We start from the raw sequence: 288,358 nt of genomic DNA, 5'->3' as shown, positions 1-288,358 counted from the left end.
TTCCATTTCTCTTGATGGTAAGCATAATACTGATGATGTCATGTATGTTGAAGGTCTAAAGCATATTCTTTTGACTGTTGGACAAATGGTTGATAAGGGATATGACTTACAATTCAAGGATGGCAAGTGTAAGATCTTAAGTGGTTCGAGAATTGAGATTGCATCAGGGACAAAGACTAAAGGTAATATCTTTCACTTGAATGTTGGTAGTAAAAGTTGTTTGATTGCTTAGATTGATGGAAGTTGGTTATGGCATAGAAGGATGTGTCATGTGAATTTTGATTGTATGGTTAAGATAGGTTCTACTCAAGCAGTAAGAGATCTTCCTAAGTTGGGAAAGCCTACTAATCTGGTATGTAAGGAATGTCAATTAGGGAAGCAAACAAGAGTTAATTTCAAAAGTAAACAATATAGTTCTAATGGATTATTAGATCTAGTGCATATTGATCTATGTGGTCCTTCTAGAGTGAGAATCTTGCAAGGAGACAAGTATTTCATGTTGTTGATTGATAACTATTCAAGGATGATGTGGCTTACTTTCTCAAGGGAGAAGTTTGAAACCTTGGTGAAATTCAAGATTTTCAAAGCTATGGTTGAGACTGAGACTGGACTAAAGCTGAAGTGTCTGAGATCTGATAGAGGTGGTGAGTTCACTTCCGGTGACTTCAATGAATTTTGTGAAGAGCATGGAATAAAGAGGCAGTTATCTGCTCCACAAACCCCTCAGCAGAATGGTATTGTGGAGAGGAAGACCAAGACAATTCAGGAAGTTGCTAGAACCATGATGATTGAAGGAAATTTTCTGCATATCTATTGGAGAGAAGCTATGACTACTATCATATATACTCTTAATTGGGTGCATATCAAAGATGATACCACTAAGACTTCTTATGAGCTATGGTTTGGTCATGCCCCTACATCTAGATATTTTAGAATTTTTGGAAGTAAATTCTATATCAGAAGAGATGAAGATCTAGGGAAGTTTGATGCTAGATGTGATGAAGGAATATTTCTTAGTTATTCTACTAAGAGCAAGGCCTATCAGTGTTATAACAAGAGATTGAGAAAGATAGTTGAGAGTGCTAATGTGAAAGTTGATGAAAGCAATGAAAGACAGATCAAATCTTGCAGATATAATTCAGATGATTGGGATATCAGTTCAGATAAAGGAAAGAAAGTGTAGACCCAAAATCAAATTCATATTGTTCTTGAAAATTCTGAGAATGAAGGAGAAGGTACAAGTGCTAGTGCAGAAGAAAGAGATCAAGAGTCTGGAAATCAAGAAAATCCTTAGACTCCTAGGTATGTAAGATTGAATCATTCAGAGAATCAGATCATAGGTGATAAGAATAGAGGGATGATGATTAGGAGAATAATTTTTGAAGAGTATTGCTTAATTTCTAAGATTGAACCTAAAGATGTTGATGAAGCATGCAAAGATGAAAATTGGGTTAAAGCAATGGAAGAAGAATTGAACTAGATTGAAAAGAATAATACATGGATTCTTTCTCCCAGACCTAAGGATAAAAATGTAATTGGAACTAAGTGGGCCTTTCAAAACAAATTGGATGAAAAAGGTGAAGTAATTAGGAACAAAGCTAGACTTGTTTGTAAGGGATACTCTCAGATGGAATGAATTGATTTTGAGGAGACTTTTGCTTTGGTGGCTAGAATTGAAGCTATTAGATTATTTCTTGCTTATGCTGCTTACAAAGATTTCAAAGTTTATCAAATGGACGTCAAATCAACCTTTCTTAATGGTGAGTTGGAAGAAGAAGTTTATATTCAGCAACCGAATGAATTTTAGTCGATAGATCGGAAAGATATGGTTTGCAAATTGAAGAAAGCACTGTATAGACTCAAGCAAGCCCAAAGAGCTTGGTATGCCAGATTGGAAAAATATTTGATAAAGCTTGAATTCAATAAAGGTACCGCTAACAGTAATTTGGATTTGAAGATTGATCATGATAACATCTTAATTGTTGAGGTATTTGTTGACGATATTATTTTTGGTGGAGATGATAGTTTGTGCAAGAAGTTTGTTGATGATATGCAGAATGAGTTTGAAATGTCTACGATTAGTGAGATGAAATTATTTTTGGGATTGTAAATTACTTAGTCAGATAAAGATATTTTTTATATCTCAGTCCAAGTATGTGAAGAAATTGTTGAAGAAGTTCAGTTTGGATGATGCAAAGCCAATTGGTACTCCTATGGTAACCGGATGTAAGTTGACAAAAGATGATGATTCTCCGAAAGAAAATCAAACTAGATATAGGTCTATGATTGGTGGATTGTTTTATTTGACTCAGACTAGACCGAATATTATGAATGTTGTATGTCTTGTTGCTAGATTTCAAGTTGATCCTAGGGAATCTCATGTTGATGTTGTAAAAAGGATTTTCAGATATTTGAAAGGGACAATTGATTTTGGTTTGTGGTATCCTAAAGATGATGGTTTTACTTTGAGTGCTTTTACATATGTTGATTGGGTAGGTGATGTTGATGACATAAAGAGTACTAGTGGTGGTGCATTTTTCTTGGGAAAAAGATTGGTTTCATGGATGAGTAAGAAGTAGAATGCTATTTATTTGTCTATTGTATAAGTTGAATACATTGTTGTTGCTAGCAAATGTACTCGGGTAATATGGATGAAGCAGATGTTGAAAGATATTAGATTTGTTTATGATGTGCCTACTGCTATATATTGTGATAATTCAAGTGCTATCAACATTTCTAAGAATTCAGTGTTGCATTCCAAGACCAAGCATATATCAATTAAATTTCATTTCTTGAGAGAGAAGGTGAATGAGAAGGAAGTCATATTGGAGTATGTGTCTACAAAGGATAAAATTGTAGATATATTCATGAAGCCTTTGCCTAAAGATACTTTTGAGTATCACATAGAGAATCTAGGGGTGATTTCCCCTCTTGATAAGAACTAAGATGCATTGAGTTGTATCAATTTGGTGGAATTCACAGAGATATCTTGTGCTCTGGATTGATGAGTGGTGGTTGCTACTCAGGGGGAGTAGTCATTGTTGTGATTCAGATGTTTGGATTTGGTGGAGAGATGTTTAGTTTTGTGAGTTAGCTCAAGGGGAGAGAATCTAGATTGCAAATATGTGTTTCTGCATTGATGTCAAAGGAGGAGAGAATCATATGAAAAACTATCATATCATATGCTTGATCTCGGGGGGAGATTGTTGATTGTTGTGAGTTGTTCTTTTCTTTGTCATTGATTATTTTTCACATCATATGTTATCATCAATGCCAAAGGGGGAGATATTTGAGATAATGTGCAAATATGTGTTTGAGTGATGTGTTGTCATTGTTGTCAACATATTCCTCTTTGTGTTCCAGTGTTGAAGTCAAATTAAGTGAGTTGGTTTGGCAATTATGTTGCAGATGAGTTGTTGCGGATTAAAGGGATTTGAGATAAGTATCTCTAGTTGATTCAACTGAATTTTAAGTGGTTCGCATGAAGATTTGATCGAGTCATGAGATTCGGTATTAAGGTTAGTTTTTGAGTTGTTCAATGTTGATCAGTGTTCTGGATATTGCTACGCATTGCAATACATTGGTTTATGGATTTGGCAGAGTGTTTGGGATGTTCTCATGTGTCCTCAATTCAAATGGTTCATGTTTTGGAGGTCTACAAGTGTATCTTTCAATTTGATAGCCAGTTCAGTTAGTGTTCTTGAAGTTTGGTATAATGATGATGAAGATTCCAGTAAGTGGTATCTTTGCGGTTTGTTTTGTGGTAATTCATAATGCCTGTGGATGTTTCTAGATCATTCCCTATTTGAGTTGGTGGTATGCATTGATCGTTGCACGTTACTTATGATTTTCCTTGATATGGTGGTGTTCTTCATGTTCTTGGCCAACGTGTTGATTGTAGTGTATTGCAGATGTTTGAGGCATAATTCTTGGAGGTGTTTCTTGTTCAAGGTGGTGATTTTGGTATATACTATGTCTTATCTGACATTGTTTTGGTCCAAACATAATATTGTAGCGTGTATGGTTATATCTTTATTATTTGTGTTATGGGTTGAGCCGACCTTGAAATATAGGTTGATGATGTGTACAAATAAATGTAATATCATGTTGTAGATGTATCTGTAGATGTGTGTTGTGTGCAAATAATGTTTTGATCTTTCGAAAGTAGAGAAGTGTGAAGAAGTGTGAATTAGTGTGAAGGAGCAGTATATGTACCTAATCGAAACTGTAACCAGGCACAAAAAGAAGCTATTTTATCAGTTCATGATCTTTCAGATGTAATTTGAATGTTTTTGTACGATAGTGAGTCTTCCTCGGGGTTGTAGCCCTCTTTGTTATTGTGTTTGAGCAGTGAGCTCTAGGCGGTGTGCCTGAATGCATGTGCATTCCCCATTGTAATATTTCATATACTTCTAACAGGATATCATCATATTGTGGGTAGGTTGCCACCATGGTTTTTCCCCTAACCAAGTTTTCCACGTAAAAAATCTTGGTGTTATATGTGTTATTGATGTGGTGTTCATTTATGTTTTCATTGTTATTTATCAAATCTGAAATTGTGTTTGAGTTAAGTGCAAGTTTTGGCAGTGAATCCCATATCCATGATGGAATTGGATAGGCTGGATCAACCACTATCATATTTCTTTATTAAGGATGTTATATATGAGGACCCAAAAGAAAAAGAGGAGGACAACCAAGAGACAAATAAGGAGAAATAATTTTTGAGGGAAACATGGAAGGATTTCCAGGAAGGGATAAGTAAAGATGATTTCATAGAATTGGTCAAGAATTTTGAATCAAATTCTTCCTTACTCCAGGAGGATTGCATGGAGAATATTGAACTTGGGAAGGGGTATAACATATTTTTGTAATCACTTTCCATAGATAAATTAAATGATCAATATTTAGTGTTTGGAGTTAGAAATGTCAGGATTTTGTTGTATGTAAAGAACTATCTATGTAATTTTTTGCTTCATTAGTAGAGGGAGCTACCCCCTTAAAGTAGATCTTATGTATAAAAAAAAAATTATGAAAAATATCCAAAATTCACACAATTTAAAAAATATATATATATTTTATGTGGTCCAAAACCTAAGGTTGATAGCCCCTTCTCCTCCCATTGCCTCTCTCTCCCATGTCGAAGGCCTCTCCAATAAAATCTGTAAGATTCTCCTTAAAAATGGCCTAAATTGTACCTTTAAACCTATTTGGACTCTAAGAAATCACTTCCCTCTCCCAAAGAACCAAGAGACCTCCTTCTTAATGCTAGTGTATACAAAGTGATTTTTTCATGTAGTACCCCCTACGTTGGTGAGAGTAATTGTTGGATTCACACTAGAATTAAAGAGCATCATGCTTACATGACTCATGAGAGAGTCTTGAAATGAGCCCATCCCTAGCATTCTACCAAAACCAATCATCACATCCTCTTAGAAGACACCCATATCTTAGCTAAAGAAGATAAAAAAATTTAGAGAAAATTCTTATAAGCTATTGAAATCTCCAATCTTGCTTCCAAACTCAATCATGATGACTTTAGGAGCCTTAGTTTCTCTTGAAACCTCTTGTTATCTCAATTTTGAAACCAATCCCCTCCTTCCTCGTAATTTTCCTACTCTTCCCCTTATTAGTCAAACTCCTCTCCTCCCCATCCCCTTCTTATAACTTTTCCCTTCTTTTCTTATATCCTCTCATCACTTCGTACCCTCTTTTTTAATCTCCTTCTAGGCCATCCTCACTTTCTCCTTATCAACCCTCCTTAGCTTCATTTGTCATGTCTAAAGTCCTTCTCTTGATAAGGTCTTTCATCCTTTCCTTAACCCTCCCTTATTGTGTTTGATCTAGCACTTCTCTTTTACTACTTGTCTTTTAGCCTCTCCCTTTTTCCCCTCAGAGTACTTGGGATTCGACCTCCCAGTTAGCCATGTGTATCGAGTAGTGCGAGCATAAGTTATTCAAACTTATGTTGCATGCGGGGATAGTAGATGATGGGGATATGCTTGTGTAACACTTTGTTAGGGTCCTTAATGCTCGTATCGGTGATGGAGTTGGGGTCTTTGTGCCCAAGACTATGGAGGTAGTTGTAGAGAAGGCTTGTCTAGTAGAGGAGAATTTGGCTATGTCCCTTGGTGGAAAAATTGGTGTACAGATTGGCAGTGCTCTAGCAACAAGTACTAGTGTGAGAGGGAATTAGTCCCAGATAGTAGGTTCCCCTAGGAACAAACCTCCCTCATTTAAGGGTGGTTAAAATTAGTTGAAGAAGAATGCACAAGGACATTATTATTCTTGAGGTGGTGGATCCCAGACAAGGAAGGATTGTAATTGGCAATGCCACAAGCGTTTTCATGTTAGCCAACGAACGCAAAGTACTTAGCAGATGTCCAGTAGGGGCAACTACCATTAGTCAAGTACTCCTTCAACAGGTAGAGGTTTTGGTAGAGGGGGATTCTTTACTCATGGGAAACATGGCCACATTGCAGTCTAGTGTCCGCAGAGATTAGCTCATATATCTTCTCAGATACAGGTAGCTTTAGAGTCCACAGTGGGAGATACAGGGAGGTTCCACTGAGTATTTTCCATGGTTGACAACCATCAGGCAGAGCACCATGGAACAATGGTTGATTCTATAGGTGTGTTATGTGGTATCTCTATCTCTGAGTTATTTGATTTGTTAGCTTCATATTCTTTCATTTCTCCTTCCCTAGTAAAGTGATGTGGGCTTTCGACTACAAAGCAAGCTGATAAGTGGTAGGTCGAGTTGGCTACTAGTTATAAGGTGGTATTTTGGGTATGCCTCCTAAGAAAGATATATATTTATGGATTTAACTAGTTCCTGGAGAAAATCCCATCTCCAAAGTGCCTTATTGGACGACCACTCTAGAGTTGAGTGAGGTGAAGTTGCAGTTGGAAGAGTTGGTGGCCAAGGGGTTTATTTGTCCTAGTGTCTCTTTGTGGGTAGCATCAATGATATTTTTGAAGGACATATTGCTACACCTATGCATAGATTACGAGTAGTTGAATAAGGTGACAATGAAGAACCATTATTGTTTGTTGAGGATAGATGATTTTTTTGACCAGTTGAAGGGTGCTACTTAGGTCTTCTATAAGATTGATCTCGAATCGGGATATCATCAACTTTGGATCCACAAAGAAGACATTCATTGTACAACTTTCCACACATGATATGGACATTGAGTTTACCATGGTCTCATTTGGGATTTACCAATGTGCTCTTAGTATTTATGAGTTTGATGAACAGGGTGTTTAGGACCTATCTTGATATATTTGTTTGGTTTTCTTCACTAGTACATTTGGAGCGATTTTCCAACGAGCTATGGGATTTCTTTTGTTTTGTCGGATTACTTTTTTTTTTTTTCAAAAAATACCCCATGTTTGTCAGAATTCCAACGTGTTAAAATTTCACATTAGAATTTAGATGAAAAATCGACAAAGATTTCCGACTGGCTATAGGATTTCTTTTCCTTTGTCGAATTTTTTTATTTATTTTTTAAGTATACCCCATGTTTGTCGAAATTCGGACTTGTTGAAATTTCACATCGGCATCCCGATGAACACGAACTTTACCTAGTTGATCGGAATATGTTGGTCCAATGATTTTCACAACCTCTTGATTTCTTCTTACTCATTGGGATAACATTAGCCAATGACCTCTCTTTCTGTTGATCGGTGCGAGTTATCCCGCTAGTCTCATTGGGCATCAGGATAGCTTAAAATGTGTTCAGGTGATGGGAATAATTTCCTCGATGTCTTTTCCCTCGGCGTAGCTCCTCCTGATATGTTATGTCTCCTCAACATAAGCTTTGACCCTTTATCGTCGTAACCTTTGCCAATGTGTTTTACTTTTGCCAGTGTCCAGCGGGATAAGTTTTACTGATAACATCATCAGCTATCGGTAATACAAGATTTCTCCATTGTTGCTAGTGTGCGCTCTATCGATGGACTTCATCGATGTATTCTATCCCGATCACATGCTTCTACTTGTGTGTTACCATCGGGTTGACTTTTACCAATAATGCAGATTTCATATTTAACATCGGAATTCCAACAAACACGTGGTATTTTTCAAAAAAAAGTAATCACGCACCATCATTATACGCGGGATTAGGGTTCAAAATTTTGGGAGGAAGTGGGCACAATTACTGCAAATAGATGCTCAACAACAATTGTAAAAGAGGTTGGTCCTTTCATTCTTGTCATCAATATTTTTTTGCAAGTTCCTTTGCTTTCCTTGCATTCTCTTGTTCACTTTGTTTAACAGTATCGATTTTGGCAAAATATGGATCCTCAACCTCCTTAACCTCTCCATTCTGCAGCTACCAGTTATAAAGACAAGTCACTGGACATACCAATCTCCCCAGTTATGATTCACTATCTTTTTGTCATCAAAACCTTTAGGTCTTAAAAATATTTAATATCATTTGAGATTGATCCATCACAAGTAAATCCACACATCTGATAAATTGGCTTTACTATCCATTTGTCAAATCAAATATAATTTGATCTTGTGTAATGAGAATCCCAAATAGAGGTCCATAATTGAACAAGTTGCTCCTCCCCTTGGCTATTTTTGACGTTAAGCCTCAATTCCTCAGGCCACATACCCCTAAAACGTCCATAGAATAAAATTAAATGCATCAATAATGAATAAAACTTAAAATTAGGGCAATTATTAGGGCACAATCGCCGTAGATAAATGCTCGGTAGTAACTGTACAAGAGGTTGGTCCTTTCATTCTTGTTATCCGTATTTTGTTGCAAGTTCCTTTGCTTTCCTTGCATTCTATTGTTCACTTTGTTTAATGGTATCCACTTTGGAAAAATATGGATCCTCAACCTCCTTAACCTCTCCATTCTACAACTGCCAGTTATAAAGCAAGTCGCTTCATAGCTTCTAGAGGGGTGAACAATTCTTTGCGAGTGTAAACCCTTCCAACCCTCAAAATAGCCCTTTGTATGGAAGCAACTTTTATACGATTATTTAGGACTCTACGAGCAGTTGCTTGTACAATTTTCCCCACTGAAAGGGTCTCTTAATTTTCTTCAGTTAGCAGATAAAATTCCTCATCCTGGGATGGCTCTTTATATGGTGTTCGCCAATCCTTAAATCCATGTACCAATTAAATCTTTATGCCAGCAAGAGTTTCCCACTTTTTACTGGATGTCCATTGTTCCACACTTCTAGCATATTCATCAATATCAAGGGCCTTTAACACATGGGGATATTTTTTGACATGTTTAACTGCCATTTCATGTGTTTCCTCATCCATATCATCTATATCCTATCCTGCATCTTCACAATATACGTCCTCAGCCATTTTCTTGGCTAGTTCATATGACTCTGGATTAATTCTAGTATAGTCTAATGGATCCATAACATGGTTCCCAGAAGTTGCTTGCCTCGTCCCTCTAACCCTTAAAAAACTAGCAGCATTTATAAAGACAAGTCACTTCATATCTTCTAGAGGGGTCAACAATTCTTTGCGACTGTAAACCCTTCCAGCCCTCAAAATAGCTCTTTGTATGGAAGCAACTTTTCTAGGTCCAAGGCCAGCTACAAATTGTAGAGGAGAAAACATCCATTCATGTGATGATGCTAGGTTTATGTCAACACCAACTTGGTTGGTTACTGTAACCATTACCTATTTGACAGCTTCATACTTGTCGTCTGGACTAAGGAAATGTTCCAGTGAATGAAGCTTCAATGATAATATCTCTTTGCCAGGACCACATAATGTTGCAACCATGGCCAATGGATTCAGAAGATACCGACCAAGAGCCACAACACACCTCACAATCCCATAATTTTTCCTCTACACATTGAATTCATCATCATAAAACACAAGGTGAAATGATTCCTAATGGATATTGGTTCTATCATGAAGAACCGTTTTTAGTTGGAGGCTTGAAATATGAATAATTTATCTCATTTTATTTGTTAGTTGCGTATTTTGTTATGAGTTAATAGAAATCTCGGTATTATATAGAACTTTAAAAGAAAGTAGAATCTAATAAAACACTATATTTCATTTGATGTTATCAAGAATTTTGACTAGTTTTCTTCATAATGTGTATCTTGTATTGTTTATCTTAATATTGTATCTCTTGTATCCTGTAGCAGTTTTGGAATAATTATCATAACTTTCATTTGAATTGTTGGATCTTTCTATAAATTGGAGGATAAGTCTGTAACAATGATATCAAGAGACTAACCAGAGCGATTGGCTTCATTATAAGGTAAGGGCAGCCTTTGTCATGTTTGTATTCCTCAAAGTATGGTTGGTGTCTATTAAGTTGTTGTCTTGTAAGGGTGTTTTGAAGATTGAGAAGAGACTTTTGATGTGTATTAATCCCATTGTTGTCAAGTATGTATGATTGGAATTGAATGTTTCCAAGGTTTATGTGCATTAGAGGGCAAATGATTCCTGATATTGTCACTTCAATTAAATAATTACTGAAAACTTTGAATTGCATGCTTGTAAATGAATGCTTTAAATAAAAGGTTATTTTATTATAAGTATGATTTCTTAATTGAAATTACTCTGAAAACACCTGATTAAATTATCTTCAAACAATAGTAGACCAGTGCCTTCACCCTTGACATAAAGTTTCAGTTAGTCTTACTGAATTTAACTTTGCTCTGAAAGACCAATAAGACAAAATGAAGCTTGACATCCAATCATTCAAACTAATAATAAAACTAAAACTTAACCCAAACTATAATAACATAGGATAGCACATTCAATTGATTTCCTTGATCAACACAAGATTTAGGCTTTGATCTTCAATAAGCCTTTTCTTCTTCTCTCCAATAACATGATAATTGCCTCCAAATTTGCCCACTTCATCATGTGATAATAATGTCTCAGAATCTTTCCTTCTAACATCTTCTATCAGGTAACAATAAAAGAACAATCAATTATGCAAGGAGAGTGGCAAGGAGAGCGGCGAGCGAGAATCCCAAATTTCAAATATGGGAATGGTGGATTTCCTGGGGAAGGCAATCTTTCTGGGGGTGGATCTTGTAATCAGGTAGGTTTCCAAGCGTCCCAAGGTATAGAAGAGGACAAGGAGATAGTCAAATCAGTGGAAGACAAAGATTCCAAAACTAGGGACCCACACAATAGAGGTAAGGGAAAAAAATGGTCTTCGCTTTTTGGAGTTAAGCCGCTGGTAAAATCAGGTCTTCCAGAAGTTGCAAACATCTCTAATCTAGTTTTAGGGTTGGTTGCTATTTCTGTTCTGGATAAGCTGGTTGATTTCACTGTCGTTGATTTAGCCATGACATTAGTCAGACGATTTGTTCATTTTAGGCCTAACATTGATGTTGTTAGGAATTTTATAAGGAGGAAATGGGTTCTCAAGGGTCAAGTGGATGTGGTAGCATTGCCTAGGGGCTTTTTTTCCTTTGCTTTTAACTCTAAAGAAGATATGAATAAGGCTCTATGTGAAGGCCCATGGATGTTTGATAACTCAACTTTGGCTCTACAGAAATGGGCTCCTAACCTCTCTCTTAATGAGTCTTTTTTGTATCGGCGCCTGTGTGGACGCGCCTCTCGGGCCTTCCGCTAGAATTCTGGAATGAGGAAGTCTTTAAGGGGATAGCGAGCTCTTTTGGAGAACTTCTCTTGATCAACCCAATGACTGTAGCTAAATCAAGGTTAGTCTTTGCTCACATCTTTGTTAATGTTAATCAAATGACAGACATGCCCCAATCTATTGAGATTATTTCTAAATTAGGGAAATGGACCCGAGCGATTGAATATGAATCGCTCCTGTTTGCTTGCTTCTTTTGCAAAAAATCGGGCCATTGGGCAAAATTTTTTCCGCTCAAGAAGGGTAAGGACAACAAGATTGATAGCAGTGGGCAGCAGAAGCAGAAATGGAAAGCTAAAGAAAAAAAAGGAAACCCATCAGTAGGGTGTGATCCAGATAAGGAAGTGATGGGGCTAGAAAAGGAGGTGAAGAAGGATGCAAACAGTAATAATGAAAAACCTGCTTGTGCTTGTGTCTGTTCTAATAATCAAATAGAAAGTACTAAAGAAGATGAGCAAAGAAGAGAGTTAAATAATAAAAATGATCCAGAGGACTAGGAGGTTGGATCAGCCAGTCAGGAGAAAGTAGAGGAAAGCCCCAATGATGATATGTCTGCATCATCTTACTCAAAAGCAATTGAGGAAGACTTTAATGAAGCGCAGGATTTTAACCTTTCTGATTTTGAGCCTCTGTTGCTTCTAACCAATGGAAGCCCAAAGCAGTCCTAATGCAAAACCCCATCACATAGTTTGGAAATGGAAATCCTGGAAGGAAATCTTAGGATTCTTGGCATGAAAGAGGGAAAATCGAATAAGGAGGGACCCAATGGAGGTATTACAACCAGAAGTAAGAATAAGAAAAAGGCAGATGTTGGAAGCCAAAACAAAAAGCAGGGGAGACCATCTCTAAAACATCAGAGGGAACAGGAAAGTTGGAAGAACCGTGTTGATGGAACACAGTGTTCCATTGAGTCAGCCCTATCTCCGGTTAAAGTATGAAGATAATTTCCTAGAATATAAGAGGGTTGAATGCCCCTCACAAGCAGGATGTGTTACGGAACATTATAAGAGATCATAAACCGGATGTGGTCCTTGTTCAGGAAACCAAAATGTGTAAGGATAAAGTTGAAAAGATTATAATATTTAAAAATAATGGAGTAATAGGATCTAGCTCAAAGGGAGCCTCTGGAGGAACTATGATTTTTTGGAACCAAAAAACTATTAAAGGTAAGGAAATAATCTCTGATTTTAATAGGATATCTATGTAGCTTGAGCATATCAAGGATAACTTTGTCTAGGTTTTATCCAATGTCTATGCGCCTAATACCAAAATTGGGAGAGCTAAATATTGGAGGAGCCTTGTTGAAGATAGACTTAATTTTGCTGATCAAAGTTGGATTATAATGGGAGATTTCAATACTCCGCTAAAAGAGGAAGAGAAGATGGGAGGCCTTCCCTTGCAGCTTGATGGTAAACAAGATCTTATTTATTTCATTAATGATCAAGCTCTTATGGATGTGGATCCACAAGGGATTAACTATACCTGGACTAATAGAATAACTGGAGTTGATCTTATTCAAGTTAAGTTAGATAGAACCTTAATTTCTCCTGAGTGGTTATCTAAGTATAGTTGTTCTCTAGCATCTGTTATCAAGATTGGTTCTGATCATTACCCTATTTCTTTCACTGCCAATTCTTTTTCTGTTAAGAGAAATTTCCCTTTTAGATTTGAAAAAGTGTGGTTATCCCATCCTTCCCTGGAAGCTTGTGTTGTTGATTGGTGGATTTCTGAGGTTAAGGGAATGACTCTTTTCAGAATAGCTAAAAGCTCAATATTGTTAAGGCTAAAATCAAAATCTGGAACAAAGAGATTTTTGGGGATATCTTCAAGAGTAAAATTCAAATAAAATTTGAAATAAAAGAAGTTCAAGATAAAATCCAAGAGGAGGGGCTTTCTGAAGAGTTGAGATATGTGGAAAATGGTTTTTTTTCTAAATACCACACTATCATTTCCAATGAAGAGACGTTCTGGAGACAAAGATCAAGAGCCTTGTTCTTGAAGGAAGGTGATAAAAATACCCAGTTTTTCCACTTAACTGCTCTTAAGCATAGGGAGGCTAACAGGATATCCAAGTTATCCTATAATAAAGGGATTTTTATGGAAGGTAATGATATAAGAAAGGAAGCTCTGGATTATTTTGGTACCCTTTTGGGAGAAGTGGATAACCTTGACGCTAGTAACCAAAATCTCCTATTGCAAGCTATTCCTCCCACCTTAAATGAGGAAGACAATAAACATCTATCCAGAATTCCTTCTAATCAGGAAATCAAAAAGGCGGTGTTCTCTTTTCAAGGAGATAAGTCTCCTAGACCGGATGGTTTTCCTATGTTCTTTTTCCAATCTTTTTGGCATATTGTGGAGACTGACATTTGTAAAGGTGTTGACGAATTCTTTGGTTCTAGAAGGCTTCTTAAAGAACTAAATGCTACCTTCATTGTCCTTATTCTAAAGATCCCTGGAGTTGATTCTCTTAATAAGTTTAGACCTATTAGTCTCTGCAACTCTGTTTACAAGATTTTGTCCAAGGTTCTTACCTCCAGACTGTTGGATATTCTTCCAAGAATTATCTTAGCCCAACAGAATGGTTTTTTCCCCAGTAGACAGATTCTGGATTCCATTATTTCAGTTCATAAAAATATTCATTCTCTAAAGGCGGCTAACAATCAGGGTTTCTTTCTGAAGTTTGATATGGCTAAAGCTTATGATAGAGTCAATTGGTAGTTTCTATTAAGGATTATGAAAGTGTTTGGATTTGGAGAAAAATTTATTCAGCTTTGCTCTCAATTGATGGAAACTTCCTCTTCTGTTGTTATTGTCAATGGATCCCCTTCAAGTTTCTTCAAAAGCACCACAGGTCTTAGATAGGGGGATCCCATTTCCCCTATCTTGTTTACTATTTTAGCTGAAAGTTTGGGTAGATTCATCTTTAAAAATGTGGAAGAAGGCAATCTCAGAGGACTAAAACCTTCCTCCTCCAATTTTACCTGTACACATGAACAGTTTGTTGATGATTCAATCACTATGGGGGAAGCTACCATTAGGGAAGCTAAAAATATGAAGAACATTTTGAATATTTATGAATCTGCCTCTGGTCAAAAAATTAATTGGGATAAAAGCTCTTTGTTCTTCATCAATACCCCTATTCAAAGACAATTAAGGATTGAAAGAATTCTTGGTTGTAAAATTGATGAGCTTCCTTCTTCTTATATGGGGCTTCCCCTTTGTATCAAGCATGTGGATAATTTTTGGATTAAGTTGGTTGACAGATTCAACTCCAAACTAGCTGGTTGGAAAGGGGCAGTCCTTAGCCAAGCGGGCAAAGTTACTCTGCTCAAAGCTTCTCTCCAAAACCTGCCTGTTTATGCCCTCAGTTTGTTTAAAATTCCTAGAAAGTTTGCGGAAGCAATTGAAAGAATCCAAAAAAAGTTTCTTTGGTCAGAGTGGAAGTCAAGAACAAAATTCCCCTTATTGCCTGGAATAAAATTTGTAATCCTAAGGCCTCTGGAGGGCTAGGTTTAAGGAATATTAGTTCTATGAACAATGCCTTATTAGCTAAACAAATTTGGAGAATGAAAAGGGAGGAAAGAGAGTGGAATTTAATCTAGAGAAATAAATATGTTCACATGCAACCCTCTGAGGAAGAATTTTTAGATAAATCTTTTATTGTTGAAGGTTCTACAATATGGAATGCAGTTCAATCGGCAAAAAGTTGGGCTGCAGCTGGTAGAATGTGGAATCTGGGAGATGGTAGAAGTATAAGATTTTGGGAAGACAGATGGATAATGGCTAAACCTCTGGAGGAAATTCCAATCCTTTATGATTGGAAAGATTGGTTCAAAAGCAGGTTTGGGGGTATGGTCAGAGATTACTGGAGAAATGGGAAATGGATTGATTTTAGCCAGCAGAGTCCGGAGTTAAAGTATCTTGAGGTTGTGCTTTCTTCTAAAATTCTTAGAGACAACAAAGAGGATAGTTTGATATGGAGGGAAACCCCGGATGGGAAGTATTTTGTGTCCTCGGTCGTGGCTATCCAAAAATAAGTTGTGGAAGAAACTCCTATTTGGGATAAAGTTTGGAACAAAAAGTTAGTTCATAAAGTTAATATCTTTTTTTGGATCTTTATCCAAAACAAGGAATTAACTTTGGACAACCTTCAAAAGTGAGGATTTGTTTTTCCTAATAGGTGTTCTCTTTGTTGCAAGGAAGAAGAGTCTGCTTGCCATATCCTCCATCAGTATACCTTTAGCCAGGAAATTTGGAAAATTATTTTAAGTAGGTGGAAGTTGAGTTGGGTCTTTCCGAACTCTCTAGGGAATTCCAAGCAACAATGGTAATTCCCTAATTCTAACCCAAAGATAGTGGAGCTTTGGAAACTTACCTTCCTGAATGTTATCTGGAATATTTGGAAAGAGTGTAATAACAGGGTCTTTAGGGATAAAAGTGCCATCCCTAAAGTGGTGGTGGATAAAATTTACAGGAGTATATCTTCGAATGCATCAATTGTATTGATGATGGACCAGTTGCTAAAGAAGACTTCAATGACAGGTGGAACCTCTCCACTACCAAACCTAGTAAGGAGAAGGGCAGAGAAGGTCTTGTTTGGTGTTTTCCACCTTAGGGATGGCTAAAGGCCAACTTTGATGGGGCCTCTAAGGGGAATCCAGGTAAAGTTGGTTATGGGGGCATTGTCAGGAATTTTGCTGGAAGTTGCCTAGTGGCAGTTGCTGGTCCTTTGGGAAGTCAAACCAGTCATTTTGTTGAAGCTTTAGCTATGCTGAACACTCTTATTATAGCTAAGAACCTAAATCATGATAAATTATGGCTTGAGGGAGACTCGCTTAATATCATTAAGTGTTTGAAGGGGGAAACCGAGCCATCATGGTCCATTGAAAACATTATTTTTAAAGCCAGGGAAATCATTGCTAGTTTTAAAGAAATTATCATTGAACATGCCTTTAGAGAGAAAAATATGGTGGCGGACTATCTGGCGAACCTAGGTGTTAAATCCGATTCTCAAATAATTTGGCATGGGGAAGATATTAACACGAGTATTAAAGAGCTCCTCGAAAAGGACATATTTATGGGGAAAGAAGGACTGCATAATCATGATAGCTTATATGAGTAATTTATGCTTTGGTGGAAAGGCTGTGATTACCTAGAAAAGTGGCAGAATCCCTATCAAATATAATATCACTTCGCACACTTTGTGGGTCATCTTTTTCAAAATCTTGAGAGACAACGGGAAGAAAGTTTTGAGTTTGCAGAAGAACAGAGGTGAAAGTCTGAAATTGAACATGGGAGGAGATTTAAGGAGGGAGGAACTAGACAACATGTCCAGATGGAAGGACATGTTGAAAGTTTGGGCGAAGCTAGAAAAAGGATCTCTTACGAGTTTTATGGAGAAGCTGGTTGATTGTGACAAAGGTAGGGTTAATCTCGCTGTCTCCAAAATCTCTGAAAATTTGTGTAATGGGTCCTTTAAAATCTATGGTGTTAGGTTCAAATTGGACATGGGCCTCATCGCGATTGTGACAGGTATGCCCCACTCAAGGCTTAATTTCTTTAGAGATATCAAGGTTTCCAATAATGCGGTTAATTTGTTCCCGTGTAAGGAAAAGGAGAGGGCTAAAATTGGAAAAGCCACAGCGGGTTATTACGAAGCCTCCAACATCAAGAAAATCTGGGGCTGGGTTTTGAATGCCATAATGGAATACATAACTATTGAGGGTCACTTTTCCAGGGCCCACACTTATCACTTTGTGTTATTAAACCACTTTAGACATGAGAAATGGGTATCCCTGCCCTACTATCTCTTTAGGTCCCTTTCTAGGTCTCTCAATAAACACAGCAAGAATCCCTCAAATCCGGTGCTCCATTGTGGGATTTTGATACTCATTTATGAGCACTATAAAACCCTTGCCATGCTAGAAAATAAGAGGTTATCCGCTTCTCTAGGGAAAGGCAAGAGAATGCTTGAGGAAGGGGAACCTAGCAAGGAGGAGGCTATCTCTAGGGAAAAAAACAAGAGTGCCATTGGGATGAAAGCCCATGAAGATAAGAATGACACAGGGGAAACTAGAAAAGAGGGCAATAAAATGGAAATGGATGAGTCAGGGGGTGAGGATAGCTAGAAAGATGAGGATGTGGGTGCAGAGCATGAAGAAGGTGAGAATGAGTCCGACAATGATAGCCCAATTCACAGTGCTAGCCCTGGCAACGATAACAACCAACCTATGCTGGATGTGGAGGACAAGGATAATGAGGAAAAAGATTTGAATTCTAAGAGGGAGAAGAACAAGGATCCTGAGAAGGATATGGAAAAGGATAGTTTGAGTGAGGAAAAGGAAAGTGTTGGGGATGGGTTATTCTTGGATAACCTTAAAAAACTCATTGAGGTCAGATTGGGTTATGATAGATGGACATATGAATTATTGAAGAACCTGGAGAAAAATGGGAAACAGATGGATGACAAAAGGAAGGAAGATGATAGGGATCAGAAACAATGGAAGAAGGAAATGGAGGAGAAAGTTAATAAAATGGCTACTCAGATTAACTTGCTGGAAAAAGGGAAAGTGGCAATAAAAAACCTGCTAGGTATTATCCTGAATATCTTGTCTGTCGTCACAAAAAACCTTGAGGATATTTTGAAGGTCCTTGATACTTCTAGCTCTCCCAAACTAGTGGTGGACCTCAACATGGATGAAGATGCTATCGAGGTTGGAAGTGGTGAAGCTACACCGGGTGGAGCTAGAAAGAGAACCAGAGCGAGTGTAAAGAAAGCTGCTGCTGCGTCTGCTAAGGAGATCCCTTATCTTAGGGAAAACATCAAAGACCTGCATGGGATTAGCAATAACTTGGCTAATGCCCTGAAAAATATTAATTAGTTCCTTTTGTCGGGTCTAGCCGAATTTTGCTGGTTTTTTGGGGGGCTTTAGCTGGTTTTCTCTAGTTATTTTGCTGGCTTTTCTTGGGTTTGTTCCTCCTGGTTGCTTATTGCTTTTATCTTGTAAGGTCCTTTTGTAAAGGGTTTTGGGGTCCCTTCAAAACCTATTTTTACCTTAATCAAAAACATAGGATAGCACATTGAAACAATCTAAATGAATATATTTATCACAGGGAACTAATCAAACAATCAAAAATATAAATACCATCAGAGATGAAAAACACTTGATGTTTGTATTGAAATAAACATAAGATAATCAACTGATTATATATAGCACAATGTCTTTTCACCATTTTGGAATTTCCAAAATATAACCCTGGAGACAGTCTTATTAAACTTGTTCTTTAAAACAAGACCATCACTTCAAAGGCATCTACATGAATTATTCAAACTGAAACTGATATTCAAACTTAAACCTAATTCAAATTATAATAACATGATATAGGACATTGAAACAATCTAACTGAATAGATTTATCACAGGGAACTAGTCAAACAATTGAAAAGATAGATACCATCAGAGATGCAGAACATGTGATCTTTATATTGAAATAAGCATAAGATAATCAACTGGCTTCAGTACAGTGTAATGTCATTCGCCAGTTTTGGCATTTCCAGAAAACAAACTTCAAAAGGACTTGCATAAAATACGTCTTGAACAAAATGATCATGAATGTTTTCTCATCAAAAGGATCCCCTATAAATAGATGAGGATTTAGTTCCAAAATGAAAGGGAATACCCTTTCATTTGTAATTAAACTAACTAAGACTTAAACTCCTAACTAAAAACTAACTGACTAAAACTAACTTAACTACTAGACATATTACATAAAAGCATTGAAGATAACATTTTGAAATATTTGAAAATAATTTCAATCCCCAAGTATCTCGCCACATTTCTGAATATTCTCCAAGTGCTTTTCCGATTTGTAGGTGTCTGCATCATGGAATGGGTCCCTGACAACGATCTCCCATGTGACAAATTGTTCCATTTGTGTAATTGTTTCCTTCAAATCAATTCCATCTGATCGAGCATCATTAAGGACAACACTAAGTAGATTTTGGCATTCTAAAATTCACTTGTCTTTATCCTTGATTTCTCTCCTCTGATAAGTTAGCACTGGGATACTATGTTGGACTATGTCTTTACATTCATCATATTCAGTTTGTAACCTGCATAAAATTTGTTACGTTTTGCAAGCAGCCTTTTGATCTTCTCAATTTCTTTAGCATCTGTCCCTTCCAAAGTCTTGTCATGTAGTTTATTTCTCAATCTGTTCTTTATCCTATTATGTGATATAGCATTCTCCATATTCTTTTGAGAAACAACCCAGAACTCTTCCAAATATCCTTTCAAATTTTCAAATCTTATATTCAATAGAAAAGAGGCAGTATCGACTCTTACATTTCGCATTTGTTTAAGAATTCTCTGATTTTACTGTTGCACCTCTTCACATTTCTTTTTCCATTTCGAATTATTAGGGGAAAGTATCATTGGCACAAATTGTCCACTTCTTCTTATGGTTTCCTCATACAATCCTTTGTATTGATCTCTTTCCCTTACTGCCCTAATTATTTGTGCTCTATTAAACTTTGAAATGTTGACTCCAATGTCTGCTGAAATAATGGGATCAATTTCCCCAACTTTCAATTTCATCATATGGCCAAATGCTTTATCCACATCAATAATTTTAGGCCTTTTATTCGGATGATACAATGCCCATAGCAGTAAGAATTCCTCATCTTGGTCAAACCTAGATCCAATAAACACATCATTTACTCCTTGAATGTCCAATTTGAAATCCGTGTTGTCATAGTGTAATAGATTGTCAAAAATAAAAGATGCACTCAAATCCCATCCTGGAAACAAAATTACTCCGTCTTTTGCAAGTAATTGCCTCCCTTTTTGGGGAGTCATTGTAACCGACTCTGCTTCTATATTCTCCTTTAACCTTTTCAACAACTCTGCCTCATTTTCAGGTGTTATATGTGGGATAGATTCCCTCAACCTTTTGCCTTTGAAATTATAGAGAAAATATTTAAATTCTTTAGACTTCACAAATACATCATTTTCTACAAAAGCAAAATGTTCTTCTAACCTTGAATCTGCATGAATCTCCATCTTAGTCACAATTTGCTCATTTTCATTTGGTTCTTCTTCTTGTTCCTTTTCTCGATATCTAGAAACAACTTCATGGTCATCTGGTTCACTTTCTGACATCTCTTCTTTTATCTCCATTTCCATCAACATTTGTTTCTTTTCTTCTAGCTCTCTATTCAAATTATCAATTACCTTTTGTGCTTCTGCATCTTCCATATTTCTGAATATGTCTTCTGCTTCCAAACTCAAGTGCAAATAACCTCCTAGATTTTGTATTTTCTTATAGGAGTGGATGTACCCCTCCGGATCATAGTTTTTTCTTGCAATATGTTCAAACATATTATACTCCTCCATTAAATTATGTCAATTATTTCATATGCCTTTGTAGAAATAATAGTGAAATCTCCAAAACTAAGAGTTCCAGGCAAGAAAGCTTGCTTATGTTGATCTCCAAAGTGTTTAGCATTTGAGACACTTAGTTGTCTTACAATCTCCAAATATGCTATTCTATCAAGAACACATTTTGGTAACATGTATGGGCTTCCTTTAAATCCATAGATCCTAAAACAAGTAAAGTTTTGGTGCACATACCAATCTCCCCAGTTATGATTCACAATTTGTCTATCATCAAAAGCTTTAGGCCTTAAAAATGCCTTAATCTCATTTGAAATTGATCCATCACAAGGAACTTCGTACATCCTGTATAATGGTTTCACTATCCACTCTTCAAATTTTATGTAGTTTTATCTCACATAACGAGAGTCCCAAATAGAAGTCCATAATTGAACCGATTGTTCCTCCCCTTCCCTATTTCTGGTATTAAGCACTAACTCATCGGGCCACATACCCCTGAAACGTCCATAAAACAATACTAAATGCATCAACAATGAATAAAACTTGAAATTAGGGCTTTTGTTATCCCTAAGGTTCAGGAGACCCTCATGTAATTTTTCTACCAAATAAGAGGCGTAACCAAATGGTATGGGCTCATACATTTGGATATCTGAGGCTAAGACTAACGGCCCAGTACTCATTAGATCAGGAACTTCAACTCCTCCTAACTTCCCATAAGACATATAAGTATATTGTAGGTAATGTCTGAATAACTCAATGTTGAATGGTGGCCCATCCTGTTTTGTCAGTATACCTGCCTCCTTCTTATGGATAGATAACTTCCACCCAGTATATGTTGTATCCATTCTGAGGTTTTCTTCTTCCAATTCTCTGAAAAAAAAGGGTTTGTCAGGGTTGGGATCTAGGTTAAATTGATCATTCAATGTACCAATAGAAAGCCTAATAAAGGCATCTCCATTGGGGGCCTTAATATACCTCCCCACATAATTATAGTTTTTCACTAGGGTTTCTAGAAATTTCACACTTACAAACACATTTGGGACAATCAGCTTACCCAAATTAGTCTTCCATGGGTTGCATAGTGGCATTCCCTTGTCTCTTCTCAGGTAGTGAAATAGGAACAATTCGTATCCTCTCACTTTGGTCCACACATCTCCGACATTTTTGTATTTATCTTCCAATTGGTCCCTCCTCGACAAATGTTGTTTCGATCTTCTGGACTTAGGGTCTGGTGCTTGCATTTGTTGTATCATATCTTGGTTCAGTCTTTGAATGAAGGCTTCCTCTTCTTTCTTAGATTTCTTAGCCCTAGATTCAGAGCTTTTTTTGCTCTTTTCTTTCCAGTGGAACTCGAAGACTCCATTTTTGCAATCACAATTTTTTGCTCTAACTCTCAGGAATTCAATTCTCTGTTTTATCAATTGCTTTGTTGTGTAAAAATTGTGTTAAGCAATCTTGATTATATGCCCAATACATCCTCATACAACTTTGTAATGATGATCCTCTCATAAATCTATTTTGTGTGAACCATAAATAAATCTACCTGATGCAAGCATTTAATAAAATCTCACTGTCTCAGTTTTAAATTATGATACGACAATGACTCATAGGCATATTGTCTCTCCGATGAAACTTCATCTTTGACACCATCAACAAAATCCCTTTTCCTTTTAGAAACTTTATCTTTCCCGTCGAGGTAACATAAGTCGATGACACTCCTTTTGCTTTATCGGTATATGTCAACCCGATATTATCATCGGGCATCAGGGTAACTTCAAATGTGTCATGGTGACAAGCATAGTTTTCCCGATGACCTTTTCCTTCGACATAATTTTTCCCGCTACATCATGTTGCATTGGCATAATCTTTCCAGATGATCTTCTGACCAATCACTTCATCAGGCATCAGGGAGACTCAAAATGACACATATTGACTCCTTTGGCTACGTCAGTGATCTTTCTTCATTATAACCTTCGTCGATGCACGTTTATCCTTGGTTTTGTTCATTGGGATAAGTCTTATAGATAGCCTCAACGAATTTCGGCAAGACAATATTTTTCCTTTGTCGCTAGTGTATCTTTTGCCAATGATCATAATCGGTATATGTTCCCCGATCTACCTGACTTCATTGGCTCCTTGTAAATGATCGATATGACTTCCACCGATGCATCCAACTTTGTCTTATCATTATTATACATCGGTATATGATATCCCGACCATGCGCTACTCATTTTGTCTAAGTGTTTTCATCGGGATAACTTTGGTCGATAGTACAAGTTTCAATTATTTGCAACTTTACTTCATCTTATGGATACAAATGTTTTTAATTTGCTTAATGGATTCAATATAAACTAAACAAAACCTCTAACACACATAGGATCTTTGTTGTTTCTTGCCATGATCTCTGAAATTCTTTTTGAAATATACACTTGGGTAAAATATACGTATCATGTAATGCTTATGATGCTCAATTGTTGGTGCTGATTATATGTATATATTTTGTCCGATTCTATCATCCTTGGTGGAAACAGGTAATCGACTGCAGACATCGTCAACCCTTTTGTTGAGGACCCTGCACTTTCTAGATAAACGAAAGGTAAGGGAAAAAAATATACAATGATTATGATGTTTGCATATTGTTCATGTTGTCTACTATGTAATTTTTAGCATACGTATCATGTAAGTTTTAGCTAACATAAGATAAATGAATTACATATGCAGGAGCCTGAACCCCTTTGACGAGGATACTGCACAGTGTCATGGAACGACAGGTATAAGTCAATACACCCTATAGAAACCATTTATTAATTGCTTGCTTTCTCTTTAATAATAAGCCAGGTTTTAGCAACAAAATTTTGTCAAAACTTTGATTTTTTTTCTCATCGAAACCACATGTTATAGCTCATTCCACCTTCTCAGCCCTGCTATATGCAACAAATCTAATACAATTATCGACACTTGAGGCCCCAGTTGGGCTGATTCGAATTTTAATCTCAACATCAACTTTAGGGCCGACTTCTCTATTTGATGTTGTGTAGGTACCACCAAATAGGTATTTGTCAGATCTGTCTTCCTCGAGCGAGGGAAATTCAGGAAGAGGAGACGAAAGTGAGACATGTAGTGCGTCTAAAATATGGAGATCAACTAGAGGTCAAAAGATTAGGAGAAAATTCAATAAACACATGCAATATTTTCTTGCTCAAGGGGGGTCATGTTCTTATGATGATGAGAGAATAGGCAACATCGAGGTGCCGTTGAGGTACAAACATCTACAAAAACAATGGGTACCCAAGGAAATTCCTCCAATAAACACTAATTTCTTTGTTAACGAGAGGATATATCGCATAACACCATCGTCATTACATGGTTTGGGCCTATTTTCCATGGACGACATAAAGGACTGTTACAAAAAGTTGTTGAATTGATAGAGTATGTCGGACCTTGTTACAATTATAAAAATTGGATGCAGATTGCTCGATATAAAAAAAGTATGCGTAGGTATGCACTCTCAGCGAATTATATACAATGAAAAGATAATGATCAAAGTAAAAGAGTGGCTATGTACATTGATGGAAGGCCAAAAGCATACATGACCTGGGTCAACTAATAAGCAACCCAATTGTATATTTGAGGCGCGCAAGGGAAATCGTGTCTTTGTATGTGTGATAAAATCAATAAGTGCAGGGAAGAGCTGATAATCAATTACAATTTGAATCGCATATATACAAACAAAGTTACTATCATGGGAGTGGTACATACTATATACCTGTAGACATCTAAAAATGGTCAACACTTGCGGAGTCATGCTTTAACATTTGCGCATTGCCTTATTTTAGGGTTCTTGCGTCGCATTAACATTTCTTCTATGTTGCACACTTGGTCTTTATCATTTGCGAGCATCGAGTCCTCCTTCTGCATTCCTCATTTTTCTCACTTTTGAATTAGGTCTTGTCGATAGCAATCTCGTCATTTTGCGATCGATTTGTCATTGATCCTTGTCCTTGTCAGTCTCGTCATTTTGCAATCGATTTGTCATCGATCCTTGTCCTTGTTAGTCACGTCATTTTTGTGATCGATTCATCATCGATCCTTGTCCTTGTCAATCTTGTCATTTTGCGATCAATTTGTCATCGATCCTTGTCCTTGTCAATCTCATCATTTTGCGATCGATTTGTCATCGATCCTTGTCCTTGTCAGTCACGTCATTTTTGTGATCGATTCATCGTCGATCCTTGTCCTTGTCAATCTTGTCATTTTTGTGATCGATTCGTCATCGATCCTTATCAACTTGTCAATCACGTCATTTTTGCGATTGATTCGTCATCGATCCTTGTCCTTGTCAATCACGTCATTTTTGCGATCGATTCATCATCGATCCTTGTCCTTGTCACTCACATTTTGGATTTTTACACAATCTTGTCAGTCACGTCATTTTTGTGATCGATTCGTCATCGATCCTTGTCCTTGTCAATCTTGTCATTTTTGCGATCGATTCGTCATCGATCCTTGTCCTTTTCAATCATGTCAATTTGGATCGATTAGTCTTTGTTCCTCGTCAATTGGCGCCTATCAATTTGATCTCCTTGTCAATCTTGGTCAATTTGTCATTGATTTTTGTCAACCAATCTCAATCATTTATCAACATTGGTCCTTTGTCAATCAGAATCATGATCGAACCTACATTAATTTCTTATTGTCTTCACCTAATTCCTTGTCCTCTTATTTTTAGGGTTTTATGATTTGGTCATTTAATCCTTTTTCTTCTTCTTTGTGGGTTAAATAAATCTATTTATTTAGTCCTAGGTCTCTTTCATGAATTAATTAATGGATGAAAACCTATTAATTAATTCACCTAATTTCTATTTCATCTTTTTCTTCAATTTTTCTAATTTGCTAATTTCTCCTAATTTCTAATTTCTATTTCTATTTTAATCTTGTCATAGTTTGTCATGCATTTTGCATAGCAACTTGTCATAATTTGTCATAATTTGTCATACTCCTTGCATAGAAATTGTTATACATTTGTCATAATGTTTCCATTCTTGATTTGAATTTCCTTTCAAATCTCTTCATGCTAATCTTTTCCTCTCTCCAATTTGTCTATAAATTGGATGATTTTCTTCAATGAATCAAGGAATCAATCACATTTTCGAGTAGCCTTATGCTGCAAATTTCATCTCTCAACTTGCTTTCTACTTGCATTTTGCACTTGTAGGTGAGATCAACATCAAATTTGAAGGTGAAAGAAGAACAATGGAGCCACATGAAGGAGATATCTGCATTGGTTTGTTTTGATTTCATGCAATTTGAATATCTTGTCTTTATGTCTTCATTGATTGGATTAGGATTGCTTTCATTGCAGTTTTAGGTTTTAGTGATTGTCCTAATTGCTATTTGTTTTGATGCTTCTCAATTTCCTGGTCTACACTTTTTGTGAACCCGACGTGAACTAACCCCTTAACCATGTTTTGAGTGCTTTTGAGCTGTTTGCAGGTGAAAAACTCAAGAAACAGGGCGACTCGGAGCTTTCTGGGCACTTCTGCGCCTGTGTAGAAGGGTTTTGCGCCTTGTTGAGGCATTCTGCGCCTATGTAGAAGGGTTCTGCTCCTGTGTTGATGAGACCTGCGCCTGTGTTGAGGCATTCTGTGCCTGTGTAAGGACAGAAACAGAGGTGAAATCAGTTGTTTTTACTTGCAAGTTTGTTTGTTTTTCATTCTCTTTCTTGCATTCTGGTTTTTCTTTGGTACTAATTCTCTGTGCAGCATCTTGGCGTTACATGTGACGAAGACTAAAAATGCAACTACTAATGAATCTTATGCAGGACGCGATCAAAGACTTCTATTAAAACATCTTGGTTGCGATTTTTTAAAGTAGTTGCACATTTCATTTCTTAAAGGTTAATGAACACCATGCATGCTTTGTCTATTTTTAATTTGATTGCATGTTTTAACCCTTAGAACCGGGCCTGCCTTCCGATTTGCCTGGCACTTCACACAAGCATTGGTGAGAGGGAACGACCCAAAGTGGTGACGGGCTAAAGCCAAGCTCTTCTGAACCACTCTAAATAACTGTGGATGCAATAAAAGTTGTAGACAACAGGTGCTGGAATGGTATTGCGATGATTTATTCGCCGGATCAATAACCACCCGAACATATGCCCTTACTAGAATCTCTTGTTTTTAGATGCCAAAATCCTTCTATCTGTTGGCTTAGGCGTTGTGATACGCGCATGCCAAAGACACCTCTCATGTACTCCTCAGTTAGAGATAGCAAGTTCTTGGGAAGTGATACCCCTTGAACTCGAGGCTTGGTATGCCCGAGAAGTGAGTGCACTGTAAGGGGGAGCCAATGCTACCAAGCATCTAGCTATCCGGATGAGTGTTGTATTTTATGGTTAGAGGATTCAATAGATATTGCCCTTGCCAGCCATAGGATTTGTTGTGAATGTGCTTGATTGTCTTGAGTCAAAGTCAAACAAACATTTTGTCTTCCGTGATTGTCAAAGGTTAAATCAAAAACAAACTTTCAAAAGTGCTCATAATCAACTTGGGTTTTCAAAATCAACAACCTTCAATTCAAAACAAAATCCAAGCAAAAGTCCAAATTTGTCCAAGTATTCATCCAACATTTAAACATGGCTTGTCAAAACATTGAATGTCTTTGTTTCAAAATTCATGTCACTTTAGGCTAGGTTTTGCATAGTCCAACTTAGGTCCTAGGGCATATTGTCATCTCCTTTCATTTTAGTCCTTTTCATTGCAAGCGTCCTCATTTTGCACTTAGGCTCAAAATCATTTCCCTAAGTTTGCATGTCATTGTCATATCCAAGATAGATTTCCATTTAGGTGACAATCGTGCATTATCCTTGTCATGCTAAAATTAGGTCTTGCCTAGGTTGCATTTTGCATATTCCAAGTCATTGGTCTTCGCATATCCTTATCATTGTGTTGTCATCTTGTCTTGGCTTCATCTTGTCATATCATATCCTTAGATCATTTTCATGTCATATCCTAAGTCATTGTCATAATCATTGCCTTCTTGCATTTAGTCTCAAAATTTTGGTTTGTCAAACTTAAAAAATCAAAACTTTGGATGATACCCTAAGTTGTTGTTAGGGAGTCTTGACCTTGTCTAAAATTTGTCCTTTCATTAATATCATTTTGTCAAACCTAGCTTAGTATCCAAGCATATAGGTGAGACATTGTCAATTTGTCCTATTGTCATTTGGTCCTTTGTCCTTTAAGGTCTTGGCTTCATTTCAACTTCCCAAGGTTGAGTCTTTAGGTTTGTATTCCAAAAAGTTTGTCCAAATCTTGGAAAACAACAAAAACATAGGTTGCATTCTTGCTATAGATTGCATTTTCATCTATTTAGGTTGCATTCAGTTGCATAACATACATCATCCTTTTAAAATCAAAAATCCCAAAAACATTACATAGTGACATGTCTATTGAAACAAGGTTGCAAGCACCAATGATGCAACAAAGTTTGACGTATCAACCGACAATGCAATCGAATTTTAATCCAAGGCAATCACAATTATATCCAACCCAACAACAAGGCAATATCGGTCAAACTTTTTATGATGAGACAGGGCTCCAAATACAAAAACTAGAGGAAAAACTAGTTCGAGAAAAAGAGATCTTGGAACAAAAAGTGAAAAATAGTGAGAAGATTAGATCCCAAATGTCCAAAACATTTAAAATTTTCAAGGTCCAAACCCAAAATTTGAGCCAATTGATGTAAAAGCTCTTATCGAACGATCAGACATACCAACTCTCATCTCTCAAATAGAGATGATGAAATAATTTCAAAAAACAAGCACAAATTTCAATCAAGTCCCAAATCAAAATTCATTTGGTCAAAATTCATTCAATCAAATCTCGAATCAACAACATATCCAACAGACACAACCAATGTTCCAACATATACAACCAACACAACCAATGGTGGAATATCAACAAGTTCAACCAACATATCAATGTCAACAACCACAACCAAAAATTCAAAAACAAAGGTTGCAGTCCACACCAAGCCAAGTTTCAAACATGTCGGAACAATTGAACCAAGTCCAATATCAAAACATGACATCAAACCAAAAACAAGTTCAAATTCCAGATACAACTATGTCAAAACCTTGAAAGAAAGGTGGCCTTATTGAAAGGATTTCAAGGAAATTACCAAGTGAGTTCTTTGAGGAAGATCAAGATAATACAATTATGTCTAGCAATGCCTCATCCCCCCAGAAACAAATTCACTCTCCAATGGCATCTATCCCTACACCTTTAGAAGTTTCACAAGAACCTTCCATATTGTCCTCATCAAACAATACACCCAAGGATGAAATTATCCAAGGGCTATCCATAATTGATTGCCAAGATAATCCAATTCATGATGCACATCCTTGTCATGTTTCAGAAATACTAGACCCAAGGCAACCATGCACTTTATTGCCATTACCTATTTTAGAGGACCCCATTCGAAGTCCCTCTTCCTCATGTTCAAGCATTGATTCCTTGCTAGAATCCATCACAAATGTTCAAAGTGCATTTCCCTCATGCCAAAACATTGATCCCTTGTCAGAATCCCCCATGCATATCCAAAGTTCAACCTCATGTCAAGAGGATAATTTAGAGCACGAAGAAATGAGTCCTAAAGAAAATCAAGATCAAGATCCTGAAACCTTATCATCCCATCCAATTGTTGACCAGGACCCCATGTTCCCAAATAGTCACGATGATTCACTTATTCCTGTCAATTCTATCCAAGAACACAATGTCCTTTCAAATCCCATTGGCATTCCACTTCCTAAGAAAGATCAAGATATCTTTTCCATCCTTTATGATGATCCCATTAAAAGTCCAAAGCAAAGCAACTTTAAAGAGGATTCCAATGATCTTCCTCCTTGTCAAGATCAAATTATTCCTTTAAATCCTCCACAAGATCCTTTTGTTCCTCCATCTCCTTGTCTTAATGCTCCATATACACTCCACGATCTCGTTTCTTTTGATGATCCCATTATTTCTCCCATTCCATCTCTTGAAGAGCCTGTCATTGAACCATGTCCACTACACAATCCTAGTCCCCCTCATGATCTTAATCCCCTTCATGATTCTAACGTGTCAGTGCAAGATGTTCATGAACCCTTGACATGCATAATGGGTTCTTCCACTTTGGTGCAATCCGATCCACTTCAAGATCTCATTATTTCTCTCATATCATATCCACCTCATAATGGACTCGCTTCTTCTTCCCAAAGAAAAGAGTATCCTACAAGTCAAGATATTCATAAAGGCAAAGGAGTAGATCTCCATAAGCAAGAACCCCTCCATATCAAAGAAGATCTTAAGGGTCATGTCTACACAACTCACTCTCAAGACGTTGGTATCCCTCCATCAAAATCAAAACTTACACCTTCCCCATCATACTTTCCATCCATCTTAGGTCCTTACATCCCTTCGTCCTCTATGCAAGGTCAGCAAAGGCACAAATCCTTGAGTAAATTCAATCCATCCAAAATAATTCCATTTCATTCATATCCATCCATGCATTCCTTTCCCCCTCCAAGCAATTTGGATGCCAAGCATAAAATTCATAAGTCTAAAAATCCACATGTATTCAAGGATCAACATGTCCAATATAATCGGCATGTCAAAACAAAGAACAATATGATCTATAAAGAAAAATATATATCCAAAAGGCCACAAAGGCCCACTAAGAAAAATAAAGCAAAGTCAAAATATATATGGGTTCCTAAATCCCTTGTGCAAGCAATGTACTCCAATGAACCACAAAAGCATGAAAAATCAAAAACCATGTGGATCCCTAAGCAGCTTCTTGAAGCACAAAAAGAAAAATCCAACTTGGCATCTAAAATTGCTATTCCTCCATCCAAACCTCTCAAATTTGTTCCTCCACCACCTCCTTCTTCCATTTTGGGTCCTTATGTCCCAAAATCCCAAGCTATTCCTCCATCCAAATCTCACAATCTGAGATCCATTTTTCCTCCATCAGTCCATCACCCCTCAAGGTGTGTGCCAATGTTGATCTTGCCTTCATTTCCATCCAGTGAAGCCCAATTCTTCCAATACCCTATCCATTATCCAATGCATATTTTCCATCCTTCGATCCCTTTGGTCCAATCCTTTGCATAAATCCTTTCCTTAGTTCCATCTCATATTCCATGTCCTTATCCTACCAACGTCTTTGAGCATACTTTTAAAGGTCATGGTCCATTTTTTTTCAAGGCTACTATCCAAACAAAAAGATGTTTAAGTCCTTCTTCCATCCCCTATCATGTGTCCATCTTCTATTGAAAAAGTCAAAATACAAAAAAAAAAAGAAAAAAAAAAAAAAGTAAAGCAAAAATAATTCGTCTACTGGTGAAAACTTGGCAAACAGGCGCCTTGGGCAAGTACCGTGATTAAAACCTGGCAAACAGGCGTCATGCGTAATCTATGAACTTCTTGCATACCGTACTTGGGGACAGGTTTTATCCTATCATATCCTTTTGTCCTTCATTGTTCCATTATCCTATCGAACCCCTTTCATTACCCTTCATATCCTATTGTCCCTCATGTCCAGTTTCCCTTTCCACCTTTGATCTTGACAAGGCTGAGGATCTTCATGAGCATCATGCATCTTGTTTGCAGCTTTTAGTCCATCACAGCTTTTGGTCTTTATCCATTTGCTTATTACAACCTTTCATCCATATTCCCTGGCTTATTGCAACTTTCTGCCACTATCCCTTAGCCTATCCCAACCTTTAGTCCATGTCCCTTACCCATTCTTGGTCTTTCTTATCCTATCCATATCTTATCATTATCCATACACTCTTTTTCATTCCTTGATCTTGATCTAACATAAGGACGCAAAATTTAAACATGGTTTCAAAAACCTCTCGACATATCCCTCATGCCATGTCACTGCTTTACATTGTCATATCCAGTCTCTTGTCCCATCATGCAATAGCCCTTGAAAATTGCATCTGTATTGTCTCCATGATAAAAGCCTTTGTCTTCCCTCTATCCACCAACATTTCAAAAAGCCTATTTATTCACCTATCATATTCCTTGCCTTGCTAGACATTGGGGGCAAAATCATAAAAATCCCTAAAAATCATATAATGTCCTGAAAAAATCCCTAAAAATCAAATAATGTCCTGAAAAAATCCCTAAAAATCAAATAATGTCCTGAAAAAATCTCTAAAAATCATATACTGTCCTGAACAAATCCCTAAAAAGTCAAATAAAGTCCTGAAAAATGAACAAAAAAATTGTAAAAAAACTCGAAATTCCTACAAAGTGAAAAACATCAAAACCCAAAAACAATTTCTTTAGCATTTTGCATTTTGTTAATAAATGGTCCCCTTTGTGCATAGACAGATCGCTGAGCATACATCCAACAACAATCAATCAAACATTGTGCTTTAATGCAATCGCGCATTAACAGATAAACTGTTCGACCAAGCAAGCATTCAACCCGATCACAGTTGTCACATCAATCAAAATAGCATCAACATTACCATTGGTCCTTGTCAATATTATCATGGGTCTTATATAGGGTGTAATATACTCGAAACCAGACTATGTCCTGTCTTAGACGAGGTACCGCATTCCCTGAAACTAGACAGCATGATCATTCTTGTTTTCCACTTTTGACAATGACGATCAGACTGTTTGTTTGACTTGGTTGAATTTGTGCGTCTTATCTTTTTACTGATTTATCTTTGGCTTCGATCATGTTCCTATGTTGCTCGAGGATGTCATTGAGTGATTTAGAGTGACCGGTATGGTTCATGGTCCCTTTCCTTTTTTGTTGTGTTTGTTGTTTGTGGAATGTTTGTCACAAACCGGGGCAACTATATCATTCGGTGTCTGTGATAAGTACGTTCGCTTTGTGAATGCCACACATACCTCGACCCTTGATGTATGCACCCTAGGATGCTTCACTCATTCCTTGTGTGCGATGTGTCTGTCTTTTGCAAAAAGGGTTGCGTTCCAGCTCTGGCCTTCAATGCCATGATGCTCTGCATCCGCTTTGCTACAATAAATAAAGGTTCTCACCTACTTATGTGCATTTGTGAAAGCAAGTTTTCCTTCATTTCTAACTGTCCTCTGTCTAATTTCTTCTTACTAACATTTCTTCCATCAGTCTTGGCAGTCCGTTTGATCCGTTCGAACCTGTCATCTTCTGTCATTCTTATTGATCACTTGGCCTCTTTTCTGGATTTTTCTGGCCAATTCCTCAAGGGGGCATGCATATGTCATTGTTATTGTCTGGGGCATTTTCATTATTGTTCTTTGAAACAACGCTTAGAATCACATTGTCTCAAAGAGGGGCAAAATGTAGACATCTAAAAATGGTCAACGCTTGCGAAGTCATACTTTAACATTTGTGCATTGCCTTATTTTAGGGTTCTTGCGTCGCATTAACATTTCTTCTATGTTGCGCACTTGGTCTTTATCATTTGCGAGCATCGAGTCCTTCTGCATTCCTCATTTTTCTCACTTTCAAATTAGGTCTTGTCGATAGCAATCTCGTCATTTTGTGATCGATTTGTCATCGATCCTTGTCCTTGTCAGTCTCGTCATTTTGCGATTGATTTGTCATCGATCCTTGTCCTTGTCAGTCACGTCATTTTTGCGATCGATTCATCATCAATCCTTGTCCTTGTCAATCTTGTCATTTTGCGATCGATTTGTCATTGATCCTTGTCCTTGTTAGTCTCATCATTTTGCGATTGATTTGTCATTGATCCTTGTCCTTGTCAGTCACGTCATTTTTGCGATCGATTCGTCATCGATCCTTGTCCTTGTCAATCTTGTCATTTTTGCGATCGATGACGAATCGATCCTTATCAACTTGTCAATCACATCATTTTTGCGATCGATTCGTCATCGATCCTTGTCCTTGTCAATCTTGTCATTTTGCGATCGATTCGTCATCGATCCTTGTCCTTTTCAATCATGTCAATTTGGATCGATTAGTCATTATTCCTCGTCAATTGGTGCCTATCAATTTGATCTCCTTGTCAATCTTGGTCAATTTGTCATTGATTTTTGTCAACCAATCTCAATCATTTATCAACATTGGTCCTTTGTCAAACAGAATCATGATCAAACCTACATTAATTTCTTATTGTCTTGACCTAATTCGTTGTCCTCTTATTTTTAGGGTTTTATGATTTGGTCATTTAATCCTTTTTCATCTTCTTTGTGGGTTAAATAAATCTATTTATTTAGTCCTGGGTCTCTTTCATGAATTAATTAATGGATGAAAACCTATTAATTAATTCACCTAATTTCTATTTCATCTTTTTCTTTAATTTTTCTAATTTGCTAATTTCTCCTAATTTCTAATTTCTATTTCTATTTCAATCTTGTCATAGTTTGTCATGCATTTTGCATTGCAACTTGTCATAATTTGTCATAATTTGTCATAATTTGTCATACTCCTTGCATGGAAATTGTCATACATTTTTCATAATGTTGCCGTTCTTGATTTGAATTTCCTTTCAAATATCTTTGTGCTAATCTTGTCCTCTCTCCAATTTGTCTATAAATTGGATGATTTTCTTCAATGAATCAAGGAATCAATCACATTTTTGAGTAGCCTTATGCTGCAAATTTCATCTCTCAACTTGATTTCTACTTGCATTTTGCACTTGTAGGTGAGATCAACATCAAATTTGAAGGTGAAAGAAGAACAATGGAGCCACATGAAGGAGATATCTGCATTGGTTTGCTTTGATTTCATGCAATTTGAATATCTTGTCTTCATGTCTTCATTGATTGGATTAGGATTGCTTTCATTGCAGTTTTAGGTTTTAGTGATTGTCCTAATTGCTATTTGTTTTGATGCTTCTCAATTTCCTGGTCTGCAATACCATTTAAACCAAGCTTCAATTAATGACTCCAATATACCATTTTATTATTAAATTTTTTTGCTAAGTCTATTGGTTTTAATTCACTGATGTTTTTTTTATATTTAATCTTTGTCATAGGGTGACATTCATCTGACACATAGCACAGACAGGGATGTAGCTCCCAACTCTTCTACCCAGCAAGTAAACCTCATTGTAATTGTACAAATTAGATAGAAGCAAAATGTTATATTATTATGTTCTTTTCTTAAGGGTTTTCGAGTAATTTTGATAATGTTACTAATATTCTTGTCACAAATAGATGTTCGGGGAAAGGAACCTACATTACTTAATGACAATATAGTGGTGGACTCACTATTATGCGATGATGACATTGCATATTCCACAAACCCTATCACAATGATGAGAGAGATCCAATAAAAGAGAGGTTGCAACAATTGATGCAAAGAGCACAAAACATGCAAGTAACCAGTAATGAAATCTTTAACTATAACATAAGTTCAAAAATGGTTTATATTTCATACTCTTTTATATCAGGAACTAAAATATGTACGTGTTATTTTTACAAGAAATATTGCATCCTCATCAAGCTGGTGGCCATGATCAGGGTACTCCAGGTAGTTCAGGTGATGTCCATGTTCCATACATTAAAACTACTGCTTTAAAAAATTGGTCCTAGTTCCTCATTGTGCTCTTGGTGCTCCTGCACCACTATGTTATTGCTCATATATTTAATGTTTTGTATATTTAATGTATTATCTTTCAGGTGATTTCCATGTTCTTGTGCAAACGTCGTCTCATCAGATCCCATCATCCCCACCTATATTGCCAACTGCATTATCGACAACACCCAGCATGCAGACATCCAATAGTGCACATCATACTGACCCCAGAGTTGGTAGATCCCTCTTTTTCTCTCTCTTTTGTTATGTATTTATTTCCCTTGAAGTGTTCTTTCTTGGGGGCATTTCATAGTGGATTCATTGTATGCAGCAAGACATGTACATGAGGATGCAGATGCCACTAGTGGTGATACCATAGTAGCATTTCCTGGATCTTCTCGTATTGCTAGTACGGGAACGTTGTCGGTCACATTTGTGGTGACCGAAGATTTGCTTCCCATAAAGATAGAGAAGGTTCCAGGTACTTTAAAATTATTATGCTATATAGAGTAATTGTAATTTACTTATTGATCATTAGTTTTAGACTAATCATCCCATGATTTGTTTGCAGGAAATGATATTTTTTTATAAAAATCTCGATGAAATTACATTGGAGATCTTTGGGCCCACCATACGTAAACAGTGGAATGAGCAAGAAAAAAGTTCAAAGATGAGCTCATAAACCATTTGGTTGGGTTGTTCGGAAATGACACATTCGAGAAAAGCAAGGTCCTTAACCAAGTTGGAAAACATCTAAAGTATGCGAGGGACTAGTATAGGACAAATTTACAGAAGAACAAAAAGTACGAGCATCCTCCCATGATTCCAGAGAGGGAGTGAAAGGGCCTGATTTTGGATGCAAAGGAGAGAGTTGAAAGGAAAAAAAGGAAATACAACACCAGGTAGAAGAAGGCATGTGATACTATTAAGAATGTAATTATGTACTAATTACTCTTTCTATTTATATAATCTAACTGTCGTGCTTTTGAAGTGTGATACATGTAGCTGCAACACAAACACTCAATAGATCATTACAAGCATGGTTAACAAATTTAAAACAAAGAAAGATAAAACCGTGGCCAAGCGATCTATCGCCTCCTAAGAGATGCGAGTGTGGATTTGCTCTCAGATTTGGATAAGAAAATTCCAGTGACTTGACTACACCTAGATGGAGGATTTGAAATGATAATGATGCAATTAAGCTAGAAAAGAGAATGATTAAGCTACATGATTCAACAATTATTCTATAAAATGATCAAATTAAGCTAGATCTAAGATGCAATTGCCTATAATAACAATGCTCAAATGATATGCTAAGAGATATTATGCCTATAGTAACAATGCCTAAAATGCAAATGAGATGGGATGATTATTGCTCCAAAATGGAGGATATTTATAGGATTTCCAAGGGCAGGGGTGAGGTGGCAGGAACCAACAGTCAAGATTGAGTATGAAGATATCAATGGTGAAATTGGAGGAGGTTGGAAAAGAGGTTGGAGGAAAGGGAGCATTTGTCATCTCTATGGTGACAAGTGTCAAGAAGCTTTGCTCATGAGAGGGCAAGTGTCTAAGGAAAGGGGACATGTGGACCAAGAATGCCATGTGTCTCAAGGGAAGAGTATCCACACCATAGGAGGTTAGGATAAGGAGGTTAGGATGTGCAAGCTAAGATAAGTTTAATTAAACCCAGGGTTAGATAGAATGGGTTAGGTTTAGAAGTGGTTAGGTTAGGTGGTTAGAAGTTAGGAGGCATGTGGGTAATTTGAATTTAAAAATTCAAATAATAGGAAAAGACTAATTAACTTTCAACAACTCATAAAATGATTTGTTTTAATTAATTAGAAGATTAGAAGAAATGAATTTAAATGGGGAGGTAATTAATTAATCAAAGGGGATTATTGAAATGAACCTATTAAATAAATCCTTAGATTTATTAATAAGTAGATGAGTGGAAGAATTTAATCAAATTGCTAATGAATTCAATTCAATAGGGGAGGGGGATTAATTAAATAATTGCTTATTTAATTAACTATCTTCAGACCATTTTTAGGTGTATACACTAACATATTTCAAACTTTTCATAGACTGCTCGACACATCAAAGGCAACTAAGGATGGACTAGAAAAGCACGTGCCACACAAACTCGACTCTGGTGGTTATATGAAATTTGACGCATGAATTGTAAGTATCAATAAATGAAATATCGCATCAAAATAATAAATTGCAAACAATTTTTTTAATCATTAAATAATACAAGCAAAATTTATTATATTAAGCAAAAAATGCAGGGCTCTTAATTCAATAGAGTGCCCACAAAAGATGACATGAAAATTGCCTTCTAGGAGGGCTATAGAGTTGTGGTTGAATGTCTAAAAGGATTGAGTGGGTAAATAGAAGAATCCAGTGGATCCGTCAATCATGTAAATAAGCTAAATGAAAATTATTTAAAATTGAATACTTGAGCAATAATCTATTCGATGTTAATTTCCAACATAATATGACTATATTTGTTTTAAATAATCAAGCAATTATAACAATGCACATGACATTGGAATGCAGCCTGCACAGGGTGGAACACAACTTGCACATGATGAAGGTCGTGGTGTGCATCCCAGTACTGGAGGTATTCACGTGCTAAATAATTTTTTTATGTAATAATTATTACAATTAAACATCTTTAGTTGAAATTGGTGTAGTAATTAATGTAACCTTTTTTGTTTTTATTTTAGAGCATGTAGACCGTGGTGAGCAAGTTGAACATGATCCAAGTAGACAACATCAGGAACACGATGGGGCCCCACAAGGTAAAGAGGACCATTTTTATTCATTTAAACAAATTTAATTGCAATTGGTGTATTGATTAATGTAACCTTTCATGTTTCAACTCCAGAGGATTTAGAGGGTGTTCAGGATGTTGATGATGAGGCTAGACAAAATGATCAGGAAGATGATGTGGCCCCATCAGGTAAAGAGCGCCCTTGTAATTTTCTTTTCATTAATGAATACTTGTAACAATAATAATAAAACTCATGAATTTAACCCATTTCTTTGTTATTGCAGCAAACCCCCCTTTGCATACATGTCCTCATCGTGAGTACAGGACTAGGCATACATTAACTAGATCACGAGCAAAGGGCAAAAGAACTGAAGAGGGGACAAATGATGAAGACAACGATCGTCCACTTAGCCTTTACCTCCAAGCTTCAAAAAGAAAGAAAGAAAAATGATTGTAATCTTATTATATGTTAACAACTAGATTTTATGTGTTAATGAATTTAATTATGTGTTAATGAATGTTGATGAATGTTACTTGTTAATGAATTTTAATGAGTGATATGTGTTAATGAATGTTGATGAATGTTACATGTTAATGAATGTTATGTGTTAATGAATGTTACGTGATAATGAATGAATGTTATGTTTCATTAATGGATGAAAGAATGTTAGACGTTAACGAGGAATTTAGAGTGATATTAGGGGGGGGAAGGGCCAAATGAGCTTCCACCTTCACGTGGTAGGCTAATATTAAACTATTCTTGAAACAAAGAGAAGTTCGATAAGGTAACACACTTTTCAATATTCCATTATGCTTCATTGTTAATCTTATTGATGCTAAGCATCTTGTTTGCAGGTTACATATTCAGTGTTGCAGGTTGTGAACATGTTTCTACGAGACAATTCCCCTTTACAAGTGAATGCATGCCTCATTGGTTTTGTGAGTTTTTATTTTGTTCTAAAATAGACACACTTTCTTTGTTCATTCCTTAACATTTGTTCATTTTGTTTTAGAATAGACACATTGCCTCACTTTGTTCATTCATTGTTCATTTTGAGTTTATTTTGGGTCGAATTTGAAGAAAGAGCATGCATAAAAGGAGGTGGAACTGCTGGAATCTAACTGTTAAACTAAGTTACTAATTCTTCACTAAAATCCTTGGATCATGATTCTGATTCTGCCTGGGTCCTGCTCTGAGCTTGATTCCCCTTGGATTCCTCCAAGGTCCTTACGTGGTTGGTCCTCAGTGATTATTCATCATCTGATGTGCCTAATTTTGGGGCAAATTAATAAAGTAGTGTTGACTGCAAAGTGTACAATTTAAATTGCTATCTCATATACGCTGCAACCTTTTGTAAGGGGTGTGATCTGACCCAAACTACTATTCAAATTGCAATTCTCATAAATACACAGCCTGTCATCATTGGTGCAATATGATCTTTATTTCTACTTTTGTTGATTTCTTCATACTGTCATAAGGATGTGAAACTGTTATTAATGATTTCTTATTGGTCAACTGGTTATCATATTGATTAGTAACCAACTCTGAGATCTTCCAATAGTTATAGTGACATTATTTATCACTAGATTTTGTCGTCCTACTATCTTGATGACTAGATCTGGTATTTTTAATATTTTTCAGAGGGTTTCAAGACCTAAGAGCATCATTAATCAAAACAGTTTTTGCATCTATGCAATTCACTGTATGAGTGTTTACTTTGATTTTGTTTCAGTCTGTCATAAACTAAATAAATTCAAGATTACATTTGTTCTCAGGTGCTTTTATATCATTGGAGTAGATTTTATGTCATGTGTGTGTGTGTATGGACGTACCTGTACCCATACCTAAGGAATTTTTTTGCCGATTTCGTGAATACGTACCCGATTATGCATCTATATGCGTACTTGAATCGGTAACTTAGCTGTTAAATTATCTAAAAGCCATCTTGTCTCATATATGACCTATGAGGGGCTTCTAACTGGTGTAGAACTGATGAAATTGTCCTCAAAACTCCACCTTTTCAGGCCTCAAACTAATGATGAACTTAGAAATCCACATTTTCTCTAAAAACTAATGCTTGAACTAATGAAAGATACTAAGAACTTGCATTCTAACTTGAAGTTCACTTAACTCAAACTCCCACCCTTTAGTCATTTCCATGTGCATGTTTATGGTAGTCCAATCTACTAAAAAATACTATCATGACTGCATTTTCATTTTTCATAGAAGGTGATCATATCTCCATGTTGCATTGTCTAATCTCAAACTTACTATCATGTGCATTTGTATTTAGAACCGGATTTCTATCACAATCCTTATTCTTCTCTCCTCATTACTGGTCTGCAACACTGTATCACCATTGTATTGAGCCTCTGTGCATGCCTTATGACTATTACATCTTTGAATGTCTTTGAGTTCTTTTTTTTCTTTGATAGACTTGATCTTCTTATCTCTCTATGATTGTACTTTGCCTTTGATTTGCTTTGTGATGAGGCTTTTATGGACTACAATTGGCATTGATGGAATCTCCTTGTATTGCCCTTAAGTTTGGGGCCTTGAAATAGAGTGTATGCCTTATGATGTCACTGTCTACTTTGTGTTCTATAATATTCTCATGTTTCCAACTCAAATGATTATCTTTTATGACTAGATAAATATTTGTAAGTGATTTCTTTGTTAATCATTATCTCCTTGAGTTGTGTATGCCTAAGACTGAAATATTGTTCTTGATAGTCTTGTCGCTCACTATTTTGTAGAGTTTTCCTTAGGCACGTGCACTATCACATGTTGCCCTTTAAACAAGGTCTAGGACTATACCTAACCCTACAATGTTATCCATGACTGCATACTGAGTTCTAGGTCTCTATCTTTATAAGATCCTCCTTTGATAGTATTTTTAAACAACAATATGACTATTTATGAATGCTTTATGTACTGGCTGCAAGGCATTTTTGGCATTTACTATTATGATTCCTTGTGATAAGTCTTCTTGCATGCATTCTTGTAGCTATTCCATCTTTATCTTCCTAATAATGAAGTACCTACTGTGCTTAATCTTTTGTAATCAGCAAAAGTCAACCTGATGATAACACCGACAAGTAGAAGCATGTGATCGGGATAGCATACACCGTTTAAGTCCATTGACAAAACACGCATTAGGGACAATGGATAAATCTTGTCTTGCTGATAGCCAATGAGGCTATCGGTATGACTTATCCTGATGGACACTAGCAAAAGTAAAATGCATCGGGAAAGGTTACAACGATAAAGGGTCATCAGTGTAGACAAAAGAAGTCGGGATTTATTTTTTATTTTTTAAATCTTGGGGAAGGTCGGAATTCCGACGAACACCATAAGACAACCGACGATGTTGCCATACCTATGACGACAAAAATGTCACAGGATGCAACCTCGTTCGTCGTCTTAATCGTCAAAATTCTGACATATCCTTGAAGATGGTCCATCAACTAAACACACACTAGCGGCAATGGAGAAATCATGTCTCACCGATAGGCTATCGGTAAGACTTATCTCGATGGAAACTGGCAAAAGTAAAATGCATCGGCAAAGGTTACGACGTTAGAGGGTCATCGGCAAAGGTTACGACAATAAAGGATGCAACGAGGCCAGAATTTTGACGTGTCCTCGTCAAACAAACATGTCACCTAGAGGCAATGGAGAAATCTTGTCTTGCCGATAGTCGATGATGCTATCAGTAAGACTTATCCCGATGGACACTGCCAAAGTAAAAATGCATCGGCAAAGGTTACAACGATAAATAAAGGGTCATCGAAAAAGGTTACGATGATAAAGGATGCAACGAGGTTGGAAGTTCGTCATCTCCTTGTTAAAAATACATACCGCAGGTGCATAGAAATTTTTGATGTGGTGTTGTCTGATTTTCAACCTGAAACCCGTCATCGGAATCATCGACGAAAAAAAAGCGATGAACAAATACGTTAGAATTCCGACGTTTAGTTGTTTGAATTTTGATGAATGATTGTTGGAAAACTGCTCCAAATGTACTAGTGCTTGGATGATAATTTGTTATGCTTTAGGACCATGGAGGAGCATGAGGAGCATTTGAGGCAACTATTGTAGTATCTCCGAGAGAACTAGTTGTATGCAAATTTGGCTAAGTGCAATTTATTCTAATCTAAGGTGAAGTAATTGGGGCATGTTATTTCTAGAGAGAGCATTGCTATAGATCCCTCCAAGGTATATGCAATTTTAGACTTGCCAACACCTACTTGTGTGGCTGAGGTTTGCAACTTCATAGGATTGTAGGATATTATCGCCAGTTTGTATAGAGATTTTCGAGGATAGCCCATCCTATTACTTCCCTTAAGAGGAAACGAAAGAAATTTGTGTGGACAAATTAATGTGAGGCAATATTTCAGACTCTTAAGGAGTGTCTTACCAATGCACCCATTATAGCAGTATGATATCCAACATGAGACTTTGTTGTGTCTATGGATGCTTCTTTACAGGGTTCGGGGACAATCCTCATGCAGGATGGTTGTCTGATAGCCTATAAGTCTCACAAACTCAAGGATCATGAGTTGAATTACCCCACTCATGACTTGGTGTTAGCAATAGTGGTTCATGCCTTGGTGAGGTGGAGGCACTTTCTTCTTGGCCATCAGTACAAGTTGCATAGTGACCATTAGAGTTTGCAGTACATCTTTACATAGCAAAACCTGAATGCCAGCTAGTGATGCTGGATGGAATTTATTTGTGAGTATGACTTTGAGGTTTGATTTATTCAAGGAAAGGAGAATGTCGTAGTAGATTCCTTGAGAAATAGGTGACATGAGTTGTCAGTAGTATCCTTGAGTGTAGATTTGAGCAACCATATTCTAAGAGCTCTTCCTTCAAATGTTTGGTACCAGGAGGTGAGAGCGAAGATTGATTGTGGGAGAGTTTTGGAAGGGAGATTTGTAGGATATTCTTTGGAGGCATATGGAATCCTTCATCATTTGGGCTGCATATATGTTCAGTCATTTGAGAGACTTCGTACATTGATCTTCACATAAGCACAACGTGCACCTTACTCGACACATCTAGGTGTCAAGAAGATGCACGTGGGCGTGAGATACTTATACCACTAGTCCGATATGAGCCATGATATTGTTGATTTTGTTTCCAGATGTTTAAAGTGCCAGAGAGTTAAGGTTGAGCATCAACATTTAGCAGGGTTATTGCAGTCAAACCTTGTTCCAAAATGGAAATGGGATGTTGTTTCAATGGATTTCATTATTGGATTACCGGTTTCTTCTCATAGACACGATGCTATCATGGTCATTGTTGATAGGTTGACCATGGTGGCACACTTTTCTCTGATGCGATCCTCCTACACAACAATTGTGGTAGCTCAGATCTTCATGGAGGATATTGTGAGGTTGCACGAGATTCCCCGTTAGATAATATCAAATAGAGATCCTATTTTTACATTAGCTTTATGGACATCACCTCAGCATGCCTTGGAAACTCAGTTGAACGTCAGTTTAGCCTACCATCTGGAGATAGATGGGCAAACAGAAAGGGTTAACCAAGTCCTTGAGGATATTCTTTGGATGTACGTTATGGACCAACAATCATGATGAGAGGATTATCTGTATTTGGTGGAGTTTGCCTACAATAATGGATATCATAGTTCTATTGGGATGTCCCCATTCTAGGAATCGTATGGATGGCCTTGTCGTACCCCATTGAGTTGAGAATGATCAAAGGATTGATTTCTTTTGGATCTAGAGATGCTTCAAGAGATGGAGCAACGGGCAAGCTAGATTCATGAGCATTTGGTGGCAACATAAGATAGATAAAAGAAATATGCAAATGCTCGCTATGTGGATCAACAATTTGTAGTGGGAGATAGGGTATTTTTTAGAGCACTTGTGAAATACTCTAATATGTTATCGAAAGGGATCTAAGCGGGCACCTTGTTTTGTAGGACCTTTCAAGATCTTGGAGAGGATTGGTCTTGTGGCTTATTGACTTGCTTTGTCGCCTAGCTTGTCCCACATCCATGATGTGTTCCATGTTTTAGTGCTTAGATCCTATCTCTTTAATGTGACCCATGTGTTAGATTGGAATTCTTTGCAAGTAGAGGACAAAGAACTTTCTTTAGAGACCATGTGCATAGTTTAGTAGTAGAGATTGACCCTCGGGGGTTGCAACATAGACCAGGTAAGGGTCCAATGGGATCCTGATGATGAGACTTCAGTGACGTGGGAGGACGCAACATGGATGAGAGAGATCTTTCCCTATTTGTTCTCAGGATTCCAGGAGTAAGCCTAGCTCTAGGGGGAGGATGTAGTGCCCCTCCATGATTCATACTCTAAGATGGTTGTGATGGATACTAATGGACTCTTTTCATGTTTTGATACTCCTTGTTTCATGCTTTTCTCTTTCATATTTTGATACTCCTTATTTCATGCTTTGCTCTTTCATATTATGATGATGTATTATATTTAGGGTTGCTTGATGATGTTAGGGTTTACTATTTGATGGATCTCATGATAATACATTTCTTGGATGATATGGTTTATGTTTACCACTCATGATGTTATATCTTGTGCTAACCCTAATTCTGATAATCTCACTATATGATGGATGTTTAAATTATGTTAAGTTTATGACTATGGTGCTTTAGTGTCTACAAGGGATGATATCACATCACTTATCATGAGAAGGTTGTGATGATATCCCTTGATGTTGTTTGCAGGAGTGTAGGTACTAGGCACCGACTCCTCTTGGTTCCACAAGTTTGAGCATGCCTCCTTTCTTAATGGTAGTTGATCGAAGGTGACACAAAAGCCCTATCACACCTAGCCCTAGTGTATGTCTTTGGTTTTGTCCTTTTGTCATGCTTGCATGACCATTGGCTTAATCTTCTTTCTAGATGTGTGGTCTTGAGGATGACTATGTATTTAGTGTGTTTATTTGTTTTTCTCTATTTTATTTAATTGAGATTTATTATGTTACAAAGTTAATTATTATTAATATTCATTTATTGAATTAATTAAATACTATTTATATTGGATTAAGTGTAAGTTATGACTATATTGTCCTTGTATTATTTACATGTATTTAGAGTAAGTGGGACTGCATAATTAATGTAATTATGTTCCCTATTTTCCTTCCTACTTTCTAGGAGGAATTATTTGATAAATGTTTGGGATTTTGTGGTGGCAATAAATATCTATATACATAAAATATTCTATGTGGGATATTATATTATATGATTAATATTAAATGAGTCTGGTTTATATAATTTAATCCTTTGTTGGGATTGGCTGGGGAATTTGGTTGTTTCCTATACAAACATCAACTTCCATTTTGGGAATGGTATTTGTCCAAGAAATGACATGGTTTTGGGGGTTTATCATTTTGTTGAAAAGTTTTTGGTTTTTGGAGGAAAAATTTGTGAGAAAGGATTGCAACCTTATTTGTGTTGGATTTAGAGGATTTTGGTGAGGGTTTTTGAGAGGATTGTACAAGAATCTATAGTGGCTTTAATTGGAGTTTGTTGTTGTGTGTTTGGTGATTAAGAAATCTTGTTGGATTGATTAGAGTTCTTGTTTGTGTGGGGTTGAATGTGCAGGTGTGGTTCTTCATCTTCTCTTTTTCCATTTTCTCCTATTTCTAGGTTGGATTCTTAATCCATTTGTTTTTTATGTATTTAAATGATTTATGCCTTTGAAAATATTGGTTTCTTAGTGTTTTTATTGCCACCATTCCATTCTAGAAAGATTATGTATTTGTAGTTTGAAATTTGTAAGATAGATGAAGTAAGTGTTTCCTTTGATGCATTTTCCTAGACTATTTATGGTGTTTTGGCTCTTGGAGATTTATTATGTGTCTCGCGGGTGATAAAATGGCATTTCTGGGAAGGGGATTCACCCTATCAAGTGGTTTGGTTATCAAATTCAGAGCCCAAAGTCAACCATGGGCTTATGCCCTACTTGCTATTGTAAATGCACTATAACATATTGTAAAAGTGCTAAAAGAAATGTCAAAAGAGCTAAAAGACAACGCAAAAGTTCTAGAAGGAGTTGTAAAAGTGCCACTTCAGGGTTTTTAGTTTACAAACCCTATTTTGGCTTCCTGGTTTAATTTTTGGGACCTGTGGTGGTCTAGGTTAGACCAGAGGCTTACTATTGGGCTTATATCTTTTATTATGCAATTTCCAAAGGTTTTATGAGTGTTTTGAAATGGATTCACATTTCTTCTATCAATTGTATGCATTCATCCATTATGGTTTTTTGAGTTTGCATTCATGATGATGCCTTAAGTGCATTTGGATAAGACAATGTTATGTTGATCAGAAAATGATTTATGAATCAGTTTATGATATGGATTCAATGTGATTTGAGTTATGTGATGCTTCACATGATTCTATATATATCTATTTCATGTTAAAGAACCATAGGTTAGGGGTGTCTAGGAACATGTTAGGGGGAGTGGCTTCCAAGTGGGTGTTGGGGCCCTAAGTGGCTGCCACAAAATCTCATTGGAAGTTTCTTTAACAAGTGAAAACTCAATTAAATGTATCAGTGGATAAGGTAGATCTCACATTAAAAAGATAATGATGTGCCCCAACTCATGGCCTAGAGTGCTTGTTTAGGCTCAGGATGAGATTGGGAAGGCATGTTGGCAAGCCGTACCTCCTTGTCCTCACAAAAGGTGGATTCGATTCCGCATGGCTGTCACGTGTTCCACAAGGCCAAGAGAGCTACTAGGGAAACTTGTGGTGATGACATGTGATGACACTCATCTCTAAGTGCATCCTAGGACTCTTACCTATGCATTGTGCAGAGGCCTCTGATAGTCAGTGTTATGTTTGTTCCTTGTCCTTATGATTGTTGCATTCATGTGTTCATTGTATTTCCATGGTTGTGTTAGTGTCAACCTTAGTGGTATGTATGCTGTGTGGGGCCTTATGTCATTTTTTGGAGGGGGGGTGGACCTTTAGGTTCCACATGGTCAGGTGGTTGATGCTTTCTTCAATTGGGATTTTAGTGATGTGTTCGTGAGCTTCATGGATGGATTATGTTATCTTCAGTTGCAAGTGCTTTGAATTAGGATGCTATTAGTATTCTCTTATGTAATGATTCATTTATGTATTAGAGTAGGTTTCTATTTATATTCATCATGTAATAAGAACACTCTCATTGAGAGGAAGATGTAGTGATGTTAACTCTCTGAATGTGTTATGAGTTTAGATAGTACGATGTTGGTACCAACTTTCCTATATGCATGATTATATGTTTAAAAAGTAAGATGTAAGTTGTAATACATTAAATGTTGTTTCACGAGCATTGTACCATTCAATAAGTTTAGTTGTCATGGTTATATGATAGCGTGGAAAGTAATCATAGGAACATTTGGATTTTGGATTTAAAATGAACCTAGTTCCTAGGAGTAAATTATGTTGCTTAGTTCTTATATGACATAATTTCAATGTTTTGATTCATTTATTTATGTTTAAGCATTATGTTATGTTATTGGTTAGATTAGATTTGATTCTTATGCCTTAGTATGTGATAGTGTTGCCTTGCAGTGACATTAGGGAACCTTAGAGGATGTAGGTGTTAATGTTAAGATGTTTCCGCTTATGCTTAGATAAGTTGTTCTCATGTTTTATATTTTGTTATTCATGATCATAGTTTATTGGGCTAAGGTATCTCTAATTAGAAACAAATGTTTTCTTCCTTGAAGTTAGTTAGTTAGTTGTGTTTTCCTCTGGGGTTCCTTAGCGAGGCATTACAGGAAGGACAAACTTTTGGGAAGGTAGTCCAATACTCTTTGGGCCGGCTATGACATGCACATTACAAATAGCTTGTATGTGTAGAACATAAGATCTAGACACTCAATGGAGGCAGATACTCAAGATAAATGATGATATAGTCCTTGACGCCATTAAATTGGTGTTAAGTGCAATTTTTGGAAGCGAATCCCATATCCATGATGGGATTGGATTGGCTGGATCAACCGCTATCATATTTCTTTGTTAAGGATGTTATATATGAGGAGGACCCAAGAGAAACAGAGGAAGACAACCAAGAGACAAATAAGGAGAAATAACTTTTGAGGACAACATGGAAGGCTTTCCAAGAATGGATAAGTAAATATGATTTCATAAAATTGGTCAAATTTTTTGAATCAAATTCTTCCTTACTCTAGGAGGACTGCATGGAGGATATTGAACTTCAGAAGGGGTATATCATATTTTTGTAATCACTTTCCATAGATAAATTAAAGGATCAATATTTAGCATTTGGAGTTAGAAATGTTAGGTTTTGCTAAAGAACTATCTATGTAATCGTTTGCTTCATTACTAGAGGGAGCTACGCCCTTGAGGTATAGCTTATATATAATTTTTTTTTAAATGAAAAATATCCAAAAATTACACAATTAAAAAAAAATAATATTTTTTTGTGGTCCAAAACCTAAGGTTGTCAGCCCCTTCTCTTCCCATTGCTTCTCTCCCTTATGTCGAAGGCCTCTCCAATTAAATCTCCAATATTTTACTTAAAAATAGGCTACATTGTACCTTTTAACCTATTTGAACTCTAAGAAATCACATCCCTCTCCCAAAGATCCAAGATACCTCCTTCTTAAAGCTGGTATATACAAAGTGATTTGTTCATGTAGTACCCCCTACGTTGGTGAGACTAATTGCTCAATTCACACTAGAATCAAAGAGCATCATGCTTACATAACTCATGTGAGAGTCTTGAAATGAGCCCTTCTTGAGCATTCTGCCAAAACCAATCATCAAATTCTCTTAGAAGACACACATATCTTAGCTAAAGAAGATAAGTTTTTTCAGAGGAAATTCTTAGAAGCTATTGAAATCTCCAATCTTGCTCCCGAACCCAATCGTGATGATTTTTGGAGCCTTAGTTTCTCTTGGCACCCCTTGTTATCTCAACTTTGAAACAAATCCACTCCTTCCTCGTAACTGTCCTACTCTTCCCCTTGTTAGTCCAACTCCTCTCCTCCCCACCCCCCTCTTAGACCTTTTCCCTCCTTTTCTTATATCCTCTCGTCCCTTCATCCGCTCTTTTTTCTCTCCTTCTATGCCATCCTCTCTTGTTCCTTATCAACCCTCCTTAGCTTCATTTGTTGTGTCTTCCTTCTCTTGATAAGGTCTTTCATCCTTTCCTTACCCCTCCCTTAGTGTGTTTGATATGGCACCTCTCTCTTACTAGTTGTTTTCCCTCTTTCTCCCTAGGTCTTTTAGCCTCTCCCTTTTTCCCCTTAGAGTACTTGGGCTTCTACCTCCCATCTACCTTGTTGTCCTCCAACCCCTTCTTTCCTCCTTTCCTCCTCTTTAATATTTTTCTTCTCCTTTTCTAGATCCGCTCACAGTTCTATAATTTTTATTCCTTTATATCTATTGGTAGGTATGTTGTTTAGCTTTATATTTATATAAAAGCTTACATGTGATGCATATATGTAATCATGTTTACTTTTTTAATTTTAAGTTCTTTATAAATTATACATGTGGTGTAGTTATGCTTGCATTTTTATTTTTTAGTTATTTATAGTAAAACTAATTTTGTTGAATATATGCGTGTGTGTGTGTGCACATACATACATACATATACATGTTTGCACACACACAAATATATATGTATTTATGTTTGTATTTTAGTAAGTTTTATACACACTAAATAAAAAAAGAGTAAACAAAAAGAATTATTGTTTTTGTATATATATATAAGAATTCTTTTTCCTTTCTTCTTCCTCTCTTAGGATTCCTAGATAATGTGTCTTTCTTCCCCTCTTCTTTTTATTTTAACCACTATGATTTGTTATTATTTTCATTTCTCTTTTCACTCGTTAATCCTTGTGATAGATCATAGAACATTATAGAAAAGATAATTTTTTTTGAATATATGTCAAATCTATAAACCATCAGATTAATTTATCATTAAATATATAAATTACATACTTTTAATTAAATTCGATTTTTTTTCTTTCACATATTTAATTCATTTCATCAAATATTCCACTAAAAACTTCATGGGAATTAGCATAGAGATGCTAGTTTCACTATTACAATTTTTATTAGTGCCAATAATTCCTTTTCAAACCCCAGCAAATCCCCCCCACAAAAAAAAACCTGGAAACAGGCAGACAAAAGTTGCAGAGGTTGGAGGCGGCCAAATAGCAGAAGCAATTTCAATTCACGCTTCTTTAAACATTCTCTTCGCAGGTATTCACCATATGTCAACTAGCAATATGAGCAGCCGTATCCTGTTTCTTGCTAGTTTATATCATTACGTTTTATCAGCTCTTTACATGTTTTTACGCGGGAAATTTGTAGAAAACGTCGACGGGTGAAATTAGGCCATAATTTTTCTTTTTCTGTTGAGTTTGGAAGGATTTGGTAGAGAAAGTTGAGAAATGAGTACCGTGGATAAGATGCTGATAAAGGGAATCCGGAGCTTCAGCCCGGAAAATACCCTCGTTATCACATTCTTTAGGCCCTTAACACTTATCGTCGGCCCCAATGGCGCCGGTAAAACGGTAAGCCTTTTTTCAATTTATGTGTTTCTGTTTTGATATTTGGCAATGCATTGAATTCTTGCAAAATATTTTCATAATTTTAATAGCCAAAGTAGTCTTAGGACAACCTCGTCCAACAGCTTTTTTATGGCATCTTCATTCTAGTGTTATTCGAATTGGCAACTGCTCTAAATTTTCATCACAAAGTGTTCTGAGAAGGCTTATTCTATTACGATAACACCTTCTAATTTATTGTGTGCAATTTTTTTGGAGTAAACTTTTTAACATCAACGTTTTGGATCAGAATGACCACAAATTATCATGTACTGTGAAAATTTAATTATGTCAACTTTTAATTTAGACATACCTCATCCCATGATTTGATTGTATTGCTAATTCGAGCTTCTGATACAATCAAGTCATTTTGAACATACTTTGGTTGTTATAAGTGCCGGAAAGACAGTTTTTTAGGAATTGCAGGTCGATGTTTGTAGCGAGTTACTTATTTAAGGAGTTCCAACCTATAATGTAAGGAGGCCTGGATTTCGGGTACAGGGTGTGATCTGCAATTCCAAATGAAAATGTTCTTACACAGTTTTTTCCGCAAGTTTTCTGTGCATTGTTTTTGCTAAATTAATATTTTATATGCAAACTGACTACAATTGAATGCCTCAGGCATGCTTGTACTGAGAGATGCCTCCAAATGCAACATTGTTACACAGTTTTATCCCCAAATTCATTCTGCACGGTTTTTGCTAAATTACTATTTTATATGTCAACAGACCATAATTGAATGCCTGAAGCATGCCTGTACAGGAGAGATGCCTCCAAATGCAAGGTCCGGCCACAGTTTCATTCATGACCCCAAGGTGTGTTCTCTTTTTCAAGTAACTATTACATTGATATAAGTGGTAGTTGGATTATAAATGGAAAGGTCGTATGTTAAAACAAAAAGAGGGTATGGCGGGTATTTTGAACATAAAGTAATACCTGCTTTGTAAATACATTTTACTTGGAATATATATTGAAGAGGATTTGCACTGAGCTCTGTTAATATAGGTAGGGCAAAACCTTTGGCTGGTACACTGAAATGTATTGGGATTTTACTCTTCATAGGCGTATGGCATGCCACGGATTTAAATAGGAGTATGTCTGAACACACAATCTTGAAGGGATAACACACTAAAAAGGTATTAGGGATTGGGGTTTGGGGATACCTCATGACAGTCACCTGAAGAAGGAAAAGGTCGGAACACCAACAAGGATTGGAGAAAAGAGTGGGAATGGGCTAGAAAAGGAATTTAGGATGGGAGCATCATAGGAATTGGGGATCAGGGGCAAGGCGTATTGGGTACCTAGGTAAGGGTAAGTTCAAAACTATTTTGCTACAGGGGAAGTGGAAGGAGTTGGGATTTCAGAGATTGAGGGGATGAAGGAAATGGTGCTTGGAGAAGGGAAACTTTGAAACTCTGATGCAAGAAAGAATTCAAGGCAATTGGGTGTGATAGGGAAATTCTACTCGGGGGAGTGAAACTCTGACACTCTGGAATACATAGAAACTTGAGCATAAAACACCCAACACTTAGACATTTTCTTGGATATTTACAACTTTCAATACATGAGGGGACCTACTTGGAATTTCGCAGATTGGTAATTAATGGTGGGTAAAATAAGGCAAGGGCAACAAAGGGGAACAGACTCAAGCAAGATTTTGCACTATTGGATTGAGTCCCAATAGTGGCTTTGGCTGGGGATGTGTGTTTCTAACTTTCCTGTTGGTACAATGAGAGTCCAACTATTTTTGGGAGGCAAACCAACATCGGGGACAAAAAAAAATGGGACAAAACACAATTTATCATGATCAAACAAGGATTATGATCGCACAAAGACACAACTAAAACACGAGCACACTATGTATAGGGTAGGACAACAACTTGCAACCAATGACATATGACATGGGAGTACGAAGAATTTGCAGGTATGGCTGGAAAAAATTATAATAATATATGTAGGTTAGGCCTTGCTGTATGGCCCATTGCACAAGGCCATGGACAAACTACTACAATTGCTCACCTCTATTAAAGATAAGCCTACTGAAGGAGTTGATTTTCCACAAACAACAATTGCGTTCATCAACTAGTTGCAGCAGTGAAGCCTTCTTTTTGCATGTGTCAACCTGCAGACATTGCCCAAGAAGTGAAGATCAACTTTACTATAAATTTTACCGCCATAGGGTAACCACAAATAATAGTTGTTGGACCTATTCCATGCTACATCACTCGTCCACAGCAGCAGGTTGCAAATTGAAAAATGAGGTCAACAGCTATAGATGAAACAAACATCCACCATTGAATTCTTTAGCTTTGCTTAGCTTTTCTACGCATGCTGATCTAATCATATGAATCAAGGAGAAAAAAAACTACCTCCAATTCACATGGCAGGGAATATTGTACTTGATTGCAACCTTGCTCAACACAAGGAAGGACATTACCATACACTCCAAACTGGAATGCCTCAAGCTCAGGTACACTGTCAAGTTGGGCAACACCATGCTAATCTTCCATTTGACAAATGTGTTGCCTCTCAACACCATCAGCATTAGTATGTTGGACCCACAAAAATGACTCCAACTTAAGCATACCATTATCCACAGCATTAGAAGCACACTTTCAAAAAGGAAAGCCTCATTATAGTCAACAATGTCTTCCTCAAACCCTAGGACAATACCAGCCAACATACCTCATTTACATGTGTCTTGAAACATTCTTTAACATCTGAAGAATGAATATGTCTCAGCTTGCAGTTCAAACCATTAGCACAAAAATCATTGTCATGCGACACCATAGGGGAAGAACCAAGTTCTTTAAATTGGCTCTCTGTTTCAAGCTCGCTTTGGCAATTTGTTTGGTGATACATGTTGCTAAAATCAGATTAACGATACACATCCTCTTATTCCATCATTTCTATAACAACATTTTCATGTGACTTAGTTGAACCAAACTACACATGAGGAAGACAAGAAGGTTTGCACTGTTGATTTTTGATGATCAGAGATGTAAGCAATCAGACATAATAATTGGGTGCTCGTTTAACCATGGGCAATGACTCAGATCATTGTAGCCCTCCCAACCATAGACGATAAACTGATATCGTCACCCCCGAGCACATCTCTTCTCAATCTATAGATCTGCTATGTGATATCGATCTCCTCTGATGGTTCATGAACTGCTGTGACGTATTCAGCCTGTCAAGGAATGTTCTATAATCTTCAATCTGATATGAATTTAATGCATGATCTGCAGATGAAGAAATACGGTCTACTGAAGGATGATTGTCGATCTGCAGAAGGATACCGAACTGTTATTTTCTTTTCACTTATCTCAAAGAGAGGAGATCCGAACTCCTATATATCTAGCCCAATGAAATCACAAGAGAAGTCGGCTCCCTTCAATATGAGGCACCTCCCCATATGATGCAACGTGAACTTCCATTAAGGGGTGGCGGTCTTTTGCCAAAAGTTGGTCCCTTTGATAATCAACTTATTAACAAATTGATAAGGCACATTTAAACATCAAACCCGATAATGCACATATGATCTAATAAGGATATTAATAGAATAGTATAAGTTTATTGGTTCATCAAATGTGTAAGGCCGATAGGCCATTCACACATTTGATCTTGCTGAGTCGACTTGTAGGAGTCCAACCGAAGCTATATCATCAACACTCCCTCTTAGCTAGGGAGGAATCCTTCTTAATTTCTATGAGTCACATCACCTCATCATGATGATTGACCACAATGGCTACATCCATATGTGGAAAGGAGAGAGATCACCTCACTGTGATATCAACCATCATGGCTCCTTCATAGATATCACTTCACGTGATATCAACCATTATGGCATATCCATAGACATCACCTCACGTGACATCCACCATTATGGTTTATACATAGATATCACCTCACGTGATATCAACCATTATGGCATATCCATAGACATCACTTCACGTGACATCCACCATTATGGTTTATACATATATATCACCTCACGTGATATCAACCATTATGGTATATCCATAGACATCACCTCATGTGACATCCACCATTATGGTTTATACATAGATATCACCTCACGTGATATCAACCATTATTGCATATCCATAGACATCACCTCATGTGACATCCACCATTATGGTTTATACATAGATATCACCTCATGTGATATCAACCATTATTGTGAGATCATCACCTCACAATAATGGTGAGATGTACAAGTGTTCATCATTGTGAGATCGTCACCTCTCAATGATATTCACCATGGATCATCCAGAGGGTAAACACACAAGTACAATAAAATCATCACGGACTCTCTCATGTGATGTTTGTCATGGCGTCACACACATGACATCCACTATGAACCATATCAGAGGGTGTAGATAAGGGCTTTCACCTTAAGTCTCTCTCAAAGATAAATGCAATAACAAGAGTTTACACTTTAAACATCTTATAAAGAGAAGAATTACATTGGTACAAAAAATATAAACAAATTAATGATGCTGAGACTCAATCTCAGCTAGGGCTGCATTTTCCACCATACCAAGTTTACCTCAAAAGTACACAAACTTTATTTTTGAAGAGAGGTTTGGTGAGAATGTCTGCCGTCTGCTCATTAGTACTAATGTATCTTAACTGAATAACATACCTTTCCACCATGTCTCTAACATAGTGATACTTGATCTCCACATGCTTTGACCTTTCATGAAATACAAGATTGGAGTCTGCATCACACTTGGTGAGTTCCAAGCTTACCAAGTATCCATCTATCTAGGAATATCACAACCTAGGAGTTAGCATAAAGGCCTTCTAGCCTACATACATGGGACTCCATCCCATGAATCATAATCCTCTAACTGATCACTAGAGAAATCATCTCGACATGGTCCACTCCCTCTGAACCAATATGATCAAGATCCTCGGATGTCAACCGAAGCACATCCTCTTAGCTACTCCCTTTGAAGCTGAAAAATTAGGCTCCCTCTGAATGTTAATTTCTCCTCTTTGAGAAAACATTTTCAGTCACCAACTCAATCTCTTGGCAGCCATTATCAGACGTCTTCCTTCCTTGAATGCAATCTCTTGTGCTTCTTAATCCGTCCTAAAAGCATATCAGAGAGAGAGATTACAACTAGTTCATAGAATTAACCTATTCGAAGGAAATATCAATGCTAGAAGCATACAAAGTTCACTATCCCAATGTTATGAATTAACAACTACATAAGAATTTATGAACATTATTCCAGAATATAAGCATAAAACACTTATCTCTTTATTGACGATTTCTCAGGACCTATGTCCACATCCGCTCTAGGAGGGACATGATAGGGGCGATCAAGCCGAGCATTCTTGCTTTGGCTGACAATCACTGTCAAAATCAAAGTAAATGTAGGTCGATTCCATATTTACTACTGTAGTCTTGTGTTCTCAGATTGATGAATATCTGATAATGAGGTAAGCCATCCAGCTAGATGGGGATTTCAGATCTCTGACGGCGATTCACAGAATTAAAGGAAGCTTAACAGTGCAAGGTCTTCCCCCGAAGGCCTTATGCTCTTCACGTGAGAGCTTGAACATGCTCATATAGCAAACACCATGCACAATGAGGACGGCAATCAGATCTCCCATATGATGGCTTGCTAATTTCCTTAACTCTTCACACAGTTCATTCTTGAAGAATAACCTTCACCATACACAGTCTGGAGTTCCATGCAATTGTTTATTAGTTAACCATTTCACAATATGCCATTGCATCACACAAACCATTATCCACTGCCAACTGATTGAGCACAAACATGTCATAGCATAGAGAAACTCAATACGGATCGGAAGCAGTAGATGTCGAATTGGACTTCTTCCTTTCTTGGAGTGGAGTTTGGCGACCTCTAAAATAAGCCTGGGTAAACATCTCCATTTTGGCGATCTCGATTCTGGCGTACACTTAAGAAAATCCCATTAGAGATCGGCCAACAACTGCACGAGATTACTTGAAGATGAAGACGAGGATTTAACAGAGGACTTGCGCTTCTTGGATGCTCCGGCGAAGGGTGAGGGATTTTTTGCTTGGGAGGCTTCTTCTTCGACGAGAAGTCCTGGAAGTCAAGCCTAGCCTTGTTCTTACAACTGTAGCCGACGATGTTCAAAATATCGTCAAGAGAGCAGTCTACGTCAAGCTTCCCTTTGTCAGCTGCACCGACGTCGAAGATGGAGAGCACCATGTCAGACATTGACATGGCAGGCAGAGGCACACTCATACTCCGGTAAAACCCTCGGTGAGCTCATAATCATTTAGCTCGAAGGATTTCAAGTGCGAAGGCGAGGGTAAGTGGAGATCCTCCACAAAGGCGGAAGCATCAGCAAGGTTGGCACTCTTGATGAGGTTGGCCATGATGTGATCAAGCTGATGGAAGAATGACCAGGTAACCGTCCCAGGGCCACGGGTATCCTCATGGCGCTTCTCGAGCTTGTACCTTCGCTTTAGGTTCTCCACCTTGTCACGACACTGCTTGATAGTTTTGGGCGACTTGGAGGCGTCGCAGTAGACGTTGAAGCAACACACAATGTCCTCCCAGTCTTTGATCTTAAGGTAGTGTTGTGACGTATTCACACATCGCCCCATTGCAAATGGGGACCCCTACTTTCTACTTTCTAGGGTTTGCTTTTTAGGTCTTTTTAGGTTCTTGTCTATTGACCTTTTGCATTTGAAGGGTCGCCAGGGGGCTCATTAGGATAGCAGACTTTGCTTGAGTCAGGTGGATCTACTCAAGAGGTCAGGTCAATTGAGTGATTAGGGGTAATTTAGATCATTCCTAGGGTGTTTTTTGTGTACTATCTGGTCGCACTTCAAGTTGCTAAATCAAACCTTGGTTGAATGCATAATGTCCTCCTAGGTCCCATCCCTTACATCAAGGACAAAGTGAATTCGCCTTGAGAAGTCTGGAATGTCATCCTGATCCTCAAATGTCCTGAAATTTGGCTAAGTCTGTAATGTCATCCTGATCCTCAAATGTCCTGAAATTTGGCTAAGTCTGGAATGTCATCCTGATCCTTTAATTTGACTAAGTCTTGGAAAATTGAAGAATCCTCCAAAAACTAGATTTTGCATTATAACTCTTGGAGGTCCGAAACCACTCTCAAACATCCTGACAATATATATGGAATATAACTTAAAGTATAAGAAAGAAGAAAGATATAAGGAAATATCACTTATACTTAAATGTCATATTCCATATATGAATCCTGACGGAGAGACTAAAATGTCAGATTTCGCTCTTGACCCTTCCAAAGGGTCCAAAGCGAATTTCAATTTCGCTCCTGACCCTTCCAAAGGGTCTGAAGCGAATTCCTCCATAAGACATTTTACCTTGCCCCAAAATAAGAACTAACTCATTCCCAGGCATTATTGAAGGCAAAAGGACTTGTTTGGATAAGGAAATGTGGGAGATGAAGTCAAGATTTGAGCCTAAGTGTGAATTTCGCTCTTGACCATTCCAAAGGGTCCAAAGCGAAATTCATATAAGACCCTATTTCTTCACAAAAACTAGATGCCAACTTGAGGAGCAAATTCACTTGATCATGATGGAAGGAGGCCTAAGAAGTTATATTCAAGCCAAGGAAGGGAGGAAAAAGGTGAGAAATGAGCCCAAGTAAGAATTTCGCTCCTGACCCTTGCAAAGGGTCCAGAGCGAAATTCACATAACCTTCATTTTCTTCCTTGTCATGGCCAAGTTTTGGGACTTCTAAGGCATGGTTGGAGTGACCTTGAGGTGTTCTAAGCTTTGAAAGAAGGTTTGAGGTGATGAAATGGTGAAAATCAACCTAGAATGGAAATTTCGCTCCTGACCCTTCCAAGGGGTCCAGAGCGAAATTCTCCATAAACCTCATTTTCTTCCTTGTTTAGACTAAAAGCCTTGTTCCTTGGACATAGTAGGGGTAAATGGACATGTTCTTGCCTTAGGAAGTGAATGAAAGCATTGAAAAGTGAGGATTTTGTCCAAGATTGGGAATTTCGCTCCTGACCCTTCCAAAGGGTCCAGAGCGAAATTCTCCATAAACCTCATTTTCTTCCTTGTTTAGACCAACATCTCAGTTCCTTGGGCATATTTGGAAGTGGATTGACATGTTTTTGCCTTAGGAAGTGATTAGAAGTGAAGGAGTGAAGGATTTTGTCCTAAATCATGAATTTCGCTCCTAACCCTTCCAAAGGGTCCATAGCGAAATTCTTGAAAACACCTATTTCCCCCTTAGATGAGTTCAAGACCTTGGTTCTTATGGCGTGGATGGAAGTGAAGTGATGTGTCCTTGCCTTTTGAGGTGGATTGGAGTTGAAAAAATGAAGAAATGAGCTCAAGACATGAATTTCGCTCCTGACCCTTCCAAAGGGTCCAGAGCAAAATTCCCAAAATCTCCTTTTTCTCTCAATTTTGTGTCAAGCCAAGTGTGGATCAAGGTGAATTGAGCTTGAAGATACCCCTAGGCATGCCTTTGAGTAGCTTGTGACCACCAAATGTGAAGGAATTGAGCTAAAACTTGAATTTCGCTCCTGACCCTTCCAAAGGGTCCAGAGCAAGGTCCTGTCCTTGGCCATGTTTTTGAGCGAATTCCTTCTTTCAGGCCTTCTTAGGGGTCAAACAAATGTTGCTTTCATGAGAGAGGGATCCAAAGATGAGAGTCCAGGTAAAAGAAAGTGTGAAGGATGAATCTAGGTGAAGGAAAACAAGCAAATCTTGAATTTTGCTCCTGACCCTTCCAAAGGGTCCAGAGCGAAATTCTCAAAATCACCTAGTTTGCTCATGATTGAGATCAAGAGATGGATTCCTAGGCCTTGGTGGAGAGAAGACTAGTGTATGCTTGACTTGGGAGGCATTTTGGAGTAAAGAAATGATGGAATTTGGACTTAATCATGAATTTCGCTCTTGACCCTTCCAAAGGATCCAGAGCGAAATCCTTAATTCCTCTATTTTGCTCCCAATTTTGCATCAAACCTAGTGTTGATTGAGATTAGAGGCATCCTTAGGCATGCATTTGATCAAGTTGTGGTCACAAAATGTGAAGATTTTGTCCTAGAATGCAAATTTTGCTCTTGACCCTTCGAAAGGGTCCAGAGCGAAATTCCTTATAGGTCCTGTCCTTGGCCAAGGTCCAAAGCGAAATCCTCTTTTTTGGTCTTTTTGGGGGTCAAATCAATGATGTCTTTAGTAGAAAGCGATTCAAAGGTCAAGTGAAGTGCAAGGCTAAAGGAATGTGATTTGAGCCAAGAATGCAAATTTCGCTCCTAACCCTTCCAAAGGGTCCAGAGCGAAATTCCTAGGAGGTCTAATATTTTGCCTAGGTCCTTGAGCAAAACCTATTCCTTGGCAATTTTGGAGGTGAAGGACTTGATCTTGGTAAGGTAATGTTGAAAATGAGGTCTAATTGAGCAACTTTGCAAATTTCGCTCCTGACCCTTCCAAAGGGTCCAGAGCGAAATTCTTATAGGACCTGCCCCTGGGGAGGATCCTAAAGCAAATTCCATTTTGATCCCTTTCTGTTAGTGATTTAAGGTAAAAAATGCTATGATTGGGATAAATATATCATGTGTACTTAATCATCTTTTGGTTTGTTTTGCAGATGGAAGAAGATTAGGACAAGGACGACCTATTCTAAGCCCATCATCATCAAGGACGTTCCAAATGCATAAAGGAGGACTCAAGGTGTTTTGAATCGTTGGAAGACTTCAAGTGTTCGAGGAGTTCCAGGCTATCCTCAAAAGACTCCATTCTACCACACAAAAGACCCACATGATGACAGATAAGAATGACCTTATCAACACTTCAAGGCGAGGTATGCTATCGGAGAAAGAAAACTTGACAATAAGGAATCCTCATCAAGCACATAGAAGATCAAGGAGTGCATCTTTCATCACATCAAAGATAGAGGAGGATCAACCAAGACATAAATGTCAGACAAGGTGGCATCCCAGTCACTATTCCTCCAGCCAGATTGGTCCACATCAGCATGTCCAGATTCAATGTACTTGACTCACTAATGATGGCACAAACTTCAATGTACCTACCCCTGCTTCCTATTGGTCCTCACTCTTGGAATGTAATTTTCTCAATGGCTAAGGAAGTTTGTAGTAACAAACCCTAATTAGGGTTTCTATCTTGTAATCCTAGCCATTGATTCTAAATTGATCAGAGCTCTCTATTTAAAGCCCTAGCTCTTCATTTGTAAGGGCTAATAGTGAATAGTTAGGAGTTAGCAAAAGAGAGATAGTCAATAATTAGTAGCTCAATAGTAGATAGCATTTTAGAGTAGAGTAGAAAGAGAAGGCAAAGAGTGTTGTCAAGACATTGTTGCAAAAGATATGTAAAATTCATTGAAGGAATGGTGAATTCTATGTGTTGATTCTACAATTTGCATGGTCTTTATACTTCTCAAATTTAATTTCATGTCATTAGATGAATGGAAGAAATTTGTATGATCAATGGTGAAATTTGTATATCCATACTACTAGCGGTTTGTTGATTGCAAACTTGCCTTGCGTAGTCAACTGAAATCATTCAACTTGAGCTTAACTTCAATTATCGCTTCTTCATTTATATGCATCAACCTGACGGTGTCTATGCTTGTAGCGGTGATCTGAACATCATAAAGCTATCCTTAGAAGATCACACTAACCTTGTGGAGATGATCATAGCATGTCAAAGCAAGACTTAGTTAAAGTTTCATCAAAGGTCATCCATTGCTCCTACATTCTTAGTGTTAGAATTAGATTCCTCTCCAACCCTTATCCTTTTTTCCCTTTTAAAAAAATCAAGGATCAGTATAGACCCACATTCCAGTGATATCCAAAGTAAATCAGACGCTCAGGTCATCAAATGTAAGTCCCCTTGTGATTCCAGCATAATCACATCATACCACAAGAGCTTATCCGCATGTACAGAACCTACATATAAGAACCTTGGAGTTGCCTCGATTGATCCTTAGGTGAAATCTTCAGCATTCGAGGAAATTTTGTTCAAGAGAGGATAAGATACTTTGGTATTTTATTCTGTGTTCGCATGTGCATAAAAAACACATCAACAGGTAGCCCTTTATGTTGTAGCACTTGTCGCCATAGCTCTCCAACAAACACTCCATGTAATGCCTGCCAAAATACCCTAAAGAAACTAAACAATAATATACAAATGGAGATAATTTTTTGTTTAATTAACATCTAATAACAACTAATGCAACATATAACATCTCCATCTATTTACATTCATTAACCAATTAACCAATATGAACATACATCATTTCTCATTTCATCAAATATCACAAGCGGAAATAACACAACATCAATAATCTTTCTCTAGGGTACTTTAACATCATTACTTAATTCATTTCCACAATAACATACTACACACACGATAGGTATATTTCACCTTCATTAATGCATCATATTCTAATTCTTTAACCATGAGATATGCAACCTACAACATTACTTATTCCTCATGATATGCATAATTTCCTTTCTACCAATGCATCTATGTGAATCATTCCTATTTACTAGATCCAATTAGCATCTTCTAACATATTCACTTATTAATCTACGAATATTCCTCTTTCAAGATTCTTTAACATTCTAACTAGCCTCTAAACATTCCATGAAATAATACAACTAATCCATAAAGCTATTCCATTCTATTCTAACTATAATCCACTTTATTTCCATGATTCATAAAATCACATCTCTACAATAGTACAAATACAAATATGCCTTAATTGCAATTTCCAACTACAATTCATCTTACAAATATAAGTACACTAAATACACTATGAGCATAGGTCTTTCTACTACAAGATTCCATCAACTATATACAAAAATATTACATTACATACATTCCATCTTATCCATTACATAAATCTGCTACAAGGTACATCCATAGTACATCATGAAGAAAAATCCACATCCACGCAAGAAGAATCCAAGAGAACATTCCAATGGCTAAAAAACACCAACCTCCCGACCATGTGGAACCAATGGAACCACCCCCCGTGCTAGGAGATGACACAAGGTCCCAACACATACTCTAAACCTAAGCTGACACCTATAACCAAGGAGACTAACCACACAAGGACTCTCAAGCAAGAACTCACACGTACAACAAGAATGAACTCCGAGAGGCGTAAAACTCATCAAGACATAAATGCATCCAATAAGCATAATCATAAATCATAAAGGGGAAACACATTTAGGAGTGGAGTGTCATCACATGCCATCCTCATAACATAATAACATAATAACACAAGGCACTAGCCTGATGGACATGTGGAGCCATCTCAACTTATGAGAGATTAAGGGAGATTAGCTTACCGTTTTCACGGCCTTCTCATGCTTATCCTAAATCATCCTCCCTAGGACTAAGTCATGAGGCACAAACCAATTTATCATCTTATTAATTAATCTAACTACCCAACCCATCAATTATTAGGTTATCACTTATTTACAAATCACGGAAAACTCCAATGTGCCCCGGTGGTCTAGACTTCATGCATCCTTACAAGGAACCTCATGCAAGCCTATCTCTCGTGACCCATGGCCCAACAATAAATCACAAGAGTCTCTACCAACATAAATACATGAAAAATAATACTCAATGCAGCCAACAACTTCCACACATACTCTTACAACATAAGCAAGGCTACAACAACATCAATATAGCAAAATGAGCCTCTTGGCTAGCAATAAACAAAGCATATCAAACCATCAAATAAAGAATAACATCACAACAAGGCCTACTCACTTGCTGGTCCAAAACAATATAGCAATCATCTCAATCATCCATGGCCTATTCACATGGAAGAGAGTCTAAAATATTCACAATGCATAGAGAAACAAATATACTCAAAACCATCAAAATGCATCGAAATTGATCAAAGCCGAATTTGGAAAATATTAACAGACCTCAAATAAAGCCTCTGGTACAAAAATCAATTCAGGAAAATACCTCAGAAATGACCAAAACTGAGAAAATACAAAACATAGACAGGTTAGCGCTTTTGCTCCGTAGGACAGCGCTTATGCCAAAAAGGACAGCGCTTATGTGTTCTAGAATCGTGTATATGCATCCTAAGACAACGCTTATGTTTCTAGATTCACGCTTATGCTTTCTGTGATAGCGCTTATGCTGCGCAGAGCAGCACAAATGCAATACAGAACAACGCTTATGCACAATAAGACAACGCTTTTGCACAAGACTTACGGAAAACTTAGAAAACTTTCAGGTAAAATAATAAAATCCAAACTTTACAAAAGGGCTCGGAAAACATCTGAAAAGAGACGCCCAGAAACAAGGAATACATAGGTATAAACACACTAAAATATCTCAGACTATAACCCAAGATTTAATCAAATATCTTCATGGCATAAAACAAATAGAACCATTGCAAAACTCACAGAGAATCCAATGAAGACAATCCCAAACAATCACAACTGAAGGACTCACAAAAGGGAAAACCAAACTACTCTCATACAAACAAGGATTCGAAACAATTTTCATAGAGCCGAGAAATGCCATACACAGGAAAACCAAATATATATATCTCCTAGCAACTATATAAAAACTCTCATAACATAAAGTTTCCCTCCCATATATTAACCTTCAGCAATAATAAAACTATAGAGTAAAGTAATATTTCAACCCAGACCCAAAACTATAGAGTAAAGTAAATGCAAAGTGAAGAACTCCAACCTGCAACTTGAAGAAATGGATTGAAGCTGAAGAAGAGCTCCCACAAGCCAAACCAAAATCCAACCAAGCTCCAGCCAAAACCAAGAGAGAAGAAATCCAAAACCAAGAAGAAAACTTGCTAGAGAAATTTCCAGAGAAGAGCCAACCAACCCGAAAAACCTCACGGGAATGAAAATAAAAAACAACAATAATCCAAAACCCTAGCCTCAATCTCGGCCAATCAAAATATTCCATTTTGGAGTATATTTTACCAACCCACTATATAATATAATTTATTCACCCATTTTGAATTTAACCAATGAGAGTGAAGGGTAGGTAAAGTAAATAAAATATTCTTATCCAGCTAAGTGGGATTGTTTTATTTCTTTATTTAATTTAATGTGTTCATACACCCCACTTAGGAATAAAAGTCAAACTATTAAATAAATATAAGCTGTAAATAAATAATATAAATGGGGATTAAAATCAAATAACTTAAAAGCTAATAAAATAAATTAAAGAACCAAATAAATATAAGATATCAAATAAATATCAAACCATAGAAGGTCAAATAAATAATTAAAGAATAAAATACCATTAAAGATTAAATCACAAATATTAAATAAATATTACAACCAATAAGGCTTATCAATTATTAAATAATCATAAAATCAATAAACGTTAATTATCAAATAAATATAAATATCAAATAATTAAATATTCAAAACTTATAAATTAAATACATTAAAATAAACTTTACCAATTATAAAATTACACATCAAGAGCCACATAATTACTCTAACATAAACAAGTAAATCAACCGGTATAAATTGGACTCACAACACCAAAAGACCAAGCTTACTAACTAACATGGCGAATTATGCCAAGACGCCGACTACTCACGGTGAACAACTTAGACCTAGAGAATGCGAGGAGAACTCATGCCATCTCCGAACCACATAAGCCATTGGAACTAAAGACACGCTCAGACCTGTGAAGCTAGGTGGAGTCGATGTCTGGTACCTGCAAAATCCTGCAACCACAAAACGACAATACCACATATACATATACACATATAGAACAAGCAAGTGATAGAGAATCATGACGACACATCCCGTTCGCAATGAGTGATGTGGAATCGTCTCTATCACGAAGACAGTCAAACAATAGTCAAACACATCTCATAAATATCTCATCATATGTAATCATGAAGTAGGGTTAGCGTAATCATAATCATCATCAAAACCATGATAAATCTAATCTATCAATAATCCATCACATAGTGAGCATATCAAATCCATCGAGTACATATATCATCAAATCACATGATCAATCATGATAGTACCAACATCCATATAGATAATCAAAATAGCATATGTCTAAGAGTGTCTAACATCAATCATAAGTCACTGAAGCACATGAGTAATCATCATCCAAATCATCAAAATATAGTCTAGATAAGCCTATCAAGCATAATATAAAAGTCAACTCTAGTCAAAATAAGTCAAATCAAGGGTGGACACTACACAACACCGTGCTAGGGTGCCACTCTCACCGCAACGCCATCCCCATTCCCATCATGCTACGCAAAAGTGACCTCCTCCCTCGCTCCTAGCAGAGGCATCACCATTGTATCACACATGAGGCACCAGTATCTTTGTCGTTACTGTGAAGGAAACTTACAAATCTGATCAAATTTCTAAACCCGCTCTGATACCATATTGATTTTTGTTGATCAGAGATGTAAGCAATCAGACATAATAATTGGGTGCTCGTTTAACCACGGGCAATGACTCCCCCTACTCTACAATCCTAGAACTACTATTCTACCTTCAAGGCTCTGGGGTCATCAACAACTTGAGACTTGAGAGGGTTAAAGGCTAATTGATGCAAGTGGGTAATCTCTCCCATGCTTCAAGTTCAGTTTAAACTCGAGAGGGTATTTCCAAAGATACCATTTATAATGTTTTAACTAATAAAAATGTAACATGACTGTGAAATCAACAACCAAATGTACACTTGATACCTATATTTGTCACTCGGTCAAGACCAACTAGTTACATTCGAGCTCTAATACAATTGATTACAATACCTTGCACACGCACCTATAGATATTAGTATCATTATAATCCCCATGGATACTTTCATTGTACATTGCATACACAATGGCAAGGTGTAAAAATATTGGGTATGACTCTATGAACAACATATATAAATCCTAGTCTATTCCTACCACTAACCAGGATGTGGGTTGTTTTAATGGAAGATAATTGATTCATCGTCAATGTGGATTGGTGCCTACACCATTGAGCAATTGAGTCATGAACAGCAAAGAGGAAGGGAACACATCTGGCAAAGCATCAGCAAAATCAGATTTACATTCATATGAAAACCAGATATTACATTTCATGCAATGTACATACTTAATAATCCATAATAAATTTGCAATAACCCCTATGCGATCAAGGAATGACTATTACAAGATACTTGCAATGCATTAGATACTGTCTCACATACATCAATCCTTCATTCCAATCGTGCCAACAAATTTGGCAAGAGGAAATACAATAATTGTGATTACAATATTCCCATGAATCACTACAAACTCCCATGGAGACAATATTAAAGAAGTTGTGCATTACAAAATCTTTCCTACTCTTTACAAATTGTATTGGCATTAATAGTGTAGATATGCAGCATTTGATACTCTAGAATATGTTTGGAGCATAGCAGATCAGATATATTGGCTCAATGACAAACCATTTGAATGTAAAATGAATGAATATTTATACCAGCTGCAAGTCGCAAGAAATCAATGTCCTTGTTGCTTGCGGGAATTGACTTCAATATATATACTGCATTGTCGCCGGCCTGTGCAAGGGAACACTGTTCGCTGTTTGAAAAATGCATACACCCAAGAGATTGAATTGAATTTTTAGGTGGGAGAACAATTGTGGAATGTTGTGAGGGTCTAATTGGGGCCTTAATGGTGATTTGGAAGATGTAGGGGTTCATGGATGAGTGAATAGTGCAAAATGTGGGATGTGTTAGAGTTTTGGGGATTAGAGGTTGGGGATGACTCTTAACTCTTATCACTTGTCAAGGGTTAGGGATTGGGCACATGACATGCTAGTTATCCAAATAGGAGTATGTTCATACATACAATCTCAAAGGGATAATACACTGAAAAGGTTTTGGGAATTGAGGTTTGGGGATACCTTGTGATAGGCACTTAGGGAAGGAAAAGGCTAAAACATTGGCAAGGATAAGAGAAAAAGAGTGGGGAATGGGGTACAAAAGGAATTGGGGATTGGGCCCAAGGCATACTAGGTATCTAGTAAGGGTAAGCCTAAAACTGTAACGTCAAAGGGAAAGTGGAAGGAATGGGTGTTTTGGAGATTGGGGGGATGGAGGAAATGATGCCCAAGGAAAGGAAATGTTGAAACTCCGTTGCAAGAAAGAATTCAAGGCACAAAGTTGATGTTTGGAGGGTCAGGGATATGGCACTTGGAGAAGGGAAATTTTGACACTCCAAAACACACAGAAACTTGACACAAAACACCCAAAATGTAGAATTTTTATTTTGATTTTTAAAACTTCTAACACATGAAGGGGCCCACTTGTAATTTCTTAGATTGGTAATTAATGGTGGATAAAATAAGGGAAGGGCAACAAAGGGGAAGGGTCTCGAGCAAAATTGTTTTGCACTATGGGATTGTGTCCCAACAAAGCTCAAGCATGTAATGTTCCCTTTTGTTAATTACCCTAGTTTTTGCCCTAGATTACTATTCTTAGTCAGTAAGGGTTAGAGAAAGGATACCTTTATCTTCTAAAAGGAAAATCCTGTAAACAAGTTAGAAAATAACCTACAAATTATATTAAATAACTTATAAGTGAATAATAATTACAAACAACCAACTATGATGATACATAAAGTAAAGAATGACTGATATGATGCATAAAGTAAAGAATGACTGATTATGATGAAACATAAGGCAATTTACAATTACAAACGACTGTAAATGTAGAGATCAAGATCATAGGTCATAACTTACTAATTGATTACAAGGTCACTTAACTAACTAAAGGAACCCGAATCATAGCAAGCTAGGATGGGTAACTTGAGAGGGTGTCTTTACAACCGTTCCCCCTCAATCAAGCCACCTTCTCCCATTCACGTGATTCCATCCATCACCATGGTACAGAGGATAAGGATTTACCCCAATAGGGTGCCCTAAGTCTAACCCTCCTAAGCCCAAAGGCAGAGCACCTTTGCTCCCCTTTGGCCTCATGTGGACCCAGCCATACACATGAGGTGGCGTGCTTAGGGGTGACCCCAACACTGTTCCCCCTATTTGAGATCCCACTCTTCTGTTACCATGACTGAGAACTTTCAGAACATATGAAGGATCCAGTATTATTCAGACATTGTACATATAATAAATAAACTGCAGGAAAAGCATTAGTCAGATACAATATATAATCAAGTATAACAGCAGTGCATTGTAATCGTTAGTATGCAGAGATATATGTATATTGATACAGCATTTACCATGTTATGCACAGGAGGCTCATACCAAAATACAATATTCAGTTGAACTGCTGAGTGTTTAATATCTTATAAAATACAAAGTCTGATGCCATGCCTCCTTGGAGTGATAAGATTTTTGTATAAGTATTTTCTCCTTCATTGGTGAAGAGTCATGTCTGCTTGTTCATAAAGTTGTAACCCTCCTCTCAAAAGACATCTCTATATCTTGTGTATCCCATCCTTTCATAACCACTGGGCTCCTTGGTGAAATGACACTTAATTGGTGGTTGGTTAATTTATTAATACATCAATTTGGGCACATTAATTGTGGATAAACCAGTTAGACATTAGTTAACCAATTAATAGGATATTAATATCTTTTATGCAAGATCGCTGCCCTTGTTGTCATCTCATGGTGGTTTCATGTAGAATGTTTCTTAGTAAATCTGTTCCTAATAATTGGCATCAATCAGTTCATTTATTTCTTCCTGCTGTTGGTTCGAATGGGGGTTTTCTGAGAAAGTTGTGACGTCTTGTGTCCAAGACAATTTTCTCCTAAGGGTGTGAGTATAGATGTCTTGCAGTCTATATTAATACTACTACTAAATTCTACATAAGAACATTATCAGGCTTCATATATTAAGCATACATATTAAGCACATCCCCATGCATACCACCAAGAACAAGGATGTTACTGCCTGTAACTTAATAACAGTTCTGATCTGATCGGGTTGATGGTGTTTTTACCGAGATGCTTTGATTCCTTTCCTTTATATCCCTTCATGTGAGGGGAAGGTCACACCTCTTTATCATGTATGCCCTTTTGGCAAGAGACACACCCTTCCACCATTAGCACCCTTTGAAAGAGTGCAACTCTTCATTATTTCTGCCCTTTGAAAGGGACACAACCTTTCACAATCAGATCTGCACTTCTGATTCCAAAATTATCCTCCTTTAAATGAGTTCTTTTCTCCCTTTTATACCTCATATTTGGGAGAGTCACAACTTATCACTTCATGCCTTTTAACCATTCATTAACTTTGGTCAAATTTTAATTATATTTAATTATATTCTTTTATATTTTAATTTATTTTTTATTTTTATTCTTTTGTATTTTTAATTTTATTATTATTATTTATTATTATATTATATTTCAAAGTGGGGACATGACAAAGCATCTTAATCAATTAGTAAGCATTTAATCCTAATTCACACTAAACCAAAGCTTTGCATTAAGGATGAACATTGAAGGCTTGTGAAAGTTTGAGTACAGAAAGAACATTTCTTGAACTAGCATCTAGACTCTTCAAGGTGTGGCCAGCATTAACCCTGAGAGTAGACACTCCACCATGACTGCTATTTTATGAGTCTTTTCTGTGGCCATTCCTGTGCAAGTGTGTTTGCTTTGGGTCCTTTCCCAGAAGTATGATTTCTCTTTCAATGCTTGCCCATAAATGCCAATGAAAAGTGGTTTTAACAGAATTCTAAATTTCTATTTTATCATGTGGATCTGTTCTTTAGCTGATGCGCAATTTCTAAAATATATCATGAGAATCCATTTAACATCTTTTTGGCTGATAGGGTGAAGTTGATAGCTTTTGCTGTTTATCAATTTGCACAAGGCTCACTTTAGCAAAATATTTTTTTATTTTCTTGCTGCTTTGCAATGGGTTCTCTCTAGCAATAAATGATAAGTGACTGTAAGTGTTGATTCTCAATGTTAAATCATATATCAAGGAAATTTAAAATGGAGTTTTCCTGAAGAAATGTCATATCCCCTATATTGGAAACAATAAATTGTATTTGAATATATCGATGTATCGATTTATTCAAATTAAAAACAAATATGAATCTTGAAAACAACTAATCAATAAATAAACATATTTCAGAGCCTATCATTATCTATTTATTTTCCTCAATTATATTACATATATATTACTTATATGTATTAATAAACAATAGATAAACAATTTATAATTAACAATAAATCAAATCAGAATTATTACTAATAATAAAAACTGCCAATTGTAATAAATAATAACTACTAACTGAATTAAAATATGAATCGCTGGCTGAGGCACGAACTTTGGGAAGAGACTCCACCATAGGCATGGGACGTGGCTTTTAAGACAGCCATTGGGTTCTATTTAACGGGAAAACAATGACAAAGGAAAGACATCAAATGCTAAAAGGACAAGGCAGTTCGGTCAAAAAAAGCTGAGATTATTGGTAAGGAAGATTCATTGGTCACCATCGATCAGATCAAATCAGAACTGTTATTAAATTACAAGCCGTAACATCCTTGTTCTTGATGGTATACATTGGGATGTGCTTAATACGTATGTTAATACGTGAAGCCTGATAATGCTATTATGCAGAATTTAATAATAATATTAATATAGACTGCAGTACGTATGACAGTCATACTTAATTTCATTACTCGGGCAGACCAGAGACGCATGTCAGATCTGTCTCCCTTTTCACCACAATTATAATAACAATTAATATTGTTTGGCAGCAGTGGTAGATAATTAGCAAATAGGTTAATAATTGATAACATAATTTAATTCATATATGTATATATTCAAATCAGAATAAAAATAATAGATTTATATATAATAATGATGTTAGCAAGATATACATACGTATATGTTTGAAATAATATCAATAAGAATATATTTATTTATAAAAAGGCAAAACATAAATATACATTATTATGGATATAATGAATTAGTTACTTGATTATATTTTCTTAGATTATTTATATATGTACGTATATCTTATCTTGTAATCAATCACAGGAATGAATGGAGGAAGTACGTTAGGGAATTGCAGTTTACCGGTTCTCCCAAGCTAAGTAGGCCACCCCTAGGGATGGAATTGTCATAACGGGACGGTCCTGCCTCTTGTGGGCCAAGAGGTGAGTTGTCATAGTGGGACGCTGTGCGCTCTTGGGCTTAATTGGGTTGAGCAGTTTACAGGCACCCTCTTGAGGCTTTCCTACCAAACTAAACTGTGATTGGTTACAGGTAGAAATACATGTTTATCTTTCTTTGTAATATATGTGCTATTAATCCATGTATTTATTTGTGAATTTGTAGGTTTATTGAATGACTAGATTAAGTCACTCTCATAATTAGAAAAAAATGATAAACTATATTGTGGAATTACTAATTTAAGGCAAAATCCAGGTAAGCTCAAGGTGGGGACATTACAAGACATTACTCTGTCCAAATCAGTGCTAAATTTGGGAAGTTAAATTGTATTAACAAAATGAAGAGTTCAGGCCCACTTTACTGAATTCATTCTTGGGGAATCGCTGACTGATATGGTTATGGTGCTTAGTTACTCTTTGTAATTCTGGTTCAGGGATGAGGTTCACATAATGCTAGATAAAGTGACTTGTAACGTCAGGCTTGTAGATGTTAATTCCTAACCATTAAGTTCAAACCTGTTATTGATTTTTGTAATCTTTGGCCTTTGTGTCAGGTTGCAGGAGAGACTGAAACAAAGGCCCAGATTAAGCTTAGGTTTAAGACTGCAGCTGGCAAGGATGTAGTATGCATACGATCATTCCAACTCACACAGAAGGCATCTAAAATGGAGTATAAAGCTATTGAGAGTGTTTTACAGACAATAAACCCTCATACTGGCGAGGTATGTGTTTTCATTCCCTTATTGCAGAAAATTTTGAGTTCAGACTCTAGAGGACATTTCATCAATTACTACCATACTCTTGTTGCTTTCTATTCTATGTATAGTATTCTGGTGGATATTTTTTGCAAAAAATTTGCAGATGGTAATTATGTAGTTCCTGTAATAATGACAACTGGGCATTTTGGACTGACATACAGCCTAAAATATTTTCTTCATTTTTGGCTTTTTTTGATAATTAGTTGCTTGTTCTCAGAGTAGTACTTCCTTTCTGTGTAGTGGTTGATGACTGACTGCCTGCAGATTACTCTGGCACTGAAGATTGACAGCTTGTCTTTATCGTATTTATACTTGTTCAGAAGAAAGTGAGAGTAGTGAAAGTGGATCAGTCGCCAGTCAAGGTCCCAGTGCATGATGAATACGAGTCACTCCTATATGGAAGAATATCTTATGTAAATTAATTAAAGGCATCTCTGGCTTTTTTGTATTGATGATGCTAAAACATTCCTGTTAAAATGAAAAAAGACAAAAATTATTGGCTCACTTGTATTGATTCTATCACTCTTCCATCTAAAGGTGACGTATAACATGGAAATGAGTTAGAAGGTTGCCATGGACCGACTCAATTCTGAAGCCCATAATTTTGAAGTTGAAAATTTTGCTAGAATAAAGACACTGAAATTCTGATCTGATAACAATTTACAATCAATAATGAGAACATACCAAACTTGCAGCTTCTGATTGTGAGGACTTCCAATCTTAAGTGCATAATCACATATTTTCATTCTAAATAATTATTGCCATGTTATAATCTGTCTTGCCACATTAATAGGCAAGGAAACCTTCTCTGAAAATGACTAATGACAAACTTTTTCTACACAAAACAAAACTAATCTTTGCTTGATCACAAAGCAATCTAAAATTTCTATAACAATTTTATCAATGGGCTTTCATGCCTTTTATTGTTCTGAATTCCTTAGATAAACTAGTAAACTATAATAAATTCTATTTTCTTCTTCTATCTGCATGGATATTGTATATAATATCCTTTATATTTTGCCCATCTTCTGTGTAGATATCAATCTCATGTTTGCTTCACATTTCTGCTCTTATTGTACAATATATGTTGGGATCATTACACATGCTTTCATTTGACAGAATAGCTAAGAGTAGACAGAGCAGAAGCAAGCAACGATTAGATGATTATTTTTGTATACCTCTATTTATGATACAACTGTATGGCTGATAGCTGGCAGATTCCTCATTCATATCTGATCTGATACAAAAGACCTATTTTCGAATGAAGCTAGTAATATAAGTTTAGATGGGTCGATGTACAAACTCAGTACACATTTTGTTTAACATAACTATGAAAGGATAAATCTTATATTACACTTAAGAACCAAAATTTACATAGGAGTACATCAAAGAACTGAATATCATTTATGTTAAGGATCTCTCCCAACATGTGAGAAGAGAACTGATTATCCAATTACCTGAACATGGTATCAGAGTGGGTTTTTTAAATTTGCTAAAAATCTTTCTAAAAGATTTGTTTAGCTTTTTTGATTTTTTTTATGTGATCAAAATCGGTTTTCTTCAAAAGGAAAAATAAGAAGTTTATTTTTGTGGAAAATTGCGGGTCATCTTTTCTGATTGAAGGTCGGATTTCTAAGGTTGTTCAAGTGTAGATTTTTTTTCTGTTCAATTTGTGTGTTTGGGTCTACACAACTTCCAGCAACATTGTGCGTGTTTGCGGGCTTTTTTCGCGTGTTGGACCTGTCTCTTTTGTGACAAAGCGCTTTTCAAAATCATGGGTTCTTCATACCATTTGTTTTTGAAGATCATGATAGCGTCTCTGTTTTTTTTCGAGACCTCTGGTCTTTTCCGCGACTCAGTCTGAACCTTTTTGCGATGAGGATTTTTGGATTTTCTCTGCATTTTTTTCAGTGTGGATTTCTTCTCTTTGTTCACGGGATTTAGGTTTTCTGCAACCCGTTTCTTTCTGCATTCGTCTGTTGTGGCTGTGGGTTTGTGAAGGAGTTTTTATACTGTTTGTTTGCTCGTGATTTTCCTGCTTGTTTGCGACTGGTCATTTCCAGCAATCTAGGGTTTCAAAAATAAACAAAACAAGGCTTTTGCAGATTTTGATTTCAAAATTGTGTGTGATTTTCTTTGCATGGCTATGCAGATTTGATGATTTTCTCTTAAAATCTGCCTTAGGATCTGTCCTTTGATATCCGTGCTCGGGTGTCGAGCATGTTTTTTTGCCTTGGTATTTTTGCCGGAGGTTTCTTTGATCTGATTTTATATCAAAAGCTTTTGCTTGATTTTTTGTGTCTTCACAAGGTTGATTTCTTTGACCTTGGTATTTGTGATGGCATCTTTGACCAACATTATGTTGGAAAACAGTCAGAAGTTCAGCGGTCGTAACTACAACACGTGGAAACAACGCATGTTGACAATATTTGAGTAATGGTGCCTTGACTACATTGTTTTGGGTAAGACTGCTCGTCCTTTAGTTGCGGGAAAAGATCAAGACAAGTTTGATAAGCGCAACTGAGAATTAGTGATGCTCATCAAATTATCTCTCACCGATGATCAATTGCCTCAATTGCTGTTCGAAAAGACAACTGCAAAGATCTGGACTCATTTGAAGGATCTCCATGAAACCTCAGATAAAAGCCAAGCTTTCTTTCTGAAGAACATGCTGTTCTCCATCATGATGGACGAGAAGATGTCTTTGCAGGAGCATCTTATTAAAATAAAGGACATCCGTGTTCAGCTGGAGGCAATTGGTCGTAAAATGGAGGAGGAAGATATGGTGGTCATAACTTTGAAAAGCCTACCAAAATCTTATGAACATTTTATTGAGACGCTCAACGTTACATCAACAAATGTTGACCTCATGTTTCCTGATCTCAGCAACAAGCTTCTGCAGCAGGATAGATGGAAATAGCAATTTGGTAGCAACACCAACACATCCTCTACTGAACAGGCATTCACTGCCAAAACCTTGGATAAGGACAAGGACAAAGGCAAGTCCTTCCAGCAGAAAGGCCAAGGCAAACCTTCGAAGAATCCTAAGAATAAGTATGGCCATAGGTAGAAAAATTGCAACAAACGACTGGTGTCTGAGCAATCTAGATGGGGAGGGTCTCAACAAAAGGCCCATGCTGCCACACATTTTGACTAGGAGTTTGCCTTCTATGTGTTCATGGCCAAACACCCATTCGATCATGTGAAATCATTTGCCTGGTACATTGACTTTGGTGCCTCTCGACACTTCACCCATCGTTGGGATTCGTTTACAGAATACACGCCATTCACTGATTTAGTGATCTTTGGAGGAGGCGAAGAGTATACTGTTGTTGGAAGGGGCAACATTTAGATCACGCTTGGAGGGAGAAATTTGATATTTCTCAGGTATGGAGCTCAATCTGTTGTTAGTCAGTCAGATCATGCATCATTCTCCACAGCTGGATGTCGTCTTTAGTTCTCACAAGTGCAACATTGTTGACAAGGAGACTCGCACTACAGTTGCTGTTGGCCTTGAGAATCACAGTCTTTATGAAGTCAAGTATAAGGCTGATGGAACTCTTGATAAGTACAAGGCTCGGTTAGTAGCCAAAGGGTTCTCGCAGAAAGAGTGCATTGACTATGAGGAGACATTTGCTCCCATAGCCAAAATGGGCACCATTTGGCTTGTCCTTGCTATTTCAGCCCAGTTTGGATGGAAAGTCCATCAAATGGATGTCAAGAGTGCATTCCTCAATGGTGAGTTGTAGGTTGAAGTCTATATGACGCAACCTCTTGGGTTCAAGGTTGCCAATAAAGAAAACCAGGTATGCAGACTAGTAAAAGCACTCTATGGCCTCAAACAGGTTCCTCGAGCATGGTACATAAAAATTGATAAGTACTTAGTTGATCAAGGCTTTTAGAGGAGTCCTTTTGATCCCAATTTGTATGTCAAGAATACTGGTGGTGATATCCTTCTTCTTGTCATCTATGTTGATGACCTGAACATCACTAGTAGTGCAACACATTTGATTGAGCAGATCAAACAAAATTTGTGCGAGTCCTTTGACATGACAAACTTGGGACTTCTGCATTATCGTCTCTGGAGGTTTGGCAGATAGATGGTCACATTTTTATTTCTCAATTAAAGTATGCCAAGAGTTTGCTGGATAAGTTTCGGATGCACGATTGCAAACTTGCATCTACACCTATGGAGAAAGGGCTGAAACTATCAATCAAATCGGATTCACCTGTGGTGAATGAATCAGCTTTTAGGCAACTAGTGGGCAGCCTCATCTATCTCACCACCACTAGACTTGACCTCAATTATGCTGTGAGCTACTTATCTCGCTTCATGACAGCCCCTAAAGTTGAACATTGGGTTGCAAGGAAGCGTGTGTTGAGATATGTGAAGGGCACTCTTGACTTTGGCCTTCTATATAGCAGAAGCAAAGATCCTAGGCTTATTGGTTTTATAGACTTGGATTTCACTCTACACCTATGGAGAAAGCGCTAAAACTATCAATCAAATCGGATTCACCTATGGTGAATGAATTAACTTTTAGGCAACTAGTGGGCAGCCTCATCTATCTCACCGCCACTAGACTTGACCTCAGTTATGTTTTGAGCTACATATCTTGATTCATGATAGCCCCTAAAGCTGAACATTGGGTTGCAATGAAGTGTGTGCTGAGATATGTGAAGGGCACTCTTGACTTTGCCCTTTTGTATAGCAAAAGCAAAGATCCTAGGCTCATTGTTTTTACAGACTCGGATTGGGCAAGTCCTGTTGATGACAAAATGTCTACTTCTGGTTATGTCTTCAGTTTGGCCATAGGTGCAGTCAGATGGACCAACAAGAAGCAGTAGGTAGTAGCTCTTTCCTCGACCGAAGTAGAATATCGGGGAACTGTTAAGGCAACTTGAGAGGTAGTTTGGCTTCAAAGGATGCTTTCTGACATGCAAATGTCTCAAGTAGGTCCTTCTCCCTTGTTTTGTGATAATCAAGGGGTGCTGAAACTTGCCAAGAATCTAGTCTTCCATGAGTGCACCAAACATGTTGAGCTTCATTGTCATTTCATCCAACAATTTGTAGAAGATGTATCTGTTTAGTTGCAATATGTTCCAACTGAGGATCAGACTGCAGACATCCTCACCAAGTCTTTGAGGCTGGACAAGTTTGTAAAATTTAGGGGGCAACTTGGTGTAGTTGATAGGATGACCATTAAGGGAGGGTATTAAAGTAATATTTAGTTATTGAATGGTCATTTAGGTTTCTTTAGTTGTTTTAGATAGTTTCTATTTCTGTCTTTAGTTGACGATTCTTTCTTTTAGAAACATTGGTTTGCAATTCTCTATTTATGTAACTTCGTTTCTTTAATTGATTATCCAATTACCTGAACACAATATAAGGGCTGACCTAGGCAACGAAGGGGTATCATTGTAAAAGGGTCGACCAAGAGGAGAAAAATAATTAAGGGCTGACTTAGTCAATATTTTGAAGAGCCGACTCACATGCCTTTAGTTGGCAATGATCAGTTAAACTAAAATTAGAATTAAGAGGAACATCATAAGCAATACTTGAGGTGTGACCTTTGCAAAGGCAAGGGTTGGTGAAGAGGTGCAATCCCCTCCCCCCCGCTGCTCCACATGAAGATATAAATTGGAGGACACGCCATTCGATGAAGCATCCATGAAGGATCAAGATAAATGAGCAAGTAGATAAGTGCAAAATGAATTAAGTTCAGAACTTAGTAAGAGCAGAAAATAATTAAGTTATAGCAGAAATCTGATTTATTATCACCAGCCTGGAATTAGTAAGTTCGTTTGTGAAAATATGATATGAGTATAGGAAATGAGGAAATTATCAAGTCTGATTCTGAATATAATACAAAGGAAATACAGCTGCCTATAATATTTATAAAAGTGATTGATATGCAACAGGGTCGTATTTACTATTTACTTGTTTATAAATCAGTTAGGAAGCTTTAAGTTGTTTATTTAATAATATTGCCAATCCGTCAAGAATCTTAGGATTAGTAATTATTTATTTTTCATATTAGGAATTGACAAGGAAACATATTAGGGAGATGCAGGAGCATGGGTTCTCTCAATTAGTTAGACCACCCATTGAGTTGGATTGCTTGTGGGCCGAGGGGTCGGATTGACTTGGTTGTTTGTTTGGCGCTCTTGGGCTTAGTTGTGGAAAACAGTCTCCCAATGTCCTGTTGGCTTTACCCTCAAGTTTCTAATATGGTTGGTAATTATGAATAAGCTATAGTGTGCATGCTTACAAAAGGAATCTTCATTATCATTTTGTTTGATGTTAATTGATTATTTTCCTAAATTCAATTGCTATTGTGTAATTTAGTGGAAGAATAGTCTTGTAAATAAATTGTATTATTGGATTTTTTATTTTGGGGTAAAAATCAGGTACTCCCTCAACATGGGACATTACAGCAACATTACAAGTGGACTCAAATAAATATTTAATGTGGCTAAAAATATTACCTAATGATGCACCACAAATAAATATTTATTTAACATAATTAAAACAATTCATGTTATGCAAGGTGTACACCCGTTCTTAACAAAAGTAAGGTGCTTCTAGATGGAATATCCTCTTATCACATGTAACTTGTTTTTGGGCATAGATTCTCGTACATGTCTACCTGTAACTCCTTTCATCATACTCTTACAAAGTGACTTACAATCATATCCAACATTTCAAGTGGCGAGTTATGTCAACTAAGGAATCTCATGGATTCATATAAGTGTGACACTCCATTCCATGAAGGCCACAAATTACAGCATATTAAAATATTTACAAGGCGTGCAATGAGTATAATATTTCTAATCTAATATTTTGACATTCTCCAACTTGTATACATTGCAAAAGCACATGGAATGGACAAAAGCCGCTAATGTAATCTAACAGCTAGGGACTATGTCTATAGCCAATTTGCACCCTTCATATTTCTTTGTGCTCATAGGCTTAGTTAATGAATCTGCTATGTTCTCAAAAGTGTCCACCTTCTTGATCATCATCTTTGGATCCTCCACCATGTCACAAACAACATGATACTACACATCAATGTGCTTTGTCCACATGTGAAACATAGGGTTCTTAGCCAATCAAATAGCACTTTGACTATCACAATCGATTTACACTATGCCTTGTTTCAGGCTAACGTTGAAACTAAATTGACTGCTTACAAGCATGAGTAATTGCCACGTGTTCAACTTCCATAGTTGCAAAAGTGACTACAACATGCATCAACTCATCCTACTATTGCATCTTGGAAGAAGCTAAACACAACTACTAGAAGATCTCTTTTGTCAGTATCACCATCCAAATTTGAATCAACAAAATCTTCTATATTCAGCACCTTGCCTGACATAAGTTTCCTTAGCAGCAAATAGAATATTATGAAGTACCACGAAGATATTTGAAGACCTTTTTCACAATAGTTTAATGTTCTTTGCTTAGATAGAACTTAAACTTGCTTAGAACTCCCATTGCCTATGCAATATTTGGTCTTTTGTAGACCACTGCATACATTAGGCTTCCAACAACTTTAGCATATGGAACATTGCACGTTCTCTTTCTCATCCTTTGTCTTAGGACATTGTTTCAAAGACAGCTTAGGTCCCATAAGAATAGAAACACACGCTTATAGTCTTGCATCTTGAAATGATGCAACACAAAATAACATATGTTTTCTAACTTAGCCAAAATCTTTTGTTAGCTCTATTTGTCCATATCTCCATTCTTAGAATAAACTTAGTAGTCTCGAGATCTTTCATTTTGCATTTTAACGAGAGTTAAGACTCTAGCACCTTAATTATATCCTGATTGTTAACGATAAACATGTCATCAATATATAAAATGATAATGATAAAAAATGATTATCAACCCGCTTAAAGTAAGTAGAATCATAAGATTTTTTTCTAACAAATCCCAATCTCAAACCATGTATTAAATTTGTAATACCACATTTTGGGTGACTACTTCATATTGAAGTAATATTGTAATATTTTGTTTATAATGATCAATTAAGTCTTTAGGATAGTCCTTAAGAATATTCTTTTATTCTTTTAGATAAGTTCTTATCCTTTGCTTTCTTAGCTGTCTATCTTATCCTTTAGGGATAAGTTGTTTGTATCTCTTATTTAAGGATACTTTCGCTTCTTTGTTAATTTTGAATATCTTGGTAATCATTCTATCTCTTGTATTTTTTCGTAATTTGGTATTAGAGCCTTGGTCACACCTCAAGATCAGTGAATGTGTGAAATTTACGGATTGTTGGTGGCAGTGATGACTTGCATCATGTGGCAAAGGAGTTCTGTATGGAACAATACAATATTCTATAGAATCCTACAAGGACAAATTTGTGGGTTTTTAAAGTTGCAGATCACGACATGGTTTCAGTCAAATCGTGGGCTTGTTATTTCAGAGAATTGCGTATTTTTGGCCACCAAGTTGCGTCCTTTGTTGTGACAAATTGTGGGTTGTTTTTGGGCACAAAATTGTGCCATGTTTCATCTGAAAATTGTTCTCCTTTTTGTGAGTATATCACACTGTTTTTCATTAAAAATAGTTGCCAAGTTTTTTTTAAAGATCTTGCAGGCTGTTTTTTGGTTTTATGATGTTTTCTAGGCAATTTTTCAAGAAAAAATGTGGTGTTTTGGTGTGACAGACAAGTTTCTACATTGTTTTTTGATCGAATTTTCACAAAATTGTGGGTAATAGTAAAATTTGTGGACTTTTTTTTGATTTAAAAAAAGGCGAGCAACTAGAGTTTTGGCGTTCCTCTTGGCTTTCCTGAATTTTGTTACAAGTTTTTCACGATTTTTTAATACAACCATGGGTGTTGTTAGTTGCTTAGAGTTTTCAAAATTTGGTCCTAAATTTTTTAGCGTTAAGACAACAGCAAAAGGGTTTCTTTATTTTCCATAATTTAAATTGTGAGGGATGGCTTCATTATCCAATATCATGTTGGAAGACAACCAAAACTTCACTAGCAAGAATTGCTCACAATCTTCAAGTATAGATGCCCTCATAAGATCATCCTAGGTATTGACACTTGTCCAAGACTTGCAAATAAAGACTAGGAAAAGTTTGATGAGCATGATGTAGAAAATGTCATGCTGATCAAGTTATCGATTACAGATGAAATGCTTCTAGAGGTTCAAATAGGCAAAACCTCTCCTGGGATATAGAAAAACCCATGAGATTTGCACAACACACTAGATAAAGGTAGGTCCTTCCCCCAAAATATGCTTTTCTTAATCATGATGGATGTGAAGATGTCTTTGCAAGACCATTTGATGAAGATTGAAGACATTTTGGATCAATTGAAAGCTATACAGATATGGTGGTCATAACGTTGAAAAGCTTGCCATGGGTTGTTGAGATACCCAATATCACATCTACAATTGTTGACTTGAAGTTTGAAGATTTGTGCAACAAGCTCTTGTAGTAGGATAGATGGAAGAAGTAGTTTGGTAGCATTAGTGATACATTGAAAGTGGAATAGGTTTTTGCAGCCAAGAACATGGCCAAAGGCAAGTGGCCTCAAAAGAAAGGTCAAGGGACTAATGAAGAGACGAAGAATATGAAAAATATCACATGTCACTATTGTGGTAAACTTGGTCATATGAAGAAGCATTGCAGGAAGAGGTTGGCTAAAAGGAAATCCAACTCGGGGTGGCCTCCACTAAAGGCTCATGTCATAGATCATTTTGAGCAGAAAGAATCAACTTATTATGCTTTGATGGCCAAACGACCAATAGATTGGTCAAAGTCTTCTGCGTGATACATTGATTATAGAGCATCTCAACATTCCACCCATAGGAAAGATTGGTTCATAGAGTATACGACTTGCTTAGATTTTGTGATCTTTGGTGGTGGTGAAGAGAACACAATTGTTGGTAGAGGAAATGTGTAGATATCTTTTAAAGGGAAAAATCTCTTTTAAAAAAATATGTACTAGGTCCTAGGAAGGGAGCTCAATTTGCTCTTTGTGAGTTAAATTATGCGCCATTGTCTCAATTTGGATCTCACATTTAGCAAACACATGCTATATTGTTGACACGGAATCTAAGAAAACCATTGTTGTTGGGATCAAAGATCTTGTTTTGTATCGACTTGTTAATACTAGAGAGGTTTAGGAGCGTGCATTGGTAGTCAAGAGTGCATCATATATTAGTACACTATGACATCAACGATATGGGCACCTCAACCTAACCTACCTCTTTTAGTTAGCTCTGGAGAATTTGGTAGAGGGCTTACCTGACATTTAGCAACAACTACAGGGCATTTGCAGAGATTGCCAAGCAGGGAAGCAACTTAGAACTCCTTTTTCAAAAGGACAGGCTTGGAGAGCCTCAAGAGTTCTACAATTGGTTCATTTAGATGTTTGTGAACCAATGAATACATCATCAGTCACTAGGGCCAAGTATTTTCTCTTGTTGATAATTTTAGAAGGAAAATGTGGGTGTTTTCTTTGAAGTCTAAATCATGTGTTTAAGGAATTTCAAAAGTTCAAATCATTAGTAGTTAAAGAGTCAAGATGTGACATTGCAACTCTTAGATCAGATAAGGGAGATGAATTCCGTTCAAACAAACCATAATACACAACACCCTATACGCCATAGTAGAATGGAGTAGTTGAGAGAAGGAACTGTATTATTACGATGAAGGCCCAATGTATGTTGGAGAACAAAAATGTTCCTAAGAAATTTTGGGACGAGGTATTTTAGATTGTAATCTATCTTCTAAATAGGTCTCCGACATTGGTAGTGAAGGAGAAGACCCATGAGGAAGCTTGGTTTGGGTTTATATAGTCTCCAACTTATACACACACACACACACACACACACACACACATATATCTATCTATAATATCTATCTATACATATATATATATATATATATATATATCAAGATTCATTTAGAATCAAGGGCCAAGATCATGCCAACATTGGCCTAATTAGAGTTTACATCAAAAGTGGAATGAAAAGAGGAGGTCCAATGGGATGACGCTTAGTCATCAAGCAAAAAATCTTCTAGAAGATTCCGACCTGCATCCCAATCTCTAGCTGCATACTCGACGAATCTAGCCAAGACCAAGTTGAGTTCCTCCATCGTAACATTTGGTAAACCTTCTTGCTGCAAATTGATCACATCCAAGGCATTTGAACAAGCATCGAAAATGCTTTCCCAATACGGCATAAGATTTTGCAAGTTGTCGATGTGAATCATGAGAGAAACTAAATTGTTCAATTGATTCTTCCTTATGGATTCCAACTTTTTGAAGTAAATAAACTTCATCTTCTCCTTCATCTCTTCCAAATTCAAACTACTGGAAGTGTGGACATCCTGTCCCAATAACTCCTCAATAGATGCGAGGATCTTAGATTGTATCTCTTGAATTGATCCCTCCATCTCTATGCACTCCTACTTCGCATGTTCAAACACTGATTTCCCCATGGCCAAAGAACAATACCATCCATGGAAATCATACACATTACCTTCTTGAATAACTCTCTCCTGGATCAATGTAGATGTAGGAATCCGCTTCAACACATTGAGGCAAGGAATAGTCTTTTCTTGCACCAGTTGGAACTCTTCCCATACTCCTTCCAAGTATTGCATCCTAAATATGAGCATCTTTGTCTTATCATATGCTTGGATGAACTAAGATAGGAAATCATTTGCTTTCTTTGAAATATCCTCTATCCATCTTCCAACCTCTTGGTATGTATTCCTCATTGCCTCATGAACATTAGGTGATCCATGAGAAATAGCGATAGGCAAAACAAAGGTGGGATCCTCACGCCTTAGGGAATTCAACCCTTTAATATACTCCTTGAGTCTCTTGTTTTCCATCTCTAGCAAATCTTTTTTCTCTTCAAATTTGTTCAATCGCGCCTCAATTGCCTTGGCGGTATCATTTAGCTCTTGAAACTCTTGCTGCTAAGTAGTAGGTCCAAGGTCAATTGTGGTAACCTGATACTCCATAGGAGTGATCACATCTCTAGTCTTATCAACTGTAGGGACAATCACTTGTGCAATGTGTGCTCCTGAATCATCTCTAGTGATCTTAGAGAACTTCTTCACTCTCTTCTCTTTACCCTTACCAATTCTGGCGAAGAAGTCATCAATATCCTCAGTGGGCTGCGCCTCCATCACTTTCTTCTATTCCATGCTGCTTATAAACCAATCGGGAATTGTGGAAATTTCCATCCCATCCTCGAGTTGTTGATCCTTATCAAGTCGTCTCAAGGTTGAAATAACTTCATCATTTGCTTTCTCCTTAGTCAAATCCACCACATCATTACCCAAATGGACCTCAAGCTAAATTTAGGAGATCCAAGTTGCTCTTCATCATCTTCATGTGGCATCGATTGTGTTGATGCATGTTCATCTTGATCGTTCTCCGGTAGGATTTCGGTGTCAAAACCTTGCTCGAACTCATTGTCTTTCTCTATCATATTATTCACCTTCACGGATGAGGAACTCATGGTAGATTGAGGAGTGTTAGACTTATGCTTCTTATGTCTTGATTCCTGACTAACAATCTTTGTACCCTTCGTTTGTGATCCTCTAGGCATAGCTTTTCTTCTTTTAGAAGCCTGACTTTCCTCATCATTATGTGTCCTTACATTGCTTATCGTCCTTTCATCATCGTTGAGAGTGGACTCCTCACTTCTTATCTTCTCATAGGTTAGGGCGATCTTTTGTTTTTTCAACTCATTGATCTGCTTGTCCACCCATGCTCTGGAGCAATCACTGACTTCTCCCATCAAAATACTCAAATCTACCAACTCTAGCTGTGATCAATTAGGTGATGGAATAGGCTTGGCCTTCTCCCTTGCATATTGCGGATGAATATGATTTCCATTGTCCTTCACCTGGTCAAGAATCGAGAAGAAGTTACACTTCCTCATGAAGTCCACTGACATACAAGACCACATCTTCCTTCTAACTCCGAGCTCATTAGTAAGATTAGCCCAATAATCCTCGATGTCAACTTTGATCAATTTGAAATGGATCAAATTGATCCCCGACTCTAAATTCCAAGGTGAAAGAACTCTAGCTCCTCATTTATTGTCTCCGATGCTGCTGCGGTGGGGCATATCTCCATCATCTTCCCAAGCATGATAGGAAAAATAATCCCTTGCCAATGCTTCCCCTTCTGGATGTAATCAAATTTTGAAAGCTGCCTCACTACCTCAAGTAACACCATCTTATCGGTCGAATACCTAGGAAGCTTGTAAGGTTCGGAAGTGAATCCCTGAATCCTTAGGTATGTGAAGGTAGGAAACTGAATATACCTGATCCGTACTGTTGAACAAGTGACATTGCCTCCTTGGACAATTGTTTATGTATCCCGCCTTGCAGCACCTATGTGATGTAAATGGTGAAAGCATCGTTCACCCTTCTATATTGTTTTATCACATGTAGGTGGAGCTGCGGATAACACTCATACACCTTGTATTGTCCTGCCCTGTTTCCAACTTTGCCCTTGCATATCAATCCTTTGTAAATTATCTGCCTTGCTAACATGTAGGCTATCTAGGAGTCATGTAGAAAGTCTTTGTTCTTTCCAAACTCCTCAACTAGATGTCTAGGTCGTAACTTAAAATCTTCTCCGAGCTGATCATCACCGTTCCATCTGATATTTCCTCAATGAAGTAGAACATCCATGTTTTAAGTAGAGCTCCTTGAGGTGCTCCCATAATTCGGTTGAGTAGAAATATCAAATCACTATGTTCCTCTTTTGTTAAAATAGATAGCATCGGTCGGATGAACCAAATGTCTAATTGGCCTTACGGCCTTAGACATTTGTCTTGTATTTATCCGTAAATCTATCCTTATTATTCTGATTACATATAGATATACATTTATCTATGTAACCATTTATTTATTGATCGGTTAATATTATAATCAATATTATGAATAATTAGTAACAACCTTGTATTACTAATTATTCATAATATTAATTATATTATTTCATTATTGACATTACCGATTTATTGTAAATGATTGCATATCATTATCGGTTTGGTTGACCGATTATGTTTCATGATAACCCGACGATATTATTGTGGGTAATGCATTTGTTGAAGGTTGTCGACGCGACGTGACTCCACATAGGAGTCACGACTCCTTGAGGAATCATGTCGGTTCCACAAGGAGTCGTGACTCCTTTGTGGACCACCATTGCATATAATTGCCTTGCTGTCGATGGAAGCAAGGTGATAAGAAAGACAGATAGCAGATCGACATTCTATCACAGGTGAAAAGAGAGACAGCTGTGGAAGTGATAAATACTTGTGTGTGAATTACGTTTATTCCATTTATTCTAATCTGCAACTACTCAGATTGAAGGTGAAGTTGATGTAATAAACAAGAGCAATCAATATTGTTGTAATAACATACAGCAGTCTATATTATTGCACGTACAGCAGTTGACATCTTTGCTTATTATTACTATATTATAATTTAAAAATTACCTATATATAAATCCGATCCACTTTAACATGGTATCAGAGCCAGCATAAGAAAAGATCAAGATCAGATTTATATAGTCAACACTATTCTCTATATTCTTCAACTTCCTTCTATCCGTTAAAATGGTGAATGGTGTTAGATTTGAGGATCGACTTGAAGGAGCTTCCAACTTTTTATCTTGGAAGTTCAGGATCATGCTTGCATTAAGAGAAAATGAATTAGATTAGTTCGTAAATAAAGCTACTCCGGAACTAGAAGAAGAAGATGAAAAGCCTCAATGGATGAGAAAGAACAATAAAGCCATGAAGATGTTAATTGACTTAGTGAAAGATCATATTGTGCCAATTATCTCCAAGATGGAGACTGCCTATGGCATGTTCAAATCATTAGAAAACATGTATGAGATAAACAACACAAGCCGACCTCTTGCTCTAAAGCAACAACTCCATCATGTCAAAATGACAAAAGGCGAATTCATCACCTCATACTTCATGAGGATTACTGAATTAAAAGATCAACTCTCTTCTATAGGTCACACAATAGAGAGCAAAGAGTTTACCATGTTGGCCCTCAATGGTCTCCCTTCTTCTTGGGAATCATTTATTTAAGGAATAAGTGCACGATCTAAACTTCCTAAGTTTGATCGTCTAAAAACTGATTACATTCAAGAAGAGTCAAGATGGGCTATAAGAGGCATTGGCCAAAGCTCCATAAATGAAGATATTCATGTTCTTGCCTCGCACTCCTCAAAGATGAAAGGTAAGAAAGGATTTTTCAAAAGGAAGAAAGATAAGGAATCCAATGGTACTCCTACATTCAAAAGAAGGAAGGATATTTCAGAAATCCAATGCTTTAGATGTGACAGATATGGTCACTATGCAATGCAATGTCCAACCAGGACTCTGCCTCAAGCTTCCATTGTGGATACGGTGAAACTCCTCCACGAAAGGATTCAGATGGATTCATATTCTGATTTGAAAGAGATAAGTTCTCTTTTTTTTGTTTTGGTTGAATAATGTTCATGAATTTAATATGTAGTTAATATTAATTCATGTAATTACATTATGCGTGTTATTTGTGAAACAACTTTGTCAATAGATGTTCGCTTACGACAACTGCATTTGGATATCTTGTGTTTTAAATTTCTTCAATTTACTATGAGAAATTTGTCCCTTACATTTAGGACATCTTTAGAATCACAGTCTGTTGTTTTTCAAGCTATAGAGTTTTGAAGTTCTATTTGTGATGAAGAGATTAAAATTTAGGTTGAATATGCAGAGGACTTCAGTGAAGATTCTTAGATTTTGCATTTCCATTTTTTATAAAATAAATATCTACCTGCAAAGGTGCAACAGTTCACTTGTGAAAGTCATAGAGGTACTTGTGCTGGTAATGATAGCATGTAGGGTTCAAAGCCAAGATTGAGACAAGAGGGCTTTCTCAGTGAGAGGGAGCATACTGAAGGGGGATTTTGTTCTAAATCTCAAGATGATCATATTCCTGCCCAGGGCTTGATCTTATGATAATAGATCCATGGTGGTTTTTGATCTAGCACTTCCAACCGTATGAGGATCATACCATATGATGCGAGTCTCCTAAAGAAAGATATCATCCATGATTGGGACCATGTGAGCAGGGGATGCTTCCGTGACAGAGGGAGCAACTAAGAGGATGTGCTTCTATTAATATCCGAGGATCTTAGTTATATTGGTTCAGAGGGAGTGGACCATGTCAAGATGGTTTCTCTAGTGATTAGTCAAAGGACTATGATTCATGAGATGGAGTCCCATTTATGTAGGCTGGAAGGCCTTTATGCTGACTTCTAGGTCATGATATTCCTGGATAGATGAATACTTGGTGAGCTTGAAATACACCAAGAGTGATGCAGACTCCAACCTTGGATTTCATGAAAGGTCAAAGCATGTGGAGATCAAGTATCACTATGTTAGAGACATGGTGGAAAGGTATGCTATTCACCAATGTATTCTTCTTTTCAAAAGATGTTTTAAAGTGTAAACTCTTGTGATTGTATTTCTCTTTGGGAGAGACTTAAGGAGAAAGCCCTTATCTACACCCTCTGATATAGTTCATGGTGGTTGTCATGTGTGTGACTCCATGACAATTTTGGTTCAGTACTTGTTGAGCTCCTGTGAACATTATTTGGAGGTGACGATCTCTCAATGATGGACATTTGTATTTATGATCTTTATTGTAAGGTGACGATCTGACAATATTGATCCTATCATCATGTTTGATATCATGAGACGTGATATTTGTGGACATGTCATGATGGTTGTCATCTCTAAGTAATAGCTGTTCATGGTGGATATCATGAGAAATGATATCCGTGGATAAGCCATGTTAGATGATGTTACTAACAGAGATGTTCATGGTGGATATTATGTGACGTAATATCCGTGGATATGCCATGAATCAATATCCTTAAATTTGCCATTAAGGTGGATATCATGAGACATGATATCCGTGGACATAATGGTGGGTATTGTTTATGAGATCATGGTGGATATCATGAGACGTGATATCCATGGATATGCCATATCTCCTAATATCACAGTGAAGTGATATCTCTCTCTCTTATAGATGAATCTATTGTGATCACAATAGGTGTTGTAGGATAGAAGATTATCCTCCCTTGCTCAGAGGGAGTGTTAAAATAGATAGCATCGGTCAGATGAATCAAATGTCTAATTGGCCTTACAGCCTTAGACATTTGTCTTGTATTTATCCGTAAATCTATCCTTATTATTCTGATCACATATAGATATATATTTATCTATGTAACCATTTATTTATTGATCGGTTAATATTATGATTAATAATATAATCAATATTATGAATAATTAGTAATACAAGGTATTATGAATAATTAGTAACAACCTTGTATTACTAATTATTCATAATATTAATTATATTATTTCATTATTGACATTACCGATTTATTGTAAATGATCGCATATCATTATCGGTTTGGTTGACCGATTATGTTTCATGATAACTCGACGATATTATCGTGGGTAATGCGTTTGTCGAAGGTTGTCGACGTGACTCCACATAGGAGTCATGACTCCTTGAGGAATCATGTCGGTTCCACAAGGAGTCGTGACTCCTTTGTGGACCACCATTGCATATAATTGCCTTGCTGTCGATGGAAGCAAGGTGATAAGAAAGACAGATAGCAGATCGACATTCTATCACAGGTGAAAAGAGAGACAGCCGTGGAAGTGATAAATACTTGTGTGTGAATTACGTTTATTCCATACATTCTAATCTGCAACTACTCAGATTGAAGGTGAAGTTGATGTAATAAACAAGAGCAATCAATATTGTTGTAATAACATACAGCAGTCTATATTTTTGCACATACAACAGTTGACATCTTTGCTCATTATTACTATATTATAATTAAAAAATTACCTATATATAAATCTGATCCACTTTAACATCTTTCAAGTCCGAACATAGGAGTTTCTTGGGTATTTTGGAGTGGTGACACCTTGTCTCAAGGACCCACTCATTATTGATAAGTGTCATACATGACTCCGATCTCTTTTCAAACATAGCTTGGGCGTCTTCCTTGGTTCTCTCTTGCATGTCTTGATATCTTGGGATTCCAAACGCCTCCCCAATTGACTCTTCGGCTAGCTATGCGAGCACCAACCCCTTAGGCGTTTTGATCGTCCTGGTGTGTGGATTGCAGTGCCTTGCACACTCAACCATAAGCTCACTGCATTGTATAGATGGTGGAAAGGCAGCTGCATCGTAAATTCCACTCTTCATGATATTGACTGCCAAGGGAGAGGGTAGATGATTCTTCCTTCCATACATTCTCTGCTTCATCCTCTTCCTATCCAGGTACTCCATGTTTGTATCTCCAACTTTCTTTCACTTGGAAGATATCTGTGACTCTGGATAGTAACCTTCTTGTACATTCTTCAATTGAGTCTTCTTTGCAGCTATCCCCCGCCTTAGACATGGTACTTGTATGAAGTTGGAAGTCAATAACCTTGTAAAATAACTTAAAAATAATTAATTTTCAGAATTATCCTAAGTTCTGATTTCGAATTATTTTCATGTTTAAAATCAGAAATTTAACATTTCATAAGACAAATTCTGAAAATGATGGGAATTTAGATCATAGTGTGGGCTTTTCGCCCTCTAGAAACTCGAGTTTCAGACGAAAAATAAGTGGGATTTTTTGTCCCACATTCGCACTCAGAAAATGAAGTGATTTGATGCTGTCTCAGGTCCGATTTTCTGAGTATGAAATCTAAAAACACCTCTGCAACTTATGTTTTAATGGCTGGAAACCCTCACAATCATGGCGCACTCCACACACTTGAAGCAATTTTGTCCATAATAAGCTGTAAGTCACCACGTATTTGGTTGAATCAACAGCTGGAAGCAATGTTTGTGTCTTGGAAGGTGGCTGGGAACAATGTTTTAAGCCTGGTTATGGTGTCTTTGATCAGCAATGGTGTCCTCTTCAATGTTGCAAACCTCCTCAACAATGGCGAACTTGGTGCCTTAGGCACAAAATTGCACTTCTCCAGCAATAGAGACTTCAATCCTTCCTCTTCCAGCTCTCCAAGCATCACATCAGTCACTTGATAATAATAAAATAGTTGCTGGACTGTGTCTTTTATTCATCTTTTCACCTTGAAATGTCACCACACAGCAAATGTGGGACAAAAAATGCATTTATTAGCCACATAGGAAAATCGATATGTATTGGGATGATAAAATTTTGACTTTGTTTTCATTTTGTTTAACCACCAAATGCAATGGTGGAGAATTGATTTCCATAGGGACTGATTTGCAATTAAAAAACACTTTCAAATTTGATTTCCAGCCCTTGGTGGAAAATCGCGTGCCATTGGGACACTAAAATTTTCAAGTAAATTTACCCTATTGTGATAATTATGCCTTGGGTGGAAAATTGACCGTCATCTGGAATCACAAATTTGATCAAATCATCACATATTAGTCTCAAGTGGAAATCCAGCCTTCACCGAGACTCATTTTCTCATTAAAATCTCATCGAAACCTAGCAAAATACCTCCAGATGGAAAAACGATGTCTATCAGGATTCAGGACACATAATCTTCATCAAATCTTCACATTTTATCCCAAGTGGAGAATCGCCCTCCATCCAGACACTCAAATTCATCATTATTTTACTTCATTCAATCGTTTTTCCGTCCAGTGGTAAATCAAACCTCATTAGGACACTCAAATTGCACTTAAACTTGGTCATTTTACCCTTGAGTGGAAAAATGTAGGTCATCGGGACTCACTTTCTACATGCATTTTGCTCTTGTAGGCTTGGTGGGAAAACGACCTTCGTCAGGACACTTCCTTTATCTTGAGTGGAAATTCCTGAGTCATCGGAACTTTCCACAAAATCATTTGCAAACTAAGTCCAGGAGTGGAAAAACATACCTCATCGGGACTATTTCCATTTTCATCATTAAATCAACACTTTCTTGCTCAAGATGGAGTCGAAATTCATCCTCCATTGGGACTTTCATCATTTTCATCTCTATAATTGAGTGGAAAAATGCCTCCCATCAAGACTTTTCACTTTGTGCCTTAATTGCTTGGTGGAAAAACGTGTTTCATTGGGACTATGATGATTTTCACACTCTGAAAGCCCAAACTTACTCATTTTCATTATATTATGTAATGGAAATTCTATTTCCATCGGGACTTTTAACATTTTGTCAAGATTTGAGGGGGTGGAAAATAGAAGCCCATTGGGACTTTGTGCATTTTGACTTATTTTACCTCCAAGGATTGAAAAAATGACTCCTATAGGGACTTTTAAGTTTTTAACACTTATAGCACAAAATTCACACCAATTTTTCAACATTTTAAACATTTTTCACTCACATTTTAGGGCAAGTTACAACTTCAACACTTAGAAAAATATAGGATCATGTTGTGACCTTTTTCACACATCGCCCCCTTGCAAATGGGGACCCTTTCCTTTCCTACTTTTTAGGGTTTTTGTTAGTGCCCGTGGCCTTCCGCTTCAAGTTTTGCTCAAGTTCTGTCAAGTTTTGAACGGTTTGAGTCTAAGGATTGAAAGTTAGTTTTTGCAAGCCAAATGATAACAGAGTTCAGATACCGTCAAAGTGCCTAGAAAGGCCAAAGGATGAAGAACGCAATTGATTTGAACGAATTTGAACAATAGAAAGTTTGCTTTTTTGCTTTTTCCTATTTTTTAGGAAGTTTCGTTTTTGGCATTTTTAGCCCAATCCCCGGTATGGCTATTTTAGAAAGTTTTCCCTATTTTTTAGGGATGCCTGCTTTTTGCTTTTTGAGTGGGGACCTAGGGTTTGCATTGATACCACTGACCTGCTTCGATCACGATTGAGAAATTCCAAGTTCTGACCTAAAAAGCTAAGTTCCTACATTTTAGGGGTCATGACACTTTAGATGGTTTGCCTGAGTATGGATTTCAAATTTCAAGTTAATCTGGTTAAAATTGAAGAAATTGTAGAAATTTGAATATTTTCTAAATCTGGCTAATGATTGATAGTGAGTGTTATGGCAGGTGATGAAAAGTCCGCCCAAGGTGTTGACAATGGAGATGTCTAAAAGTCCGCCCTGTGAAGTAATGGTCTTCCAAAACTCCGCCTTGATATAGTTTCAAAAGTCCGCCCTGCCCAAGCATAATGGTGGAGATGCCTAGAAAGTCTGCCCTCATGGAGATGTCCTCAAAAGTCCGCCTTGGTGAAGTCATGAACGTTCGCCCTCTTGGTGGTCATTGAAAACTCCGCCCTATGCAAAGAGTCATGAAAGTCCGCCTTAGATGGTCCTAAAAGTCCGCCCTCTTGAGGCCTTCCAAAAGTCCGCCCTGGCAAAGAGTCATGATGTCTATGAAACTCCGCCCTAATCAAAGAGTCTTCAAAGTTGGCCATCCTTGGTGAAGGCTCAAAAGTCCGCCCTCCACGAAGTTGCCAAGCCTTACAAAAGTCCGCCCTATGGATGAAGTGAAAAGGTGTTCAAGGCAAGAAAGTCTGCCTTAGGTTGAGGAGATAGCAAGCATGATGACGAAATTCTCAAATGCCAAGTGGTGGTCTTCCAAAAGTCCGCCCTAGTCTTGGAGGTAGAAGAAAAGTCCACACTCCATGATGCCAAGTCTCTAAAGTCTGCCTTGGAGGAAGAAGAAAAGTCCGCCATCCTTGGTGAAGCAAAAGTCCACCCTCCAAGCAACAAGAAAGATGCTTCAAAAGTCCGCCTAAGTCAAAGGTTAAACCAATACTTGTTAGAGTATTGAGAACAAGGAATATTCTTTGGTGATGTCATCCAAATCTTCATGGAACTCAAACTGAATCCCAAATTAGAAAGTTTCTAGGAGGATATTTGAAAGATCAAGTTCGGATATATAGACTAAAATCAATTTAGAAACTTGCACAAGAATAAGATTTTCGAACTTAAGGAGATGACAAGCCAACTGAAGTATAAAATGGAAACTTTCTTTGTGGATACAATGGACTAAGGATGAATTAGAAACATGAATTGGAAAAGATATGCGTGTTTCTAATTGTAGATTTGAACTTCATTACAAATGCATTCTTCACTTCTTCATTCTCACACAAAAGTTCGAACTTTCTGAGCAAGCTAAGAGAAATATTGAGAGTTATTTTGCAGATTGAGGGTCATTTCGAAGAAGATTTTATAGATTGGAGGTGTTGCAAGGTGATCTCTTGCAGGTTGAGCGAGCTTTTTAAGGTGATCTCTGCAGATTTTTGGAGTTGAACCAGCTGATAGAAGGCAGATTCGTCAAATTTTCTGAGTTTTCTTGAAATTCCTTCTATCTTCTCACCTTATTCTTATTCATTCGAAGGTGAAGTTGGTTTTAAATGCAGATTTATTACAAAAATCGTTGGAGATGATTTTGTGGATTTATCCAAATTTTTAGTAAGAAAGATCATTTTTGGACTAAATGGCATAAGGGTTTTCAAAGTTATAAAACCTGGTTTTTTTTGGACTGCAATCATAAATGTCCCTAGAGTGGAGAGTTTACATGTGAAAATTCCATTTTTCGTGGCTAAGTATGAAAGTGAAGTAAAGCTCCAAACACTTGCCATTCGCAAACCTCGAATTTTTAATCTAATTTCTGATTTCTAACTTAAGCTTCATGTTTATTCGCAAATTTCAGGCATGATGAAGTTCCAAGTAGACAAGGATGCTCCTACTGAATCGAGAATGAACTCAAAATGGAAGAATATTGGCGATACCAAGCTCGGGCATATCAATCCGAGGGAGTTCAAGAGTGGTATCGTGCATGCTGCCGACTTTCTCCCTACCATGTAGTGCACAGAGTTGGTAGCTGAGTGCGCTAGGCACTACAACCCTGTCAGTAGGGATATTGTTGCACTAGATGGAAGAGTGTTGGCAAACATTAGCGATGAGGCCATAAGGGAAGCTTTCAGAATTTCAGAATATCATAATGCTATATATGTGACCAAGGATGAGGCTGATTGAATGTATCAAGATAATTTGGAGGAGTACGACGCCATCGTCAATCATTCCTGGCTAGACAAGCCAAGGAAGGGTGCCTCCAAACTGCAGAGGAAGAGCTTGGTAAGGGCGAATTTCAAAGAGGATATCAGAGATATGATTGTCCTGTTGAACAAGATAATGGGTAATCCCCAAGGCGCTCCATTTGAGCCTTGGATGTATTATTTCATAAACGAAATAATGAGTGGAGTCAAGATGATAGACTGAGCTCGGATGATAAGCAATAACTTGGACAGCCAGCTGAGAAATCTGGAGGTGGATAGGACCTTTTACATGAGCTCATACTTGTTCTATTCCTTGGCTAGAACCTACAGATATAGAGGCCTCATCTGTAGAGGGGAAGTGGGAAATAAAGAGAATCAATTTCCTGTCTATGACTGTTATCCCCAGCTTCACATGGAAGAAAATTTTCATTTGAAGAGGGTAAATGATACATTCTTGATGCACATCACACGAACACTGCAAGGTGGATTTCACCAGAGACTCTCTCAAGAGTCTATGGACTTCATAAGTAGATTCGAGTATTGGTATATTCAATACCCAAAGTTCACCTATATCAGAATTCAGGGGTTTTCCGGATCTCCCTATAAGCTTCTAGCCTACCCTACCAACCGAGTTGTACTTTTAGAAGTTGTGAGGCAACTAGAGGGCTATATGACAGTTCAAAGAGATAATCAGAAGAAGGTAGGAACCTCCTCTCTCACAATTGGAAATGGACTAGAGATGTGCTCGTCATCACAAGCCGCTGCCACCGCAGAGAAAGAGCTGGCTTGGTACCCTTTCTACCAGTACAAAGCAAGAAGGAACTTTGATCCATTCCATAAGATGAAAAGGGTATAATGGATGCAATTCGAGCACAGAGCTGATTTGGAAGATTATTGGGCTAACGAAGCTGATAGTTTCGAAATCAGGAGGAGATTTTGGTCAAGGATTCCCTTGAGCATGGTGAGAGCAACAGATGTATTCAGAGTTGCTGATCAAGTAGAAGGCAGTCTTGAGCTTCAGTAGCCGGGGTTTGAGAAGATGAGGAATGAGCCACTGGCCTTGGTTGATTGGTCAGAAGGATAGAAGTCAGATTTGGCAGACCTGATGAGATCAGTGGTCGAATACTCCAAGTGGTGGACATCTGAGAAGACGAAACGATTGAAGTCCAAAGGTGTTGCCCTGACTTATGATTTAATGGGAATAGATGTCTCTCTGTCCTCCAACCCTTGTATCTCTGCAGGTAATGCTTGGAATCCAGAGAGTGTTGGGTCTCGTAAAAGGAAGGAATTAGTTGGAAGCTCTGGAAATGCCAGGGGAAAGAAAGTTGTTGGGGAGAGACATGAGTCCAACGAAGGTCATTCCATTCGGAGTGCCGCATCTACTGTTCTTGACCAGAATGTAGTTGAAGAGCAAGAGATGGACACAGACATGGGGAATAATGAAGTGAGAGTGCCTTCTCCTTCGATTGAAGAAATAATGAGAGAAGCTATCCAAAGCCCGGACAAGGAACAAGTTTTAAATGCAGCGACATAAGTTGAAGAGTCTGAGCCCCCAGTAGTTTTCCTTGATGGTATAGTTACTGGACCAGGAGGGACAGATGATGGATTTGATCAAAATACTGTGGAGCAGTCAACCATTCTTGATTGGTTCAGAGAAAGGATAAAGGCTAAGGTTCCTAATGAAACCCATTATGAAGAGAATACAACAAGGTTTCTGGCAAAGGTGAACGAACCAGTCGTAGTTAAGCCGCCTAAGCCAGCTAGAAAATTCTCTTTGATTCAAAGGGATAGTGCAGGGTTTAGGACAGTTCAGATAGCTATGCCAAAGGAAGGAAAAACTCGGGACAATATTGCCCCGGAGGATTATAAGATCACTACTGTAGAGTTGGGTAAGCCTAACCAGGACCAAGAAGTCCAGTACTTTGACGACTCTTGCAACACCCTTAAGGCAAGGCTAGCCAAGGAGAAGGAGAAAAGAAAGAAGGTTGAGGAAGAGAATCAACAGTGGAGGAAATATGTTCTCCATCTAATCAGACCACTCAATCATGCAATACCAGTCACCCCTCCGCAACCTCTTCAGCAAGAGTCAATGAAAGATTACGAGGACATGAAGGGCACATTCACGCAGGCTAAGGATTGGATCTCAGATGCTTCGACACGTGCTGACATACTTGTAGAAAATTTAGTATCAGCGCGAGTCGGCTTCTTCATTGGTCAGCCGAATTCAGGATTTAGCTGCAAATTGGGAAGATGTTGAAGAAATTCAAGATGAAATACTTCCACAGTTGAAGGTTATCCGAGGTCTGTCAAAACGAAGCTTGGTAGATGCAGGTGCATACAGGCTGGGGATAGGTATGACTTTAACACTTGGTATTATGCTTTGGTCACTAGGATTGAAGTCCTGAAGAAATCCAAAACTAAGTGTTTTGAGACAGAGGAAAGTGTCAGAGAAATTTTGAGTAAGGTGTTTCGTGTAGCATCAGAGATCTGGAAGAAAGAGGGTATACGAGAAAAACCCCTGCAGGCAGAGAACCTGAGAGCCAGAATTCAGTCGAGCTTATTCAAAGACTCGGGGATGATTGATAAGGGTGATCTCTCAAGGATTGCAAGTTTTCTCTTCATTGACGAGAATTTTCTTGTCCAGGTAGTTGAGTGGGAAGGCACCCTCGCCACGTGTACTGATGATGTGGACATCGTCGACTTTTAGATTAGCAACCTGCCAAGTGTCACTATGGAAGAGGTTAGGCTTACCGTGTCTAGATACATTGAATTTGCAAAAGGGGAAACTGGACACTCACCTCAGTGACAATAGCAGCTGTGCCACTTGTCATGTTCTCATTCTTTCAAACTGATAGTGTTTTGAGAAACCCTAATTAGGGTTTGTAACTTTCAATCTGGGCCCTTGATCACTGTTTGATCTCGGCCGCTCATTAATTATTTGAAAACTATATAAGGCTACCTCCTCTCATTTGGAGAGGGTGAGGTTTTTGATATATTGTTGCGTGAAGGTCATATTTTCAAATAATATATTGCATGTGCGCTTTCTCTTAAGGCTTTGTAATCTCTGTTATTTGAGTGATTAGTATGGTTTCAATTTCCTCAACACTTTAGTTAAAGTTAAATTAGATTTGCTTTCATGTTGTTAGAATTGAATGAAGGATTTGATAAGCGTTAATTGACGGTATATCTCTGCTCATACTTTTGGCGAATGGATGATTTCCATTTCGCTGTGCAAAGTTAGTCTGAGCCTATCCCTTGGGCATGCCAAAACTTCGATCATAAGCACAATCCATTGAAGATTGCACCGACTTTGTGTAGTTGTCCTTAGTGTGGCGAAGCAAAGTTTGGTTTCTCGAGAGCACCCAGTTAATACCATCTCCAAAATTCGTAGGATTAGATCAGCTTTCTTGAACCCTATCCCTTTTTCCCTTTTTGAAAGTCTAAATCTCAAAAATCCAAAAAAAAGAAGAAAGAGCCTAAAATTGATAAATCCAAGTCCAAAAGCTTGAAAGACATTTGTAAAACGTAAGTCCCCCTTGAGATTTTCAGCAAACACTACCCGAGTAGCTATCCCACTAAAGTCGCTTGTTCGCACATATAGACCTTGGAATCAGTAGTGATTTTTCAGGATAGGATAGAATACCTTCGGGTATCTTATTCTAATGTTTGGTAGATGATAAAACAGACACCAACGGATCACTTTAACATATTTAACATCTTTCTAACACTTCGATCAAAAACGGAAAGCAGGAATGAGGGGTTCCCCGTTTGCAATAGGGCAATGTGTGAAAGGTCATAACAGGTTCTTTTAGACCTTATGGGTGTACAAAGTCAAGTACAAAGATGATGGTACACTTGACAAGTACAAAGCATGGTTGGTGGTCAAAGGGTTGTTGCAAAAAAGAAGGTATTGACGATGAGGAGATCTTTGCTTCTACAACAAAGATGAGCACCATTTGTTTAGTTTTGGCCTTGGCAACATAGTTTGGCTAGAAAGTCCATCAACTGGAAGTAAAGAGTGCCTTTCTCAATGGTGATTTGGAGGAAGAAGTGTACATGACTCAACCTTAGGATTTTTAGGCTGCAAGAAAGGAGCATTAGGCATGCATATTGATGGAAGCTCTATATTGCTTGAAGTAGGCACCTAGGGTATGATACATTAATATGGACAGGTATCTGGTTCAAAAGCATAGGCAATGAGATCATTCTACTAGTCATTTATGTAGATGATCATCATTAGAGGTAGTGAGGCACATTTGATTGAACAAATCAAATGTAATTTGAGTAAGGCTTTTCACATGACTAACCTAGCCCTCCTACATTATTGCCTAGGTGTAGAAGTTTGGCAAACTGGTGGTGGTATTTTTATTTCTCAATCTAAATATGCTACGAGTTTGCTGATAAGTTCAAAATGACATTGCGAAATCTCATTTACACCTATGGAGAAAGGGTTGAAGATTTTAGCTAAAACAAACTCAAAGGTAATCAATGAGTCAGTATTCAGGCAACTAGTGCATAGCCTTATCTATCCTACAGTCACTAGACTTGATTTGAGATATGTTGTGACTTACTTTTCTAGATTCATGAAGACACCAAAGATAGAACGTTGGATTGTAGCGAAGTGGGTGTTGAGATATTTTTAAGGGACACTTCACTTTAGTACTTTGTACAACAAAAGCAAAGATCCTAGTTTGGTTATATTCATAGATTCAAATTGGGCAGGTTCTATTGATGATAGAAAATCCACTTTTGGATATGCTTTCAGTCTTGGCATAGGTGTAGTTGCATGGACTAGTAAGAAGTAGTAGGCAATAGCTCTTTGCTCGGCCAAAGTTGACTATCGTGGAACAATCAAAGTAGCATATGAGGTAGTATGGCTCCGAACAATGCTTTTAGAAATGAAAATGTCTCTGTCAGAGCCTTCACCCTTGTTTTGTGACAATCAAGGGGTGTAAAGCTTGCCAAGAGTTTAATCTTCCACAAACGTACCAAACATGTCGAGCTTCATTCTCATTTGACTAGGCAACTTGTAGAAGCTGGATCAATGATGTTGCAGTATTGTCCAATGAAGGATCAAACTGCAAACATTCTTACCAAGTTCTTGAGTCCTGACAAATTTGTAAAATTTTAGGATATACTTGGTGTAGTTAATAGATTAACCATTAATGGAGGGTATTAAAGTAATATCCTAATATTTTGTTTACAATGGTCAACTAAGTCTTTAGGAATATTCTTTTATTCTTCTAGATAAGTTCTTTGTCTTTGTTTTCTTAGTTGTGGATCTTATTCTTTATGGATAAATCATTTGTATCTCTTATTTAAGGAGACAATGGCTCCTTTGTTAATATTGAATATCTTGGTAATTATTTCATGTCTTGTATTTTTTGTAATACTTAAAGCCATAGAGAGATTTATTCAATCTACAAATGAAAATTTAATTGCCTTTTTCCGCATAGTGCTCAAGTTGTGACATAGATTTCTTCTTCCAAATCTTGATGAAGAAACACTGTCTCGACATCCATATGTTCAATTTCTAGGTCATATGCAGCAACAGTAGATAGCAAAAATCTAATTGAAATAAGCTTTGCCATAGGAGATAAAATCTTACCATTATCTATTCCCTTCATTTGGGAACAACCTTGAGCCACCAATTGTGCTTTGCTATCAAAATTGTGCTCCTTGAAAATCCATTTTTATCCAACAAGTTTGCTTTCTTTAGGCAATTGAACCAAGTCCCAAGTCTTTTTCTTCTCCAAGCCTACTATCTCTTCATCCATGGCTTTCTTCCATGAATCACTTTCCTTTAACTCTACCTCCTTCACAATTCCAGGTTCATAACTAATACTAGATAATTGAAAAATATAACAAAATTAGTAGGGCTATAGCTATTAGGTTTTTTTCTTTGTTGAGTTATAAAGAGTGGGGTGTGAGATTCTTCTTCCTTCTCTTTAGAATCCTCTTTTGCATCACCTTCCTCTATTGGTTTCTCATGAACTGCTTGTTCATTCTAACACGCAATTTCCTTGGTCTTTTCCACTAATTGCACATCCATTTTATCTTTATCTCTTGGTTTCTCAATAGGAGAAGAATTGATCTCTTTAAAGATCAAGTTATGATTGTATACCATCTTCCTTGTGTCAGGATTCCAAAGCTTATAACCTTTAACATTTTCACCATAATTGATAAAGACACGTTTCTTTGTGTTGAAGTCAACTTAAATATCTTCTATTTTGGAATATGCACATGTGCATCACAACCAAACACTCGAGATATTAAAGAGATGGCTTTTTCCTTGGCCAAATCTCCTTTGAGGTTTTATTGACAAGAGCTGATATAGGAGATTGATTGATTAGATACTTCAGCCTGGAATTTGATTCTAATCTAGCATGATCGAGCATACTCCTTGTGCTTAAAATTAGTGTATTATTCATTCTTTCTGCAACTCTATTCTATTGATGAGCATATAGAGTTGTCATTTGTTTGGCTATCTCATTGTACTTACACTACTTCTCAAACTTTGTTGAACACAATTCTCATCCATTGTTTGTTCTCAACACTCTAATTCTCTTCTCCTTTTAATTCTCTTCAAGAGCTTTGAACTCTTCAAATTTCTCCAAGACCTTGAGTTTATATTTATAGACATTTGTTAAAGAGGCTAGAAGATGAAATCCACAAAAATTTAAACAGATTGAAGATAAGAATGTGAACTAGGAAAAATCAGTAAAGAAGTATTTTTGATAGTTGTTGTAGTAGAGATACAAAGGTTGATATAATAATAGTCTCTTCTTTCTTGATGCAAAGCTAGAGATATTCCTTAAGGAATACATAAAAGGCCTTGCACTATCTATCATCCAAACTAAAGACCTAAAGATCATGGATGTAATAAATGAGTGAACAAGGTCGAATAATGTGCAATCAAGGCCACTGAATTGAGGAGACTCATTAAAGATGCCTTTGGGAAAGCGGCGGATTTGGCATTGGCAAACAAAATAGTTAACACTAGGATGATGATTTAAAGGGATGGTATTGAGACTAAGTTTGAGGAAGAAAAAGCTCATAATGTCTCGGCAAAAGTTAGTCAAGTGAGGCGACGGGAACGTGCAATCAAGAAAAGGGTTGTTGATCTAGAAGAGGAAGGTAGAGGCCTTGCTAAATTAGATGGTGTCAATTCCAAGTTTTGAGGAACTTGTGAAAGAAAAGGGAGATTCAGTAATGGCAATGATGATGTTGAATAGGAGCCCTCTTAGGTAAACTTAAAGCAACTAAGAGTACAAGTATAGGTGCTCAAATCGGATTGATTACTTAGAGAACAAAATCATTGCCAAGTTTCTCGAGATGCTATGAGTGAGTCCAAGGGAAATGTTGGCACTTAAAATGTGTAGGTCACAACAAGTGCCAATTTCTTGATTCCAAGAAAGGAAAAAAGGATGATAAAAAATTGGCAATTGAAAATAGAGGAACATTGAGGCAACAATGGTAATGCATTGTTGACAAGATAGTGGAAGACAGTTGGAATCCACTTAATAGATGGAGAGTTACCATGTGTTGAGATATGTAGATCTATGCTCACTATTAGATCATAAGAGGACAAATGTCAACTTAGGGGTGAATCTAAGTATGTTGGTGGCAAAACTTAGTGTTGAGGAATGCTTATAAGTATCCCATGTTATTTTTAGGATCAGACTGTAGCAGTTAGATAGCAATAACAGAAATAACACAATGAACACCAATATATCCTGGGAAAACCTCCCGCATGGAGGTGAAAAACCCAGCAACAATTCTCAGATCTTGATTAGGCAATAACCAATTGAATTTACAATGAACTTCAACACTGGAAGCTAACAACAAACTAATCACAGTGATATCTTCAATCTAGGGCACACTGTAATAGTGAACTTATCTGCAGATGTTGCTGTCACTAGGATGAAGTTCGCTGATGATGTCCACAGCTCAATGATAGTTCAGTTACCTTTCACAAGTGTTCGCTATGCTTCAAAGGTGTTCATTGTCTTCTAAATATATTTGCTGTCTTCAGAATATGTTCGCTGTGCTCTCAATGATGATTCGCTGTCCTCCAACTGTACTTTGCTGATCACAGAAGTAATTCACTGATAGAGCATGTAATTGCTGTGTATGTGATAATGATTGGAGACTTGTGTATATATATAGGCGGCATAGCCTTTTGATTCTCTAAGTCGGCTTGCATAGAGAATATGTTTAATTACAATTAAAAGCTTCAAAGTTGGCACCAAAACAAATTAGGTCTACACACTATAGATGACCTCAACACGTTAAGCAAGATAGGGTAGAGTTAACCAAACGTGTTATGAACAAGATAAACCCACAAGTTACATATGCCGCCCACATAGGGCATGATTAATACAACACGTTTTATCTTCTAAAGCCAATAGGGCCACAAGTACGCTAGATGTGCTAGGTCGGCCCTAGAAGGGCTCCGACCTAGCTACATACAACAACAGTCCCTCTTAGCTAGGGAGGAGACCTTCTCAAGATACATGGCTACTCCCATGAAGGATGCAAATGAATACAACCACCATGTCTACTCCCATGGATGACGTACCATAGCTGCTCCAAGAGGGTGAACAGGTACAAGTGCTAAACATCCACCATGCCTACTCGCAGATGGTGGGTCTATCATGGCTACTCCCATGAATGGAAACCAAATGACGTTCACCATAGCTACTCCTAGAGGGTGAACGAACACGGGTGCTAATATCCACCATGCCTACTCGCAGAGGGTGGAACGAGGGCTTTCACCTCAACCTTCTCCCAGAAGATTGCCTTAATAAAATATGGCTTCCTCTAAAGCTGTAACAACAACAAGCTCCCTCTGAAACAACAAGACGAGCTTCCCCTGAAGCTAATATCAACCTTCTTCGTTGCTTTTGACGGTATGTCAGACTCCCTCTGAATATTGATTTCTTCCTCTTCGAAGAATGCAAGCAATTATCAAGATCTTCCTTTCTTGAATGCAATTTCTCATCATCCTTATGCTCCCCAGTCCGTCGTGAAAGCATTAAGAGAGATTACTAATAGTTCAAGATAATATCAATGCTAGAATCCAAATAGCATGAATGAAAAATTCATGAACATTATTCAACCATAAAAAATACTTATCTCTTATAAGTTGGTCCTCAACATTCTTTCCTAATTTCGCTTAGCAATGAAATTACCATCCACTTAGGTCATAACGAAGCATATGATGATGACTGCGTGGCCTTCGGGCCTCGCCATCACTCATCATCTATCTTCAACTCAGTGATGACATGTAGGAGTTGCACGCAAGGATCACTCAAAGCTGTCAACACAGCAGACTGAAATAATAAAAGTAACCTTGATACTAATTTTCAGCATTGTCAACTTGGACAAACCAAGTATCATGCCAATGTTGGGAAATACTGTACCAAATTATAGCTTACCAAAACACTTTGAAAATTATTGAATAACGATATATCAACTTGGTAAGAGTTATTTTATGAAAGAGCAGATCTGTTAACTCAATCTGGCCAAACAGCTAGGTCAGCCAATAACAAACTTAATTAAAATCAATGAAACTTTAGATGTTCACCTTGCAAGTGACTGGAAACTACATGTAAACTCAAGGAGCCATATAAACATTTATGATTAAAGGTAGTGATTCTCACCATGTTCACCCATTCTTACCTACTGACTATTATGGCCTGCCAGAATAGTAGGGCCCCTTCAATCTTCCTCCTTTCAGATCTGTTTCCAAACATGTAGGAAGTAATGACATAATCAGCATAAAGGTATGGCCAGCATGAGGGTACGACCAGCTACAGGAGAACTGAACCACCAGTCATTAAGCCTCTCAAACACCTCCAAAAACTTCCGATATACTTCACGAATCTGTTAATCTGATTATGCTAATATGAACCTGGCTCTGATACCATGTTAGTTTTCAGTTAGATAGCAATAACATAAATAACACAATGAACACCAATATATCCTGGGAAAACCTCCCGTTTGGAGGTGAAAAACCCAGCAACAATTCTCAGATCTTGATTAGGCAATAACCAATTGAATTTACAATGAACTTCAACACTTGAAGCTAACAGCAAACTAATATCAGTGATATCTTCAATCTAGGGCACACTGTAATAGTGAACTTATCTGCAGATGTTGCTGTCACTAGGATGAAGTTCGCTGATGATGTCCACAGCTCAATGATAGTTCAGTTACCTTTTACAAGTGTTCGCTGTCTTCTAAATATATTAGCTGTCTTCAGAATATGTTCGCTGTGCTCTCAATGATGATTCGCTGTCCTCCAACTGTACTTCGCTGATCACAGAAGTAATTCGCTGATAGAGCATGTAATTGATGTGTATGTGATAATGATTGGAGACTTGTGTATATATATAGGCGACATAGCCTTTTGATTCTCTAAGTCGGCTTGCATAGAGAATATGTTTAATTACAATTAAATGCTTCAAAGTTGGTGCCAAAACAAATTAGGTCTACATGTTATAGATGACCTCAACACGTTAAGCAAGATAGGGTAGGGTTAACAAAACGTGTTATGAACAAGATAAACCCACAAGCTACATATGCCACGCACATAGGGCATGATTAATACAACACGTTTTATCTTCTAAAGCCAATAGGGCCACAAGTACGCTAGATGTGCTAGGTCGGCCCTAGAAGGGCTCCGACCTAGCTATGTACAACATCATCTCACGTATGGCCATTAATGGTTGTGGTGTGAAGAGATCAATGGTCAGGTGGATAGTTAGGAGAGGATAAAGACTAATGTATAGGAGTGGCCTAGGTGGTATCTAAGATGGTTTGGATTAGCCTTTGTCCATGTGGGGAATTGTAATTGGTTGCAGGCTTGGGGCAAAATAGAATAGGTTACGTAGGAGCCATTGCAGATTGTAGTCATTATGTACGCAGTAATATGCTCTTTGTACCTTACCATAAAGGGCCAATGTACTTATTGAGATTGGTGACCTTGTATAATATAACGTTTTGTTGCTTTATTCATATTTTGTTGGGTGTAATTCTTGTGATAATGTTCTTTCTTCCTTTTACTCAATTGACGCTTTAGGACTCTACATACTTTGGTGAGACTTTCACCAAAGGACCCTACTATTTGGTGGTCAAGGGGACCAATTTGTTTGGGTTTTCTTTTTGTTGGTTTGTTTGTTTAAGTGCAATGTAATGGACACCCTAGAATGCCCAAAACTAACCCCACTGCTGATAGGAATTTAGTCAAACAGTTTGCAGCCAATTCCTTATTCCTCTGTTTAATGTTTCAATGTTTTTTTTTTTGTTTTAAGTCTTTGCACAGGTATGAAACCACATAACATGAACTAAAAAGAATTTACAATAATAGGCAAGCTGGAAATTGAACTACTGCTGTTATAATATTATTTCCAGAATTAACAAACTCAAATACAAAGCAGGTTATTTTCAACTCACTAAATACTCCAGCATTTTGACATAATGTTCCAACAAAAGTTTCTAATTCTGCTGCTACAGTAACATGAATAGTGCTGCATGAATAGTGCCGCATGAATAGTGCCAGGTGAATAGTACCCACGTGAATAGTGCCGCGTGAATAGTGTCGCGTGAATAGTACCCGCGTGAATAGTGTCGCGGCCTATAGCTGGAAATGCAACCAAATAATGCTGCTGCTTGTAGCTGGAAATGCAACCAAATAATGCTGCTGCCTGTGGCTGAAAAATGCACCCAATCTGCCTGTAAATGAAGCTGATCGCAAAAGATTCCAAAGGCCAAACCCTAAGGGAATGACGTCTAGAATGTCACAAGAGAGGATAGACGTCCTCTAATGCCAAGAACGGATCTGCAACTCACACACCAAATTCTTCTCATATTCAACATGCCCAATGAAGCCACAAAAGCTCCCTTTTATTCTTTCTCCAAGGGGCGACCCAACTCACTCAAGCAATGTGGGATAAAATATGTTCAATATAAAACATATTAAAATATTCACTTATGTCTCCCTTGGTTGCCCCCTTTGATTTACACATATCTCCATAAAATAAATATTAAAGTAACACTTTAATATTTTACAATTAAATTAAATGTTACTTTAATAAAACTTCAGGCATTAAAATATATTAGCAATCGGACTCCGAATAGCGTGAGTGATAGCTCGTCGGAAAGCTCTCGCCAAGGAGTATCAAATCCAATCACCAAAACTAGCCCCCGTTGTGTCCTGCTGACTTACTAAAAATAGTAAGTATGCCTGAAACTAAGTAAATCAACTTCGTTTTGGCCCAAACTGGAAATGACTAGGCCAAAACACTCCAGGATCCCTTTAAACCCTTCGTTAGCCCTCGGGACCATGTAGAGCTAGGCTAACGCACATATACTTGGTCAATCTGCTAGAGTGGGGACATTACAGTCCGCCCCCCTTGAAATTGCTTGTCCTCAAGCAATCTCAGTCCAGCCTGCTGTATCACCTGCTCATTCTCCCATGTAGCATCTTCCTCCGGCAGGTCTCTCCATCTGACCAAATACTCCTTCACTATCCTGTTTCCGAGTTTCCTCTCCCTGGTGTCCAGAATAGCCTCAGGTACTAACACGAGCTTCCCCTCCTCATCCAAAGGAGGTAAATCTGCAGAAGGTACTACACTCTGACCAATAGCTTTCTTAAGCCTAGACACATGAAATACATTGTGCACCCGACTGCCCTCTGGAAGCTCAAGCTCATAGGCGACTTCGCCTACTCTGCGAATCACCCTGTAGGGACCATAAAATCTAGGCTTCAACTTTTCAGCTCCGCTCTTCTTGAGTGATGACTGTCTATATGGTTGTAGCCTCAAGTAAACCATATCCCCTACCTCGAAACTGCGCTCTATTCGGTGCTGATCAGCGTACAATTTCTGTTGATTCTGGGCCTGCTGTATATTCTCCTTGAGCACTTTCAGGATGTCCTGACTATCTTGCAATAAGTTTTTGGCTTTGGGCACTCTGCTGTCCCCCAAAACTAAATCCATGAAGCTAGGTGCATCATAACCATAGAGTGCCATGAAAGGAGTCATCCTGATGGACATATGATAAGTGGTGTTATAACAATACTCTCCCATATGCAACCATCTGACCCAAGCTTTTTGTTGTGCAGTTACATAGTTCCTCAAATATCCCTCCACCCATTTATTCACAATCTCTGTTTGCCCATCTGTCTGCGGATGATAACTAGTGCTAGGTGTAAGATCTGTACCACACAACCTAAACAACTCCTGCCAAAAAACACTCATAAACTTACTATCCCGATCACTGACAATGAATCTAGGCAACCCATGTAACCTGAATATCTCTCTAAAGAAAAGATCTGCCACCTGTGCTGCTGTGTAAATGGACGGAATAGCAAAGAAGTGAGCGAACTTCGTCAAGCGGTCCACCACCACATAGATGCAATCCCTTCCCTGCACTCGTGGTAACCCAGTGATGAAGTCCATCGAAATACTTTCCCATTTCCTATCAGGAATGGGCAAGGGCTGTAATTAACCTACAGGAAATGTGTGCTCTCCCTTATTCTGTTGACAAACCGCACACTCCCTGACATACCTCTGAACATCATCCTTGAGCCCTCTCCATGAGAACCGCTCTCGGATCTGCCTGTAGGTCTTGAAGATCCCCGGATGCCCAGCTGTGGGTGCATCATGAAATGCCTTTAGCATCACCTCTCTCAAATGTGATGACGGAATCAAATAAACCCTGTCCTGAACTCTGATCAATCCATCTATCACCTCATAGCGATCATCCTGTATAGTACCTGAAATCAATCCAGAAGCCCAAGCATCTCCGACATACTCTGCTATAATCTGATCTCTCCAATCTCCTGAAATCTCTGCCAGAGCACATAAGTGAGGTCTCCGAGATAAGGCATCAGCCACCACGTTTTTCTTACCTTTGACAAACTCTATGTCAAAGTCATAAGCCTGCAATTTAGTAACCCATTTCTGTTGCCGGTCATTAAGATCACGCTGGCTCATGAAATATTTTATGCTATTGTGATCAGTTTTGATCACAAACCGTCCACCTACTAAGTATGATCGGAATTTGGCCAATGCATGCATTATGGCCAACATCTCCCTGTCATAGATAGAATAGCTCCTCTCAACACCTCGGAGCTTCCTACTCTCGAATGCAATGGGATGTTGCTCCTGCATCAATACTGCCCCTATCCCATCACCTGAAGCATCACACTGAAGTTCAAATGGCTTCGTGAAATCTGGTAGAGCTAAAACCGGACAAGATGACATCACTTGTTTGAAGTGGTCAAAACATCGCTGCGCTGCTTCTGTCCATACGAAGGCTCCTTTTTTAGTGAGGTCTGTCAAAGGTGCTGCAGTCTGTGAAAACCCCTTAACAAACCTCCTGTAAAACCTGCATAAACCAAAGAACCCCTTAAGTTGTGTGAGGTTCGTGGGAGTAGGCCAATCTACTATAGCTCTAATCTTTTCAGGGTCTACTCGAACTCCATCTGCACTAATAATATGCCCAAGGTATAGTAATTCTGTCATACCAAACTCACACTTAGACTCCTTGGCATATAAAGACTCTCTCTCTAGGATAGATAATACCTTCTCCAAATGCTGTGAATGTTCCTCCCAGGTTTTACTGAAGACCAAGATGTCATCAAAGAAGATCAAGACAAATCTCCTCAACTGCTCCCTGAATACCTGGTTCATACAACTCTGAAATGTAGCGGGTGCATTGGTTAGTCCAAATGGCATAACCATAAACTCAAAGTGGCCATAGTGACATCGGAAGGCTGTTTTCTCAATGTCCTCTGCTCTCATCCTGATCTGATGGTATCCGGATCGCAAATCAATTTTGGTGAAGAAGCATGCCCCATGCAACTCATCAATCAACTCATCAATCCTAGGAATGGGATACCTGTTTTTAATTGTTTTCTTATTCAGTGCCCTGTAATCGATGCACATGCGCATTGTCCCATCCTTCTTCTTTACCAAAACTACAGCTGAAGCAAAGGGGCTTTTGCTAGGCCTGATGTGCCCCATTTCCAACAACTCCTTAATTGCCTTCTCTATCTCATCTTTATGTTTCTTAGGATGACGATAGGGAGTGATCATCACTGGTTTGGCTCCCTCCTCGAGCTCAATAACATGCTCTGCACCCCTGTCAGGAGGAACCCCGTGAGGAATATCATTGAATACCTTGGCATGCCTGTCAAGAATCTCCTGTATATCTGGTGGATGACTCTTCACCCGAGGCTCCGGTGAAGTTGGCATAACTAAGCACTCTGTTGCCCACTCTATGTCATTATGTCGAAAAAGTCTCTCCATTCTCTTCAAAGAGACTACCCTGCAACTCCCATCTGAAAGTCCCCTGAGAACAACAGTCCTACCCTCATGCTGAAACCTCATTTCCAACTTCGCTAGGTTGAAAGTGAACTCAACCAGCGATGCCATCCATGTCATACCGAGGATGATGTCGTAATCTCCCATGTCCACAACGTAGAAATCATCCTCCAACTCATAGCCATCTCCAAATCTAATGTGAAGATTTGAAACCTTCTGAGTACATAATAGCTTTTGGCCATTAGCCACCATGACCCTAAAACCATCATGCTCCTCTGTCTGTAAACCTCTCCTGGCTACCAACTGTGTATCTATAAAGTTATGTGTAGCCCCAGTGTCAATGAGAGATATCACTTTCTGCCCCTGGATAGTACCCCTGACCTTAAATGTGATTGCCTTTTGGGCCCCTGTCAAGCGTGCCAACGATCTATCATCCTTAGGAATGCTGTTCTCCTCTATCATGTTACCCTCATCTGAATCGGAGTGCTGATCCTCCCCCTCTGACTCTGACTCCTCTGCTGAAAAATACTCCATTTGATTTGCCTTAGCCTTGAGAGGGCATTTATGAGATAAGTCCCAAGGCTCTCTACACTGGAAGCACAGTTTCTTCTTTCGAAATTCATTCAAGGTTTCACTGTCTAGTCCTTTTGATCCTTCTTTGGGTTTGTTATACTCTTTCTGAAATGGTTTTTTGTCTTTGTCCTTGCGGTAGGAAGAATCTGTTGAATGGTATTTTCCTTTGTATACCGAAGGGGCTAAATCTCGTGCCTTTTTAGTTGCTTCTGCTAAGGTGAGTGGATCATGTCCCTTCACCCAACCACGTAATGGATCAGCAAGCCCATCACAAAATAACACCACCAATCTCCTAGGAGAGATATCAGTAACAAGTACAGACAAACGCTGAAACTCGGCGATGTAAGCATCCACTGAACCTGACTGTTTTAACTGTGCTAGCTCCTTGAAATGTAACTCGGGATCCCTAGTGTCAAATCTCTCAATCAATCTTTCTGTGAATTCCTCATAGGATGTAATCTGATTATGCCCCAGAGTCACCATGCCATGATGCCACCATTCATGCGCAACGCCGTCCAAATGCATAGCCGCATACTTGATAGCCTCATCCTCAGGCATAGGATTTAGCTGCAAGTATGTATCTACCTTCTGCACCCAAGCTCGTGCAGTCATCTTCCCTGAAGCATCATAATAAGGCAAGGAAAGTTTTCCAACTTTCTTCCTTAGCTCAAAATTCTGATTCCTCCCTCCTGCTCTAGGCATATGTCTCATCCTCAAGTCCATATAATCTCTGAGGGAAATATCTGCCTGAAACTCGGGTCCACTAGCCTCCCAGTCCCTCCTGAACTGACCCTGTAACTCAGTAATCTGCGGTTCGTTCACTGGTTGAACCGGGTCCCTAGGTGGAAAGGTGGGTAGAAGAGGTCTCGAGCTCGCTGTTCGAGCTGGGTGTGCAATGTGTCTAAAGTTATCCGCCTCAATTCCATTGTTGCCATGTCCATTATTACCATTAATGTTATTCTCAGGGCCATTGTTGTTGCCTCGACCTCCATTATTATCATTGCCCCTATTGTTATCGTTTCCCCCATTGTTATTGTTTCCATTGTTGGCCTCACCTGGATTAATATTAACGCCCATCTGTCTAGCCATAAGCTGCAACATCATGTCCATTCACCTATTCTGCTCCTGCTGCATACGCTGCCCTTGCTCTAACGTACCCAGCAACTGTCTGAACATTACCTCCCCCTGATCTGGAACGATATTCCTCTCATCTCGGTCACCCATACTGCTGTCCTGATCGAAGAATATTTCCTCTATGTCTGTATGACTGGATTCTATGTCCACCTGCACGGATGAACTAGACTGCTCACTCTGACTATCCGGATTTCTATTTTGTCTGGCCCTGGTATTGCGAAAATTATAATGCCCCTGTCGCATGCTCAATCATACATTCTGGACCTGTTTTATTTCTGCAATATGTTTTGGTGAAAGTTTCCCACAAGATGGCAGAATCTTCTGCTCTGATACCACTGTAATGGACACCCTAGAATGCCCAAAACTAACCCCACTGCTGATAGGAATTTAGTCAAACAGTTTGCAGCCAATTCCTTATTCCTCCGTTTAATGTTTCAATGTTTTTTTTTTTGTTTTAAGTCTTTGCACAGGTATGAAACCACATAACATGAACTAAAAAGAATTTACAATAATAGGCAATCTGGAAATTGAACTACTGCTGTTATAATATTATTTCCAGAATTAACAAACTCAAATACAAAGCAGGTTATTTTCAACTCACTAAATACTCCAGCATTTTGACATAATGTTCCAACAAAAGTTTCTAATTCTGCTGCTACAGTAACATGAATAGTGCTGCATGAATAGTGCCGCATGAATAGTGCCGCATGAATAGTGCCAGGTGAATAGTACTCGCGTGAATAGTGCCGCGTGAATAGTGTCGCGTGAATAGTACCCGCGTGAATAGTGTCGCGGCCTATAGCTGGAAATGCAACCAAATAATGCTGCTGCTTGTAGCTGGAAATGCAACCAAATAATGCTGTTGCCTGTGGCTGAAAAATGCACCCAATCTGCCTGTAAATGAAGCTGATCGCAAAGGATTCCAAAGGCCAAACCCCAAGGGAATGACGTCTAGAATGTCACAAGAGAGGATAGACGTCCTCTAATGCCAAGAACGGATCTGCAACTCACACACCAAATTCTTCTCATATTCAACATGCCCAATGAAGCCACAAAAGCTCCCTTTTATTCTTTCTCCAAGGGGCGACCCAACTCACTCAAGCAATGTGGGATAAAACATGTTCAATATAAAACATATTAAAATATTCACTTATGTCTCCCTTGGTTGCCCCTTTGATTTACACATATCTCCATAAAATAAATATTAAAGTAACACTTTAATATTTTACAATTAAATTAAATGTTACTTTAATAAAACTTCAGGCATTAAAATATATTAGCAATCGGACTCCGAATAGCGTGAGTGATAGCTCGTCGGAAAGCTCTCGCCAAGGAGTATCAAATCCAATCACCAAAACTAGCCCCCGTTGTGTCCTGCTGACTTACTAAAAATAGTAAGTATGCCTGAAACTAAGTAAATCAACTTCGTTTTGGCCCAAACTGGAAATGACTAGGCCAAAACACTCCAGGATCCCTTTAAACCCTTCGTTAGCCCTCGGGACCATGTAGAGCTAGGCTAACGCACATATACTTGGTCAATCTGCTAGAGTGGGGACATTACATGCAAACATGTATGATAATAAATAAACCCAACAATAGTAAACTGGGAGAAATTTAAACTGTGACTGTGAGATCTAGAATCAAGCACAAAAGCTGAAGTTTAAGGGAGAGATGCCGGTACCTAGAAAGAAGAAGAAAAGACAGCCTAACTTGCATGACTTGGTCGGCCTGTTCAGCAATATCTGATCTAGGTGAGCCATCTCCTGATTCGGCATGTCAAAAATACAACTCTTATAATTCCGAGAACTTGATAAATGGGGAGAAAATGTCAATCTCTGAAGTTTTTTGTTATTGTGCTTGTGGGGAGAGCTTTTTCATGGGTTGCCAGTTCTGAGAGCTGAATCATCTCGACAGTTCATCTCAGCTCACTTTTTTGCCCCAGATTTAGCTCACTAATCTTGTGCTACTCTGAGAACAATAGAAGATTAAAGAGATTGTAACTTTTGATATCATAAGCTGTTGTACTTCCCGTTGAAGTCAATTGTAATCTGGTAATTTCAAGATCAGGTTTCTTCTCACACATGCATTGAATTTAATGAAAGTCTTAGCTTCACCATCTGTATTTAGTCCAGGTCTAATTCAGAATTCAATTTTGGAAATATATGAACTATTGATACCTAAAAATCCAACATCTAGACATTTGTTAGGATCTCAATGACTCAAGAGAAACACAAAACAAAGAACAAGCTTGAGGATGGCCCAAAAATGAAAGTCTTGAGATCATTATACAACTGGAAATGATCTCCGTGTTTGGGAAACTAACAACAAGATCTTAATTACAAAATTCTTGAGGAAGTGAATCCATGAGATTGTACTTTGTAGACACAGCTTGGTGACATAGGGTATTCCAAAAGAACATAAATTTGTGTACAATCACCAGTACCTTGAAAATGAGATTTAATGAGAAATTAGTAAGTGGATGAATTCTGGGTACTCAAGATATTTGAATGGAAATGAAACCAAAAGTTAAACTACTTAAGACCCCAAGAACAAATTTATTTAGGAAGCAACATGCGACCATGCCTTGGAAAGTTTTGATGTTTACTACTCAACCAAGATAGAAGATTCTTCGATCTATCTGAGAACAAGATGCTCAAGGGACATGCATGTCTAATAACCATCATGGACAATTAGGTTTCCAAAACAAAGACATAGAGGAGTCCAATTAAACGACTTCAAGGAAAAGCAACACATACCTAGATGTTGATTTCCTGTCATCAACCAAACTTGCCCAATTTGAATCTGTGAAATCACTGAGTCTAGGATCGTGACTCCTAGTGTAAAGAAGTCCATAATCAGAAGTGCCCTTCACATAACATAGCACACGCTTCGCTGCTACCCAATGATCAACCTTGGGGGCTGTCATGAAGCGTGAAATGTAGCTCACTGCAAAACTGAGATTAGGTCTAGTGGTAGTGAGATAGAGGAGTCTGCCCACTAGTTGCCTAAATGTTGTTTCATCTACAGGAGGAGAATCAGAGTTGTCTGACAACTTTAGTACTTTCTCTATAGGCATGGAAGCAGGTTTACAATCTTGCATTCAAAACCTGTCAAGCAAGTTCTTGGCATACGTAGACTGAGAAATAAAAATGCCACTATCAGTCTGCCAAAACTCGACACCTAAACAATAATGGAGAAGCCCCAAATCTGTCATGTCAAAAGCCTTGCACAGGTCTTGTTTGATTTCTGTAATCAAATGTGCTGAATTGCCAGTAATGATCAAGTCATCAACATAGACAACAAGAAAAAGAACATCATTACCAGAGTATTTGATATACAAATTAGTGTCAGAAGGGCTACGTTGAAAACCATGAGCAACCAAGTACTGATCAATCTTGATGTACCACGCTCGAGGAGCTTGTTTGAGTCCATAGAGTGCTTTTATGAGTCTACATACTTGATGTTCTTTGCTAGCAACCTTGAAACCAAGAGGCTACATCATGTAGACTTCTTCCTGCAACTCACCATTGAGGAAGGCACTCTTAACATCCATTTGATGGACTTTGCATCCAAATTGAGTAGCAATAGCGGAAGAAGACAAATTGTACTCATTTTGGCAGTAGGAGCAGAAGTCTCCTCATAATCAATGCCCACCTGCTGTGTGAATCCTCGAGCAACCAATCTAGCCTTATATTTATCCAAGGTACCATCTGCATGATACTTGACCTTATACACCCATTTGCAACTAATGGGTTTCTTCCCTAGAGGAAGATCAGAGAGAACTCAGGTGTTGTTCTTCAGAAGGCTTTGGTATTTTGCATCGATTGCCTGTTCCCACTTTGGAAACCTTTTGCCTCTGCATATTTTTGAGGCTCATAAATACTATGAATGTTGGCCATGAGAGCAAAAATGACAGTAGATTGCTGTTTGCTCTTGTTTCTGGACGATCTACCCTCAATGAGCTCATCAGGATGAAGATCATTGATGGTCTTAGCCCACCATTTAGGCCGGAGAGTAGAAGAACCAACATCAGATGCAGGAGGAATAACTGGAACTGGAGGTGGAACAAGATCTGGAACAGGTGGAAGATTAGCATCATCCTCAGGAAATTCAGGTAGTGCATCATCAAATTCAGAATCTGTATCATCCCTCCCATCCGGTGAACCAAATGGAAGACGGACACCTAAATCAAAAGCCTTCAAAGGCTGATCCTCAGAATTCTGCTCAGATGAGGAAAGATGAAAAAGTCATCGCTCTTCATCAAAGACAACATCACAACTGAAGATAAGACGATTAGCGTCTACATCAATCAGCTGGTAAGCCTTGTGGTTGTCACTGTACCCTATAAACATAAGCTTCCGACTCTTGGAATCCAACTTGGAGAACTTGGCATCTGGAATCCATACATATGCTAAAGAGCCAAAAACTTTTAAATGATTGATCCTGGGTTTACGACCAGTCCATGCTTCCTCAGGATTCTTCTCCTTAATGGCATGTGTAGGAGACCGATTAAGAAGATAGACTCTAGTAAACATTGCTTCTGCCCAATATTTCTTAGGAACATTCTTGTGTTCCAATATTGACCTAGCCATATCTATTGACCTAGCCATATTTGTAATGGTGCAGTTGCGACGTTCGACAACGCTGTTTTGTTGAGGGGTGTATGGTGTGGTTAATTGACGTTTTTTGCCATGTGTATCACAGAAAGTGGAGAAAGCAGTAGAACAAAACTGCCCCCCATTATCAAACCTAAGAGTAATAAAGGAAACACGTCTGATTTCTGTCTAAGAAAGTACACCCACATTTTACGACTGAAATCATCAACAAAAAGCAAGAAATATCTGCACCCAGTAACAAAAGGTGTATTCATTACACCACATACATCAGCGTGGACCAACTGTAGTACCTTAGAGGCTCGCCATGAGTTACCATCGTTGAATGGTGTCCTGTGTTGCTTCCTAGCCTGACAAGCGTCACAAACTCTCTGATTCTGAGTTTGAATTTCAGGTAGGCCATGTAGTAAATCTTCTCGAACAAGCTGAGCAAGGTAGTGAATGTTTAGGTGACCATATTGCTGGTGCCAAAGACTGCTGATAGAAGATGATTTAGCTGCAAAGGCATGCTCAAGAGAATCACCCGTATCCACAAGTCTATAAAAACCATGATCCTCGATGCCAACAACTACAATAGTGTGAGATGCACGATCAACAATTGAAAACTTGTGTGAACTGAAGATCACATCAAGTTGAGGAGAAGGTCACATAATCTGACTCACTGAGAGAAGGTTGAGTTCCATGCTAGGAACGTAGTATACATTGAGGAATATGAGATTCCTCCCACCAGAATGTATTTGGACGTTGCCCTTGCCGACAACTGTATACTCTTCACCTCCTCCAAAAATAATTGAATTGGTGTAAGGTGAGAAGTCTGTGAACCAATCACGCCGATGAGTGAAATGATGAGAGGCACCAGAGTATATGTGCCAAGTAGAAGATTTCACATGATCTGTAGGACGCTTCGCCATGAAAGAGTAGAATGCAGATTCTTTCTGCTCTGAGTGCTTTACGACATTGGCCTTAGGCTGAGACCCTCTCTGCTTCCGTTGTTTGGAAGCTATCCGATTGTGACAATCCTTGATCATGTGGCCATATTTATGACAATAGTTGCATTGAACCACCTTCTTCTTTGAACCATCCTGAGACTGACTAGAGCCCTTCTGTTGAGATGACTGGGATTTGCCTTTATCCTTGTGAAAGGATTTGACTGCAAATGCTTTCTTTGAGGAGGATGAAGTGGCACTGCTACCAAATTGTTGTTTCCAACGATCCTACTGCAAAAGTCTAGTGCACAACTTTGGAAATTTCAGATCAACATTTGTTGAAGTAATGCTAAGAGTTTCGATGAAGTGCTCATATGATTTTGGTAGACTCTTCAAGGTGATGACTACCATAATCTCTTCCTCCATTTTCCGACCAAGAGCTTCGAGCTGATCTTGAATGTCCTTAATCTTCATGAGATGCTCTTGTAAGGACATACGTTCATCCATCATAATGGAGAACAATTGGTTCTTTAGGAAGAACGCTCGGCTTTTGTCGGTTGTCTCATGCAATTCCTTCAGGTGCTTCCAGATATTTGATGTTGACTTGCTAGAGCAAATTTGAGGCAACTGGTCATCTGTGACGGAGAGCTTGAGGAGCATGACGACTTCTCGATTTCACTCATTAAACTTGTCATGGTCTTGTCCATTTGCGGTAGGACAAGTCTCTTTTCCCAAAATGAGATCATCAAGGTGGCGGTATTAAAAAATTGTCATCATCTGCTGCTTCCATGTGTTATAATTTTTGCTGTTGAATTGCTGATTGCCTTCCAACATTAAGTTGGTTAATGACGCCATTGTGCACGCTTTTCAAGGCAAAAAAAGAAATTTTGAAAAGGCATCAAGTTGAAAACAAAATATGAGGCACATATCCCAATGCAAAACAAAGGCATAATCAAGTACAAACTTCGAGAAAGACGAAGTACAACTAACACGAATCCCGAGGTACGGATGTCTGTAGACCCAGAAAATTCTGATGATGACCCAAAAAACTTTGCAAAAAACCTAGAAAGAATCTGTGGTTGAAAATTTATTTCAGCAAAAATCTGAGGGTTTTTTGCAAAACCCTAGTCGATAGAAAATAGAACCCTAGGCCATTGAAGAGTGCAGAAAGTCCGAACAAAAAGAAAAATCGGGCAGCAAATGAAGTTGAACGACACAAAAATAAATCCACACGGGTTTTGAAGAACAAAATTTCATCGTCAAAAGTTGCAGAAATCGTGAATTTTTCGTCGCAGAATAAATCACGCACAAATGCAGGTCACACATGGGTTTGGGCATGAAAATCACGAATAGAAAAGAAAAATCACGCCAAAGACAAAGAAACCCGATGCAAATCGTGAAATATGTAGATGAAAATCGCGAAAAATGAAGTCGCAACTGTCGCGCGGGTAGAAAAGTGGTGCGTCGGGACTGAGAAAACACGATGCGATTAAAAATCGCGTAGAGACATTGCACAAGGTCGCTCAGGAGGTTGTGACAGACGTCCAAAATCCTTCGAAGCAGGAGCACGAACAATGAAGGTGTCGTGAATAAAAAATTGCGTTGGAAACAAACGCGAAAACTTGTGATTTTCAGGCAAAAAACTTTTGAACGTGTGCAAAACAGGTTGCGATTTGAGAAAAATATATGCTCAGAAAAAATTCGAAATACAAAAGAAACTTAAAAATGTTTTTGACAAATTTTTTTGTGTTATTGCTATGATACCATATTACGATTAGTAATTGGTAAAATATTGGATGATTTATTTACAAAGATTGAAAGATCTTATAGAGTTTACAAAGATGATGTTTCTAAATAAGAAACAATTGTAAAAATAGAAAGTATCTAATATTATAAGATATTTACATAATTGACCATTAACAATAAGAATATAACATATTCTAACATTAATAGTCCTCAAAATTCAAAAGTATATAAAGTTGTCAAAAAAATAAATAAAATATTCAAGTGACGACTTAATATTAGTTAATTTAATTAGATAACAATAAAACAATAAAATATTATTATAGTGTCACTTTATTAAATATATTTCTCCAGCAAGTTGGCCTATCTTCTAGATACTTATTGGAGATCTTTATAAGGAGGTTCATGATGATGTTTTGGGCATGCTTATGATTTGATAAACAATTATTGATTTCTGGAGATGGAGACCTTCAGGAGTGACGGAAGAGCTGGACGAAACCCTAGTTCTTCCAAATGGGTGGATTTGTGACAGAGTCCACAGTTGTGCCAAATTTTGTAAAGTTTCCTGTGGAGACAAATTTGCCGGAGTCCCAGTAACAAAGATTTCTCCTAGTTGAGGTATTTCATATCTATGTGTGGTATGGGAAAATAAGATATATTTATTTTCTGAATATTATTATTTTAGGTGCTGGCTGATGTTTATGTCATTCGATAAGTCATTGGTGGCTATTATTCTATCAATCCATGAGTTTCAATATGGCATAAGGATATATTAGGAGGAGTTCGATATTGTACTTCTTGTGGCTATTTGATTAATGTCGTGCAGTGTTGATTTTTTGGAGATTATCAGAACGGTCGATTTAATTAAGGGAGATATTAAGGTGTCAGACTACTCTCATTTGGTAAGAGCAAATACTTTGTATTGGGTGGGAAGTATTGCCGGAGGAAATAAAATAACCGGTTCCCTTATAGCAGCCATTGTTTTTGAGGTTTTGTAATGAAAGAAATAAAGGTATCTTTCTTGTGTAGGAAGGAATCTGATGGTATTTAGTGTTCATTCGCCTTTGTCTATATCGGGCGATATTGGCACAGAACAGTATTCATTCGATAGGTTATTGTTATTTGAGGTTTGGGTTGGGCGGCAGTCCTTTCATATTGAGGACTTGTGACAACGATCATAGCACTGGCATTATCTGTAGCAAGCTGCACTTTGAAGTGGAACTGGGGCTATTCATGAGATTAGAATAATATTAAAGGTGTCACAGCTTCATCGTGGTCAATCGAAGGGTGCTCAGAAGTGAAGCTTAATATTGTGGGACTGCCCTGGGTGGATTGGCGACTTTCAATGCCAATGAATTGCTCTGTACTCCGCAGTCAATGCCAGCAGACCAAATATAAGATCTGTATTGTTGTATTGCTGTAAGTTGTTTGTATCTGAAAAGTCTGTATAGCTGAATCTTATTGATAATAAATGTTTGGTGTTCAATCTGAATGAGATTCAAGGTAAAATGTTTTCCCTATTGATCTAATTTTGATGTATGATAGTACAACAATTTTGCAAAGAACAGAAATTCTATTCAGTGTGTGTCAGGGATATTTTAAATTAAAGTTTAATTAGTATTATTTTTCTTTTACATAAAACTTGGCTTTTCATGCACTCAACTACACAAGATTTATGTCTTAATATAGGTGAGTACTCATTAACCTACACCTTCTCAGTTTTATTGAATCTGCAAGAACCATCATAACTTTAAGTTAGTACTTGTAAATTCAATATAACATTGGCCTTCTTAGGCTGGCATTAGTTTGCTGCTAGTCAAAGCATCCATAGCCTTGATAAATATTACTCTACTCCACTTATTTTCATTTCTCTACTACCAATGCATGTCTATAACTCTGGTTTGCATGATAGGAATCACCCCATTAAAAGACTTGCTTCACTGTTTTTCTTTTTTGTATATACACCACCTAGATCTCTTGCTAGGCTAATGATAGCTATACTAGGGGTTTGGAACCATTTATAGTAAATTAGAGAATCTCAAGATGAAAGGATTTACTCAAATGATTAATAATTCTTCTTATTTGTTTATCATCCCTGATGTGTTTCAATTATGTTTAAAGAGTGACTGACAACCCTTACATTCTTGAGACTTTTTTAAATTCAAGGTTCATGGAGAAACAATTTACAACAATTTAATGGAACTATGATTTTAAACTAAATACTCTGAACTTACGGATGGACCTTAGACCAATCCTCAGAAATTACTAGGAATGCATCCCATTAGTCCCTCCAATATAATTACAAACTCTTTTACTTTGTCACGACACTTTTAGTTGATGCTGCAAAAGTACTTTCACACTGAAACAAACATGGCTTGTGTATACCAAGCTACTTGGACATTTTGTTTGGGGAGATTGGCTTGTTCACATTGGGTTGATTTCCTCTAATTGTTTTCAGCTTCTGTCCTTCAAAATTCAGGTACAGTGCATTATAGTTCATGTACAAGCCCTCCGAAATATTTAACCATAGTGATCCTATGGCTATACTATCCCCTGCTTGAGCAACATCACAAAAGTCATACCTTAATTCATAGCTGTAGATCTGCAATTTCATCTTTTTAACCATCCCATTGTGGTCTATCATACTAGGATATTAGCACCTAAACATTATGTAATGGGACAACCTTTAGGTCCTCATAATCTGATGTTCAGTAATCCTCAACATGGAAGCAGAGGATTCTTGGTGTTTTTTGTTATTTGTGGTCATTTTCCTCTACAATGGTCTCCTCCATGGATGCTGAATTGCATGATATCAATCAGTTCAGTTTCTATTTCTATTATCCCAATCATGTAATTATTGTGAGGTCCTTACTTTTTGGTGCTTTGGACCATGTTTTCTTTGCAAGTATCTAAAGCCCCTTTGAACACAAATTAGCATGGATTGTTGGTTGAAAAATTTAAATGGGTTAGCTGTTCTTTCATGGGAAGTTTGTTACTAGGTTTCAATGTCTCGGTGTAACTGTTAATGGATCTATTGTAGGTGTGATAATGATGCTGGATTTAAAAAAAATCTATTGTAGGTTTAACTCTAAAGAAACCATCTAACTTGAGAAATAGGTCCCTTTGATGCAGGGAAATCATTAAAGATTTTATTATTCCATAATTCCAGAGTCAATTTTTTTATTGAAATGCTTCTGGAGAGGACTGTGTTATGTAAGAAACAAATTGATATTTCAGATCTCCTTTCAGATCCATCATCGTAAAAGAAAAGATTATAAATACAGATATCCTTACATAGGTAGCTGTGTTATGAAGTCTCTAGTAGAAAACCCATTAAAAAATGAGATCTAATTTATTGATGTCATTAATGACATTCTGACCTAAGTGAATACTTAATGGTATTAATAAATCAATAAGTTTTCTGAGAATAAATTATGATAGAGAAATAATTAATCAATCATTTTCAAATTTGATTTTTGAATCTGTCCTCAAGCTTGCCTCAATTCCATACCCTTATCCCTATTCCAATTGTTGGAATGCTTCGCAATTTCTTCTACTTGTTTGACATGGCAGTTCATGAAATGACTCAGTTTTGCTGAAGTTAAATCTGAGTTTTGTTACCCTGCCAAAGAGCATCTTCAAACCACCTGCATAGGTTTTAAAATATTCTTATGTGAATTACTTTCTGGTACTTATTGTTGTTTTTAATAAAACTCACCAATACTTGTCTATTCTTTGTCTCTGAAATTAGCTTTTCTGTGTGTTGCAGAAGGTATGCCTTAGTTACAGATGTGCTGACATGGACAGAGAGGTTCCTGCTCTTATGGGAGTTTCAAAAGCTATATTAGAAAATGTAATATTTGTGCACCAGGATGATGCAAACTGGCCACTTGCAGAGGCATCAATACTAAAGAAAAAGTTTGATGACATTTTTTCGGCTACAAGGCATGTTAATTTTGGACGTTAGTCAGTTATCTTAGAGCTAGTGTTCTTGTTGAGAATTTAAAAGTTCAGTTGTAGAACTAAATTTGAGCTGTATGGTTTTCACTGGTAATCTTAAAAATTAATTTGTGAAACTAAATGAGTTGGCAATCTCAACTGCTGTGAAATTTTATTTCAGATTTAGTTGATAATATAACTTGCAAATTGGAAGCTATGGCATTGAAGCTGAGTAAAGATATTGCTAATAGTGGGTAGACATCTTCAAGCAGTTATGATGGAATGCATAGGCTATTTAAATTTTATAAATAAACACAATATGCATGTCTTGCGTAGTTACTACTTACCATGATCAACAATAACCATTATCATCCATTGTATTTAGCCTGAAATTGTGCTTTGTTTATTACTGTTCCTTGAATGTTTCCAAAATCTTCTTGTCATGTTTGGTAATATTGTAGGGAGGAAACGGATGCTATGTACCATGAACATGCTTCCCAGACTCTGCTTCACTATGAAGTAAATGGAAAGGGACTCTTGCTTTGAATAAAAAAAGCGTACTCTTTATTATGATATTTCTATTAGGATTCAATTGTGTAGATTTGAGTCAAACTCATTGACCCATGTTCTATGAGTTGTGGTTCACAAGAACACATCTTTCATGAGAATGAATGGTATAGTTAGCACTCATTGCATCTAGCTGATGCTCATAGAGGTGAAGCATTGGGTCTTCCCAGAAGGTCATCCATCCCAAAACTACTCCAACTCAAGTGTGCTTAATTATGGAGTTTTCCCAAAGGTTAAGCCCACTTAGCTTGCTACCCTATTTGCAAAACCTTCAGCAAGTGTTGCGCCTTATGAACCATTCATTATAGAGCCCCTTTAGCTCATCAATTGATAAGTGGGAGATTCCACAGCAAGTCAAATTATGATATTGCTATCAAGATTCAGCTGTGTAGTTTTTGAGTCAAACTCATTGACCCATGTTTCATGAGTAGCGTGTAACAATACCTACTTATTCTGCCCTTAATTTTTAGTTAGGTAGGGTTGACATTTCGACAAACACTTGGCATACAAACTTGCTGATGACTGATTTCAGAGTTCTGACTTGTCTTTGATGCTAGATTTTCAATGTCAACACATATAGGAATGATAGAAAAGACAAATAATATTTACAAGAACTAGTAACATAGATCACACAATTATCTTGCTCTTTAATTGCATTAAACCAAGTCTTAATACACTTGATATAGGTTTGATTCAGATCATATCAGATTGATAATACATACAAAATATGTCTATAATAAGCACATCAACTTCAGATTTGGATACTTTACATACTTGATTGCTTGCCTCCTTGTGTAAGCTCAATATGATGTCATTTATTGCATGAACTGCTAATGAAAATGTCTGCAGACCCCACTGTACGGGTCTGAAAATGTCAGCAAATAAAAAACCCTAATCTCCTCCAATGAAGATGACTATGTCTAGAAATGGGGTGATGAAACCCTAGATGGATAATTTGTCAATATAATGCCAATAATAACCTCCAAACCCTACGAACAGCAGACTGATATAAATTTGCAGAGGTCTGATGCAAAAATCTGCCTATGAATAAATTATGCCAATCACAAAGTCTTCCCAAATACGGCCAGTTTCTCCCCAAACCCCAGCCATATGTTTGATGATGAAAATATGTCCATTAAACCTTTAAAGCTGAATCCATTTGCCCTCAACCTGCAAATAAACTTCCATTCCCAGCTCCTTCTCAATGCCAATTACCTGCAATAAGCTCAACGTGAATCCTGGAATGAATCCACCCAATAGGCTGAATGCGTTTTTGTCCACACAACCAAGAAACTCCAAGGGTTTCGGTCCTCAAATTTCTTGCAAATGAAGCTAGAGCTCCCAACTTCTCAAAGAGAAAATAAATTAACCAAGTATATGAAATGACTTCCTCAAATCTCCTTTTGTAATCCTCTCATGAAGTTTCCGAAAACCATATTTAAATTTCCCACTTATAATATTTTAATATTTAACTTGCACATGGGAAATAATAATAAAGTGACCCCTCATATAATTTCTTCATTAATATAAAGTCACTTTAATATCCTTATACTTGCATATGTTGGCACCCACTTTTGGCTTAAATAAATGTTTTTTATATCATTAAATGAATATATGCATTTAATGCCCTTATAACACCATTAATTATAATGTTGCTTTTAATATTTAATATTATTAATGTCATTACTTTAATAATAAAAAATTAATCATAAACTCCAATTAAAGCTAATATAAAAACAATTAATTAATTCTGCCAACACCCCAGGGGTAACTACAGTGCTTGCTGACCATCTAGATGGTTTACTATAAATAGTAAGGTCCAATCCAACGTCCATGTGACTTACTAAATATAGTGAGTGTAAATAGTGCTTGAATGACCCCTAGAAGGTAGATCTCAAATATCTCAATGCATTGGAAAGGAGAACACAAGAAAATGACACCCAAAGTGTTAGTTGAAGAACCCTAAATGGCCTCCAAATCAAATCATTAGCCTACGAAGATCAATTAGATAGGCTAATCCCTGAAAAAACATTGACGCTAAGAAAGGCAAAAAAATGGGGACATTACAATCCGCCCTTCCCAAAGATTGATTGCCGTCAAGCAATCTGCATTTGCATACTAGATTCACTTCACCCTGTATGCCAGGTTGAATATCGGGATCCCATATCAATCTCAGAGATATGGCTCTACCAATCCGCTGCGCCACTCTGATATAACTGTCATCAATCTGCAGCAACATCAATCTGCAGCAACCTGAGAAGCACTCCATCCATGGGGGAATCCCTGGATCCCAAGTTATCACACTATCACACTCCCTAAAATGGAAGAGAAAAACGTCTCTCATCTTGTCATTGTAACGTCCCCACTTTGAAATAGAATTTAATAATAAATAATAATAATAATATTTAAATATTAGAGATTAAATTAAAATATAAAAGAATATAATTAATTAAAATTTAATTAAGTTAATGAATGGTCAAAAGACATGGAAGGAAAAGTTGTGACTCCCTCAACAATGAGATATAAAAGGGAGAAGAGAACCTCATTTGAGAGGGCGATAATTGGGAAACGAGAAGTGCACATGTGATTAAAATAAGAAGTGCAGACCTGATTATGAAAGGTTATGTCCCTTTCAAAGGACATAAATAATGAAGAGTTGCACTCTTTCAAAAAGATGCTAATGGTGAAAGGGTGCGTCTCTTGCCAAAGGGCATGCATGATGAAGAGGTGTGACCTCTCCCTCACATTGAGAGATATAAAGGAAAGGAATCAAAGCATCCGGGAACATCACCATGAATTCGATCAGATCAGAACTGTTATTAAGTTACAGTTAGTAGCATCTTAATCAAATATAATGTCATAAGTGAGGAATACGAATGTGATGAAGATGAACTCTAAAATGCTGTTAACATAAAATGTGATAATAATAAATATAATGGAATGAATTTAGTTTACCATAAATCTGATAATAAGTGTAATCTGAAGACTCACATAATCTGATATAATACAAAAATATAAGCTATCATTGATAAGTAAGGCTGTGATAAATGTGATGATACTAACAGTAAACTGATGTAACTCTACAATGGAACTTATAATCTATATGAGATTGTTTAATTTATTATTCAAATCAACTGCATATTACTGCTTAATATGGGACAGTCTCTTAGGTATGCCACTCCATGATGGATGCCTAATCCCTGCCACATGTAGCCAAGGGGGATGAAGCATCTGCTCTTGGGCTTAAGAGAGGAGGTGTTTGGATGAGGGGGAATGGTGATAGAACACCTCACTGGGTATGCTACTCCATGATGGATGCTTAACACCTGCCATATGGAGCCAAGAGGGATATAGTATCTGCTCTTGGGCCTAGGAGGGAGGATTTCCTGGACACCCTATCCGACCAGCCTATCCTAGTGTACTAAGAAATTGGATAATAAAGATTGGCAACTAACTTACAATCTGATTTTATTTAACAAGCATAACAATCTGATTTCATCTAAGAAATACAATAATCTGATTCTATCTAACAAATGTAACACTAATGGTAATTAAAACAACAAAATTGATATCATTCAGTATTATTCGTTAGCATATGTTTTCAGTTTATATACTTCATATCTGTTCTCCAATTTTCTGTTGCAAATAACTAATTCGGGGACATTATAGTCAGTTATGCCAACTATCCATCTAACTTTGAGTGAGTCTGCAAAAATGTGATGAATGCCCATCAAAGGTGCAAAGAAGTGATGCAGGAGCATCCTTGGTCTACGAGCAATCTTGCATCAACCAAAAATATTTCCTTTCAGTTTTTTTTTCTTGTTCAGTTCAATATTGCAGTTTCTGTGTTCTTTCAGTGTGTTCCAGTAGCTGGTTCTTTTTCGTTGCAGATCAGATTTTCGGTTTCCAGGCTTGCTTTTGTTCACCTTTCCAAATTTTCGGTCCATATGGATTCTTTTCCGGTGAGTTGTTGCTTCTGGTTTGACTGTTCTTGGTTTTCGGAACAGTTTGTGAGCTTAACGGCTAGTTGGTGATTTCTTCTCGTGCGGAGTGATTTCTTGGCTTGCAGATCTATTTGGCATCTTGCTCGATGTTCTTGAACCCTTGGCCAACCTTCCTTGGTGGTCCGCGCTTCACTTGCGTTCTTGGCGGAGGAGATCTTCGCGTTGTGGAGGCTGACCTATTTTACATGTCTCATTTTCCTTTCTTGGTAAATGTAATCTCTGTGGCCGACCCGGATGTGTTCTGGATGGTATATATATTGTTATATGTGATCCTTAGGAGGCAGAGGTCGAGATAGATAGAAGATGTATGATGTCTTGTAATGTGGACACCTTTTGGAGGTCTGGATGGATTGTATTCTGGCATATAGTCTATTACAGGGCATGATAGCTTGCATGTAACCGGATGATTACCGGATGTTCTATGATGATAATATGATGATGCAGATATCTGATTTTGCATTTTATCTATGTATTGTTGTTGCTTCCGTTGTGTTACTCTTGCTGCATGATCTGGTCAGTTCTCTTTGAGGACCCACCGGACCATGGCTGCACCAAGAAGAATATGTCAAACCATAATAGACTGCTGTTATAATTCAAAACAGCATCAAACAAACTGAAATTTATACACCTGATGGTGTAAGAAATGCCTCCAATGTCATGTGCTGCTGGAACCTCATCACCATGCCAATATTGAACGTTGGAGTAATGATCCAATCATTCCAATCTATGCAAACAATTGCGGTCACCAAAGTACAATCTGAAACTCTCGTAACCAGCAATGTGGGATAACCTCCTAACAACAATTATTAAATTGGAACCCAACAAGCTTTGGCTGGAATACTTCTACTCTCATGACCATCTCCTTATCTTGGAGCATAGATCTGCTGGAACTCACCATTTCCAAGCACATACCAACCCAAAGCAAGTGACTTCATGACATGTGTCTCAAATTTCAATGTTAGGATTGCTTCATACTCCACCAAGGAATCACCAACATGATAGGGTTGTGTCTCAACACCATTGATCTCCTCGAGCTCTTCATACATAGTTAAAGGCCCAACCAAATCTGAATCACCCATGTCTCCATCTCTACATGTAGGCATAACACTAGTGGCTGATTCCCAAGGTGTGAGCTCAACTACCTAATCGATGTCCATGACTCGAGGCTTCAAATGGCTCTCCAAAAGTGGTAATACATAACCCTCATGTTACAAACTATGTGGACAAACAAAATTTTATTAGTCATACCTATTCTATTGTTCACACCAGAGAAACGAAAATCACCTAGAATCGCCCAAACTTGGCGAGTCTGAGTCCAGGGGGCAAACTCGCCAACTCGGCGATTTTGGGGCAAAATCGCCCAAACTCGCGAGTCCCGTTGTGCAAACTCGGCCGGCGCTGGGCATGAAAAAAGGCATTCAAAAAACACATTTTTGAAAGTCTTTTTAAGTTGTCTTTTTTTGCTTTATTATCCTATGCCCCTAAAAATGAACTTCATTTGGCAAATTAGGAGGAGAAAAGTGAGTTGTGAAGAGAAATAAGGGTTCATTGAAGAAAAACCAGCAAGGAGGAAGCTCAAGATTTCATCCATTCATCGCATTGGGGCTGCATTATACTTTGATTTGGTACATCAAGAGTTGGAAAGGAAGAGTTTGCAGCATAGTTTTAAGAGTCATGGACTCGCGAGTCTAGTGGCGCCACAAGTCGACTCGCCATGGACTCGCGAGGCGAGTCTTGGCGAGTCTTTTTGAAAGACTCGCAAGTCTTTCTAATTGACTCGCGCGAGTCTTTGACTAGACTCGTGTAACCCAGAAAACACGTCAAAAAATTATCTAAATCTTTTTTTTCAATTAAGTCTCATTCCCTTCATCAAAATATATACATGAAATATAACATTTAAGTATAAGTGGCATTTCAATATGTCTTTTTCCTTTCTTATACTTTAAGTTATATTTCATTTATATATTGGCAGGATGTTTGAGAGTGGTTTCAGATCTCTAGGAATTATAATGCAAATTCTAGGTTTTAGAAGATCTTTTAAATTTTCGGACTTAGTCAAATTTCAGTAATCAATAGGCTAGCATTCTCTCGCCCTCTCTATCTCACTCACTTTATCTGCCTCGAATTTTAGACCTATCTATCTCCCTATCACTCTTCCTCTATCCCCTCTCTCTACCACTCTCTATCTCAGTCTCTCCTCTCTCCCTCGAGATCTAGACCTATCATTATATGTAATTTTGTAAACATTTATAAACTTATGCTTCTATTATACATTTTAAAGTTTGAAACTATGAGTATGAATGATGAAATTTCAAATATTGTGTGTTTGGAGATCATATGACATGTAATGTTTCAATTATGGCTCTTTTGTTCTTTAAATGCATTAATTTCTTTATGTTTTTTTGTAAAACTACGGTTTTTTGTTTGCCGAGTCTTTCGCGAGTCTTTCACGAGTCCAAGTCCGAGTCCGTGGCAAGTCCAATTTAAAACTTTGGTTTGTAGCTCATTTCAAGCTTGTTGTAAGAGGCAAGATTGATTTTTTGAGCTTTTTTGTTTCTTGTATGCAAAAATTTCATTTTCTATTCATTTCTTTTGAAAGTTTTACATTTTTTTCCAAAACCTTTTGCATGTTACTATGTAGGGTTTGTAAATTTTTTTTAAAAAAAAGTAGGGTTTGAAATTTTGATCAAACCCTACATTTAAATTTTTTTTTTTACAAACCCTACCATAGTTTTTTTGAAAACAATGTACAATGAGAATGAATGCACAACAAAGAATGAATGCATTAATTTTTTTTTGTATTTGTAATGTCTTATTGCAACAACCTTCACTTTCTTATTTGCCTCAAGTTTCACAAAACTATCATACAAAAATGTATGTTTTGCAAAACAATATTCCATGGAGGCATTTATAGATTGAAATACTATATTGCTGGTGTTCGTGGCCATGATGTCGACCCATGCACTAAAGCAACGATTGAGGCCATATGCGAGTGCTATGTAATGGTTGAAGCAAAAAGATGATCTCGCTTTAGGTTGTGTTGGAGGGCCTTCTTCCATGCCTCCATATCATCCCACTCACCATGCTACTGCTGGTGCTAGCGCTTCTGCTTCTGCAGGTGCCACTACTCATGTTCCTAGCATTGCCAGTGGTAGTGGGAGTGTTAGCATTGGACCTAGAATTCGTAAATCTAGGTTGGATACCTTCTTTGCGCCTCGCACTACTCTTGGGTCCCAATAGTCGCTTGAGAGCATGGGTAGGAACAAGGAGGTCCATGATGCCGCTAAAATGGCAGTTGGCAGGTTTTGGGTCTACGACAGTGTTCCATTCTTTACAACCAAGTGAATGTTTTATGTTTGATTGTTTTAATTTTTATACTTTGATTCTTCGTTTTATTTTTTCCCGTACATATTACATAGTACATAGTAACATACTTAACTTATCTCATTTAATTTATTTGTGACAGGTCTCCTTATTGGCAAGAAATGGTTGATGCCCTTACCATATGCGGGGCGGGGTTCAAAGCCCCTTTTGAGTCTGATTTGAGGGGACCCATTTTGACTGAATTGGTGAATGATGTGAAGAGGGAATTAGGTGAACAACGCTAGATATGGAGCACTAAAGGTTGCACCATCATGACTGATGGTTGGACCGATAGGAGAAATAGAACTCTCCTTAATTTTCTTGTTTCTTCCGCAGGTGATTGATTAATTTTAGTTTCATTTAGTCATTAATTTTTTATTTTTCATTTAATAATTTATTGAATGATCATTGATCTTGATTTATTTTTTAATTTCAGGGGGCACCATTTTCATCAAGTCCATTGATGCCTCCGCACATTGCAAGAATGCCACATTCCTATGTGAGAAAATAGAGGAGGTGATCGATGAGGTGGGTGAGGAGAACATGGTGCAGGTGGTGACCGACAATGCAACAATTATATTGTTGCAAGTAAACTTTTGATTACAAACTAATTTTGTTTGCAAATTAATTACTATTTTGTAACTTCATTAATTACAATGCAACAAACTATGTTGCTGCAGGTAAACTATTGATGGAAAGGCACCCATCTATAGTTTGGACTCCATGTACCGCCCATTGCATTGACTCATGTTGGAGGATACTGGAAAACTCCCATGGGTTAAGAGATCTGTAGATGGAGAAAAGCCCGCAATGGGCTACATATATACCATTTTCTATTTTGCAGTTTGTTAAGCCCTTGGTGGCTCTCTTGCGAATTGCAGATGGAGAAAAGCCCGCAATGGGCTACATATATGAGGGCATGGATAGGGTGAAGGAGGCCATCAAATCCATCTATGGAGGAGATGAGAGCAGGTATCATCCCATTTGGGAGATCATTGATAGGAGATGGTATAATCAACTTCATAGGCCCATCCATGCAGCAACCTATTATCTCAATCCGACATTCCATTTTAGCCCTACTTTCAAGGCTGATGAGGAGGTCCTTTATGGGCTGTACTCAATCATGGAGAAGATGGCACCTGTTGGTTGTACTTAGACCCAACTTATGCGAGAGATACAGTTGTTCTCAAATGCGCAAGGGGAGACCTTCTCTCGTCCTATCACCAAAGAAAGTAGGACAACTATGATGCCAGGTAAAAATACATTCTAAGGCTTAATTTTAGTTTTATTGTATATTGTTAAATGAGATTATGAGAGTCGAGGACTCGAGAATGAGACTGATTTTATTTATTTTTCTCATTTCAAACTCAGATAATTGGTGGAACTTTTTTGGCCCAAAGACACCAAATATTCAAAAGGTGGCCATTCGCATCTTGAGCCAACCATGCAACGCATCTGGTTGTGAGCGCAATTGGAGTATGTTTAAGCACATACACTCCAAGAGGCGCAATAGATTATCTATGGAGAAGATGAATGATCTTGTCTTTGTTCACTACAACCTCCGCCTGAGAATGAGAAAGAATGCATTAGCTGACATCTCCCCTATCATTCTAGATGAGTTTGATCTTGAAGCAAAGTGGGCATTGAGACAAAACCTGTGGCTATCTTTAGTGATGATGACACTGATTGGCTCTACGAGGTAGATATAGAGGCTAAGGTTGTAGCCATGGCAAAGGAGGAGCAGAGAGCACGAGCAGAGACAGGATAGCCAGAGGCAGATAGTGACACAGATATTCCTAATGTTGGTGAGGTTGGCATCGTGTCATGGGGAGAGGCTATGGCTGCCGAATCATCCAGGACCCACCTTAGACACCTTCGCAGGGGGCCGGGGCCGAGGGATGCAGACTCCTCTGAGCCACAGGCTTGTAGTTGTATTTACCTTTGGTATTTGTATGGAACATTTGATGATGATCATATGATGACATGGATTTTTTATTCCATGAGTTTTGTAATATTGTATACATTTGACAATATTTATATATCTATGTTTGTTATTTCCTTCAGCTACAATTTGCGTTTATGCTTATGTGATTGATGTATACTTGTGTATGTAGTCAAATGAGCCGAGTTTGATGATGTTATTGTGTCTTTAAGGTGTATTTAATAAAGGGTGCATGAAACAAGTTTTAAATTTTTAATAATCTCTAAATTTCTCGAGTTTTTCACTTTGTTGAGTCTAGCCGAGTCTGACTTCGAGTCTTGAGTCCGAGTCCGAGTCAACCTTGCTGAGTCCGAGTTCCGTTTCTTTGGTTTACACACATCTGCATGTTCTTCTTGCTTCTTTACCTCAAAAGGCTCATGCTCAACCTCCACTTTCAAGAGTCCAAATTCTTGATGTGCTTCTCCATCATTATTGCCAATGAGATATGAAGTTTCCTCCTCCATGGCTGATTTACAATCAACATCATTCTCAACTGCCATATTTGTTAAGGCAACAATCTCAAGGCTGCAATCAGAATCTTCATGTACTAACTCTCCCACATGAAGTTCATCCACTACCCATGTCACTAGTTCGTCCTCCATATTCGTTGTATTTGGATGTTGCATCTTAGTTGATTATCTCATAGAAGATGGGATTTCTGATTGGGCTGAAGAAGAATGTGACAAAGCCAATTCTAAATCAAGTTCATCTACCTGATTTTCAGCTTAGCATAGTGCCACTTGGGTAGTCTCTAGGGTGTCCTTAGTGTTAAAGAGATCAAAGGTAAGGGTGTCTACTTCTTCTTCCTTCTTCCTCAATGCCTCTGAATAAATCTCTGCACGATCGAGGAGATGATCTTGATCTGAAAGATGTAGATAATCTAATTCCATTGTTTTCATCCCTTCCTTGATCACCTGCAAATGTGAAAATTTCTCTTTGAGTCCCCTTTGTCTCTTCTCTAATTGGACCTCCCAAAGGTGCTTTTCAGTCATCCCATATGTGTCTTCAAAGTGTGTTAGAGCTGTGACAATTTTATCTTCGGTGACTTTCAACTGACTCTCCAAATTATGTGAGCCAACAAGTGTATGAGAAAAAATAGATTTAAATGATGAAGTGGTTGATTGTCCTTGACTATCTTCTATGCCACCTTCTCTACACACTTCATGATTTGGAACTAGGGCAGCATTAGTCCCAAATACAAAATTAACATCATCATCAGTTTGTGTCAAAGCACACATAGACTCAATTGTTTCATATTCAAACGTCACACTTGATGATGACATGCATTCCTCATGAAGAAAGGATGGGGAAGTGTTAGAAGCACACAGAATATCATCTGTGGAAACCTTCATTTCACTGGTTTTGTCAAACACCATCTTCAATTTTCCTACCAAGAGACTCGTGCAATCATTACCTGAAATAACAATTGATTCTTGCTCCTTAGAGATCACTGTGTCATTCTGCTGTAACCTATCTCCTTCAACAGTGTTCTCTTCTCTTATGGTGCATGCCTGAACACATGAAGAATCAACTTTATCCTCAAGATAAGCTTTTGTAAACAATTGATCATTCTGCTGCAATAAACCTGTATTGGATTCATGTATTTCTTGGTGGACCTCTTGAAATGATGGCAAGAGGTTTCTGGAAGTAGATAGGAAACCTTCATGTTCCCCTCTTCTAACCATTTCACTTGTGCACAAATGATTAGGCTCCCAGGCCCAAATGATTAGGATCCCAGGCTCCTTTACAGGAGAAACAGAGAATTTGCCTCCTTAACTCATTCTTGCTCCTCTTCTGAATATTTTCACTGGAAGAATCCTTTTCATTTGCCTTGGGTTCTAATGTTTTATTTTCAGACTCTCCCTAATGCTTAGATTTTGATGTTTGGGTTATTCATAAATTCGAAGAGTCCTTCCATCAACTCGGAAATTGACTTACGAGAAGTATTCAATTTCATATTTCTTATTTGTTATGTCACTCACAAACTCCCCAGGATGGCAGGTTCTTAAGCTCTGATACCACTGTAATAACCCCTACTAATTCTGCCCTTAATTTCCAGTTAGGTAGGATTGACTTTTCGACAAACACTTGGCATGCAAAATTGCTGATGACTGATTTCAGAGTTTTGACTTGTCTTTGATGCTAGATTTTCAATGTCAACACATATAGGAATGCATAGAAAACACAAACAATATTTGTAAGAACTAATAACGTAGATCACACAACCATCTTGCGCTTTAATTGTATTAAACCAAGTCTGAATGCACTTGTTATAAGGTCTGATTCAGATCATATCAGACTGATAATGCATACAAAATATGTCTATAATAAGCACATCAACTTCAGATTTGGATACTTTACATACCTGATTGCTTGCCTCCTTGTGTAAGCTCAATATGATGCCTTATACTTCATGAACCGCTAATGAAAATATCTGCAGACCCCACTGTACAGGTCTGAGGTAATTCTGATTACAATCTGAAGAAAATGTCAGCCAATAAAAAACCCTAATCTCCTCCAATGAAGACGGCTATGTCTAGAAATGGGGCGATGAAACCCTAGATGGATAATTTGTCAATATAATGCCAATAATAACCTCCAAATCCTATGAACAGCAGACTGATATAGATTTGCAGAGGTCTGATACAAAAATTTGCCTATGAATGAATGATGCCAATCACAAAGTTTTCCCAAATCCGGCCAGTTTCTCAACCAAACCCTAGCCATATGTTTTATGATGAAAATATGTGCAATAAATCTTTAAAGCTGAATCCATTTGCCCTCAACCTGCAAATAAACTTCTATTTCCAGCTCCTTCTCAATGCCAATTACCTGCAATAAGCTCAACGTGAATCCTGGAATGAATCCACCCAATAGGCTGAATGCGTTTTTGTCCACCCAACTGAGAAACTCCAAGGGTTTTGGTCCTCAAATTTCTTGCAAATGGAGCTAGAGCTCCTAACTTCTCAAAGAGAAAATAAATTAACCAAGTATATGAAATGACTTCCTCAAATCTCCTTTTGTAATCCTCTCATGAAGTTTCCAGAAAGCCTATTTAAATTTCTCACTTTTAATATTTTAATATTTAACTTGCACATGAGAAATAATAATAAAGTGACCCCTCATATAATTTCTTCATTAATATAAAGTCACTTTGATATCCTTATACTTCCATATGTTGGTGCCCACTTTTGGCTTTAATAAATGATTTTTATATCATTAAATGAATATATGCATTTAATGCCCTTATAACACCATTAATTATAATTTGCTTTAAATATCTAATATTATTAAAGTCCTTACTTTAATAATAATAAATAAATTATAAACTCCAATTAAAGCCGATATAAAACCAATTAATTAATTCTGCCAACACCCCTCGGGTAACTACAGTTCCTGTCGACCATCAAGATGGTTTACTATAAATAGTAAGGTCCAACCCAATGTCCATGTGATTTATTAAATATAGTGAGTGTAAATAGTGCTTGAATGATCCCTTGAAGGTAGATCTCAAATATCTCAATGCATTGGAAAGGGGAACACAAGAGAATGACACCAAAAGTGTTAGTTGAAGAACCGTAAATGGCCTCCAAATCAACTCATCAGCCTATGAAGACCAATTAGATAGGCTAATTCCTGAAAAACACTGACGTTAAGAAAGGCACTAAAAAGGGGACATTACATAGCGGTTCACAAAAACCCATCTCTTATATGAATGAATGGTACACTTAGCACTAATTACATCTAGGTGATGCTCATAGAGGTGAAGCATTGGGCCTTTGTCATGTCCCCTTTCTAGAGTGGACATCAGAGACGGAGGAGTTGGCCTATCATTGGAGTCTCGTAGGCTAGCAGAGGTTGATGGGGACTCATTCAATGCATATAGTGATTGGATTTTGGCTTTACAGGCAGTTTGGAGCCAGTTTGGAACAGTTCCTAGATTTTAGGGGGTATCCCTAAATTTTAGGAGGTTGTGACAGTTGCCAGTCATGAGGTTATTCATGACCTTTTAGATGGTTTCAGTTTCAGGAGATTTGGGTGTGTTTCCTAGTTTCTAGGAGGCACTGAATGAGTCCCCATCAACCTCTGTTAGCCTACGAGACTCCAATGATAGGCCAACTCCTCCGTCTCTGATGTCCACTCTAGAAAGGGGACATGACAGCCTTCTCGGGAGGTCACCCATCCTAGTACTATTCCAACTCAATTGTGCTTAACCATGGAGTTTCCCCCAAGGTTAAACCCACTTAGCTTGCTATCCCATTTGCAAAATCTTCAGCAAGTGTTGTGTCTTTCTAGGTGAAAAAGGTGTTAACTGTGTTGTTTATGAAAAATGTAGGTGCTTGGGCCTAATGAACATTTTAATGATGCTCAAGGGCTATTTTATGGTTGTATTCACTAAGCAAGAGAATGATTAGTCATTCCATTTAGACCAGTTTGTGAAATAATATGGACTATTTATTGACATTGATTTCCTGTTTTTAAACTTGAATTGACTGAATACTTGTAGGAATCCTCTTTATGAGAATTGGAGGAGCTATAGGGGAATATCACTGCTTCATGATTCACCAGAAGTCTAGAAGTGCTTAAAACAGCTTGCACCTGGGTCAGTATAGATTTGGGAAAGATCCTCTATAATAGAAAATTTTTGGACATTGAATGGACTGAATAAGAACATCCATTGATTATGAAATTCTTCATTGAGATGCAAACTCTACCATGATCATGTACTTATAGCAAGAGTCCAAAGATCAAATGCCTATTAGCAACAAGACAAAAGAACAACATGATGCACAAATCCACTACGGTATACAACAGCTTGTCGAAGGGCTCTCCTCCATATGACAAAAAATTAATTCCAGTAGTTTTATTTAAATTATTTTTAAATTTTTTATGCGAGGTTGATTTGGAAAAAGAATGGTAGAGGGTAGGGGAGTGGATGAAGTGATTAAAGTTTTATACTAAAATATTATAGAAAATATCATGACATTTTTAAGAGAAGAGAGATAAAATCACCTAATATATCTTAAGTGGTCTTACAAATATTTTTTTTTGAAAGAATGGATCATCACTTTTAATGCCCCCTATTTATAGGCTGTCAATTCCCAAAGGGAAACATACATTATTACTTAGTATATTATATTAATTCATAATTCAATTTAATATTGTCATTACTCCAGTCCTAATTCCTAATCCCTTCTGTTTCTTAATCCCAGAAGAGGGCATTGGCTTGTGTGGGGTGCTATGACACCACCTCCCTAATTCAGCCCAGACATCAGGAACAACAGTCCTTTCATCCTTGGGGCTCTTTCATCTTGGAGTGGATTTACTCCGCCTCTCCCTAATAGCACCTGTCTCCCTTGGGGAATAGAATTAGAATTGATTAAGTACTGACTGTGAATATATTTGTCTTTCAATTATTATTAATATATATGAAATTAAGTACGACTGTCATACATATTGCAGTCTATATTAATATTATTAATATTACTACTAAATTCTGCATAAGTATATTAACAGGCTTCATATATTAAGCATACATATTAAGCACATCCCCATGCATACCACCAAGAACAAGGATGTTACTGCCTGTAACTTAATAACAGTTCTTATCTGATCTGATCCATGGTGATCCACTGGATGCTTGGATTCCTTTCCTTTATATTTCTTAATGTGAGGAAGAGGTCACACTTCTTCATCATGTATGACCTTTGGCAAGAGACACACCCTTTCACCATTAGCACCCTTTGAATGAGTGCAACTCTTCATTATTTCTGCCCTTTGAAAGGGACACAACCTTTCACAATCAGATCTGCACTTCTGATTCCCAAATTATCCCCCCTTCAAATGAGTTTTCTTCTCACTTTTACACCTCATATTTGGGGGAGTCACAACTTATCATTTCATGCCTTTTGTCCATTCATTAACTTTAATCAAATTTTAATTATATTTGATTATATTCTTTTATGTTTTAATTCAATCTTTATTTTTATTCTTTTGTATTTAAATTTTATTATTATTATTTATTATCAAATTATATTTCAAAGTGGGGACATTACATCACTCATTATATTATTATTATTATTATTATTTTGTATTCAAATTATATTATTGTTTATTGATGATCTTCATCGATCATAGATGTTGAAAACGGATTAGAGTTGTGCTTGTTTAACAATTACTTATGCAACAACCTCGTGTAGCTGCTGCTTGCACAGATACTGTGCAACCACTGCTGCGATTGTGATAGAGAATGTTTGATGATGAAAATTTTCTTTTTTCTTTTTTAATAATTGATTTATTATAAATTGGTTTTCAGATCAATTTTTTGTAAACATTTTTTTGGTCTTACTATAATACCTGTGCTCAGCGATTACAAATTTAGTAAAGGTAAAGCAAGATCTTCAATTACCTCAATGCCCATCTAGTTTCGTAGTGACTTAGTGTATTCGTCCTTTGAGAATTACGTGACTTAATTTGAGGTGATGACCATTTACTATCATTGAAATTCTTTGTCATCAGTAGTAGACAACTTGACTGCACCATTATCAAACACAGTTTCGATCTCATAGGGTCTCAGTCACCTTGTTTAGAGCTTACCCTTGCAATCTCTATATCACGAAACACATAATAGAGGCCAGTTACTGAGCTGAAACTGTTTAAACTTTATGAAATGATCATACTACATTGATCTTTGTATCTGAATGGCTTCCATGTGAAAGAGAGCCTTTTGACGAATTTCATCCTAGGTGTTCTGTTTGGCATTGCTTCTGTGCCTTAGACAAATCCATCCCAAGTTCCATTGCTGTTTGTAGTGTTTTGATTTCTATTTCAATAGGAAGCACCACATTCTTCACGTACACAATTTTATACGATGTAAAGCTTGTGGCTGTTTTCTAATTCTAGGTTGTTTTTTAAGCCTGTACTTCCTCTAGTAACCTATCTACCCAATCTTTTTGGTCCAGTGCCATTGTCTTGGTGCGAATGTTTTCCAACTTGCAATTTTTAACCTCCACTTGCCCGTTTGATTACGAATGGTACGCTGTAGATTTTCTGTGATGATGTTTATTCGTACTCTGAATCTTGTAAAGCTTTCTTCATAGAGAAACTTTGCCACCTTTTCATTCTATGCATATTTCATGGCTTTCATCTCCACCCACTTGGTGACATAGTCTATGCAAAAAAGAATATACTTGTTGGAAGGAGGATGAACTGGTACTACAAAGTCAAGCCCACATCTTTTAAAGAGTTCAATGCCTAGTTGTGGTTGCAATGGCATCTTGTTTGAATGTGTGGATTTCCCCATATGCTATGAATGGTTAGGTTGTCATAAATAGTCTTTGGCACTGGTATGTAATGTTGGTCAATGATAGCTTGCTTGAGACACCTTGTTTGTTGCCGCCTTTGCTGCAAAATGACCTCCAAAGTACTCATCACAGCATGCCTAGAGGATGTCAAAAATATCATCCTCTTGAAACACTTCCTCATGGTATTATTAGGTCTAGTGCAAAAGAGATACCCCCCTATCTAGGAGAATGCACTGCTCCTTTGCATCAACTTTCTCTTCTCCTTTGGGGAGAAGTGTTGTGAAAGTTTCCTTGCAGCAAGCAAATTAACAATATTTGCATAGCAAAGACTATTGGTGGATGGGGTGAATAGGTACTCATTTGTGAAAACATCCTCTATGCACGTGCCTTGTTGTTCAGATTGGATCTTGGAGAGAAAATCTGCAGTGACATTTTCAGGACTAGATTTAGCAACTGTAGTCACATTGAATTATTGAAATAAAAGCAACCAATGAATTTTTGCATAGTTTTTAAACTTATATTGTACCCACCAAGTTGTCGACTACTCCCTTTTTATTACTGCACAAGTTTTTACAAGTTTAACATGCAAGTTTTACAAATGCAGGAAACATTAGGGTAAAAACACCGATGCAGGTAAAACACTGGTTAAAATGTGTTTTTAACTCTTTTTTTTCTATAATACCATGCATTTTCTCTTTGCACTTTCCCTATCGTCAAAGTTCTTCAAAATCTGCCAGCCCTTCCTCATGGTTTAAGTTGCTGAGTTTTTGCCTAGTCAAAATTTTTTGGCTTGTTGACTACTCTCTGAGTCTGAGTTTTGGAACCATGAATTATCGTACCTTTCAATACAGGTTTATTCATAATATGTTTAGAGGGAGAGTAAAAACAGGGTAACCTGTAACATAGTGACAAAGCTGGTTGAATTCTTTTTTGTTATTTATTAGTTAAGTTCAATGCCTGAAAGATCTTTCCTAATAAATAAATGGCATAAATAAGTTGCCTATCTGTTTGTTTTGAAACAACACTCAAATTTAGGAGCAGAAGCATCAAAATGAATGTGGAATGGTATCTAGCAGTTGGGCCTATGCACACAGGTGTAGTAATTAGGTTGTCATTCAAAATTTCAAAGACGGTTCAGCATGCAGTTGTCCACTTGAATTTGGCTTCTTCGGATAGCAAAGTGAACAATTGCACTTGAGAAAAAACCCTTTGCTTGCTCGTATATTGGTAGCTCCACCAAAATTGCAATTAGCTTTGTTGGGGTAGTTAATATTTTGTCCATACACATGAGTACACCTTGTGTGACCTCAATATCATCTTTGACTTTGAATGATAAGCTATAGAATTATGGATTTAGATAGTATCTGCTGGCATGGAGGGAGGAGTGCATCTGTTGATTCCATCTCCGATCAGCTATGTCTCACAATGACATGTACTTGTTCTTGTTAGTTTCCATCATACCCTTCATCACCTTGTTGGCCCTATCCATGTGCTCATTGAAATAGCCCATGGGGGATTTCTCCTCATTTGGTTGTCTTAAAAGTTTTACTAGAGGCATTGAAAATTCAACCACCTATTTACTAGAGCCTTGCTTGGTTTGAAGGCAATTGTCCATTTACCTTTGTACATTTGTACATGGTGGTAGCCGGATTTGAAATGCCATTGTGTAAACTGTAAAGAATTTACAAAGTTGCAGGTGATCGAACAAGTCATCCATCCTTGGAAGAGGATAGTGGTTCTTTATGGTGATTTTTTGAGAACCCAATAATTGATACAAATCCTCCAAGAACCTAGGCATATTATTCCTTGTTCAAATAATTCTTGAAGCCGTTTTTTCACTTCATTGCTCCCCATTAATGACTGTCTATACAATCCAATATTGGGTAAAGGATATTTTGGAAACAAATGAATCTAATGCTTTATCTCTCTTTTAGTGGGGCAGTCCTGTAGGCTCATGCAAACCCTTGGTTTTATGGTTAGTATTTAACATAGAAGAAACGCCAATTCCATCCTTATGTATCCTTCAATAACAGCAATTAATTAGCTTGGTCTCTTGTATGAGCTTGAGGGCTTGATTGGAAGTTACCATGACAATTTTTGCCTTGCTTTGGTATCCTTCGGTGATATACTCAATTGTTTCCTTGACCCACTGTTACTTGCTAGCTCTCCTTATGAATATAGCATCCCTATCATACTGGTATGAACTTCCAAGCACGATGTCAAATGTATTATGTGAAATCACATCAGTCTTCGCCTCGTCTACATATTGAGCATGTCAAGCAAATAGAATGAGTCTCAACACCCTTATTTACCCAACGCAAATGGTAAGATTTAGGATTGTCATGTGCTTTCAGTCCAAACTTGTTAACGATACAAGATTAAATTACATTGGGAATTGGGATATACAAGTGCATTTACCCTTGTTTTTTTCATTTGGAATTTGAGAGTAAATAGTTGGTCATTGCTTCTAGTTGCTTGCTTGTTATAATGGTCCTTGTGGCTATGTATCCTAATCTCTCATTTATAATTGAGCTGTCATCAATCTCCACCTCTTTTTGGATGTTGGCCATGGATTCTTTGAAGTCCTCCTTGGGCTTGTTTCTTGGGTGCAATTGAGGATGCAATGTCCAACATTCGTTGTCAGTTGAACATGAATATTGCACTGAAAACAATACTTTTGGTGTCATTACATTGATTTGCGTCAGCTTGGTCTTCTTACCCTTTCAATCTATTTTCTTCAAGAATTTTCATTTTTCCTCCTTTTGCTGTTTATTGTTTTATTGTATTTGCTTGGAGGATTCTCCCTTACCCTTTTCATTTTCATCCTCCATGTAATATGCCAAGACACATGCTTCTGTTAGAATAACCGGTGGACAACCGAGGGGGGGGGGGGGTGAATCAGTTGTCAAGAGATTATATTAATCAAACTATTCTATACCCTTTAACCTGAGCACATAAACATTGAACACTGGAATAGCAGAAACAGATACCGGTAAGCAATAAAATCTAAGAATGAAACAAAGAATTAACACAATGCAACCACACCACATAGCACCATGATTTGTATGTGGAAAAACCACGGTGGGAAGCCTACCTACAGTCAGATGATACTTCTGCAGAAAGTATGTGATACAATGAGGGGCCTGCACATGCAGGAAGTCACACTGCCTAAAGCGTACTGCTCATTACAAAGGAGTCTCACTGACGAAAGAGAGGGTATAACCACGTCAATATAATTGGACAACAATCCAAAAGAATAAACTGCCAATGATAGCATCTACCATGCCTGATTACAGTCTCGTTTAAGCTCAATACCGGAGGCCTTTGACCTCTTACATAAATCCAATTCGATCGCCTATGATCGATCAAATCTCCTTCGCATATGATATTTCATTCCATTACCACGGCCATGATCTACAATGAGATCTTACGTCAATTTATACAAACCCTAAGGCCTAAACCAATTAGGTCGGCCACCTAAAAGATATTACAATAAGATCATTACATACATCCATATTACAATGATATACCATGTCGACTTTAGACCAAAACAACATTAACCAATCCATAAGTCATCCCAGTAACGTGTAGAGAACACGTAACATGATACCGGTCCATAACGTGGACCCAAATAGATTCACCACGCCAAAGCGATGTCTCCAATCAGTCGAAGCACAAACAAAGATTACCTTCTGCATCCTGAATTCCATCTAGAAGCCGCACCAACACCACTTATGCATCCTGTCAAAGATTCTCAGTAAAAGATCTGCCAGTAAAACCTTAAACCCTTACCGGTATAGGCTCACTAGACTATATGATAGCATCCGATCATCATGTCAATACCAACTGACCAAAACATACTCCAGAAACATCAAACCAAACATATTCCATTGATCCAAACATGTTGGTAGTATCCAACTGATAGTCCCTTCTGTCGGTAACACTAGTTCTTCTACCGGTAACCAAACTCTATCTGCCGGTAACCAATCATAACAACTAGTGTTGACATCAATGACAAAACATCAATGCAACACAATCAATTCCTTCATATTGCCAACAATCTCCCCCTTTGGCATTGATGGCAACACTAGATGTGAAAAAGAAAACATCTAAGTGCCAAGAGATGCCAAAAATTTCTCATAGAAGATATAACAATGAAAAACTGAAAAATCCCAACAACTCCCCCTGAGGAGTGCAGTCCAATCTGAAACTGATCTGAATCTCTCTCCCATATGACATATTATGACATTATTTTTCACATATAACTCTCCCCCTTTGACATCAATTCCAAAGATATGACATAGATATCAAAATCCTGTTAATCTCAAATCTGACTACTCCCCCTGAGTAGTAGCAGCACTACATCAATCGAGAGCAAAGGATAAAGCTGATGATGCATACCGGACTGATGCTCTGCTCCATCAGTTAAGTTTTTGCCGGAGGGGTAGATATCCCTAACTTGTCTCTCAAATATTCAAATGATTCCTTAGACAACGGTTTAGTGAATATATTTGCAATCTGCTCTTTAGTGTTCACATAAACTAATTTGACTTCCTTTTCCTCCACCTTTTCCTTGAGAAAGTTATATTTTATTGAAATGTGCTTAGTCTTAGAGTGAAATACCAGATTCTTAGATATGTCAATAGCTGCAAAGTTATCACAATAGATAACTACCGGTTCATTGCAATTTACCTTGATATCCTTCAACATTTGCTTCATCCACAAGACTTGAGTGCAATTAGTTGTTGCTGCAACATATTCAGCTCCTGCAGTAGATAAAGAAATGCATGACTGTTTTTTGCTGATCCATGAAACCAATTTCTTTCCAAGAAAGAAAGCTCCACCAAAAGTGCTCTTCTTGTCATCAGTATCTCCTGCCCAATCTGCATCTGTATATGCACATAAAGTGAAGCTATCATCTCTAGAGTACCATAAGCCATACTCTGTTGTTCCTTGCAAATACCGGAATATCCTCTTTACTGCACATTCATGATTTTCTTTAGGATTACTTTGATATCTTGAAACAATACTTACTGCATTCATAATATCCAGTGTAGTCTGAGTTAGATATAACAAGCCACCAATCATAGACTTATACCTTGTCGAATTTACCGATGCAGATGTGTCTTTGATAGATAATTTCTCACTTGTCACCATAGGAGTACTTACCGGTTTGGAATTATCCATACCAAACTTCTTCAACAATTCCCTTAGATACTTAGTTTGACAGATAAAAATGCCTTTGTCAGTTTGAGTAATCTGCAAACCTAAGAAAAATCTCATCTCACCAATCATAGACATTTCAAATTCATTCTTCATATTATTAGAGAATTCCATGCACAATTTATCTTCACCTCCAAAAATGATATCATCAACAAATACTTCAATAATCAGAATATCATCATCATTGATCTTGTAATATAAATTGGTGTCAGCACTGCCCTTAGTAAAACCAAACTTCAAAAGATATTTATCCAACCTTGCATACCAAGCTCTAGGAGCTTGTTTCAATCCATATAATGCTTTCCTTAACCTGCAAACCATAACTTTGCCATTTGTCAGTGAAAATCCATCAGGCTGCTCAATGTATACTTCTTCCTCAAGTTCACCATTCAAAAATGCACATTGAACATCCATTTGATAGACCTTATAGTTCTTGTATGTTGCATAGGCAAGAAATAGTCTAACAGCTTCAATTCTAGCTACTGGTGCAAATGTCTCACCATAATCAATTCCTTCCATTTGAGAATATCTTTTACAAACCAGTCTAGCCTTGTTTCTTACAACTTGACCATCCTCATTTAGCTTATTTCTAAAAACCCATTTAGTTCCAATAACATTCTTATTTTTAGGCCAGGAAACTAAAGTCCAAGTCTTATTCTTCTCTATTTGATCTAATTCATCTTCCATAGCCTTTAACCAATGTTTATCTTTACAAGCTTCAATAACAGATGCCGGTTCAATTTGAGAGATAAGACATACCTCTTCATTTGCCAATCTTCTTCTTGTCATAACTCCCTTGTTCCTGTCTCCAATGATTTGATCTTCAGAATGATTTAATCTTACATACCTTGGTGTCTGCTGAACTTCAGGTTCTCTATTTTGATCATTAGTCACAATTGAATTTTCTGATTGTACCGATGTAACTGTCTCAATGTCTTGTACTGGTTGAGGCATTGCCGGATCAGTTATGATCACTTCCACTGCCGGTTCTCTATCATATGATATAGATTGATCTTTGTATTGCTCATCCACTTTCACATTTGCGCTCTCCACAATTTTCTGCAATCTTTTGTTATAACATCTATATGCTTTGCTCTGAATTGAATATCCAAGAAATATCCCTTCATCACATCTAGGATCAAACTTCCTAATTGAATCTTCCTTTTTGATATAACATTTACTTCCAAAAATTCTGAAATATTTAAGAGTAGGTGTATGTCCAAACCATAATTCATAAGGAGTCTTACTGGTTTCACCTTTGATATGAACTCTGTTGAATGTGTAGACTGCTGTACTCACTGCTTCTCTCCAGTAGATGTGAGGCAATTTGGCTTCCATCATCATGGTTCTTGCTGCATCCAAAATGGTTCTATTCTTCCTTTCCACTACTCCTTTCTGTTGAGGAGTCCGGGGTGCAGATAACTGTCTCCTAATTCCATTTGTCTCACAAAAACTGTTAAGTTCATGAGATGTGAACTCATCGCCTTGATCTGATCTCAGACATTTGATTTTCAATCCAGTTTTTGTTTCCACCTTTGCTTTAAAGATCTTGAATTTCTCAAAAGCTTCGGACTTCTCCCTTAGAAAAGTCTCCCACATCATTCTAGAATAATCATCGATTATTAGCATGAAGTACCTATCACCTTGAAAGCTTCTGGTCCTTGCTGGACCACATAAGTCAGTATGAATCAAATCAAGCACATCATTAGATTTATCATGTATGCTCTTAAAAGAAGTTCTAACTTGCTTTCCCAATTGACATTCCTTACATATCGGATTATGAGGCTTTATAATCTTAGGTATATCTTTGACTGCCTTTGTTGAACTGATCTTAACAATACAATCAAAATTAACATGACACAACCTCTTATGCCATAACCAACTCTCATCAATATGAGCAATCAAACATGTCTTATCACCGATGTTCAAGTGAAAGATATTGCCTCTAGTCTGAGTACCGGTTGCAATCTCCAAACCAATTCTGTTAATGATTTTGCATTTTTCATCTTTGAACTGAAGTTGGAATCCCTTATCCACCAATTGACCAACACTTAAAAGATTATGCTTTAAACCTTCTACATAGTAGACATTATCAGTATTATGCTTGCCATCCATAGAAATAATACCTCTACCTTTGATCATACATGCTTTGTCATCTCCAAATCTGACTTGACCCCCATTGAATTCTTGCAGGGACAAAATTTTTCTTTTATCTCTAGTCATATTATGTGAGCATCCACTATCAATTACCCATTCATCCTTGTCTTCAACTTTTGCTGCCAAGGCCTTTTCTTCATTCTTGATAACCGGTTCCGGTTCATCTTCCTTAAAAGCATAGAACACCCATTCCTTTCCACTGCCAGATCCACTAGCAGAGTCTCCTGCCGGTTCATCCTCTAGTCATCACTTACTCCTTCCTCATCCGCTATGTAGCATAGTTTGTTTTTCTTGAATCTATATTTGTTCTGATTAGGCTTAAATGATTTCTTAACTCTTTCTTAAAATCTTGCATTCCTTTCAGGACATCTAGATGCAAAATGACCAATCTTATTACATGCAAAACATTTAAAAGGTGCTTTTCCTTCATACTTACTTCCTGCCGGTCCTTTAGGCACTCTTCTAGCAAATAGGGCTTCAAGTTGCTCAAATTCTTCATCCTCTTTCTTCATATCTTCCAATTCTTTTGCATATAGGGCTTTCCAATCACTTTTGTTGGTAGATGATGATGCATGAAAAGCAGGTTCAAACTTTGCAGCTCCAGAGGGTCCAAATTCTTCAAGCTCAAAAGCAGATAATTTTCCAATCAGAATGTCTGTGTTAATTGAAGTGTTTGCCATTGTTCTTAATTCATTAATTGCAGTAGCCTTCATCTTGTAAGCTGGTGGTAGGGCTTTCAAAACTTTAGAAACTATTTCATCTTCACTCAGAGATCCTCCACAACATTGAATTCCCATGATAATCTCATTTACTCTTTCCATAAATGTAGCAATTCTTTCATTATCTTCCATCTTCAAGTTCTCATATCTTACCCGATAACCATCACGTTTAGCAATTTTGACAATAGGGTCACCTTCATTCAGAGTTTGCAATTTATCACACATAACCTTTGTAGATGCTTTATCAGTTAATCCCAATATTTGGTGATCAGTGAGTGCACACAAGAGGGCTTCTCTTGCTCTGCAATCATTTTCAATATTTTTGTCCAAGTCTACAGGAGTAGGATTGCCAGATGCCGGATCATAAGGTGTATATCCTTTCTCAGTGATCTCCCAAATATCCTTGCCAAGACATCTAAGATGAGTCTCCACTCGGATTTTCCATATCCCATAGTTTGTTCCATCAAGCCTAGGGATTTCTCTTCTGAAAATAGTTGTCGGTGGATATGAAGTATTAGTTGCCATAGGATCTACCTCAAGTGGTTAAGCTTCGACAAAAGAGGACCAAAGCTCTGATACCAATTGTTAGAATAACTGGTGGACAACTGAGAGGGGGGGGGGGGGGTGAATCAATTGTGAACAGATTATATTAATCAAACCACTTTATACCCTTTAACCTGAGCACATAAATATTGAATACCAGAATAGCAGAAACAGATACCGGTAAGCAATAAAACTTAAGAATGAAACAAAGAATTAACACAATGCAACCATACCACATAACACCATGATTTGTACGTGGAAAACCCGGTAAAGGGAAAAAACCACGGTGGGAAGCCTACCCACAGTCAGATGATACTTCTGCAGAAAGTATGTGATACAATGAGGGGCCTGCACATGCTCTGCACATGCAGGAAGGCACAATGCCTAGAGCGTATTGCTCATTACAAAGGAGTCTCACTGACTACAAAGAGGTTATAACCACCTCAATATAATTGGACAACAATCCAGAAGAATGAATTGCCAATGATAGCATCTACCATGCCTGATTACAGTCCCGATTAAGCTCAATACCGAAGGCCTTTGACCTCTTACATAAACCCAATTCGATCACCTATGATCGACTAAATCTCCTTCGCATGTGATATTTCATTCCATGACCACGACCATGATCTACAATGAGATCTTACATCAATATATACAAACCCTAAGGCCTAAACCAATTTGGTCGGCCACCTAAAAGATATTACAATAAGATCATTACATACATCCATATTACAATGATATACCATGTCGGCTTTAGACCAAAACAACATTAATCAATCCATAAGTCATCCCAGTAACGTTTAGAGAACACGTAACATGATACCGGTCCATAACCTGGACCCAAATAGATTCAGCATGCCAAAGCGATGTCTCCAATCATTCGAAGCACGAACAAAGATTACCTTCTGCATCCTGAATTCCATCTAGAAGCCGCACCAACACCACTTATGCATCCTGTCAAAGATTCTCCGTAAAAGCTCTGCCGGTAAAACCTTAAACCCTTACCGGTATAGGCTCACTAGAGTGTATGATAGCATCCGATCATCATGTCAATACCAACTGACCAAAACATACTCCAGAAACATCAAACCAAATATATTCCATTGATCCAAACATGTTGGTAGTATCCAACTGATAGTCCCTTCTGCCGGTAATACTAGTTCTTCTACCGGTAACCAAAATCTGTCTGCCGGTAACCAATCATAACAGCTAGTGTTGACATCAATGACAAAACATCAATGCAACACATAATCAATTCCTTCATATTGCCAACAACTTCATCTATGTCCTTTGGCTTGGTGGTGATGATTCTTCTTTTGTGATCAGAATACGACCCACCGAGATGTTTGGTGAGGATATCCTCCTCTTCCAAGTCCATGTGATGCAACATATCTTGTCTCTGGGATTCGGTTGTTTATTCTTGCTTTCTTTGTCTGCTTCCTTGCCTAAAGTAGCGATACTTAATCTTTTGGTTGGTTTCATGTCTGATTGGATAAATATTCCTTTCAGAAAATCTTTGAAACCTTCCCAACTATACACTTCTAGTTTACTTTTCTTGTGAGTAGAAGCAAGGTAAGTCTCCCACCAAACAAGAGCATGACTCTAATTTTTAGGTGTTTAAAGGAAATTCTTCGTGCCACATGTTATGAACACTGAAGCTTTATCCATGAATGTAATATCTCGGCATTAAATTGACCTTCAAATGCCTTAACTTCAGTCTCAATCCTGAAAGGAGTTGTTTCAAATTTTATCTCTTTATCTGCTTTTTAATCTTCTATGTATTCTCTGCTCACCTTTTTCTTCATCTCCATTGTCTTTAAATACCATATTTATTGACTAGAGTTTGCACTAGAACATTAATGGATGACTATTCTTGAGTCATTTGGTTTTTTTGTCTTGCCATATGTTTCTATTCTTGAGTAATGCATTGCTGACATTTTTATTACTTGTTCCATGTCACTATTCAAGGTGGAAACCATTGCATGTATGTCTTCTATTCTTAACATTTCAATTTCCACTTAAATCTGCATGGTTAGTAACCATATGTAATTAGCAAAAAATGATCTGTAATTTCATCGAACACTTTGCTCGTAGACTACAAAATACCAAAATGAACTGTTATTCTACTTAGAACTACTCATTCAGTCATGAAAGTTAGTTAAATTTGTATATGCTATTGGGTCTCAAAATTGCTTCTGACACTCCTAGAGGTGTGAATCCACTTCAAGTCTATGGATATGTCATTCTTGAAGGTGGATAGACTGGTTCATCACAGAGACTTAGTGATGATAGGCCAATTGCTGAGAGTGGAGAAACTATCATTAACTTTGGGCTCAGCTAGACTTAAGAGGGTATTCCTAGAGGAATCCTAAGACGATTGAATCAGGATGATGTGCAACATAGACAAATTGCAATAATATCTAGATGCAAGCTTTGAACCAAATTTTGTCAGTAGATCAAAGATTAACCCGCTGCAATAACCTCTATTATGCTGATGCAGATATGCAGGACATGATCCTCAAAGGATGAAAAACTGCTTATGGCATGCATCAAGTGTTTTCCCTGGGTACACTGGATCATGCAATGCGCTTAAAATAACTTCCTACTCCTACATTATTGGTTAAGGATTTAATTTGATTTTAAATGCATATAGGGTCAAAAGTTTCTAGGACCAGTGCCTTGTATGCCTTACAAAGTTACATTTTGACCAGAAAATCAAACACAGAAATAACAAAGAGATATGATATGAATAACCGAATCTGGTGAATAATCCTTCTCCAAACTTCTTGAAATCCACATGCAATTTGAAAATGACCATTACGAAGGGTATCTGCAATGCATTACAGTTGTATGACAGTTATCAAATACTTAATACATTCACACCAACAAATGTGGTAAGTGAAAACCCTAAGCTAGGTAGAACTTATCGGATTTCTTCACTTGCGAGTCTTCTTGAAAATCCACTATCGGTGAACTAGATATCCAGTTACAAACATTTGCTTCAGATTAGCTACCGCTTCGGGATTTATAGGATGGGTTGTTGAACAGTGATTGAACTAGCAAGGATTGAAACCCTAGAATATGCTTAGTGTTGTAGTTGTGTGAAAAAAAAATGATTGAATCTTTGAATGACCATCAAATAGATACATTTGATTTGGTCATTAGAAATCCATGGAAACCTGACTAGAAGGTGCATGCGATTAATGCAGTGTATTGAGTAAGTTGAATCTTGTTAAATTTGTTAAAAATGGCATCTTGGAGATGGTGTGTGACCACTGGCAATTAAAAATCCAACCACCACATTCATGGTGGCATGACAATCTTCATCTTGAACCATAGATTTGAATTTGAGATCCCACCCTAGGGATAATCATGATTTTCTACGTGAGAAAGATCAACTGGTAGTTGCAGAGCTCAAATTGGGTATTAAGAGCAGTACTAGGTAGGTCTGGAAGTGGTTGGAACGAATAAGAAGCAACATGGAAAGTTTATGGAAATCTGATGAAGGACCAGATGTGAGGACGGGATGTGAGACTCTCATGTGGAATAGAATAAGGGACAACATGAAAATCTACATAAGAGGGTGAAGGGACGGGTGAAGTATATGTGAGAAAAAGCGGGAGAAGCTTGCAAAAGAGGCATTAGTATGGGATGTCCAAATGATGGGCAAATATCTTGAGGTTAGGTTGAAGTACACAAAGGGAGAAATGGAAGGTAAAGAGGCCTTTGCGAATTTTGGATGTGGAGGTGGAGACTAGAAGTGGACATAAGAAGGGGGGTCTGAATATCTGAATGGACATTAGGAGTTTGGAAAGTAGGAAGAAGGGAGCATGCAGAGGAACTTTGTGGAAGATGACATAGGATGTGGATAAAATGAAGGAGAAAGGAATGTCTAGACCTCGTGTGAAAGTTCGCAAGGACTAGGTGGAAGGATGTTTGTGAGGAACGAAGAGATATTAGATATGGGACAAGAAAGGGGAGGTCCGGATTGCTGTTGAGATCCCATGAGAATGAATAGAGGAAAGTGAAAGGAAAGGAATGGTGTGAAGGACTTTGTGGGGACTTCATGTGGGAATGAAATAGGATAACAGACATGAGGGGAATGCTTGGTAGTTTAAGGAAATTCTGCAGCTACAGAAGATGATGGAAATACCTCCCAGACTTGGTCTTTTTGACTTTTGCAACTTCCAATGACCAATGTGGACATGGTGGATGATGGATAACAGTTTGTAAGCAAATTTTGACAATACGTAATTGAGTTTCAGCACATACAACTGGCAAAACAAGTACTTTTACCATTAATGGAGAAAAAACTAGCTAGTAGGTGCTACTAACATGACTACCCAAATTTTATTACTTGGAAAACTAGTATGAAGAGAGGATTATAACTTAGAAGCTGTACTTGCTCCCTGTCAAGTCTCTTGTAAACTAAAACTGAGCTTTTCCTTTCTGGTCGGATGAATACAAATACATTTTTAACCTCCTAGAATCTTCTAAATGATTTTATCACACCTATATGAACTTGTTTGTTTGTCTTTTTGTGCTTTGGAAGCTTCATTAAGGAATTTGGAGTGTCAAAGTCATAATTGTTCATTTCATCTGCTGTTGTTTGATTTGCGGTAAAAGTGCCACTTCCTATAGTCAGAATTGTCTTGGCAGTTGCAAGACAGTGCCTGTGGTGTCAAAACTGCCACTAGATTGACAAAACTACCTCAGCAGTTTGACAGACACCTCCTGATGATAATGGGCAGTTTTGATTGTCATATAGCAGTGAGAACCTACGCTTATCAAAATTTTGGAAAAAATTACAATTCTTATTCTTGGCATCTTCTGTATCCTTTATGGATCATGATATTTCCCATTTAGCTTCGTTCTCAACAAGTCAATTGTAATAAGTGGCTAAAGATCTTGTTATTTAAACAGTGTGGGAAGCTGATTGGTGGGATCATTGAAGAGAGTGTTGAGAATAATACTGGCACAAAAAATAAGACACATGACGTTAGTAGCTTTACTGCTACCTATTGTGACCTACTTCACACATCGCCCCATCATAGATGGGGACTCCTTGTTTTTTTTGCTTTTTAGGAGTTTGTCCTAGCTTTGTAATTTCATAAATCCATTTTCTTTGAGAGTTTTGAGTTAGAGTTTTGAGGTCATCCTGAGCCAAATAGAGAAATTATGCATAGAATCATGTTTGAACGTTGTCAAAGTGCTTAGAAGGTCTAAAGGACGAAGATCGCAATTGCTTTGAGTCATTTTTGACAACTTTCTATTTTTTAGGAATTTCTGCTTTTTTGCTTTTTACTTTTTTTCTAAAAATAGAAAGTTTTGTTTTTGGCACTTTGGGCACATTTCGGGAAGCAGTTTTTTTGGCTTGCTTTTTGCTTTTTTTTTCTGAAGTAGAACTTGGGTTTTGTTCCTCGTGTCATTTGATCACTACCCATGTTGTCAGATTTGAGAAATTTTGCCTCTAAGTACAAAAAGCAGGGTTATCTTTTTTCTGCTTTTTTATGAGATTAGGGTTTTGATCCTCATGCCATATTATTACTGCCCATATTCTTAGAATTGAAAAATTTGGTTTCTAAGGGTAAAAAGCAAGATGGAAACCCTAATTAGGGTTTTGCTCCAGAAGATTAGCCATATGATCAGTATCCATGTCCTTAGATTTGAAAAATTATGTCTTTATGGCAAAAAGCAAAGTAAAACCCTAACTAGGGTTTTTGTTCCAGATAATCCAGGTATGAACATGGTAGGTTAGAGATGGACATGACAATTTGAATGAAGATGTTTGGAAGAAAAAGTGGCATGAAGATGAAAATTCAAGGGAAAACCAAGTTTGACCAGCCAAGCACATGAAAGGATGGCGGACAGAGCATAAATTCGCCCAAGGAGAGGAATGGCAGACAAAGGTTGAAGTCCGCCTTGTCTAGAAGCATGGAAGATGGCACATCAACAAGGCAACTTGTCCAGGCTCTTCTCAAGTCCGCCCATGGCAGACAAGCTTCCAAGTCCACCTTGTCATGGAGTCTTTCAAGTTGGCATGACACAGAGAAGATGAATTCCTTCCAAGCATACATGTCCAAGCATCTTCAAAGTCTGCCTCATGCACAAGTGAAATTGTCCGACACATGTTAAACTCCTACCTCCAGTCAACTAACTCATGTCAATGGTAAATCAAACTCCTACTTGAGGTCAAGGCAAAGTTGAAGGGAAGAAATAAATCTAAGGTGAGGAATGATCAAAGTCCGCCTAGACACAAAGTAAACTTGGCAAGCACATGTTAAACTCCTACCATCAATCAACTAACTCATGGCAAGAGTTAGTCAAACTCCTACACAAGATTAAGCTACCAAGTTGAAAGGAGAGAAACAAAACCAAGGCATGGAAAGTAAAGGAGCAAAGACAAATTTCAAAATTGGCAAGTCAAAATCTGCCTAGCATATGTCAAGGTTGGCAAAGGACCCTCAAAGTCCATCCTTGGCAAAAGATTGTCTAAGTTTGCCTAGCCAAGTTTGAAGATGTCCAAAGACTATCAAAGTCCGCCCTAAGCAAAAGGCAACATGTCCAAGCTTCAGTAAAGTCCGCCCTCTATTGGCACAAGGAAGATGATGTTTGCCCTCTAGGAGAAAGAATAAAGCATTCCAAGTCCGCCCTTGGCAGAGACTCTTCAAAGTCCGCCCAAGAGGAGAAGTTGAGATGGCAAACAAACCTTGAAGTCTGCCCATGCTAGTGTGGGAAAGGATTGCCAAAGTCCACCAAGGCATAAGAGGTAGATGGCAAAGTAAGTGCCAAGTCGGCCTACGCATAAGTTCAACATGACCAAACTTCATCAAAGTCTACCCAGCCTAAGGGATAGAGATAAAAGATAAAATAAAATAAAGCATGGCACATGAAGACCCAAGTCCGCCTTCTCTAGGGGATGTTTGGCAAGCTCGAAAAAACACATTCAAGTTGGAATAAAACTCATGAAGTCTGCCTTCTAGGAGAAGAATTAAAACAAATCACAAGTTGATCAAGGCAAAGATGGCATGACTTCTTCTAAGTCCGCCAAGAGCAAACACAAAGCTAAGCAATGTCCAAAGACATGTGAAGTCTGCCATAAGGAAGTGTGCCCAAGACATGATAAAGTTCGCCTTGGCTAGACATGATCAAAGTCCACCCTCTTTGGCAAGGCGTTGACAAAGAAGTCACAAAATTCACCTAAAGATATGAATGTCTAAACGACTTCGCCAAGAGAAAATGAAGTTTTGCCAAAAATTGTCCAAACATCTTGGAAAACAAAATTTGATCAAACACAAGAAAGATAAGACATTAGAACTTCCAAGTTGGTCTAGGCATAAATGGAATATGTGAAGATGCCTAAGCCAAACATAAAAATTCGCCCAAGACTTGGAGATTAGACATGAAAATCAACTTGCCATGGTGAAAGATGAAAAATGGCTAAAGGACATACAAATTTGACAGAAAATTGCACATGAAATTAAGGGTCAAACAACGAATGGGTTGGAAAATAAATTTTGACACATGAGGTAGAATTATTTTCAAAGGGAAAATAATTTCAACACTTGAAATATTTTCAAAAATTCAAGAATTTTAGAATTTGGAAGAAAGCTCTAGAAGATTCTTGAGCTGAGGATAAAATTTTGAGAGAAAAATAAAAGTTTCCATTTTGGAAAGATTTAAAACATTAAAACACAACAAAATAATAAAAATCAGAAAAAACAAAAAAAAATTCAAAGATGAAGCTTCCTTAAACTCTATATAGTTTCAACCTGTCACTTTCAAAATTCACTATTTAGGTTGGAAATAAGGAGAGCAATTGAGAAGAAGTTTTAATTAAAGGTGAATTTCAGTCACAAAGAACAATTTCAATAATCCAAAATCTGAAGTTGATTGAATTCTTCTATTATTCTGTCTTATTTCTTTCAAATTCATCAATTTCTAGACCAAATTCTTCACTTTCAGTTTGCTTTTTTCGCAAAATTTTAGCTTTTTGACATGCTGAAAGTGAATTTTTCAAGAAAAAAGATCGTAAAATCAGAATTAAAATCAGCAAGTCGTCTTGAAAATAATATTGATTTTTTATGCGTTATGCACCTTAATGACCAAGAAAGGAGCACCTTCCAGAAAAGCACCAATGAAGTTTGCCAGTAAAGAAGTACAACAGGAATCCAAGATCAAATCCAAATGGAAGAATGTCACAGACACCGACCTTGGACATGTAGAGTTAGAAGAATTCAAAAAGAGAATGTACGGGCATGATGGACACCTACTGACACCCATTGCTTGCCGGATGATGAGAAATGGCATCGTCCAGGCAGCTGGATTTCCTTCGGCTAAAGAATGTGCGAAGCTGATAGTTGAATGTGCTATCCACTACAACGCACAATCAAGAGAGATCATTGCACTTGATGGAAGAGTTTTAGCTAATCTTTCAGAGTTAGCCATTCAAGATACATTTGGAATACTAGTCTACAATAAAACCTCCAACAAGACCAAAGAAGATACCAAGAGGATTTATGGTAGCTAGTCTGAACTTTGTGCGACAAATATTAACAAGTCTTGGTTGGAAAAGAAGAGACCCCAAGGGAAAGTACCAAAGAATCTGTTGCGTCGGTACTTCAAAGAAGAATATGGTGATATCATCCTACAGCTGAATAGAGTAATGGGCAGCCCTCAAGGTGTGCCATTCGAGACTTGGATGTATTACTTCATAGATGAAATTACCTCAGGAGTCAAGATGTTCAATTGGTCCCGCATAATCAGCAACAATCTTCATGAACAATTGATAAATTTGGAGAAGACAAAGTCAATCTACATGAGCTCCTACATTATCTACTCCTTGGCTAGAAATTTTAGATGTTTCGGACTGATTTGCAGAAGCGTAGTTGGCAATGGAGAAAATGAATTCAAGTCTTATGATTGTTATCCGCAACTGCAGCTTAAAGAGAAGAGCCATTTCAAGCGAGTCAATGACGCATTCTTGATGTACATCACAAGGATATTACAAGGAGGAACTCACCAAAGGCTATCTCTTGAAGCAAAAAGTTTAATCAACAAGTATGGATCCTGGTTTATTTAGTTTCTAAAATTTACATACATAAGAGTTCAAGGTTTTGATGGTTGTCCTTACCGACTTTCGATCTATCCAACCAAACGGATGATCCTATTTGAAGTTCTTAGACAACTAGAAACATTTCAAAGCTTCAAAAGAATAAAGCAGAAGGCAGCAATATCCTTTCCATTCTTTATTGGAAATATGGAGGAGTCTTGTCCGACAACATTGGCTGCTGAAAGTGCCAGGCTAGAAATGCAGTGGTATCCCTTTACCTTCTACCGATCCAGAGCTAATTTTGAACCTCTTGAGAATATTGGATCAGTGAATGGAGAAAGATTCAGGCATAGAGTGGATATAGAAGATTTTTGGGCAAATGTTGCAGATGAATTTGACATTAGGAAAAGACTATTTTCCAGACTGCCAGTAAGCTTGATTAGAACGACTGAACCTTTCCTTGTGCTTGATCAGCTGGAAGATAATACTGAATATACTCAGCCTGACTTTGATGAGCATGCATCTCTTCCTCCTATCAAATGGTCAGAACCAGAGCATGCAAACTTGACCACCTTGATGCGGCCAGTTGTGAAATATTCTAGGTGGTGGGTTGACCAACAGTGTCATGGATTAAGATGGAGAAATATAATCTTGACTTATGACCTGATGGGTGAAGCAGAAGGATATTCTTCAAATGAGGAAGCAACTGAAAGTGCTAGATCAATTGAAGGTGCTAAAAAGAAGGGGAAGGCAGTTGTGAATGAAGGACTTGCTCAGAAGAAGCAAAGGATAGAATAATCTCGTTCTGCCACATCTAAGAATGAAAACTATATACTAACTGTTGATGAATCATTGGCTGAGATAAAGATTCCTTCTCCAGTTCATGAAGAAAACATAGAATTAATCCATCAAGAAGATGAGTAGCCTCTGTCTCCTACTGGCACAAAAGTAGTGGAGTTGGACAATGAAATGGATTTTGAAGAAGGTGAATTTCAGGAAGGAATGATTTCCGCCCTTCAAGGTATCGCATGTGAAGAAGGCGGTCAGGAAGTGGAAGGTATTGAGCAGCCCACTGTTCCCGATTGGCTGAAGGAGAGATTGAAAGAAAAGACACAAGAAATAGAATTTCAAGAAGAAGATGATATAACAGATTTCTTGGCATGATTAGAACAGGTTGCCACAAAGAAGCTAGCCAGAAGGATTTCCACCATCCAGAGAGATAAAGCCGGCTGCAGGACAGTGTAGATTGCTGTACCAAAGGTAGATAAGGCAAAAGGAGATAGTGCTTCTCATGAATATGAAATCACTACATTCAATTTGGGACCAACTACCAAGAAGCAGGAAGCTAAAGATTTGGATAATTCAGTTGCTTCCATGAAGGCAAGACTGGACAAAGAAGTAGGAAAAACTAAGGAATATAAGAAAGAAGTTGAGCGCCTAAGGGATTATATTCAGCATTTGACTAAGCCACTTGATCAAGCAAATCTAGAAGCTCCTCCACTTTTGAATTCACAGGAAACAGTTAGAAGTTCTAAGGAAGAAGTAGTGACAACCAAAGAGAGTAAGGCATTGATGGAAAGCGTAGGTAAAGAGGCAGCCACATTTGCGGAAAGGTTAGCATTGACATATGGACAAACTTCCTCTCTACTCTCCAGAATTGCAAGCATGGCAGAAGCATGGGTTGATCTTCAGGACATTCAAGAAAGAATCATTCCCTGCCTTAGAGTGTTGAAAGGAATGTCAAAGCAAGAGCTAGTTGATGGAAGTATAATTGAAGCAAGAGTGACATATGATTTCAGCGGTTGGCACTGGACATCAGTTGCACGCAATGAAGTCTTCGAGAAAGTGAAGGCAGATGCTGACAAAGCAGAAGTGCAGATAAAAGAAATTCAAGACAAGGTTTACCTTGTAGCTGCGGAGGTACTTGAAAAAGAAACTATCCGAGAAAAGGATATGAAGTTAGAAAATCTAAAAGCCAAGACACAAAAAATCTTCTCCACTGAACTAGTCCTGAGGCAAAATTTGTCTAAGGCATCAAACCTCCTGTTCATCAGAGATGCTTTCCAAAAACGGGAATTAGATTGTGAAATCACTTTTACTATATGTGCAAATGATTTGGAAGGACTAGAATTAAGAGTCAGCGTGCTGCCACATGTCACGATGGAAGAGGTTGATCAAATTGTGTTCAAGTTCATTGAACATTCTGCCTCTCAACAGGAGAAGGGGGTGCAATCCTAAAAAATAGCACCTCGTGCCACTTGTCTCACATGCACTGGATATTGATTTTATTTTGTGAAACTCTTATTAGGGTTAGGTTGTCTTGATCTTGATCGTTGATCTTAGATCGATCTCGGCCATTCATTTGTTTTCAGAAACTCTATATAAACTCATTCTCTCATTTCATTTTAGTGTGGAGAGATTTATGAAATTGTTGTGTAGAGCTACTTGGATAATAAAAAGTTCATTATCAGTATTGTTTTGAAATCTTATTGTTATCAAGTGGTTGCATGGTTGCATATTTTCTTCAACACTTAGAATAGATTTTCTGTAAGTAATTTGCTTTGAAGTTGTTAGATGAATGAAGGATTGATAGTTTAGATTGGTGAAACTTTGTTCATACTTTTTTTGGATGGATGATTTTCATTCAATGTGTAAAGTTAGCTTGAGCTTTTAATGTGGATGCTTAACTTCTACTTTGAGTAATATTATTCAATTGTTGGTATTATTCATAAGTGTGAAAATCTTTAGCACAACTTTAGAAGACTGCACATGCTTTGCCTAGTTGTCCCAAGTGTGGTGAAACAAAGTATCGTTTATTGGTTTCACCCAGTCTACACTGTCGCTCGAGTTCATAGGAATAGCTTTGTAGTAATTAAACTTTCTAAACCCTTATCCTTTCTATCTTTTTTTTTGAAATCCCAAATCAGAAAATCCATAAACAAAGAGCGTTTATTGATAAATTCGCCTAAGTCAAGCTTGCGAATGATATTGGTTGTTAAGCGTAAGTCTCCCTTGTATTTCAGCACACACTACCCAAGAAGCTATCCACATAAAGTCGCTCGTTCGCACATATAGACCTTGGAGTCGCCTTGTGGTCCCTCTTGGAATCTTGGCACAAGTAGCGATTTTGTTCAGGAGAGGATAGAGTATCCTGGGATATTTTATTCTAATGTTCGGTATATGATAGAACGTACACCAACACTACCCAGACACAAGGCATGATTAGCTTAGCTACTATTGAGAAACCAGAGAGATGCTGCTACTAACAACTGGGTGCCTCCAGAATATATGACAGAAGATTCCAATAGGATCCAACACGCAATGTCTTCATGATTGGGGAAGTTAATATCGTCTCTCATCAAAGTGGCACCAATACAGAAAGCAAACCTCTATTGGTACACATTTTGTATTAGTTACCTTTTTGTGTTTTGCATTACTTTCCAGCATGTTCATATTAGTATTATGTCTGCTAATATCAGTCATGTTGAGCTTTATGTATAGAATGTCTTGGTTGCTGTACAGATATCTTTTTTAAAGACAATTCTATTACTTTTCAGTTTATTTTTTATTTATTTCTTTGCTTGTGAACCAGAAGCTTCTGAGCAGATTATGTAAAGTTTTTGTCTTTTATAGGGTTGAGTATGATGTAAAGCTTGTTTCACATAATACTTTAATCTTCTATTGAATTTTTTTTTCACTATTTGGAAGGATTATTGGTCAATTCATTTACCTTATAATTATATCACGCTAAGGTTATTCCTATGATACACATAGTGAGGGATCACAATTGCATATGTTTGAGGTTATGTGGAAGTAGTTGAATGGAGATTGCAACAAGACATTGGTGAGAGTTTTGTTAGGCAGAGATAGAGGTATCAAGTATGACATATATTGTCTAGAAATCTGCATTTTGAGAATGGATGCAAATGATGGGAAGTAAGTGATGTTGAAAGAATATTGCAACATTGTTCAGGTGTGCAAGGAGTTAATTTGTGAGGGTAGTTTTGCCTTGCTTTGTGTAAATCTCTATCATTATCTAATTTGTAATAGGCAACTCTGTTTGGCCTGATTTTGTTTTGTTTTCTACTTTTCAAGTTTGAGATGGTTTTTTCACAGTAACATACTAAATGCAAATAACAAGATTACAGCCAATAAACACTAACAACGATGTTAACCATTCATCTATACATTCTTTTCTGAGAATACAGTTCTGATAATCAGACTTAATGTGGTTTATTTGATATTTCTTCAAAAAATTACATTGCAAGCTTAAAATTGAGTTTCATTACATACCCATTAGATGCAAACCCCTGTTACTGATATTCTGAAATAAAAATCTGCACATCAAACCCTAGACGCAGTCCATACACAAAGACACAAGTTCCTCCAGCACTGGTTCAGCAACAGTACTCAGAAAGAGCTCTAGAAACGTCTAAATAATCCTTCCAATCCCTGCGTTAGCACCTCCAGGTTCAAACTCTAGCAAAGAAAGAAGCGACTGCTATGTATTAGGGACGTCCAGCAATGTGAGTTCAGCTCCAGTAGTAAAGAACGAACCTGCTATGAGGTTCGGCCTCCACCAATGTTATTCCCAGCAAACAATGAGAATCGCCTTCTAGAAGCCCTTCCAAGTTCTCAGATTTCTTCAATGAAAACCATTGATGTCTGTGAACAGCAATCTCTTCTTTAAAACCTCTTTAGTCTTTTCCATGAATCTGATAAAATATTCCAATCATACCAAAGACTGAAATTATAGAATTCCTTGTGTTAAATGATGTTTCCTGCGTGCAACACTATGCTGAATCTCCAGACTGTATCTTTCAACAGCGTAGAGATTGTTGCTTATGAGGGATTTCGTCCTCCCAAACCTTGAGAAATAATCTCCAGCAAATAAACTCACAAATTCTCCAACCAAGCATGCCTTAAAATGAGCTCTCAAAAGTCTTTTATAACCTTCTCAAGAGGCTCCACTCTCTTTACCAATCCATGTGGGATAAAACATTTCTTTGCAAATAAGACTCACATAAGGACATACAAGGCCCCCCTTTTAAAACAACGTTGTGCAACTAGGGTACAATTCGCTTAAGTCGTAAAGTGACAATATAAAAGACTTAAGTAACTAAAAATCAAAATATATTTATTTTAACAAAATTTAACTTCACCCAACGTCCAAGAATGACATATTTCACTGTTGAGAAAATAGAGGCTGACTCATCGCTAAAAACACTAAAAATAGCAACTGCTAAAAATAGTAAGTGTGTCCAAATGCCAAACTGGCCCAATCTGGTATGCGCTGAAACTTACTATAAATAGTAAGTGCTAAAAATGGCCACTGCTAAAGATAGAAAGTCTCAGACAAGTTGTCCGAAATCACTCCAGATAACATCACTCATCTCCATTAATCCATCTGAACTCATTGGTGCATCAAGAAACCCCCAAAAGCCAACACCAACTGCACTACAAGAGAACCCTGAAAATGGGGACATTACATAATTGTTATTCCTCAGTAATTGGAAATCATTTCAAAAGCCTTCCTCAAGTCTCCCTGTTATGTGAAATGATGCATATCAGATTTTATGTGCCAAGCAATCTTAAGTTGGCCACAAAGAAATTCAGCCATTAAACTTCACTTATCTGCTCCTTTGCAGTCTATAATGTGTCGCATGTGCTATAATGTTGTAACTTGTACCAGGTTTTTCATTTTGTCACCAAAAATATTATCTCCTAATTGTTTGTGTGCAGATGGAGTCACACCCGACATTGTATTTAACAACAGGATGATCAAGAAATGGTAGTACAAGGTTTTGACTTCTGAAGTAAGTTGGTTCCATTTTCAATCAATCCTGGTATCCGTCCATTTGATTTGTGGTCTGCCACATTCTCTTTCCTTGGAAGATAATGTCAACGTGCTCATGTTGAAATTCTCCTATAAGCACTAATAGTGTTATAATACCAATCTCTTTTTCTAGGCCTTGAGCAAATCCTTGTAAGTTGCTTTGCACAACTTACACATTCACTTGTTTATGCTCCACACAATCAAGGTTCTTCATTTTCCTCTGACACCACTTGTGATGTACTACGGGTTGAAAGTAAAAATATGTTAACATGCATATATAGATTTGAGCTTGATATTTTTCAGTTACATACGGGACTTCCAATCTTGCTTTTCCTTTGTTATATCCTTTGTTGGATCCTTTGGGTTGCTATTTGGAAACTGTGGAACCTTTAGGTCACTACGGCCTTTACTATCACCAACTGGAGAGATCACCTCCTCAAATGATATGCGATTATAATCTCATGTGATGTGTTGTTATTTTTTAACTCTTTCATTGCTGTGACCATTGCTAAATACTTTTTCAACTTCATTTGTCAGGAATGATAATGTAAAGAACTGGGTGATTTAATATCATTCTATGATTATTTACTAGGTTACCGGGTTCGGCCCCCTAGACCCCTGATACTGGTCTGGTCCGCCTGTGGTTCGGATAGGGTCCGTGATTCACAGGCCTGGTTCAGACCAGGTCGAACCCAAGAGGACCCAATTCGAACCCAAGGACCCAGGTCGAACTTGAGGGTCTGATGGCCCAAAAATGGTGTTTTTTTCAAAATTTAATTTTTTTTGAAATCCACCACATAAAAAAATAAAAATATAACCCTAAAAGTGAGTTTTAAAACATTAACTTGGCTCATTTCACACAAGCAACATGACTACAAGCAAGGGGAAACAAAGATGTGGGATATAGAGCCAAAGCATACTGATTTAGATGCTTTCACTTCTCAGCTTGTTGCATTTGATGACTCGGTTAGCGAGCAAACTTAGTAGTGCAAGTGCAAGTGTAAGTGGCATTGGCAATGGTTCATCTAATGTCAATGTCAATGATGAGGAGGAGAATGAGGATGATGAATTAGAGAATCCATTTGATGATTAAACTTTAAATTGTTGAAAGTTGAAACAATGTTACTTGAATATTTTGTCATTTTGATATTGAACTTGATGTAAATGATGCTGTTATGGTATGATCATGATGCTATGATTACAAGTTTATGTTGGTTTTGTTGTTTATGTGATGCTATGTATATATATTAAATTTACATGTTTTTGTACTAACGAACCCAAGCCCCTTTTCAAAATTTTGCCGTACCGGCATACCGGTTCTTTGAACCCAAACCGGTGCCCGAACCCGAACCGGCAACTTAGATTATTTACCAACTATTGTTAAAGTTGTTTGTTCTTCATGTTTTCTTTCCTGAGGGGCTGCTTGCTGTTATTCTTCTGTTTGCATTGATTACAACCGTCAGGGTTCTAGTGCACATTAATTTTATGCGGTTTTACCTATTATGTTCTGCTGGCTAGTCTGTGGTTTTTAATGTTTGAATATATTGAAGTAAAGCTAAGGTTGATTATTGTTAGAATCTTAAATCTGTTTTCATTGCTTTTTATCTCTTTGAAATTTTAGTATATATAATCATACGTGGTTTGTTGTGCTCTATCTGTTCATCAGATACACAAAAGCCTTGGAGGTAATAAAGAAGCTTCACAAAGAGCAAGCTCAGGAAATTAAGATGTATAAGCTGAAACTAGAGAATCTGCAAACTCTGAAAGATGCAGCATACAAGGTTCTTCACACGAATGCAAATATTTTATGCATAATGTTTTTTTTGTAAGGAATGTGGTTGTTTAATAATTTAATTTAAGTGGAGGAAGGCTAATCATTTTGTTGGCAAATTCCATAGCCTCTTGACTGACATTGCTTTTATGCTGGAAAGAACTTGATGTCATGGTTGTATGCATCTACTAATAAGAACATTCAGATCCTTAATTATTTGTCTACTAGAATGCATTTGGCATTGCTGGTAATTAATTGCTTTCATTTTTACAGCTCCGTCAAAGCATTGAACAGGACCAAGACAAAGTTACCTCTGTAAAAAATCAAATTCAAGAGTTAGAGAAAAATATTCAGAATATACAGACTAAAATTGATCAGACAGAAGTAACCCTCAAGGATTTAAGGAAGCTGCAAGATGAAGTTCGGATGAAGGACACAAAACGGAGCACTCTTTTTAAGCTTCAACAGACACAATATGCAGCCCTTGCTGAAGAAAATGAGGGTATATTTTTCCAGTATTGAGCATTGCTTTAACAGTTTTGACACAACCTTCCAATCTTCTTATTTCCTCTTTTATGGCAAGGAAATGAAAGCTCGAGACAATTTTGTTTATTGTTTCTAATTGTGGAAGATATGCTTGCCATCATTTTGTATGTCAAGTGACAGTTAAATGTTTAAACTCTAGATACTGACGAGGAGCTTAGAGAATGGCAAGTGAAATTTGAAGAAAGAATTGCCCATTTGAAATCCAAAATTAGCAAGTTGGAAAGAGAGCTTAATGATACATCAACAGAGAGTGATGTTCTTACCAAGACAATTAATGATACATTTCGGGAGATGGGCAAGCTACAGGCTCAAGCAGATGTATTTCTCTTGCTTTTTTGGAATGTTCTAGAATTTTTTTGTGCCGGCAACTTTCTGCTATTTATTCTTGGTGATATTAAGACAAATTTCATTGCAGGCTCATTTATCAGTGAAGCATGATCGTGATAAATATATTCAGACTATGTTTGTAAAACACAATTTAGGTGTAGTTGATAACATACCTCTCAACAATGAATTGGCATTTAATCTCACCAATCGAGCAAAACAACGTCTCAAAGAACTTCTGAAGGATAGTGCAGCTAAAAAGGTATGGTTGTTTTAGTTTTATATGAGATTCATTTAGGTCCTCTATTTGCCTAATCTACCTTGATTTGTACGAGAATCATTTAGGTCTTCTATGTGCCTAATCTGCCTTGATTCTCAAAAAATATGTATCCAAAGTTGTTATTGTTGACAAAAATATTGGATAGAAAATCTGAAAATTAACTCTTATGCAGGAGTCTAATGACATGGAAATCAAAAGCATATGGAAAGCTTTTGAATCTGTCAGCAAACAGTGCAGTGAGTTTGAAGGTCAAAAACTTGCAAAACAACAAAAGAAGGTTTGAAGCTAGTTTGGATGTCCAGATATTTGGTATTTGTTACACAAGCTGTACAATGGCAATGCTTTAATTATCTTTATATTTCTATCAGGAGGAGATAACATATCGCCTCAAGGAGATTGACCAAGAGTTGGAAAACCCAAGAAAGTCAGATACAGATCTGGCTCGTATTGATGAGAAAGAAAGGCTGTTGGTAGTATCATGTCAAAGTTGCAGTAATATCACAATATTTATGGAATTTTTTGATAGTCGTGGTTAATCTCTTGTGCAATTGAACTTATTTTTTGTACGTTTCTAGGAGGAGGAGGTTCAGAGGAAAACAAGTCAGCTTGATGAGCGAGATTTTGAATCAGATATACAGGAGAAGATAAATGAAAGATATAGGTTAGAGAAAAACATAAAGGCCCTTCAGCGCGAAAAGGATGGCATGGCTAGTGAATCTGAAGATAGAATCAAACTAGGTCTTAAGAAGGACGAGCTGGAGAGCTTCAAGAGGAAAATAACTAAGATGTTGGGTTTTCTTAATGACCCTTTTGAAAGTTTTACTTTCTAACTTGTCTTGAGAATGTTTGCAAGTTCATAACATATCCTTTTTTGTTTTGCTTCTGCATTATGTAGAATTGATGACAATAAGGAGAGGATAAAAGCTACACTCAAAGGGCGACTTCCCTCGGTGAAAGACCTGAAAAAGGAGATCAACTCTGCTTTAAGGTAAAACTGAAATTTATGGGCATATATATTAATATTGAAGAAGAACAAGCATATAGGATTGGCTAGATTGAAGCCTTTGAAGGCATTTTTAAAAAGAAAATAAAAAGAATGTAGTTTTAAAATTTTTAATGCTTTTTAAGGAAGCTGGATAATACCTTTGGGAATTGGGAAAATTGAAAGATAAGGAAATGATTTCAAAGGATTTGTTCTAAACTGGACAGTAATGCCTTAAACTAAATAACGGTCAAGTTTATTTATAACAGTGAATATCACTACAAAGAATAAGAAACATGCTAATTTATCAATGAATTTAAATTCTATACAATAAATTTGCTGTTAAATTAGTAATTTTATTGGAAATATTAATGGCTTGCAAGTGTATAGTATATTTCTATTTGAACGATAGTTAAAAAGGAAAGTAATATTAACTGATTGCTGAATAGTTTCAACTCTGTATGTGAGCAAATGTTGACAATCCTATTGCTTCTTTGGGAGCAACTTCAAGCTTTTGAAGTATTTTGAAATACCTAGTATTAAGAAGTTTCAATAATCCTCTTGTTTTAATTCCAATATGAATGAAATGTTATCTTGATTCCTAAAATGGACTGGCTAGGTCCTTGCCATTGGGAGCCTTGTAGGTGACCGGTCCTTTGGGAACCTCATGGGTGACCTTTCATTTGAAAAACTAGTGTTTAATGTGTCATGAACTATATTTTTAGCTTGGGTGGTCTTCATCTGCTTCCATTGATTTGCAATGTCTTCTTGTGGCTATCATTTTGGGTTAATCCTCATTTGTATATTTTCTTTGTTTCTCTTGCTTTGCATGCCTTATTGTATTTGCTTTGAGTCTTTGGTTCTCTTTTACTTGTTCTTTACTATTGTACCTAATCTATGGTCCATCCTCTTTGGCGTATTCTTGTTCATTCACAAACATCAATATAATTAATTTATTTTTAGCTTAGACTACCATTGTCTTCACCCAAAGATATCTTGCCCATGTCTTTCAATGCGTTGTTGCTTGCATGAACACAACATAGGGTCCAAAAATCTTTTTTGTAAGTACTCTCCACCATTAGGCCAACTAACTTTTCAAACATAAGTTGAATCAGCCACAATATATATAACATTTGAAGTCCAAACTCCTCTATGACCTCCCACAAAACCTCAAAATTGAAAGTCTGCTTCTTTGTCCTTTCTTGAGCAATCAACAACTTGAAGAAAGTATGAGCCAATTAAATATGTAAATATTATTAATAAGTGGAAGATGTCTATATCAATTCACCAATGAATAATAATGGAGCAACCTGCCCTTATCGTAAAATGTTGTTTGTTAGGGAGAGTGGTAAATGATCTATGTTATCTAAGGGGAACATCTGAGTGTCCACTTGTGTATTGTTTTTTTCAACATTTTTTTTTGAAATATTGAGAGTGCTGAATCATATGGTGTGACATGTCATGATAAGAATCTGGCTAAGGGGAACATATGAAGATCCAATTGTGAGTTGTGCTCTTCAAATATTTCGTAATGTGCCAAATGAAATGGTATGACATGGGATAAAAGAATTTGGCTACAGTAGCATTAATCTCTTTACATGTTTGCATGTCCAATAACCTTGAAAGTATATTTTTCCCATCGCTTGTGGCTTTCCCCTTTTATTTACCAAAACTCTTATTAGTCACATTGCCCATCCTAGCAATAGACAACCAATTGGAATGATCAATCATAGATTCTAGAGGAGCACCACAGTTTTGTGTCACCCTAACCCATGTCCATTCACGCCTAGTAGATGGTGATTGATCTCCACTTTGCCAAAATTTATCACTACTCTTCTAAGTGCATGCCCTTGTTTAGAATAGGATAGCTCTTCGCAGTGGTGTGCTTTACAGCATAAAGTGACCCTTTTTTGAAACTTCTCAGTTTGTCCAAATGATTGAAAGTGTACACTTTGTGTACAAGAACATTTTGTTCTTTAATGAGTTTTTGGATGTTTCCCAGTGTCTAGCATGCTTTTGAACATTGTGAAACCCTTTCTTTCTTTTTTTTTTTTGGCAAAAGGCATATAGCCTATATATATTAATATTTAATAAGGATTACAGAATACAAAAATTGAGTAATGATGGCTCTTGATAGCTAGATAGATGCACAGGAGGGTTTGTGCGTCCAAAAAACTAGCACCCTTTAACTACCAAAATACTAAATATGGAACTTTATACAAACATAAGAAGCAGATATACTGCAAAATAACAAAGACCCCTGGTAACATTGTGAGCATGACAAAATTGCAACAAAAACCGTCTCACTCCTCCATCTCATCAGCTTGAAAGTCATTTTCACCCTGCTGCTCATCTAATTCACCAACTGCAGACTGAGAATGCAGGGGGATGTTTAGATTAGGAATTTGAGCAGGCAGGGGAGGAGGAGGACCTGGGAAATTGCTTTGACCATCACCCTCAGGACCTGAAGCAGGGATAATATGTTGATCATTGCCCTCAGGATCAGCATACGAGGAACTAACATTATCCTGGGCAAAGGTCACTGGGGCAACTTGAGCCTAGACTCTGGGATTTTGAGGTGGAGGACTAGGGGCAACAACCGGAATTGGTTCATCATGCTCGTTTGCAAGGAGGACCAGTAGTGCATTCACCTTCCTTCGAATTCTGTCAACAAGGTCTTCTCCAACCATTGAACTCTGCCTCTAAAGAGCCTACTGGAGATTATTTGAATTCTGCACCTCCAGTGAAATTTTGATGACATCATAGACAGTGATATAAGCACTACCATTCAACAAGAAATGGCGAGGGAACAGACCACCAATTTGACCTTGACCTTTCCACAAATCATAAGCTTGCACAGCTCTGAGAAGCTTAGTATCTTGTAAAAACACCTCTTTAATAACCTTTTCAGCAATCATTTGAAGCAATGGAAGTGACTGGAGCAAATCGAAAGCATTAGAGAGGAAATAGAAATGATTTGGGAAGGAAAAACTACCCTTCTTGCTTTGGGCCAGAGAATTTCGTCCCCAATTACTCTTCTCACACTCTTTTTGAATTTGTAGTAGTGAGTTTTGAACATTTGACTGAGCTGTTCATCTCCAATGGACCTTGAGAATGGAAGCTGCCATTCACAAACAGGCGCCCAAATTTTGTAATTACGCGGAAGATACTCCATTTGTGCTCTGTGAGAAGCCTTGTAGGTCCGAATGCCGCAACGGATTTCGTCCTTGTCCTCTGAAGATGTCTGTGTATGCATAGCCCTAAAACTGGAACCCTTTTGAAAATGTGAAGACCCTTTTGAAAATGTTGAGTGGCTTGCAATGGAGACTGGAGGCACTTGACAGGGGATATATTTACTTTCGCATGCTTAGCATTGATGGCTGAGTAGCATGCGTTAGTAATTCCATACTCCACTACTGTCAAATTTGCCATTGTGAACTGATTCGCCATTGTGAACTTCCCATGAGATGTAATTGGTAACAACTTTTCTGCATGAGATCATAAAATTCCACATAGCAGACCCATTTGGAGGATTAGAGGTTGTGAAGATTCTGGATGGGATTTGCGAATCTAGATATTTTGATTGCATTAACTTGAACCACATGGAGTCCGGTTTAGAGTACATTTGCCATATTAATTTCCCTCCAAAGGCCATATTGCACTTGGACATGTTATCTAGACCTACTCCACCTTTGGATTTAGCAGATGACATGCTCTCAAGGGAAATTAGAGGAACTTTCTTAGCATCATTCATGTTTCCCATCCATAAGAAATTCCTGATTAACTTATCAATTTGATTAATCACTGATTGTTGGGCCTTGAGAACAGCTATGTAGTAACTCGGTATTGCTGCTAACACTGTCTTGATTAACAATATGCAACCTGATAATGATAGCCACCTCGCTTTCCAAGCCGAGACTCTTGATTTAATTCTTTCTATAACTTTAGACCAATAAGATACCTTGTCTGAACCCATGAAGAATGTAATTCCCAAGTATGTGCATGGTAACTCTGCCAACTGAAAGTTTATAATCTTAAGAATCTTCCTTCCAACAACTGCCTTGGAATTAAAGAAACAGATCTTTGACTTTTGAGCATTTATTTTTTGCCCCGAAATTGAAGAATAAATGTCCAATGTCTCGTTAATCTGTTTGGCTTTTGAGATAGCAGCTTTTCCAAATAGTAAGGTGTCATCTGCAAAAAGGGTGTGTGTAACTGAAATGTCTGTATGTGGGATGTGAATGCCTTTCTATAAGCCCTGATTATGCCTCTCCAATATTGACCTGCTCAGCGCCTCAGCCATAATTATGAAGAGGAATGGGCATAAGGGATCCCCTTGCCTACCTCCCTGTGAAGCACTGAAAAACCTGAAGGTGTACCATTTATTATAACTGAAAATTTAGCTCCTGATATACAAGACAAAATCCATTTACACCATTTACTGCAAAAGCCAAATTTATCTAAGACTTTCATTAGGAAACTCCAATTCACTTTGTCATATGCTTTCATCATATCCAATTTTAGAATAAGAGATGGGAGATGATCAGTTTTAATGGAGTGAAGATCTTCATGCACAAGCAAAGCCCTTCAGCAGTTTCTCTACTTGGAACAAAACCCCTTTGTTCCTTTGAGATCACTTTAGGGATTAGGTGCTGTAGCCATAAATAAATTGCCTTTGTGAAGATTTTATAGATAGTATTGCAAAGTGAAATGGGTCTAAATTCAGCATAGTCAAAATTAAATACTCAATCACAGAAAAAAATTGGCAGACCCAATTTGACTTAAATTCGGCGACTTGGCTAAATTTAACAAAGCTTGGCAAGTTAAAAAAAATCATAAATTCAATCCAAAATCGGCTATGTTATTGGGTTTACCCAGAGGTTGACACAGGTACCCCTAGTCCCACCCCAGTCCCTAGGCTGGACCTTGAGCGAACTTGGGTCAGACCTTTGGTGAATCTGGTCGGATATGGAACCTCATGCACAATACCAGAATGTTCCAGTTAACTTGTTGGCATGGAAAGTGCTGTAATTTCTGCTTATGTAGCTTCTGATGGCATGAGTTTCAATGAATACTTGAACCTGCTCGTCCCTTTTATGATTGGATGTGGTGTAGGGATGGCTTTGTTGCAAAGCATCTTTGTAGGCCTCCCATTACGATTCGAACTGAAATGTTGACAAGGCAGTTAATAGCTCATCTGTATTTGCCACCATCTTAGATCCTGTATTCATCTTGCTCATGTTAACTAAGGTCACCAGGTTCGAATTCGAATTTGAAGTTTGACAGCTTTGAAATTCGAATGAAGTTCGATGAGGAAAAAATTCGAAATGTATAAAATTCGAATTAAATTCGCCATATGTAATTTTTTACATTTATTAATAAATATATGTAATATATCTATAAAATTGCCTAAATAGTTTGACATTGATAAATAGATTTGAAATCATTACAAAAAGATGACACATTTATAAAATATAAACCATAGGAAACATATGCTTTCACGATTGCAAAGATGTTCTTTTGTCAAAAAGGTACAATAACAATCAAAGACTTTAGAACTTTAAAATAACTCTAAGTCATCAAGAGCACTTGGCTGGGATGGCAAATCATCATCATCTGTATCACTACTCAGTTCATCATCTGCAAAGTCAGGATCATCTGCATCTGGCATTGCTATGCCTTCAAGAGTTTGTTCTAAAGAAGTGTTCTTTGTTGATTTGTTCATTAGCAATTTCAAATTGCTGTGAACATAGACAAGATCTCCCAACTTTCCAGTCAACAATTTGTTCCTCTTTTTGGATTGGATGTGGTCAAAGCAACTCCAGTTCCTCTCATGAGCTGATGAACTTGCTCCCTGACTCAAAATTCGAATAACAAACTCTTGCAGTTCAAGAGCTGATGATCCATAAGCGATCCACCATCTATATCCAGACATATGTGGCGAGTCATATTTGGCTTCTGCCCCTCCAAACATCCCTTCTCCTCTCTTGTATTGCCAACTTTGATCTCTGATTAGTGCTGCAATTTCTAGATCTGGTACATACCTGCTAATGGCTTGGTAAAGCCCTGCCATGATTTCATTATCACCCCTTCTATCAATAGCAAACAACTTAGGCTCCATAAAGCAAGCTGCTGCATGTGAAGGTGTGTGCATCATTTTCCATCTGCAATCAACTGTCTCCCATATCTGCATATATTCTGCTTCTTCATTATTTAGTGCTTTTTGAATAGATTCCTTACACCGGTCCATGCTTTCATAAAGCATGCCAAGGCAAGGAGTGTCACCATCAACCATACGAAGCACTTCAACAATTGGTTCACATACAAGCAAAACTTTTGCTGCACTTTCCCAAAAATTGCTATTTAGGATGATTTGCTCTATGTTCTTCCCCTTAGGGCCTTTAGAAAGCATTGAACTTTCCTACTGATTGGAACAAATAATAGATCTCAAAGCTGCTTTTTCTTCAACCACTCTTTTCAAAGTGATATAATATGAAGCAAATCTTGTTTCACAAGGCCTCAACAATTCCTTTGATGCATGCTGCCTATAAACACTCAATGTGAGACGATGATTCCGTATGAAATTTGCAATTGCTCTCCCTCTATGAATAGCTTCATTTACCCATGGGAATTTAGCCAAGTCATGAAGCAACAAATCGAGACAATGGGCTGCACATGGGCTCCAATATATCTATGGGTACTTCTCTACAATCAGCCTCCCAACTCCCACACAATTTGCTGCACTATCAGTTACCACTTGAACCACATTTTCCACCCCTACTTCAAGAATGGCTTCCTCTAATATTTGAAAAATATACTCTGAAGTTTTCTTGTGGTTCATGGTGTCAATGACTTTAAAAAATACAACACCTTCAGGACAAGACACCAAAACATTAATCAATGGCCTTTGACACATATTTGACCATCCATCACTCAATATAGTGCAACCTGTTTCCTTCGAAGTGGCTTTGACATAAGCTAATTTCTCAGTCACTCTATCTTTTGACCTCTGCAAAAGAGTTGTCCTGATAGCCTCTGAACCTAGGGGTGTGTACCCTTTGCCAAACTCTGCAATTTTGTGAACTGCGTTACGAAAATGTGGATTTCTCGCAACATTGAATGGAATAGCACTCATTTTTCTATTCACATGACTACTCGTAGATTTATGTGTAGGGCTTTCTGAAGTCTTGTTTTTCCCACAATCAATCATATCAACATGTAATTCATACAAGTGCATAATATTTATTTGTGGTTAATTAGATTTATGCTCTACTTTATTGCCTTTAAATTTCAAATTATTGTTTCCCATGGGATCCTTGATGCTGCCTTTATTTTCTGCTTGCAGATTAAAAATCCCTCCATGTAAAGGTTGTATTATTTTTAAATGGGGGTGTGTTGTGACCATTTCACACATCGCCCCATCGCAAATGGGGACCCCCTTTTTTTTGCTTGTTTTTCGCTCGTTTTCGCTTTTGTTTTTAGGGTTTTGTTAGTTAGTTAGTTGTCTGGATTTAGGGCCAAGCCTTAGGGTTTTAAATTTTGCCTTTTCAAGCCAAAATCCAGTCATTTTTGAGAGCTTTTGAGCTTCCTTTTCTAGAATGCAAATTTTGAATGCAATGATTTCGCCAAAATGGTCTAATTTTCAATTGGAATGTTCATGCAGAGCTTAAATTTGTCTAAGTGTTGACCGTCAATGTGAATTTTGTCTGATCGAATATTTTGACCAAATTTTGACTTTTTTGAATTTTGATCCTGGGCATTGGAATTGATTTGTTTTCGCCTCGTGAAGTGTTAAAATGTGAAAAATCTTGTTATTTTGGCCTGTAGGAGCAAAATCGCTCCTGTCCCTCAGTGAAGGACGGGAGCTCATTTTCAAATATCTCATCATCCTTGCAGAGTCCAGACAAATTTTACGTTTGAAGTGATGGAGAACGACGAGATCTTTCCATTGAATATAAATTGAAGATTTTCATGAGCACAGAAATGCCTCCAGGAGGAAAATCGCTCCTGTCCCTCAGTGAAGGACCGGAGCTACAATTCAAATTTCGTCTTGTCCTTACAAGATTTCGAAAACTTAATGATTTGAGGACGTCCAAGGGCAGATACTTTGCCAAATGAATATAATTTGAGATGCAAAAAAAAGAAGGAAAATGACCTATATTGACTAAATCGCTCCTGTCCCTCTCCAAGAGACCAGGGCGAGGTACCTTGTAGCTCTCGTCCCTCTCCCAGGGACCAGAGCGATTTCCTTCATTTTGCAAAATCCAGACAAGGGTCAAGGCAAGTTTACGTTCAAAAACAAAGGAGAACATGAGATGAACGCGTTGAATATAAATTGAAGATTTTTGGGACGTCCATAACAGTATTAAACGCCTAGTTCGCTCCTGTCCCTCAGGAAGGGACCAGAGCGATTTTTGATATAATTGCCTTTTTTGCAAAATTACAAACAGTGTCAAGGCATGGGCGAATAGAGTGAAGAAGGACGAGTCCGTTGAATATAAATTTGGAAGGTGACAAAGTGAAATGAAGGCCACAAGAGCAAGTTCGCTCCTGTCCCTCTCCAAGGGACCAGGGCGATACAATGATTGTATTGCTTCCTGTTCATGTTTAAACCGATCCAAGTCAAGACAAAGGGTGGCAAGGACATTTCAAGACATCTTCATTGAGCACAAGCACTTAAAGGTCATCACAATGAAGAGATTTACACTCTAAGACCCAGATCGCTCCTGTCCCTTGGGAAGGGACCAGAGCGATATCTACATAATGGCGTAGATTTCAAAAGGCAAACAAGTTTCGAGCAACCAAGAAGGTCGAAAGGACATCATTTCACGTAATGAAGATGATTGCAAGTTGGTACAAACAAGAACAAGCACATAATGATGAACTTCGCTCCTGTCCCTCTCCAAGGGACCAGAGCGATGTTAGATGTATTGATCATTTTGAGCAAGATTTACGTAAGGACAAGATTTCGCAAGGTCTTAGAGGGTCCACGGAAAGGTAGAAGGGTGATGCATGAAGATTTCAAACGTTAAATAATCACCGAAATTGACTTAGGGACCATATCGCTCCTGTCCCTCTCCAAGGGACCAGGGCGATTTGCTTTGGATCCTTCGTTTTGCTTCAAGTACGTGCTAAGTCAAGACTCCATAAGGATAAACAAGGTTCAAGCCATCATTTGATGATAACATGCAAGAGTTTTAAACGTCCAAACATTGCTAATCAAGGTAAAAGCTCAGATCGCTCCTGTCCTTTGGACAAGGACCAAGGCGATATTATCAAAACACTCATATTCCTTCAAAGATCAAGGCGAAGCGAGGTTAGGAAGTGCGAAGGACGACGTTTGAAGGACATCGCAAAGGAGATCGAAGTTTAAAAGTCGCCAAGATCAAGGAGAAATAATGGATCGCTCCTGTCCCTCTCCAAGGGACAAGGGCGATGGTCCCTTTAATACGTCCAAACACATAATAAAAGCAAATGGAATAAGCGCGAAAGGAATGAGCATAGGTGTTATTCACCTTACAATGATATTTCGAAGGTCAAAGATACAAGATGAACATGAAGACATGGAGATCGCTCCTGTCCCTCTCCAAGGGACAAGGGCGATGTTAGACAAAACACATGATATTCTTTGAAAATCACGTTAAGACAAGGACGCACAGGGTTTTAAATGGCATTTGGAAGATGATACAAGGAAAGGATCGTACCAAAATGGAGAATTTCAAGCAAAAAACTTAGGATCGCTCCTGTCCCTCTCCAAGGGACCAGGGCGATAATGGTCATAAGATGCACTTGCTCGCACAAGAAAGAAATTCAAATTCGAAGGACCACCAGATGATCGATTTGGGACGTGGAAATGAAGGAGTTGAACGTTGAAAACGCAAGAATCATGCCAAAAATCATGGATCGCTCCTGTCCCTCTCCAAGGGACCAGAGCGATGAGGTACGTCCCTTTATTTTCATATTTTTGGCGCCAAATTAAAACAATTCGAATTTGCTTTAAATGCTAAATCAATTTAAAAAATTGAAAATTCATTTCTATTTGGCATTTAATATGGCGTTATCTCTTATTAATTATTTTTTGCCTTTATTTAAAATCGAAATTCTCAAATAAAAAAAAAAAACGCAAGGCATTAATAGTTAATTAATTAATTAATAAAAAAATCGAATTGGAACGCTCATATATGGAAGTCGGCCTTGTTATGTCATTGCAAATCATTTAAAAATCGTTCGAAATTGTTATATTTTATCAAGTCGGCCTAAGGGATAAATCGATTGCAAGCGCTATATAAGGGGGGTGGAATTATCATTTTCTACATCATTATTTTACCTTCCTTCATGCGAATTGAGAAGAGGCGAATATAGTGCGAGTTTCATTCATCCAAGGGTGGCGCGTAAGCAATCAAAAGGTGGTGCGATTTCAAACCAAAGGTGGCGCTAGTATCATCTTGTGTGGAGTGCGAAGTGTGTTTGGAGAGGTGCGAATTCCATCCAAGGTGGCGTAAGCAATCAAAAGGTGGTGCGAATTTGAAGACCACACCAAGTGCGAGCTTGAGGATACACTAAGGCGAATTTGCTAAAGACTTGGAGATTTATTTGTGCGAACTTGAAGATCCATTTGAGACCACGTCCAAGGCGATAATTGAAGATCACGTTCTCTCCAGAGGTGGCGAAGTCAATTTTGAGGAGATCATATTGAAGATTATCTTATACCTCAATTTTGCCTAGGCAAATTTTGTTTTTGCATTCTAGAGTTAGCTCTCTATCGAGGTATGGCGATTTAATTGTTATTGCTTTATTCATTCATCGTCATATTTCAAATTTTGAAATTTTGAATTTTAAATCTCTTGGCTCAATCGTTGTATTTTAGGAAATGATAACTCTAGAGACTTATCATGAGGTTTCCTAAAATTTATCTCTCTTATTTACGTTATTTATTGCAAAATCTATTTCTTATAATGAAATGTTGTGTAGGTATGGCGACCCCAAAGGCGGGAGCATCCACCAGTCGCTCGGCTCTCATGAAAGAAGATCAGAAGACCGAAGAAGTGGAGACCAAGATCGTGTCCAAGTGGAGCAACGTTGGAGATACAAACTTGGGGAACTTTAGCACAAAGAAGTTCCGGGAGGTCCCTTACATCGGCAAGCCATCACCTGTCGCCCGGAGAATAATAGAGAGTGGCATCATCAAGGCGGCCGGTTTTCCTCCAGCCATTCAGTGCCACGAGTTGATGATCGAGTGTGCCCGTCACTACAATCCGCAGTCCAGGACAATTGTGTCCAATGAGGGAAACACTTTGGCGTACCTTTCAGAGGAAGCCATAAGTGAAGCCTTCCATCTTCCAGAGCACAGGGACATGATATACAAGAGCATTGAAGGAGCCAGATCAGTGTACGATGATGATCCAGATGCTTGCCTAAGCATAATCAACAAGAACTGGCTACTCAAGAGTCGTCCCCGTCTGAGCAAAGTACCGAACACACCACACAGGATTGATTTCCAGGAGGAGTACAGAGATTTGATTACCATGCTCAACAGAGTTACAGGAGCACCTCATGCCTTCTATTTTGAGAAATGGATGTTTTACTTCATCCAGGTGATTGTTCAAGGAAAGGGTACAATACATTGGGCTAGGATAATTAGCCATTGCTTAGACGTACAGTTGAGAAGACTCAGGGCTACTAAGTCCTTCCACATGAGTTCATACGTCATCTATGCCCTAATCAGGAGCGTTGAGTACGCAGGACTACCTCACAAAGGAGTGATTGGAAGAGGACCCGGCGAGGTCAGAGTTTGTGAATCCTATACCTACTTGCATCATCCACCAGGGAAGAACTACAAGTTAATCAATGATACTTTCACGATGAACATCACAAGGACGTTGCAAGGAGGGATTCACAACAGATTATCTCAGGATGCCCAGGAATTCATCAAGAGGTACGGTGCTTGGTTCATTCAGTTTCCCAAGTTCACTTACATTAGAGTGCATGGATGTCCTTTACCTCCATACATGTTGCCGAGGTACCCGACAGATAGAATTGTGTTACTTGAAGTAACAAGGTAGTTGGCAGCATATGTGAAGGCATTTAGACACAGACATCAGAATGGAGTTCAGGTACCTATTATTTTGGGTAATTCAGTTGAGGTATGTCCTAATGTCTTAGCCATGGATGACGCAGAGAAGGAGTTAGCCTTGTATCCTTTTTCATCTTTTGCTTGGAGGAATAGTTTTGATCCACATGGACATTTAGAGGAGACGGTCGGTAGAAGATTTAGACATGAGTACCAGATTGAAGATTTTATGATGAATCTCCTAGATGATTTCGAAGTGAAACGAAAGATACATTCTAGATTGCCTTTGGATTTCATCAGGAAATGTAAGATTTACAGAGTAGCCGACCAAGCTCAGGACAACGGCAGGCACATCCAATCTTCATATGATAGAGAAAGCAAAACAATAAGTTTGAATTGGAATGAGCCCGAGGCCGTGGATTTAGATGATTTGATGGCACCAGTCTTGTCTTGTACTCGCAGATGGGTAGACGTTCAGCATCAGAAGTTGAGAGAACAGGGCATAGCCATGTCTTTTACTTTGGAAGAAAAGCCAGCCGAAGGTGGAGCCAGTGTTAGTGAAGGCAATCCTAATCCTAGGAATTCAGGTGAAGGTAACCTTCGATGTGCCAGTGAGGGCAATCTCCATTCGAGAGGTTCGAAGAGAAAAGAAAGATCAGAAAAGAAAGAGCCTTCCAAGAAGAAGCAAGGTGCCAACAAAGATCAAACACCAGGTACTTCTTCCAGACCAGAAGATAGAACAGTTCGAGTGGAAGAATCCATGGAATCGATGGTACAAAATGATAGACAGGAGGAAGAACAGGTGCAGCATGTTTCATCCGATGGATCTCTCCAAGACTATGATTTAGATAATGATAATGAAGTAACATCTCCTCCCAGACAAGAAGAAATAGTACATAAAGAGATTCAAGTTCAAGAGACAAGATCAAATATCCCAGATTGGTTGAAGGAAAGATTGACTAAGGTGATCGTAATTGAGGACAAGGACAGTGCAATTGATTTAGAGAGCCTTGTTGGACGTTCACATCTGACAACAGAGAAGAAGAAGGCTACAAAGATATCCAAGATGATTCGAGATGAGATTGGATCTAGAAAACTGCAGATAGCTACACCGGCAGCAGACAAATATGAGGGTGAGATCCTAGCAGAGGACTATCATATACAGACTATTGAGTTAGGACCTTCCACAGCAGAGCAGACTTTAGATGATGCCACCGACACATTTGAGGCATTGAAGGACAAGCTTAGAGAAGAAGTGGAAAAGAATAGAAAGCTTGAGAGAGAGGTTGGTGCATGGAGGACATATTTCAGTCACATCAATGAACCTTTGGGACGTCAGGATCCAGTTAGATCACCATTGCAGGCATTGCCCCTTCAATCAATCAATGAAGCAGAAAGATTCAGGAACCTGGTCCAGCGTACATGTGGTTGGATGGATAGATCTCACACGGTGGCCATTGAGTTTGTTACAAGGATGTCGAAGATCACCCATCAGGCTATCCAAGTTCTTGAGATTATTCACAGATTGATGGCAACAGTAGCTGCATTTGCCCATACCAAGGACGTTGTCATCCCTGTCTTGAAAGTTATAAGACACACATCCAGAAGAATTTTAGCACAAGAGAGGATCTTAGAAGGTGATTCTCACAGTTTGTTTCAGTGGTCAACCTTACTCCATATAAAGAGTGTTCTCTTTGAGGACATCAGTGTTAGATGTGGTCAAGTTGAGGAGGTGATCAATCCGATCCAGGACAGAGTATTTGAGGTACTTCGTACCATTCTTGGCAGAAGGATCGAGGTCGAGACGGATGTAGATTTACAAGAATTTGAGGATAGAATCAAGATCATCTTTCGCAAGGACGCAGATGTTACAGATGAGCAGTATGATCAGATGTATGCCACCATGCTCCTGATTGATAGAACAAAGGAACTTGAACCTACTTGGGACACAACTCTTCTAGATGCATTTGATCAGGTTATCCACTTAGAAGAGAGTATCAAGAATCTTCCCGAGATTCCAAGCACAGAAATCGAAGGAATCGTGACAAAATTCATTGCATATGCTAAGAAAGAGAATTGGAAAGGGAATAAGATTCTAGATGAAAGGTTGTTACAGATGACATGACATCTTATTTCTCATTGGTTGATACCTCCTAGATTTTTGTTGCAAATTTAATATTTGGCTATGTATTTAATATTGTTCAGTAAAAAGGAGGTCATTTGTAACAAACCCTAATTAGGGTTTAGGTGTCATGATCTTGTCCATTGATTTACTTTCAATCTGGACCTTTCATTGTAATTGGGGATGCTATTTATACCCCCATTTTTCATTTCATTTGAGGATAGTTAATAGTGAATAAGTGTGAGAGATAATAGTTGATGTAATAGAGAGATTAGAGTTAGAAGCAATTTTATTTTGTCGCAAGATTGAGTCTTGAAGAGAGAAGTTCAAGCAATTGTTGTATATGATGACTTGGAAATCAATAAAATATTGAAGTTATGGTGTTTTGTTGCAAATTTCTTAAGTTATCTTCATGGTTGTTGGATGTACTTGAATCACGCTCAATCAAGGTAGTTTGTTAATTTGAAAGACTAAGTGTGAGATTTGATATTTGGTAGGATTCGCAATCCAAACCACTAGCTTCTTGCTGATTGTAGGAACGCTTTGCGTGGTCGACTGGAAAACATTTTGAGTCCTTAACCTTCAAGCATTTTCGCATCTAGGATATGTACCTTCGTAGTAGTGTCCTTGGTCTTTGATGCATTGAACACCATTATTACCTTAGAAGATCGCACTAATTTCAGTTGAGTTGTTATCTTATGGCAAAATTGAAGTTGGTTGAGTCTTGCCAAATCTCATTCATGCTAAGTCGTTCATAGGGTTAGGCTAGATTAGACTTCCTTAAACCCTGTCCTTTTTTCATTTTTTTTGAAAAGTTCCTTTTAAATTAGTAAAATCTTCGAGCCTTTGAATCCGTAAGACGCCTTGAAGGAAACAGCAAATCACATCATACCACCAAAAAGCTTGTCCACACGTGGAGACCCCACTAAAAGAACCTTGGAGTCCATCTAACTGATCCTTTTTGCAGATCTTCAGCAGTTAGAGACTATTTTCTCAAGAGAGGATAAGATGCCTGTCGGTATTTTATTCTGTGTATGATTGTGTACAAAATACACGTCAACAGGGTGTTAGTTGTAGTTTTTTAATTAGTGACTATTAAAGCAAGTTCTGTTTTTAGATAATATGCTTATTAACCTTTAAGTCTTGGTTGTTGAGAAATATTTCTTTTAATAATTGAGTCACTATATAGCACTGTGCTTAGATTTTACATAAAATGATGCATATGGAAAGGTCTAGATGGCTGCCATGAAAATCATACTTTCCACTCTAGTGGTGAGTGGTAGTCTTTTCCCCTTTTGAACCTCTACTTATCATAAGTTATGTATGTATCACCATGTTTGATGTTGTCATTTGTTGAATATAAAAAAAGATGTGTTTATAATTGTGATCTGGGAACTATTTTCTCATAGTTTTTATTGATAAGATTTCATAATGAGCTCTTTTGAAGCTTTATTATTCTTAACTGCAGTGTTCATAAAATGGAATATGATGATTTGCTTGCAAAGTCAGTTGAAGCCGAAAAAGAGTTGCAGTTAGTGGAAATGAAGATAAAAGAGGCAGGCAATAACCAAGTAAAGTATCAACGAGATAGAGAAGGTTTGTTATTGTAAAATTTAGTGTATTGCATTGTTTTTTTCCCTATTAAATTACAATTTTACAGAAAAGTCAACTGCATGAAATGCCAAGTATTTAGCAATAGAACAACAATGTTTTTCATCAAACATTCATATATGAAAAAGTTAAAATAGTACAATATGTTAATAATTTTTATCAGACATCTTTATTTTTGCAAATTCTCTATCCAAAAATCAATGATGATTTCTTACCATTATGCACTTAAAATGGTGATGAAAATATATTTAGGGGTTTATCCTTCTCAATAGCTTATACCTTGGAGTGCTTTGCTTCCCCAAATGTAGGTGCGCAAACTGTTCTGTCTTGATCTTAGATGTTTCTTCTTTCTTTGACAACCCTCTACAATTCTTTGGCTTTAGTTGAGATTGAAGATTTTAACATTTTGAATGCCATCGCTTGCTCATATTGCAACGAGTGCAACAGTTATTGCCCATTCTCTTGGATGGTGTTTTCTTCTTGCCTTGCTCTTCATGATGATTTCGATAGTGGTTTTCCTTACTTCTTGTTTGCTTGATAATCTTTCCTTTTTTGATGGAAAGAATCAATGGCCATTTTTTTCTTTGCATAATTTCTTGGCTTGTCTTTATGGGTGCTTCCAGAATGTTGATAGAGTAGAGATAAATCTGGCTCCTTCAGCTATTCTCTTTTAGTATATTCTTTCAACTCTTCTTTGATAGTTTTGCCTTTATTAGAATGCTTTCTCTCTTTGGAGATAACTTACATTCCTTTTTTGCAGTCTTAGAGCGCGAATGTGCTACCTCCCCATTAACAGTATTGCTGTCCTTTGTTTGGATAGTGTACTTTGACCTTTGAGGTGGTACAATGGTACCGTCCTGTTTACTAAAAAGAGGGCCCTCCTTTGGAGATTCCATATATTCACAAGATTACAAAAAGAATTGTTTGAGCTTCTTTTATTGGGATAGTTTTTGGGTTGCTTCTCCTTGCAAGGTTGTCTTGCTTCAACTGTTTCGGAGCAGTTTCCATCTTCTAGTTTTCCATCAAAGTACATAAATCTTGCACATTGCAGTCTTCCCTCAATTTCTATGCGTTGTTTCATTCCTGGGCCATCCTTACCAATGCTTTTTACAACAACCCATCTTCAACAACTTAGCCATTTTCCCTGGTATGCTTCTTAGAAATAACAAAGAACTCATACTAGATTAGAAGAAATAACTTATTTTTCCCAACTAGTTCATTAGTGGATCCTTGGGAATCAATCTAGAATGTGTTAGTTGCCATCAGATCTTATCTTATTTTTTGACATTTGCTTTTAGTTACCTGGGTCATTTAATAATTGACAGTTTAGTTGTTTCATAACATATGATTAAGACACCTGTCATAATCTTTTCTAATCCTATGTCTCAACCTTGTCTTGATAAGCAAGATATCTCATTGTATTTTTCATATTCGATCAATCATTTAAGCATGGATAATCAAGCAAGCTATAGACCCATTTGCAGCTAGTGAAACAGTGCAAGGGGTTTTAGGTGGCAACATTGACAGTTCAACAGAAAATACACCAAATTTGTCAAGTCCAACAGGCATTATGGCAGAAAGCAAAAAGGGGAGAGCTGGCTCATCAGTCCTAACACAAGGATTGAAAAGAAGTTTGATGCTATGATGGACATGATGTCACAAACAACTTGGTAAAATTAACCAGAATATACCTTAGATGATTCAGAATAACTCGCTTAGATTTGGTCAATTAGTACGACTTAGAAAAAAATTCTTTTAATCTTTTTTTTAAGATTTTAAATGAAAAAAATTCTTTCAATAGTTCTTTTAAAGTTTGTTTTGTAGGTGTACCTATCTAGTTGCATGCGGTACAGATCCAGTTAGTGCGTGTCACATGGCACACCTGGGAGTGGCTACACGATTGCATCACGCCCACACTTGCACAGTCACCCATCAATAAAAAGAATATTCCATCAAAATCTTTAGATTTCGTTGTTGTCACAAGAATATTCCATTAGAATTAAAGTATAAACCAGTAACTGGAATATTCCATAGTGTATGTTGTTTATAAGGATATCTTTACCACTAGAGAATATTCTGTCATCTGTGCTGTTGAAGTTACCGTGACATCAGTCAATCCTTTTAGAATTTGACCCCCCTCATCAATGATAGTTTTGACTTTGTAGTCAATTTTCAAACATCCAAGACTTAGGCAAGGACTTCCTTTTTCACAGCAATTTTTCTTTTTTTTGGGGTGCACATTTTCATGCTCTTCGCAGTGGTCCGATTGGTGTTTGATTTTTGCAAAAAATGTAGATTATCATAGGTGTTGTTGAGTAGTTCTCATTTTAGAACTTTTGGAGCTCCATTCTTGGTCCTTTGGTAACATGTTTTGGTGCAATTTCTTTTAGTGTATAATTTTCTTGTGGTTTGCAGTGGTGCAATCAAATCAATCTCATTCTATGTAAAAATAGTACTTTGATTCTGTGGCTTAATTTGTCATATGTAAGCACTAAGATCAAGTCTATTTTTTTCTTCTTGGCAACTAGCATCTCTAATTGCATCGGGTATAAAGTGCCAATATCATATATTTATGAGGGGGTAATCTGGTGGTGGTTGATTGCATTCATTTTCTTGTCGTGTGTTCTTGCTTGCAATGGAGAAATCTCAAATTGAAATCCTAACTTAATATAACTATGCTTCATTGGGAAAATTAGTATGAAACTATTTCATGGGAAAGGGTTATCTAGGTTATCTAAAAGGAACCTTTTTTGAACCTACTGGTGCTAGTGAAAAGGAGAAATGGGTTATCAATTGTGAGAGAACACATATTTAGGCTATCTAATAGGTACCATTTTTGAACCTACTCGTGCTAGTGACTTGCCAAGTTCCTTTTTTACCATCTCCCCGAACTCTCAATTCACATATCTCCCAAACCATTGGACAACAATCCATATTGAGCTATACTCATAGAGCTCCATCAGGTTGTCGCGTAAACCTCGTAAGGGTATGACTCAAGATCATATTTTCCCAACTTGACTAGGCAACTTTATTTTGAGTTTTTGTCTATAGTGGATGCCTTCCTGTCTTCAAAGTGTGGGCCTTCTAAAACATGTGCAATTCATCATCCTTCTTGGCATAGTAATCTTTCCAAGCTCTCCTAGCAAGCTTCTGGAGGATCTTCAACATGGCGACAAAGTGTGTTGGCATTAGCTTCAAGAAGTACCTTAGAACGTTTTACTTCAAGACAGTGTTATGCATAGTGCATGGCTGTCCAACCTTTTGTGTCTACTTCATCTCTGTCTGAATCAAGTATGATGTTTGATGCAATTATTAGATTCAATGCTAATACTACCCTCATTGCAAAAGTAGAACTCGTTCGATGTATGCATCTCCTTTCATTTAGACTAACTTCATTAGCATTGTTATGTTGTGCAGGCTGATTCTGCACATTAAGCATATGCAACAAAATTGTCTTCCTTGCATTGTTAAGACCTTAAAACCAAAATATTGGCTTCCTTTTGCCATAAGTACATTGTGGTCCAATCAAACAAACATTTTTAATCCCTTGTGAAACCCTAGCACATATTTCCAACACTTGAAAATTTCGGAAGGAAAACCATGAAAAAATAAGGAAGAAACCTTACCTGCAAACTGTGAACAAAAGAAAGCAGAAAGTTTAGTTTGAAAACCCTGGCCACGTTTGGAAAACCTAGGTCATGCAGAAAAAAACCCTAGCCGTGGACTTCTAAAACCTTAGCCGTCAAGCCAAAAGAAATCACTATTTTCTGATTTTCACAATACTAAAACCTCATTTTAAGTGATAAACAATGCGATTTGTTGATGAATCTTGGCATGATTTCCTAAAAGGAAAATATCGACACAACTTTCCAAGAATAACTCGCAATTTTCAAAATACTAGGTGCGATATTTTTTAACATGGTGCGATTTGTCCTACAAAGGAAAATAAAAAACTCATACAAAACATCTCTGTGATTCCTTATAAAAAAACATGATTTTTGCAATCAATAAACTCACAAATTATGGCCGCAGATGTCCATGACTTAAATCATGAACATCCCATTATTTTTTAATTAAAAAATAGCCCGTGAATTTTACTAGGAACAACTCTTTTTCTGCAATTGGTAAATTCACATGACCCCCTACTCCGATAGTAAATTTGAACACAATAATTTGATATTCTATTAAATAGCAAGATATGGATTACAATGAGGTCCATCTCCTTATATAGAGAGTGGAGGATGAAACCATCCAAAAGGATAAACATGACATGGGTCATCCAACACTAAAATAGCTAAGTAAAAAATGGAAAAAAATTAACTTGTCATTAAGGTGACTTTATTACAATTGCATGTAATGTCCCCTTTTTAGCTTGTTCCTATCTGGATGGTTTAGCCTATTATTTTGACCCTCGTAGGCTCATAAGCTTGGATAGAGGGTCCTTTGAGGCAAAGATTTGGTCAGGGAATGGGTAATTATTCTCCTCCAAAGCTTGGTAATTTTGGATTTGGCATTTGTGTGGGCTACAGGGGTTAATTTATCATACTTATTTATAGTAAGTCAGGGGATGCTAGAGAGGGACCCTTACTATTTTTAGTAAGGCAGTCGGATGAGCAGTGAACACAGTGGTTGACCCCCCTGGTTCAGACGGAATTGGAAAATAATGAATATTCAAGAAGTTATTAATGTTTAATTGGCCTAGATGATAATTATTTATTAAAAGGTGTTAATATAAATTATAGTTTAATGTTATAACTTGAGGGTCAATTCATCATGAAAAGGGGGCCATTTGAGGAATTAATTATGAAAGCCAAACTTAATGAAATATAAAATGTTTCGCCTAAGTCTTAATGAAATAACATTTTAAATGTTATTAATATGTCTTTTATGCAAAATTGAGCCCTAAGGAGGAATTATAAATACTCCCTCAATGAACTCGATTTCATTCTATTGAGCATTGTTAATTCTTCATTGAAGATCTGTGGAAGAAGAGAAGGATTTTCTGCCATATCCAGCATTGGAGAACGTAACCTCTTCAGTGTTTAGCAATCTTGAGGCTGTGAGATACCAGCTGAATTATTGCTCAATTGTGGACTTCATCCAGAGGTTTGATCTGTGCATTAAAGAGGAGTTTAATTCAGTTTTTGAGCAGCTCACTGTAGGGTTTTAATTTTGTAGACCCGAGGATAATATTAGAGCTTCTTGTTCCTAGCGCGACCTAAGGATCATATCAAGCATTATTTGGAAGCATCAAAGTGCAGATATAATTTATTTCAAAGGCTGCATGCTTGGAACAAGGGCGACCAGCTTGAGGGGTGCAAATTTCAGCAAGGAGGCACAATAAATTCCAAGTAAAGTCTGGGAGAATTATTGATGCTCAAGGAGGCTAGGTGCTACTCATTTGGTGGCAAATTCATTGAGCATAAGGAGGAACAAGTCATTTTGTCCAGGCAGCCATCATTTCCAGGTTTTACATCAGTCATGATATCCCAGTCTTTAGGCATGTAATCAGTATATTTAGACTTGCAAATTTAGTCCTATAAGTATTGTGAATTCAGTTAATTATAGTTGCATTGGATTATTACCAAGTTGCTGCCGTTGATGATCATTGTACTCAGATTTTGGCAGTATATAGTTTCACATTGTAAAGCCAAGAGTCTTGGTAAAAATATGCCAGCATTGTACTCAAGTTGTCTAACAATAAAGGTTATTAAAGTTGTATCCCTATGATCTGATGTAATGTTCATGCTTGATTTGCGTATCAGTTTGCATGCCAAATGTATGACAAATTGTCACTTGGCTGTAGATGCATATTTCAAATATAGGAATCATAAATATGCATTTTTAGAAGTCAAAGAGAAGCCATGCATGCATTTAGACTATTGCTTTGACATTGTAGTTGTATTTTCAAGTGATTAGAGTGCATTGACATCATTACTCAAGCATACAATCAGACTGATATCACAGACCAGCAAGCATTGAGTTTGCATAAAAAGTGTTTGACAATATTCCTTGAAGGCAAAATTACATCAGATTAGACAAGGGATATCACAGTGGTATTAGAGCGGTTTCCTGCCATCTTTTGAGTCTGAATCAGATTGTTAATCCAACCAAGTGACAGAGAAAGAAGGTATTACCAAAGGGAAGCTCGAAAAACTTGGCAACCACCGTAGGTAGCTGAAGGAAAAACAACATTAGGATTAATTGGGACTCATTAGGAGTCATCTTATGAGAATACAGAAGAGGTTGCTGGCATGGGTGATAAAAGGGAGAACAGTCCACCATGGGATGAAGCAAGAGAAGTGAGGGAAACCAGGAGAGGGTTATAGGATGGACTACAGCGTATAGTTGATTCATTGCAGCAGCTCACCGCAACCATACAACAATTGGCTAATCCTATATGGCAGAATCATGATCCAGAGGATAATAGGAGTGTGGTTGGGACTCCTAGGGCTCGTAGAACTCCTACACACACTGTTGATTGGCCTACCAGGCCCACTTTCCTGAGGAATGAACTAGAAGGAGGTGTTGGGGAAGATGATGATGCTATATATGTTGATAATGTCATGGCAGTGCATGATGAGTGGAGTTTACTTCCCCAACGAGAAGGGTGGGACTAGCCTAAGCCTTTTGGTAGGTCCACTTTCCTGAGGAATGAACTAGAAGGAGGTGTTGGGGAAGAAGATGATGCTATATATGTTGATAATGTCATGGCAGTGCACGATGAGTGGAGTTTATTTCCCTCGGATGTAAGGGTACACATGAATTTTGACCGATTTATGAGCCAGAGGAATGAGCACTAGAGGGCAAGACAAGACAGGAGACCAAGATATAAGAACAAGGATTTGGAATATGCTACCAATAAACTTACCCTACCACTGTTTGATGGAAGTGGGAAGGTCACAACACGGTCATGAATACATAAGTTGGACGCCTACTTCAACTTACGTCCTATGAGAGAGGGGGATGCAATTAAATTTGCTACATTGTATTTAGATGGAGTGGCTCATGATTGTGGCACAATGGAATGGTTTCTTTGCAGCATAACCTCATCAGTTCATATCAAGAGTTTGCTGATAGATTGGTTGATCGCTTTGATAAGAAGGATCCAGAGTCATATTTTAGAGATCTTGCTCAACTTAAACAGGTTGGGAGTCTGCAAAGTTACATTGGAGATTTTTAGTGGTTATCAGTTATGGATCCCAACATTTCAGAGTGGAGATTAGTTGTGCTCTTCATTGAGGGCTTATTGGAGCCTTTGAGAGGGTGGATAAAAGCTTTTGACCCACCATCATTAGAGGAGGCAATGAAGAAGGCTAGAAGTATGGAGTTCGGAGCCCCAAAAAGAAAGAGTTCGCATAAAGATGTTCCTTCTACCAGCAATGAGAGTCCTCAACAATTTGCTGATAAGAAAAAGAAATCAGCGACCATGGTGAATGAGGAGACACGGGAGGAGTTAAAGAAAAATAAACTGTGTTTTTGGTGCAAGGAGCCTTACAACAAAGAGCATAACTGCCCTTTGAGGCCTAAGGGCAAAGCAAATCGTATAAAGTGGGCATATGATGAGGTTCTGATTCTGAAATTTCAGATCAGCAAGCTACTTCACGGAGTGATTAGGGTGGAAAAGCTTCAGTAGAGTGTGGGCCTGATGGGAATCTATCTCCTATGGTATATTTTGCTGATGTACAGGATGAGATTTCATTTCGGTTCAGGGGAACAATCAATGGACAGCGTTGCATTGCTATGCTTGACACTAGAGCAACGCACAATTTTATTGATGAGGGATTTGTGGCCAGATGCAGACTTCAGATAGAGTACTTCAATGGATTTAGAGTTAGAGTTGCAGATGGATATACCCTCACATGTACAGTACTGATAAGTAATCTCACCTTACAGCTGAATGATTATGAGCTATAGGCTGACTTCTATGTGGTCAACATGGGTGCGGTGGACATAGTTTTGGGCATGCAATGGCTCCAAGACATTGGAGAATTTACCCTCAACGTACCTAAATTGGAAATGAAATTTGAATTGAATAACAAGAATTATGTGTTGAGGGGGATTGCAGATGGGAGCCTGCATTCTATCTTTCTTTGTAGAGAGATGGGCAGGAAGATAGAACACGGGGTTATTCAAGAGGAGTGTGAGATGATCCAGGATGAGTTCGCATATGCACATAATTCCAGGGGCACAGAGTGGTATGATTTGGTTCAACATGGAGGTGTTGTTCAGTTCTAAACAATCCCTTGTTTGAGCCAGATGTCACGATGTCTTATGATAATCCTCTCTTTAAGTTAGATGTTGACCACTCTTTTGACCTCGATCTCGAGATGAGCAATAATCATAGTGTTTGGGATCCTTCCAGTGCATTGGGATCTCAAACAAGGTTCGCAAAGGAGTTTTTTGAGGTGTACATAGTAAGGAGTGCGTACAGTTTTATATTTGATCCTCATGTACATGACCTATTTCAGATGCACATTTTAGTGGCACATGTGCTTGATAGTATGGATGACAGCTTGCTTTGTGCAGAGTTGGGAAGCAAACTTTGTCAGCACTTTGAGTTGCTTCCTCATGTGGGTTATGCTTCGGTGACACCTATGGTTGGGATTGATTTGGTTCAACAGGTATTGGTGTTGGTGTTGCAGGAGTTGGTTGGTGATATTAGGGACATTACACAGTTTCCCTTGGGACTTAGGTGGAGTGATCTTCTTGAGGGTTTTCAATCTGTGCATTAAAGAGGAGTTTAATTCAGTGTTTGAGCAAATCATTGTAGGGTTTTAATTTTGTAGACCCGAGGATAATATTAGAGCTTCTTGTTCCTAGCGCGACCTAAGGATCATATCAAGCATTATTTGGAGGCATCAAAGTGCAGATATTATTTATTTCAAAGGCTGCATGTTTGAAACAAGGGCGGCCAGCTTGAGCGGTGCGAATTTGAGCAAGGAGGCACAATAAATTCCAAGTAAATTCTGGGAGCATTATTGATGGTCAAGGAGGCACAATAAATTCCAAGTAAATTCTGGGAGCATTATTGATGATCAAGGAGGCTAGGCGCTACTCATTTGGTGGCAAATTCATCGAGCATAAGGAGGAACGAATCATTTTGTCCAGGCAGCCGTCATTTCCAGGTTTTACATCAGTCATGATATCCCAGTCTTTAGGCATGTAATCAGTATATTTAGACTTGCAAATTTAGTACTGTGAATTCAGTTAATTATAGTTGCATTGGATTATACCAAGTTGCTGCTGTTGATGATCATTGTACTCAGATTTTGGCAGTTTATAGTTTCACATTGTAAAGCCAAGAGTCTTGGTAAAATTATGCCAGCATTGTACTCATGTTGTCTAACAATAAAGGTGATATAAGCTGTATGCCTACGATCTGATGTAATGTTCATGCTTGATTTGCATATTAGTTTGCATGCCAAATGTTTGACAAATTGTCACTTGGCTGTAGATGCATATTTCACATATAGGAATCATATATATGCATTTTTAGAAGTCTAAGAGAAGCCATGCATGTATTTAGACTATTGCTTTGACATTGTTGTTGTATTTTTTAGCAATTAGAGTGTATTGACATCATTAATCAAGCATACAATCAGATTGAAATCACAGACCAGCAAGCATTGAGTTTGCATAAAAAGTGTTTGACAATATTCCTTGAAGGGAAAACTACATCAGATTAGACAAGGGATATCATATTGTAAGCCTTATCTTCTAAATATTATTTAATATTGTTCTAATAATCAAGAGGGAGTTGATTGTCATATAACCCTCAACAAAATGGGGTTGTAGAGAGGAAAAACATGTCCATTGTATAGACAACAAAGGCTATAATTCATGACTTAGATTTACTCATGTTTCTTTATGCAAAGGATGCAACTATTTTGCATACATATTAAACAAGTGTCCTCATAGGGTGCTGATGGACAAGAATCTAGAGGAAGCTTTCATAGGGGAGAAACTTAATGTTTCTCTTTTTTGGGTGTTTGGGAGCCCTATTTGCATTTGTGTGCAAAAGAAGAAAATGACAATTTTGAAGCCTCTAGCCAAAAGGGTGTATTTCGGGATAGAATTAGTCTTCCAAGCCACTAAGCCCAAATTAAAGTCTTTGAGACCACACTAACCATCATGGTGCAAGCCATTTTTCAGAACTTGAATACCTTTAACCATCCTTTAAAAGTCTTCTAAACTTCCTAAAAAACACTTGACTTTAATGTTTTTACATTTAAATATTTTTGAATTTTGTGCTTTTTTAATTGGTTTTCATAGACCTAATTGAGTTTGCCCATTGGGAAGATTCACCAAGCTTGAGTCTTAGGGCCTTGTTTTGAGGTGCCTGCCTTAAGATTCACTAGGTCTAGGCGAGTCATGCAACTTTTGAAATCTGCATTATAGACATGTTGTGAGTATGATGAGTCTGCAAAATAGACTTGCTTGATGTTGAACATGCCAAAAATGCACGAAAGACGCGAATTTGACCCCCAAAAATTGTTCCCCCACTCGCAAATTCTTCACACTGCATTTGCAATATTTTTTAAGTGATCAAAAGTAATTAAAGAAGCAAATTTCAGCAAATTTAAGGTTCTAGGTTAGCATATTATAGTTTTTTCTTATTTTTTCCCTTCATGCAATAGAACCTTCACCTTCATGCAAACACCTTGGAGGACAAAATTGTTTGGGAGCTGTTTGACCTAGATGAGATTGATCCATTTACTAGCTAGGTTACAAAGGATGGGGACAACCTATGTTTATAGAATATGAGATTGCTGCCTTTGAGAGAGGAGGTGAGGAAGGTGCATCAAAAGAAGAAGGTATTGAATCAGATGACATCATGTTAGATGATGATGCTGAGCTAGAGAAGTCATTGCCTTATAGTTTGAGGGTTGAGCCACGATTGACTACAAGGAGTAGGACCTAAACCATCACTAGGGATTATGTAGGGAAGAGAAAGTTGTAAAATGCTGTGACTTGTATTGTTATGTAATTTTTGATGTCAACTTTCGATCGTTATATATTACATTTGTCTGCTGTTATATTTGGATTTTGATGTGTTATTGCATTCTTTTCTCTTAAATCTAATAGAAAACACTTTGCTAACTTTCTATAAACTTCAACCCTTGCTATCTTTTTAACCTTGGACCTTGTAGAAGTGCTACAACTTGTTGAATTGGCTCAGCCTGATATCACCGCTTTGTTTTTATTTTTGTACCCCTGAAAAGTCAACACACTTGACCACCATTCTTCTAACATTTAATTATCTTTCATCATTTTTTTCTCTTACTACTAGTTTATTAGGAGCAAAACCGAATGAACATCTGTAATGTCCCTTTTGATATTCCAAGTGGAGGCTTCAAGTGAAGTTTCTGTGATTCTAAATTTTCATAATTGCATACTAAAATGTCTTAACATCTTACTAATACTGGTAGCATTGGACACGCACAAGCAGCATCACCCCAATATTTTTACAAATGCTAAGTGATTGCCATCCATGAGATGCATAATCCTTCATCTTGCAAAACGTGGGCCAATTTAGGGATGAATGTTCCAATTTTTTATCTTCAAGAATAAATAACATGAATATTGCGTAAATACAGAAGCAATGTCCAAAAAATGGAACCGATATTTCACAGAGTTCATTCTGCTAGATTAGTTTAAAATTTGAGACTCATTTTATACTTACAACAGCTGTATGAGACATGAGTATAACGTTTATTTTTGACTCTTAGGTGGCATGATATTTGTTTTCAGGAGAAACATGGGAGAAGATGCATATATTATGATTAAGTTGTTGGGAGGTGTTTTGGTTGATTACCATAGACTGGTCATAGACGGTTATGTTGCTTTCTCTTTGTCAGATTTTACATCAGTTTCTTTCTTGCAGGCAGGAGAAGATTTCTTGAAACAAAGCTTCAATCCTTGGTTCAGTCATCGATGGAGATTGATGGGTTTCCTGGAGTATTGGAAGATGCAATTGAGAAGAGAAACATTCGTAAAAGGTTTGATCTTTAGTCTCATTCTATTTCATTTAAAATGCCATGAATCTGATAAGTTATCACATGAACATAATTGCAATGAGCTAACAGTAAATGGGCATTTTGGTGGTTGGTAAAGCCAACATGATATTGCAGATGGCATGCGCAGGATGTTCGATCCATTTGAAAGAGTTGCACGTGCAAATCATGTGTGCCCATGTTGTGAGCGTTCTTTTACACCTGAAGAAGAGGATGATTTTGTTCGGAAGGTTTGCTGCTTACTTTGATAAATAAAGACACATGTCAATTTGTTACTTGTAACTTCTTTCTGTGGAATCTCCAGTTTGAAAATTGTCACGTGAAATGCTATCATTGACATAATATATTTGGCACTTTTAATAGCAAAGGACAAAGAGTTCAAGTTCAGCAGAACGTGTTAGGGAATTAGCTATGCATTCATCCAATGCAGATGCACATTTTCAGCAGTTAGACAAGCTGCGTTCAGTTTATGATGAATATGTTAAGCTTGGAAAGGAGTTAATTCCTTCATGTGATAAACTTTTGGATGAGTTATCCGAAGACCGAGAAAGGAAATTGCAGGCGCATGATGATGTAACTTTTCTTTCTTACTTAGGCCTTTTACATTTATTTAGTTACTTTCTTTGAGCAGTTATAATCTGTCTTTTCACAAGTGTGTATGTACTTATAGTAATATTAAATTTATTTGCTTGTTGCTCAGTACTTTTACAATTCATATTTCCTGATGATTCGGAGTTGATTGGGAATCAGGTGGACAATGCACTAAAGTTGCAGAAACTTAATGTGTAATACAAGCAGCAAACCACAAGAAGGGGAAATGGATCCAATAAAAACAATAATATACACTGCAATGTAAATGAAATCTTTATTTAAAATGACAGTTATTTATAGAAATGTAGCAATATCCATAAGGGATGTTTTGCTATGAAACTACTACACCCTTCATTCTTGTGAATCACCCTAGTTTATATAATGAACTACATAAATATGAAGGATTTTGGTAGTGTTGGCCCCTGTACTGGAGTCAGTATCTCACTTATTGGGTACCTTATCTCATTCTAGAGTCAATGGTGAACAATAGTGTCTCGGGAAAAGCTCATGATGCAGCCTTGGCTGTTGATGTTATAGCAGCAGGAGTTCTCTTTCCACCTGACTGCTGTATTAATTATTATAAACACTTTATTCATATCCTAGGTATCGCTGTCTTATTTCTGCGATCTCTTTATTTACTAAAACTGTTTGTTAGTATTCCAACATGTGATTATATTAGTTAACTATGGGGTTGATATCGCACCCCTTGCTTTTGACCCCCCAATTAGAGTCATGTCTGTTCGTTGTTTACTTTAGATGGTTATATAGTTTCCTTTGATTGGAGATATTGGAGGATGATTGTCGGTGAATGATATGCTGTGCATATATGTGTGATGCCCGTGAAATATATATGCTGTGTGGTCTCCGTGGAATATATATGCTTTACATAAGCACCCAGCAAACTCAAACAATCAAATTGAATATATTGGAGAAAACTAGTGCTTGAGGAAGAAATCGATATCTTCAGCATATTGACATATTGCTTCAGATCGATACTCATTAAAGAGATATTAATTCTGTAGTTTGTGTGCCACATATGGGTAAACGATTAAATGCAGAAAGCTAAGTTACCGAATCGGGTACGGATACGGGTACGGGTACGTAGTTTCGGTACGCGGATACGTCAATTTTTTTGGAGGGGGTTGGGTACGTTTTGGGTACGCCTCTTTAATAAACATATGAAATCATAAATATATACATATTTAATACCTAAAACTTTAATGTCATAATAATATAAATCTATATTATATTAAATTTATAAGTTTATGAACTATTATCTTAATACCATATTAATATAAAATTATTTGATATTATTGAGTTTTTAAACATGTTAAATATTAATAATAAATATTAACAAAATAAAAGTAAAACTATATTCCTATCACTATTTTTCAAAACCTGTTAATATAAATACTACTTATTAGATCATTCATAAAATAACACATGTATAATAATAATAAAAATAATTAAATTAACAATAAATATTAAATAATATTTAATTTAATATTAATTAATATAATTTAATATAACTAATTTAAGTTTAAATTTAATAAACAATAGAATTCATTAAAATAATTGTAAGCTTCTTAATGTTAATAATAATAATAAACGATATTAAATTTAATAAAATTTTAGTAAATTAAAAACCTAAAATTAAAGTTAAAACACTTCCGTCGAACACAACTTTGGTTTTATCTCCGTCAGGAAGAAGCTATTCGAATGGATGGAAGAGTGAATCTTCGTTGGGAGGTGGCTACTTTGCCCTCGTCTGCCCTCATTTGACCTCATCGTGCGTCACCTGCCCTCGTCTGCCCTCGTTGTGCGTCGCCTTGCTGCGTCGTCTATGCTTGCATCTGTTCTAAAAAAACCCCTCGAAATCCACATTCGACATTGACTCGTCAAAAACGCCACAGAATCGAAAAATAAACGCCACGTCATTCCAAATACGTTGGGATTCATGGTTGAAAACGCGGATACGTTTCAGAGGGCAAATGCAGGAACCCTGTTCGATTCCACAGGGATTCCAGTTCGAATCCGAATCTGATTCGAATCGTACCCGAATCCAGGTCAAAACCTAGACGTACCGGTAACTTAGGCAGAAAGTAAATGCACAGAACATAATGGAAATATATTAAATAACCTGTCTCTGTATTAATTCAACAGTCCCTGTACATCAAGTGCTTATAACATTACACCAGACACGACTATCATGATTAAAAAAAAATAAAAAAATAAAAAATCCGTACGATCCGTACGGCAAAAAAAAACAAAAAACAAAAAACAAAAAAAACCCACGATTTTTTTTTGTGCCAGTTTATTTTTGAGCTACAATACACTTTTTGAGTTGGGCAAAGGCATCAGAGAAGGCACGGTAAGTGTTGGGTTGTCCCGTACTGTGAGAAAGAAGCTTGCAGCTAAGCATTGGCGGGGAAGCCATAAGTCGTAGAGGGAGACGGATTTGGAGGTTACGAACAAACAGAGTTTGAGGGAAGGCATTGCAAGAACGCGAAGTTGTACGACACCAGAGAGTTATTCAGTTCAGTTATCAGCCTTTGGGGAGTGTGATGGAGGATTTGAGGTGTCTCCTAGCCTTTGTGCCAGAGGGTTGTGGCCACTTCCAGGCATGAATGGTACGCTTTGAGGAACTCGGAGTATGTCTCGGCTGGACGTGAGGTTGCCCTGGTGGATGCACAGAGGGCTCGGGAGGAGCTGACCACCAGGTTGGAGGCAGTAGTAGCGTGAGACTTAGCTCAATGTACCCAAGAGTTGGATGCCGAGAGGGCAGGGTGGCTATCGAGGACGTAGCAGGTGTATGAGTTCCACGCTCGACTAGCATTCGCAGTTCCTGCAGTTCTCTACCTTGGTTTTGTTTAATGTCATCTCTATTTTGTATTAAGTCGTTCGGAGACAACTTCTTTTCTTGGGGGGGATGATGTTGCCGGGAATAATCATTATGTTATGTTTATGTTGTCGTCGGTAATAATGAGTTACGGCGGTCAGTTAGTTAGTCGTCCCGAAGGGTAGTTGGACGCGACGGTTGGTCGCACCCCTTCGGGTATTATATATTGCATACCGTTCCTGCTTAGTATCATCATGATAGTCGTGTCTGGTGTAATGTTATAAGCACTTGATGTACAGGGACTATTTAATTAATATAGAGATTGGATATTTAATATATTTCCATTATGTTCTGTGCATTTACTTTCTGCATTTAATCGTTTACCCGTATGTGGCACACAAAGTACCGAATTAATATCTCTTTAATGAGTATCGATCTGAAGCAATATATAATACCCGAAGGGGTGCAACCAACCATCGCGTCCAACTGCCCTTTGGGATGACTAACTAACTGACCGCCGTAACTCATTATTACCGACGACAACATAAACATAACATAATGATTATTCCCGGCAACATCATCCCCCCCAAGATAAGAAGTCATCTCCGGATGACTTAATACAAAATAGAGATGACATTAAACAAAACCAAGGTAGAGAACTGGAGGAACTGCGAACGCTAGTCGAGCGTGGAACTCATACACCTGCTGCGTCCTCGATAGCCACCCTGCCCTCTCGGCATCCAACTCTTGGGTACGTTGAGCTAAGTCTCACGCTACTACTGCCTCCAACCTGGTGGTCAGCTCCTCCCGAGCCTTTTGTGCATCCACCAAGGCAACCTCACGTCTAGCCGAGACATACTCCAAGTTCCTCAAAGCGTACCATTCATGCCTGGAAGTGGCCACAACCCTTTGGCACAAAGGCTAGGAGACGCCTCAAATCCTCCATCACACTCCCCAAAGGCTGATAACTGAACTGAATAACTCCCTGGTGTCGTACGACTTCGCGTTCTTGCAATGCCTTCCCTCAAACTCTGTTTGTTCGCAACCTCCAAATCTGTCTCCCTCTACGACTTATGGCTTCCCCGCCAATGCTTAGCTGCAGGCTTCTTTCTCATAGTACGGGGCAACCCAACACTTACCGTGCCTTCTCTGATGCCTTTGCCCAACTCAAAAAGTGTATTGTAGCTGAAAAATAAACTAACACAAAAAAAAATCGTGGGTTTTTTTTTTTGCCGTACGGATCGTACGGATTTTTTTTTCTTTTTTTCTAAGTGTCCAGATTCGGCTCGGGTTTAGTGCCTTTGGGATCGCCCTTTCTCGGTTTGCCTCGCTCGAGAGTCTCCCGCTTTGGTCCTGCGCCTCTCGAGTCGCCTACCTGGCCTCTCAGGTCCCCTTCCATCCTATCGGGTTCCCCTCCGGACTCTCGGGTGTCCTTTCGACCTCTCAGGTCCCTTGCGCACTTCTCGTGGTAGGGTTTCAATTTGGACCCGTTGGTGGCAAGTCTATTTTCAATGGCCATCCGAAGACCTAGAACCACAAATTCTACAGGGACCACAGTCTCCTTCCCATACATAAGAAGAAGAAGAATAATAAAGATTTTGAAGGCTGCGGCCTTACACACAGGGTTCCAATTGTTGCCAACACAAATGATCTTGGGATTATCTACGTCATCGAGGTTTGGGGCATCTCCCTTACAATATTCTTTGTATTCCGGCAGGTACACCTCCTCTGTTGCTTGCTCTGGTTCCTCTACTTCGAGCCTGTAGCTCTGGAACATTTCGTAATCCTCCATCTGCCAGTGGAAGAGCCCGTTCATTGACCCCGTCTCATCCTTGGAGCACTCTCCTAGTTTGAGGATCCCTTCGTCGTTGGGCTCCCTGCAGCCTCGTCCTTCGTTCCTCAGGTCGCCTTCTCCTTCACCCTCTGATTCCGAAGATGATGCCAGTTCCTCACTAACCAACTGTGTCCCGAGGTCTATGATAAACTTTCTTCCTCCATTCTCCATAGACAGAGTGTTCTTCTTCCAATTGTGGGTGGCCTTGGCTGCCACCAGCCACCCTCTCCCTAAGATCACATCGTACCCTTTTTTCTTTAGTGGGATTACCACGAAGTCCAGTATGAAGGGTTGTCTCCCGATGGTAACTTGTTGGCCCATCAGTGTCCCGATGGGTTTGATTCCATGTTGATTTGCTCCTAGCAAATTGAATGTAGATGGCCACAGCGTCGGTTTCCCCAGCTTCCGCCAGGTTTCTTCTGGAAGAACATTCACTCCTGATCCACCATCGACGATGGTATCGGTTAAAATGGTGCCAAGGATACCCATCTCCACAATGGCTGGGTTCCTTCCAGTGTTAACTGCTAGCAGCATGGGGTCTATTGCAGACCCCCCAGGAACATCTGTGCGGTGGTTGGTATTGGTGCGTGGTTGGGAGAGATTATTCAGCAACGCCGTTCGTAATTGAGGCATCGTCTGGAGGAGGTCGTGTACCTTCACAGGCACCTCCAGTTTTACTTTTAAAATTTGATTTAGTATAGCATCCTCCGCCTCCGGTCGGCTGGAAGTACCCGCTGTACCCTTCGCCTTCGCCCTTTCTTGTATCTTTTTCCCAATTTCTTCTCGTGCTTCCCGTACCCTTCGCTTCTTCGTCTCTGGGTCTGGGCACATTGCATGTTTGGCTTGGGTGCGGGTTACGGCCAGCACTTCCTCTTCTTTGGTTTCCTCGATATTGAGCAAGTTGACGCTGGACTTCGGGCAGGTGGCGTCTTCGTGGTCTCCCGGTCCGCACCATTTGCACAAATATTGTGTGGCCTCTCCCTTCGGGCAGTCTCGGGCGAAGTGCCCACACTGGTTGCACGCTCTGCATTGTACCATCGGTCGACCTTTAGAGTCGTATTGGATCCGGCTCCTTGTATTGTTATTGTTGTTTCGTCCTCCCCACCGGTTATCTCGGTAGCCTCCCGATGTTGCATTGTTGTTCGCCTGGGAGGTGCCGGTAGCGTTGGATGTAGTTGGTTGTTCCTGCGTAAGCAATACTTGTTGGTTTCGTGTTTCAATGTTGTAGGGGCATTCCCTGGTGGGATGCCCCATCAACTGGCATATATCACAATAGGCCGCCTTTTGGCAAGAGCCTTTCATATGGTCGTTCGTCTTACATTCCGTGCACCAAAGCTCCCCTTCGTCGGTCTTGCTCGGACCTCCCTTCATAACCTTCAGCTCTTTCATCATCCTCAGCATGTCCTTCTGCAGGGCTTGCACCTTTTTGCTGGACTCGCTATCGTTGCTGCTTCCCTCGGAAGAGTCATCATCCTCGGACGAGCTCTCCTTCTTCTTTTTCTTCTTGGATGTCTTGGTCTCGCTCTCGAGATCCATCGCTCTATTATATGCATCTTCGTACGAGGTTGGTGGAACAATTTTCATCTTCTTTCGGATGGAGTGTTTCAGTCCCTCCACGAACCATCTCTTTTTCAACCCATCCACTGGTTGACTCTCCATTTTCCCCAACAGTTCCTTGAGCTGCTGACTATAGGCTCGAATTGTCTCATTCTTGTTCTGCTTTGTGCCATAGATTTCGGCGACTATTTCATTGTCGTCTTTGAGGAGGCGAAACTCTATCTCGAACTCCTTCTTCAGGTTGGGCCATGTGCCGACTTTGGTCTTATCCGTATCGGAGTACCAGTCGATGGCCACCCCCCTTAAGGTTGCTGGAAATTGTGTTACCCATTTGTCCTGGTCGGTAACACTGTTCGCTAACCATATGGTTTCGCAAGTGCGGCAATGGCGGACGGGATCTTCCTTCCCCTCGCCATTGAACTTCGGCAACTTCTGTTTACTAGCCATCTCATTGCTGGGTCTCGCTCCTCTGGTGCCTTGTGTGCTTGTACTTGGTGATCCTCTGCCTCTGCCTCCTGCACCTGACCCTCCACTTGTGGGCCCTCCGGAGAAGGTTGTTGACCCCGAACTGAACAAATTGCCTCCCGTACAGTACCCTTATGCTCCCTCGGCACCGTCGGTCGTACCGTCACCTTCGGTCGTCTCCCTCCGGTTGTCCTCCGAAATGGACAAGTTCTTTAGTAGGTCTCTGGTAGCGTCAATCAGGTTTAGATTTTGCCTTGTTTGTTCCACCAATTCTTCGTGACTTCTTACCCTATGGTGGTATTCTGGCAAACTGTAGAGTTCTCCTTCGGCACCCTCCGTGACTCCTAGGTTCCCTTCGGGCAACCCTACGATAGTGTAGAGAGTGTAATTCTCTCTGTCTATCTCTGCCTCCGCAACCTTCGTGACACCTCTTGGGTTCCCTTCGAGCAACCCCTCGGCCGGTCGTACCTCGGCAAGCTGCCTTAGCCTACGCCTTCGTTCTATTTGATGTCTGAGATTCAACGCTCTTTGTGCCACTTCCCATTCGTCACTTTGTATCTTTTTATTTTTGTTCTTATTTAGTATATTTGGCATAAATCACTTCCGTACATAGCAAGCACACACCATGTACACAAAAAACTTTTTTCTTTTTTTATTATTTTGCCTTTCGGCCATGATTTATATCAACAGTGTGCCGGGATTATTACAGGGTTCAATTTCCCCTTCGCCTCTTGCCATTGCGCGGCGTCGGCCTCTAGGTTAATCTCACCGACGGCTAGGCCCATCATGTCCGTACGCCATCCGCTCCTTCCTTTCCCGAGTACGCCAAATGTTTGCTACATACGGGTAAACGATTAAATGCACAGAACATAATGGAAATATATTAAATAACTAGTCTCTGTATTAATTCAACAGTCCCTGTACATCAAGTGCTTATAACATTACACCAGACACGACTATCATGGATGATACTAAGAAGGAACGGTATGCAATATATAATACCCGAAGGGGTGCGACCAACCGTCCCGTCCAACTGCCCTTCGGGACGACTAACTAACTGACCGCCGTAACTCATTATTACCGACGACAACATAAACATAACATAATGATTATTCCCGACAACATACTTCTGCTTATTTAACTTCTGATCCAAAACTTAAAATGGTATCAGAGTGGGTTTAAGCAGGATCGTGATCAGAATTGATTAAGCAGTGAAATATTCTTCTCTTCTTCTTAGGACATTTATCTTAGCATCGAAAATGGTGAACGGACTCAAGGTTGAAGATAGACTTGATGGTGCCTCAAACTTCACCTCTTGGAAGTTTAGAGTTCTAATTGCATTATAAGAAAACGATATTCTTGAGTTCGTGGAGAGTGAGGTGTCCGAGCCTTCCGATGAGACTGAGAAAACACAATGGAGGAAGAATGGCACAAAGGCCAAGAAGATATTGATTGATTCTGTGGACCACCTTGTGCCTATTATCTCCAAGTTGAAGTCAGCTAGAGAAATGTTCAAAACTTTGGAGGGATTGTATGAGATCAATAACACCAGTTTAGCTCTTGTTTTAAGGGAACAACTTCATCACATCAAGATGGCTAAAGGAGATTCAGTCATTTCCTTCTTCATGAAGATTACTGAATTGAAGGATCAACTATATGCCGTTGGAGACATAGATGAAGATAGGGACTTAGTAATGTTGGCACTTAACGGTCTTCCTCAATCTTGGGAGCCTTTTATCCAAAGTATCAATGGAAGATCTAGACTACCAAAGTTTGATTGCCTTAGAGAAGATTGCATTCAAGAAGAATCCAGGTTGGCAGCAAGAGGTATTGGTCGTAGCTCTCACAATGAAGACAATTATGTTCTTGCTGCTCAATTTTCAAAGAGGAAAAGAAGAGAAGGGAGAAAAGGAAACTTCAAGAGAAATAGAGACAAGAAATCAGTTGCTGCTCCTAAATCAAAGAAGAAGGATCTCTCCCATATTCAGTGCTTCAGATGTGACAAGTATGGTCACTATGCTAAAGATTGTCCAACAAGACCAAAGCATCATATGTCTACTGCGGATGTGGATGATGTCTCTCCTTTGAAGGAATCAAGAGATAACTCAAGTGGATTTCTATTCATCTCTGCCCTATCAAGCAACGTTCCAACCGATAGTAGCACATGGTTGATTGATAGTGGTGCTTCACGTCACATTATAGGTTATAGAGAACATCTTTCAGAATTAGTAGAAAGAGAAACTCACTTTCAAGTGATAATCGGAGATGATGTTTGCTATTCAGTAAAAGGTGCTGGAAACCCTCTCTTCAACTAGATTCTGGCATCCCTCTTCATTTGAGTGATTTCTTGTTCGTTCATATTATTTTGTTACACTATGTGGTATGTTTTGTTAGTTCATATTATTTTATGTAAGTGATAACTTAACTAGCTAATAGTAAGCAAATGCATGCAATTGTCCTTTGAATCATAATTTAAGAAGCATTCATCACCGGATGAGAATAAGCACTTGATTGTGGTGTAAGGAACTCATTGTCAACATTGATGTACCATTTCCAATGTCCAATGAATTTTATGCATGGGGTTTGACTTGAAATAGACAACATTTAATGGAGGTACGTTTTAATATCTCTCTACATGTCCACATTTACCTTGTCTCTAGTAAGAGGCTTCAATTGCTAGGCTAGCCATTTCCTAGGTCCCAGTGGTTGGCTTTGAATCAAGGTTCTTCTCTCTTTTAATCAATGTATTCTACAATTCCTTGTCTTCATTCATCCAGGTCATGAATGTATGAATTCTTGAACATTCCTCATCCAATGCTTACCTAAACATGTTTGAGGATTATTATTAACTTGGCTTTGAAAAATACCACTCAAAACTGTGTTTAGCCGAAGGGTATAAGCTAGTGGATTTTGAACAGTAGTAATCATGGATTGTAATACTTAAAATCAAAGATGATTGATGTGTTGGCCAACAAATCCAACATACAAATTCCTTTTGTTATGGATGGGGGTTATTTTTTGAGGCACACAATTGCTTCCCATGAAACAGAGAGCTCTCAACTGTATGGTATCAAATCCTTGTTGTATGATCAAGGTTGTATGAAATAAGAAGCTAAGATATTTGAGTTGGGAGCCTCTCCCAAAACGATTGATATCAAGATAGTCATTGCTAATTACAATAATATTGATAGAGGAAATAATAGGTTCTAGGGTCTTCCATGATTAAAATGATTACTGAGAAGTTCCCAACGGAATCATTACCTTGCCTGTCCATTTGGTCAATGAGGATGACATAACGCCTTGATATATCCTATCTCCCCCCTATTAATTAACTTTGCATTTGGAAGAGAGTTTTAGAGGTAGTATTTATGGTTTGTTGGATTCCTGTTCTTTGTTAGCTCAGATAGTCTTAGTGTCACTTGAAGCCTTGCAGGTCTTTTAATTGTCTGTGATGCCTCTTTTTTTTGAATTTATTTTAAACTTCTAAATAAATTACGTAGCCTTTTATAATTTTATTTACTGAAAAGTTAACTCACAATAGAAGGGAATGTAAAATGCTGAAAATCAGAAGGAAACATATTGCTTGTTATCAACAACTGCACCATTTGAGCAAATAATGAGAAATATTGAGGGTGAATGTGCAAACTCTTTTGTTATTTACTTTTTAAAGTTTACAATATTTTTAATAGGTCAATTGTTAGTTAAAATCAAGGTTGTTGGATACGTGAGCCCTTGTCCCCCGATACACGTACTGGTGTACCCGATATGTATATGGGTACGACATGGTCCAAATACGGCCTGGAAACCATGCCTGCTCGTACACAAAATCAGGGTAATTTTAGAGCCATACCAAAAATATCTGGATTCAGCGTTCTGAAAATTTGTGTTGATTCTAGGTAAAAGCATTTTAAATCCATCATAGGAAAAGTTCTCTTTTTCCTTGTTTTAGCCTTCCACTTATCATCACGTATATGGGGGGATGCTCTCTGAGAAACAATGGTGAGGAAAGGAGGATGACGAATGACAGGAGGAATGGACAATGGCAATGGAAAGTTCGATTTTTCTTAAGCGCAGACTCAACCAAACAACTGTCTCCTTTGTCATCCCACTTTGAGCACAACCTCCAGGCATCTTCTCATGCCAACATGATTTTTCCTAAGCACATCACTTGGAGCACGACCTTCAGGCGTCTTCCCATGCACCCTCATGGTTGCTACAAAACAAACACAATTGATATCGCTGCTATCAACGCTTCTGACTTGATTTTTTTTTTTATTAATATGTAATATATTTAAGGTGATTTTAATATTAAAATTTATATAAATTTTAATATTTTCAAAATAATTAAACACTTTCATGTTTAAACTTAAACTAAAAATTAAAATAAAATAAAATAAATATAAACTATCAATAATGAATAATAGTTAAATATTTTAACATTTAATTTCCGTATGTGTGTGTGTCTGTATGTATGTGTGTCTGTCTGTACGTATGTATGAATAATAGTTAAATATTTTAACATTCAATTTCAAATAGAAAATTGTGTGTGTGTGTGTGTGTGTGTGTGTGTGTTTGTGTGTGTGTTTGTATGTGTGTCTGTATGTGTGTGTGTGTGTGTATGTGTGTATGTATGCGTGTGCGTGTGTGTATGTGTATGCGTGTGTGTGTGTGTGTATCTGTGTGTGTATGTATGCATGTATGTATGTATGTGCGTGTGTGTATGTGTATGCGCGCGCGCGTGTGTGTGTGTGTGTGTGTGTGTATGTACACATGTATGTATGTATGTTTGTGTGTGTGTGTGTGTGTGGGTGTGTCCGTCTGTTTGTATGTATGTATGTGTATGTATGTCTGTTTGTTTGTATGTATGTATTATTGTATGTATTTATGTATGTATGTGTATGTATGTCTGTTTGTATGTATGTGTGTATGTATGTATGTACGTATGTGTGTGTGTATGTATCTATGTATGTATGTGTGTGCCCGCGTGTGTATGTGTGTAGTTAAAGTAAGAAAATTTAACCAAAATTGCATGGACATGGATACAGCTGACTTTGAAGAGCCATAATATCAGCTGTATCCATATAAGATACCGTATCCATGTCCATGCAACTTTGGTTAAGATTTTGAAATATCTCTAAATTTTCTTACTTTAAGTACTTATAAGAAACATTTTTTTTTTTTGCATTGGTATTTTCCTATGTATATCTACGTATCAAGAAACACAACATCTCTTCAATTGCCCTAGGGAAGAACTTCTGGTACAAAAATAACTCTAAATTCTTATCAGGTGCTTCTAACATTTTCCTTCATTTCCAACAATCTAATGTGGGCTAGGTTGGCCTGTGAAATCCACTGTAGTGCACTAATGATTTAAAAAATCTGAAGTAGAAAACTGGTATGCTATCAAAATATCCATGTGTTATAGGGTCTTTATAATTGGCGTCATTTGGTCTAGTAGCACCAACATTAACAATAAATTATTGTGTCCATTAATCCACTAAGCATGAGACATGTGGCAAACAACTTGATTGTGATGCTGAATGAACTGGGTCCATGAAATTTCTTGTTTATTCAAGGACACAAAACATCATTTATATAGTACAGCTATTAGGCCTGCTTGATAATCTTAGTATGGGATAAATATGCTTTCTATCTCTCTCCCTAAATTCATTTATAAAGTGTATAGCTCTTGGGTTTACGTGATATTCTTACTATGAGATAAATCCTCTCTCTCTCTCTCTCTCTCTCTCTCTCTCCCCTTTCCCATCCTCTCTTTTCCCCATCTCCTTCCCTATCTCTCATTCTTGGACAGGGCACCTAATAATAGTGCAGTAGAATTTGCAGAGAAATTTGGGACCTGATGAGTACTTCTATTTTCTTTTGTTCCAGAATATGAATAAAATCTGGTCAAGAATTCTAGAAATCAATATTATGGTGGTGATCTGTACATGACCTGGAACTTTTTATCTATTAATCAAGTGAATATTGAAAATGGACAGACCATAGGAGAAATTGATGGGAAGGATAGTATAGAAATCAAAATGGTTTTCAATTTAGTATGTCTTTGACATTTTGAACTTCAGGACACCGGATAGACAGATCATAGCTCTTAATTTCTTAGTTTGCATGTCCTATGTTGTTAATTTTGGATAGGAGTTACTATTAGTATATAAGGCTATGATCTATAAGGTTAATAATGTTTTTGCATTTGTTGTATTGTTGTGTGCAAATAGCTTCTTGGTCTTCTAGCACATGCAAAATCGGAGAAAGATTCTGTGGAAAGGTTGCTTCAACCTGTGGAAACCACAGACAGGTTCTGGTTAGAGATGCAGAATGTACAAAAGCAGGTTGAAGATCTGGAATACAAGCTTGATGTTAGATCTCAAGGTTTACGTTCTATGGAGGAAGTTAATTCTGAGCTGGCATCTCTTGAAGATAAACGGTAAGGTTATGAAATTCAGGTTACTTTGGTGAGGTCATTTTGTTGAGGATGTAGCTCAATTAGTCTCTATGAGTGGTAAACAGTTTAAGGTTTTTCTTCTTGGAGTAAGTATTTCAGTAGTGCCATTAGTCTCACGTTGTAATCTTAATATATTGATGCTTTAGATGCTGTCAGTTTGACTTTTTCAAATTCTCTCTCCTATCAATCAATATGTAAGCTTCAGCATATTTTTGATTTGTTTCATGATGAATTTCTTTCAGTGAAAGTCTGCAAAGACAACTAGAAAAGGTTAGGGATGATCAAAAACACATGACGGATGATTTGCTAGCATTGAAATTGCGCTGGCATGGTGCAAGAGAGGAAAAACTGCATGCTTGTAATGAACTGACTAGAATTAAGCATCTACGAGAGGAACAGGAAAAACTAGAAGATCAAAAGGTCCAGACAGAACTTGATGAACAGGTGAGCTATCATCTAAGAATCTGTGATTTCTTTACTTCTTAAAATATCTGAATCTTGAGTTGCTACATGTCACAGGGAATATTTCATGCATCATGGCTCAAATATTCTATATCATTCAGTGTGATTAATAGAGTTGCATCTTTGTTCGATGACTATTAGTAATATATTTATGGAATCGATAGGATTCAGAAAGCCCACGAGAAAATGTACCTTAAACACAATATTTTATTTCTTATGGAGCAAAGATTTCTAAACCTTCCTGTGTCAACTAAGATTCTGATGTCTAGAACATAGTAGCAAACATCATGTGGGGAAAAAATCGGCAAACCAAAGGTATAAGATGTTTTGAAAAAATCGGATTTAAAAAACCATAAAAAATTGTAGAAAAAGAGACAAAAACTATTTTTTTGAAAAACATATAGGCATTTCCATAGCTTAGAGATATATAGCAAATAAAATAGAGTAACCCATGAATTGTATAAAATAATTTTTTGTTGTTTATATTCATTTTGCTGATTACATAGGATTCAATTAACTTTTTAAGAGGGCAGTCACCAAATACATCAAATAGTTGTCTAAGTCTGAGATCAAATATTAGCTAAGTCTATGAAATAAGTCTATGAAGTAATTGAGATCAAAAGTTAACAGACAAATAGTAAAAGTGGAAGCCATTTTGAAATGTTCTAAGAATTTCATTGTGATTGAGGCAAGGAGTTTTGTAGGGTTAATTCAACATTTTAGAAAGCTTGTCAAATCATATTCCATGTTTACCACTACAACTGGTAAATTAAATACAGGAAATAATAATGTATATGACAATGCATACTAGACACGACAGTAAAATATATCTTTATTTGCACATGCAATTATTATAGGGAAGAAGACTAGAGATGGTCGACCAAGGATTACAATAGATCCGATTATATCGTACTACTTTACTTGGCGATACACAACATATTAAAAGGACCCAATAGTTGCCGAGAGGTACACAACCGTCAACCAACCAACACCTAACTACACGAGAGTGACAACCTGCTTAATAGTTCCATGGGGATGCGTCCCCCCCCTTTTTGGGCGCGTCCCCCCGTCAGAAACGTCTCGGGGACGGGGACGCGACGTCCCCCGCCGTCTCGCCACCGCCACCCAATCACTGTCGGGACGCGGAGACGTCTCCGCGTCTCCCAGGGAGACGTGGAGACGCATCCTGGGAGACGTCTCCGCGTCACCTTGGGAGACGTCTGGGCGTCTCCCGCGCTCCCACGTCAAAGCTAACCAAAAAAAGCAGTTTTTAAAAAACATGTGACTTTTCGGGGGGTTAAGGGGTAACCCTAATTGGACGTGGGCCAATAGAAAAATAACACCTGACGCCTTTAGAAAATAATAAAAGTATTTTTGGAATGCGCAAGGGGTGCTGCCCCTTGACCCCGCAAGGGGCGATGCCCCTTGACCCCAACTTGGGGGCGCTGCCCCCAAACCCTCATTGAAAAATATAGGGGGAAACCGTGCCGATAGAAGTAGGGAAAATTTAACCTCCGAGTCTGATTAGGCTCCATATAACAACACAATTAGCATTGAAGAAATCTTGGTATTTAGATTTAGTAAATTAGTATTTCAAATTTCCTATAGTCTCATTTGAAATGTAATTCTTATACTGTAATACTGTCATACATCTTTTCAAAACTAGTTTTTCAAGTACTATATGTATATGTATAACTATATCAGCACCACCACCCCGCCACCCCCTTGCTGCCGTCCCCTTGCCGTCCCCAAACTTAGGCCCTTGGTCCCCCTGTCCCGGAAACGCGTCCCCAACGCTCGTGGAACACTGCAATTAATTAATACATTGCCGGATGACAAATATTATCAAATATAACCATAGGCATTTTATGGCAACTACATTATCCCCCCCAAAAGAAAAAGTCGTCTTCCAAACAACAAGCAACATCAAGTAGTATTTGGGAAGACTAATGACAGACAGTGACTTGGATTGGACAACCCCAACTTGTAGTGTACCTGCCAAATCAAATGGGGGTTTGGGGGCAGTGCCTCCAACAGGGGTCTAGGGGCAGCGCCCCTCGCAGGGTCTTGGGGCAGCGCCCAGGGTGCGCTCTTTGTCGCAGTATAGGGCGGGGTCAAGGGGCAGCGCCCCCGCCGCCAACACCAAATTACAACCTTCAGAACCACACGAAACTCCATGGCACACATGATTTTTGTGATTTTTTGAGATGGCAAAAACATTGTCGATGAATCCAAAAAATCCAGATTTCACTCCCACCACCTGCTTTTTCTGTCCTTCTAGTACGGCCTGACCATGTATGGCTTGATACACATTGTGGTCTAAAACATCACACACCTATGTGCCTACGGTTCCATTCAAATGCCTCCATTTGTCACCGTACGGATTTCCTTCCGCAGCCAATTCTGTATGGATTCCTTCAAACATACGGATTCTATCTAATCCCCTTGAATGCAACTTGTTCGTACAGATGTTTGTATGTTTCCGTATGGATTTGTACGATGCTTCTTTCCAACACATGCTCAACTTCCCATGTACGGATCCGTACTATTGTTCTGTATGGATTTCCACCACAGTCACCTGATGTTTTCGTACGGATTTGTATGGTGATTCCATCTATTTCTCGTATGGTAACTTGCAATGGCTAATGTCTTCTGTTCGCACAAGTTCGTACGGCTGTCTTCTTCGGCTCGACCTTGCTTCCCGTATGGATGTGTATAGATGTCCTTGATGGCTTCGTTTTCTAAGGCCAAAATGTTTTTGTACAGAGGTGTACGGCTTCTCTTCCTTCCCTTATCCATGGCTTCCTTGGACCTGTACGGATATGCACGGCCTCTTCACGTTGTCCCTTCCGCAAGCTTGTACGGGCCTGTACGTTCTTGGTTCCCCTGTCCGTATGGATTTGACTCCACTAATTCACTCTGTAGTTTTGCCAAACTTGGCTGGCCTCTGTACCACCCCTTCAACCGTAGGGGTTTCCTCCTGCCCTCCGTAGGTGTCGTTCCGCTTACCATACCTTCAACCGTAGGTGTGACCATGCTTTCAACCGTAGGTGTCATCATGCCTTCGGCCGTAGGTGTAATCATGCCTTCGGCTCTAGGTGTTTCCTCCTGTACTACCTTGCCATTTGTAGGTGTCTTTCCATGTACCACACCTTCGGCAACACCTTCGACTGTAGGTGTTTCCTTTCGTACCATACCTTCGGCAGTGGGTGTTTCCTCACGTACCACACCTTCAGCCGTAGGTGTTTTCTTCTGTACCATACCTGTAGCTGTAGGTGTTTCCTGATGTACCACACCTTCGGCTGTAGGTGTTTCCTCACGTACCACTCTCTCGGCCGTAGGGACTTCTTCCCTACCTTTGCCAACCTCTTTGATCTCCCTAATTTCCAACATGTTACAACCCAGGTGGGAGACCTCATAGTCCTCCATTTGCCAGTGAAAGAGTCCGTTGAGGGAGGTCGTCTCATCCTCCAAGCATCCTTCCTACTCTAGTACTCCTTCATCGTTGGGTTCCAAAAGTTGGAAGGGGGGGACAAAGGGAAAAAGTTTCGGGGACGGGGGGACTTGGGCTTGGGAGGGGGAAACGTGTTTCTGTGGAATACTGGTTCCATCTTTCCCTTGCCGTTATGAGAGTCATTTGAGTCAGAATCGGATGATGCCGGTTCCTTGCTCACTGCCTTGTTCCTCAAGTCAATCACATACTTACGACCTTCACTCTCAATGGAGAGTGTATTTTTTTCTAGTTATGATTTGCCTTCGCCATGATCAACCAACCCCTCCTGAGGAGAGCGTCGTAGGCCTTCTTCTCCAATTGGATGATGACGAAGTCGAGGAAGAAATGTTGAGTGCCGACAACAACCTTTTGTGCTATGAGTGTTTCCAAGGGTTTGATACCATGCTAGTCGACACCTACTAGGTGGAATGTTGGTGGCCAGAGAGTTGGTTTGCCCAAACTCCTCCATGTCTCCTCCTATAATGTGTTCACTCCGGAGCTGCCGTCGACAATGGTGTTTGTCAGTTTCCGTCCCTTGATCTCCATTTCTATTACGGCTGGCTTCCGGCCAATACTCACGGCGAGTAGCATGGGGTTCGTGGCAGACGTGCCAGGTGATTCTGTTGCTGGTATGGGTTCCATGATGGACATGCCAGGTGGTTTTGTTGCCGGCTGGTGGTGTTCCTAGTCAATGGTGTTGTCACCGACTACATTTGTGAGAGCCATTTTTAATTTGGCATTGTCTGCAGAAGGTTAGATACCCGTATTGGTATAGTAGCCTGCAACATTTGTTTGAATATAGTTTTTTCAGACTCCGACCGAAGTGGGGTATTGGCGGCATTATGTGAGGCCCTTTGTTCTTCCGCCATCGCCCGTTCAACATCAGCCTTTGCTTCTCGGATTCTTTCCTTCTCTGTACGGGGATCGGGGTACACTGCCTTTTTGCTCTGCAATCTTGTAATTGCGAGTACCTCCTTGTATGGCTCCTTGACGTCCAACATATTTACCCCTTTTTGCTTTGGGCAGTCAATGTCCTCATGGTTCCCTGGTCCACACCATTTGCACAATAATTGTACGTTGTCTTTCTTGTTATGGCAGTCTCTCGTATAGTGCCCCCATTCGAAGCATGTATGATAGGACGTCCTCTGGAGTTATATTGTATTTGGTTTGGCCCTCGTTGATTTCCATTGCCGCTAGTGGGCTAGACTCTCCCTGTGAGAAGAGTACTTGCATACTTCTCGTCTTCAAATTGTATGGGCACTCCTTGATTGAATGCCCTAGCACTTGGCACATCTCACAAAACATATTTCTAGAACAATTACCTTTTGTGTGCCCCCCACTTTTGCACTCAGTACACCATAGTTCATTACCTTCTTTGCTGGTTCCTTTCTCAACCTTCAATTCTTTCATCATTCTCAACATATCCTGTCGAAGGGCTCGTACGGTTTTGGATTCTTCGTCACTACAACCTTCGGTGCTCTCATCATCGTCGGTCTTCCTCTTCTCTCGGGAGGAGGTTTTGTTTTCACTCTTGATGTCCATCGCTCGATTGTAAGCATCAACGTACGAGGACGAAGGCACTACTTTCATCTTCTTGTGCACTGAGGGTATCAATCCCTCCGTGAACCACCTCTTCTTCAACCCGTCGGTTGGTTGGTTCTCCATCTTGTTCAACAGTTCTTTGAGCCTACGGTTGTAAGCGCATACACTCTCATTTTTCCCTTGCTTGGTATTATAGATTTCGGCCACGATCTCATTATCATCCCTCAGGAGTTTGATTTCCTCCTCGAAGGCCTTCAAATTATTCCATCTTGTTTTGTATTGGGCGTCAAGGTCGGTATACCAATCAATTGTCGTCCCCCGAAGGGTGGCCGGAAACGCCTTCAACTAGTAATCTTGGTCATATTGGCCATTTGCCTCCCACATGGTTATACATGTTTTGCAATGTTGTATAGGGTCCTCTGATCCATCCCCCGTGAACTTCGGCAGTTTCTGCTTCTCCTCGGTGTTCACCATAGTTTTCACTTGGAAGGTACCGTGTGTATCCGCCTTGGATGTCGGACTTGGGTGGACTGTTTCGACCGCTACGTTTTGATGCTTCCCCAACATTCTTGGCCACACAGGCGTCCTCTACACGTCCACCTTCAGCGTCCTCAACACTCCGAGTACTTCCAGGTGTGTCGCACCTGGGTGGACTGTTTCGACTGCTACGTTCCGGTGCTTTCCTTGCACTCTTGGCCACACGCATGTCCTCTACACGTCCACCTCCAACGTCCCAACACTTAGGGTACTTTTAGGATCTGAGTCATCTTTATGACTTCCTTTTGCCAAGGGTCGGCAGATCACCTAATTGCTTGCTCTTGACCACCCTATGGCCTCTTCTCACTTTTATTGGGGTCTACGGGCATGAATCACTCAAGACTGAACCGACTTCTTTTAAGGCAACGACGCCAAAATGTTTACCGCTACAACTAGTAAATTAAATACAAGAAATAATAATGTATATGACAATGCATACCAGACACGACAGTAAAATATATCTTTATTTGCACATGCAATTATTACAGGGAAGAAGACCAGAGATGGCCGACCAAGGATTATAATAGATCCGACTATATCGTACTACTTTACTTGGCGATACACAATATATTTAAAAGGACCCGACGATTGCCGAGAGGTACACAACCGTCAACTAACTGACACCTAACTACCCGAGAGTGACAACCTGCTTAATACGATTAATTAATACATTGCCGGATGACAAATATTATCAAATATAACCATAGGCATTTTATGCCAACTACATTCCACAATCGCAATGCTTTATATCATAGCAACAAAAATCGTTTGGGGAAAAAATCGGCAAACCAAAAGTTCAAGATTTTTTCAAAAAGTGGGTAAAAAATTGGATTTAAAAAAATCATAAAAAATTGTAGAAAAATAGACAAACTACATGGCGTTTCCATAGCATAGAGATATATAGAGTAAATAAAATAGAGTTTAACCCATGATTGTAGAAAATAGAGTTTTGTTGTTTATGTTCATATTGCTGATTACATAGGCATTCGGTTAACTTTTTAAGAGGGCAGTCACCAAATACACCAAATAGTGGTTTAAGTCTGAGATCAAAGATTAGCTAAGTCTATGAAGTAGCTGAGATCAAAATTTATCAGACAGAGATCCAGCTACTGTTAGGAATTTAGTAAAAGTGGAAGCCATTTTGAAGTGATCGAAGACTTTCATTGTGATTGAGGCAAGGAGTTTTCTAGGGGTAGTTCAATATTTGAAAAAGCTTATCAAATCATCTTCCACAGTTGCAATGCTTTATATTCCCTGATGGCAATTGGTAAGTCTTTTATATGGGGTAGAATTCAACAAAAGGCATTTGTTTAGCTGAAGTAAAAGATTAGCAAGCCACTGGTTTTGGCAATACCTAACTTGCAACTACTGTTTTAGGTAGAGACAAATTTTAATGATTGTGTGTTGGAGGCTCTTTTATTACAACTATGTAAGCTTGTTTGTTGTCATTCAGATTTATTTCGTGGAGAACTTTGGATATATTGCTCACATAATGAATTGTATGTCTTTGTTTGAGCAAAAATTAACTATATCAATTATAAATTAAATATCATATATATATATATATATATATGTCTTCAAACGTTTAGTGTTGTATATATGTCTTCAAACGTTTAGTGTTGTGGTAGAAATACTCCATTGGTGAGGCAGCACCAAGGTTCAAACCCCTGCTGGGCCATTGAGCTCGCAGGCTTTCTGCCTTTCTTGGGTTGTTGAGCTCGTGGGTATGAACAAGTGGAGTGTGGGGAATCATGAACCCCCCAAAAATGGACAAAATAACAAACTTTTTCAACGTTGATTCCACATTGACTCTGATTCCATCTCGGATCAACCCTATTTCTAAGCAATTCAGTAATTTCACGAGTTTTTCTAGGGTTTTGCAAGTTTTTTCAATGATTTTTTTCACTTTTTGTGCCATTTTATGGGGTTTTTAACATGATCTTAACGTGATTTAAATGCAAAAAATCATTGAAATTTGGGTCAACGATTGGTCAACAATTTTTTCGTGAATCAGGATTTTTTCGGGGAATAAATCAGCTGGCTCCAGGATTCAAGATTAATCGGGTATAATCACGATTTTTTGCAGACTATTGCTGCTATGATCTAGAATACCACAATGAGTGGATGGATATTCATCCAGTTGCCTGCTTGGTAGCAGGTGGCAATTTTTTCCTTGCAAGGGATATCAGCTAACCCTAGGCTTCTTAAATTTCAAAGCAGATATTTAAATTTGTAAAATATCTACAGCTACCACCTACCTTCTCCCAATCTAATGCCCACTCTGCCTTCTAACCAGTCTTTCATACTCAGCTACCTTAACAAGTATGCATCAGGACAAGAGTTGACCTGATCAAGTTTTGAGTCTACTATCTCTAAGTACGCATGAGAAGGTTCAAAAACTATTATCTCCAATCGCTGTTAGAGTTGTTCCAGGCTTCCAGCAGATTGGCCAGTGTTTATGCAAGGGATTCCAATGGCAGATTCAACAATTTCGTCCTCAAACATCTTCAGCAGTAACTTTGCCAGCTTTCAGTAATATACAACAGATATCAGTGAGGTTTCCAGCAGGTGTTTCTGTTAGTTTATGATAAGTTTTCATGTAGTACTAGAGAAGAATCCATCTCAGCCCTAAATGTTTTGACACCTATGATATGTTTTCATTGTTTGAACTTTGACCACTATCATGAGGACTATACTCAGTGTTTTTTTGAGTGTTTCCACAGTGAGAGCAGATGGTTTTTATGCACATGAATTTGATAAATAGAAGACTGTTTTCAACAGGGTGGCTATCACTCAGTGTTATTGTGAAATGGTAAAACTGTAAAATGTGTCCTGTAGTAATGTTATTTTGCAGCCCCATTCAACCTTCATTTAGTATGGATTTGTTAAACTTGGTCTGTGTCAACAGGCTTTTATCATTCAACAACAAAGAGAAGCAGTTTTCAAAATACAATCAGTAAGGTGTTAACAACAGTTTAAACTGATATTTGAACAGTTTATGACGAAGTTGCAGTCATTGAAAAATTAATATTTAAGTAATCTGCAATTCCTTTGGGGTTTGGGCGTTGAAGAGGACTGTACATTTTTTTTATTGCCCTAGGGTTTCATAACAAAATTGACATAAAACAATGAGAATTTGTCAAAGGGAAATGTTGTAATGGGTTGTAGTGAAGTGGTATTGATGCAGGAGCAATCAGGTTCACAAGTAATCTCGCTTCACCAAAAAACAATGAATAAATATGACTGAGGAGACTTAATTTTTGTTGGGGGTTCTTTCAGAAATAGTCTGGCAGATTAAATAAAAGTTAATTAGAAAATAGCAATCTCAAGGGCACAATAAGAAAGAACCACTCTTCCAACACAAGGAAAGTTCCCTACAGCCTTTCAGACCACGCACTAGCTTTATTCAATGAAAGGGAATCATTTCCAGGGCAATAATATACTCAGATCTGTCTGTTGTAGCTATCTGGACGCTATCATTGCACAGGGTTGACTAGCAAAAAATCCAAATCTCCTTTCATCACGCAAACTACCAAGAAATACCTGCTAACACTTTCTGCTCACCTAGACACCTCAGAAAAGGTGACTTGCAGTCCTGTTTCAACAATCCTAAAGACTAAAATAGATCCCATGTGCCCCTTACTGAGCTTGCATGACCTGCAAATGGGGTGACTAGCTCCTAGAAATCACCATCAACATTAAACTTATAAATAATGCATTGAAATTGGTTGCCCTGCTATGGAGAAAATATATAACCAATACCAGAAGCAAACAGATAACGCCCTATCAGATATCAGTCAAAATGAAGGGTCGACCGTGCAAACTAGAGGGGTACAACTAGGTACAAAACTCAATCGAAAACATTGCAAACACAATGAAATCACTGAAAATATCAACAACTCGATCAAACTCCGGGATATGAATCAATATACCATATAAATCTACATCTTTGAAACCTTGAAGGACCAAAAAAGTGTGAGAAACAAGAGTGAAAATATTGAACCAGCTAGGGTGGATCTTTCACCACCAAAACTAGAAAGATTGCAGAAGGTTTTTGCCCTCAACAAACTCTTGGAAGAACTTCAAAGCTCATTCCGACAACATTTCTCTATGTGTGCAAACTTTGAATGAAGAATTGAGAGCCAAAACTCCAATTTTTAGAGATTGGAGGGAACTTTGGGCATTTCAAATTTTTCAATATTTTAGTTCTCTCGAATAAGCCCCCCCCAGAGCACCTTTTAAAAGCTACTTTGATCCCCACAGCCTAGGTGTCCAACATGGGGACGTTAACTTTATGAAATATCTGAAGTTATTGTTAAAACACCATTTTAATACTTAAGTGTAAATATTAAAAATAATTCCAATCACCTTACTGATAATTGCAAAGGCACCAAAATGGAATCCAATTTGCACGGAGCAAAGATGAAACTAAAGAGATGCTTGGCGCCAGAATTAGCGCTTACCAAAAATAACACTTACTAAAAATAGCACTGCTGTCGAAACCCAAGGAAGTTGAAAAGCCAAGCTCTCTAAGGAAGCATGAGTTCCCTAACCACCACTGAAAATCCTACGGGACCCAGAAATAGGCTACTGGGAAGCAAAGCTGACTATGTGTGAGAAGGGGACATTACATACATTGTCCTTAAATTCATGATTTTTAAAATATATTTGAACTCCTAATATTTTATCTAATTTTTTAACCTCTATGGATCATACCTTTTATCATTTAGACACATCTGTAGTAGTGACACTGGCTCCTTGTTCGTCCACATTTTAACTTCTTGTAACACCATGTTGACTTTTGTTGGAGTTGATGGTGAACCCCACAATTCCCTTAAATCACTTGCAACCAAAACACCTATAACGTTTGAAGAGGAAAAGCCATGATTGAGCCATGCAACCTCGAGAAGAGATCTGATCGAGAAAAACATGATGATATGATTGTATTGATTGATTTGAATGAATACATCTGAACAAATACAATTGTACAAATGAGTGCTTATAAAAATAAAATCCTAGATGAAACCCCAGGTGAGGGTTAAGTTAGATCGTGACAAGTGTCCTCATCTTATGAATGCAGACAACATGACCTATAATTAGCTTAATCTAAATATAGGAAATAATCTCTAAGTCTAGCTTAATTGAATAAAATGATAAGGGACCTAAGTAATTAGTTGACGATCCATTGATTACTAGGTGAGTAACCTATTTACTCCAACAATGTCCAATGTTACTGGTCTATGGCAATTTTTTTTTGTTTCAAGGCAAAAATAAGCAGTTATAAACAACTTATAATTTCCATCTGCTAGTGCAAGAGGCCATTGTTTCACTTAGCTTCAACCTAAGTATTCCCTTAGTTCCATGATTCTTTAGTCAATTGGGTTGATGTTTCCTTGGTCAAGTCCATCCTTATTAGAATCCAAAGAATGTAATCAGGGTGATTCCTTACTGACAGCTTGCTTTTAATATTAGGGATGTACATTTTGCTTCTGCTTATGAAAAGCAAGAGGTCTTCAATGCGTAGCCTTACCTGTGAAGGGCACCATAGGCTGACGGGAACAAAGAGACAACCGCACCATTGAGTTCGAAATTTGGGTAACATCTACGGGCAGAATGCCATACCAGTTTGATCTCAATAAATTCAATTTTAAGGATCACAAGGTGTACTTGGCCAATTTCTTCCAAAATTTCTGTAGTTTAATGTTCACACTTAACCTCTTATTGGTATCACCCCAACCTTGTCCATATGACATCATTGAAGATTTTCCTCATGATTTGAATGTGAATATTTGCAGGTTTCACTCTTTTCTTTATCATGAGAACCATATGGTTGATCACCTGTTTGCTCATCTTGAATACTCGAGAAATTGAGGTTTGATCACCTTTGCATTGTTTGTCTGATTATATATACTACTTACGTGTGAAATAATACAAGGATGCTATGGTAGATTTGGATAAGTAAATGCAATAATAACTAGGAATAAGTTATACATTTTAACATGTGTCAGTATTGTGTTTTGAAGATATTAGTATCTATACAAATTACAATCGGAGATTGATAAGAACGTTCTTCATTCTCTGATGATAATTGAGTACCCTAACGTGAATTCTTGGAATAAAAGAACCTATGCTGTTGTTTCCTGAAATAAGTTATTGTTTTTACATATTGTGCCATGAAGAAAGATCATATTTTGTATGTCAGTAAATTTGTAATGCTGGCAAATGTGCAGGTGTTAGTGGAAGGTTTTATTCCTGTGTCTAAAGAAAAGGAAAAATTAAGAAAGGATTATGATACAATGAAGTTAAAATTTGAGTGTGAGAATGAAGAACGTTCCAAATTGTTGGGAATTTTCCAGCAAGATGTTGATATGCTTTTCAGCTATTCATCTAAAATCAAAGAGTATGTTGCCTTGCTCTTAAATATTTTGACTATTTTTACTTATGGAGCAACTTTAACAGCTGAATGTTCTTTTACTTCTCTATTCTGGTTTTGTTATGGTTTGGTTTCCTGCAGATACCTGGATTCCAGAAGTGAGGAAAGGCTGAAAGAACTGCAGGAAAAACTTTCACTTTGTGAATCTCAACAGCGTCAGTGTGAGAAGAGAAAATCAGACATTTCAGCTGAGCTGAATAGAAGCCAAGAATTGTTACGCAGCCAGGACCAAGTGAAAAGAAATATAGATGATAATATAGCTTATCGGAAAACTAAAGCAGATGTTGACTCTCTAGCTCAAGAAATGGAAGCTTTAGATGATAAAATTGTTAGCATTGGTGAACCTTCTGCTGTCGAAGCAGATTTAAAGAGATATTTGCAGGAAAAAGAAAAACTTCTATCCGAGGCAAGAAGAACAACACTAGCAATATACTTGCTTTCATTTTCATTTTAATATCAAAAGGTTTCTGCCCCTATCTAATTTTTGGCATAAGCAATCAACTTATTCTATTGATAAGTGCTGAATTATCTGTTGATTTTACATTTTGTTGGATACCCTTTGAAAAATGTATAGTGATGAGGAATCTTCTTTATTTCGCACATAGTGGCTTGCATTTGTCAATTTCCATGGTCCAGCCTTCAACAAACTAGAGAGTATAAATAGAGATAAATTAGCTTAAAGCAACCCTATTGGATGGTGGATGTGGCATGGAAAAGATGCATTGGAGTTGAGGATACTTCCCACTTGCCTCCCTTCGTAGGTTTCTGTTTGCTTTGTTGCTGAAAGGAATTGGTCCATATATAGCTTCATCTGGTCAGTTAAGAGGAACAACCTTAGCTCTAGATAATCAAAGAAGTTGGTGGACATACATAGCGCCTTGTAGCTACAATACTGATATACCCTTAATTATTGCTAGACTCCAACCTCACTTTGGGATTTTGATCTCTAAGATACTATACAAATTGATGAGGAGACACAAGATGGATTGATTGGGGTTGCATTGCTTGAGGTACCCCTTATAGTGGTAGTGACTTGGACTCAAACTTTTATTTTGATACACGTTGGGATGTTGGTCCCAAAGATGCTATACAGATTCATGAGGAGGAGACATAGGAGGGATTGGTTTTGGTTGCATTGCATGAGGTAGCCTCTTATAGTGGTAGTGAGTTGGATTCGAACTCAGATTTTGATACAAACCTACCAAATGCAGATGCTGATTAAGAACAACTATATATTTTTTATGTTTTTTCATTTTGTAGTTGAAACTTGTAACACATTTTTTTCTAGTTCTTATATAATATATGGACGTTAAATTTTGAAAGCATGTAAATTTCAGTAATTTGTTTGTCAATTCTCATGTGAAGTCTCAATTCAAGCCTGCTATTATGTATTAAGGTTTTATAATGTCTATGATGAAATATTTATCAATGTTATCATATGAGTATTTGAATTTTTTTATATTTTTAAAATTTTTCTTATTTTCTTTATAACCATTCTCTACTATCCCCTAAAAATGGGCATAAAAATTCCCATATCGGAAACACATGCCCCTATCCCCTACCATCCTTGTCTTGAAAACTTGGGGGAGTGAGGTTTCAAACTCTTCTATTTTTGGGCCTTGATCTATTTTTGGGCCTTGATCTATTTTTGCATTTTGATGTGTTGATGATTGAGCTTTCCTTCATTCTCTTTGTTATTATTTTAATTCCTTGTCTCTTTTGTGTATAATGTATACACAAGATTAAATTGTTACCTTTCTCTATAGGCTAGGAAGATCATAGCTCTGATATCATTGTAATAGTCCAAATTGATTTTTTAAACAATTTTATTATGCAAGATATGAAACCTTACACCTTTTGATCATTGAGATCTTAGAAATTTAGAATGGGCAGGTTAAGAGCATACTGTGATAGGTTGATTAACAATATAAATCGCTAGACTTGTTGGCAGCAAGTTGCACAACTTACAATGTAAAACAAATATCAAATTTTAGATTAAAGATAGTCTAGTTCTGGTAGTTAAGCCTTCTAGAATGAAATAAAACAGTATAACAAGCCTTTTACAGAATATATGATGAATAATCACAAATAGATTTGCTGAGAACAGAAAATATCAAGATATTTGCTGATATTGAACTGCACACACAAAAACTGAAATCTTGAACGCAATTGTGATCTCTAATTGAAACCACCACAGTGGATTGGAGAGTTTTTGTCATTAAATCTGAATATCTAGAGGGTTTTCATTCTCAATCAAGAAGACAAAGAAAATGTTTGATCTAAAAAAAATAGGGGTTTTCAATATGTAAAATGAATGCTTTTTTATCTGACCAACATCCAACATCTCTTTTTAATATTTTATAGCTCTGAGGTAGTGGCTAGTGAATTTTGTACACCACTAACTCATTGAGTGGATTAGGAGTAACATTAGTATCAACTAAGTTTTCCTTTTCTCTATCTCTTACTTGCTTTGAAATTTACATGGATGGATTTGAAGACTTAATTTGAGAACTAATCTAAGTCAATGTTGGTTTTGTATCTTGTGTAATGTGCAAATTGCTATACTTATATTTGCCAATGATGTGGTCTCTTTCAAGCATTCTATCGAGGGATTACAAAGGCAGTTCAATTCTTTATTTTGGTTTCGTGGGCATCAATGACTAGTATTAGTCTTACTAAAATGAAGGTTATGATCTCCATTTCCTACATAAGTATTATTTTCCCACGAGGTGAACATGTTGAAAATCCTTGAGAGGTTAGCTTAAATTCTGTCATCTTAAATGTAGCAATTTTTGAATGGATAGACTTCTCTTTATATTTGAGAGCATCAATGTTTTCTTAAGCATTTCCAAGATATTTCTGCAATGATGCGACTATTTGATGCTGTTGTTAAACCCATGGTGCTTTATAGGTTTACTTTAAGTAATTGGTATTTCAGCTAATTAAAAGAATACATTAAGAGGTTGCAAGATATCTCTAGGCTTAATATTCTCAATTGCAAATAGATAATCCCATAGTGGCCTTGGCCAAGTAGAGTTTGCTTCACAAATTTTTGTCTTCAAAGCATCTACAATCTTACTTTCTATTTCCATTCACTTAGGTCTATGGGATACTTTTCTCAAGCTAAGAGATACCTATATTTTAGGTATTTGTTCTTTCTTCAGTCTCCTAGCAATTGATAATTTTTGATGTTTAGAGACCAATATGCTTCTCTAGTATGTCAACATTTTCATTGGCCAACTCTCTCAATTTTAGGTCTCTAGTATGTCAACATTTTCATTGGCCAACTCTCTCAATTTTAGGTACCCATTAGACGGCCCCCTTGTTTCTTTCTATATAAGGAGTTTATTAACAAAGTGATCGAGGAGGACATTTACCAGCATTCCACTGTAACGACCACTCTGAAATTGAAACCAATCTTTTCTCCAACACCCACAAAGTTTCTCTATTGTCTATCATTGAAGCATTTCATCAAATGCTTGGCATAGTGACGGTTTTCAATGTATTTTCAATTTGTTTTGGTATGGGATCATTAACAATGCAATTTGAGACGATATTTGTTGAAATAGTAAATCCACAATACATAGAAATATCATAGACATATCAATAAACATTTTGTGTACATTAAAGAGAACTAATAATGACAGTTTGACCTCAAACTCCAGCAATGTATTGATTGTCAAATGATAGGCTTACTGTTACAAAGTTCTGTTTACAACAACAGTTTTACAATGTCATTTTGATGTCCCACATTCATATTATGTTGCTATCACGGAAACATATGCTGCTGTAACTTAATATCAGAGTGCTGTAGATGAATATACGAAGGAATTAACCTCTTCACACCCTCAGTCACCTCCAAACAGCAATACGAAGGAACTGTAGCTTTGCATTAATCCAAATAAAATGTATTGGAAGTTTGGAACCCCAAACTCACCTAAAAAAGGGAGCGTACTGATGTATTGGGTGCTGCACACTTCTTGTCCTCATTTTTGAAAATTCAAAAATGTGACAACCCCTACAAAATTTTGGTTTAAATGTATTGTTTTTGTCTCCAAGGCACGTTTTACGAGGTGCAAAACTCACATTTGTTAGTGTCAAATCATTGGGGGTTTCTTTGCCATCATTGTCCAAGTTTTGGTGAGTTTTGGTCTTCATTTTCCTAGCTTTTTGTGCAATTTCAGGTTTCAGAGCAGTCACTATAGGTTGAAGATTTTACTCTTAAGGCACACTTCTCGAGGCAAAATTTTCGTTTCTGGTTAAAATGGGGTGATCTTCAGTCCATCCTTGATCCGCGTTTCAAATTTCATCGTGTTTCGAGTTCGTTTGCTATGTCTTTCTTTCAATTTCGGGTGTTTTCTTCCTGACAGCAGGTGGGAAATTTTCCTTTGATTGCAAGTTTTAATTTTCTCTTGTTTTAGTGTTGTAAAGAAATTTTAAAACAATTAAAAGTGCACTTTATTTAAAACTTGTCACTTGTCACTTACTTTTTATTTCCCCCTTGCTTTTGTTATTTTTTAGTGATCAGATTAACTATTAATTAGCAGAAAACAAAATGCACAGAAAGAAGAACACACAACACAAATATACCCTGGGAAAACCTTCCTCTTGGAGGAAAAACCCAGCAAATAATGTCTCAGATCTGCCTTAGATTAATCACAGAAATAGGTTACAACTTTGCCCAGCTAGGGCACAAACATAAGTGACACAACTTATCTGATCCTGGGACCTGAGATCAGACTTGAAGAAGTCTCCAAAATGGAGGTACTACTACCTGTAGCAGGTTCGGCAGCCTCAGAACAGCCTAGAGTGGTGTTCGCTCAGCTGGTAATGAAGTTCGCCCAACTAAGAAGAGATTCGCTAGGGCTCAGACTGAGATCGCAGACCTTCAAATATATATTCTCTTGATCTTCAATATATTCGTTGATGTATCAGAGTTATTCGCTGTTGTATTGCAGAGATAGTTCATTGAAAAAGGATGATGTGAACAATGATAAGTACTTTGTACTTATAGGCAACTTAACCTTTAATCTTTCAAGTCGGCTAGCATATATTAAATCACAATCAAATGTATTAGAGGTGGCGCCAAACTGAATTAGGTCCACTCGTTATACATTAATATAGGTCATGCCCTATATGCAAGACACATTTGGGTTGGCCCTTATAACACGTTACCTTTGTAAATAACCCAAGTCGCACAAGTAGGGCTTGACCCAAATCATATTACAAGTTACATTAATATCCCAAGTAGGCCCATACACAATAAATTTTAAGGCCGAAGGCCATATTAAAATTTACCAAGCTAGGTCGGCCCAATCAAGGGATACGACCTAGCTACATTTTCAACACTCCCTCTTAGCTAGGGAGGATCCCTTGATCAATCAAGTCACATCGTGACTACTATCGTGGCTACTCCCATGGGATGAACAAACTCATCTTGGAATTTCATCCATGATACCCACCATACCTACTCACAGAGGGTGGAATTAGGGCTCTAACCTCAGACTTCTCCCAGAGAAGAATACAACACCACCATGCCTACTTGCAGAGGGTGGAATGAGGGCTTTCACTTCAATCTTCTCTCGGAAGATTCCCTTAACCGAGGGCTTTCACCTCAATCTTCTCCCAGAAGATTCCCTTAACCGAGGGCTTTCACCTCAATCTTCTCCCAGAAGATTGCCTTAACCGAGGGCTTTCACCTCAATCTTTTCTCGAAAGATTGCCTTAACCAAGGATATGGCTTCCTTTGAAGCTGAAAACAACAAGCTGCCTCTGAAGCTGATGAGCTTCCTTTGAAGCTCCTTCTGACATTTGCTTCCTTTTAGAAAAGGAATTCTTCATTTGACTTATGTTCCTTCTGAGGAGTTCCTATGACAACTTCTGCAGAGGAAGCAAGAGAAGTCCCGATTTTGCAATCCCGAGCAAAATGACCAAACTTATTACAATTAAAGCATTGGATGTGAGGTAAGTCCTTCTTCCTTTTTACTTTAGGAGCAGAATCAGAACCTCTGTCTCAATCCCACTTTCTTCCTTTACCTTTCTCCATATGCGAATCAAGAACTTGATTTTCCACATCATAATGATCACGCTCAAGTCCTCTTGCAATTAGCCGTGATTCTTCTTGTAAACAATCTGTCCTCAAGCAATCAAATTGTGGAAGTTCAATCCTTGCGCTGATTCCCTAAATGAATGCTTCCCAAGATGATGGAAGACCATTGAGAGCCAACATGGATAGGTCGCTATCTTCAGCAACTTTCCCAACGGAAGAGAGCTGATCCTTCAGATCATAAATCCTCTTGAAGTATGCAGCTACACATTCTTCTTTTGCCATCTTGATGTGGTGAGGTTGCTGCTTCAACGATAGGATGCGATTGGTGTTGTTGATCTCATACATCTTCTCCAAGGCGCTGGACATTTCTTTTGCTGTCTTCAACTTGGCGATGAGAGGCACGATATGATCCTTGATGGAATCCACTATTATCCTTTGAGCTTGAAAGTCTTTCTTTCTCCAAGCTTCCTTTTTTCCTTTAGCTAAGGGCTTAGAAGACTCTTTGTTGATGAACTCAGAGAGATCATTCAATGCCATCATGATTCTGAATTTCCATGCAGTGAAATTGGATGCACCGTCCAACCTATCTTCAGCTGACTGAAGAATGGAATGATAAACTGAGGATGAAGACTTCCTGATAATCTGATCACAGTTAGTACGAACTTGGCTCTGATACCATGTTAGTTTTTAGTGATTAGATTAACTATTAATGAGCAGAAAACAAAATGCACAGAAAGAAGAACACACAACACAAATATACCCTGGGAAAACCTCCCTCTTGGAGGAAAAACCCAGAAACTAATGTCTCAGATCTGCCTTAGATTAATCACAGAAATAGGTTACAACTTTGCCCAGCTAGGGCACAAACATAAGTGACACAACTTATTTGATCTTGGGACCTAAGATCAGACTTGAAGAAGTCTCCAAAATGCAGGTACTATTGTCTGTAGCAGGTTCGGTAGCCTCAGAACAGCCTAGAGTGGTATTCGCTCAGCTCGTAATGAAGTTCGCCCAGCTAAGAAGAGATTCGCTAGGGCTTAGACTGAGATCGCAGACCTTCAAATATATATTCGCTGATGTATCAGAGTTATTCGCTATTGTATTGCAGAGATAGTTCACTGAAAAAGGATGATGTGAACAATGATAAGTACTTTGTACATATAGGCGACTTAACCTTTAATCTTTCAAGTTGGCTAGCATATATTAAATCACAATCAAATGTATTAGAGGTGGCGCCAAACTGAATTAGGTCCACACGTTATACATTAATATAGGTCATGCCCTATATGCAAGACACATTTGGGTTGGCCTTATAACACGTTACATTTGTAAATAACCCAAGTCGCACAAGTAGGGCTTGACCCAAATCATATTACAAGTTACATTAATATCCCAAGTAGGTCCATACACATTAAATTTTAAGGCCGAAGGCCACATTAAAATTTACCAAGCTAGGTCGGCCCAATCAAGGGATATGACCTAGCTACATTTTCAACAACTTTTTATGTCTTTTAAGTCATTGTAGGAACTTTTTGGACAAATTACAAGTGAATTAAAATTATAAGAACTTGTTTTTTCTTTTAAAAGTTCCTACTTAAGTGATTTTTAGATGTAATAGGGATTCTATTTCCCTATTACATGTTTTATGTCCTTTTAGTTGTTTGTCTTTTAAACTTGTAAAAGGCATTTTATTACCCTATTACAAGTCTTTTTGTCAAAGTCATTTTAAACTTGCAAAGGGGATTTTATTTCCCTATTACAAGATATTTTGACATGCCTTTTTGTAATGTCCCTACTAGTTAGGGATCACTATCCTGCAAAACAGATTGTTAGAATACAACAAATATACATATATATATAAATAATCTAACTTGCAATTTAACTTTAAAGTACTTAATTAACACTAATCATAATTCTTATCTAATAAAAAGGATACGAATGCCATATGGAGATATGTCCTTAGGTGGCTGTGAAGCTCGCCTTCTTGGAACCCATCTTGGTTCCAAGCCATCCAGGAAATCGAAGGGGAATTCGTTTCTTGTCTTGGATATAATTTCTTACACCCAAGCCATCCAGGAAATCAAAGGTTAATTCGATTCCTGTCTTGGATGTAACTACTTACACCCAAGCCATCCAAGAAATCGAAGGTTAATTCAATTTCCGCCTTGCCATCCAAGGAAGACCATATGTCAATTCCTTGCCTTGGATGATGCATCTCATCATCCAAGTCTACCAGAGGGGACCAGCCAGATCTGTCTCTTCTTGGATGAACTTTGTCAACCAAGCCATACATATATGCATATAGATATTTATTATATACTACCTACCAAGGATTATCATAATCCCTCCATTAGGCTAAGGGAGTTTCCTCCCTATAGCCTCCATCATACAATCACATTTATATTACATTTTACAATTTATTATTATTTTCCACTTCATAATCTACATTTACATGTTCTTAACTTAACATGTATTCCATAACGTATATTCAAGAAACATCCATTATCATATATTCACGTTTATTTATTAACGTATATTCCTAACTATTCATTAATATGTATTCATTAACATATATTTTCACATATTCATTAACATATGTTTACACATATTCCTTAATATCTAAAAACCATTCATTAATATATATATTAAAATATTCATTAACATATATATTAAATATGCATTAATTACATTCATTAACATATATATTAAATTATTCATTCATTAATATATATATTAAAATATTACTTAAAATATTCATTAACATATATATTAAATATTCATTAATTACATTCATTAACATATATATTAAATTATTCATTCATTAATATATATATTAAAATATTACTTACTTATATTCATTAATATATACATTAAATAGGCATTAGTTATTTTCATTAACGTATATAATAAAATGTTCATTATTTATATTTATTAACATATATAATGAAGTATTCATTCATTACTTACCTGTCGTAACCTGCAGCTGTAGCTTCCAGACCTCTTCCTCTCCTACGGTTAGTGCAATGTAGCCAATGTTGACTAGGAATGGAGTATCCCTACTGTCTTTGATAAGGAGACATAAACTATACTGCTTAGTTCGCTGCTTCTGATTAAAGTTGTTAATGTATGCAGTAGTATACTGTATTGGTCTGATAAGTTTTACTGGTAAAAGTGCACCCAAGGGTCAAGGGCTGCTCCCTTCCAGTCAGAGCCTTCCTCCCCCCATGAATAAGAAATAAAGATGTTCCCTATAATACGTCAAGAAGAGGCATGAATGAAGGGTTGCAACCTAAGTCCATATCGCACCTTTTTTTCTAATATTAACTAATTATTTAGTTAGTTCCCGATCTAACTTAGTTCTTCCAGCCATGGAGGACTTCCATTTGTTATATGACTAATAATCGCTGATGATATCACTGTCTTCACTGTTTCTAATGTATTAATTCCGAACCCCATACGATCATGTCCATCTTCCTAATCGGCTTGTCCCTCGTGTTCTGGTTTGTCACTTGTTGTCTTGAGGTCTTTGATTCAATTTGTCGTTTACATATTATCGCATTTGGTGGAGAGATGCATCCTTCGTTGGCGCTGTACTCTTTTCCTCCGTCAACGGAAGTAGCAGAAGTTTATGTGCTTAGAAGGCTCAAAACATTAAGTCGCCTCAAAGTCTAGCATCCAAATCATATTACCATACAGAGATATTATTTTGGAAGATATAACATCGTTTGCGTTAACACCAGATAATCGTCGTCTTCCTTTATTGCTGTCACATATAATCTTATTCTAATCACTATTCAAAGTCAAGAGATGTTTTCACTTGTAAAGATTGTTTGGTCTTTTTTGAATCTTCCCACAAGATAATTGCCTTCTTCCTTTATATGATGGAGATACTCTTTTATTTTGGAATTATATGAAATAGTCTCATTTATAACATTCCATGGTTCCCTCAATATATTTCAATTGCTATCTTCTTTTCTTCTTTTTATTTTATTTTTTATTTATTGAATATTATATCTTAGTAATACTTATTTATTTATATTATTATTATTTATTATTGATTGAGTAAATTATATTTGTATTATTTTAAATAAATAAATGGTGTTTACACTTAAGAATATGTAAACTATGTTTATGATTTATAATATAATATTAATTTATTTTATTTGAATATTTCAAGATTTAATTAGTAATAAATATTAATTAAATAATAATATTTAATATATAAATAAATTTCAAATAGTCATCCTTTGGTAATTATTATATTAATTAATAATAATTGTTTCATTTAGGATATATATATATATATATATAACGATCAAAGAGGGGACATGACACTTTTTGTTCTTTCTTCCCTAAAACCCGAATTTGCCCAATGAAGGAAAAAATGATGTAATTTAAAACTTGTAAAGGAGTATTAGAAACCCAAATGCATCTTTTGGAGGGCACATTTTGCTTGTAGTCGCAAATGAAGAACCCGATCTGCACATTTGTTCTTCCAAATCCGTTTCTTATGGCGTTTCTCCACTAAATCCGTCCAATATGCATGCAAAATCGTTGGAGATTAATGTTTGTTTCCACATTTTTCATCAAAAACGGATTGGGCAAACACATTTTGCATTATAGAAGGTGTTTTTATAGACGTTTTTGGAAGACGTCTTTGTTTGGTGTTGCCACCTTTTGGAGGCATGAATCTCCTTCTTGCCACATTTGCAACACGTCCCCCATTGACGAGTGTTTGAGATCAAGTATCTTTCTTCCTCCAAGCTGTTTTTAGTGGGAAGATTCAAAGACAAAACCAATTTGGTTTGCTGGTTGCAATCATAATGTGGTGACTTCCTAACCTATTTAAAGAGCATTTCGGTTTCTTTCAAGTCCATTTACTTTGATCCAAGGCATTTGCTCTTGCTTAGATTTCGGGTTTCTTCAAGATCTTCTCCAAATTGATAAGTTATTTGCAAAGCAATTTGTGAATGTGCAAGATTTCCCCCCTTTTCATTTCTACTTGTATTCGGAATTTCAAAACCCGTTTACAAGTAGCTTTGGTTATGTTGCCCTTCCCTTTGGTAAAAAGAGTTAACCTTCTTTTTACAAAAAATACAATGTTGAGAGTTTTTCCCATTTTCCAAGTTTCCAAGATGAGAATGTCCCTCTCCATATCTATCCATGGTCTCATAAAGTTTTCCATTACCGATTGGGTATCATTTTCCCCATTACAAGTCCACTTGCAACCGGAATTTTTAAAACCCGACTATACTTGTGTCTTTACTTGCAGTCAGCCTTCCAGACACTAAAAAAACACTTGAAAATGAGTCTTAAGGTCCAATTACAAGTGCAAACTTGTGGTTACCCATTATACATATGAAGTTGCATGTTTGTTCTCCATATTTGCAAGTTAATGCTCTTGTTTTTCCACACATGTATTGCAGCTTCTAGAACCCAAAATTTTCTTTAAGTCCATTTTTGCATCAATTTATCCCTTCCTATGTCAGTGCTGTTTGCACACACAACCTACCAAATCAATAAATTAAGGCATGGGCCTTATTTTGCAAGCAGATTTCAAGATTGGAGGATGATACAAAGAAGAGATACAATAACAATTCATGGATGCAAATTATAGAATGCTTTCAAGATAGAGATGGTCATGACATGAAAAGAGGGAGGCAGCCCTTTCCCTCCTAAATGAATGGTACTACCCCAAGCAAGAAAATAAGATTGAAGTTCGTTGGAGAAAGACAAAGATTATCAAGGGTGCAAGTTCTTGTTCCGATTTGAGATGTCTTCACCAATCCAGAATACTTCAAGTTCTAACATTTTGTAGCAGCATGAAGATTTTCAAAATAGAGGATGATGTAGTTGGAGTTGTGTCTTTGGACACTTAGATTAATTGTGTATTTGTAATTTCATTTTGACAAGTTACATGTAATCTCATAAATTGTAATTGCAAGTGTCACTTTACTTGCACTTTTGTAAAATGTAATTACATGTAAAGCAACTACAAGTTGAGTTCAATTAGGACTGTAGTTGGAATAAGTCATGGTGGTTGAGAGAGTTTCTCAAGTTAGTTAGATCCTCCCACCTTTTCTCAAGGTTCCTCTCCTATAAATACTTGAGGGGATATATAGTAATTTTTATCTTTTGCCAATGCAACAAAATTTTGCCAGTTTGTATGTGCACTCTAAGACTTTGAGCTTAGATGTAAATCAAATTGCTTTCAATAAAAGAGGCAAGTTGTGGAGACTTTGTGCCAATTCAAGTTGTTATGTGACGACATTTTTTGGAGTTGATTGTGAGTTTTGTTCTATTGTTTAAGAGGGATTTAAATTCATTTTTGTAGACTTTGAGCTGCTTATTGTATTTAGAGTTATATGTTTGGTTTTCAGATTTGGTCTTGTAGACTTTGAGTTACTTATCATATTTGAAGCTAGTGTGAAAATAGCTTGTAGACTTTGCGCTGCTTCTATTTTTAAGACTTGTGCATGTAAGGTGAAGTGCATCATGTAGTTAGACTTTGAGCTGCTACATAGTGTGCTTAGTTAGCAAAAAATCATATAAAAAGGTTGATAGGACAGTAGAAATGCTGAAGACTTTGTGCTTTCATTTCTGTTTTCTCGTCTCGGGGAAGTGACAGAGGTCTTTGTGCTTTCATGGAAACTTTGCTTCCCTTTATGTCCCAAAAATCCTACAATAAAGTTTCATTTCTGTATTTGTTGTTATTTATTTCCAATTTCTATTATTTTTCTGTGAAGAGAAAAGAGTATAGTTTTTCTTGAAAGAAGAAGAAAGACTGCTGTCCCACCCATATAAGATTAGTTTAGTTTGTAGATAGGGGGAGCTTTCCCTAAATTAAGAGAGTATCATACTCACACACTGTGGCTGAAACCACAATTTTGCACATCCCCCAGGTGTACAAAATTTTCAACCAACAACAACAAGAATTCACAACAATGAATGCCCATTGTCCATGTTTCAGCTTTATAATGGACCAGCTACCCTCCTTAACCAAGATGCCTCATCATTGGGTCTTCTTTATAACAAAAAAATTCAAACATAAGTGGCCCTTAAGTTTTGTTTTTTTAGATATTGAGGGTATCCCTGTGATCCAGCGTAGCGAACAAGGCGAGCTGGGGTGAGACTAGTCCCTGGGGGTAGGATCCACACCCTGCAAATAGTCCCCCCTCTTAAACCCGTAAGGGAGTTGAACCCGAGACCTATGGGGAGCAAACCCACAACCCAAGCCAACTCACCTACTTGTGTCGGACAAGCGGCCCTCAAGTTTGATTTAATGTGACCCATAATAAAAAAACAACTATAAGTGGAGTGGTCAAGCATACATGGATGAAAGAAATACAAAATAAACTCACAACAATAGAATACTCTAGAAACCTTCAACCCTTCTTGTCACGGTCTCACAAATATAATATTTGGCACAAATCTTCATTATATCTGCACTGAGTTGTAGCAATCTCAACTGACAACATTCAACACATAGGCACTTTCTAAATAAAATTGCTCGAAGTCTTCAACATTTATCACAAGCATAGATTTTGGATAAATCTACCAACAAAATTTTTCCTACGCAAATTGTAAATAAGAACGAGTCACACCATATTAAACAGGGAGGATCTTTCACCATCATGGCTAACCTTCTCCAGGAGAGATTTTATCTTCCAGAAGGCTGAGATGAACCAAGTTCAATCCCACAAAACCTCAAGTGTTTTAGAAGAGGAAATAAAGTAATTAGAATGAACAAGTGGGCTCTCAAAATCTCCTTCCATTCTTTTTGAGCCAAACTTTTCTGAAGATATGTTTTTAAATTCACTTTTTGATAAAATAACCCTTTCTTGCTCCAAAAGATCCTATTATGAAATGATAATTAAATTTGATATGTACCTTTTCTTGCACATCCATGATTTAAAACTTTTAATTTCCTTTCCAAAGAGCTATTACACTAAGTTGCTTTGTAAATTATTTTATAAAATTAACCTTAGTGAAATAATTAAATTAAAGCTCAATAATATATCCAAGTTGTAGAAAATGGCGAACAACATCTGAGTGAAAATTTGACTATATTGGATTGAAACTAATAATGAATAATGAAAATTGGGGTCAATCTAGTGACTTTCTATAAGTAGATGCTCTCTCCAAGAATCTTTTTTAATAGACTAAAAGTCGGTAAAAGTTCACAAGACCAGCTAAGCTCACTGTCAACAACAAACATCCCTTTTGACAAGGCTGACTCTCATTGAGAAAGTTGGAGCTAACTACAATGTTGGAGTGAGCAAGAATGCGGACATTACAGTCCTCCCTCCCCCAAAATTGCTTGTGTTCAAGCAATGTTAGCTCATAAATGGATTGATCCCAGATGCAACTCAATGTGACTCCAAGATCCCAAATAAGTCTAGGAGGTTCATAACTCCATCTTTGTAATGTCCCCATTCAAGACGTAAAGACAATAAGCAGTAATAATCATAGGGACACCAAATAATTAAAGAAGACAACATAAGAAAATACATTATGACATAACAATTGGTCTACAATATGCAGTGATCTGCACTATGGGTGTAATCTTAGCAACATCATAATGCTGGTTTATCAGATTGTTTAGAAGCGATTATTATCATATAAAGACATAATAGGAGTAAGGAGTACAATTTGTTGGTAATGGAAGTGTTGGGACCTTTTCACACATCACCCCATTGCAAACAGGGACCCCCTCTTTCCTGCTTTCCATGTCTTGTTAGTTTAGGGTTTTGGCAGCGAGATGGCAATTTTGAGCTTTTAGTGATTGAGTTTTAGTTTCGAAATGATCATGTCCAGGTATGCAATTAGGGTTTCAAGTTTTGAAATGAGGAGTCAATAGGATCAGGTGTTTTAAAAATGTCAAAATGATTGTGTGATCCTAATTCTGCCCAAGTCAGGAAGTTGTAATGAGTTTTGATTTTGAGCGTAAATGTGTCTTAGTGTGGTAAGTTGGTGATATTTTTGTGCCTAAATGTTAAGAGGTTTTTTAGGGGTTATTTCCTCGCTTCTGGGAGGTTAACTAAGTCAAATTTGTATTTTATCTCGGTGAGTTACAATTTTCCCGCTCAAAATCCAGTTAAATAGGGCTAAATTCTGATGGAAAATGATGAAATTTGAGGTGCCTGATGTTTTTGAATGTGAAAATCATCATTTTTCCGATGGCAAACAAGTTTTAAAGGTCTAAATGTCAAAATTCCCGATGGAGGACATTTTTCTCCCATGTTTTTGAGCAAATTTCCGATAGACCCTGATTTTCCCCATTCACATTCCTGATGGAGGGCGATTTTCCCTAGGAGGCCCATTTGTTTTTGACTAAGTATTGGAAATATTCCTGATGAAAGTCATTTTTCCCCAAGAATGCAGATGCAATTGACTGTCCAGATGGAGATCAATTTTCCCCAAGTCAGCTTATGAGCGAAATTTATGGATTTTAATGCAGACAATTGTCTTGATGGGTGGCGAATTTCCCCAAATGTGCTTTATGATGATTTTTTTTGATCTAGATTTTTATCCAGATGGGGATTTATTTTCTCCAAAAGGGTCAATTTTGGACTTAATAGGAAAAACAAAGAGATTTTTGATTTTGATTTTTATCCAGATGGGGGTCGTTTTTCCCCAAAAGGGCAAATGTGATGATTGATGATGAATTTTCATCTAGATTTTCATCCAGACATGGGGAGTTTTTCCCCAATCGGCCCAAAATTGATAAAAGTGAATTAAAATTTAATGCAAGTGGGCCCAAATTTAATTTGTTTTGTATTGACAACGATTATTTAATAATCAAAAACAATTATTATTTGATGATTTGCAACAATTATTAATGATCAAATATTTTCCTAAGGCAAATTGATTTTCCTAGGCATGTATAAGAGGCAAAGTTTTATCCCACATTGCTTGTGTGGTGAGTTGACAAGGTGAAATCTAGTTTAAAAGAGCCTACCCAACATTAAAATAATATTATAAGTGTGTTGAGGTGACAGTTTGAAGTGTGATCGAAGACAAGTTTGGGTTCCTAGCTGGGCGATTTTTGCCAAAGTGTCATCTTTTGACACCATTGGTGAGCTTAGTTGCAGATTTGAAGAGGTTTTCTGCCCAATCAGACCTAGGTGCTGCCATTGAAGAGGAGATTACATTGAGTTTGGTGGCCAACCAAGTCACATTTGGCGATTTTGCAAGTGGTGCCATTATTGGAGTTTGGCGATTTTTGTTTGGGAGGTTGATTTCTCCACATTGTTGGCAATTTTTGAAGATATTGCTGGGCCATTGCTGATTGGTGGCTGCCATTGTGATCAGACCTGAGCTTTTCACCATTGCTGGAAGTTACCTTGACACCATTGTTGGCTGAAGTGTGCATTTTCAGACTTCATTTTCAACTTACCAATCATTCCACACTTGGGCGATTTGATTGAGGGGTCATTTTGGAGCATTTTCTGAGGTTCACCATTGCTGCTATAAGTCTGAAACTCCATTGTTGCAAGCTGTCCTTAGACTAACTTTCATTTCCAGCTTCTCCATAGGGCGATTTCACTTGTGCACTCATTTTAGTGAGTTTTGGAGACATTTGGTGGAGCTTCCATTGTTGATGTAAGTCTGAAACACCATTTCCAGACTTGTCTTCAGACTTATTTATTTATTACCAGCCCTTTGTTTGTGCTCAGACTTAACAATTTTCACTTTGGGAAGGTAAACTTTATCAAATACAAGTGTTTTACATGGCTGCAACCTCTCCAAATGACTGATTTTTACGGGTTGCAGGTTGTCTTCAGACTTAGGGCTGCCATTGCCAACCTTGGAAGGGTGTCTTAAGACTTTAAGAGTTGAAAATCAGACCTTATCACATCCTTTTCCAAGCATTTTCAGAATTTTGGTATACTCTTAGACCTCATTTTGACAAATTTCTGAGTATACTGAGTTGTTTTCAGACTTATTTTATATCAGACCTCACACAAGTCTGAAAACGAAGGTCTTATAAGGGTTTCATACCCTATTTCTATCGAATTTCCATTCTATTTCTAGAATACGTGATGAATATGAATAAAATTCTTGATTTTAGTTCCTAAATTGGTTAAAATCTTTAAGTATCAGAACTTATATAATTCTGGTAATTAGTTACTTAGATGATTTTCCATGATATTTGACTTCTAGTTTCGTACAAGTACCATGTCTAAATCTGGAATTGGAGCTAGGAAGGAGCAAGTGAAGATCGCGCAAAGGGGATTTTATCCTGAATCCCAATTGTCATCCCAATGGAAGAAGATCACAGACACAAACATGGAATTCTTGGATATGGAGCGGATGCGGCAAAGAATGTTTGGAATTAAGAACCAGCTTCCTTCTCCTACCTATGCAAATATCATGAAGAGTGGCATATACCACACTGCTGGATTTTCGCAATCAATATAGTTTAGTGAACTAGTCATAGAGTGTGCAAGGCATTATGACCCAAGAACACGTATGATCAAATCTCCTAAAGGGACTATGCTTGCATACCTTGCCAAGGACGCGATTACAGAGGTGTTCGGGATTCCTAGGGCTATGGATATGGGGGAGAAAACTCAGGATGAATATGATGCCAAATTTAAGAAAAGGGCGGATGCATGTATTGTGATAGTAAATAAGGAGTGGATGATTGAGCCAAGGCCTCACCATTCCAAGATGTTCAAGACACTCATGTGCACAAATTTTAAGGATGAGTATAGTGATCTACTATTCTTGCTCAATCGAGTGATGGGAATGCCTCAGGGTGCCTTATTTGAGGGTTGGATGTTCTATTATGTCTAGGATATAATGAAAGGAAATGTGGTCAATTGGGCCAAGATCATCAATGACAATGTAGATTAATGTGGAAAGGATGTGGTCCTTCAGCATGACTTCCTATCTCGTATACCCACTTGCAAGATTTGTCACATACAAGGGATTAATATTCAAAGGAAAGATCGGGAATGGACCAGGGGAGTGTAGAGTTTATGAATGTTATCCACAACTTGATATGCATAGAATTGAAGACTATAGGAGGGTGAATGATGCATTCACCATGCACATCACGAGGCTACTACAAGGCAAAATTCACAAACGATTGTCCAAAGATGCGACAACACTTATTGAGAAATACAGATTCTGGTATATACAGTTTCCCACCTTCACATACCTAAGAATTCAAGGATTTAGATCTAGACCTTACAAACTTCCTCGGTATCCTACTGACAGAATGATCCTACTTGAGGTGGTGAGACAACTTCCGGAATTTGCTTTATCCAAAAGGAGAAGCACAAAACAAGGACAATTCCCCCTATTGTTTTAGGGAAGATGACGAAGGCGTGCCACAATGCAGCTGCAGCTAGTTCAGTCATTGATGAGCTTGCATTGTATCGCCTTGGAACATACAGGAGCAGAGATAGGTTTGATTTGCACAAGAATGTTTTGAAGATCAAGGGAGAAAAGTTCATACATAAGGCCAACATTGAAGGTTACTGGGCTAATCTCATGGATGAAACTGTAGTAAGAAAGAGGATGTGGTCCAGGATGTCGGTTGATTTCATGAGAAAATGCGAGCTTTTACTCATTCTAGACTAGATAATTGATGACAATGATCCTAGCACTGAATTGGACACAGCCTGAGGTGGTGGATCTGAGTGAACTTATGCGAGAGGTGAATGAATTCTCCAGAGAGTGAGTGGACACATATATGAAGAAGTTAGTAGAAATGGGTGTTACCTTCACCTATGAAAAAATGAAACGAGTGGAGCCTTCTCTCGATGATGACGAGAGATTGACCAATGAAGTAAGGATACATGACGATGAGGAGAGTCAAGCTCCCAAAAGAAGGAAGAGTATGCCTAGAGAATCCAAAACAAAGGGGAAGGAAATTGAAAAACGACAAAGGAGAAGAAGCAAAAGCTCAGTGTTCCTCTTCCCACCACTAGTTCCTCACCGATCAAGGAAATCAACATGCTAGAGAAAAGCGGGGAGTTTGAACAATGCTCCAACACAGTGATTTTGCCAGAGAATATTCAGTAGCTGCATGGGAGCAACACAGTCCGCGCCACCAAATGAAGAGGAAGAACAACTAGGATCTCCCACTGTTCAGTTGGAGCTTAGTTTGGGCAATAATGTTAATGCTTTGACTAAGGATAAAGATGATGATGATGATGTTATCTTAGCATTGAGAGGGCTTGATCGAGAGATGTGTCTTGATGATGGTATGGAAATTTCCACCATTCCCGATTGGTTGCTGCGAAGCATGGAGAAAAGTAATAAGATGGTAGAGGCCCAACCTATTGATGACATTGATGACTACTTAGCCAGGAATAATAAGGAGAAAGAACTAAAGAAGGCTAAGATATTTTCTAATAAAGCTAGGGATGAGATAGGTTCTTGGTTCCGTTGAAGAATTGTTAGGGGTAGATGTCAGTGCTTCCAACAGTCTACACTTAGAGGAATTGAGAGATAATATGAAGTTCATGTACCTACTGATCCATGTCTATAGTTCGCAAAATCTTATGCCGGATTGGGAGAATACTTTGGATGCTTGTTCCAATGCGTTGGATTTGATTGATGCTCAGCAGAAGGCTTTGCCTAGCATTACCATGGAGGAGTTAATTTCAGTATTGGCTAAATTCCTAGAATATGCCACTAGAGAGAGAAATGCAGGTTAGGATCTTCTAGAAGATTCCCTACTTGATGATTAGGTGTCATTCCATTGGATCACATGTTGGTGATTCCTTTTCTTGATGTAAACCCTGATTGGGGCAACTTTAGAGCTGTGTTGGCATGATCTAAATGAATCCTGGCCATTCATTTCTTTTGAGACTATATAAACCCCATTGCCTCTCATTTGTAAGAGAGAGATTTTTGAGAATTGTCGTCTACATGTTGTAGATTTGAATACAGTCTGTGAAGTTTGGTGATTTTGTTTAAGTGTTGTATGCATTTTTGGTTCTCATTGCCTCCAAGTTAGATTAGAATTTGATTTCAAGTAGTTTAGATTGAATGAAAGAATTTGTTGAATGCATTTGTGTGGAATCCATTTAATCCGTACCACTAGCCTCTTGCTGATTGTAAGTGTGCCTTGTGTGGTCGACTGGAATTTTTATTGAGCTTAACTTCAATTTTTGCACGCCCATTGTTATGCGTCGCCTTGATGGTATCAATGTTTGATGGTGACAATTTGAACATCTATGAAATTTACCTTAGATGATTGCACTAAGCTTGTGTCAAATTGTTCTTTTGATGGTGAGACCTTGCCTAGTAGGATTCCATTGAATCATTCAGTATTTCTTGCATTCTAGGTTTTAGAATAGAAATTTCTAAACCCTATTCCTTTTGTCCTTTTTTAGAAATCCTTGTTAGATTAGATTAGATCAAGATCTACATTGCAAAATTTTAAGTCATCGGCATATCCTATTCCAAATCCATGATAAGCTCAACAAATTCGAACAATTACGTAAGTCCCCAAGTGAGAACAACATATCACCTCAAGCCATTGAGTTACCCACATGTCAAGAACTGACCGTAGAAACCTTGGAATCGTCTTAGTTAATCAGATATTTAGCATCTGAGATGATTTTGTTCAAGAGAGGGTAAAAATACTTCGGAATTTTATTCTGTGTTCGTATGTGCATAAAACACACATCAATAGGAAGACAGAACAAAGAACAGCAATCACCCATAAGAAAGGTCGAGGATGTTTTCCAATTTAATCAATGAATGGAAGATTGATGCATAGAAGAACAGATCAGTCCAAGGCATGGCAAGCCAAGGACAAGTGGATCAAGTGACGATATGGGATCAAAAGGAATCGGATCAAGATATAGATCATCACTACCTTATTGCTGTTCAAAGGAGGAAATAAAGATCACAAAGCAAGTCACAAAGTGCTCAACATAATCGCTGCTCAAGAAAGAGAATAATTTCTTATTATCAGCTTGTACTTGTTATTCCCTCCATTTGAGGCCATAAATAAAACCTATCAAGCGGCTGTATGGACTGAAATTGTTTAGATCTGCAGCTGTTCAAGTCTGACTTTTCAAAATTCATCACCTTGAAAGAAAAACAATCACTGATATATTGGAAAACCTGGCTAAAATGATTTTTCTGATCATTTCCTTGGATGGAAACACCCTTCAAGAGCCACTAACATAGAAGATCTCCAAAGTCCAAACTTTGCTTAAAATATCCCTCCAATCCAGTTGCAGGGACACACATGGAATCATTAGATAGCTGTTTGAAAAGGTAATAGCAGCATTATTACTTCTTTTTGGGTCCATAACCTCCCATAGTATGCAGCTTCCATCATCATGTCACCAATAGTCCATGAAGATGATCTTTTGCATAGATATTTACCCAAAAAGTAATTCCACCATGCTGATGCTATACTATTTTGATCTTCATTTGAACTCCATCTGGAGTGCATTTGATGATGCTTGAAGCTTCAACATCAATGGTCTCCAGCCCATCAAAATTTAAACCTCAATAGTTCTCCCCTCCTTGTGGTAAACCCACAAGGTCAACAATCGAACCATGATGATCCAATCCATTATGATCCATTGTAGGAAGCAACCCATCAATGATCCTGGGCAGTCCAATAAGCAATTCAATTGGTTCCATCTCGTGACTGAACCCCACACCTGGATCCCGTGTCTCACTTGTGTTATCAAAATCAGGAGGTGCTTCATCATCCAACCCAGTGTGGATTATCAAAAGAATATTCAGCATCCTTCTCAAATAGAAGATTATTAACAAACTGAAGATTATTTTCATCTTCTACCTTAATCCAATCTTCCTGCTGATCTAAACTTTTATATTCTAATTTCTTTGAAAAATATACTAAATCAGAATTCTCCTGAATGCTCTCAAGATCTTCAATCACCTACTTGATTTCTTTAGACCTCTCTTTCTTCCCTTGCTCTTTGAATTGTTTGGCCACATAAAGTTGATCTTCTGCTTCTAGAAGTGTCTTTTGGGCACTATCTAATGCAAGCTTCGTGGAATAAAGCTCAATGGTGAGCTCACTAACCTTTAACTTTGTTTCCTTGGACATAGATAAAGCTTCATTTGCAAGTTTGGTGGCCATATCTCTATCTCTGATCATGTGCAAGTATGTTGACTTCATTTCCTCGATTGTGCTATTCATTATTTAAAAAATCAGCAAAGGTAATGATCTGTTCATGCTGATCTCTGTCTTTTGGTTTAAATTTTCAACTAGTCTTTTCGTGCCATCCAATTTAGATAAGGTTTGCACTTCATTTTCAGCTGTCACCAATAATTACTTCTTCCCACCCTCAAGAATGCCAAGATCATGCAAAGTTAATGAACTGCAGATATTAGGCATACCAAAATCAAAATTTTCTTCATATCTTTCAGCAATGTCACCATGGCTGCCACAAGTCTCATGCGCATCTCTTTCAATTTCAAAACATACTTAACTAGCTTGATAGGAATGCTCATCGTTATTTGTTAATTTAAAATTTGCAGCAAACCCAATGTTATCATTAGTGACTTCAAAATTTATGAAATTGGCATACCCTTCTTCTTGATCATTCTGGAGCTGCCCCTCAAACATTGTCTTATCGTCATAGATTTCTAAAGTTGTCTTTTCTTCTTCCATGATTAGTAATTGATTCTTCAATCCTTGGAATTCTTTAGGCTGTGGATCCAAATCAGCAAAGTCACTTGGTTCTTGACACAATAAGGGATCATGCTTTTCATCTTCGATCTCTGAATAGCTTTACTTTCACATTGTTATGAATCAAACAAACTCGAGCTAGAACCAAAACCAGCTCTCTCATCATTAAGGCAATGCATGTGTTCATTACTAGTCGCTGATTTGAAAGCAACAACACCCTCAAAATCAGCATTCTTATTTTAAACCAATCTTATTTCAGTCTCCCCTACTATAATAGGTACTTCATATGATCCTTCATCTTCTACCTTTCCAATGGTGTCATCATGGGAGTCAAGTCCTTCAAAGAAATCATTGTGGTGATCAGCAATACTTATCTCTTGAAATAACCCTTTATCTTCTTCAAGCTCTAATGTCTCAGTTTCTTCTTTGCTGTCATTATCACTTGTCTCAGTTTCTTCTTTGCTGTCATTATCACTTGGCTGCGATAAACATGTTATAGTAGTCATTAGTTCACTTTCTTTGTTGTTTCCACATGTAACAAGGTGTCCAACCTTCTTTGTATTTCAAACAACGTTGCTCTCTTCTCAATTGGTTCTTGCTCAATTTAGGGGGTCTTTAAACTTTAAACCACAAGAAATCAATTCATCTTGTAGCAATTGATTTTTAATTTTCTCAATTTTCTGGTCAACCAATCTTTTTGACAACTCGTGCAGCTAGTGAAACATCCTGCTTCTTTCTCGAACTAGCCAACAAGTTAGATAATGATTGCTTAGAGATATCATCATCCTTATCTAAAATCAGTGACAAGATAGTTTGGAATGCTGGTATAAAATTTTCTAAATGATAGTTTTTGATTTTGGCAAAGAAACAGTGAAATATTTTGAGAATTAAATCATCACGTTTGAGATCAATCATCACCATACAGGATCTAACCTTTGCAACGGTTTCTAGAATTTTTACCCTCTTATCAAAAGAAGGATGTTTGGTGTCATCCAACCTATATAAACTCTCAATCAGCTGGAATATCTCTTTCACTATGTCATCTATGTATGAAACTTCAGGTGCTATAATCCCTATGATTTCACTAAGGTAAGAGGTGACTGCAAGTCTCAGGTCTTTATTTGAATGTCTCATAATATGGGTTTGGACTAACACAAACAATGGTGCTTCTGTCGCCCATTTCAAAACCTCAGAATTTGATTGGTCCACTTTTAATAAACACATTTCCATTTCTTTCAACCTATTAAGAAGAACTTCTTTTGACTGATGTCGAAACTCTAGTTCTTTTCCGAATGCATAAAGCATACTTTCCACTTGCATTACTATCAGCGAAGGCTCAGACTAAATAAGTTTGAATTATTTCTTGAAATGTTTTGTTAAAGGATTCTTTTCTCTGTTGGCCATCTTCTGTCACCTAAATCCTGAATGGAAAACATACAGGCTGACAGTTTCTTCTGCTCTGATACCATTGTAATGACTACCCCGAAATTGAAACCAATTTTTTTTCTAACACCCACATAGTTTCTCTATCTTCTATCATGTAGGCATTCTGTCAAACACTTTGCATAGTGATGGTCTTCAATGTACTTTTAGTGTGTTTTGGTATGAGATCATTCATAATGCAATGTGAGACAATATTTGTTCAAATAGTAAATCCACAATTCATAGAAGTATCATAGACATTTCAACGAACACTTTGCATGCATTAAAGAGATAACTAATAGCAAAAATTTGACCTCAAACTCCATTAATGTATTGATTGTTAAATGGTATGCTTGCTGTTTCAATGTTCTGTTTACAACATCAGTGTTACATTGTCAAATGTTGATGCCCCACATTGATATTATGTGCTGTCATGGGAACATATGTTACTGTAACTTAATATCAGTGTTGTAGATGAATATATGAAGGAATCAACCCTTTCATACCTTCAATCACCTCCAAACAGCAATATTAATGAGCTGTAGCTTCATTGTACTTCAAATAAAATGTATTGGAACTTCAAACTCCCCTCAAAAGGGCAGTGTTCTAATGTATAGGGTGCTGCGCACCAAGAAATAACAACAATGAATGCCCATAGTCCATATTACAGCCTTATAATGCAGTGGATACCCTCCTTAAACTGAGATGCCTCGTCTTTGGTTCTTCTTTATAGTAGAAAAAACTTGAAACATAAGCAGCCCTCAAGTTTGATTTAACGTGAATGCCCATAGTCCATGTTACAGCCTTATAATGGAGTGGATACCCTCCTTAAACTGAGATGCCTCATCTTTGGTTCTTCTTTATAGTAGAAAGAAATTTAAACATAAGCAGCCCTCAAGTTTGATTTAGCGTGACCCATAAAAAGAATACCTAGAAGTGGAGTGGCCAAGAATAGAGGGATGAAAGAAATACAAAATAAAATCAACACTAGAATACTCCAGAAACCTTGAACCCTTCTCATAATCTCTCAAATATAATATTTGACACTAATATTCATTGTATTTGCTCTTAGCTGTAGCAATCTCAACTGACAACATTCAAGACACAGGCAATGTCTAATTGGAATCGATCCAACTCTTTCAACAATCAGCACAAGTCTAGATTTTGGGTAAATCTACTTGCAAAACCTTTCTTGCGCAAATTTTAACTCTGAATGAGTCACACCATATTAACCAGAGAGGTTTTTTCACCAACGTGACTAATCTTCTCCAAGAGGGATCGCATCCTCCAAAAGGTTGAGATGAATTGAGTTCAATCCCACAAAATTACAAGGGTTTCACAAGAGGAAATAAAATGATCTGCATGACCAAATGGGCTCTCTAGACCTCGTTTTATACTTTTCCCGTCGAACTTTCAAGAAGATATATTTTTAAATTCAGTTTCTAGTAAAATAGCCTTTTTGCTTTTTAGTAAAATAACCGTTTTTTGCTCCAAAAGACCCTTTTATGAAATAATAATTATATTTGATATGCAAGGTTCCTTTGTCATGCGTCCATAAGTTAAACTTTTAATCCCCTTTCCTAAGAGCTATTGCACTAAGTTGCTTTTTAAATTATTTTATAAAGTTAAAGAGCCTTAGTGAAATAATTAAATTAAAGCTCAATAATTTACTTGAGTTGCGGAAACTGCTGAACAACAGTGGAATCAAAATCTGACTATATTGGAATGATATTGACGATGAATAACAAAAATCGGGTCCGATCAGATGCCTGTCTATAAATAGATGCTTTCTCCAAGAATTTCGGAGAACACACTAGAAGTTGGAATTCACTTTGGAAAGTGTCATAGGAGTCCTCACGGCCAATTGAGATTATTGCCAATGACAAACATCTCTTTTGTGAAGGTTGGCACTCATTGAGAAAGCTAGAGCTAACTATAATGCTAGTGTGTCAAATTGTGAAAAAAAGAACAATATGTTTCAGACAAGGAAAAAACCATTAATTTGTATTTTAGAATGTCTTCCAAAAATAATTGGCACAATTCTAGAGTACCATAAGAGCCCCAACATCATCTGCATTAGGCTATGTTGTGGGTCTAGAAGCCACATTATTAAAATTAGTTGAGATACCTTGTGAAAATTAACATTAGGGCACAAAAAAGCACTTGAATCAACATGAATAAGAGCAGCATAAAAGAGTGTTTAACCCAACAATAGAAGACATTGTGATGCTTAAGTGTTCCCTTTTTTAATTGCATTTATTTGCTATTAATAGATTAAAATAATATTAAAGATATTATATATTATTATTAATTGATCAAAGTATTTAATACATAATTTGTTAATAATATATTAAATTTATCATAAATCGCAAACATGAACTTGGAGAGTAGACTCAACAAAAACTTAGTGAAAATTTGACAAAAACTCGGCAAGTTCGATGGCAAATGAGAAATCAATGTGTGAAGTTTAAAGGGAAAAAATCATGTCAAAATTGTGTTTTTCCCTCCTTGTGACTCTATCTTGTATTCTTCGTTGGTTTTGGCATTTCTAGGCCATGATGTCCCAAGGACGTGTTTTTTCATGGCAAGTCCTCTACGAGTTTTGGTGAGTTTCCGATGGGTTTTCAGCATTTTTTGGCTATTTTTTAACATCGTTTGACCCATGAGTATTCCCCAACTCGGTGAGTACATGCCGAGTTTGCAATCAAAGAAATTTATTGTTGATGATAAACTATTAAAGTAAGTTCTTACACTGTTTTTCATAATTAATTTTTCAATTTTCAATTATTTTAGTTGTATTTTACTCCTGTCCCTGATTTTGGGTCCATAGTGCCTCCATTACTCTAACCTACACTTGCATCCTCTTGTTTTGGAACTCTATGGAACAATGATATTTACCATAGCTGCAAAAGATGGGAAAAATGCAAATAATTGTGAACTGCTGATTTTGCAGAAATTGGGGTCAACAATTTTTATTGTTTATTTGTATATTATTGTGATTAAAATGTGAAAATAGCATCTGGTGTGGATTTTTTTCACCTAACCATAAATTTTCACCTACCCATCAATTGTTCTTCATTTTAGGGTTTTTTGGGCAATGTATCAAACAGATTTTCGAATGATCTTAATATTTTGGACGCTGTGGCTGCCTTCTTTACTGTGAATCCAAGTTTGGTGATAGATGGCCATCTTGTGAGTTTTCCTTATGAGTATGTCTTCATTTTTGCCTTCTTTATGTTTGTTGTGCTTTGAGTTTTCTTGATAGACTAGGTAGGGACTGATGTTATGAAATGGAATATTAGTATCAGTGAATGATGCTGTAAAGTAGGATGATGTTTGACTATAATTTTGCAGCAACATGAAATACAATAATGAAGGCCATGCCTATTCAAATGTCAGCTCCATTTTTCAAAGTTATAGCCTTGAAACATCTCACCATATTAGATATGTTATTAATGGATTAGGATTTAAGCTATATTTTTATATGTTTTAAAAATTATAAGACTATAAACATGACATATACATATATATATACATATAATTTTTAAAAGATAAAAAAATATTTTTAGTATAATCTTGTAAGATATGTATGAACTTTTACTTGAACCTAGGAAACAAATTTCTCATATTGCATACCCAAACTTTTCATACGCAAGCAAGTATCTAAACTCGCTAGTAAGGTTTTAACTCCTACACATTATTTTTCATTTGTTTTGAATGCAATTTACCTCGATTGTATTTGTGTGGAAAGGATGACTTCAAATTTCAATAATTGTTCCTTAAGTCTTCAAGTTCAAAATTTGTACTTGTTATAGTAGGTTTCTTCATAAACTTAGGATTAATTAGTTTGAATCCATTTTTGTTGCTAATTAAAGGTAAATGTAGCAAAATGCATAGACTCTAACTAGATACTTAACTTGCAAAGAAAACAATATTACCAGTTAATAACTTGTAGGAGGCTTTAGGAACTGATGTGAAATAAGCAGTGCTCCCTAGGGATGCATCCCCTGCCCTGTTACTCCTTGTTCCCCATAGGAAACATTTCGGGGATGCCTAGGAAACGTTCCTCCCTTGCCCTCCTTTTGTCAAATATTATGAAATGTCCCCGTGACATCAAAAAAATAGCAGGGTATGCTAGGGGACACCCAAACGTCCCCTATCTGTCTCGGGGATGGCTCACTGTCTCCTAACATACCCAGGGACAATTTTGTGTTCTTAAACAAAAACTTAAAAAGTTTAAATGCTTGTCTAACCAAGTAATAGACCAATGATGAATCATGATCACAAAATCTACAAAATACATATCCCCTTTTTCAAATCTATACATCTTCAAAGTGAAATCCACAATCAAGGACTATCTTGTTTTGTACTGGATAACTTGTTTAGCATAGAAGGACTGCCATAGACAAAGTTGAAATTGTATATTCATTATACTATTGAATATGAGTTAAATCATAGTTGGCAAGAAATGCCATTTTCATAATGCAAAAATGTATTTGTAGAGCCAACTCATAGAAACATCCCATTTAAGGTCAAATTGGAACATAACCAATTATCGTTTTACTTAAACATTCCTCTTTGTTAATGAGTTTGACAACAAAACATTTCGTCTTAGAGGCTTTAAAAAAATATGATCTCATGTTCTTATGTATATATAAAGATAATAATTCCTATTTAATTTTTGATACTGTAAATCTTTCTTTTCTCTTGTGAGTGCTAAAGAATGGAAAGATATAAAAATGGGCAAACAGTGTAGTTTGCAACTTTTAATTGTTTTTTTCCTTATTATTTTACATGTTTTATTGCCCAGTGTAAAGTCGCCCGAGTCTATTCTGCTGGTCCTACAAGGGTTTTTTGGCCTGGGACTGCACAAGTTTTGTTGAAGCTCACAGATTCTCATACTCATGATCTATATGAAATTCAGAAATTCTGATCAATTTTCTTAAATTTTCTCATGTTAAATAACTCAAGATTGAAAGTTTAGGGTTTTCCACGTGTCCCAAGAGCAATTTTTTAAAGGTCTGTTGGCATAACATGCAAAATGTTTAGAAAGGATTATTTACGTTTCTATTTTGGTTTTAAATTTACCTTTCATGTAGCTACAAAAGAGGTTTGATATGGCAGGTAGAATCCTCAAGAACTGGCTTTTCCAGTCATATTATGCATGTTTCTTACAAGTTCTTTGTTTGGAATTTTTTTTTAATTATTATCTCCTTTGCTTGATAGTTGAACCGATACCAAGGAACAATAGGAGTCTATCAGAGCAATATATCAAAGAACAAACTTGATCTGAAGCAAGCTCAATACAAGGACATTGACAAACGATACTGTGATCAGCTTATTGAGTTAAAGGTAGTTTTCGCAAGAAGCAAGTTTCTCCTCTAATATAAGATGCAAACTCTCTTCAATATAGATGATGGTAGTTATTCTCTATTCATTTGTTGATATTCTTTATGAAATTTAATAATTGCATTTGAATTTTGTCTGACTTCAAAACTTATCCTTGGCTGCAGACCACAGAAATGGCTAACAAGGACTTGGATAAATATTATAATGCACTTGACAAGTGAGAATAGTATCCTATTGTATATTGATTTAAGACAGTGATTTTGGATTACTTTTGCCTTTACCATTTTATCCTTGTCAGTATTGTGGCACTCATTGAGGATTTGACCTACCTTGTGCATATTGCTAAAACTTCTGCATGATTGTCACATGTCCTCAACGTCCTTTCAAATGTACTTACAGGATAACATCAAAGGCTTTGCTTTTACATATTACATTTGAAGAAGAAAAATTTCTCTGATTCTTGCCATTTTATATGGTGCATTAAGTCATCAATATGAAAGTATGGAGTGATTATTTCATCAGTTTACATTTTTATAGTTTGATCTTCAAACAATCAAGTTGTTGATTTTTGAAAGTGTTTCTTTCCTTGAAATTTTAGATGAAAGCCTTGTTGAGACAATTTTTGCTTGTGATCTGCTCAATTTGAAAAAGTGAGTGATTAGGGTGTTTAATTCTTAAACTTGTTCATCAGGGCATTGATGCGTTTCCATTCCATGAAAATGGAAGAAATAAACAAGATTATAAAAGAGCTTTGGCAACAAACTTATCGTGGACAAGACATAGATTATATAAGTATCCGCTCAGATGCAGAAGGTGCAGGCACACGATCTTATAGTTACCGGGTGAGCAACATTTGATACTATATAACATTATTTTGGATGAAAAATAAGCTTGTTATGGGTTTAACTGTAAATTACTGTAATTCAGGTTGTGATGCAAAGTGGTGATGCTGAGTTGGAAATGCGAGGTAGATGCAGTGCTGGTCAAAAGGTTTGTGTCCTCATTGGGAAGTTATTTTTGTTGGTTGATTTGATGAAAAAAAGAAGTCTTTTCATACAGTCAAGTGTAGGGGGGCCAAATTAATGGCATCCTTATCCATGCAGTCAACACTATAGACCCACCCAAAATGGTTCAGCAACCCCAATATGAACACATTCTAACACAAAGATTGACTCAAGTAGGTCTGATTTCATTCAAACTAATAACCAAATGGACATGCATTTGCTTCCAAACTAAATTTGACAGAACCTCTGACAGCAACTAGAGATTTTCAACACAAGACTCTACAGGCAACCTCCCTACACTTAAACCTTACATGTTTTTTCAAAATAGATTGATACACATGTACTAAAACCTGCATAATGACATGCAACATCAATTTCAATTGTTTGAAAGTTTTGACAAAGTCTCCCTTTGCAAACTCAACTTTTAAGCCTGCAATAATGACGTGCAAAATCAACTCCTCACATCCAACATCTGCAATAAACCCACAAGCTGATAAACTTCAGTATCCATAGCTGACCTTCCCTCAACCTGTAGACACAGAGGAACTCCATGATCCTTACTTCCTGCCAATCCTCTCTCCAAAACCCCTCTCTCCTTCATTTCTTGTTAGGAATATTACATCATTGGGTTTCTTTGTGTGTTTGTTAGTATGAACATTGGAAAATTAGGTTATTATAATATTATTGGTTGTACGAGTGTTTGCTTGTATTATGAGTTATTAGAACATTTTGTCATTTAGTCTATGTAAAGGAGTGGTTATAGGAGCTCTCCTATAATATAGAAGATGTAAGTTCCATAAATTAGTGTTATTTATTATTTAACAAAATGAATAACAATGAAATATTCTGAATTCTAATATAGCAAGAGAGCTCCCAGGTTCTATTTTGCTGTGGAAAATCTGTAGTGAATGTTAGAGTTTGAGCTTTATCAATAATTGGATTGTGAGTCTAGTGAATCCATTCTCTTTGCCTACTATTTTTCATTCGAGAAAAAATCTCGAGAAAGACTGAATGGACCTGTGGTGGAAAACAAGGATTGCTTGATGCTGTGTGAAATAGTGGTGGAGAACAATGATTGGTTGTTGCATGGAGCTGTGTGTAGTCGTGTGGACCTATATTGAGAACAATAATTGGCTACAGCGTGGACCCATATGTTGTTGCTTGAGGGTTCGTAAGTTTTCTTCTATGCAACTTGATTGACTCTCATGCCAAATCCATTTCATTTTAATTAGGAATTAACAAGCAAATTCTAATGCCATTGGAAATATTCGCAAGGTGAGGTCGTTGACATGTGGTGACTTCCCTAAGATGAAGTTACTCTCAATGGTACTATTGTTTTTGTATGGACTAGGTGCTTGACTTCAATGAATAGATTGTCTTTGCAGCTCACCAAAGGAAAATCAAACCCACAGTGAGTATATCTTGTGGCTACGATTTGAAACACTGGTGTGTAAACACAAATGGGTGAAGTTATGGCAAAGTTATAATAGTTTATTCTAGTTATTGTCAGTTCAATGTCTCAAAATGTCTTATTAGCTCTTATAGAGATATTTTGTGTTATAGTCTAAAAGTTTAATAAGATTATTGTATGTTGTCAGAGCAAGTCAAAATCAAGTTGTATCATTTTATTGTAAAATAGGATATTTTTTCCTTCTTCAATGCATGAGTTGTTAATTGTCATGTCATCAAAAGTATGTATGTCAAAATCGAAAAGTGTTAAAAAATAAAAATAATTTGCCTCAATTGCAATTGGACTTGCTATTGTTTGTACTTGACGTCCAACTTGTGAAGCAGAATTCTAAAATAGAGCCTCAAAGACAAATTTGCTAATTGCAAACCTTCTAGAGGATGGATGCATAGTAGTTTGTGTGGTGCTCTGCCAACATCCCCATCTTTGACGAGGACCCCCGCTGCCTCAAACCTGCTCCACGTGAAAGAGAGAGAAGGCCATCAGGGCTCTTGGTATGTACAATCAGACTTTCTTTTTGCCTTTAAAGCAATTTGTAAATGCCAAAGTTAGCAACGAGGTTGGCGTTTGAAATAATGATAATAGTATGACATTTCTTTTTCGACCTTGCTTCCAAAGCTCTTGCAGAATCCAAAAATAACCTTGAAATCAGACCTAAAGTCACAAACAAAATTCGGGCTATCAAAAATGAAAATGTAAGATGTGTTTCGGGTTTGGATTTCGTTGATGTGCTCCCTAATAATTTTTTTTAGCTCGAAAAAAAAATGAGTATGGTGTCGAAGCAACAAACACTTCAAATAAAATCGCAAAAGGCAAAAATGAAGTGTTCTTTTTTTATCATTGCCCTTGTCTTGGCCAAAAACAATACTGAAAGAGGAGGCATTTAAATTGCATTTTTTAAATGTTTAAGAACCAGAGAAAAAATTGCTAAAAACAAATTCGACGCCCTTATGTTTCTCAACAAAAGCCCGAACTCCTTTTCAGAACAATAACACAATTAAGCAAAGGGCAAACTGGAGGCGCAAGTCATCTTTTGTATTGACTCTACAAATACCGAAAATAATCTGTAATGCCCCCACTTCTCTAGTTGCTATCCAGATGCATAAATTCACCTGTCACCCATCTCCACAGGTGAAGTTCAATGTTGGGAGATGATGGGTTAGCCAAAGGGGACCAATACTTAGACAGATTTTGCTTTGGTTGGCCATTTATAATAAAACTTTATAATATAATGTTATAAAGTTACTTTTTCTAAATTTAGAAAAAGTAAATAAAAGTGACTTTATAAGTTACTTCATCATTAAATAAGTGACTTTATATTAAAAGTTCCTTGTACACTTTACTAGGAGAGTTTTAATAATTAAAAAGTGGTGAAATGTTCATGAAGAAGACCCCCTCAAGATGGCGCCACTTTTTGGAGGAGAAAGATTCCAAAGAATCTTCAAAAGATGCCTTTAAGAGGTTCTATTTAGGGGTGGGAGAGTTAAGAAGGCATAGTACGTTCATTTTGGGCATTATTGGTTTTGGAAAATTTGAAGGAAATATACATTGCAGGTCTGCAACGATTTTTGCAGAGGGCTGGAGCAAGATTGGAGACGAAATCCTTCAATCTCTTGATGACAAGACGAAACCCCTTCATCATTCATTAACCGATTTTAGCACAAAAGGTTAATTTTGGTCTTCAATTGTTCTAATCAGGCATTTGAAGGATAGCAGCAGTATCATAAGGGTTCGAATATCAGATCTAAGCAGTTAGAAGGCATATTTTGGAGAAATTACAGCAGTTTATGGCCAGCCATGCTTCTCCCAGCCTGGCCGTACACTCCTAGGTTGCCTGGGAATTCATTGAAAATAAATTAGAGGGTTTGCAGTTGATTCTTTTGTACAAAATTCATTGTCAGCATTAGGAATAAAGAAATAAATCATTCTTTCAGGCTTATGACAACTTTGGAGAGAGATATAAGCAAATCAGTGGGGAAAATTGCTAATTTCAGTGAAGTCTCCTGGGGGCCTGAGGGAAACAGCAACAATCTTGTCCATTAGTGCAAGAATTGCTTTTGGTAATTATTATTTAGGAGAATAAAACTTCAAGGAGCAGTTAGAACACCTTGGAAGCTCCTGTAGCAGCATCTGCATTCAATTAAGTCAATAAGGAAGCCCTCCAGGCAAGGTGTTGGACTCCTGGTAGGGCAATTTGGCAAGTTAGTGTTGAATTTCATCATTTCTTGTCATTTGATAGTTGCTGTCAATAAATCAGACAAATCTGAAAATTAGTTTCCAGTCAATTGTTTATTTATTTTCATTGTTATTCATTTGCATTATCAATTTCTCAAAAATAAAAAAAAGCATAAAACTTCAAAAAACACACATAAAATCCAAATCTCAAACCGCTGGCCAAAGAAAATCAGAATCAGAAAAATTAAATCAGATTGCTTCAATCAGCACTCGACATCTTTTAGTGGTATTAGAGCGATGATCTTGCTAGCTTGAGGGTCATCGGAGAAATTCTATGCATCGAGGCAGATTTGGTACCTACAGATTTTACACGTAGGAGACCTTGGGTGGATTCGAACTTTGTTATTGAACCACCATTAGAGACTACTATGGGTGATATTCCAGAAGCTCATAGGAGCCCTCCCAGATAGGAAAGACAAAACCCACTCAATCCTTTTGAGATCATGAGGAGTTTGGCTGATTCGCAGCCAAGAATTGTCTAGGCTATTAACAGGTTACAGGATACATAGGATAGGATGGATTTGGGAAATCACAAGGGAAGGCACAAAAGTCGTAGTAGGACAATTTCAGCTTTAGGGAGTCGTGGCAACAACAGGTATCCATCTTCCCTGGGAAGCGCATCCATCTCACCATGGAGAGACAAGACCCATACGAGGACAACTGATAGGCCTATGCTCCCTCGGTTCACTCCTAGCGATGAACCACAAGAGACGGGTACTGGTATGACATTTACTAGTACGAAGGGGACCGTAGCAGTTGAGGGCAGTACAGTACTGTTGATGTGTATTTTGTACACGACCAAACACAGAATAAAATACCCAGAGGTATCTTATCCTCTTTTGAGTAAAGTCTCCGAATGCTGAAGATATCATGAAAAGGATCAATCGGAAGGACTTCAAGGTTCTGCTTTGTAGGATCTCTACTCGTGGATAAGCACTAGTGGTCGTTGTGTTTGTTGTTTCTTCAAGGGGCCTTACGTACTTTCAAAGAAAGCTTGTCCGTGTCACTATCTTTCCAAATGAGGAAACAAGATTTTCCTAATACTAACAGATTTTCAAAAAGATCAAAAGATAAAGGGTTTCAAGGAAGAGATACTTAAACTAATCCTAAGAATGACTTGATGAAGGCTGGTCTTGATAAGATTCTACCAATTTCAGTATCGCCAAAGGATTACAACTCCACTAGAATTGGTGCGATCTTTTAAGGGTATTCAACGATTTTCAAATCACCAAGGAGGTAGATACTATCAGGGAGATACGTACCAATACTTCCAATGATAATTGAACTCTTAATCAATTTCAATGTTTCCAGTTGACCACACAAGGCATTCTTACAATCAGTAAGAAGCTAGTGGTTTGGAATGTGAGTCTTATCAAAGATCAGGCACAACATTCGTCTTTCAAACTTAAAATCTAAATGATATTTCTACTAAGAGTGATTCAAGAAGATAAACAACCATGAAGATAGCCACAAGGATTGCAACAAAACACCATAACTTCAATATTTCATTGATCTCATAGCCAAATAAACAACAATTGTTCAACTTTCTCTCTTCACTACTCAAATTTGCTACTAACAAAATTAAACTTATTTCTCTCCAACTTTCTAACTTTTTTCTCTCTGTCTCTCACTCTTTAAAATGAAATGAGTGAGGGCTTATATAGCATCCTCAAATACAATGAATGGCCCGGATCAAAAGAAGATCAACGACTGAGTTGTTGACACCTAAACCCTAATTAGGGTTTGTTACAAAAATGTCCCCATTTAGATAAACATTATTAATCCATAGCCAATAAAATATTGGCACAAATAACGAGGAGACATAGACCAATAGGAATTAAGTTGCCACATCATCTTATAACAACTTTTCATCTAGAACTTTGTTCCCTTTCCTATGCTCTTTTCTAGCATATTCAATGAATCTGGACACAATTCCCTCAATCTCAGCAATGGGAATCTCAAGAAGATTCTTCATTCGTTCTTCCAAGTGAAGGTCTTGATCAAAAGCAGTGAGAAGAGTCGTCTCCCATCCAGGCTCAAGTTCTTTGGTCTTCTCAATCAGGAACATAGTAGCATACATTTGATCTCATTGCCTTTCTGTGACGATGTTTTCTTCCTTGCAAAAGATGACCCTGATTCTGTCCTCCAACTCTTGGATGTCCACATCTGTCTCGATCTCAATCCGCCTGTCAAGGATGGTACACAACACCTCAAACACCTTGCCTTGAATTGGATGGATGATGCCTTCAACTTGGCTGCATCTGGTGTTGACGTCTTCAAAAAGGACTTCCTTCATCTGGAGCAGAGCTGACCACTGCAGTTGCTATGGGTTCCTCCATCCATTATCTTTTCTTGCGTCAGAATCCATCTTGGTGTTTCTCTTATCACTTGTAAGACTGGGATGATAACATTTCTAGTGTGAGTGAATGCAGCCACAGTTATCATTAGATTATGGATAATCTCAAGGACCTGGATAGCTCGATGAACTGTCTTCATCATTCTTGTTGCAAATTCAACGGCTACCTTGTGAGATTCATCAATCCAAGAACTCATGAGTTGAACTAGGCTCTTCACCCTTTCTGCCTCACTTATCGATTCAAGAGGAAGTGCATGTAAAGGAGATATTGCTGGATCCTGTCATCTCAAAGGCTGGTTAAGATGGCTAAAATAATTCCTCCAAGCACTGACCTCCTTTTCAAGCTTCTTATTCTGTTCCATTTCCTCTTTGAGTTTGTCTTTGAGTGTTTTCAGTGAATCAGTTGCTTCTTCCATAGCCTGCTAGGTGGTAAGTTGACCAAGATCAAATGTTTCTAGATCATATTCTTCTGCTAGAATCTCATCCTCATATTTGTCCACCACTGGTGTAGCTATCTGCACTTTTCTGGATCCTGTCTCATCTCTAATTACCTTTGACATCTTTGTAGCCTTCTTCTTCTCTATTATTTCATGAGAATTTCGTATAAGGCTTTCCAAGTCAAATACATCTTCTTCCTCTTCAACCACAACTACCCTTGTCAGTCTCTCTTTCAGCCAATCCGGAATGGCAGATCTTGTTTCCCTCACTTGTATTTCTTTGGGTAGAGGTCTATCTTCCCGGAAAGGAGATGTTGCTTCATCATCATTCTTTTCTTCTTGTTGCTCATTAGCACCAACTTGGGGAGATTGACTTGATGAATGCTGAGGTGTCTGTCCTTTTCCTTGTTTATCATTCTGTACCATGGATTCCATAGACTCATCAATTTCGTATACTTTCTGCCTTTGATCTTCTCCTTGACTTGCTTCCTTTTCATGCCTAGAAGATGTGCTTGGTGGGCGATCAGGATTTATTTTCTGCTTCTTCTTGGAAGGTTCTCTCTTCTCAGGTCCTTCTTTCCTCTTTGAGCCTTTGGAATGAGAAGTATTCTCACTCACACTTGCCTCTCCTTCTTCTGGTCTTGCTTCCAAGGTGAATGTCATAGATACATTCTGCTCCTTCAACTTTTGATGCTGTACATCCACCCATCTGCGAGTGCAAGATAAAACGGGAGCCATCAAAGCTCTCAGGTCTAAAACCTCGGGCTCATTCCAATCTATCTTCACTTCTTTGTCTTCCTTCTCATAGGATGACTGGAGGTATCTACCATTATCCTGGGCTTGATCGGCTACTCTATAAATTTTGCATTTCCTGATGAGATTCAAGGGTAACCTGGAATGCATCTTTCTTTTGACTTCGACATCATCTTGGACATTCAACCAAAAGTCCTCCACCTGAAACTCATGCCTGTACGTCTTCCTGATTGTTTCTTCTATATGACCATGAGGATCAAAATTCTCTCTCGAGGCAAAGGATGTGAATGAGTATAGAGATAATTCCTTCTCTGCATCTTCCGTGGCTTGAGTATTAGGACACACTTCAACTGAGTTCCCTAGTATGATAGGCACGGGAATTCCATTTCCATGCTTGTGTCTGGATGCCTTTGCATAAGCTGCCAACTGTCTAGTCACCTCAAGTAGTACTATCCTGTCTGTAGGATATCTTGGCAACATGTAGGGAGGTGAAGGACACCCATGAACTCTAATGTATGTGAATTTTGGAAACTGAATGAACCATGCACCATGCTTCTTCACGAGCTCTTGTGCGTCCAGAGACAGTCGATTGTGAATCCCACCTTGCGATATCCGGGTAACATTCATCGTGAAGGTGTCATTGACTAGCTTGTAGTCACTTTTGGGCGGATGATGTAGTTGAACATAAGAATCACAAACTCTTATTTCTCCGGGTCCTCTTCCAACAACTCCTCTGTGAGGTAGTCCTGCATACTCAAAACCTCTGATCAAGGCATATACAACATATGAACTCATGTGGAATGACTTGGTAGGCCTTAGTCTTCTCAACTGCACGTCCAGGCTATTGCTAATGATTCTAGCCCAATTGAGCATTCCCTTTCCTTGGACAATCAGTTGTATGAAGAAGAACATCCATTTATCAAAGAAGAAAGCTTGAGAAGCACCCGTGACCCGATTGAGCAAGGTTATCAAATCCTTGAACTCTTCTTGGAAGTCGATTCTGTGCGGTGTATTGGGAATCTTGTTCAGGTGAGGTCTGCTCTTGAGTAGCCAATTCTTGTTGATGAAGTTCAGGCAGGAATCAAGATCATCCTCATAGATCGACCTAGCTCCTTCTAGACTTTTGTAGACCATGTCTGTATGTTCCGGGAGATGAAAAATCTCACTTATAGCTTCCTCCGAAAGATAGGCTAAGATAGTTCCATCCTCGGCCACGATCGTCCTTGAGTGTGAATCATAGTGCCGGGCACACTCAATCATCAACTCATGACACTTGACTGCGGGAGGGAAACCTGCAGCTTTGATGATGCCACTCTCAATTATCTTCTTTGCAACAGGTGATGGCTTGCCGATGTAGGGTGCTTCCCGAAACTTCTTCACATTGAAGTTTCCTAGGTTGGTGTCTCCAATATTGCTCCACTTGGACACGATCCTGGTCTCCAATTCGTCATTCCTCTGATCCTCCTTGATGAGAGCCTGTCGAGTAATGGATCCTCCAGCCTTGGGGTTCGTCATTTGACACCTACACAAAAGCTTAAAGTTAGGATTTGAGCATAATATCTTCATTATAGGAGATTTGAGACCTATCAAGGAAATAACTAACTATTAATTTGAAAATAATGATAAATCTAAGAATTATGGGTTTTCAAATTAAATTAAAATCAGATTGCACAAGACTTAGATTTTTCAAAGGATTATTATGGAAAATCAAACTAAATCTTGAATAAAAACTTCAAAAATCTGATTCTTCATACCTCTTTCATGAATTTTTGCTATCAACTTTGAAAAATGAAAGAAGGAAGATGATGAATTTGCTGGGCAAGGATGTTTGATCTGAATTTCTGGTCTTCCTTTGGATGAATTATGCTTCAATCAGCCTTCAATTGAATTTCGCCTTCTACTAGCCTTCAAATACTTTGCAAATTCTGGAAATTAACCTCCAACTAGCAAGAAATTTGCCTCCAACTTAGCTAGAATTCGCTCCTCTAGATCTGCTCTTCAAGTTCGCATGAGAACAATGAATGAATGATTTAAATTCATCAAAATACCCCTCCCTTATATAGGGCGCTCAACTTAATTCTCTTTGAGGCCGACTTGACAAATATGAAATAAAATGAAATAAAACCTCTTTTAAAGGATGGCCGACTTGGCAAATAAAGGGAAAATAATAAGTATTGAGCGCTCAATCATAATTTTTTATTTTTTAAATTAATTTCAAAGCTTCAAGGATGGATTTTTCATTTATTTCAAGGCTTAGAAATTAATTAATTAAATTATGAATGCCTTAACTCATGCGAACTTGTTTCAGCCTCCCAAATGTCTTGTAATAGGCTAATTTAGTGAAAAATTATGGGCTAGCTTAGGAATGTCAAAGCTTGATTAAGGCTTGATGAATTTTTATTTTCCTTAGGCATTAAAAATATCCAAAGTGATGCAGGTCTAAATCCTTTCAAGGCTTGTTTGAACCCTTTTCTAGGCTTGTTCACTTCATGAATCAAGATCTTCACAACCTAGATTTGCAATCTCCCATGTCCTTGCCTTCACAATTTTGCAACTTGCCCTTGACTCAATCTAACAAAGATGAAAAATAGGTGTTTTTGAGGATTTCGCCTTGGACCCTTTGGAAGGGTCAGGAGCGATTTTCTTGACTAGGCCATGAATACCATATTTTCTTTACTTCAAAATCCTCCGGGAGGCGAGCTTACGCTTGTTTTGGCCTAACAAAGTCTTGGATTTCAATTTTTAGCTCTTCACATGAGTAAATTGGGTGAAAATAGGTATTTCGCTCTGGACCCTTTGGAAGGGTCAGGAGCGATTTTCATCATTTGGCTCAATTCCTTCAAACTTGATAATTGTTGACCATTCAAGGACATGCCTAGAGACACCTCTAATCTTGACCCACACTAGACTTGGCATAAATTTGAGGGAAAAGATAGGTTTTGAGAAAATTCGCTCTGGACCCTTTGGAAGGGTCAGGAGCGATTTTCTCTTTTTTGGTCAAAATTCATCTTTGCTTGATCATTAACTTTCTCCAAGGCAATCTCCAGGGTCTATTCATCTCAACCACTGAGTTGGCTCAACAGGATTTTGAAGGAAACACTGCTTTTTAGGAATTTTCGCTTTGGACCCTTTGGAAGGGTCAAGAGCGAAATTCATCTCTCAGGCCAATTTTCCAATCTCCTTCACTTCATTTCATCAAAATTCGCTCAGTTTGAACCCACTTCCCAACCTACTAGCATTGGTTTGATTTTCACAAGGCGAAAAAGGTCAATTTTGCTCAGCAACCTAGCCAGGGATAGGACTTATCTAGAATTTCGCCCTGGACCCTTTGGAAGGGTCAGGAGCAAAATTCTCCCTTGAGCTCAAAATTCACATTTTTTGAAGATCCAAATCTTTCCAAGGCATTCCAAATGGCTTCTTTCAGTGCAATTCAGGCCTAGTTTTACTCAAACCTTGAAGGAAAAGATGACTTTAGTGTTTTTCGCCTTGGACCCTTTGGAAGGGTCAGGAGCGATTTTCTTTGCTTGTAGCTCATTTTTCATTATTCCAACTTCAATCCACCTCACAAGGCTAGGAAATAGTTTTCTTCTTTCACCCAATCCAAGTTTGATTTGGTTTTGCAAGGCAAAATAGGAGATTTTAGGATTTTCGCCCTGGACCCTTTGGAAGGGTCAGGAGCGAATTTCCTCTTTTGGCCTAAAAATCATCACTTTTGAAACAAACATCAACTCAAAGGTAGTCTCAAGGGCATTTCTTTCCTTAGTCTAGTCTTGTCTTAGCATAAATTTGAAAGGAACAAGTAGGTTTTAGGATTTTTGCTCTGGACCCTTTGGAAGGGTCAGGAGCAAAAATTTTGTTTTAGGGCTATTTTGCCATCCTTCCAACTTCAAATCACCTCCAAGGCATAGAACATCTTGTCTTTCTCCTTTCCAGGGTATAAAAACCAAAATCTTGTCTTGAGTTGCAAGGAAAAAGGGGAATTTTAGAAATTTCGCTCTACTCTTGTCTTTCTCCTTTCCAGGGTATAAAAACCAAAATTTTGGAAGGGTCAGGAGCGAAATTTTCATTAGGCTTTCAAATTTGCATTCTTGGCAACCAAAATCTACTCTAAGGCAATCCAAATGCCTTCTCACACCCTTGTCCAAGCTTGGCCTTGCTCAAAATTTGGAAAAAAGATGTTTTCAAGGATTTTCGCTCTGGACCCTTTGGAAGGGTCAGGAGCGAAAATCACTTCTAGGCTCAATTCCTTCATCTTTCATGGTCTCTAGCAACTTAAAGTCACTCTTAAGGGCAACTTCCTCTTGATTTTGCCTTATCCCACACTTGACCTAGCAAAAACTTGATAGCAAAAAGAAGTTTTGAGAAAATTCGCTCTGGACCCTTTGGAAGGGTCAGGAGCGAAATTTTCAATTTTGACCCAAAATCATCATTTTCTAAACTTGAAACTTCTTTGCAAGGTAGGATTTCATCCTTCATTACCCTAGGAATAAGGTTTCATGTCCAAGAAAGGTCAAAAGGTAGGTACATAAGGAATTTCGCCCTGGACCCTTTGGAAGGGTCAGGAGCGAAATTTCCTTTCCTAGTTAGAATCCTTCATTTTCACAACTTCTAAACATCCCCAAAGGCTAGATCATGTTCATACTTCATCTCATCATGCCTTGGATATCAAGTTTTGGCCAAATAAAGCAAGAAATGTCTCTCAGAGAGATTTTCACTCTAGACCCTTTGGAAGGGGTCAGGAGCAAAAATCACTTCTTGGGCTAAATCCTTCATTTCTCCTTTTCAAAATGACCTCAAGAGGCAAAAGCAAGTCATTTTTCTTCCATCCATGCCATAACAAATAAAAAACTTGACTTCCTTTATTGCAAAAGTAAGAGCTTTTAGGAATTTCGCTCTGGACCCTTTGGAGGGGTCAGGAGCGAAATTTCCTTTTTGGTCCAAAATCTTTGATTTTCAAAGCTTTCAAACCTTTCCAAGGCAATAAGAATGTCCAAGCTTCCTTCCAAGATACCCTGCAAATCAAAAATTAGCCAAACCTAGGATGAAATGAGCTTTAGGAAGATTTTCGCTCTGGACCCTTTGGAAGGGTCAAAAGCGAAAATCTTATTCCAGGCTAGATTGCTCATTTTTCAAACTTCAAACCATCTCACAGGGCGAAATTAGATCATTCTTCACATTAGGAACAAGGTTTGTAACCCATTCAAGGCAAGAAACAAGATTTATGATGAATTTCGCTCTGGACCCTTTGGAAGGGTCAGGAGCGAAATTCTCCTTTAGGTCGAAATTTTGTCCTTCAAAAATCCACCAAGTCCATCTCAAGGCAAGATCAAATCAATTCACCCTCAAACATGCCCTAGAAAGCAACATTTAGCCAAAACTGAGAAGAAAAGGTGGTTTAGAAGGATTTTCGCTTTGGACCCTTTGGAAGGGTCAGGAGCGAAAATCAAGATTTTAGCTTGATTCTTGACCTTTTGAACTCTAATCCTTCTTGATGGGTGAACACAAACCTCTCTTCACGCATCCCCATCAAGATCCTGTCTTTAGCCAAGTAAAAATGAGAGCTTTCAAAAATTTCGCTGTAAACCCTTTGGAAGGGTCAGGAGCGAAATTTATATTCCTGACTAGTTCTTCACCTTGCTTCATTTCATTTCCTTCCTGCAAAACTCTTTCAATCATCATCAGGTGCATTCGCTCATCAGTTTCTGAAATAACCACTCCGATTTCCCTTTGATCACTGACTTTGCTCAAACGACTCAGACCTGGAAGCAAACAGGACTCTAATAAGAAAACCATCAAACTGGACCTACCCTGACCTTAGACCTATTCACTCTGCTCTTCAATCTCACCATTCAGATTCTCCTGAAAGGAAATACTTCATTAAGGCAAATTTAAGGTTCCAGGCAGACGACTAACGACCTCCCCAAAACTAGGCTAGACTCAGCTTGAAAGAAACCCTAAACTAACCAGCCCAGGCAACCACTCACTCACTCAAAACCCAGCAAGTAGAGAGAAAAACTAACCAAGGGAAAGCAAAACCCTAAGAAAAAGAGGGGGTCCCCATTTTGATGGGGCGATGTGTGAAATGGTCACAATAAGTACCAGCAAGAGGGAATGAGTTTGGGGATGTACCAATGGCAGGAGGAGATGGTATGGAGGAGTTGGCTGTATTGGACACATTGGCTGACGAGGATATAGATGCATCTTTGGACGGGTGGCTGGGATAGTTTGCACTCACAACTCACCTTCCCACTTCGCCCTCACCGCACGCCATGGCAATTGGATAGAGCCAGACACAACATAGGACAACTCTTATCATAGATTAGGTCCAGGATGAGATGATGTCTGCAGAGGAGTAGGACAGAGCGATTGGAGGTGGTGGACATGACCCGAAGATCATTGATGTTGAGGAGAGCGGGTCTGAAGGACCACCGACAGGTATTCACCTCACATTGCCAGACCCTAGTGATCCAGCAGGCTCGCTCTAGCAGTTCCTTGAGGAGCTACAGGGGATCTCAGATATAGCCCAAGGTATGGCGCTGTTAATTGGACAGATGGATGCCGGCAACTCAGCTGACGCTGAGAAGCTGTTCCACTTCATGGCTTCGGGATGCGAGGAGGAGTTTGCACGCCACTTTAACCAGCGGGGGTGGCCAAACAGTAGTATGCTGGAGATGGTACAGGAGTGGAAGCACATGCGACTGGTGGAGGGAGTGGGCACCCTGGGAGCCACCTTGTGCAGTATGGAGGGATTGTTCTAGAATGTCTACCTACAGATGCGACATAGTCAGATAGAGCAACAGACCCAGCGGCTGTACGTAGCAAAATTGGAGAAGGGGAAAAGTGTGTGCAGTTCGCTGCATTAGAGAAGAACTTGAGGGTTGAGTTGGAGACAAAGGTGACCACTTATGAGGCCCGTTGCAGCATGTAGGAGAAGGAAGCACAGGCACTGGCAGCATAGGTGGCTGACCTCACTCTGCAGATGGAGCAGAAGGACAAAAACTATTGGAGGCTTCACACATGGTCAAGAAGTCACGTGAGCGGCAGCTGATTGCGGAGAAGAACCTCAGACTCCACACAGCGTGACAACCTTCTTCGGCCATGACAAGGATGCTTCCTCCTCCTCCTCAGTCTTAGTCTTTTGTTTTGTTGTTCCAGCTCCTATTGTCTTGGTCGTCTGGAAGACGACTACTTTTTTGGGGGGGCTGATGTTAGGGGTCAATAACACATGTTAGTTTATAGTTGGTTTGGGTGTTTTATGTTTTGTTATGTATGAGTTGCCGAGAGGTTCCTGTGGGGTAGTTGGTAGTTAGTGATGGTTGGTAACTTGGCCAACTGTCGGGTCTATATAATGTATGGATGGAACCTCGACAAGTTAGTATTGTACTGGTATATTCTGGAATCCAATAAAGATATCATCATTCTGCCATAGCTGTTCTGTAATTGTTATCTATGCTTTAATATACATTAATGTTCTTGTTATTTGAGTTGTTGGTATGTGTGGAATATCTCTGTTTTTTTGTGAGTTTACCAACCTCACCGTAAGGACTAAACAGTCTCCTAATGTAAATCAGACTTATTACAGGTCAATGGTAGGCAGTTTGTTATATGTTACAGCTACTAGACGTGACATTATGCAAGTAGTTGGCTATGTGGCTAGGTTCTAGGCTACACCAAAAGACACTCATTTTCAAGCTGTAAAGAGCATCTTCAAATATCTTAAGGGTACAATGGATTTTGGTTTATGGTATCCAAGAAGTAAAGACTTTACCCTCACCGCCTTTACCGATGCAGACTGGGGAGGTTCAGTTGATGACAAAAAAAGGACAAGTGGTGGTGCTTTCTTTCTTGGAAGTTGTCTTGTTTCTTGGTTAGTAAAAAACAACCTTCCATTTCCTTGTCTACAACTGAAGTGAAATACATTGCAGCAGTGTCATGTTGTACAAAGGTTCTTTGGATGAAGTATACACTGCAAGATATTAAGGAAGAGAATGATCATCCTATCTCTATTTTTTGTGACAATACGAATGCCATAAATATTTCTCAAAATCTAGTTATACACTCTAGGACCAAACATATTCCCATTAAGTATCATTTTTTGAGAGAACAAGTTACTAATCAGCATGTTAAGATGGAATATGTGTCCTCCGAAGAGCAAATTGTGGATGTGTTTACTAAGCCTTTACCAAAGGAGACTTTTGAGTTTGTGAGGCAGAAGTTGGGAGTGATTACACTTCCTCATTGATTTTTAGATTGGTTTTAACTTTTAGGGGGAGTGTTTATTGATGCATTTAATGCTTTGGTTCAGGTATGTCGATTGGTTTCAGCTATGCAGTTTTGGTTTAGCCATTGATGTCAAAGGGGGAGTAGTGAGATAGGGGGAGCTTCTTGTCCAATTTGTTTTAGAGCTGGCCTCTTGGTTTAGTTTGGGTTGCCATCAATGACAAAGGGGGAGATTTTTGATCTTCTTGTCATTGATGTCAATGGTTGGGATAAGAAGGCATTTTGTGTGGGAGGGAAAAAGATGTGTTGTAAAAAACAAAATTGAGGAGTTTTAACTTCTTTTGGTTGTAATGAAGAGTAATATATGAAGCAGGGTGTATCAAATTTTTGTGTGAGAGCTTACTGTTATGATAAAGAATTTGTGAGAAGAAAAATAGATTCGTTTTTTTTCTTTTGAAGCTGTTTATTTGAAAGTCTTGTAATATTGGATTGATTGGTTCAGGAGTTTGAGGATTGTCATTAAGTTCACTAATGTGTAGTTTGTAGATAAGTTGCTCATTCAAGATTGTACTTAAAAGGCTTTCTTGTTTTCGTTCAAAGACTTTGAAATTGAGGTTCATTTTTGTATGTCAGAGGTTGGTGCCTTTGTTTATTGGAGTTGGTGCTCTATGTTGAAAATGTAGCTAGGTCTTATCCCTTGATTGGGCCGACCCAGCTTGGTAAATTTTGATGTGGCCTTCGGCCTTAAAATTTATTGTGTATGGGCCTATTTGGGATATTATGTAACTTGAATTAGGGCAGGCCCTATTTGGGCGAATTACATATGTGTAACTTGTAAACACAAAATAGGCCAAGACCTATTCATGTAACTTGTGTTTATATGTAACTTGTACTTAACCTAGACCTATTCTTCTTGGCGGGAAAATTGTCTAGGCCGACCAAGAGGGAAATTGGAATGTATTATCTCCTATATATTCGAGTTGTTGAGAGCATTCATTATATACATTCAGCGAACTTCTCCATTCAGCAAGATCATTTATCAGCGAAGCATTCATGAGCATCAGCGATTCACATTACAAGGACAGCAAATCATATTTCAAGGTGTGCAAACTGGTTCAAGGGACAGCGATTCATAACCCTGAAATAGCGAACCATTTCCAGTAGCAGCTAACTATCTTCCGGGGTCTCCACACTTACCTTCAGGTCTGCAATTCATCAGCGAACTCCATTGGCGACTGCAGATAAGTTATATGCTCACCTAATTCAGATGTGCTAAATGCTTCATGTGCTGAAGCTAGTTGTAAAGAGACCTACTGTTCATTGATTAATATGATCTGAGAATTTAGCTGGGTTTTTCACCTCCAAGAGGGAGGTTTTCCCAGGGTATAGTTGTGTTGCGTGTCCTTCTTACTGTGCATTTTTGTTTTCTGCTCATTAATTGTTAATCTGATCATTAAAAACTAACGCTCTAGTGGGTTGAAGTCCATTTATATAAACTGAGTTGGTGCTCAGCAGGTTGGTGCCCGTTCTTGATAATAAAAACTTTTGAAATGACATTGTTTTTTACCTGAAAGGGTTTTTCACGGGATATCTTGCACACTTGTGTTATGGTTGCCTATTATATGCTTTATGTTTAAAAATTTGAGTTTTGCAATACTAATTCACCCCCTTCCCGTCTCAGTATTGCCTGTGTGTTTTTCATATCTGAGCATAAGTCATGCACATAATCTTTGCTAACATTATCCCAGGCCTTAGGTTTTAGTGCTTTTCCTTTGAATTTTTGGTGATATATGTTTAAGAACCAGCAAAACCCATGCAAACAAAACATTTATGATATTTATTCTTTAAATTTCTACCATTGGATTACTCTCTTCATCTCAGTCATCTCCACCAATGCCTACATTATGCTAATGAGCATTATAGTTCCCAACTACATCATGGGCTATGTTGTTATCATTGTAATGTGTAATAATACCTACCAAATTTTTTCCACAAAATTGCATATACTTCAGCTTAAATTCACATACATTTTATCAAACAGTTTGGAAATCATGAAATCAATCAATAAATCTGATTTGAGGGGGTTTAGAATAGCTGCAACTATCAATATTGATCACAGGAATAATAGCAAACGGTTGCTATATATGGAGACAGTCATTGACATTTTTACAAACATTTGACATTCAACAATTTAATTGCTGATAGACTTTAATTATGCAAATGCACAGCTGAAAGGTAATTTTTGCTAACCTTTAACCCTTTGAGACTCTCATATACATCATTAATTTGATAAATCGGTTCTTTTTGGCCTCATACATGGTTGCATTCGATGCTGTCCCTGTATGTCAAACCTATATCTCCAATCTGCTTTTGTACACCAAACTACCATAAATTCTAACGCCATCTCTTTATAGGTATGGTTCATCCAATATGCAATATCAACAATTCCCTTAATGCAACCTGTATGATACTAGAAAATGAATGGCAAGGGTTTGCAAGCAAATAAATACTAGCTGTCCTCTTTTGCCTTGATCTCAATCTTTTATATTTGCAAGCAATAAATTGAAATGACTTGCTCAGTAGAACAACTCTTACATAATTATTGATGCTTGCAAGCAACTCCTTGAATCTATAGAAGTATGGCAATCTAGCTCAAACATCTGCAGAAATCTTTTAACAGTCAATTAAACTTCACACAGGCAACACATGGCACAAATCATTAACCTAAATGGTGATCTTTGGGTCAAATCACTTGATCAGCTAAGTGGGTTTTCCTTAACAAAACTGATTAGTCAAAGGTTTTCTGTCCTTTGGCTGAGGAATGAATCCAGTTCAACCTCTTCGAATTGGGGTTTATAATTGAAATCCAAGAATTAGGAAATGTCTACCCACAGCCTCCATTTATAACCAGTTTATATCTTTCTAAATTTTTTCATAAAGTGACTTTTATTTTATAATTTACTTTTTGAACCCTTAAGTCACTCGATGTCTCCTTTTCAAATAATTAGCTTTTAATTTTACTTTTTGACAACTTAAAATTACACTATTTAATTGTTTAATTATTTAATTATTTTCTGCACATCCACCCAATGTTATGGAAAATGTTAAAATTGTCCAAATACGAATTCTGACCATGCCAAAATAACCTTAAGTTTTGAAGATATCAAACTTTATAAAAATGTGTAATGTCCTTTATTCATTCCATTCCAACATTCTTGGAATGTTCCAAAAATCTTGGAGAGCACTAACTTTATCATAAAGGAATTATGACAGTGGTAGTGAGTTGAGGAGATTAAGATGATACCAACGGTATTTTCTAGATGCAGTTTCAACATTCTGATTGCTCTCCACTTTTCGTGGAGAGGTTTTCTTTATTTTGGAAAGCACCAATTTTCATAAAATTTGATACCCTGAGAGTTCAAGAATATTTTGGTATGGTTGGAATTTATATTAGGTCTATTTTAGTATTTTTTGTAACTTTGGTTGGATGTGTTGAAAATTAATTAAATGTTGGGTTGTCTAAGAAGTAAAAATTAAAAGACGACTTATATGTAATCATTGAATAGTAATCTAAAGTCACTTTTTGGATGGAAAATAAAAGCGCACAAATAATAATATTTTATTATTCTTAAGAGTGCTTATAAAAAGGGTATTGGAGGAAAGAAAGCTGATTCTTGGTATTTGCATTTTTATTGAAACCCCAATTGTGGAGGTTGAGCAGGCTTCTTCCAAATAGCTCTAGGATGAAAACCCTGAAGCAAAGATTGGTTTCGGAAGTGAAAGACCTTTCCTAGCCAATATGGTGTGATTCATTTAGAGTCATAGTTTGTGTTGATTGAATGAAGTTGTAGGTTTTAGTGCTGAATATAGATACGTCTATTTCATTTAATTGGTTGATAAAGGTAAATTTATTTAGATTTGCAGACAAATAATATATTAATAGGTGAGTTCTTTTGTGTTGATTATTTTGAGTTTTGGCTTTATATCATTTTAGCTGCAATCTCCGTAAAAATCTCTAAATATAAAATATTGGTTGTCAAAATATATGGGATGCCAAAATAGGCAATGGCGTCATTTAATATAAATTTTAATTCCAGTTGTTCTAGCCGCTCCATGTTTGAAGTGATTTCTAGGCGATATCATTGAAGGTAGACACTTTGATCAAAGGAGGTGTGGAAAAGTTTTAGGGATATTTCTGCCTTTTTTGAGGAGTCCTTATGCCTTGGTTCTCTATTCACCCAACCGCCTAACATTGAGGTAGATTAAAAATCAAAAAATAAATAAAGTAGTTGCCCCTTATGAAGGAATTTCAGTATCATTAGAACTCTCCACAAGCTTGTCCTGCCATTTTAGGAGCATTGGAAGCTTTTTAAAGAAGGCAGCGCCACTTTGAAAGGAAGGAAAGAATTCAGTTATGGACTCCTTGGGAGAATTTGGTCTCATTCTGGACTCTTAGGATCTACCATACAGCTTATGTGGGGTCACTACAGTTTTAAACTGCCAGCCAACCAGTATAAACTACATTGCAAATAAAAAAAGAAGATTCTTGACATCCTTGTGATAGACATTCCATCTCTAAGTGTTTCCAAATATGAAGAAATTTGATTGCTGACTTTGGGACATATTTAAAGGCATTTATTGCTGTTATGGGAGTAACAGGATTTACATTTCTACAAATGTGCTAATACTTATGCATTCGATGAAGTGCCGAGGTAGTCTGAGACAGTTTTAAGAATTTAAACCACTTACACCAGATATTTTAATCATTCAGGTCTGCACTTTCGGCCAGAAACTAAAGTTTTCAGATTTTTGGAGCAAATTTTGGAAACTTGTAGCACTGTAGGAATATTCTAATGATTGACAGAGTTGCTTAAAAATCTGAAAAGACTTCATTGCCATCAAATATCTGCTTTGTATAGCCTAGCTAGTTTTGAGTTCACATGCTACCAAACCATTGTGCAACAAAATTGTGTAGAAAGTGATGAAAATTAATCGCAGACCTAATAGCTTCATTTCATCTGTCCCAAATATTGTAGTATCAGTGCCAAATCAAGTTTTTGATCTATTCCAATTGACAGGGTCAGTATTACATTTTGATTTCCAAATTATAACTCCAAACAATTAGATTTGCTATTGTAATATTAGTTTCAATCTCATCTGCAAACTGATTGAATTTATCCAGTAATCACAGTGGTGACTAGCATTCATGTTTTATCAATCATTTATTGTATGGTATGGTGTTGAAGTAATCTTTCAGTTTGACGCTTTGAAGAATTCAATAACATGCAATAAAGGTTAAAGCATTTTGTCAAACATTTGTGCAAACTTTTGCTGAAATATACTCAAACTAAGATAACAACCATTTGACAAAATATCCTTGAGCTTACATTGGGGAATTTGCAAGTTTGTTAAAATTTCTTGATAGGGACATTTCAGTGGTATCATAGCTGGTGGTCTTGCCACCTTGTTGCTGCTTAATCTCTGCTGTAGATTTTTAGTGATTGACACTTGCATGAGAAAATCTTCGGTAGTGTATCATGGTATTATTCAATGATGAAGTTTTTGGAAAGAAGCTCTACAAAGTAGGAAAGGAACTTGAACACTTGTGTTAGCGAAAGGATGATCTTCTATGCGTTTTGGGAGAAGTGGAGAGTTGTATATCTATGGTAGATCAGTTAGACTCTGAGACCATGCTAAGAGTAGCAATTCCATTAGTGACTTATTTGGGTAAGCCCAAGCTTGTGAGACATGAACAATTATGTAGGGCCCACAGTTATTTCTTGTGTTAATGAAGTTATGAGAATAACAGCTCCACATGAACCTTATAACAACAGTATAATGAGGGAGGTGTTACTGTTGATTGTGGAATGTTTCTGTGGGTTGGCTGATATTGGAAGCCCTTCCTTTGCTAAGAGGGTAACAAAACTAGAGACATTTGCAAAAATCAGATCTTGTGGACAAGATTATATTTGAAATGTCTCTAATATTTTGTGCTCTTATTAATGAGGCTAATTCAAAGAATGCCATAACTTCAATGCAATTTATTGTGTTGCTAATTCTGGGTGAAGAAGATGATATTTCTAAGCTATTATTAGCTATTGGCTGTTTGGAGGAAGGAGGAAGATGTTTCACCAATGGCACATGAGCTATCAAAAAGACTAGTTACCGTTAAACCATAGTTGAAAAACTCGTCAAGTACTCGCAAAACTCGCAAGCACTCACAAACCAATTTGCTAGGGGAGTCACTCATCCAATAACTCGCTGACGAGTTTTTGTAAAACTCGCTGACGAGTTTTTGTAAAACTCGCTGACGAGTTTTTGTAAAACTCACGACAATTTTTGCTGGAGAAATTCATGAGTAAATGTAAAAAATCACAATTTTTCGTTTAAAAACTCGTCCAAATTCCTATAATTTAGTTTTTCTTGCTTGTAGTTTAAAAACATGATTTTCATTAGTGGAAATTTCAGTCTCTTTTCTCATTTTCACTAATTTTTTTTTTTCTGGGGCATAGCCCCTGAACCGCCACTTCCAGCGAATGAAACTTTCCCCCGCACCCCTTCTATCATTAGGTTTTTCTCACATCTAACTCCTTGTGTAGCGTATCATTGCTGCCCCTCAAACCCATTAGGGTCTCCACTCCCAAACCCCCACTAGCTATTGGGATGTCTTGTTATATAAGAAATTTGATTACATTAGGGGGTCTGGGAATTAAAATCTAATTTTGATTTATATATGATGGAAATTAGTTATAACTTAACGAGAGGCGCATGAGACCTTATTGTGTGATGAACAAAGTTACCTTGCTGATATAGAACAAAGGCCTAAAGAATTGCAAGTATTTTGGTTACAAAAGAAAAAGTGGTGCAATTTTTAACAAGAGTTGATATCACATAGTTAATTGAAAGCCTCATTTAGAAGGCCCAAGCAAAGAAGAGACATAAAGGCATTGGAGGATCCACTCTTGCAGATTTGCAAATAGTTAAAGATTCTTTGGAAACATTGAAATCAAATTACTTGCAATTTCTTTTAGATAGGGATCATACAATCAAGTTTGCAAAAGAGATCCTTGAGGCATTGAAAGGAAAAAAGAAAGAAGTCAATGAGCTCACCTTTGAGCTTAAATCAACAAAGGACTCACTAGAAAGTACCCAAATGGCACTTCTAGAAGTGGAAAATCAGTTGTTTCAGAATAATTCAATGAGCAAGAGAATGAGAAGGATTAAAGAAATCAAGTAGGTGATTGATGAGCTTGATAGGCTTCAAGAAGATTTTGATTTAGAACAATTTCTTGAGTTTGCATGTACAAAGTTGGGACAACAAGATTGATTTAAACAAGAGGATGGAAATAACTTCCAATCTTTTGGTAACCCACTCTTTGAAACAGATGGAGAATTATTTTTTTATAGTTTTGTTTTTATGATGAATGTTGAGACACTTCTTGATTCTAGTGAATTAGGACATAGATGTTTGGGAAAGGGTCAAGTACATTACATTGAGATAGTATCCAATGAGGATTCAAAGACTGAGTCTAGACCAAAGAATGTGGTAGATGAGACCGAGCATGAGGAGAATGTAGGAGATGCTTCAAGGGGAACACTCGTAGCACTTTCAGGAGCACCTAGATATCACCCTCTTCGAGTTAGAGGAGTCTTACAAGGTCGTAGGGTGACAATCTTGATTAGTAGTGTGGCAACCCACACTTCATTGATGAGAACTTTGTGGCTAAGTTGGGCTTGAGGACAAAAGACATTGAAGGGTTCAATGCAGTTGCGGATGGGCTCACTAGCCCATGCAATCAAAGGGTTCAACAAATGGAGTTAATGCTAGGAGGGCATGAGATGACAAATCACTTCTATGCAAAGAAATGGGACTCGAACTCGGCTCGGACTCGGACTCGGGACTCGGCGTCAGACTCGGCTCCAGACTCGGCTGGACTCGGGAAAGTGAAAAACTCAAGAAATTTAGAGATTTTTAAAGATTTAAAACTTGTTTCAGACACCCTTTATTGAATACACCTTAAAGACACAAAAACATCATTAAACTCGGCTCATTTGATTACATACACAAGTATACATCAATCACATAAGCATAAACGCAAATTGTAGCTGAAGAAAATAACAAACATAGATATATAAATATTGTCAAATGTATACAATATTACAAAACTCATGGAATAAAAAATCCGTGTCATCATATGATGATCATCAAATGTTTCATACAAATACCAAAGGTAAATAGTAAATAGTAAATACAACTACAAGTGTACAAGCCTATGGCTCAGAGGGCCATGCACCCTCTCGCCTTGGCCCCCTGCGAAGGCGTTTAAAGTAGGTCCTGGATGATTCAGCAGCCATAGTCGCTCCCCGTGACACCATGCCATGCTCACCAACATCATGAACGGCTGTGTCATGCTCACCAACATCAGGAACAACTGTGTCATTCTGAGTCTCAGTATTTCCTGTCTTTGCTCGTGCTCTCTGCTCCTCCTCTGCCATGGCTACAGCCTCAGCCTCTATATCTACCTGGTCGATCCAATCAATGTCATCATCACTAAATACAGCTGTAGGAGTCCCAGGAGCTGTCTGATTCTCATTGGCCCACTCTACTTCAAGATCAACCTCATCTAGAATGATAGGAGACATGTCAACTGTTGCATTCTTTCTCATTCTCAGGCGGAGGTTGTAGTGAACAAAGACGAGATCATTCATCTTCTCCACAGATAATCTATTGCGCCTCTTGGGAGTGTATGTGCTCAAACATACTCCAATTGCGCTCACAACCTGATGCGCTGCATGGTTGGCTCAAGATGCGAATGGCCAACTTCTGAACATTTGGTGTCTCTGGGCCAAAAAAGTTCCACCAATGATCTGAATTTGAAATGAGAAAAATAAATAAAATCAGTCTCACTCATGAACTCATTTAACAAGTTACAATATAGTATTGAATAAAACTAAAATTAAGCCTAACAATTTATTTTTACTTGGCATCATAGTTGTCCTACCGTCTTTGGCGACAGGACGAGAGAAGGTCTCCCCTTGTGCATCTGAGAACATCTGTAGCTCTCGAAAAAGGTCTATCTGAGAAGTACCAGCAGGTCCCATCTTCTCCATGATTGCATATAGCTCATTAAGGACCTCCGCATCAGCCTTGAAAGAAGGGATAAAACGGAATGCCGGATTCAGATAATAGGCTGCCGCATGGATGGGCCTATGAAGCTGATGATGCCATCTCCTATCAATGATCTCCCAAATGGGACCATACTTGCTCTCATCTGCTCCATAGACGAATCTGATGGCCTCCTTTGCCCTATCCATGCCCTCATATATATAGCCCATTGCGGGCTTATCTCCATCCGCAACTCGCAACAAAACCACCAAGGGCTTAACAAACTGCAAAATTGAAAATATTGTGTAATTTAGAAAAATGAGCAAATAAGAGAATACATATAATAAGTTATAAAACATGAAGTTAAATTGTAGAATTTATTAAAAAATTACCTTCACTATCTCATCACAAGGGACCCAAAAGCCTTGCTCATAAAAAATGCAGTCTGCCATCTCTATCCCTGCAGGGGTGGTAGCATAGGATGAGGAAGACCACTTCTCACCAACAATCATACGTCTCAAGGCAGACTTAGACCTAAGCATGGACTGCAATGTGAGGAAGTTTGTGGCAAATCTTGTGATTCCTGGACTATGCAACTCCTTCTGCTCTGTGTATTGTCTCATAAGAGCCAATACCCATGAATGATTATATACAAATTTGTAGACATTTCTTGCCCTTTCTACACATCTCTTGACCCATGGGATTTTTCCAATATCCTCCAACATGAGGTCAATGCAATGAGCAGCACATGGAGTCCAAACTATAGATGGGTGCCTCTCCATCAATAGTCTACCTGCAGCAACATAATTTGTTGCATTGTAAATTGTAATTAATGGAGGTACAAACTACAAGATAGTAATTAATTTGCGAACAAAATTAGTTTGTAATCAAAAGTTTACCCGCAGCAACATAATTTGCTGCATTGTTGGTTACCACCTGTACCACGTTCTCCTCACCCACATCTTCAATCACCTCCTCTATCTGCTCACATAGGTAGGTGGCATTCTTGCAATGGGCGGAGGCATCAATGGACTTGATGAAAACGGTGCCCCCTGAAATAAAAAAATAAAGCTAGGTCAATGATCATTCAATAAACCATTAGATAAAAAATAAAAAATAAAAAATTAAAGACTATATGAAACTAAAATTAATCAATCACCTGCGGAAGAAACAATAAAATTAAGGAGAGTTCTATTTCTCCTATCCGTCCAACCATTAGTCATGATGGTGCAACCTTTAGTGCTCCGTATGTGGCGTTGTTCATCTAAATCCTTTTTCACATCATCCACCATTTGAGACAAAATGGGTCCCCTCAAATCACTCTCACTAGGGGCTTTGAACCCCGCCCCGCATATGGTAATGGCATCAACCATTTGTTGCCAATAAGGAGACCTGTCGCAAAGAAAGTCAATGAGATAAGTTAAGTATAAAAATTAAAACAATCAAAGTTATCAAACATAAAAGTTAGTAAAACATTCACCTGGCTACAAAGAATGGAATATAGCTATAGCTCCAAAACCTGCCAACTGCCATTTTAGCAGCATCATGGACCTCCTTGTTCCAACCCATGCTCTCAAGTGACAGTTGGGACCCAGGAGTAGTGCGAGGCACAAAGAAGGAATCCAACCTAGATTTATGAATCCTAGGTCCAATGGTAACATTCCCACTACAACTACTAGTGGTAGGAGCATGAGAAGTGGCGGTGGCACTGCCACTTATAGAAGCAGAAGCAGAAACAGAAGCACCAGCAGTAGCAAACTGAGTGGGACGATATGGAGGTAAGGAAGAAGGGCCTCCAACACAACCTAACTGTGTCCCTCTTCCTAAAACTGTCTCTCTCCCAATGGCCACTCGATCCTCCTTTTGTTTCTTTTTTCTTTCAATCTCCTCAACCATTACATAACAATCACGTACGGCCTCAGGGACTGCTTTTAGGCATGGTTCGGCATCATGTCCACGCACACCAGCAATATGATATTTCAGCTTATATATACCTCCATGGAATATTGTTTTGCAAAACATACATTTTGTTTGCCCCTTTCCTTGCCCTGGAAAATCCTCATGATATTTCCAAGCAGGGTTCTTTCTCATGGGGTGTCTAGAAGCTGAAGTAGACATTTTAGGATAGTTTTGTGAAACTTGAAGTTGAGGCAAATAATAAAGTGAAGTTTGCTGCAATAAAACATTACAAATACAAAATAAAATTAATACGTACATTCAAAAAAACTAAAGTAGGGTTTGTAAATTTTTTTTTTAAAATTGTAGGGTTTGTCAAACCCTACTTTAAAAAAAAATAAATTTACAAACCCTACATACAACCCTACATAGTACAACTACATACTACATGCTACATACAAATTACAAACATACAAAAGATCTTGCATACAAGAAAATGTAAAACTTTCAAAATAAATGAATAGAAAATGGAATTTTTGCATACAAGAAACAAAATAATGTCCAAAAAAACGATCTTACCTCTTACAACAAGCTTGAAATGAGTTGCAAACTCTTCCTATCCAACTCTTGATGCACCAAATCGAAACACAATGCAGCTCCAATGTGACAAATTGAAGAAAACTTGAGCTTCCTCCTTGCTTGTTTTTCTTCTATGCACCCTTGTTTTTCTTCCCAACTCACTTTACTCTTCCTTTTTTTTGCAAGTGAATGAAATGAAAGTCACTTTTAGGGCTAGAAGACAATTAACATTAAAAAACGGATTTAAAAAAACTTTGCAAACTAATTTTTTTTTGTGTTTTAACTTATGCCAACGCCGGCCGAGTCCAGGGCTCGGGACTCGCCGAGTTTGGCGAGTTTGGGCCAAACTCTCCAGACTCGGACGAGTCTGAGTCCGAGCCCCTGGGACTCGGCAGGGCTGACTCGGACTCGCCGAGTTTGGGCGAGTCTTGTTTCTCTGCTTCTATGTGATTAGTATTGGTGAGACAAATTTGGTCTTGGGAGTGCAATGGTTGCACTCACTTGATGAAGACACATAATTATTAGACTATGGAATTGAAGTTTAAATCTTGTTGGAAGGAGGTAGTTCTTCATGGCCAACCAATGGAGGTCCCATGGTTGTTTCAACTAAGAGGATGGAAAGGGCTTTTTTTAGAGACCAAATAGTTTGGGCAGCAAAGTGCTGAATTATAGATATAGGACCATCCAAGGATGAGAGGTTTGATCATGTTTGACATGACATCAAGTCCATCCTAGATAAACATAGAAGGGTGCTCAATGAAATTTCTCTAGGTTTACCATTGGATAGTAGCTCTCAGCATGTGATTGACCTTGAGGAAGGAGCAAAACTTGTCATCACTATTCCTTGTCATTGGCCAAGGGGATACAAGGAGATTAAGAAGGCAATTAAGGAATTGTTGGGCATGGGGCACATACAACCTAGCTCTAGCCATTTGCTTCATTTGTGATGTTGGCCAAGAAGAAAGGTGGTACTATGAGGATGTGCATTAATTACAGAGCCCTTTAACAAGAAGGAAATAAAAAATCACTACCCCATACCTAGGTTCAATGAGTTGATAGATGAGCTTTAAGGTGCGGTGTACTTCGCCAAGATTCATTTGTGATTAGGGTATAATCAAATAAGGGTTAGAGATGATGTGCACGAATCAAATTTTAGATGTCACTGTGGACATTATAAATTTTTGGTCATGCCATTTGGGTTGACTAATGCACTTGCCACATTCCAGACATGCATGAATTAGGCATTTAGTTTACAATTGAGGAAATTTGTGTTGGTTTTCTTTGATGACATCTTGATTTACAATAAGACATGGGAGGATCCCTTGGATCACATAAATGAGGTGGTTGGCATACCAAAGCAGCATTCATTCTACACTGAAGTAGGTGAATGTGACTTTGGGTTGATGGAGATATTGTATTTGGGGCATAAGATTAGTGCCCAAGTGGTAAGAACGGATGAGGAGAGGATCAAGGCAATAAGGGAGTGGCCTAGGCCTAGGACATTGTCACGATTGAGAGGATATGTGGGACTTTGCCCTTATTATAGGAGGTTTGTCAAAGGGTTCTCATAGCTTTGATTTAACGAAGAAAAGGGCCTTCTTATGGAGTATTATGGCACATTGAGCTTTCAACAAGCTCAAGGAGGTAATGAGTTCATGTCCTATTTTGGCTATTCTAGACTTTTCACTTTTATTTGTTTTAGAATACAATGCTTCAAGGGAGGAGATTGGAGTAGTTTTGATGCAAAATTGGCACCCCATAAATTTTGAGAGTAGGAAGCTCAAGGAGATAGGGAGGAGCTTCTCAATTTATTACAAAGAGATGTTAGCTATTGTGCATCCACAAGCCTAGTTCAAAGCAATATTTGGTTTGTGGGAAGTTTGTGGTAAAAACAGATCATAACAACTTGAAATTCTTCCTCAATCAAAAGGATTTGAATGATAGATTACAAAGATGGGTAAGTAAGCTACAAGCCTTTGATTTTGACATTGAATATATTAAGAGGAATATAAATGTGGTTGATGCACCTCTTTAAGGAGCCTTATTTCTTTTCTATGAATGTTATATCCATTGGTTGGAAGGTTTCTATAATAATTGAATATGCTAGAAACACTTTTGCTATTGACATTTAGAAGGGAAGTTATAAGATAACAGGTACAAAGTAGTGGATGAGCTCATTCTAAATAAGGATCAAGTGTATCTTGTATTGGAAATTGGAATCAAAGCCCCACTTGCTAGTAATCTTGTGTAGTAGAAGACACACAAGCAAGGGAACATTTTTCATAGAAATGGCTCAAATGTGACGCGTTAAGGCATGTTAAGGAGTGTTTGGTTTGTCAACAAAATAAAATAAAGTATGTATTTCCCACTGGTTTGTTGCAGCCCCTATTCGTTGCAAATCAGAAATGAGAGAGTTCTCCATGGATTTTATCAAAGGGCCCCCAAAGGTGTAAAGTAAGGATTGTATCTATGTGGTTGTTGATAGACTTATTAAATATGGTCATTTTCATGCTACATCTTCAAATACAGGGCTCTCAAAGTGGCTGGTCTAATTTTTACAGAAATTTTTAGACTTCATTGGCTTCCAAGGAACATTGTAAGCAACAAGGACAGTAGATTTATCAACTTGTTTTGGCAAGAACTCTTTCGATTGGTAGGTACAAATTTGACTCCAAGCACTAGCTATCATCCTCAAATTGATAAACAAATAGAAACTGTGAACAAATGGATAGAAGGGTATTTGAGGAACTGTCACTTGGCAACAAACAGCTTGGGTCAAATGGCTCCATCTTGGGGAGTATTGCTACAATTCCACTCATCACATGTCTATAGTTACGACTCCTTTTAAAGCACTCTATGGTTATGATGTAATTTCATTCATGGATTTGATTCTCTTGAATAGTAGAGTCCTAGAAACTAGAGCTTTGGTTCAACAAAGTCTGGGTATTGTCATGCTTTCAAAAAGAACGTACAAGAGTCCCAAAACCAGCAAAAGATGTATGCTGATTGCCACCGAAGAGAGAGAGTTTTTGAGTTGGAAGACATGGTTTTCTTGAGGTCACAACCCTATAGACAATCTTCCCTCAGGGGAAGTGGTGCGGAAAAGCTTAAGCCACGATTTTATGGACCTTATGAGATCCTAAGGAAGATAGGCGAAGTTGCATATGAGTTGAAACTTACGGAGAATAATATAATTCACAATTTTTTTCACGTCTTGTTTGAAGAAAGACCTTGGATAGCATGTCACACCTTCATTAGAGCTGCCATCACTTGATGATGAAGGGAAATTGATATTGAAGCCCAAGGCTACTATTGATATGAGGGAGAAGAGGCTTTGAAATAAAATCATTCCGAGGTACTTTTTGAAGTGGAAAAAACTGCCTCTTGAGGATCATCCAAATCTGACATTGCTTGAGGAGAAGCAATATTAGGGATGGAAGGACTTTCATATTTCCTCCATGCCAGCCAATTATGACCTTGCAAGAAATTAAAAAAATAAAAGGAAGTGTTTTTCAACACTATATTTATATATAGTAATATATTTATTATGAAATAAAATAGTAATTTAAGGCTGACCTGGTTCCAATTAAATAAAATATCAACATTAATTTTGATTTGAGGCCAACCTGGTTGGTAAGTTTTGTTAAAAAGTATATAAGGGTGGCACTCTTTCATTAAAGGGACATAGGATTTGTATTTGAAAAGTATAATGAGTTGGTTATTGCAGCCTACAGTTACTGAGATGAAAACCTCAGTGATTCCATGAAGCCGCTACAGCTACTGAGATGAAAACCTCAGTAAGCCAGGGGTTCTGTGTTCCAGCCAAAGCCAATGATTATTTCAATTTGAGGACATCCAACATCATTCATTAGGGGTTTCTGTCTCAAACACCATCACGTCAGTGCTGCCCTTCAAGCATTGATCCTACCAGCATAGATCATTATGGCAGGTCCAATAGAAAGCCATTAGGGCCATTTGTAAGCACTATGGTCAGTATATGCAACACTTGGCATCACATTGTAATCTGCATTTTTTTGAGTGAAGTTATTCTAATGACAATATGCTTTTACACAATCAAAAATACCCTGACTACATTGTTAGTGAAGTTATTCTAATGACAATATGCTTTTACACAATCAAAAATACCCTGACTACATTGTTATTTCATTATCGGCTTATATAAGTTTATGAGCAATTATTATTTGGGATTAATATCTGAGATCAATTAGTATATTCGGAAAATTTGCATGGGGTTTGGATTAAGTTTTTGTTTGAAAATAAACTCAGTAATAAATAAATTTAGAGAATAAATATCTGGGATTAATATCTGAGATCAATTAGTATATGTCAATGAATTTTTAAAGTGAATCTGTATTCCAAACCCCTGCACCCGAACTCGCACTGGAAACTTAGGGTGTCAAGCATTTATATTAAAGATATTTTACTCATCTTATAAGGTGTAATTATTATCTTGACCAGTTTCTTTTGTAGACAATATGTTATTTGCTAGATGTTTTGTAATCTTTATAGTAATAAATGTTTTAACTTAATACAGCAAGTCTATCCTAGTAGAGCTGCTAGTAGTAGTAAAAGTATTATTTTAGCATAGATATTGCTTTCTGATCCTATTAGTAGTTTCAGTTTTGAGTGTTTTTCTTAGGATCATTTAATTACAGTGTAGCACAACATACTATATACATCTTCTCATCATATGTGCAGAAGTACACAAACACAAGGTTCTCTTATTTTTCTCAAGATTTCTAACAATTTTGTAATGTAGTTCAGGTACTCGCTTCTCTTATAATCAGGTTAGCACTGGCAGAAACGTTTTGCCTCAATTGTGGAATATTAGCACTTGATGAACCGACTACAAATTTAGATGCACCAAATGCAGAAAGTCTTGCTACTGCCCTACTGAGGTGATTTAGTTTCACACAGAAAGCTTTTGTTTAATGTCTACAAGATCATAATTAATGCTTTCATATAGTATATATTACCGTATCAATGTATATGATAAATAAGTTAAATGAATGATGACTTTGTAGTTATCTAAGAAACATCACGGGTGGCAATCTTTTCAGAATAATGGAGGACAGGAAAAACCAGGAAAATTTTCAACTGATAGTTATCACTCATGATGAAAGATTTGCTCAGTTAATTGGTCAACGGCAACATGCTGAGAGATACTATCGTATCTCAAAAGATGAACAGTAAGTATCAATAGTGATGTAGCTAGGATACATAATACTTTCACAAACTGAAGTTCATTTTCTATGTAAAACTCCTGATTAATTGCTTTCCATTTCAGCCAGCACAGTATAATTGAAGCTCAAGAGATCTTTGATTGAAAGCATATGAACGGTTACTCTTTCTGGAGAAACTACTATATAAATGGACTACACATTATTAGATGAGAGTTTTTATTTTGTAATGTTGTCAGAAGGACAAGGGAATCTAGAGTGTGCTGACAAGAAATATGAATTTTCATTTTTCCAGTCCTCTATTTTATATGCTCTGTAAATTTGTTTCTCTTCAGCCTTATTTTAGCCAGTGAAATTGAGCTTAAAAATAGTCAAGAGTGGATCAAATGCCATTTTTTGTTGTTCCTATTCAACATTTCAGTGTATATGGTTAGTCATGCTTCATTTTGTGGAGTATCAGAAGATAAAAATTACTTTGTCGATTAAGCTATATTTTTTGTTCCAGCAGTAAAACAACTCCAATCACATTGAATTTGTTAAAACAAGAACTTCCAAGTCTTAGAGCATTCCCAAGTTGATTTGTACCTGCAGGAGAAAATGAAATTGCACATTACAATTGAGGGTAAAGATTTCCAAATTTTATGATTTAGTTATGTTATTTAAGTGTTTATGAAAAGTCATAAAAATAAAAATATTTTAATAGAAATTCAAATAATTTATGAACTAATACGATGAAGTTAAAAATTTCAAGCATATAAATAAAAATGAGATAATTGGATTTCACATCGAACATCAGGCAGCCTTGAAAGCAGTCCAGAAGAAAGGAGAAAATGCTCAAAAACACTTTTGTATCTTTTTTTTTTTGTTGTAGGCCGGTGGGCTTTCATGGTTCACTAAGGAGCACATGGGATTACCTTATGTGATTGTAAGAACCTCACTTATAAAGGATTTGGAGTGGAAGATATAACTGAGGCAGTAGGATTTGTTTGTGGAGGGTGAAAAACAGCATAGGACGAAGAACAAATACATCAATATTTGGCATGAATTTTCCAGTCCATGATATATTTACAAGAATGCTTCTGGAGAAACTGTGTATGTTTTTTGTGTCGACGTTTTGGATTGCACAAATATATCAAGTTAGGTTACTAACAACAGCTTAAATGAAGTTTTAGATTAATCTCCCTGTTTGTTTCCCTTGGTGTTGATGAAATGATTCAATAAATGAATAAGAAAAGAGATCCTGGTGTTCTGATTCAAGACAAGCAGGAAAGTTCGTACAAAATTGTGGGATGGTGTGTAGATGTCCAAAGTTCTAGCTTCGATATACATTGGTAAGTCAGATCCATTCTCTCATCTATCTCCTCTTAGAAGTAATTCCATGCACAAGGTTTTCCCAAGTGCTGTACTGCCAGAAGTTTCCATTTTTCCTTTTCTCATCTCTTGGATTTTATTTTTTACATGGTCCTCTCATGGGTGAACAATTTTTTTGATATAAAATTGCAATATCTAAATGTTCTGCCTCTTTAGTAGACCAGTGAAATGAGGAAGAGAATTATTCCTCGTAGCCTAGCCTAAAGTACCCAGCCTCAGTCAATTTATTTTTAAAACTGCCCTACAACTATATGAGGGGGCATCTCTCCTCCTTTAGTGCAGCAATCTTTAGATACCATTTCTTAGTCTTCTATTCATAGTTGCTCTTTTGGTTGTTTATATTGCGAATCTCATTATAATTTTTTTTTAGATGGTTCTTTTTTCATCCTCCAAAAATGCCATACCTCTTTTTGATCGAGAGCTTCAGTAACTCCTTTTTTAAGAAAAGAAATCATGCTTTTCCCTTTTACATTGATAATTTGGCTGTAAAATAGTATAACTATTTGGGTAGAGAGCAAGAGATTGATATTGGACTTCTGCATGGAATCACATTTGAATAGACTTGGATTATGTAGCTTGTTTAGTCCTAAATGTGAGGTTGGTAAACTCACGGATAAAACAAGGATTTCCCACATGTACCAACTATTCATGTAACAGAACATTCATATATCAAAGCATAAGTAACAACAACAAACAACTATACCAGAAGAATGATATCTTTATTGAATTCTCAAGAATATCCCCATACAATACCATCCCTGTCGAGGTTCTATCTGAACCATATATGGACTCGACGGTTGGCCAAGTTGCCAACCGTCACTAACTACCAACTACCCCACGGGAACCTCTTGGCGACACAAACATAAACATAAACATAAACACCTGTCCCCACTACAACTAACATATGTTATTGACCCCTAACATCAGTCCCCCCAAAAAGTAGTCGTCTTCCAGATGACTAAGACAATAGGAGTTGGAATACAAAACAAAAGACTAGGATTGAGAAGGGGAGGAAGCATCCCTGTAGTGGTCGAAGAAGGTTGTTGCCCTGTGTGAAGCCGAAGGTTCTTCTTTGCTACCAGTTGCCGTTCTCGTGCCTTTTTTACCATGTGCACGACTTCCAATAGTTTTTGTCTTTTTTCTCTATCTACAAGGTAAGCTCGACCACCTTTGCTGCCAGTACTTGCACCTCCTTTTGCATGTTGCAACGAGCCTCATAAGTAGTCACCTTTGTTTCTAGCTCATCTCGCAGGTTCTTTTTGCTATCGCTAGCTGTGCATGCTTCTCCCCTTCCTTCTCCAGTTTTGTTATATACAGCCATTGGGCCTCCTGCTCTATCTGGCACCGTCGCATCTGCAGGTACACATCCCCAAAGGCTCCCTCCATGCTGCGGAAGGTGTTGCCAAGGTGCCCCCTTCCTTCCACCAGGCGCATGCACGTCCATTCCTGTGC

The 288,358-nt window shown here is 37.7% G+C and overlaps 1 protein-coding gene across 3 annotated transcripts; it reads left to right on the top strand.

The window, feature by feature from the left end:
• Positions 1 to 50,398: 50,398 nt before the first annotated feature.
• On the top strand, positions 50,399 to 286,184 carry LOC131075873 (DNA repair protein RAD50). 3 transcript variants are annotated; one of them, XM_058012797.2, is made up of 28 exons: positions 50,399 to 50,562; positions 50,731 to 50,876; positions 51,638 to 51,724; positions 72,627 to 72,794; positions 123,958 to 124,133; positions 166,546 to 166,660; positions 166,924 to 167,152; positions 167,336 to 167,514; positions 167,612 to 167,782; positions 167,973 to 168,077; positions 168,169 to 168,270; positions 168,376 to 168,587; positions 168,696 to 168,788; positions 184,443 to 184,570; positions 196,473 to 196,587; positions 196,703 to 196,832; positions 196,966 to 197,175; positions 210,122 to 210,330; positions 210,591 to 210,792; positions 222,613 to 222,782; positions 222,897 to 223,221; positions 252,158 to 252,283; positions 252,445 to 252,497; positions 252,972 to 253,122; positions 253,208 to 253,270; positions 285,120 to 285,253; positions 285,416 to 285,544; positions 285,643 to 286,184. In XM_058012797.2, the coding sequence occupies exons 2-28, from the start codon at positions 50,754 to 50,756 to the stop codon at positions 285,680 to 285,682; spliced, it is 3,945 nt and encodes a 1,314-aa protein (XP_057868780.1). In that variant the 5' UTR covers positions 50,399 to 50,562; positions 50,731 to 50,753; the 3' UTR covers positions 285,683 to 286,184. The 3 variants fall into 3 exon arrangements, with proteins under 3 accessions (XP_057868780.1, XP_057868781.1, XP_057868782.1); XM_058012798.2 differs by having other exon boundaries at positions 50,723 to 50,876; XM_058012799.2 differs by lacking the exon at positions 51,638 to 51,724.
• The last annotated feature ends 2,174 nt before the right edge of the window (positions 286,185 to 288,358 follow it).

The sequence above is a fragment of the Cryptomeria japonica genome, chromosome 10, assembly GCF_030272615.1.
Source record: "Cryptomeria japonica chromosome 10, Sugi_1.0, whole genome shotgun sequence".
Classification (NCBI taxonomy): Eukaryota; Viridiplantae; Streptophyta; class Pinopsida; order Cupressales; family Cupressaceae; genus Cryptomeria; species Cryptomeria japonica.
This window is presented reverse-complemented; position numbering and strand designations above follow the sequence as displayed.

Excerpts from the sequence above, each read along its gene's own strand:
- LOC131075873 (XM_058012797.2), top strand. The coding sequence starts at position 50,754 with ATGAGTACCGTGGATAAGATGCTGATAAAGGGAATCCGGAGCTTCAGC. Across the intron at positions 51,725-72,626 it reads GTTTCATTCATGACCCCAAG|GTTGCAGGAGAGACTGAAAC; the intron begins GTGTGTTCTCTT and ends CCTTTGTGTCAG. Across the intron at positions 285,545-285,642 it reads CGTATCTCAAAAGATGAACA|CCAGCACAGTATAATTGAAG; the intron begins GTAAGTATCAAT and ends TTTCCATTTCAG.